Source organism: Stenella coeruleoalba (assembly GCF_951394435.1).
Source record: "Stenella coeruleoalba genome assembly, chromosome: 7".
Classification (NCBI taxonomy): Eukaryota; Metazoa; Chordata; class Mammalia; order Artiodactyla; family Delphinidae; genus Stenella; species Stenella coeruleoalba.
The window spans coordinates 92,663,021-92,951,378 of NC_137153.1; the positions used below are offsets into that span (position 1 = coordinate 92,663,021).

A 288,358-nucleotide genomic window follows, 5' to 3' on the forward strand; every position below is an offset into this window, starting at 1 on the left:
GATTGCTTTGCGTAGTATGGCCATTTTAATAATATCAATTCTTCCAATCCAAGTGCATGGGATATCTTGCCATTTCTTTGAATCACCTTCAATTTCCTTTATCAGTGTTTTACAGTTCTGAGCATGTAAGTCTTTCTCCTCCTTAGTTAGGTTTCTTCCTAAGTATTTTATTTTATTTTATTTTATTTGGATGTGACTTTAAAAGGGATTTTTGTTTTTTTACTTTCCCTTTCTGATATTTCATTGTTAGTGTAAAGAAATGCAACAGATTTCCGTATGTTAATCTTGTATCCTGGTACCTTGCTGAATTTGTTTATCAGTTGTAGTAGTTTTTTTGTGGAGTGTTTAGGGTTTTCTATATAGAGTTTCATGTCACCTGCATATAATGACAGTTTTACCTCTTCCCTTCCAATTTAGATACCTTTTATTTCTTGTCTGATTGCTATGGCTAGGACTTCCAATACTATGTTGAATAGAAGTAGTGAGAGTGGGCATCCTTGTCTTGTTCTGGATTTTAGCGGGAAGGCTTTCAGCTTTTCACCATTGAGTATTATGTTGGCTGTGGGTTTGTCATAAATAGCTTTTAGGTTGAGATAAGTTCCCTCTGTACCCACTTTTGTAAGAGTTTTTATCATGAATGGATGTTGAATTTTATCAAATGCCCACCCCAGCCACAGGAGCACCAGTGTTCCATTCAGATGTACCTCAGTCACTGAGTTTACCAACCAGCTGTGGCGAGTAAATCCGTGGATCTCACAGTTGCTGGGACACTCAGATTTTAGCCGTGCTCCCAAAGTTGCTTGGTCCCTGAAGATCCGGTCAGGTTTTAGCCCCACCTCTGCGTGCGGGCAACCTGCCAGTGCTTGCGTGCTACCAGAACTTGTAGAGGCAGAGCTATACTCACTGGGAGTGCACCTAGAATGAGGCTGCCATGGCAGACTCTGCCCCTCCCTTCAAGCGCACAGGTTAACAGTGGGACTTCAGTGGCATACCCAGGCTCTTTCCTGCGCACGACCCTGGTTGTGGCCCAGAGCACACTCCAGCCCCTTCAGGCTGTCTCCATGCAGCCAATCCCAGTCCTCTCCCTGGTCTGTCCTCTGAAGCCCACGTTTCAGCACCCAGCCCTGAAGCACACCAGCAGATGTACGTCTTGGGCTGGAGAGTGCAAGGAAGTGGCTAGGACCCTCTGTGCTATTCTCTCTCTGTTCTGCCTGGTGCAGACCAGCTGCTGCACTTTCCTCTGAGCCATTGATGCTCCCTTTCTATCCTGGCTGATCTCCCTGCCAGTGCAGCAGCTTCCCAGTGTGAGGAAACTTCTCCTCTTTCATAGCTCCCTCCCAGGGTTACAGATACTGTCCAGATTTCTTTTTTTTCTTTCATCCTACCTGGTTGCATGGTGATCTTTCTTGTAATTTTAGCTTTATGAGATCTGCCAGCATTCAGCAGGTATTCTGTGAGAATTGTTCTACGTGTAGATGTATTTTTGATGTATTTGTGGGAGGAGGTGAGCTCCACATCCTTCTGTTCCACCATCTTGATCTGCCCCTTCCCCCAGTGATATCTTTGATAGCTCTCAATACTTTTTCTAATGAACCCACTGATAGTCTCTCTGATTGCCCATAATCTTGTGCTTCCAACCTCTGGCAAAACCATGATCCTAAAATGGACTAGGCAGGCTTCTGAATATTGTGGACCTCCAAAGGCTACTATGAAGGACTTCAGCTCCTTGAAACTGGGAGACATGGGAGGTCAATATGTAAGAAGCAACCATTGTACTTTGGTCCCCTGTCCAAGAGGCAAAGTAGGGATAATGTGAGTTGTGCTTCCCAGGCCACAGGCCAGAAGTTTCCTGGGAAAAATCTATGAATACAGTGAGAGTGATGCCAGAGACTGGATGAGGGAACCACAAGAAACATGTGTGGTGATTAAAAATAAGGACATGGGATATAGTTGCTAAAGTGACCTTGTTCTGCTAAATGATGCACGTTTTTCTCAGACTCAGTGTGGTCATGGCACACTACTTACAGACATTGCTTAGACTCCTTCATTCATGCTCCATTAAGCTCTTCATTGTGGTCTCCTCTTTCTCCCACACCGCCCCCTACCTGCTGCCTGTCTTTTGTCAATATGATGGACAGTGTTTGTTTTTGGTGATAGCAGGGTTGTTGTGCTGAAGGCATCTTAGGCCCATAATCCTGCTTTTTGTTTCTATAGGCAACCAACAATCTGCCCAGGTACTCCTGGGGATCTAGTATAATGGAAGCAAAAGGACAAGGTGATGGCAACATGTTAGGCTTGCTTGGTGTAAAAGGAGAAGGAAGAGCACTGGCTGTAATAGGAGCCAGACTGCAGCCTTTGTAGACTCTATGCTTTCTCTTTACACTCAGGAGTATTTTGAAATCTCTCAGCCTGCTTAACTATCCTAAAGAAATAGAAGAGAAGAGTTATCATCTGTTCCTGAGCCAGGGCCTTAGTAAGAGAATAGTACAATCTCCAAAGACTGGTGTAATGGTGGCTGCAGGAATCCAAGGGTGAAATTCAAGAGGGAAAGGCAGAACCTAAGGAGAACCTAGTTGTAATCTCTTGGTCTTGTTTGGAGGTATATTCTAAGGTTCTGCGCCTAGTTTAGGAGAGGGTTTCAGTTATCTTTAGCAATAGTAATTTCCTTGCCATTGGGGGTGTTCAGACAGAGGTAGGGTGACTGCTCCTCCGGCTTGACATGGAGAAGATTAAGGAAGCAGGTAAAATAGAAACTGTAGATGATACCACAGGAAACTGGCAATCTTAGGATTTAGAGTTATTGAATTCTTGGTATTAGTTAAACATCATATGGAGTCATGAAGTATAGCATAGTTTATTTTGAATTTTTGGCAAAAGAAATGCAATAGTCTGTCTTTAATTTGGGTAATTGATCCTAGAATAATCATTTAAGTGATTAAACTGATACCCTAAAAGCTCACAAACAAATTCAGTAGAGGCAAGCATTTATTTATATGGTATTCTACCTAATTGTGAAGATCTTATTCTTATAAAAGTTTATTTCTTAAATCAACATACATACACATATCCAATGAAGACATTCTTTGTACTTCTCAAAATCAGTAATTTAAGAACAAATATGTAGAAAATGTCTTCATGTTACTTGTCTATATGATCTTTAAAATAACTAAAAGTGTTTAAACCAGGGCATTCACCATACTTGATTTTCTGTCTACAGTCACTGAACTTTTTTTTTTTTCCTCATTTTGATTTGTAAGATTTGGCCCAACACCCAAGTCTCTGAGTACACATGTTAACATGATTTGGAGGCAATAGAGTGCTTAGAAACCGTAGTAATTTGTGTTGTTAAAACAGATTTTTAAAGTAATAACAGCTCTTGAACTTAAGCTCCACTCTGGCAAAGGCTTGATTAAAAAGAAAGCATCTGCAGTTTTCAAATCAACTTATTATTTGTGCTCTAAGGACAATGAAAAGAAGCACTCAGCATAACCAACCATCTTCCAAACTTAATGAAATGCCATGAGAGTGAAGCACAGTTACGCAATGTATCACATTCCTAGAAATTTAAGCACAGTGAACAATCATTGTTCTCACAAAATATAACTCTTTTGATCATTCCGTCTTTGTCCTTATTGTTTCTATCATACATTTACAGGGTCATTTTTCAAAGACAATGAGAGGAACAAAAATGATTTTTTAGCCCCCACTAGGAGACACCTCATTGTAGCCCTGATTCAATTGCAATGTGAGTCAAATAATTTGCTCTTTGTACATAATTTACATGCAGCTTTTTAATATGATGTGTAAAGTGTCTAAATGCTTGGCTTCGCTCATCACTGTAATGGAATATTTGCAGTTCAGAGACAGTAGTAGTAATAGTAATAACAATAATAATAGCAGCTAACATTTATTGAATGCTTCCTAAATGCCTATTACTTCCATTTATAGACTATATGTACGTATATATATGTGTGTGTATATATATATACGCATATATATTTATTTTAGCAACTGACTCTTTGGTACTGGCCTCTCTAAGTTGGCAAAGGCTTTCTTCCTGAGAATTCCTCCTCTTATTTCCAGACTGGGTCCCATAAAGTTGAACTTATTAAACGTGTACTCACCCTCTGGTAGGTGATAGGCACTTGCATTATCTACTGAGAGTTATGAGAGTAACAGTTGCACATTGTGATTTATAAGAAATATATATTTAATCTTCATCCCCTTTTCTGTCACAAAGCTCCTAAAACCCTTGGAATTTCCTAAGTGGAGAGAGCAAAATGGTGTGTTTTGTTATGCTAGGAGGCAACTTTTGGAACCTATGGAGGGATGGGGACTGGTTGCCAGGAGAACCAGTTATGTGATTGGAGGGTTAAAACGTCTGTTCCCACACTCCTGATCTCTATAGAGAGGAGAGGACTGTAGATTGAATCAACTGTCAATGGCCAATGATTTAGTCAGTCATGTCTATGTAATGAAGCCTCCATCAAAACCCAAAAGGAATGGGTTCAGAGTTCTTCCAGATTGGCGGACACATAGAGATCTTGGGGAGAATGGTGCCCTTTCCCCATACCTTGCCCTATGCTTCTCTTCCATCTAGCTGTTCCTGAATTATATCCTTTTATAATAAACCAGTGATCTGGGCTTGTAACTGGCCTCTGAAGTCAGAAGCGGGGGTAGGGGGATGGGTGGGTGGGGGGGAGTCTTGTGGAACTGAACCCTTAACTGTGGAATTTGATGCTTTCTTCCAGTAGATAATGTCAGAATTGAATTGAATTGAATTATTGGAAAACCAATTGGTGTTCAGAAACTGGCTTTTTGGTATGTAGAACTACCACCCGCAAAGTGGAATTGGGTCCCAGAACCTAAAGACATATGGTCACTGCCCGCCATGAATACCTACTTAGGTGCTGTATATTAAGGAGGACATACAAGCTGTTATATGCTTAATACTGTTTAGAGGCATAGCTTTTTAGTTGACTGTCTTTCTGGTTAAACAATAAACTTCTTGAGTTTAGAGACCATTCTAAGCTGTCTAGTGTTGCATATCCAATTCCTAGCATAGTGCCTGGCTCAAAAATTGTTCGCTGAGTTAATGGTCTAGTGGAGGAGATAGAGATATACACAGATAATATGATAAATGATATAGCAATAAGAAGTGAGATCATGATGAAAGTAGAGATTGAGATCACAAGTATTATCCTTCTCCTTTAATATATTATAGCAATATGGTGAAATTCTATTGTTACATGTTTAATTTGATAATGACAGTAATAGGATATTAGGTATAATAATACCTGAACCACAGTATATGGTTTAGGTGATTTCATATCCTGAGAAAATATATTTTCTCTCATTCTGTAGGTATGCCTTTTCAGTTTTTGGTTGTTTCTTTTGCTGTGCAAAGTGTTTTAGTTTGATGTAGTCTCACTTATTCATTATTATCACGCCATATTTTTGGAGTAGGTAAAAGTGTCATTGCCCTCATTTTGCAAATGAGGAAATTGAGGTAAAAAGGGTTTTAACAGATGCTGTGTTTTCTAAGCAGCATTGCTATAGATACAATCTATGCTGAATAGACAGCCCATTGGCTAGTCATATTTTAAAACATTTATTTATTTTTCCAGCTTTTTGAGATATAATTGACATGTAACATTGTGCAAGTTGAAGGTGTACAGTGTGTTGATTTTATATACTTATGTATTGTGAAGTGATTACCACAATATGGTTAGTTAACATCTCCATCACCTCACATAATTACTCTTTCTTTTTTATTATGAGAACACAAAATTTATTCCCTTAGCAACTTTCAAATATATAATACGGTATTGTTAACTATAGCCACCATGTTCTACATTAGATCCCAAGAACTTATTCATCTTATATCCAGAAGTTTGTACACCTCTGACCAACATCTCCCCATTTCTCCCGCCCCTCAGCCTCTGGAAACTACCATTCTATTCTCTGTTTCTAGGAGTTTGGCTTTTTTAGCTTCCACATATAAGTGAGATCATACAGTATTTGTCTTTATCTGACTTATTTCACTAGCATAATGCCCTCAAGGTCCACCTGTATTATTGCAAATGGCAGAATTTCCTTCTTTCTTGTGGCTAATACTCCATTCCATTGTATACACACACACACACACACACACACACACACACACACACACACACACACACACCCCACATTTTCTTTATCCATTCATCCATGGATGGATATTTGGGTGTTTCCATATCTTGGCTATTGTAAATAATGCTGCAATAAACATGGGAGTGCAGATATCTTTTTGATATAGTGATTTAATTTCCTTCAGTTAAATACTCAGAAGTGGTATTGCTGAATCATATGGTAGTTCTATTTTTAAGTTTTTGAGGAACCTCCATACTGTTTTCCAAAGTAGCCGTATCAATATAGATTCCTACCAACAATGCACAGGAATTCCCTTTTCTCCACATCCTCACTAACACTTATTTCTTATCTTTTTTTTTTTTGTGGTACACAGGCCTCTCACTGTTGTGGCCTCTGCCGTTGCGGATCACAGGCTCCGGACGCGCAGGCTTAGCGGCCATGGATCATGGGCCCAGCCGCTCCGCGGGATGTGGGATCCTCCTGCACTGGGGCACGAACCCGCGTCCCCTGCATCGGCAGGTGGACTCTCAACCACTGCGCCACCAGGGAAGCCCTATTTCTTATCTTTTTGATGAAAGTCATGCTAACAGGTATGAATTGATATCTCATTGTGGTTTTGATTTGCATTTCCCTGATGATCAGTGATATTGAACATTTTCTTTCATGTACCTGTTGGACATTTGCATGTCTTTTTTAGAAAACTGTCTATTCAGTTCTGCGCACTTTTAATTGAATTTTTTTTTTTTTACTGTTCAGTTGTATGAGTTCCTTGTAGTTTTTAGATATTAACCCATTATTAGATACATGATTTGCAAATATTTTCTCCTGTTCTGTAGATTGCCTTTTTATTTTGTTGGTGGTTTCTTCTGCTTTGCAGAGCTTTTTAGTTTGATGCAGTCCCACTTACTAATTTTTCCTTTTATTTCATGTGCTTTTGGTGTCATATCCAGAAAACGGTTGCAAAGACTGATGTCAAGGAGTTTTTCCCTATGTTTTCTTCTAAGAGTTTTATGGTTTCAGGTCTTATTTTTAAGTCTTTAATCCATTTCAAGTTAATTTATGTGAGCGGTGTAATATAGGGGTCCAATTTCATTCTTTATCTCTAAAGTATTCCCTTATCCACAGCTTCATTTTCCATGTTTTAAATTACCTGCAGTCAACTGCAGTCAAAAAACATTAAATGAAAATTTCCAGAAACAAACAATTTGTAAGTTTTAAATTGAATGTTGCTCTGAGTAGTGTGATTAAATCTCATTCCTACCCACTCCATCCTGCCTGGGCCGTGAATTATTCCTTAGTCCAGCCTCTCTTGCCTGTTAGTCACTTAGTAGCCGTCATCTCAGTTATCAGATCAACGATCCAGTATCACAGTTCTTGTGTTCAAAGTGACCCTTATTTTACTTGATAACTGACTCAAGAGTAGTTAAGCTGGCAATTCAAATATTCTCTTACTGTGCCTAATTTATAAATTAAACTTTATCGTAGGTAAGTATGTGTAAGAAAAAACATATATAGGGTTTGGTACTATCTGCAGTTTCAGGCATCCACTGGGGGTCGTAGAACGTGTATGTCATGGATAAGGGGGAACCACTGTATTTTTATGCCAGTACCATACAGTTTTAGTTACTATAGCTTTGTAGTATAGTTTGAAATCTGGAAGGACAGCAGTGTTTTTTGATATCAGGCGTTATGCCCTTTGGACATAGCTGATGGAATTACGGGATAACCTTGATCCAAGGTCAACCAATTTATAAGCTGGTGTGATGGAAAAAAGATAAATTGAGCCTATCTGATTCTGTCTCTGGAGAATACTGAGAGAAAATAGCAGAATCATGGAAAGCTAAAGTTATGAGGGAACAGAAGTAATAGACACAGGATAATAGATATAGGGTAATGGACACAAGATGGGTGGCAAAGCTGGTAGAGAAGCAGGGAGACACAGGTAGGGAGAAAGTCGCTGAGTCATGTAAATGGATGAGCATTTGAGGAAATAGATGTGAGGTCCCCTGAGCTGTAGTGGACTCAAATTAAGTCTCCAGTTTATGCTGTTCCTGAGGCCAGATGTTCAGGTTTTCATATGCCCCTCTTGTAGTTTCCAGGAACTTGAATGAATTGTTGTTTTTGTAACCCTACAGCATAGGAGAATATTGTTTATAGTGCCAGGGTTTGACGATCAGCTCAAAGGTATTGCCAGTGCCAGCAGAACTGGCTACCTTGATGGGAGTCCAGTATAAGACTCAGCCAAGGAGTAAAATGGCAGCGACCCATTATTCACACCGGGATATAAGGCTGGAGTTGTGACCATGGGGATGTGAGTAGAGCGAGTATAGCAGAAAAGTCATGCTACCAGTCAGTGAATCTTTGCTTTGAGGCCTCCTCGCTCTTCCAGGCTGAGAACAGCAATGGCTTCTAACCCTAGGGCAAGACTGAGATAGTTGCTAGGATCTACTTGGATCCAGTTGTAACTCTGCAGTCTCGTCTCATCCGTCTTTGCCCTTACTCGTTAAATTTTCTAGCCACATCGGCCTTTTTCAGTTTCTTAAGTGTTCTAATTTTTTCCGCTGACGCCCTTACTTTCTCTTCATTAGTAATGTCTACTCATTCGTTCGGTTTTGGGTTGACTGTCCCTTCCTCTTAATGCCATCTTTGACTAATAATTTTAAATACTCTAAAGTAATTCTGTACCATCCCTCTACTTTATCTCAGAACAATTTGTAGTTTTTCCTCAGGGCACTTAACAAAATTTATAATTATATATTTACTTGCATGTTTATATGTTAAATGTATGTTCTCCCCACTAGACTTATACCTCACAAGGGCAGGGCCTATGTTTGCCTTAGTAACTTCTATATCCCTAACACCTGGTACAGAATTACACTTTAATAACATCTGATAAATGAATAAGTAAATACATGAGAGTTAAAGAAGTGTATGGGTAGGGAGTTGAGCAGTCTATTATTGAACCAAGCATTTGCTTTCCTTCAATACAAGATCATTACCGTTACCTAATGATAATTTTCTTCTTACTATAAAACTGCCTTGTATTTTTAGTGATTTTTAGTCTCTCTGAATGCCTTTTTTAAAAAAAGCATCTAATCAAGGAAATTTCTTTTCTCAGGTGAATTTCTTGTTGTTAATGTGACTGACATATATTGAGTGATACTATTAATGACAGTCTTAAATAGTTGCCTTTTAAATAATTTTTCAAAAAGATTTCCAAAAGAAAGTCACAGAATACACAATGTCATTTGTAAATGATGTCACCCTTTCCTTAAAAAATTCTGCATTTTTTATTTCAGTTGGAAATCTGAGTATCATGACATTTTTCTTCTTTTAGAATGAGAGTTTAATCCTGATAGCCTAGTTTTAGCTGGCCTTGTAGAATTTAGCATGTCAAAAACAATCTTATCTGTTTTTCATATCAGATTCTAAAGCAAATTCACAGTTGGATCTAGCAGAAGGGAAGGCAGGGATGTCAAAGAAACAGATGTTGGCATTGTAAAAGCAGATGCTCTGTGCTTAATTCTACATGCCAACAATTTCTATTATTAAAATTCAACATCTGTCTTTTTAGAGGAATTACTCTCAGCCAGGTTGAAAGTAAGCCCTAGTATTCAATTATAGGTATTCTGTGACTCTGAACATTATACTTTTGAAAATCAAGCCAATAAACCAGATGAAAACCTCTTCCAATATTAGAAGGCCTTCCAGTGATGTATGCAAGTAGATTCCGACATGAAAAGTTTTTTATATGATTTGCATCTAATTTCTGCCCTCTGAACACTCCCTTGTCCCTTGAAGAACCTGGCAATGACAGGGATACTGATGTAAGACTACCCATTAGAAGGAAGACGAAAAGGAACTGAAATCTGAGCCCAGGAGTGTTCCTAGAGAGACTTTTGATCAGTAATGAAAGGAGGCTTATCTAAGCCTGGGCTTTGAAATCCTGCATCCTTGATAAGGTCAAAGATACAGAGCTGGCTGCCCTAGAAACCTAATTAAAGCCCTGCCTCTCTGAGAGAAATTAAGCATGGGCAGGAAGGAAGGCACCAGCAGCTGTCAGGAGGCCATTTCTTCAAGGACAACCACACCTTGACAGTATTTTAAAAGTGTTTCCCTCATCTGCTCTGTGAACTCCTAAAACTCAGTCCTTTCATCTCTGATTTGACAGCTGGCCTTGAACAACTTAGTGAGTCTGTGCTGCTTTTCCCATGCAGGAAACTGCATTCATGCACAGGCCTTCTCATTTGTGGCAACTCAATGAGTTGTAATGATTGGACAATGATCTATGGATGGCCCATTCATTAGGAGGGAGGTGAAGGGGAAGCATCATATTAAACAAGGAACCTGAGTTTCCAGGATCATGCATTTCTAAATTAGACAGTTGGAGTTTCAGTGCAGCTTTTCACTTGGCTTTTAAGGGAGAGCATTGGAGAATCCATTTAACCCCACAGAAACTGGATGGCAGAAGGGCACTTAGGCATATGTTGATCTGTTTTCAGACATTCTGAAGTCTTGGAGGAAAGTGTGTAACACCTTGTAGGTTTCCATAATACTTCCCACCGTGGGTTCTGTAAGTCCACTGCAATTCCCATCAGGAAATGCCAGGAGGAAATTTGTTTTCACCTGTGGATTTGGCATCTAGATATTGATGCTTGTAAGAAGGATTTGGGTTTGACAATGACTAGGGGATGAGAAAATCCACAAGGGGGTTTTCTGAGCACGAAAGAGAGAAATCAAAAACTTCTTAGGAAAGGCAGAGAAAAAATATATTTCTACTACAAGAAACCATCAAATATATACTTCACTTCTGGTTGAAGACTGAATTTGAAACTTGGGAAGCACGAAATTGATAAATATGCAAGATTCTGAGGTACTTGAAAGAAATTCACTTGGTAATGACGATAGTGGGGAAGCATGTCTCTCAAGACCATTGAGAGGGTCTAATAAGAAATCTGTAGCTCTCCAGGGTAGTGTCTGTTACATAATCCTGAGATCAGCATTAAAAGCAATAAGTAAAAACAAACATAAAATATTGTACAGCCATTTCTTTTAGCAGTTGATATTTTAAAGCTCCCCTTTTTCTCGTATATGCTGAGTGTTAGGATTGGTTTGCTCTAGCATGCTGGCTTTTGACTTTGACCTCTTTGAATGTGCAACGATTCTTTCATCCAGCTTCAACTTGAGGAGCTGGAGTAAATTGAGACAGAGTGACAGTACCAGTATTTTCTCTAGTATATAAAGAAACATAACAGACACCAGAAGTGTGCATTGTTTTCTGATCCTTCCAAAGGACTGTGGACTCTGACAGCTTGCTCTGATTCCCTCTGATGCAAGAAGGAGTACTCAGATCTTCCTGGGTGAATGAGAGAAACTTCACACAGCTCCTGTTTTGGCTGAGATCTAAAGTAAAAGTTTGAGATCTGAGTAAAAGTTTGCTGAAGGTGTAAAATAGAGAGGGATAGGCAAGCGTGGTATAACCCGATACCTATAAATTCTGCTCCTACATTTGGTTCCTGTAATTCACTTTTTATCCAGTGGCTGAAGTATTCTTTTTGAAACATAAAAATCCGGTTACATCACTCCCCTGCCTGGTACCCTCTTTTGGCTTCACAATGCCAAACCTCTTATTTCTCCTGATCCATTCTCCCCCTGCCCATGACTTTTCAGACACGCTGGACTTCTGATTCTTGAACTTGTCAACCTTTCTCCTCAGTCTTTACCCTTGTTCCCTCTGCTAGAAAGTTCTCCCTCCAGATTTTCAAAAGTTGGTTTCTTATTATTCAAGCCTTTCCTGAACACCTTCCCAATCTAGCTACTCCTATAATATTTTTCTGTTATATTGTATTCATAGCATTTATCCCTTTCTGAATTTATTAATTTTGCTACTTACTATTTGAGTAAAGAGAACATAGTACCATGAGACTAGGGACATATCATCTAGCTTCAGTAAATTTGTTAAGACAGAATTGTCACAAGTGGTAGGTGCTCCACAAATGCTTATTGAATGGATGAATGAAGAATGAAAGAATGAATATTTTTGTAAAGTTGAAAAGCAGTGAGTGTCAGAAAATAAAGCTTAAGAGGTAGATAGACACCTGACAATTAAGGCTGAATGCTATGTTAGGAACTTTAAACTTTATTCTGGAAGACTATAAAAGGCATTGAATAATTTTGAGAAGAGGATTAATATCAGAATGGATTTGAAGGATGTGAAAGGATGGATTGATGAAGAAGGCTGGAAATAAGGAGATGACTTAGACATGTGTTCCAATACCCTTCGAAGGAAGGGTGGTAGAGGGAGGACGTGTGTCATGGTGATCAGTTGTGTAAGCTGTGAGGTCACACTGCATGGGTTTGAATAATGGCTGCCTATTTTTTCTTCTGTGAAGTCATGGCAGATTACTCATAGCCTCTGAACCATTTATGAAAATGTACCTTTCAGATCTTTGACTGCAGGGAGAGAAACAGCCTCAGCTGCTGCACTCTGAAATCGATCACTGCATTCCCACCGGGGCCGTATTTCCCTGGGCTGCTCCTGGCTAGTGACTGAGCGTGCTGGGGACACTAAGGCAGGTCCTTTCCTGGGAGCTGTGGGACTCCTCTGAACAGTGAATTTACTTTGAGGGCTCCCCGTCTGCCTTTCAAAACTTTTTTAGGACTGCTCTGCGGTCTAAGCAGTTCCAACTCAACCTTTCTTCCTTCCTTCCTTCATTCACATAAGTTAGATCTGCATCGTGGTTAGATTCCCCTTGCAGCCTCCTCTGGCTTCCGTCTACTTTCCCCTCACATGTGTGTTCCCCAATAAGCATCTTGCTAATCCTGCCTTGATGCCTGCTTCTTGAAGACCTGAACTGACACACCTTTAGTCTTAATTCCCTGCTGTTGTTGTTTTTATTTGAAAGGCAATTTTAGAATAGATAGAGCTTGGTGGTTGCCTGGATGTTTGTAATAAAGCAGAAGGAAGAGTGTACTCCCAGGTTTTTGATCACGTGATCTTAAGTGACTGAGGCAAAGGTGTTTACTTGCACAGATAAGGAATACAGGAACTATGTTTGAGGAAAAAGGGAAGAAAAGTGGGTTTTGTTTGGACATATTACTCTTGAGACCCCTCTAAAACATCTTGAATAAATGCCTGGTTGGTCATTTGGTCCATGGATCTGGAGCTCAGAGAAAATTTGGGCTAGAGATTATGAGGTGTAGGTGTCATCAAGGTATGAGTACAAGCCATGGGAATGGACGAGACTGCACAGGAAGAGCGGGAGAGCTGAGAGAGCTTCCAGGAACAGCAATTCTTAGTGTGCAATGGAGGAGGAATCAGCAAAGGACAGAGAACAGACAGTTGATTATAAAGCTTCAATTAAGTTCAAGAATAGAAATATAGGTTAATGCAATAACAGAAAACTCAGGAAATGGCCTTGATTTACATAATATTTTTTTATGTGACAATACAGTGGAATTGGAAAGAGTGTAGGAATCTGGGAAAATATAATTCAAATTCATACCTAACATCATAAACCTAAGTTTATGTGTAAGTAGATAGATTAAATAAGTATAAGTCAAACAAAAAGAATTTAGATTATCATATACCCAATTTTGATTAGAGTTGATAGAATTACTGAATTTGGGAGAGTTGACACTTTTCTATGTATTACATGAAAAAATATGAGATTCAATTAAATAAACATTTAAAATATTTGTAAAATTAAAATAAATGTAACCAAAGCAAAAATGGGAATCAACAAATTTAGAAATATTTAGAAAATTTACAAATCTTTAAAAAATTTACATTTAAAAAAATATTAAAACATTTAGAAATATTAGTAAAATGAGAGACAAAGGATTCATACCAACAATATTCTATAAAATATGAAAAGTTCAATAAATAAATTGGCAAAAAACATAAAGATACAACTATAAGCAAGCATATGGACGATTTCTACCTCCTTAGTGATGAAACATATGGATGAGTGTTCATCCTCTTCATTTATCCAGGTATAAAAATTAAAAATGTTTGGAGGTACAGTTTTATACCTATGAAAATAACAAAATGAAAAATAACTTGCCAATTATTATATAGAATAGATTCCTTTATTTCATTTCTCATATTTTATCAATCATTAAATTTATTTCCTAATTTAGAAAATATTAAATAGCACTGAGTGCTAGATACTGCTCTAGGGACTAAGGATAAATGGTGGTTAAGATAAGGTCTTCCTTAATATCACTCATTAGAACATCCTCTCCTTTTTCTCTCATTAGTATTGCCTTAAGGGTTTATTCATCCTTTTTTTCTTGCTTATGGTGGTAATATTCTGAATCTACTGGGTCCACACTTTTTTCAATCAGTTTTTTACCTTGCTACCAGAGTGATATTTTTAAAATATATTTTTGTGAACTTGATTATATATGTCAAAGAGTATATGAAATATGAAGCTTAGATTTGATTTTAATTTGCATTTTATTATTACTAGTGAAGAAGAACATCTTTTCATCTGATTAAGGGCCACTTGTGTTTTCTTTTCTATGAAATGCTTATTCAAGTCTTTTCCCCCCTTCTTTTGGCCAATTGTCTTTTTCATAATGATTTGAAGGTTTTTATGATTTATACCTACTAATCCTTTGATACTTGTGTGTGTGTGTAACCTCCCCCCAAACACATACATAAGTACGTTTCTTTCTCCCTGATTAGCAGTCCTTAATTTTAATTTTAACGTGGTCAAATTTACCAATCTTTTCCTTAATGGTTGTTTGTGCTTTTTGAGTCTTTTTATGAGATATTTCCTAGTATACATTTAAAAAAATTTTTTTTTGCGGTACGTGGGTCTCACTGTAGTGGCCTCTCCCGTTGCGGAGCACAGGCTCCGGATGTGCAGGCTCAGCGGCTATGGCTCACGGGCCCAGCCGCTCCGCAGCAGGTGGGATCTTCCCGGACCGGGGCACAAACCCATGTCCCCTGCATTGGCAGGCGGACTCTCAACCATTGCGCCACCAGGGAAGCCTCCTAGTATACATTTATAAACATATTTTCCTCGATTGTTTCAAAATATTTTATGAGTTTATTTTTCACCTTTATTTTTAATTCTCTGGGAATTGATTTTCATCTATGGTGTGTGGTAGAGATCCATTTTCCTTTTTTTCCACATGGATAAGCAGTTGTCCTAATAGCACCATTTATTAAATAGTCTAGCCTTTTCCTACTGCTCTATAATACTATCTTTGTGATAAATCAGTTTCAATACACATGTGGGTCTGTTTTGGTGCTCCATATTCCCTTGGTCTGTTTCATTAGCCCTTACAATGCACCAAACTGGCTTAATACCCATAGCTTTAAAATAAAGTATTGGTAGTAAGTAGGGCAAATCCTCCAACCTTGCTTTCTTCTATAGGAATATTTTGTGTTATTTGGCTCTTTGCTCTTTCACATGAATTTTAGAATAGCTTGCCAAGTTCCATGAGAAAAAAATATCCTGTTGAGATTCTGACTGGAATTGCATTGAATCTATAGATTAAGTTGAGAGAATCGACAGTTTTATGATTTTGAATGTTTCTATCTAAGAACATGGTTTGTCACTCTATTTGGGTTGTATTTAATACCTTTCAGTGAAGTTTTATAGTTCTATTTATAAAGGTCCTGCACATCTTTTGTTAGATGTATTCCTAGCAACCTTATATTTTAGCTGCTATAATAAGTGGTTATATTTTTAAAACTACATTTTCAAACAGTTGCCAATGTCTAGAAATGCAGTTGTTTCTTGTGTATTGATTTTATATTCAGCAACATTGTTAAAATCTTTTAGAATTTCCAAACATCTGTCTGTAGTTACTTTTTAGGGTTTCTACAGAGCCAATTATAGCATTTCCAAATATTAGCACATTGGTTTATTCATTTGTTATCCTTATAACTTTCATTTATTTCCCCTTAAGCCCTGCATTAAAGAACTTCGAATACAATGCTGCATAAAATTAATGATAGATTTTTTTTTTTATTTTACAGTATAGGGAATGCTTTCAATATTTCACCATTGTGTTTGAAGTTTAAAGTAGGTTTTGGTAGTTACCCTTGATCAGGTTAAGGATTATTCTAACCTTGTCTTCTATGTTTTTTAATATCATGAAAGGATAATACATTTTATCAAAAATGATTTTCTTATCTACTGAGATTATCATATCATTTTTCTGCTTTAATCTATTCATGGTGCATTACATTTTTTGATTTCTAATTTAAAACTAACTTGCAGTATTGAATATAATAAACCAATTTGGTCACAATTTAATCCTTTTAAAGCGTTATTGGATTTGGTTTAATAAAGTTTAAAATTATTATTTTTTGTCTATATTCATGCATGAAATTGACTATTATTTAATCTTCTGGTTCTGTCTTTGTTAGATTATAATAGCCTCATAAAGTGAATTGGGAGAATTTCCTCTTTCTTGTTTTTTTTTTTCTTTTTCTTAAATAAATCTTTATAATTGCTTCACAGTGTTGTGTTAGTTTCTGTGGTAGAGCAAAGTGAATCAGCCATGTGCTTACGTATGTCCCCATATCCCCTCCTTCTTTTTTTTTAAATTTTCAAACAGAAAGTCACAAAAATTATAATCATCCTCATCAGTTCACTCAGTCCCATGTAATTAATTTTTTTTTCATCTTGGTCTTTTGTTGGCACTTTTATGAATTCATCAGTTTTCCATTAGAGTTCTGAAAATGCTTATTCATTCAGTTCAGCAGTATAGTCAGTTACCAGAAACCTGTACTTGTCAGAGTCTTTTTCATGAATTGCTTGAAGATGAAACGCTTTTATAGGAACATTTTTGCAACAGCATCAGAGTACACCCAGAACTGTCATTAAATGACAAAAGACTTAAAACTGACCACGGTTAAAGATTTGATGAAAGTTCATAATAATGCAATTGACAAGGAAATTTAGTCATTTCTGAGATATTTATTTTAAAGTAATAATTAGAATTATGACTTATAACATTATACCAGAACATATAAGACTTTTAGGGATTTCATGTAATGTCTGAAACATTTATATTAACATATTTCCATACAAATAACCCAAAGAAAGTTTAGTATTAGTTTTTTTAATTTAATTTTTTTATACAGCAGGTTCTTATTAGTCATCAATTTTATGCACATCAGTGTATACACATCAATCGCAATTGGCCAATTCAGCACACCACCATCTCCACCCCCCCACGGCTTTCCTCCCTTGGTGTGCATACGTTTGTTCTCTACATCTGTGTCTCAACTTCTGCCCTGCAAACCGGTTCATCTGTACCATTTTTCTAGGTTCCACATACATGCGTTAATATATGATATTTGTTTTTCTCTTTCTAACTTACTTCACTCTGTATCACAGTCTCTAGATCCATCCACGTCTCAACAAATGACTCAATTTCGTTCCTTTTTATGGCTGAGTAATATTCCATTGTATATATGTACCACATCTTCTTTATCCATTCCTCTGTTGATGGGCATTTAGCTTGCTTCCATGACCTGGCTATTGTAAATAGTGCTGCAGTGAATATTGCGGTGCATGTGTCTTTTTGAACTATGGTTTTCCCTGGGTATATGCCCAGTAGTGGGATTGCTGGGTCATATGGTCATTCTATTTTTAGTTTTTTAAGGAACCTCCATACCGTTCTCCATAGTGGCTGTATCAATTTACATTCCAATCAACAGTACACGAGGGTTCCTTTTTCTCCACACCCTCTCCAGCATTTGTTGTTTGTGGATTTTCTGATGATGCCCATTCTAATTGGTGTGAGGTGATACCTCACTGTAGTTTTGATTTGCATTTCTTTAATAATTAGTGATGTTGAACAGCTTTCATGTGCTTCTTGGCCATCTGTATGTCTTCTTTGGAGAAATGTCTATTTAGGTCTTCTGCCCATTTTTGGATTGGGTTGTTTGTTTCTTTAATATTGAGCTGCATAATCTGTTTATATATTTTGCAGATTAATCCTTTGTCCATTGATTCGTTTGCAAATATTTTCTCCCATTCTGAGGGTTGTCTTTTTGTCTTGTTTATGGTTTCCTTTGCTGTGCAGAACCTTTGAAGTTTCATTAGGTCCCATTTGTTTATTTTTGTTTTAATTTCCATTTCTCTCAGAGGTGGGTCAAAAAGGATCTTGCTGTGATTTATGTCATAGAGTGTTCTGCCTATGTTTTCCTCTAAGAGTTTGATAGTGTCTGACCTTACATTTAGGTCTATAATCCACTTTGAGTTTATTTTTGTGTATGGTATTTAGGGAGTGTTTTAATTTCATTCTTTTACATGTAGCCGTCCAGTTTCCCAGCACCACTTATTGAAGAGGCTGTCTTTTCTCCATTGAATATCCTTGCCTCCTTTGTCATAGATTAGTTGACCATAGGTGCGTGGGTTTATCTCTGGCTTTCTATCTTGTTCCATTGATCTATGTTTCTGTTTTTGTGCCAGTACCATATTGTTTGATTACTGTAGCTTTGTAGTATAGTCTGAAGTCAGGGAGTCTGATTCTTCCAGCTCCGTTTCTTTCCCTCAAGACTGCTTGGCTCTTCAGGGTCTTTTGTGTCTCCATACAAATTTTAAGATTTTTTGTTCTAGTTCTGTGAAAAATGCCATTGGTAATTTGATAGGGATTGCATTGAATCTATAGATTGCTTTGGGTAGTATAGTCATTTTCACAATATTGATTCTTCCAATCCAAGAACTTGGTATATCTCTCGATCTGTTGGTATCATCTTTAATTTCTTTCATCAGTGTCTTATAGTTTTCTGCATACAGAACTTTTGTCTCCCTAGGTAGGTTTATTCCTAGGTATTTTATTCTTTTTGTTGCAGGGGTAAACGGGAGTGTTTCCTTAATTTCTCTTTTAGATTTTTCATCATTAGTGTATAGGAATGCAGGAGATTTCTGGGCATTAATTTTGTATCCTGAAACTTTACGAAATTCATTGATTAGCTCTAGTAGTTTTCTGGTGGCATTTTTAGGATTCTCTATATATACTATCATGTCATCTGCAAACAGTGACAGTTTTACTTCTTCTTTTCCAGTTTGTATTCCTTTTATTTCTTTTTCTTCTCTGATTGCTGAGGCTAGGACTTCAAAAACTATTTTGTATAATACTGGTGAGAGTGGACATCCTTGTCTTGTTCCTGATCCTAGAGGAAATACTTTCAGTTTTACACCATTGAGAAGGATGTTTGCTGTGGGTTTGTCATATATAGCCTTTATTATGTTGAAGTAGGTTCCCTCTATGCCCACTTTCTGGGGAGTTTTTTTTTTATCATAAATGGGTGTTGAATTTTGTCAAAAGCTTTTTCTGCATCTGTTGAGATGATCATATGGTTTTTATTCTTCAGTTTGTTAATATGGTCTATCACACTGATTGATTTGCATATATTGAAGAATCCTTGCATCCCTGGGATAAATTCCACTTGATCATGGTGTATGATCCTTTTACTGTGTTGTTGGATTCTGTTTGCTAGTTTTTTGTTGAGGATTTTTGCATCTCTATTCATCAGTGATATTGGTCTGTAATTTTCTTTTTTTCTAATATCTTTGTCTGGTTTTAGTATCAGGGTGATGGTATCATAGAATGAGTTTGGGAGTGTTCCTTCCTCTGCAATTTTTTGGAAGAGTTTGAGAAGGATGGGTGTTAGCTCTTCTCTAAATGTTTGATAGAATTCACCTATGAAGCCATCTGGTCCTGGGCTTTTGTTTGTTGGAAGATTTTTAATCACCGTTTCAATTTCATTAGTTGTGATTGGTCTGTTCATATTTTCTATTTCTCCCTGGATCAGTCTTGGAAGGTTATACCTTTCTAAGAATTTGTGCATTTCTTCCAGGTTGTCCATTTTATTGGCATAGAGTTGCTTGTAGTGGTCTGTTAGGATGCTTTGTATTTCTGCAGTGTCTGTTGTAACTTCTCCTTTTTCATTTCTAATTTTATTGATATGAGTCCTCTCCCTCTTTTTCTTGATTAGTCTGGCTAATGGTTTATCAATTTTGTTTATCTTCTCAAAGAACCAGCTTTTAGTTTTATTGATCTTTGCTATTGTTTTCTTTGTTTCTATTTCATTTATTTCTGCTCTGATCTTTATGATTTCTTTCCTTCTGCTAACTTTGGGTTCTGTTTGTTCTTCTTTCTCTAGTTCCTTTAGGTGTAAGGTTCGACTGTTTATTGGAGATTTTTCTTGCTTCTTGAGGTAGGCTTCTATAGCTATAAACTTCTCTCTTAGAACTGCTTTTGCTGCATCCCATAGGTTTTGGATCATCATGTTTTCATTGTCATTTGTCTCTAGGTATTTTTTGATTTCCTCTTTCATTTCTTCAGTGATATCTTGCTTATTTAGTAATGTATTGTTTAGCCTCCACGTGTTTGTGTTTTTATGTTTTTTTCCCTGTAATTGACTTCTAATCTCATAGCGTTGTGGTCAGAAAAGATGCTTGATATGATTTCAATTTTCTTAAATTTACTGAGGCTTGATTTATGACCCAAGATGTGATCTATCCTGGAGAATGTTCCATGTGCACTTGAGAAGCAAGTGTAATCTGCTGTTTTTGGATGGAATGGCCTGTAAATACCAGTTAAATCTATCTGGTCTATTGTGTCATTTAAAGCTTCTGTTTCCTTATTTATTTTCATTTTGGATGATCTGTCCATTGGTGTAAGTGAGGTGTTAAAGTCCCCCACTATTATTGTGTTACTGTCGATTTCCTTTTTATAGCTGTTAGCAGTTGTCTTAGGTATTGAGGTGCTCCTATGTTGGGTGCATATATACTTACAATTGTTATATCTTCTTCATGGATTAATCTCTCGATCATTATGTAGTGTCCTTCCTTATGTCTTGTAACATTCTTTATTTTAAAGTCTATTTTATCTGATATGAGTATTGTTACTCCAGCTTTCTTTTGATTTCCATTTGCATGGAATATCTTTTTCCATCCCCTCACTTTCAGTCTGTATGTGTCCCTAAGTCTGAAGTGGGTCTTTTGTAGACAGCATATATATGGGTGTTGTTTTTGTATCCATTCAGCAAGCCTGTGTCTTTTGGTTGGAGCGTTTAATCCATTCACGTTTAATGTAATTATCATTATGTATGTTCCTATGACCATTTTCTTAATTGTTTGGGTTTGTTTTTGTAGATCCTTTTCTTCTCTTGTGTTTCCCACTTAGAGAAGTTCCTTTAGCATTTGTCGTAGAGCTGGTTTGGTGGTACTAAATTCTCTTAGCTTTTGCTTGTCTGTAAAACTTTTCATTTCTCCATGAATCTGAATGAGATCCTTTTTGGGTAGAATAATCTTGGTTGTAGGTTCTTCCCTTTTATCACTTTTATCACTTTATATATCACAGTGGTATATCATACCACTCCCTTCTGGCTTGTAGAGTCTCTGCTGAGAAATCAGCTGTTAACCTTATGGGAGTTCCCTTGTATATTATTTGTCATTTTTCCCTTGCTTCTTTCAATAATTTTTCTTTGTCTTTAATTTTTGCCAATTTGATTACTATGTGTCTCGGCGTGTTTCTCCTTGGGTTTATCCTGTATGGGACTCACTGTGCTTCCTGGACTTGGGTGGCTCTTTCCTTTCCCATGTTAGGGAAGTTTTTTACTATAATCTCTTCAAATATTTTCTCTGCTTCTTTCTCTCTCTCTTCTCCTTCTGGAACCCTTATAGTGCGAATGTTGTTGTGTTTAATGTTGTCCCAGAGGTCTCTTAGGCTGTCTTCATTTCTTTTCATTTTTCTTTATTCTGTTCTGCAGCAGTGAATTCCACCATTCTGTCTTCCAGTTCACTTATCTATTCTTCTGCTTCAGTTATTTTGCTATTGATTCCTTTTAGTGTAGTTTTCATTTCAGTTATTGTATTGTTCATCTCTGTTTGTTTGTTCTTTAATTCTTCTAGGTCTTTGTTAAACATTTCTTGCATCTTCTCGATCTTTGCCTGCATTCTTTTTCCAAGGTCCTGGATCATCTTAACTATCATTATTCTGAATTCTTTTTCTGGAAGGTTGCCTGTCTCCACTTCATTTAGTTGTTTTTCTGGGGTTTTATCTTGTTCCTTCAGCTGGTACATAGCCCTCTTCCTTTTCATCTTGTCTGTCTTTCTTTTAATGTTGTTTTTCTTTCACAGGCTGCAGGGTTGTAGTTCTTCTTGCTTCTGCTGTCTGCCCTCTGGTGGATGAGGCTATCTAAGAGGCTTGTGCAAGCTTCCTGATGGGAGGGACTGGTGGTGGGTAGAGCTGACTGTTGCTCTGGTGGGCAGAGCTCAGTAAAACTTTAATCCGCTTGACTGCTGATGGGTCGGGCTGGGTTCCCTCCCTGTTGGTTTTTTGGCCTGAGGCAACCCAACACCGGAGCCTACCTGGGCTCTTTGGTGGGGCTAATGACAGACTCTGGGTGGGCTCATGCCAAGTAGTACTTCCCAGAACTTCTGGTGCCAGTGTCCTTGTCCCCACGGTGAGCCACAGCCACCCCCTGCCCCTGCAGGAGACCCTCCAACACTAGCAGGTAGGTCTGGTTCAGTCTCCCTGGGGTCACTGTTCCTTCCCCTGGGTCCCGATGCGCACACTGCTTTGTGTGTGCCCTCCAGTAGTGGAGTCTCTGTTTCCCCCAGTCCTGTCCAGGTCCTGCCATCAAATCCCACTAGCCTTCAAAGTCTGATTCTTTAGGAATTCCTCCTCCCGTTGCTGGACCCGCAGGTTGGGAAGCCTGATGTAGGGCTCAGAACCTTCACTCCAGTGGGTGGACTTCTGTGGTATAAGTGTTTTCCAGTCTGTGAGTCACCCACCCAGCAGTTATGGGATTTGATTTTACTGTGATTGCGCCCCTCCTACCATCTCATTGTGGTTTCTCCTTTGTCTTTGGATGTGAGGTATCTTTTTTGGTGAGTTCCAGTGTCTTCCTGTTGATGATTGTCCAGCAGCTAGTTGTGATTCTGGTGTTCTCACAAGAGGGAGTGAGAGCCCGTCCTCCTACTCAGCCATCTTCTACCCCTCTTTCTTTTTATTCTCTGGATGAATTTGTATAAGATTAGAATACCTATCTTTGAATGTTTGGTAGAAGTTACCTAAATTTCTATCTGAACTTCCTATTTTCTTTTTTTTTTTAACATCTTTATTGGGGTATAATTGCTTTACAGTGGTGTGTTAGTTTTCTGCTTTATAACAAAGTCAATCAGTTATACATATACATATGTTCTCATATCTCTTCCTGAACTTCCTATTTTCTTGATAAGAAGATTTAAGCAGGTTCAGTTTCTTTAATTGATATAGATGTATTGGGATGTTCTATTTCTTCTGGAAGCAGTCTTGATATGTTATATTTTTAGGAATTTGTTCATTTCATATGTTTTAAAAACAGTTGTTCATAATGCCTAATCTGTTTAGTCTCTGCTACATCTGTGGTTTATTTCCTTTTTCATTACTAGTGTTTTCACTGTGTTTTCTCCTACATGCTCTAATTTTCTCTTCATTAATCTTTTCTCTTTCTATTTATCTTTATTAAAAAACCCAACATTTTGCTCTGTTGATCTCTTTATTTCATGTTTGGTTGCTGTTTCATTATTTTCTGATCTAACCTTTATTTCTTTTCTATGCTAGCTTTGGCTTTATTTTGATGATCTTTTCCTCATGAGTTACTCTGCATGCTTATTAGATCATTGATTTTGAAGTTTTTTCCTTAATGAAAGCAATTAAGGCATCATATTTCTAAGTACTACCTAGCTGCGTTCAACAAGCTGTAGTAGGACATATTTTCATTGTTCAATTATAAATATTTCCAGATTTCCATTATGATTCCTTCTTTGACCTATGAGTCATTTAGAGGAATGCTTTTAAATTTCCATGACTGTGTAAGACTGAATAGCCGTATTTTTATAGTTGATTTTTAAAATTTATTGCATTGGGTTCAGCAGACATGTCTGATTGACACAGTTTTCCAAATCTATTGAATTTTATTTATACATGTGGCTTAGTAGTTGGTCATTCTTCATAAATATTTTTACTATGCTTGAAAAGATGTGAAGCTTGCACCTCTTGGTTGAATCCTGTGTATATGTCTGTCAGAGCAAGTTCCTTTATTTTGCCATTCACATCTACATCTTTGCTAGGTTTTGTCTTCTTTCTTTTCCATTGGTTGAGAAACATAATAAAGTTTCCGACCATGCTTAGAGAAATGGCTGATTTTAGGGCTGGGGCAAGGAAAATATGACATGAACCTGGAGCATCTTATAGTGCCAGAGAGTAAGGAAGTACTCAGAAAAACAGGAGGATTGGACCATGTTAATGGGACACAGGAGCCAACCTGTGAAAGAGCTCCCAAAGGCCAAAGCCAGAACATTTTGAGCAAAAAAGTAGATAATGTGGTATTGTATTATAACCAAAAGTATAAAATCCATCTGTGTGAGTATAAACTGATAGAAATAAATGATTGAAATAAGTAAACAGCATAGGAGGAGCTAATGATGTGCCAAGCACAGATATGGACATTGGAGATGTGTCAATAAAAAAAATAGACAAAAGTTCTTGCCTTCCTTGTGCTTATGTTATGGTACAAGGAGAAAGATGATTTTAAAAATAAGTAAATTTCATAGACTCTTGGGAGGTGAAAGCTTCTAGGTTGATAAATAAAACAGGGAAGAGGGAAGGGAGTGCTGTTGCAGTTTTAAGTACATCAGACATCATGCAAAGGTGACTTTTGAGCAGACACAAGGAAGGAGTGGAAGAGTTATGAAAACATTAGGGGAAGGGTGTTTCAGCGATAGAAAACAGAAAATAGAAAGGCTTGAGGCAGGAGCATGCCAGGGTATGGAAGGACTAGCATGTAGGTTGTAGGTGGAGTAGAATGACCAAGGGAAAGAGTAGAAGGAGATGAGATTAAAGAAGTGTATTAATTTCCTAGGCCTTCCATAATAAAGTACCACAAAGTTATTTTTCCATCCAGTTTTTATTGAGCTATAATTGACATACAGCACTGTGTAAGTTAAAGGTATATAGCATAATGATTTGACTCACATACATTATGAAATTATCACAGTAAATTTAGTGAACATCCATCATCTCATATGGACACAAAATTAAAGAAATAGAAAACAGTTTTTTTGTGTGTGTGATGAGAACTCATAGGACTTATTCTTAACAACTTTAAAATATAGCATTCAGTCGTGTTATCTATATCATGCTGTACATTACATCCCTAGTACTTATTTATGTTATAACTGTGGAAGGCTGTGCCTTTTGACTGCCTTCATCTAATTCCCCTGCCCCTCACTTCCCCTGTTTCTGGTAACCACAAATCTGATCTCTTTTTGAGTCTGTTTGTTTTTGAAGTATAACTGATCTACAATACTATGTTAGTTCCTGTTATACAACTCAGTGATTTTTTTCTATACATTTCAAAATGATCACCACGGTAAGTGTAGTTGTGATATGTCACCATACAAAAATATTACTTGGTTATTGACTATATTTCCCACCCTGTACATTTCATTACTTGTGACTCCTTTATTTTGCAGCTGGAAGTTTGTAGCTCTTAGTCTCCCTAATCTATTTCTTTCCTCTCCCCAACCTCCTCTCCTTTGGCAACCACTTATTTGTTCTCCTTATCTTTAACTCTGCTTCTCTTTTGTTATGTTTTTCATTTGTTTTGTTTTTTACATTCCAGATATAAATGAAATCAAACAGTGTTTGTCTTTCTCTGACTCATTTCACTTAGCATAATGCCCCCTAGGTCCATAAAGAGCATGTTGTCTCTTTTATGGCTGAGTAATATCCCATTATATCTATGTATGTAGATATAGATATATATCTCATGTCATCTTTATTCATTCATCTATTGATAGGCGCTTAAGTGGCTTCCATATCTTGGATGTCTGTTTTCTGTCTCAGGTTAGACAAATTTTCAGCTATTAAGTCTTCAAATATGTTCTCTAGCCCTTTCTCTCTCTTCTCCTTCTGGGACCCCTATATTGCAAATATTAGTAGGCTTGATGTTGTCCTAGAAGTCTCTAAACTGTCCTTGTTTCCTTTTATTCTTTTTTCTGTAAAGCTTCAGTGATTTCCATTACTCTGTCTTCCAGCTCACTTATCTGTTCCTCTGTATCATCTAATCTACTTTTGATTCCTTCTAGTATTTTTTTTTTTTTTTTTGGCATTATGCGGGCCTCTCACTGCCGTGGCCTCTCCTGTTGCGGAGCACAGGCTCCGGATGCGCAGGCTCAGCGGCCATGGCTCACGGGCCCAGCCGCTCCGCGGCATGTGGGATCTTCCCGGACCAGGGCACGAACCCGTGTCCCCTGCATTGGCAGGTGGACTCTCAACCACTGCGCCACCAGGGAAGCCCTAGTATATTTTTAATTTTAGTTATTGTATTCTTCAGCTCTGGTTTTTCTTTATGTCTTCTAACTCTTTGTTAAATACTTCTCATGGTGTTCATCCATTCTTTTCCTCTGTTCTTTGATCATTTCCTTTAATTCTTTATCAGGTAACTTGCCTATCTCCACTTCACTTAGTTCTTCTGCAGTATTATCTTGTTCCTTTGTTTGGAATATATTCCTCTGTTGCCTTATTTTGCCCGATTTGCTATTTTTATGTCTATGTATTTGATAGGTTGGTTACGTTTTCTGACTTTGGAAAAGTGATCTTTTATAGGGGATGTCCTATGCATCAGTGCACTCCTCTCGTCACCAGAGCTGTATGCTCTAGGGTACACTCTGTTTGGGCTGTGTGAGTCCTGTTACGGCAGGCTGACTACTGTGGGCTATCTGGTGGGCATGGCTGGCCCCCAGTCCCGTTAGATGGTTGGCAGGCCCTGCCTTGTGTGGAGGCTGCCAGCTGCTGGGGAGTGGGGCCAGATCACAAGGTTGCTGGCTGTGGGCCCCCCAGGGGCCCCAGGGGCCCCAGGGCTAGTGCTGGCCGACTGGTGACCAGAGCCACGTTCTGGAGTGGGTGGCTGTGGGCCTGGGGGTCCCAGATCCCCCAGATGTCAGACAGCTGGTGGGTGGGGCAAGCTCCTAGCATGGCTGGCTGCAGGGTTTGGGGTGTCCCAGAGTTGGTGTTGGCCAGCTTGTGAGTGGGGCTGGATCCTGGGGCAGCTGGCTGAGGGGTCCACAATGTCTCAAAGTAGTGTAGACCTGCTGATGGTTGGGTCCAGGCCCCAGGGGGTCCTGGGGCTAGTGCTGGCTCACTGGTGGGCTGAGCCAGGTTCCCGGGTCTTTGGCTACAGGTTCCTTGGGAGCCCTGGAGCTGGTGTTGGCCCTCTGGTGGGTGGGACCAGTTTCTAACATGGCTGGCTGTGTCATCCAGCATGGCCCAAACCTGGTGTTGGCCTGCTGGTGGGTGGGGCTGAATCCAAGATGGCTGCCTGAGGGGCTGTGGTCGTCCTGAGGCTGTTGTCTGCCTGCTGGTGGGTGGGATTGGGGCCTAGGGGATCCTGGGGCTGGTCCCCACCCACTGGTATGTGAGGTCAGCTCCTGGAGCTGGTGCCTACCACTGGTGGGTGAGGCTGGTACTGTGGCCAGTACCAGCCCACTGGTCATTGGAACTGGGTCCTGGGCCTCTGGCTGCAGGGTCCTGGATGTCTTGGTGTTAGTGCCAGTACACTGATGTGCGGGGCTGTGTCCTGGGGCGTCTGTGGGCTCAGGAGTTCTTAGGCAGCAGGCCTCCTGGTGGGTGGGGCTGTGTCTCTGCTCGGCTGTCTGCTTGGCCTGAAGTGTCCCAATACTGGTGCTGATAGGCTGGTGGGCGGGACTGGATTCCTGTGCTGAGAAGCTAGAGGGAGGGTTCCAAAATGGTGCTTGGCAGCCCCAGTGTCCACATAATAGAAGGAGCTCTACCAAATGGCTGTCATTAGTGTCTATATCCCCAGGCCCAGACCCAGTTGCCTTCTGCCTCTCTGGGACACTCTTCAAGATCAGCAGGCGGGCCTGACCTAGGTGCCTTTCAAATGACTACTTCTGCCCTGAACCCCAGAGTGTGTAAGATTTTGTGTGTGCCACTTAAGAGCAGAGTCTCTGTTTCCCACAGCCCTCTGGGCCTCCTAAAAGTAAGCCATGCTGGCCTTGGAAGCCAAACATTCTGGGCTTCTCTTCCCAGTGCATGACCCTGGGCTGGGGAGCCCAGTATGGGGCTCAGATCACTGGCTCCTGGGGGAGAGCCTCTTGCGATTGTAATTACCCTCCCCTTTGTGGGTCACCTACCCAGGGATTGTATCTTGACTATACCGCTTCTCCACCCCTCCTACCCATCTCATTGTGGTCCCTTCTTTACATCTTTAGTTGTAGCTGCTAGTCTTCCAGTTTTGCTCATCAGTAGTTTTCTCTATAAATAGTTGTAATTTTGGTATGCCCATGGGAGGCAGTGAGCTCAGGGTCTTCCTACTCCACCATCTTGGCTACTCCCCACCCATCACAAAGTTATTTGAAGGGTGGCTTAAATCAACATAAATTTATTCTCATAGTTCTGGAGGTTAGAAGTCTGAAATACAGGTGTCGGTAGGTTGATTCCTTCTGGGGGTTCTGAGGGAGAATTTGTTTCATGTCTCTCTCCAAGCTTCTGGTGGCTGCTGGCTGGCACCTCTTGGCATTCTGTAGTTTGGAGATGCATGGCTCCAGTCTTGGCCTTCATGGCATTCTCTCTCCAGCATCCCCTACCCCTTGTGTGTCCATGTCTTTGTTTTCTTTTTCTCTTCTTATAAGGATATCAGTCATTGATTAGGGCCCACCCTAATGCAGTGAGATCTCATCTTAACTAATTGCATCTGCAAAGACTCTGTTTCCAGATAAGGTCAGAGTCTCAGGTTCTAAATGGACATGATTGGAGGGAGAATACTATACAACCCACTCTAAGAAATAACACGGGCTGAAATCGTTTAGGTCTCTGTAGACTATAGTAACATGTTTGGCTTTTCCTCTGAGGGAGATGGGAAGCTGTATGAGGGTTTTGAGCCCAGAAGTGACATGACCTGTTTTAAAGGGTTATTCTGGCTGCTGCATTTAAAACAGACAGTAAGGGGCAGGGTGAGATGAGGGGAGACCAGCTGGGAAGCTGTTGCCTCCTATTCTTACCAAAATAATTCAGATGCCAAAAGATCGTGTTTTGGATTAGAGTGAGACCAAGGAAATGGAAAGTGGTTATATTCTGGATGTTTTGAAAGTAGAGCCAACAGGATATTCTGATGGATTGGAGGTGGCACGGGAGAAAAAGAGAGGAGTAAAGATTACTCGAGATGTTTCACCTCAGCCACTGGAAGAAAGTAGTTGCCACTGAATGGAGATAAGAAAGGCTGTGGGGCGGGACAGGTTTAGGGGAAATATTGGATGATTCATTTCTGATATAATTTCAGAAGCCAATTAGATATGGAAATGAATATGTCAATTAGGTAACGAACTATGTAAGTCTCAGTGAGTGCAGTGAAGAAGACTTGGAAAGAGACATAAAACTGAGAGTCATCAATATATAGATGGTATTTAAATCTATGAGATTGAATGAACTCACCAAAAGAGTGAAGATAGAAGAGAGATGAGGCTCAAAGACTGAATCTTAGGCCACTTCAACAAGATCAGAGATCAGAAAGAATAGAAGAAGGAGCTGCTGGTGAGGGAATACGGAAATCAAGAGAGTGGTGTGTCTTGTTATCCAAGTGAAGAAAGTGTTTCAAGGAGGAGGGAATTATTAACTCTGACAAGTGCTGGGAGGAACATGAAGGAGACCAAACACTAAACATTGAATTAGCAATGGGGAGGCCATTAGTCACCTTAATAAAAGCACATTTAGTAGACTGGTGGTCATGGATGCCAGCTAGGAAAGCCACGAGAAAACAGAAGAGGAATTGAATGGAGTGGAGAACTTGGTGTGAAATTTTGCTATAGAGCATTGCTTACCAACTGGGGCAGTTCCTCTCAGGGGAAATTTGGTCATGTCTGGAGACATATTTTAGCTGTCACAACTGGGGCCGGGGGTGCTACTGGCAACTAAGTGACAGGGGACAAGAATGCTACTAAACATCTTACAGTGCATAGGATATCCTTCACTGAGGCCTCCAGACCATTCTCCATTCTTCCTCACAAAAACTTAGCTTTGAAACTATTGTCACCTCTCTTTCATACCCACTCTCTTTATGCTATAGTTATCTAACATCCTGTAATTACCCTTCATTTTTAGGAAATTTAAACTCTTGATTCACTCTCACCCCTTGAACAATTCCCATCTTAATTCTTATTGATTTCACTATCCACATGGAAAATCCAGCAGTTCCCCAGTTCCTTGAATTCCCCCCCTTATGGTGAGCTCATTCTCCAGTTCATCACTTCCACAGTCTTCTCAGCCAGGGTCTTTGTTGTTGCCGGTCACTACAAGCCCTCCATAAACTGTTCAAGCAGGCTACTTTCTCACCACTGCCTCCTATCTTCCCAGGCTATTCACTGTTCTGGTTCCATTCATGTGATTTCATGGGGTCCTAAAATTTATTTTCTATCACATTTTAATTGTTTTTCATGCGCTTCATATTCTCACTTTTCTCTTTACCTTGCCAAATCATTATCATTACTCCATTCCATACAACTTTTTCTTCCTTATTTTTATCTCAATTCCTTTTGTTTTTTCACTTTGCTAAAACCTAGTCTTCTCTTCCTACTTTCCTGTACTTGAGAAGCTGAATTGTCTCACTTAAATTTCATGACCACAACCTCAAGATTATTAGTGTTTCTAGCAATCATTCTGTCTTTTCCTACTTTATTTACTCTTCTGACAATTATTCCATAATTTCTCAAACCCCCAGATTTCCCCACCAACTTCCACCTTACTCTCCATTGATGACTTGTTCCCTATTTCATGGAGAATTAGTTCTCAGAATAGAACTTCTGGGACTTCCCTTGTGGTCCAGTGGTTAAGACTCCACGCTCCCAATGCAAGGGGCCCGGGTTTGATCCCTGGTCAGGGAACTAGATCCCGCATGCTACAACTAAGAGCCCGCATGCTGCCACTAAAAAAGATCCCACATGTCACAACTAATACCTGGCACAGCCAAATAAATAAATATTAAAAAAAAAAGAATAGAACTTCTTCAAGCTTCCTCTGCCACGTCTATCCACCCACCAACATTTATACTTATATCCTTGGCTTTCCCCTCTGGTACTAAAACTGAATTTTCTGAACCCCTCAGTTTAAGGCCAACCATTTGGACACTTGATCCCATTTATCTTCAATTTCTAATTGCTTTATAGTTTCTCTTTTAGAGGAGTTTTCATTTCGTGTCTATTTGTAGATTAAAAAAACATCTTCAGATTTATTATGCTTATATTGGATCTATGGATGATATCTTTCAGTAATTCTGGAAAAAAAATTTCTGTTATCTCTTGGATCCATAGAAACTATGGGTAATATCCATTACGCAGACATCCTGGAATTGTTTTTGGATAATTATTACAGTTTATCCCTTTGTCCTCCACCATCACTTAATGGCACTTTAATACTTTTTTCTCTTTTTCTCTATGTACAGCATTCTAGGCAATTTCTTAATATCTGCCGTACTGTTCACTAATTTACTCCTTGCCTGTTCTCTAATCTTCTGCATAATTCTTCACTTAGTTTTTTTTTTTTTTTTTTTTTTTTTTTTGCGGTACGTGGGCCTCTCACCATCGTGGCCTCTCCCGTTGCGGAGCACAGGCTCCAGATGTGCAGGCCCAGTGGCCATGGCTCACGGGCCCAGCCGCTCCGCGGCATGTGGGATCTTCCCAGACCAGGGCATGAACCCGTGTCCCCTGCATCGGCAGGCGGACTCTCAACCACTGCGCCACCAGGGAAGCGCCTTCACTTAGTTTTAAATATCAGTTTGTTAATATGTTTATTTCTTTTAGAGAAGCGCAGTGGCCAGCCTCCTGCGTATTTTAAAGTTCTAGACACCCAAAAGTCTGTATTTTTCTCCAGGGTATCCTAGTGACTTGGTGCTTGCTTTTCCTTCATATGTGTTCCTTCATATGTGTTCATATGTGATCCTAACTTTACCAGATTCCCTTACTTTCTTGTCGGCTCATTCAATTATTTAAAACATTTCTTCCCCCCATCCCACCCGCTTTCAAATTTTAGCAAGCGTTTTCACATGTTAGTTTCTGAATGTTTTCAGCATCTCTGTTCTACCTTAGTGACAGAAATGGAAGTCCCATAAATTCTTTCCAACAATTAATTTTTAACAGACCCCCCCCCCCGTGCCCCCGATTCAATGATAGAAAAGAAATACTAATACAGTGAGCCATGGTGTTGCAGGCGAGGGCCAAGGGGCCAAATCAGGTCCACTGCCTCTTTTTGTATGGCCTGTGAACTAAGAATAATTTTAACATTTTACAAGAGTGAAAAAAACAAGAATAGTATTTTGTGACATGTGAAAATTACATGAGATTCGGATTTCAGTATTCATAAATAAAGTTTTACTGTAGTACATTTAAGCCCATTTGCTTATGTGTTGTCTATTGCTGATTTAACACTACAGTGGCAGAGTTGTGACAGATAGAGCATGGCCCTGAAAGCCTAAAATATTTACTATTTAGCCTCTTACAGAAAAATTTTTATAGACCTCTGCTGTAATGCAATGCCTTTCATGTTTACCTAATACAGGGAGTTGAGAGAGAGAATTGCTAAGAAAGGGAGAATTCCTTTGTGATCTATGAGTGTAAGTGTTTGTTTACTCCAAGTTTTTTCTCGTTCAGATGCTCCTCAGATTCTCTTTGCCACTTTGGCACTGATGATCAATACTTTCATGATACAAATCACATTATTTTTAATGCGCTACTCTCCTTGATATATGTTACTGCGATTACTTTTGCCATACGGTAACAAATAGAGCTCGGGAATTTCTAGCTAGGTTGCTTCTCCCATTTACACTTGCCATTTTTAAAAACAGAAAATGTGAAAGCTCCATATAGTGTAGGAGTTTTTCATTTACTCTGCAGAAGCATGTTACATGAGGAGGAAGTAAAATCTACAGATGATATGCATTAAAGCAGCTTCCTTTATTTCTGGGAGTTAAAAACATTTTGTCACATAACTTAAGGTAACCTTGCTCTTTTGGTAGAAATTGCACTTCCAGCAGCCGATAGTAAAGCTGATATCTGGAGGAGGGAATGATCTGTACAGTTATTGTGAAACATTCCCAGTCATCAGCCGTGTTACAAATGTGCCCGAGATCATCTTCCATAGTATATTTTTAAATCTTTCACTCAGCCTAATGAGATTTCTAAGTTAATCTGTGTGGAGAAACTTAAATTAGGGAAATTAAATAACCTCTTTCTTTCCCACACATTTTGAGTTTCCATTAAACAATAACAGTAGTAATTTAATAAGATATTTCTAGTATAGAGAAGAGACCCTGGAGGAATTCTGAACCACGACTATTGAATGGGAATGTCACATTCTTCTGTACTTAGGGTCACATGAGAAAATTTAGCTGGAAGAGGGTTGTTTCTGGACGAATCGGAGGTAATTAAGCAGTGGGCCAAAGAAAGCCTCGGAAGAAGGAGGCAAGGACAGGATGAATTTGCAGGAAGATCTGCAACAACATTGCAGATCCAAGTTAAGAGAGGTTATCAAAGACATTTCAGAGGCGAAGAAAAAAAAATAATAACCACGTGGCTGTTCACAGCAAGGATTGCAGGTAAAAGCCATACATGCAGTGCTGCTAGTAGTGAATATTTTGTACGGGCCATGATCCAGTTGTCTGCTTTTGCATTTTGAGTCTGGCTAATTTAAATGAGATTTATTCCTATTAGTAAACAGGCTGTTTGAGAAAATGCCACAACAAAAAGTGAATTCTAATAAGGTCTCTGGTAAAAGTTAGGACTATCTTGGCACAACTGGAGAGGGTGGAGACAGAGCAGGAATCCTGGCAAAATCCCAGTAAGAATTTCCTCTCATTATAACTATCTCTTCCATTTCTTTACTTAAAATAGTTAGCCTCATCTAGACCAGAGGTTCACAATTCTGGTTGTTAGAATCACCTGTGGAACTGGCCCACGCGTGCTCGCTTACACACACACACACACACACACACACACACACACACACACACACACACACACACACACACACACACACACACACACACACACACACACACACACACACACACACACCTACCTCAGACCACTAAGGTCTGATTTCTGGGTGTGGGGGAGATCCAAGCAGCATTGACAGTTTTAAAAGCTCCTTAGGAAGTCCTAATGTTCAGCCAGGGTTGAGAACTGTTGATCTAGACAAGAGCTTATCCACCTCAGTACTTTTGACATTTTGGAGTAGGTAATATTTTGTTGTGGGATTGTCCTGTGCATCATAGGATGTTTAGTAGCATCCCCGGCCTCTCCACTAGATGCCAGTAGCACTCTCCTCCCCATTAAGTTGTGGCAACTAAAAATTTCTCCAGGCGTTGTCCAATTGCCCCCAGTTGAGAATCACTGATGGAGACCGAATGAAACCAGGAATAATCAGGTGCTCTGAGTTGCATTCCAGTTCCTTTGAGGAGGAGAAGATACCTTACATAAAACATTGTAATAAAATTCAGTTACACTGAAAATTAGTATAGCCACTATGAAAGACAGCATGGAGGTTCTTCAAAAACGTAAAAATAGAATTACTGTACAATCCAGCAATCCCACTTCTGGATACTTATCTGAAGGAAATGAAATCAGGTTCTTGAAGAGATATATGCACTCCTGTGTTCGTTGCAGCATTAGTCACAGGAACAAAGATATGGAAACAACGTAAGTATCCATCAGTAGATAAATGGATAAAGGAAATGCAGTATACATACAATGGAAAATTATTCAGCCACGAGAAAGAAGAAAATTCTGCCATTTGCAGCAACGTAGATGGACCTTGAGGACAATATGCTAAGTGAATAAGTCAGACAGAGAAAGATAAATACTGTATCATCTTACTTACTTACATGTAGATCTGAAAAAGCCAAACTTGTAAAACCAGAGCATAAAATGGTGGTTTCCATGGGCTGGAGGGTGGTGGAAATGGGGAGATGTTGGTCAAATTGTACAAACTTCTAGTTATAAAATGAATAAGTTCTGGGGGTTTAATATGCAGCTTGGGACTATAATTAACAATACTATATTATATACTTGAAAGTTGCTAAGGCAGTAGATCTTAAATGTTCTCACCATACACACACACACACACACACACACACACACACACACACACACACACACAAATGGAAATTATGTCAGGCAACAGATGTGTTAACTAGCGTCATTGTGGTAACCATTTCACAGTATATTACATGTGTCAAATCATCATATTGCACACCTTAAGCTACACAATATTGTATGTCAATGCTACCTCAATAAAGCTGGAAAAAAATTCAGATACACTGAATAATATGGATAATATAGACTCTATATTTTTTCCTCATACTTTTATATTAATCTATTAATCTGCAAAGATAGCTCCTTCACTTGAATATATTCCCTTAGACTTGGCTCATTTGAAGTAACAGGGTAAGCTGGGGTATGTATGTATTTGGGAAAAATTAATATTAAAATTTACATCATACATTCTATTTTATTTATAGTGTTATGTTTGTGTGTGGTATTAATATAGAACAAGGATTCCTCATTATCTAACCGATGAGTCAAGTGATCAACTGATATACTTTAAAAAGAAAGCTCATCAGAAACTGACCAATAGGGGGATGGAGGACAGAATCCCATTCTCCACAAGGGTTTTAGGAAGCAAAGTGGGACATGGTGATAATGATGATGAGTATGTGTCAAGTACTGGCCTAAACCCTTTACATGTTTTGTCTTTTTAAAACATTCACAAATAACCCTATGAAGATTAATGCCATCTCCTGGTAAGAACTACATCCATATTTACAATGAGTTTGCCCTGCTTGGGAGACACCAATATAATGGGAAGAAAACTTTTAAAATTAGAAACACCTGAATTTGAATCCTAATTACATCAATTGTTAGATGTTTGTTCTTGGGTCAGTTATCCATTTTGAGCTTCTCTTTCCTAATATTTGAGATGAAAACATCTTGGCTATTAGTGTGATAATTAGAAATCATGCATATAAGAAACATAAATAATATCTGGCAATAGTTGGCATAAAATAAACATTAGATTCCTTTCTTTGTCTCTTTCCTTTTTTACAAAGTACTGACTGTCCTAGGTGCATTTTTCTCCTTTAATCCTCACTACAGTTGTGTCAGTTAAATATTATTACATTATTTTACACTTGAAGAAACCAAAACTTAGAGAAATTATATAAGTTGTCTGAAGACAGGTGCTAAGTCACAGGATCAGACTTTGAACCCAGGCAACCACCTGGGTGAGAACGCTGAGATAGAACACTATTTACCTGTTAGGTAGTATCCTTAATTCCCTTTAAATAGGCACATGGATACTTTTTATTTGGATGTTCTACTGCTGATCACTACAGGATGGTATACAGAGAAAAATGGAAATAAGTATGGGAATTAAAGACATTTCAAAATTATATCCTTAATCATTATAGACTCCAAATAGTACCAGGACTGAGTTTTTCTTAGCCTCTTTCTTGACTGACTTTTTTAGATTATTCAGCAGAAATCCTCTACATCCCCATTCTTGCAGCTTTATTCTTAAGAAGGATGGAGAGAACTCTTCAGTTTTCCCCCATTTTTTCCTTTCTCTCCACAAAATCTCTTGTTGGTTCTCAAAGGAGAAAATAAGTATGAAATTATGGCAATTAAGAATAAAATCCATGACCAAAGTCCCACTTTTTCTTAATTTTTGCAAAAGATAGAAGTAGTTCAGGTAGGTCCATAAATTTCAGATCAGTGATCAAGTTAATCTAAGTCTTGAGAATAAGTCAAGATGTCTAAAGGAAGAGTGATTCCCAAATAGATAACCGTATCTCGTTATGATTAGAGTTTGTTAATTGGCTATCACAAAAGACAAGAATCTCACAAAATCCCCAAAGCCCAAATGAAAGTAACTTGCAAGAAACAACAGAGGAACAAGCTGATGAAAAGAATAAAGGGAAAAAGGTAAAGGATGCCAGGTTTTCATAGATTATCTTTTTACTGTTTTATCGACTATAATCAGGAAACCTGATAAGATGGTACAGTGCTTTTTTTCAAAGACTTGGACAGTTCACTCAGTTACCACAGAACTTCCCTGTGCCTCCTTCAGCAGGTCCAACTGTAGTGATTACCACTGAAGCATGTGCACCCTCAATTTTCTCACTTTTACCAGAAATTTAAATTTCAGTGTAAGCTCAGATATTTGTGTTTGGTTTCCAGAGCTGATACATTTTGCCTGCACATTTTGGAAATATTACCATGGAAAATAACTGATAAAGATTAAATTAGTGGTAGAAATTATAATGTGTGTGGTGATATAATCTCTTCAAAAATGTCTTAAAAATAATGAAAGTAATTTTAACAGATTTTAAGAAGTAAATTTCTCTCTATATTTTAGAAAGTGAACACAACAAAAATTAATTATAGTTACCTTTGGGAGAAGAACTGAAGGGATAGAGGTTTTGGATGAGAGGAATAGAGAAGGAATGCTTAAATTTTTAAAATCTTTATTGCTCAATTTTTTAATCCACATATATGGATTAATTCTTTTTTAAGTCAAAAGTACAGTAGAATTCTGGGGACCTCTTTTTCTTTAAAAATTTCTTTACTAAGAAGTAACTAATAAGTAAGATATTGATAATATTTAAGGATTAAGCGTAGGCTTTAGAAATCTTACATTTTCATGTGACAAAATCTGTCTGAAATTTACTTAAATTCATAGAATGTATTAAGTTTAATTTTTTGTATGGCATATTTATGGAAACAATGGAATATTTTACACTAGCTACCATATCAACTGGTAGAAACATCCAGTGAGTTATTTGGTATAATAATTGCATACTTAATCCTAATCTTGTTCTGTTGTAGTTAAGTGACAACTTCATTAAATCATTCTTAGTACCTTTGGGTTTTACACTACTGAAGCTGGAACTCATGTTCTCCACTGATGTGTTAACAGTCTTATCAGCAAATCTCTTTGCTCTGAGAAGAGTAAACATCACCATTAAATTTGTTATTCAACCCACGTGTGAGGACTTCAAGCTCAAGAATGTCATGCTGAAACTTTACCATTATAACATAAGGAATTCCACAGGAAATGACTTTCTGATATTAATAGTTAGAAAAACCCATGATAACACTAAAATACAGTTTTATTCAATTCTTTTCCAAAGTCTTTGCGTCTATGAAGCAAGAATGTTTTCACAGTTGCTCAGAAGTGATCTGGCAGTGATATATGAAGGTTAAGAGATTGGGCTTCGGGGTTAGACAGACCTTGGCTCTGTTCTCTGTTTACCACTTGGTAGCTGCTTAACCTTGAACAATTTATTTAACCTCTGTGAACCTCAGATTCTTCATCTATAAAATGCAGATAATATTACCCTACTTTATAGTGTTGAACTGAAATTAAATGGACAATTAATTTAAGGCACTTAGCATTCAATTATTATTGCTATTAATATTTTCATTGCTCCATACTTTCCTCATATTTGTGAAAACTTAGTTTGTACAGTGAGGAAGTTTACCTAAAAGTATAATCAAAGTAGCTTAAAACTCTGATAATGGTAATAATAATAGCTAACATTCATTGTACTCTTTCCAAGCACTTTCCTTTCATTATCTTATTAGATTTTTCACAACATTGGACTTACTCTGGCCAAGATGGACTAGCAAAGATGAGATTTACCCTTCTACCTAAAGTAACTAAATCAAGACATTGTACATGAGGAGGAGAGATATCTCTGAGAGATAGGAAACAATTGCAGTGAGCCCTACAATTTCCCTAGCTTACTGACTTGATAGCATTTCCATGCCATGGTACAGAGAGGGGGAAGCCCATGTCTACCCCAGGAGACTTCCTGAGCTGCGAAGACAAAGGTGAGAGTCTGGTGAGATCAAGGTAGCTAGAGTTTACAGAGCAGAGTATCAAAGAGGAGGGAGATGTACAGAGAACTGTGGAAATCTTCAGAGATACCCTCTTCAGTATTCAAGAGAATACTGATTAGCACATGCATATGAAGAAACTACTGAGGCATAGGAAAAAGAACCTGAAAGGATTAGAGGGAAGGGTAGCTGGCACTCACATAGGGCCAGGAATAGTGCCTGTTCCCACTAGCCAGACCTTATAATTCATGAGACATTGGATAGAGCACTCAGAAAAGTCTTGCCCCAGTAGTGAGAAATCATTAACCCTAGTCTAAGTGTTGCTCTGGTTCTGCCTGACAAATGTTAAAAGCAAGGTCCAAAAGGGTCTAATTGTTTCCAAGTTCACTCTGGACAAAGTACAAGAATAGTTATTGACATAAAAAAAAATTATAGCACCAGACAAGATAACATTCACAAAGTCTGACATCCAGTAAAAAATTATAAGGCTTTGGGCTTCCCTGGTGGCACAGCAGTTAAGAATCCACCTGCCAATGCAGGGGACATGGGTTCGAGCTCTGGTCTGGGAAGATCCCACATGCTGTGGAGCAATAAAGCCCATGCGCCACAACTATTGAGCCTGTGCTCTAGAGCCCGTGAGCCACAACTACTGAGCCCGCGTGCCACAACTACTGAAGCCTGCGTGCCTAGAGCCCATGTTCCACAACAGGAGAAGCCACCGCAATGAGAGGCCTGCGCACTGCAACGAAAAGTAGCTCCCGCTTGCTGCAACTAAAAAGAAAGCCCATGTGCAGCAACGAAGACCCATTGCAGCCAAAAATAAATAAATAAATTAATTTTTTAAAAAGTGTTTAAAAGAATTATAAGGCATAGCAGGAAAGTATAATTTGTAATGAGAAAAATCCCTATATTAAAACTAACCAAGAACTAACCCAGATGTTAGAATTAGCAGAGGTTGACATTAGAACAGTTATAACTGCATTCTGTATGTTCAGAAAGCTAGAGCAAAGATTAAACATGTTAAATACAGACATGAAAGATATTTTTAAATATCCAAATTGAACTTCTATAGATGAAAACTACAGTGTCTGGATGGAATTAATGACAGACTGGACATTGCAGATGAAAAGACTAGTGAATTTCAAGACATAGAAGTAGAAAATATCCAAAATGAAACACAGAGGGCTAAAAGGGAATAATGATATTATTATTATTTAAGAGTACATTAGTGAGCTGTGTGACTGCTTTAAGTATGTGTAATTGGAGTTTCTGAAAAGGGAGGGCCAGAAAAATATTTGAAGAAATAATGAAACATTTCCAGTTGTGTAAACCCACAAATACAAGAAGCTCAGTGTGAAGAAAATGAGAAAATGTTAAAAGCTGCCAGACTAAAAATATATTACATATAGAGGAACACAGATAAGGATTACAGTAGATTTCTTGGTGGAAGCAATGCAAGTGAGAAGATAGTGGCGTGACATCTTTACTATACTGAAATAAAAAAAAAATCTGCCAACCTAGAATTTTACACCCAGCGCAAATACCTTTCAAGGATAAAGATGGTGAAAAAAAGACTACTGTACTACAAGAATATGAAAGAAAGTCCTTCAGGTAGAAGAAAAATGATACCATATGTAAATGTAGAGCTAAACAAAGAAATACTTTAAACACCTCAGTTAAGAGGAGGAATTGTTAGACTGAATAAAAAGACAAGACTCAACTATATGTTAACTACATAAAATGTACTTTAAATATAAAGACACAAATGGATTAAAAGTAAAAGGGTGGAAAACAAGAAACCTGATAACGATAATCAAAAGAAAGCTGAAGTGGCTATATTAATATCAGTCAAAATAGATATCAGAATAAAGAGTTTTACAGCACTGCTGGAGAGAGAGAAAGAGAGAGACAGAGAGAGAGGAAGAGAAAGAGAGATCTTAAGGAATTGGGGGCTGGCAATTCCACAGTGTACAGGGCAGGCTGGCAGACTAGAGACCCAGGAGAGAGTTGGTATAGTTTTGAATCTGAAGGGAGGCTGGAGGCAGAATTCATTCTTTCTTGGGGGGATCTGTCTTTTCTCTTATGGCTTTCAACTGAACGGATGAAGTTTGCCCCCATTATAAAATTTAAATGTTAATCACGTCTAAAAAAAATACCTGACCAGACAACTGGGTACTATAGCCTAGTCAAGTTGATATATGAAATTAACCATCACAGGTGGTTAATATTTTTAGCCTCCTTTTTTAGATGAAATAAACTAAGGCTCAGAAAGATTAGATAACTTGCTCAGGGACACATGTCTAGTAAGTAGCAGAACTGAGATTCAGACTCAGGGAAGCTGCCTCTGGAAAATATCCTATTAATCAGTATGTTACACTGCTGAATTTAAATGTGCAATATAGAATTATCTCCTCCTTTGATACAGACTCTATTTGACTAAAATCCTCTTTTAGGTGATATATGGACACCTTCGTTGAATCTCTGTATAGTATACATTTGAGGGCTAACTTCTATCCCTTAGATTAAATTTGTTAAGTGAGATCAGATTATTCTACTCTGAGGCTTACTAGAATATGAGTATTTGCTTAGCCTATGGATGAGTGCAGCATAAATGTGAACTCATTGTGATAAAAATATCTTACATCTGGGCTTCCCTGGTAGCGCAGTGGTTAAGAATCCTCCTGCCGATGCAGGGGACATGGGTTCAAGCCCTGGTCCGGGAAGATCCCACATGCCGCAGAGCAGCTCTAGAACAGCTCTAGAGCCTATGAGCCAAAACTGCTGGGCCCGCGCGCCACAACTACTGAAGCCCACGTGCCTAGAGCCCGTGTTCCACAACAAGAGAAGCCACCGCAGTGAGAAGCCTGTGCACCGCAACGAAGAGTAGCCTCTGTTCACCACAATTAGAGAAAGCCTGTGCACAGCAACGAAGATCCATCACAGCCAAACAAAAACAAAAAAACAAAACCCAAAAAAGAAATCCCCCCAAAGAAATCTTATATTCATTATGCGTCTATTATGAACAGACACGTTTTGCATGTATTATATTATTTAATCTTAGAACATTGCAGGTTATCTATAAACTTTATTTCCATCATAACATGGACCAAATGTTATGAATAAATGGTCACATTATTTAGGAAAAGTATTCCTTTTGACTTTATATTGAAAGATTTCTCTTGTGTCTTTATTAATAAAAATTGTATATACTTAAGGTGTACAACATGGTGATTTGATACACACACACACACACACACACACACACACACACAGTTAAATGAATACTATAGCCAAGCTAATTAACATATCTTTTCCTTACATAGTTACCGTTTTTTCCGGGGCTTTTGTGGTTGTTTGTTTTTTTTTGGTAATTAGAGTACCTGAAATCTACTCTCTTAACAATTTGCAATATTCAGTAAATATAGTGTTACTAACTATGGTCATGCTGTAAATTAGAGCTCTAGATTACATTAGATCATATTCATCCTACATAACTGTAACTTTGTACCCTTTGACCAACATGTCCCTATTTCTCCCGTGTCTGAGCCCCTGGTAACCACTGTACTACTCTCTGCTTTCATGTATTTGACTTTTTTAGGTTTCACATGTAAGTGAGATGATTAAGTTTTTTTCTTTCTGTGTCTGGCTCGTTTTGCTTAGCACAATGTCCTCTAGGTTCATCCATGCTATTGCAAGTGACAGAATCTTCTTTTTTAAGGATAAATAATATTTCATTGTGTGTGTATATATATTTATCTCACAATTTCTTATTTGTCTGTTGATGGACTCTTCCCTTGTGTGTTTTGTTTTTCTTCATATTTATTTGAACTATAAAGTAAATACTAAAAGATTTTCAAACGTACTTCATAAAAATCTGCATTACAAGACTGTAATTTTGTTTTTCTCTCAACCATAGTTGCTCAGGTTTTCATATGTGCTGTGGAATTCATGGAGCTTAATCAGCATAATGTGTCTTTATATCTTTTATGGCATTGGGCCCCAAATAGCTAAACAGCAAAATTCCTGAGCTAATTTATGCAAAGAAAATGTTTAATAGTGAGTTACACAGGAACAATAGTAGTGACCATATTTCTTCTCAATGTGTTACCCATCTTCAGTTCAAAGCCAAACTTGAAGATCCTCTTCCTGCCAGAAAGAAGTGGGATAACCCCTGTTCATCACACCACAGAGGAGAATACTGTTTCTGTAGAACACAGGCAGCTTAGCCAGAGAATAAAGAAACAGGAAAAAAACCCTGTTCAGCCTTACAAGAGAAAAAAACAGAAATAATTCCTGTGGAAAGAGAAATCAGTTGCAGACATTTATTAGGTGGTACTGGAAGGTTTATAAGGACTCGTACATAAGGTTATCAGGTAGAGAATGAGGCTGAAGACTTTCTGCAGTTAGTAACGGGTATCTGACGCAAGGACGCAATCATTTGATTACAGACTAGGACTAGTATGTAATGGGGTAGGACACAAAAATCAGAATCAGCTGAAAGCGAATGAAGGGGCAAAATCCAAAGTAGACAGAATCGAAAATGTTGTCTTAACCAAACCAGGTAAGAGTTTTTCTAGTTCATTAGGTAAAATGTACAAGTTAATCATTCACCAAATATTTTCTGAGCACCTAGTCTTTGCCAGTCCCAGGACTAGATGCTGGAGAGAAAATAGAGCAAAACAAATATGGTTCTTCCCTTTTTGGAGATTACAGTCTAAAGAAGGAGGCAGATTAATAAAATAATCAAAATGTAAGTGTGAAATCACAACTGAGAAAAGTCGTCCCATCCTAGGGCTTTCAGTCATGCTGTCTGTCCTCTGCCTGGGAAAGTGTTTCCCTCAGCTGATCGTTTGATTAATTCCCTTACCTCTTTTCAAGTGGTTGCTTAAATGTCTTCCAAAAGAAGACTACCCTGATCATCCTATTAATATTACATCTTCTACCCACCTCCCTTCACTGGCCCTTTGGCCTACAGTTTTTTCCCCCATAGGATTTATCGTCTTGTAACATACTATGTGATTTACTAATTTACATGTTTCTTGATACTGTGTCTCCACTGCTCAAATATAAGCTTCTCGAAGGCAGGGACCTCTGTTTTGATAATTGGGTTTATATCCCAAGTACCTAGTACAGTACCTGCACATCAGAGGTGCTCAGTATTTGTTAAATGAGTGAATAAATGAGACTATGAGAGTCTATCAAAACATCTTACAGTGGTCAAAGTTGTTATAAATTACTATACCTGACTTAACTCCATTATAAAATGTACACTGTTTTAATATAATTCACTCAGGTTTTTCAGTTTTCTCAACTTATTTCTTCATGAAATCCCAAGAATTAGTAAAAAAAAAAAAACAAAAACAAAAAAAAGAAAGTCAAGCCCTCTCACTCTTCATTTCAATTCTGATACTCAGCTTGTGCCAACCAGAAAAGTAGCTTCTCTGCAGAATGTTGCTTTAATGTGATTTATTGCTATCTGATTTACTTTTATACAATTTAACATTACATACCTAGACATGTGTGATGTGGGTTAGTATGCATTGTGTTCATGGTATATCACAAAACTTCCTTGGCCTCTGATTTCTCAAATCTTTTCTATTCTTAGTCTTTTAATGTGTGTCATTTTATTGCAGTGTTTACTTACTTCATCTTCTCCATGACTATTTTGATAAAACCTATAATTCATTTGTATAACACTTCTATGGTTTAGAGAGAATGTTTGACATCATATTTGTCCTGGAGAATTTAGGTTACCTGGGCTTAACCCCAGTGAGGGATCTTCAGCCTATAGTTAAGCATTGATTATGTGCAGAATCTGGGAATTTAAAAATGAGAGGACATAGAAGATCTTCAAGGAGTTGCTTGGTTCTATTACCCTTGGAATTGAGCTATTAGAGATGGTTCACTACAGCCTAAATTCTGAGCCAATCATGTGTAAGCATTGTCATAATTTAAAGAGCCTGGTGGAGTTAAATTTTTCTTGTTAATGTTTTTTTTTTCCTTTCTGTCTAGTGGCCCCCTCAGGACTTATCAGAAGTCTCTGTAGAAATCAAACCTATGTGTAACTGGCACAAATCTAGGGTTCACCGACATGGGTTTCATTAGAAACCTGTATCCTCCACCCTCAGGCACTTAATAAGGACGTCTTCTAGTCTTAGATGCAAATAGAATTGTACTTGTTCTAAGAAACTTGTTAATGTCTTATCCTGTAAGTTGCTCAGCGTGGTGAGAAGAACGAAACCACAGGTGAGAGGAATGAAAGATGAGGCTGGAAAATTAATGAGCCAGCTCAGAAGAGAATATTATTCTATACTGGGGAGTTTTAACTCCATCCTGAGGCAGGAGGCTTCTATTTAAGTGTTTTATTTTTTTAAGTCAGAGGAATGGTATAATCAGATTTGCATATTTGGAAGATCACTAGGGATGCAGTTTGAAGAGTGAATTGGCGTGGCAGGATGAGATGCAGGATAATCTACTTGAGGGATCGTGGTGACCTGAATTAGAAAAATGGCAATGGAAAAGGAAGAAGTATAGAGATGGTCTTGAGGTTGGTGTGCAGAGGAACCGGAGAGGGAAGAAAAGATGAAACCCATATTTCTGGCTTGAGTATATAGGTGTCACTTTCAGGACAAGCAGCTCTTTTGGATAAAAGATGATGAATTTATCTGTGGACTTACTGAGTTTAGCTATCTGTGGGCCATCAAAAATGTCCTCTGTTTAAACAGGTATGTGTCTCTGGTGCTCAAGAGAGATACTTGGATGGAGGTCAAGCTTTGGTATTTATTAGCACATAGATGTTACTTGAAGCTGTAGTTGTAAATAAGGTTTACCAGGGAGAGGGTGTGGAAAGAGGGGAAAAGAGAGCCAGTACTGTGATTTACTATTATAGGGATATATGGAGAATGGAATTTGGTAAATGATACTGAGATGAAGTTGTCAGAGAGTAAGAAGAAGATTATGTTCATAAGCAATGGACCCATTGTAGCTTCCATCATCTAAATGGATCTTGTAAGTTCCCAAGGGCAAGAGTGGAGTGGAGAGGAAGACAGTTATTGCCAAGGTCTTTAATGAAGGAGAATGACCAGGTGGTAGTAGATAATGGTGACTGATGGTGACTAGGTAGGGAGAGTGTGGCTGAATGACTAGATGCCTCACAGCAATAAGAACAAAGAGTTTGGGGTGTGAGAGAATGAGAAACCTTCCTTTGAGAAGTTTGCAGGAAAAACAAGATTTTGAGAGGAGTGCTACAGACTGAATGTTTGTGTCCCCCCAAATTTATTAGGTCAGGAGGGTGAATCTCTTATGAATGGGGTTAACATCCTTATAAAAGAGACATTGGAGGGCTCTCTCATCTCTTCTGCTATGTGAGAGGAAGGCTGTCTGTGAACAAGGAGGCAGGTCCTCACAGTACACTGAATTGGCCGACATCTTGATCTTGGACTTCCCAGCCTCCAGAATGGTGATAAATAAATTTCTGTTGTTTATAAGCCACCCCACTTATGATATTCTATTATAGCAGCTTGAAATGGCTAAGGCCAGTTTAAGTTAAGGCATGAGAGAGATGAAGGAAACAGTTAAAAGACTGTGGATATAGAGGAATTTAGTATATAACTCAGACTTAGGATTCTAGAGGGCACAGTGGGAAGGTTTGGCACTGGGGAAAAATAGGTGTTGTGTTAAGGGGAAAGCAGCACAGAATATTATGGGGTGGTGATATGGTAAATGATAGCAAGTAAGAAGGCTTTCCTTGGGTGTTGCCTATAGATAGCAGGGATTTGAGATGAATGGGTTTAACTGTTAGTAAAGTTGCTAGATAATCAGTCTTGACTCTACCTGTATGTGGCTGGAGTTCTTAGGTTTCTTAGGAGTCATTCTTGGCCATCAGAATCCTAGTTTTTTTAAAATAATTAATTAATTAATTTTTGGCTGTGTTGGGTCTTCGTTGCTGTGCGCAGGCTTTCTCTAGTTGCGGTGAGTAGGGGCTACTCTTCGTTGCCGTGCGTGGGTTTCCCATTGCAGTGGCTTCTCTTGTTGCAGAGCACGGGCTCTAGGCACGTGAGCTTCAGTAGTTGTGGCATGCAGTCTCAGTAGTTGTGGCTTGCGGGCCCTAGAGCACATGTTCAGTAGTTGTGGCGCACGGGCTTAGTTGCTCCGTGGCGTGTGCGATCTTCCCCGACCAGGGATTGAACCCGTGTCCCCTGCATCGGCAGGTGGATTCTTAACCACTGTGCCACCAGGGAAGTCCCAGAATCCTAGTTTTTGATAGGTGAGATCTTGAGGCAGAATGAGTGACCCAAGGTCTGGATTGATGGCAAGTGCTATGTGAGTGACCCAGGTTTCTCCAAAGTGGCCAACCATATTGAGTTCTGTGTGCCAACCTTTGTAGTACGTGGAACACCCCCACTCTCATTTTCAGGTCACAATTGAGATCTGAAGACTTCTTTGTCCCTTGGGTCATAGTTATGAGCTCCTTTTAATGCTTCTGTAGCATTATATAACTTCCTGATCATAACACTGGCCAAAACACATTATTGCCAGTTTATATAGCTATATCACCCATTAAACCCTACTTTTTAAAGGACAAGACATTTCTGATCTACTGATCTATTTCCAGAAACTGGCATAGTGAGGGAAATATTTCCCTACACACACACACAGACACACACACATATACTATACATATATAGTTTGTGAGTGGGGCTAATATATCCTGTGGGTATTGTACCTCTCTCTGAGGAACTGGTATGTACCTGTGCTCAGGGGAGGTGTTCTATATTAAGGTGGAGTTTTTCTGCCCTCAGTGTCTAGGGGAATGTGTTGAGCAGAGAGGCTGAGTTGCTTGTCATCCGCTCACATTGATCATGGCCAGAAGAGGGCAGCAGAGAGGCACAGATCGGAGGTGATTTGACGTGGTGCAGAGACTGGGTCTAAGAGAATACAAAATCAGGAGCGAGAGTTTTGGATGCCAGAAACAGGGTGGTTCTCTTTACAGAGCTAGTACTAGGAAGGGGTAGGTTTAGCAAGGAGAGAGTTAGGAAATTTCCAGGTCTAAAGAGGATATTTAAAAGAAAATTAAAACCTCAAAACCAAGGAATGAAGCAGGAAGTAGTAAGATATTTACTTCTTGGTTAGGAGGTAATTTGTGATCATTGTGTTTTTACCGACAAGAACGTCCTTTGAAGACCAGGTCAGGCCTCCACTCTGTTTCTTATGTGACAGATGGAGGAGTATGACCCTGAAAGTGTGGCCTGTGAGTCATAGGAAGGAAGGGTGAAGGGCTGAGGAAGCTTAGCCAAGTGAAGGGAAGCCACAGATGTGCAAGAGAGACTCTTCAAGTAAATGCTGGGAGGCCTGCCTCTTAGAGATAGGGCAGGTCCATGTGTTCTGAGTGACCCAGTGGGAGAAAAACTGGGACTAATGACTGGGACTAACTAAAAACTAACTAAAAACTGGGACTAACTCCCTGGGAATGACAGGGAGAGGGATCTCAAATTCAAAACTAGAACTGCCTTCTCTCTAGCCTCATCTCATGCCACGCTCCCTCTGGTCTGCCACGCTAGAGCCACCCTGGCTTCCTTTCCGTTCCTCACACATACCGAGAAGTTTGCTGCTGCTTCACTACTAGCACGGTTGGACTTCAAATCCATCATCCCTCAAGACTCTATTTCCTAAGGGTCCTTTTCGGACTATGCTCTTCTCTATCACATTCACTTCCTTTTGAACACCTGTAACTATTCATCCTTATGCATTCCTTTATTTTGCTCATTTATTGTCTACCTTACGCTGAGGGGCAAGGACCGAGTGTGTTTTAGTCCTCATTGTATACCCAGCATCTAGTATAATACTCAACTTGTGGTAAGTGGTTTAATACGCATTTGCTGGACAAATATACTGAACAGGTTGCCTTTGGAGGGAGTTGTCCATGATAGAAGGTATTTAATATAAACTGGACATACTGTTGGCCAAGGCACTGTATAAATGATTCAGGGATCAGATGGATTTTTACGTAAAGTGGCACTTGAAGTTCCTTTCTGTCATTTGATTCTACTATTCCAAGGAACGAAGTATGTAAAATTAATGACTCTAAAATGGAGGCAATGATGAGTTCATTGCTTATCAATGAAAAGGAAAGAAAAAAAAGTATGGCTGATTAAAGAGTAATGAAGATCTTGTCAAGCTATTAATAAAAGTAGAAAATATAATTTGTAGGAGATGTGGCCCTTAAATCAGTCAGTAGACTGGGGTAGGTTCCTAGGAAAACATTTAGGGACTGATACAGAAACAGATCTGCAAATAACTACTTATTCTCTTTGTATCTTTAATAACTAGCACAGTATTTGGCACATAGTAAATAAACAATAAATATTTACTGAATAAATAAATAAGGGAACTTTTAAGAACCACACCACCATACTTTTTCATAAAGCTATCCAGCTGTAGATTCTGCATTAGCTCATCTCCTTTGCTTGATATTATTTGCCCATTTTTACAGCTTAACACCTTCCTACACATGATATACTTACAACATGTCATTAATGTGGAGATAAAATAATGCCTCCATGAAGATAGTCATGCTCCTCATTGTTGAGTGTTGATGTAGAACAAAATCGTTGCTGAAAACATTTTCAGTTTTCTGAAATTGCCTGTGAGCTGCTGGTATGTTTTTGTCAAAATTGATCTTTAAGTAAATATAATAATAATGCTCATTAAGATGGTAGACATGATTTAGGTAATTAGTTTTTAGGTTTTTTTCACCATGCTTATAACACTGATTGTCAAATATTAATACTAATTAAATATATATTTATTTTAATATTAGCTATTGTGGTGAACAGACTTTAAGGTGGTCTCCATGACCCCCAACTCTTGGTTCGTATACTTTAGTAATCTCTGCCCCTTGAGTGTGGGTGGGATCTGCATCTTGTTTATAACCAATAGAATATGGAAAAGGTGATGAGATGTCATTCCTGTGATTGCTAAATTATATAAGGTGCTGTCTTGCTAGTATACTTGGTCTAGGGCCTATAAGCACCAAATGACTTAATAAACAACTGTTTCTTTTGAAACAGTTGTTTCTTCTGGCTGTTTTTTCACAAGACACTAAGTGTATTGTGAATGGAGAAAACTTGGAAACTTTGCATGGAGTGCTTAGATAGTGCTTTAGGATTTGTATCTCTACTAACATACTTCATAAACAAACAAACCAATATTCCAGTCATTTGAAGATTATAACGCTTGTTATTGACTAAGTATCTAGGTGTACTATTAAAATGTCATCATTGGCAGTAAAAGCAAAAATAGACAAACGGGGCTACATTGAGCTTAAAAAATTTTGTAAGTCAAGGGACACATCAGCAGATTAGAAAGGCAACCCACAAAACGGGGGGAAATGTTTGCAAATTATATATCTGATAAGGAGTTAAATCCAAATATATAAAGAATTCTTACAACTCAAAACCAAAAAATCAAATAACTGGATTAAGAAATGGGAAAAGCACTTGACTAAACATTTCTCCAAAGATGATATACAGATGGCCTACAAGCAGATGAAAAGATGTTCAACATCACTAATCATCATAGAAATGCACATCAAAACCACAGTGAGATATCATCTCATGTCCATTAGGATGGCTATTATTATTCAACATAGTTTTGGAAGTTTTAGCCACGGCACTCAGAGAAGGAAAAGAAATAAAAGGAATCCAAATTGGAAAAGAAGAAGTAAAACTGTCACTGTTTGCAGATGACATGATACTATACATAGAGAATCCTAAAGATGCTACCAGAAAACTACTAGAGCTAACCAATGAATTTGGTAAAGTAGCAGAATACAAAATTAATGCACGGAAATCTCCTGCATTCCTATACACTAACAACAAATAATCTGAAAGAGAAATTAAGGAAACACTTCCATTTACCATTGCAACAAAAACAATAAAGTACCTAGGAATAAACCTACCTAAGGAGACAAAAAACCTGTATGCAGAAAACTATAAGACACTGATGAAAGAAATTAAAGACAATACAAACAGATGGAGAGACATACCATATTCTTGGATCAGAAGAATCAACATTGTGAAAATGACTCTACTACTCAAAGCAATCTACAGATCCAGTGCAATCCTTATCAAACTACCAATGACATTTTTCACAGAATTACAACAAAAACTTTCACAACTTTTATGGAAACACAAAAGACCCCAAATAGCCAAAGAAATCTTGAGAAAGAAAAATGGAGCTGGAGGAATCAGGCTACCTGACTTGAGACTATACTACAAAGCTATAGTATCAAGACAGTATGGCACTGGCACAAAAACCGAAATATAGATCAATGGAACAGGATAGAAAGCCCAGAGATAAACCCACACACATATGGTCACCTTATTTTTGATAAAGGAGGCAAGACTATACAATGGAGAAAAGACAGTCTCTTCAATAAGTGGTGCTGGGAAAACTGGACAGCTACATGGAAAAGAATGAAATTAGAACACTGCCTAACACCATACACAAAAATAAACTCAAAATGGATTAAAGACCTAAACGTAAGGTCAGACATTATAAAACTCTTAGAGGAAAACATAGGCAGAACGCTCTATGACATAAATGACAGCAAGATCCTTTTTGACCCACCTCCTAGAGAAATGGAAATAAAAACAAAAATAAACAATTGGGACCTAATGAAACTTAAAAGCTTTTGCACAGCAAAGGAAAACATAAACAAGACAAAAAGACAACCCTCAGAATGGGAGAAAATATTTGCAAATGAAGCAACTGACAAAGGATTAATCTCCATAATTCACAAGCAGCTCATGCAGCTCAATATCAAAAAAAAAAAAAAAACCCATCCAAAAATGGGCAGAAGATCTAAATAGACATTTCTTCAAAGAGGATATACAGATTGCCAACAAACACATGAAAGGATGCTCAACATCATTAATCATTAGAGAAATGCAAATCAAAACTACAATGAGGTATCACCTCACTCCGGTCAGAATGGCCATGATCAAAAAATCTACAAACAATAAATGCTGGAGAGAGTGTGGAGAAAAGGGAACCCTTTTGCACTGTTGGTGGGAATGTCAACTGATACAGCCACTATGGAGAACAGTATGGAGGTTCCTTAAAAAAACTAAAAACAGAACTACTGTATGACCTAGCAATCCCACTACTGGGCATATACCCTGAGAAAACCATAATTCAAAAAGTCATGAAAAAAAAAAAAAAAAAAAAGAGTCATGTACCACAATGTTCATTGCAGCTCTGTTTACAATAGCCAGGGCATAGAATCAACCTAAGTGTCCATTGACAGATGAATGGATAAAGATGGTGTGGCACATATATACAATGGAATATTACTCAGCCATAAAAAGAAACGAAATTGAGTTATTTGTAGTGAGGTGGCTGTACCTAGAATCTGTCGTACAGAGTGAAGTAAGTCAGAAAGCAAGAAACAAATACCGTATGCTAACACATATATATGCAATCTAAAAAAAAAAGAAAAAAAAAGTTCTGAGGGACCTAGGGGCAGGACAGGTATAAAGATGTAGACATAGAGAATGGACTTGAGGACACAGGGAGGGGGAAGGGTAAGCTGGGACGAAGTGAGAGAGGGGCATGGACTTATATACACTACCAGATGTAAAATAGCTAGCTAGAGGGAAGCAGCCGCATAGCACAGGGAGATCAGCTCGGTTTTTTGTGACCACCTAAAGGGGTGGGATAGGGAGGGTGGGAGGGAGGCGCAAGAAGGGGGAGATATGGGGATATATGTACCTGTATAGCTGATTCACTTTGTTGTAAAGCAGAAACTAACACACCATTGTAAAGCAATTATACTCCAATAAAGATGTTAAAAAAAAGAAGTTAGGAATATAGAAAGAAAAGAACAATAAAATAAAATAGCAATTATCTATTCTTTTTATATAAAAAGACTAAAAGATGTTATTAGTGAATGTTTTTGATCTTTGTAGGAATCATCTGAGAAATTGCATACAACTTTCATTTTGCTACATTTTCCAAATTTAGAAAAATACTATAAACATATTAATTATATATGTAGAAAAAGATGAAATGGTATTTAGTAAAAAAAAAATTTTGTCTTTCAGATAAAACTTTGAGTTTAAAAATAAAGTTATGAGAGACAATGAAGGTAATTCATGAAGGTGCTTGTGAAAACTATTTAATATTCCACTATTGTATGTACTCAGAATTCTAGCTGCTGTAGGCAGGAGAATTTTACCACAGAAATACAATTGTTGAAGAACCATGAATTGAGAATGTTACTGGCCATAATTGCATAATACCTTTGCAATATGTTGCTGTTGTTTGGAGGGCACTATGGTTTGTAAAAATTAAAAAACAGAAACCTCAATTAAATAGAGTCAGAGACCAGAAGGGGGACGTCTCATACCCTAGACCAACAGGCAGAAAAAAAAGACTCCCTCTTCTCACCTGGCAAGGACTCAGCCAATGAAAGACACTCACAACTCTGCCAATGAAAAGCCATGAACTCTTTGTTTACTGCAGCCCTCCCAACTTCCTTTCCCCTCTATAAAAGAGTTCTTCTCTCCATCTTGCTGGGGACTTGCACATGGCTTGCCATGGTTGCAGACCCTGAATTGCTATTTTTTGCTGATCCTGAATAAACCCATTTTTGCTGGAGAAATAACTGGCACTCTATTTGTTTTAGGTCCGTAGGTTATTCTTCAACTAATCTTCAAAGCCTCCCAGTTTTGGAATCTTAGAGAATCTTAGAGAAGGAAGGAAGCCTGCATCATTTGGTTTGATTACTTTTATTTCACATCTGGGAACACAGGGACATTATATAATCTCCTCACTGAAACAAAGCCAGAAGGCAGTGTAGTCTCTTATTCTTCCCTTCTTGTGTAGTGTGCTATGTACATATATTTATACCTTGGCTCTTCTGGCAAACAGCTCCTATGCTTAGGTGCTTTCCAAAAGTCACTTCGTTAGCATAACAAAAGACACCTTTACAACTCTCAACATTAGGAGATTCCAAGGGTTTTAGAGCTCTGCCAAGAAAGGAGAGGAAGACCAAATAAGTATTTTTTTTATTATAAGTCACAGTATCACAATAGGCATTTTTTTTTGTGGGGGGGTGGCCTATTAGATCTTTAATATTGTACTAATTGCAGAAAATGCCCGGTCTTAGCTATGATTTCTCAACTATAAGATTTTAAGTGATGTCCTCATCAATTCTTTATTTAACCCCTTAGCTCTTTTAATTAGAATTGAGGAGATCAATTTTCCTGTGATGCAAACTTTGAAAAGTTCTTGCTGAAGCGACCTTTAATCCAGAATGGTTTCTGTCTCCTCTTCCGTAATATAACAGGACTTTGTAGACTGCACTAGCTTTTGATTAAATGAGAACGACTTCTAGTTGAGTACTGGAAAATGTTTTGCATCTGATGCAAAAGGTATTGGCTCCATATTCCTTTCTATTTTATGTTATTAAATATCACCCTCAACCTTAGAAATACTTGGAATTTAACTTAACTTATGCATGCCTATTAATTACTCTTACTTAAATTTTTCACTATGTATAAACGTATGTCCCCTGATTGCTAATGTGGTGAACATCTTTTACTAAATATATCAAATGAAAATATTAAGAAAACAAACAAATGAAATTCATATGAAATTCAGAGAATAAGGTATGTTGATTTTCTAGGTTTACAACGTTGCTGTATACACTAGGGATCCTGGCTGTAGTTTAGGAGAGCCATCCAGTGGTTGATTTATCACATCCCAGGGTTTAGTCTTCAGTTTTACAAGGCCAGAAATTTGGTCCTGTCAGAACTCTGAGATAATTAGACCCTAGGAAATTGCTTCATTTCAATAAAAAGAGGGAGATGTATAAACTGGAATATCAATTTACTCACTTGTAATGAGAAATATAACTAGCTAGGACTGAATCACTCTTGTTAGCAGGTGAGCATATTCTTTCCCTGTGGGCAATAGACAAAGGCTACAACGTTTAATCAGAAGGCTCATTTGATGAAAATAGGTTTGTTTAATTTTAAGGAGTGCCTTTCCTAAATTAAGGGTAGATTAAATTAAGATTATAAGGATAGTCTTACCCTCTAGAGGATAGACACCTATAGAATCTATTGGCCTACAATTTCCATCCCTTGAATATGCACTCGCTGTCTTTTAGAGCTTGTCTCTCTCTTAGCCAATTGCTTTCTCTAGGCTGTTATGTCTACCTTCAAAATTCCATATCACATTTTTAACCTTTTTAAACATTGCTAATGTTATTTTAATGTTCCATACTCTAGCACTGAATATACTTGTATAATCTCATTTCTTCACTGGTCACAATTGTATAAGTTTTTGCCTAAGTAGATGTTTTGAACTCAGTCTTCTAGAGTATTTCACTATATGCTTTATATGAACTTATAACAAAAGCATAAATTATGTTTTCTAGATCAAATCAGTCTAGGGGTCAAACTAGGTTCCTCAGTATGGTCATATCTACATTTTTTTAGTTTACTTGCACTCACTATGTGAGTTTTCCATTCTTACCTTAAGTCTCCTTGCAACTACTTCCTGAAGTCCCTGGAGGGCATTGCACTTTTAAGCAGCCTGATGCCCATGAAGGAAGTGCTGCACTCCTGGAGATGCCCATCAATGCAGACAGTGCAGCTGCCCCTGTTTGATGTCACTGGCCCTGGTTCCTGCCCTGAGAATGCAGTCTTCTGCTTGCTGCATGTGATACCTGTCATCAAAGCCAAGTCTGTGTCCCACTGCTGCAAGAGCTGTGGCTCATAAGCCATGCTGCCACAGAAGCAGAAGCAAAATAATGGGGTTAAGATAAATCATGATAATGGCCAACACCAAAATAAGACACTTCTGGGTAAAGTCAAACCCTGAGGCAATGGAGTCAGCAGGGGTCAAGAAAATATGTGACAACCAAGAGAGTTTGCCTTAGAAGAGAAGAGGATTTTGGAGGTGACTAGAGAAAGAAGATGAATAAAAATTAAGCTATCATTTTAGGAGGGTGGATGAGACCTGATGTTTGCCCATAGGACGCCTATAAGTGAATGTAAAGAAAAGGGCGCCGTCTTCGTGGTAGAGGCAGTCACTCATCAGGGAGCATGACTTGAAGAGATCAAGGGCTGGATTTTTCTGTTTTCATACCCTCTTGGCCAAGTGCATTTATACAGGGGACATATCATACAACTGCTTAAAGAATTGATGACATTTAACAAGAATATTGAAAAATGACATAATTAAGGGAAACTGGATATTTTTAAGAATACAAACTTTTTTGGTGTTTATCACTAAGATATTTATCTTATAGCAAGAGTTTCTTCTTAGTTGTCAGTAAAAGGAAGGGAAGTAGGTTTAAAGTACTAAATGTAGATTAGGTTAGTGTTGGTTATCTAGTTTATGTTGTATTAACCTCACGATTCTCACTCCCAAGTGCTTTGCAGATTCAAATTGTGAGCATTTTCATTTGAGGTTAAATCTGGAATTGACTTTCAGCAGTGTGTGCTGGAGGTGTGATACAATGGAAGAGTCCCTGGCGGGAATATGCAATGGAAGAATATTCATATGGATGTGTGCAAATAATACAGTCATAAACCTTGGCAGAAAAACAACTACTTCACTTTTTAGCAAACTGATTTTCTGGACTCATCTCAAATCAATTTCTAAGATCACTATGGCCGTTTTTGGCTTCCCAAACTCCTCTGCATATCCCCTTCCCCCAACTTTTCTCCAGCTAAATCCTCCTACTTTTCAGATTCGAACCCATTATCCCCTTTTCTTCTTTGCAGTTGGCCTTTGCATTCTACCCCTTGGGTATCTGCCTCCCCAGGAACTGGCCATGAAGTGAAACTGTCTCCCTAGCCTTCCCAGTAGGCCTCTCCACTCAACTTATTTTCTTGTCATGTACCAAGATGGCAACTAGAAACGGCTGGCTTTAATATCTCAGCTGTTTGCTGATCGTACTGAAAAAGGGAAAATAAAAAAATAACACATGAAGAAGACATACATGTCTGAAATCTTAAAAAGTTCCTATAGGCATAGTCCTTCATCCTGAGATGGCAGCTGGTGGACTAGGTAAACACCTGTTATCTTATTCCTGGGCATTAGCCTACTAACAGTACCCCACTTTCCAGCTGCCAGCTATAATAATTTTTGGTGAACTCTTCCCTTAGCATCATAATCATCAACAACACAACAACAACAAAATAAGCATGGAAACCATTATTTTTTGGTATAATCAAATGAATTTTATTGCTGATAAATTGATATCTTATTTCTTCAGACTTAGACAATAATAGATATCCTTTTCTACATATTGATTTATTCTTGTTCCTTCCTTTTCTTTTTTGGAACTGGACTTCAGGTGTAGTGACTTGTTTTGAATAGAACCGTTTAAACAACCTGAGCCCCTGGATCTGAAACCCTGGGAAACATCTTTTAAGATCCATGAGCCAAAGTACTGAGTTTGCGATTTCACCCTTGATCCCATTTTCTGTCTTCTCAACACATTTAAAAATTATGATACAATAATACAGATTCGAGCTCTAAGTTGCTTATATCTGTAGGACTGAACTGCTCGAACTCTATAGCCCATATTGAAATTAAATATTGAACATTTTCCTGACTATTGGTCAGATTATCAAATTTCATCCTGCTAGGCTTGTACTAATCTATATCATCCACGAACAGTTTATGAAAGTACTACTTTTGTTACATAATCTTTAGCAATAAAATATCATTTGAAAAGTATTTTAATATTTCATTAAAAGGTAATTTGTTTTTGTAAGAATATTAATATTTCATTACAAAGGGTAATTTGTCTTTGTAAGAATTGTGATTTTGTAAAAAAAAAAACAAAACAACACACAATCCTTATATAATAGCATTTGAAGTATGAAATGTCCTTTATCTCTTGCTCTCCTCCAAGGAATTAAAATGAATGCTCGAGACTTAAAAACCACATCATCATTGTGAATCAAATAGGAGGTAATATTCCCTGGTATTAAATAACTTATGAAAACTAGCATAAAGAATATAGCATGATGAAAATTAGACAAGGTAATAATGAGGTTCACTGTATGGTTTCCCAAAATCCATAGAGAGGAAGTTCAATGAGTCCTAGTGGCAGAAGGGACTTAGGGATCATATAATCCAACCACCCACTGTGCTGGAGAGAAAACCACAACAAAACAGTGTACATGAGTTTCCTAAGGCTTATTGTTGGCACGTAGGGATGCAGCACGCAATTCTTCTAACTTCCAGTCTTAAGAGTTTATTAAGCCATGCTGGTTGTAATCATTATGCCACCAAAATTTTGGCATCTTTTTCAGCCTCATCATTATTACCATGAAATATATCTGGTGACAATGAACTTCAGTCACTTAAAAATATACTTCGTTGTTATACATAAAAAAATTCTTAGAGGAAATCTTACTTCCTTTAAGCCTTGCCTAATTTTCACATACACAAATGCTTGTCATTACAATTTGTCCTGAAGGAAAACATTTTAGTGCTGTGCTGTTGCCTGTGTTATTCCATAGTGAAGCTGCTCCTGCATTTCGTGTGAGTGTCGTTATTATTGTAGAGAGGGGAGGAGTCATTTACTGTCAATCTGCTTGTCGGAAAACTCTACTTAGTGGTTGTATTAGGGTTCTCCCGAGAAACAGAACCAACAGGATGCATATAGATATTTTAAAAAAAGGATTTATTATGGAAATTGGTTCACATGGTTATTGAGGGGAAGAAGTCCCACAGTCTGCCATCTGTAATCTGGAGAACTAGGGAAGCTGGTGGTATAATTCAATCCTGGAGTCCAAAGGTTGAGAATAAAGAGCTCTGATGTCCAAGAGTAAGAGGAGATGGACATCCCAGTTCAAGAAGACAGAGAGAGAATTTGCTCTTCCTCTGCCTTTTTTGTTCTATTTGGGCACTCAGTGGATTGGATGATGCCAGCCCACCCTTGTGAGGACAGATCTCCTTTACTCAGTCTACTGATTCAAATGCTAATTAATCTTTTCCAGAAACGTTGTCACAGACAACACCCAGAAACAATGTCTTATCACCTACCGGGGAATCCCTTAGCCCAGTCAAGTTGACACATAAAATGACCATCAGAGAGGTGATGCTTTTTATTTTCAGAAACTGTCATTGATTGAGTATAACTCTGAACTCAAAATTCTAGTGTCTACATTGTCCTGTAGTTGAAAAATAATCTACCAATGAATCTACCCTTATCTCAAATTTTGTGTAGCAGTTTGGTTTGCCTGTCACACCATCAATCAGCATTTTCATATCTGCAACGATTCAGCCAATGTCATTCTAAGTCAGAAGGAAATAGTATTACCCCCAGGTATTATTGCAGTATGTTTCAAAAAGTATAAATCTATTTACAGGTGATGTGAAACATTCTTCACATTTATAGCCGCTTAATTGTTACTTCAATAGTGAAGTTAGCCTTGACTATGAACTGGATCCTTTTGAGAGGCTTATTTATGAAGAAGACAAGTTCCTCTTTTCAAGAATTCTGAGGTGCCAGTACTTTGATTTGGCTTTAAGTTGCTCCTAACTGAAGATCTAAAACTCAACATTAAAGAAAGAATTTTAGTTTTTAATGAAATGTGGAAATTGATGACCATATATTTTAGCACTGTCCATTACCTTTCTCTTTAGAGAATCTTGCCAATGGAAACTAAACAACATGCATCATCTGGTGTTTTCCTCTAAAACTTACACTGCTAACAGAAAACGGCATGTTCAGAGTTTTCACAGAAAATTATTACGTTCCCTCCTTGTTTCCTTCTTCCATTTCTGAGGGTAACTCAACATGGGAAAAGGGGCGCCCTGACTTACCCATAAGCAAAAATATTTGCCAAAACCTCACATTTCTTTAAACAGTTACCTTTCCCAGGTCTGATAAAGTAACTGGATTAAAGAGCTATAGAGCATAGGGAATGACATTAATCCAGTTATCTCTGAGTGCAGTAAAGAAAATCTGGATTCGATTTTTGTAATGGAAAAATGAGTACCTCATTGAACCCAATATTTGTGATGACTATTACACTGAATAAGAGAATTAGTTCACTAATTAGCTCTTGGCAGTTCACCTCAATTGATTTTCAACTTTGAGGCAGAGCAAGTAAATCTGTTAACTGGAATGAAAGGTTTGAAAATAAAACATAACTGTATTCCTTTTTTCTTTTCTTATGTAAGCTCAGTTGTAAATCATCTCTTACCTTTTGTCAATCCCAAGTCAGTTTTGATTTCTCTTTTTTATTTTAATATTTATGTATTTATTTTTGGCTGCACCTGGTCCCCGTCACTGTGCGTGGGCCTCCTCCAGCTGCGTCGAGAGGGAACCACTCCTCATCGCGGCATCAGGCCTCTCACCGCAGCAGCCTCCCCTGCTGCGGAGCACGGTCTCCAGGCGCATGGGCCTAAGCAGCTGGGGCTCACGGGCCCCAGAGCGCAGGCCCAGAAGCTGCAGCGCTTGGGCCCAGCCACTCTGTGGCATGTGGGATCCTCCTGGACCAGGGCCCAAACCCATGTCTCCTGCATTGGCAGGCAGACTCCCAACCACTGCGTCACCAGGGAAATCCCTGATTTCTCCTTTTAATTTTAATTTCTGTAACAGAGAACTCAATCAAGCTGACACCATGTTCTTCTAGCTTTATGAATCAAGTGATATACCTACTATCTGTATCAGCACTCTGTCAGGCACTGGGAGAAATACAAAGACATACAACATGTATAACACGGAGTTTCTGTCTGGAAGGAGGTGGCAATTTAGCTGGAGGGACAAGCAATGCACACCCAAAGTTTCAATAACAATTTGGTAATTAAAAACAATAGAGTGTGAACTAATGGAATTTGCATTTATCCAGTTTACAAAAACAGTAAGTAATCTGATTGACATCCTAACTTTTGTTTTTGGAATACCTGAGGCATCATAGTAGTTTGAAATGGTTCTATCTTTCCACAGGCAATAAATTCAGCTTCTATGAGTATATATGTGTAGGCCAGACATGGTTAGAGGAAAGAATATATTTGGAATCAGAAGACCTGAGCTTCTGACTCATCCACATGGCTGATTTACCTTGAGTGAATTATCTAACCTCCTCAAGTGTAAAATAATAGCACATGCTTGTAGTTGGCTGATCTCATTAATGACCATAATTAATGGCATCCCTGTAATGTCTTTTTCCTCATACTATAACACCAGGGTCAGCCATGTGACTTTCTTTGGCCAATGGGACAGTAGCAAAGGAAGCAATATGACAACATATTTTCTCTTTCTTTTCTCTTGCTCTTCTCCCTTTAATCATGAGAACGTGCCCAAAACTAGGGATGAGTCATGTAGAGCAGAGTTAAGACAGCTCACTTTGTCCATCTAAGGCCCAAGGCTTGTGAGAGAACCAAGGTAAGGTAATCATAGTTGTTTAGGTGACCTGCCACTGATTGCAGATACATGAATGAGCCGCGCTAAACTCAGGTGAACTGTGCAACCAGTGCCATCAACTCTTAAGCAAAGATAAGTGATTATTGTTTTATGTCACTGAGGTTTGCTGTTGAATTGTTACACAGCAGTAGCTAACTGATAAAATACTTCATTGTTACTGTGGGAATCGAATAGGACAGTGTATGTGAATGAGTTTTGCAAACTGTGAAGCAATATACAAATAAGAGTTAAAACTTTTTTAAGATCAATGGTTTATTGAAGATGAGGACATAGAGAGTGATGAGATGTAGATGTTAGTTATTTCTAGTATCCATCCAAGTGTCCAAGTCATTCTGTCAATTTTTGTTGTTGTTCAAACTGATATAAATTTATTGTGGTCACCTATTTATTTGTCCAATGGTTCAGAAGTTCCTATCACTTATAAATAATTATTTTAAAAGGATACAGTAGGGGACTTCCCTGGTTTTCCAGTGGTTAAGACTATGTACTCCCAATGCAGGGGCTCCAAGTTTGATCCCTGGTCAGGGAACTAGATCCCGCATGCCCCAAGTAAGAGCCCACATGCTGCAACTAAAAGATCCCGCATGCTGCAACTAAAGATCCTGCATGCCGCAACGAAGACCTGGTGCAGCCAGATAGATAGATAGATAGGTAGATGGATAGATACGGTAGAGAAAAGCCCAATTCTAAAACGTAGATATGGGAAAAAGTCACATGATTGTGTTCACTTAAATCATTTAACTACATGAAATTTTCATTAGCAAGCAGCCAAGATTTTTTTCCTTAGCAAATTATTAATAGTTTGGCTTGACCAAAGTCAGGGCAGAGAAAAATCCAGGAAGAAAATTATGTATTTGAAATTATTTAACACTAATTTATGGAATAGTTTTACACTGCTGACTTTTTAAAAATTAGATGCTGTAAATATAAATAGAAAATGAATCTACTGTTTCTAAATAGAGTGTTCTCTGAAAGCTAAATTTTAAAAATAGGCCCTTGGATTTTTGAGCACATTTTTCCAGTATCAACAATGATATGTTCTGAGGGTAATCTGTTTAAGCGCATTTAACAGTAATCACTTAACAAATTTTATTGGGAAACTTACGTAGGCCTGGCTCTGTTCTAAGGGATAGAGATATATTAGTGACTAAAACAGACTATTCCTGTTCTCATGGAACTTGCATTTTATTAGGGGGTCAGAAATAAGCAAGTCACATAGGTAAGTAAGCAATATGTTATCTGTCAGTAAGTGCTATGTAGGAAAACAAATCAGGAAGGGGGATATGGAGTGTGTCAGTAGGGTTGCAACTTTTACTTAAATGGTTTTCACTACAGTAGCTAAAGAAGTGGGCCAGGAGCTGTGAAAACGAAGAGAACAATGCTTTGTGTCTGATGAAGGATTATTTCTGGTGGTTTGGCCTTCCTTTTCCTGCTCTATCCTCCCTCCGTGAGGCCATAGTTTTCATTCTGTATTTGTTGGGATAAAATATAGAGATGAGGTGGGAAAGCGTGAGAAGGGCACAATGGCTGAGGGAGAAGAGGAAGAAAGAAGAGAAGAAACATAAGGCAATGGAAGAAAGAAGAGAAGAAACGTAAGGCAGTAGCTCCTCACATGGGGGTAAATCATCAGACGCGGAACTTAGAATTTTCTATCTTATAATGTACTTCTGTATATCAACATCTTTTCTCTGTTTAAGAATATATGTTACTCAAAGGAGGGAATATGTGTGCAGTGGGGCAAAAAGTAAAGGGGGTCATTAGTGTGCTGGACTAAGAACCTCAGTCGTGAGAATGTTATTTCATATGAGACAGTAGAACCTGTTACAGTGGGTGCCTACTGACTGTTAAACTATCCCAAAATATACTCTCTCAAAACAGAAATTTTATTTTGCTCATGATTTTGTAGGTCAAGAATCAAGTTCCCTTGGGGCCAGAAGATCCACTTATAAGATAGCTCACTCATGACTGGGAAGTTGGTGTCAACTATTATCTGGGAACTCAGCAGGACTTCAGTCTGGGACCTCAGTTCTTCTTTTTCTTTACTGAACTATAATTGATTTACAACGTTGTATTAGTTTCTGGTATACATCAATGTGATTCAGATATAATATATATAGTTTCAGATTCTTTTCTATTATAGGTTATTACAAGATATCAAATACAGTTCCCTTACTGTACAGTAGGTCCTTGTTGTTTATCTAGTTTACATATAGTAGTTTGTGTCTGTTAATCCCAAATTCCTAATTTATCCCTCCCCCCAACTTTCCACTTTGGTAACTATAGTTTGCTTTCTATGGCTGTGAGTCTATTTCTGTTTTGTAAAGAAGTTCATTTGTATCATTTTTTAGATTCCACATATAAGTGATATCATATATTTGTCTTCTCTGTCTGATTTCCTTCACTTAGTATGATAATCTCTAGGTCCATCCATGTTGCTGAAAATGGCATTATTTCATTCTTTTTTTATGGCTGAGTAATATTCCATTGTGTATATACATATACCACATCTTCTTTATCCATTCATCTGTCAGTGGACATTTACGTTGCTTCCACGTCTTGGCTATTGTAAATATTGCTGCTATGAACATGGGGTGCATGTATCTTTTCGAATTATAGTTTTATCTGAATATACGCCCAGGAGTGGGATTGCAGGATCATACGGCAACTCTATTTTTAGTTTTTGAAGGAACCTCCATACTGTTTTCCATAGTGACTGTACCAATTTACATTCCCACCAACAGATTAGGAAGGTTCCCTTTTCTCCACACCCTCTCCAGAACTTGTTATTTGTAGACTTTTTGATGATGGCCATTCTGACTGGTGATATGTGGTACCTCATTGTAGTTTTGATTTGCATTTCTCTAATAATTAGCGATGTTGAGCATTTTTTCATAGGTCTATTGGCCACCTATATGTCTTTTTTGGAGAAATGTCTATTTAGTTCTTCTGCCTATTTTTTGATTGGGTTGTTTGTTTTTGTGTAATTGAGTTGTATGAGCTGTTTGTATATTTTGGAAATTAAGCCCTTGTCGGTAGCATTGCTTGTGAATATTTTCTCCCAGTCTGTAGGTTGTCTTTTCGGTTTTTTTTTGGTTTCCTTTGCTGTGCAAAAGCTTGTAAGTTTGATTAGGTCTGATCTGTTTATTTTTGCTTTTATTTCTGTTGCATGGAGAGACTGAGCTAAGATAACATTGCTACGATTTATGTCAGAGAATGTTTTGCCTGTGTTCTCTTCTAGGAATTTTATGGTGTCATGTTTTATATTTAAGTCTTTAAGCCATTTTGAGTTTATTTTTGTGTATGATATGAGGGTGTTTTTCTAATTTCATTGATTTGCATGCAGCTGTCCAGCTTTCCCAACATTGCTTGCTGAAGAGACTGCCTTTTCTCCATTGTACATTCTTGCCTCATTTGTTGAAGATTAATTGACCATAGGTGTGTGGCTTTATTTCTGGGCTCTCTGTTCTGTTCCATTGATCCACATGTCTGTTTTTGTGCCAGTACCACACTGTTTTGATTACTGTAGCTTTGTAGTATTGTTTGACATCTGGGAGGGTTATGCTTCCAGCTTTGTTGTTCTTCCTCAGGATTGCTTTGGGAATTCTGGGTCTTTTGTGGTTCCATATAAATTTTTGGATTATCAGTTTCTCTTTGTGGGCTTCTACATTGGGTCACTTGAGCTTCCTCACAGCATGGTATCTAGTTTTTAAGAGTGAGGATTTCAGTATTATATATTCTCATTTATATGTGAAATCTAAAAAAGTTGAACTCATAGAAACAGAGAGTAGAATGGTGGTTACCAGGGACTGGGGGTGAAGGGAATTGGGAAGATCTTGTTAAACGGTACAAATTGGCAACTAGAGGATGAATAAGTTCTGGAGCACAGCATTGTGATTGTAGTCTACAATACTGTATTATATACGTCAAAATTGCTAACAGACTAGATCTTAAAAGTTCTCACTACAAAAAAGAAATGATAATTATATGATGTGATAGAGGTGTTAGCTAATGCTAAGGTGGTAATCTTACTGCAATATACAAATATATCAAATCAACACAACTCGTGTCCCTGCAACTTACACAATGTTTTATGTAAATTATATCTCAATAAAAAGGAGTGTTCTGAGAGAGATAGTAGATCTGTCAGTTTCATAACGTCTGGGCTGAGAAACAGGTACAGTGTCAATTCTGCATTATTTTGTTCATTAAAGCAATCACAGAGCACTTACAAAATTAAGGGGAAGGGTTATAGACATTTATCTCTCCTTGGTTAAATTAAGATGTTGAATGAGAAAGAAAAAGTGTGTTATTCCTACTTGATTGTCAGAAGTCTTTGAATTTTAAGACTATTTATTTTACTGTGTCTAACACAGTGCCTAAGGTTGTCATTGTAAAAGTTAATTTTATATTGTTCAATTTTTGAGGGGAAGTGTGAAAGATGTTTTCCAAAAATTAAGAGAGAATAAACTATATAGGATCTTTCTTATGTTGATTGTTTCACTCTAAGCAGTCCATATCACTTCCCCAAAGCAATTTTCCTTTCATTGCAGATTATGACTGACCAACTGGACATGAGCTATAAAAATCAGAGGAGGAGAAATTGCTTTAGTATATTCAAAGGCAGGAAAGAATGTTTCCTCCATCATGAGCCACTAAGCTGCAGGTACTGGGGGCTGCTGCTTGTTGGAGATCCCTGAACAAACCTAATAGCCCATAAAGACAGGACAGGCTTAAGGCCAAGCTACTGGGTAGAACTGTCAGAAGAGTTTTAAAAGTGAGTCATGCAGTGTTGATTTTAACTCAGTGTTGTGCTTAGGTGTATAAAAAACCATTCATCATTATTTCACTGATAAAACTGTGCTTGGTACTCAGCTGGAGTGCAGCCTTATGAGGCTCTTGGAAAACTTACATTTCATTTTTGTGTGTATTGGTTAATGCTGCTTAGAAAGGGTACACAGAGATTAAAAAAAATAACTTTTTAAGAATAAAGGTTGATAAATGTATCTGAAAGCTAAATGTGACTGACGACTCATGGTTGCCTAGAGATGGGACTCATTATTCCCTCTATAGTGTGTTAATTTTTTATCTAGAAGGTCAGACATTTTTCAGAGTGGAATGAGTCCCTACATTTCCAGACAAGATCAAGAAAGCCCTGTTCCTGAGAATTAAAGGGAAATTGACATTTAAAAAAAAGTTTTTCTAATTGGATCAGAAGTTAGGGTGATAAAAGAAGCAAAAAATCAGTCACTTTCTATGAACTTTTTTTTTTAATCAGCAAGGCAACATAGAGAATGGACAAGTTGACAGTTTAGAAGCAACTTAGAGTCTATCCTCTGATGGATGGACAAGTTGGTTCATGTCAGAGGTCTGATAAAAAAGTATAACTGTAAGGATCATGACAGTATGATCCTCAGTTAGAAGTCTTGAAAACCGTAAGAGAGTCTAAAATCTAAAAAGGGACAGAAAGGAGAGGAATTGACACCTAACTTTACCTGGAGATTCCTTTCCTGCCCACTGCCTTCCCTACTGATTGCCAAGTGCTTATCTCTCAGCTTCCGCTTTGTAATACTGTGGTTGGGACCCTGTAAACTACAGTCCCTTTTGGATGCTGACTCCTATTAGGCACTATAAAGATGGGGAACTAGAGAGAAATTGGAAGGCTGAAGGAGGAAATGGGGCTTGTTCTTTCTTTTTTTGTTTCCCGATCCCATCAGAGTCATCCTAGCAATGGTACTTCATTTAGAATGTGGCATTTGGTTCCAGTAGCAGCAGGTGGTTCCGAGTTCCATTTTCTTTTTTGTACTCCCTGTACCAGCATCACTGGATCTTTCCAGATCACCAGCACTAGCTAGCTGGTGTCCCTCCTGTAAGTCTGAGTCCTGGCTCTGCCAGGTCCTCCTCTGAATTCCTGAGGTACCAGTGCCATCTGGCAGTGGCTCCTTCTTGGAGATGTACATCCAGTTTTTCAGGATCTTTCTTCTAAGCTTCTAATTTCTTAGAACCGTAGGGCAGTAGCTACTTCTTTTAGTTGCCATTTCTGTGATACCTCTCTGTTTACTTTTTGCCTTTTTACCTCTTTTATCCTATTTATTAATTCTTTCTATTAAATCTCTGTTAAAATCACTGATGAGTGTGACTGTGACTGATACATCTATTTTGCAGGAATGTTTACTGTAGGCCCCAGTGTTACTCTGTTACCATAGAAGGGCAGAGCCCGAATCTTTTCCTATCTATTCCGCACTGAGATACAATAATAACGTTAATTCACAAGTCTTGCCATAGTGCGGTGGATAATCAGCTAAGCATGCTAAAGAAGGGAAATGTTGGATTCTGCTGAGGAGTCATTATTTAACTTGTTCAGAACTTCGGGGTCCTGCCAAGTCTCCAAAGGTCAATATTTTCTCATCAAATTCTTTTTATAATCCTTTTATTCACCACCCACCCCCCAAATGTAAATGTCATTCCATGGTTTTCTGGTTTACATGTATGTCCCTGAGAATTTCATTTTGTCCTTGACCCCTGTTGGTACTTTTCCTCCTTTTCAAAGGGTAGGTGAAGTGAAGTGAAGTAGGGGAGCAGGGGTGGGAATAAGTTTCCTGAGTGATTAGGGTATGGTGCCATTAAGACCACACGCAACAGGATGTTAAGAACACAGATTAAGGATCTATGGAGTGTGTATAAGGAAATGCTTCCTACAGGAGGTACATCTGAGTTGAATCTTGAAGGATGAACTGGAGTTAATAAGAGGAAAAGGGAGGAGCATATAGGTTGCTAGAACTAGATAAGATATATCTAAATATCTGGGTAAAAGGAGCAAATTTGTAACATTTGGGCATATTACATAACAGGTGGGAAGGACAAAATTGGCTTTCCTGCCATATCTATTTTCTAGGCCCAAGAACACTTGTTGAGAATTGAATATTAAGTAAGCATCAGGATATATAGAATTTTTTTTATTTTGGTCTTCAGTTTTTTTATTTATTGAAGTATAGTTGATTTATGATGTTTCAGGTTTACAAAGTGATTCAAATATATATATATAGTAGATTCTTTTCCATTGTAAGTTATAAGATACTGAATATAGTTCCCTGGGCTATACAGTAGAACCTTGTTGTTTAAGGATATATAGAATTTTAACTGACTTTCATCAAAGTATATTATTTACATTATCTTATTTACTAATTGTTTTGGGTAGATATATGTTAGTTTCCCAATTAGACTAAGTAGAGACAGTACTAAATACTATTTTGTGTCCACCCACCGTCACCTTACACAGTGACACATAAATAACTTAATAGATGCCTGTGGAATAAATAATTAATGAAACTTTAAAAACACCATTAGGTGTTAAAAAATGGTCCACTTAAACCAGTATTCTCTCGTGGAGAAGAACTTTTTTTTTTTCTGTCTATGATATTAGTCTCAAAAGCCAAGGAAAGTACCACTTCATCTACAATTCCCAAGATTTCCCTATAATGACCCTCTTAACAGAATGTGCATATAAATTTGGTTAATGACTGGATCATACATGGTTTTCCAAATATAATTGGAAGACAGTTTTTCTTTAAAGCTGTCATGGAGGGGTTTGATTTGTGGTAAAATAGTTTAGCCACCTTTGGGATGTTCACCTTCTAGGCAAGCTTCTTAGTTGTACTTATGTTAATTTGGAGACCTTTTGCTTGAAGGCAGTACTTATATTCTACTGTATGAACTAAAGGAGATATGTCTCCTTTCTATTTTCATACCAGTAAAATCAGATGGTAAAGCTAAGACACAGGCTTGGCCAACAGGTATTATCTTGTAGGACTTTGAATCTTTTGCAAGTGATAGCACAATACAATGATTGTTAGCATGATGTGACCTTCCCTGGTTATCTTCTGCGTAGCCCTCCAGAACTTACTTGGTACCTGTCAAGTTTTCAAGCGTGGTCCTCCAATCTTCTAATATCATTCCAATAAATTCTCTTTTTGCTTCAGATTATTATGTAATTTTCTACAGTTTGCAACCACATGCAACAGATGATATAGATAGTGTTGTTAAAGATGTAAGAAAACATGTTACTCTTTATCCTCATTCAAAACTGATCGTTTTAAAGAAGTAAAAATATTACTATAAAGTGGAATTTTGACCCAAAAAAGAGCATTTCTGTCTTTAATATCAGCCATCTGTGAACAAGTTTCCCAGTCGATACAAGGGTTTTTGACAAGTATTGTAAATGTCTTCAAGTGACACACATTTTTGAATGGAGATTTCAGCGTTTCCCCAGTGAATGTGATGAGCTGTCCAGATGGTACCCTGATAGCCACTCAGCAGAGTCCTTTAGCGATAACAATTAACAACTAATTACATTTAATGCCTTGAAAGGAGTCCAGTAGCATTCATTTGATCAGAAATCCATCCCTGGGTAGTTCCAGAAGAGAGAAAAGACTTCCAGCGAAGCCATCTGGATGCTCTTTTTTTCCCCCTGCTCTTGCCACTGAGGAGGGTTTAGTGATGTCCACGACGCCTTTTGGAGTACATATTCTGCTCTGGAAGCTGCTTAAAGAGTGGGCCTTGCTGAATTAAATTGGCTTTTGTCCCATTAAAGGCAAGAATCAAGTCACATGAAAATCCTCTGTCTGGATGGAGAGGACAAGAGAGAAAGCTTGGAAAACCTGCGCCAGACATTTGTAGTGGTTGTAGGAGTTACGACATACAACAGTGCCAAAACAAAGTTGGGACAATATGACCTACCTGATTAATTCAAAGAATTGCAGGTTGCTTCTCCTCATACTTATCTCCACAAACACAATATCTCTTCCCATAGAATGTACACAGGAAATTAGCATTATAAAAAAGCGTGATCAGTTTATAGACTCTTAGTTTAGAATTCATGACAATTCTGGTAGAAACTGGCATAGAACATACACTTTTCCATGTATGTTATTTACTTTCCTGTTCAACTGATAGCCCTGTCCTGTATAACGAATGCCAAGTACTTTCTCATGGAAGACAACTGAACATCATATAGTAATCTTCCATCTAGCAACTTTGTCTTGGTGCCACTGTTCGCTGGGTCTAGAATCTAGACAGTTGAGTCATTGTAGGCAGCAGGTAGTCAAGTGGTAAAATGTAATAAAATAATAACTTTTCCCCTCCGGAAATGGCCTAAAAGCACAATGGAGGGCTTCAGAAGCTTAAGAGGCCATGCCTGTGTTATTTAATCCCAAGCTGGGCCAATAGGATTTTAATTCCTGGAAATGTGAATTTTGGAAGAGGAAGGGATACTTCGAGTTTTGAAACTGGGTCATATTAATGGCAACACTCTAGAAGGAAGGGTCTTCTTGAACATTTTTATGTGTACTTAAAGCATAACTTTTAACAAAGTGTATTTTCATAGCTTTTGATATACAACGTTTTTGTTATCTTTTTTCTGCATATATTCTATAATTTCAATTTGACTTTTTAGTTTAATTCAAGTGTTTGTTTCAGTCAATTCAGAATAGATTAGCACTAACTTCATGGTTATTAGGGTCAGTCAACGGCTGTGCTCCATTAATGCTTACTCAGAACCATCTGAAATGTTGCCAGTCACTGCAGCACAAGTTGGAGAGAAATAGAGAATAGCACCTTAAATACTTCTGCTCACATTTTATTGGCTAATTCAAGTCACAACACCATGCCTACATTCAAGGGTGTAGAGAAATACAGTCCTATCACATCACGGAATGACAAAAAGTAGAAATAGTAGAAATAGTGATGAGAAGCACTAGTGTAGCATGCCAGTTGGAGGAATTTTTGTTCTTGGTTTTGTCATGATCAGAGAATGTTACCTGTACTCTTTCTAAATTTTGGAATTTATTGAAGTTTTTTGGTGGTTGAATATATAATCAGTTTTTGTGACTTTCATGAACACTTGAAGAAGGTATATTACTTATATCCAAGGTATAGAATTTTATATATATATCAATTACATATACTTTTCATTTATGACATTTAATTTTAAACAGTGCATTTTGTCTAGTTAAGCTACCATGAGCTGAGACACATTATTTTAAATACTTCTGTTGATCTTTTTATGTTCTGTAATTTTTGCTTTTTAATGTTATTTGGTGTAAATATTAATAAATGTTAATCCTTCACTATAAATTGAGCATTTAAAAATTTTAAAGCGCTCTGTTTTCCTAATTTTATACATTTCCCCTGAATTCAACAGTATCTGGCATTAATATCATGATTTCTGATATCTTTTAAACATGTACTAATCAAGCCTTTTCCTCCATCATTTTGTAGGTTACCAATGATCTCCACTTTGCCTGCATTGATCAATCTGTCTTCCTTGAAAGACTTTTCACTTGTCTTCTAGAGTATCACATTGTCTATTTTCCTTCTACTTCCCTAGTTGCTAATGTTTTCCTGTCTTTTTTTTTTTTTTTTTTTTTGCTGTTTTTTCTTCTCATTTCCTGAAACCTGTCAGTTAGTTGGAGTGCTCCAAAGCTCACTCTTTGGAACTCTTGGCTTCTTTATCTATATTCTTTTAGTGATGCCACCTAGCCTTATGGCTTAAATACCATGTGTACTCTATCAGTCAGGGTCCAATCAGGAGACAAATCACACCAGTCATTTCAACAGAAATTAAATACAAATAATTATTGACTAGGAATAAATTTGTTGACTATATTTCCAATAATTATCATTCTGAGATACTCTATTGGGGAACATTTTCAGCAAGTAGAGTTTTGAAAGGGCTAAGGGTTGAACGCTTTCAGCTGTCATTTCTCAGTATAATTTTTCTTTTTCCTACATGTGAGCTACATTTCTGCCTGTGAAAGCAGTGAGTATGTCTGAGTGTGTAGACTATGGCTGCTATACTCAAGGCACTGGCACTAATTCTCTAGCTTCTCTGTTTTCACTTGGTCATGTGCTATTTATTGGTCTTTACTTGCATTGGAGAAGTAGGAAGGTAAGAATATAGAGATTTCGTTGACCATGGATATAGAAATAAGCAAAGCCTTTCAGCTACCTTTGGTTCCAAGCCTCTCAGAATCATTTGGATAAGGCGGATATCTGAGGTTCTTCTCAAGGCTCACACTAGTTCAATAGAGTCCTCAGTTGGACTGTAGAATAGAGGTCTAGGCAGGAGTGATATGGTTCTTTGCCATGGTTTACTTCTATATCCATATGTTCCTTGGGAATTTGCTTATCAAAAGCAGAACTGACCCTGTACTTAGATACAAATATCAATCGGTATCAAATTTAACACTACTTATAATTTCTCTAATGTTTTTGTGCAACTAGAAAGAAGAAAATACATATTACAAAAAGATTTGCATTTCTCTAATGATTAATGATGTTGAGCATTCTTTCATATGTTTGTTGGCAATCTGTATATCTTCTTGGGAGAAATTTTGACTGTATTTTCTCCAGTCCTAGTTCTTATTTACTCTTTTTAAAAACTACATAACTGTTAAAATTTTGTCCATTTTTATGAATGTTTTTGTTGTCTGTGTCATCAAAATATGAGTATTTGGAATTAGATACTCATGGAATTAGATACGCATTTAATTAAAAGAAAATACTGGCCACATACTGGGCAGTGCTGTCCTCTTGATTTTGCAGTGGAGGACACTGAGGCCTAGAGATATTCAACGACTTATGCAAGGTCACAGTTTAGTTTTTGTTTTTTATCCTACATTGTTGTGAGGGCTGAGAACTCCATGCCTCCCACTAACAACTTCCATTTTCTTATTCAAGTGGATGCTTAGAACCTTTTACTGGTTAGACTATTTTAATTTCAACAACAGAGTTTGACCTAGTGAATTGACCTTTATGAAAGCTAATGAGGAATTAAGCTGCCTAAAAAACTTGAGCTGAAAGATTTCCCCAGGTCTTTTATATATTATAAACATACAGGAGACAGGGGCCAGCACTTGCATTTGTACATTGTGAGGTACAGGGAAGGAATTAATAAACACGGTAGAATGAATTGCCTGCTGGGCACTTCTAATGTTTAAGAGCGACCAGGAACTATCACACTTCTGCTCTTACTTCAGTCAGGTACATATTGTACCCTTCAAGTCTCCAAACATCCTCTGTCAGTGATTATACACCTGTGGTCTCAGTGCCACGTGTATCCAACAGGAGGTAGAAAACGACACGAGCAGAGAAAATCACTCACTGCCTTAGGCTCAGAGCTTCTTTTCTGGTTCTACTCAGGAATGCCACGGCTTCAAATTCTCTAAGCTGTTGGATTCTGTACTTGTTTTGACCTTCAAGATTCTGCTGATCTCTCCAGCCTTGCCTAAAACCATGGACTTAACCCTTTCCTGCTTTCTGCTGACCTTAGACTTCTGTTTTAAGACCCACTTTGCAGGACTTGTCGGATTCATGACCCGTTGCCTCCTCTGACCTCCGATTCACATCTGATTGCTCAAATCTGGTTGGAATTCAAAACTCTTCCTTTTGCTTCTGTCTGATGATCACCAGCCTCATCAATGCTTGGGCATGATACTTCATGCTTTAATTTGGTTATTCTACAGTTTTCCTAATAGTTTTTCATTGTCCTGTCCCTGAGTTATCTAAGTTAGTTACCTGAGAATGACTGTGAAATTTACAGTAAAAACTGAAGTGATTGCAATCACAGGAGGTATGATGATGTTTCTGAGGAAGAAACATAATAAAAATTTCTGCCTTTTAGGGACTGAACTTTTCACATTGAGTTGATACCATGTTTAAATCTAAAAAAATACATCTATTTATCAAAATTCAGAGTGAGGGTTTGAACCCTTTCCCATTCCCCACCCAATAGTTGTAGTAACAGGAATATCCCAAAGAACTTAGGAGAGGCAAAAAGAGCAGTGCTTCAGCCTCACCAGGTAGCAAGGGCAACCTTTCTCTAATCAGTTTCCCAAATCTGCCTGTGCTTTTGATTTTGAGTCTGGACACCTTACTAAACTACTGTTTCCTAGGTCCCACCTAGAACATTTTATGAGAGTTTGGTCTGGAAATATGAATTTTAAACAAATACTCTAGTGATTCTGATGCAGTAGGCCAGTATTTGAGAACCACTACTCCTAGTAACTGGGGGTAACAATTATGCAGATCATAATTGAGAGAAAGAAAAATCTTAAAAAAAAAGAAAGAAAAGAAAGAAAAATCTTAAAAAAAAAATCTCAATTTGACACAATTGACAAAGACTCTATTTAAGTTTTGACAAAAGAGCAATTGAGAGGAGACAGAATTCTCGGCAATTATTATTAAGTCCTTGATACAAGAAGTTGAACAACCTCCAAAATTAATTATTAGAGTTTAAAATGTGGAAAAAGATCGGTAAATCATTATGGTGAAATCAAAATAGTAGACAAACTAAAAGAGACATACTTCCCTTACCAACAGATAGCTAATGTAATGATTTCACCAGTTTCCTGCTAAAGATGGATTATGAGTTAATGTTGATCACAGTGTTTTATAGTTTACGTTTATTTTGACATCTTTATAGTTCTTTCCTCATTGCATGTTTCATCATTCTTAGTTAATGGTGTTATTTCCCCATGAGTGTCTTCTTTTAAAAAATATGAAGTCCCAAAGTTAAATATCCCTCAACTATTCTTATAGATAGGTAAATCATCACTGGGTAGGTACTAAGTGGTAATCATAGTCAAGAATTTGGTGTCCAGAGTGTGGAAAGCAGAAAAGCAGCTAATTTTTACAAAATTAGCTTTTACAAAATTTTCCTTTTACAAAATCCTTTTCCTTTTACAAAATTCTAACTTTATAGAATTTGCTTCTATCTGAGAATGATCAGGGGTAATAGTCAAAATATGTTACAGCTAATATGGCAGTATAAATTAATAAAAGAAATACATTTAAAATTCCTTTTATTCTTTTTTTAAACATCTTTATTGGAGTATAACTGCTTTACAATGGTGTGTTAGTTTCTGCTATATAACAAAGTGAATCAGCTATATGTATACGTATATCCCCACATCCCCTCCCTCTTGCGTCTCCCTCCCACACTCCCTATCCAACCCCTCTAGGTGGTCACAAAGCACCGAGCTGATCTCCCTGTGTGATGCAGCTGCTTCCCACTAGCTATCTATTTTACATTTGGTAGTGTATATATGTCAATGCTACTATCTCACTTCATCCCAGCTTATCCTTCTCCCGTCCCATGTCCTCAACTCCACTCTCTACATCTGCGTCTTTATTCCTAGACTCTGTATGACAGACTCTAGGTCCATCCATCTCACTACAAATAACTCAACTTTGTTTCTTTTTATGGCTGAGTAATATTCCATTGTATATATGTGCCACATCTTCTTTATCCGTTCATCTGTCAGTGGACACTTAGGTTGCTTCCATGTCCTGACTATTGTAAATAGTGCTGCAATGAACATTGTGGTACATGACTCTTTTTGAATTATGGTTTTCTTAGGGTATATGCCCAGTAGTGGGATTGCTGGGTCATATGGTAGTTCTATTTTTAGTTCTTTAAGGAACCTCCATACTGTTCTCCATAGTGGCTGTATCAATTTACATTCCCACCAACAGTGCAAGAGGGTTCCCTTTTCTCCACACTCTCTCCAGCATTTATTGTTTGTAGATTTTTTGATGATGGCCATTCTGACCGCTGTGAGGTGATACCTCATTGTAGTTTTGATTTGCATTTCTCTAATGATAAGTGGTATTTAGCATCCTTTCATGTGTTTGTTGGCAATCTGTATATCTTCTTTGGAGAAATGTCTACTTAGGTCTTCTGCCCATTTTTGGATAGGGTTGTTTGTTTTTTTGTTATCGAGCTGCATGAACTACCTGTATATTTTAGAGATTAATCCTTTGTCAGTTGCTTCACATGCAAGTATTTTCTCCTATTCTAAGGGTTGTCTTTTCATCTTGCTTACGTTTGCCTTTGCTGTGCAAAAGCTTTTAAGTTTCATTAGGTCCCAATTGTTTATTTTTGTTTTTATTTCCTTTTCTAGGAGGTGGGTCAAAAAGGATCTTGTTGTGATTTATGTCATAGAGTGTTCTGCTGATGTTTTCCTCTAAGGGTTTTATAGTGTCTGGTCTTACATATAGGTCCTTAATCCATTTTGAGTTTATTTTTGTATATGGTGTTAGGGAGTGTTCTAATTTCATTCTTTTACATGTAGCTGTCCAGTTTTCCCAGCACCACTTATTGAAGACGTATCTTTTCTCCATTGTATATCCTTGTCTCCTTTGTCATAGATTAGTTGACCATAGGTGTGTGGGTTTATCTCTGGGATTTCTATCCTGTTCCATTGATCTGTATTTCTGTTTTTGTGCCAGTACCATATTGTCTTGATGACTGGAGCTTTGTAGTATAGTCTGAAGTCAGGGAGTCTGATTCCTCCAGCTCCCTTTTTTTCCTTCAAGACTGCTTTGACTATTCGGTGTCTTTTGTGTCTCCATACAAATTTTAGATTTTTTGTTCTAGTTAGGTAAAAAATGCCATTGGTATTTTGATAGGAATTGCATTGAATCTGTAGATTGCTTTGGGTAGTATAGTCATTTTCACAATGTTGATTCTTCCAATCCAAGAACACGGTATATCTCTTGATCTGTTGGTATCATCTTTAATTTCTTTCATCAGTGTCTTATAGTTTTCTGCATACAGGTCTCTTGTCTTCCTAGGTAGGTTCATTCCTAGGTATTTTATTCATTTTGTTGCAATGGTAAGTTGGAGTGTTTCCTTAATTTCTCTTTCAGATTTTACATCATTAGTATATAGGAATGCAGGAGATTTCTGTGCATTAATTTTGTATCCTGCAACTTTACCAAATTCGTTGACTCGCTCTAGTAGTTTTCTGGTGGCATCTTTAGGATTCTCTATGTATAGTATCATGTCATCTGCAAACAGTGACAGTTTTACTTCTTCTTTTCCAATTTATATTCCTTTTATTTCTTTTTCTTCTCTGATTGCCATGGCTAGGACTTCCAAAACTATGTTGAATAATAGTGGTGAGAGTGGACATCCTTTTTTTGTTCCTGATCTTAGAGGAAATGCTTTCAGTTTTTCACCATTGAGAATGATGTTTGCTGTGGGTTTGTCGTATATGGCCTTTATTATGTTGAGGTAGGTTCCCCCTATGTCCACTTTCTGCAGAGTTTTTATCATAACTGGGTGTTGAATTTTGTCAAAAGCTTTTCCTGCATCTATTGAGATGATCATACGGTTTTTATTCTTCAATTTGTTAATATGGTTTATCACATTGATTGATTTGCATATATCGAAGAATCCTTGCATCCCTGGGATAAATCCCACTTGGTCATGGTGTATGATCCTTTTAATGGGTTGTTGGCTGTTTGCTAGTATTTTGTTGAGGATTTTTCATCTATATTTATCAGTGATAATGGTCTGTAATTTTCTTGTTTTGTAGTATCTTTGTCCGGTTTTGGTATCTGGGTGATGGTGGACTCAGAATGAGTTTGGGAGTGTCCCTCCTCTGCAGTTTTTTGGAAGAATTTGAGAAGGATGGGTGTTAGCTCTTCTCTAAATGTTTGATAGAATTCACCTGTGAAGCCATGTGGTCCTGGACATTTGTTTTTTTGGAAGATTTTTAATCACAGTTTCAATTTCATTACTTGTGATTGGTCTGTTCATATTTTCTATTTCTTCCTGGTTCAGTCTTGGAAGGTTATACCTTTCTAAGAATTTGTCCATTTCTTCCAGGTTGTCCATTTTATTGGCATAGAGTTGCTTGTAGTAGTCTCTTAGGATGCTTTTTGTTTCTGCAGTGTCTCTTGTAACTTCTCCTTTGTCATTTCTAATATTATTGATTTGAGTCCCCTCCCTCTTTTTCTTGATGAGTCTGGCTAATGGTTTATCAATTTTGTTTATCTTCTCAAAGAACCAGCTTTTAGTTTTATTGATCTTTACTATTGTTTTCTTTGTTTCTGTTTCATTTATTTCTGCTCTGATCTTTATGATTTCTTTCCTTCTGCTAACTTTGGGTTTTGTTTGTTCTTCTTTCTCTAGTTCCTTTTGGTGTAAGGTTAGGTTGTTTATTGGAGATTTTTCTTGTTTCTTGAGGTAGGCTTGTATAGCTATAAACTTCTCTCTTAGAACTGCTTTTGCTGCATCCCATAGGTTTTGGATCGTCGTGTTTTCATTGTCATTTGTCTCTAGGTGTTTTTTGATTTCCTCTTTGATGTCTTCAGTGATCGCTTGGTTATTTAGCATCGTATTGTTTAGCCTCCACGTGTTTGTGATTTTTATGTTTTTTTCCCTGTAATTGATTTCTAATCTCATAGCGTTGTGGTCAGAAAAGATGCTTGATATGATTGCAGTTTTCTTAAATTTACTGGGCTTGATTTGTGACCCAAGATGTGATTCTGTCCTGGAGAATGTTCCGTGTGCACTTGAGAAGAAAGTGTAATGTGCTGTTTTTGGATGGAATGTCCTATAAATATCAATTAAATCTATCTGGTCTATTGTGTCATTTATAGCTTCTGTTTACTTATTAATTTTCTGTTTGGATGATCTGTCCATTGGTGTAAGTGAGGTGTTAAAGTCTCCCACTGTTATTGTGTCATTGTCGATTTCCTCTTTTATAGCTGTTAGCAGTTGCCTTATGTATTGAGGTGCTCCGATGTTGGGTGCATATATATTTACAATTGTTATATCTTCTTCTTCAATTGATCCTTGATCGTTATGTAGTGTCCGTCCTTGTCTCTTGTAACATTCTTTATTTTAAAGTCTATTTTATCTGATATGAGTATTGTTACTCCAGCTTTCTTTTGATTTCCATTTGCATGGAATATCTTTTTCCATCCCCTCACTTTCAGTCTTTATGTGTCCCTAGGTCTGAAGTGGGTCTCTTGTAGGCGGCATATATGTGGGTCTTGTTTTTGTATCCATTCAGCAAGCCTGTGTCTTTTGGTTGGAGCATATAATCCATTCACGTTTAAGGTAATTATCGATATGTATGTTCCTATTACCATTTTCTTAATCATTTTGCATTTGATTTTGTAGGTCCTTTTCTTCTCTTGTGTTTCCCACTTAGAGAAGTTCCTTTAGCATTTGTTGTAGAGTGGGTTTGGTGGTGCTGAATTCTCTTAGCTTTGCTTGTCTGTAAATCTTTTGATTTCTCCATCGAATCTGAATGAGATCCTTTTTGGGTAGAGTAATATTGGTTGAAGGTTTTCCCTTTCATCACTTTAAGTATATCATGCCACTGCCTTCTGGCTTGTAGAGTTTCTTCTGAGAAATCAGCTGTTAACCTTATGGGAGTTCCCTTGTATGTTATTTGTCATTTTTCCCTTGCTGTTTTCAATAATTTTTCTATAATTTTTGCCAGTTTGAATACTATGTGTCTTGGTGTGTTTCTCCTTGGGTTTATCCTGTATGGGACTCTCTGTGCTTCCTGGACTTGGGTGGCTATTTCCTTTCCCATGTTAGGGAAGTTTTCAACTATAATCTCTTCAAATATTTTCTCAGGTCCTTTCTCTCTCTCTTCTCCTTCTGGGACCCCTATAGTGTGAACGTTGTTGCATTTAATGTTGTCCCAGAGGGCTCTTAGGCTGTCTTCATTTCTTTACATTCTTTTTTCTTTATTCTGTTCTGCAGCAGTGAATTCCACCATTCTGTCTTCTAGGTCACTTATCCATTCTTCTGCCTTAGCTAATCTGCTATTCCTTCTAGTATATTTTTCATTTCAATTATTGTATTGTTCATCTCTGTTTGTTCTTTAATTCTTCTAGGTCTCTGTCAAACATTTCTTGCATCTTCTCAATCTTTGCCTGCATTCTTTTTCCGAGGTCCTGGATCATCTTCACTATCATTATTCTGAATTCTTTTTCTGGAAGGTTGCCTATCTCCACTTCATTTAGTTGAGGTTTTGTCTTGTCCCTTCATCTGGTACATAGCCCTCTGCCTTTTCATCTTGTCTATCTTTCTATGAATGTGGTTTTTGTTCCACAGGCTGCAGGACTGTTGTTGTTCTTGCTTCTGCTGTCTGCCCTCTGGTGGATCCATGTGTTTGTATTTTTTACATATTTTTTCCTGTAACTGATATCAAGTCTCATAGCATTGTGGTTGGAAAAGATACTTGATATGATTTCAAGTTTCTTAAATTTACCAAGGCTTGATTTGTGACCCAAGGTATGATCTATCCTGGAGAGTGTTCGATGAGCACTTGAGAAGTGTCTTCTATTGTTTTTGAATGGGATGTCCTATAAATATCAATTAAGTCCATCTTGTTTTATGTGTCATTTAAAGGTTGTGTTTCCTTATTTATTTTCATTTTGGATGATCTGTCCATTGGTGAAAGTGGGGTGTTAAATTCCCCTACTATTTTTGTGTTACTGTTGATTTCCCCTTTTATGCCTGTTAACATTTCACTTAAGTATTGAAGTGTCCCTATGTTGGGTGCATAAATATTTACAATTGTTATATCTTCTTGGGTTGATCCCTTGATCATTACGTAGTGTCCTTCTTTGTCTCTTGTAATAGTCTTTATTTTAAAGTCTATTTTCTGTGATATGAGAATTGCTACTCCAGCTTTCTTTTGATTTCCAGTTGCATGGAATATCTTTTGCCATCCCCTTACTTTTAGTCTGTATGTCTCCCTAGGTCTGAAGTGGGTCTCTTGTAGACAGCATATATACAGGTCTTATTTTCGACCCATTCAGCCAGTCTATGTCTTTTGGTTGGAGCATTTAATCCATTTACCTTTAAGGTAATTTTCAATATATATGTTCCTTTTATGGTTTTCTTAATTGTTTTGGGTTTGTTTTTGTAGTCTTTTCCTTCTCTTCTGTTTCCTTCTTAGAGAGGTTCCTTTAGCATTTGTTGTAAAGCTGGTTTGGTGGTCCTAAATTCTCTTAACTTTTCCTTGTCTTTAAAGGTTTTAATTTCTCCATCAAATCTGAATGATATCTTTTCTGGGTAGAGTAATCTTGGTTGCAAGTTTTTCCCTTTCATCACTGTAAATATGTCCTGCCCTACCCTTCTGGCTTGCAGTTTCTGCTGAAAGATCAGCTGTTAATGTTATGGGGATTCCCTTGTATGTTATTTGTTGATTTTCCCTTCCTGCATTTAATATTTTTTGTTTGTATTTAATTTTTGATAGTTTCATTAATATGTTTCTTGGTATGTTTCCCTTGTATTTATCCTGTATGGGACTCTCTGTGCTTCCTGGACTTGATTGACTATTTCCTTTCCCATGTTAGGGAAGTTTTTGACTACAGTCTATTCTAATATTTTCTCAGGTCCTTTCTCTCTCTCTTCTCCTTCTTGGACCCCTATAATGTGAATGTTGGTGCATTTAATGTTGTTCCAGAAGTCTCTGAGACTGTCCTCAATTCTTTTCATTCTTTTATCTTTATTCTTCTCTGAGGTAGTTATTTCCACTATTTTATCTTGGAGGTCACTTATCCATTCTTCTGCCTCAGTTATTCTGCTATTGATTCCTTCTAGAGAATTTTTCATTTCATTTTTTGTGTTGCTCATCATTGTTTGTTTGGTCATTAGTTCTTGTTACTTGTTAAATGTTTCTTGTATTTTCTGCATTCTATTTCCAAGATTTTGGATCATCTTTACTATCATTCCTCTGATTTCTTTTTCAGGTAGACTGCCTATTTCCTCTTCATTTGTTTGGTCTGGTGGGTTTTTACCTTGGTCCTTTATCAGCTGTGTATTTTTCTGTCTTCTCATTTTGTTTAACTTACAAAGTGTATGGGGTCTCCTTTTCTCTGGCTGCAAGTTCGTAGTTCCCGTTGTTTTTGGTATCTGCCCCAGGTGGGTGAGGTTGGTTCAGTGGCTTGTGTAGGCTTCCTGGTGGAGGGGACTGGTGCCTGTGTTCTGGTGGGTGGGGCTGGATCTTGGCTTTCTGGTGGGCAGGACCACGTCTGGTGGTGTGTTTTGGGGTGTCTGTGAACTTAGTATGATTTTCGGCAGCCTCTCTGCTAATGGGTGGTGTTGTGTTCCTGTCTTGCTAGTTGTTTGGCATGGGGCGTCCAGCACTGGAACTTGCTGGCCATTGGGTTGAAGCTGGGTCTTAGCATTGAGATGGAGATCTCTGGGAGAGCTCTTGCCAATTGATATTATGTGCGGCTAGGAGGTCTCTGGTGTTCCAGTGTCCTGAACTCGGCTCTCCCACTTCAGAATCTCAGGCCTCACACCAGGCCAGAGCACCAAGACCCTGTAACCCACACGGCCAGGTACATGGGGATTTTCTTGCCTGTTGGGAAGTCTGAGGTCTTCTGCCAGCGTTCAGTAGCTGTTCTGTGAGTGCTGTTCCACATGTAGATGTATTTTAATGTATTTGTTGGGAGGAAGGTGATCTCCACATCTTACTCCTCCGGCATCTTGAAGGTCCCTCTCCTTTTATTCTCTAAGTTAAATATGTATGTGTATAAAATCATACAACTACTTATTTAATCAGATAAATCATTCATCTAATTTAATAGTTTTAATGAGTTGTTGAATTATTTAGAAATGAATAGCTTGGTCTTTTGTTTGTCATGGATTTTACTGTCTAACCGTTGCTGTGGTCTGAGCCATTATTTGATATTGGGAAGCATGTATACTATTTAAGTTACTTTTTTATTAAAAGGATAGTGAATATTCCTGGCACCTGAACCTTTAGCATCTTGGAGGTGGTTGGCTGCTCTGCCTATATGTGTGGAGACCCTGAATTTTTAATAATAGTCATGATAATATTGCCACCAGTGCTACAACTCCTGTCATCTGCTCTGCTACCTTGCCTCTGCAAATGTTGTGCTTCTCCAAAATAGCAGGTGGGCCCAGAACACGCCACTGACACTGTTACTGATACTAGCTTTGTCCACTCAGCAGTCCACCAGGGGTTGCCCAGGCTTGTACTAGCAAGATTCACAGGGTGAATTTCCTGCCTCTGCAGCTGCTGTACAGCATTTCCAGGTGGAGTTTGTCTCAGTAACCCATATAACAGAATTTCCTAATTTAGTATTCAGCGTGGCTATGCTGGTATGAACTAGTTGAAAAGCAGCTCTAGGTATGCCAGCTGTATCAGTTAGGATGAAGTTCTGCTGCATATGACAGTTAGCTTCAACAAGACAGATGTTTATTTTTCTTTCTTACGTAAGAGAGTCTGGAGATAGGTAGTTCAGGGCTGCTATGGTAGCTTGATAGTCTCTAGGAATCTAGGTTCCTTCTCTTCTCTTTGATGCTCTGTTATACTTGGCATTGTGTCCTGTGGTTCAAAAGCTGCTGCTCTAAATCTGGTCATCACGCCATACCCCAGCCAGCAAGAAGGTGCGCAAATGGAGGGAAGAAAGGTTCAGTGCCTGCCGTTTAGAAGACTTCCTCGAAGTCCCACACAATATTTTTCTTTATATCTCTTTGTTTAGTATTTTACCACACAGTCATATATAGGAGCAAGGGAAGCTGGAAAATTTAGTCTCCAAACTGGGATGCTATATTTCTAAGCCATAATTAAGATGATAGCTAAAGACTGGATGGTAGAGACAACTTGCACTCTTCCACACCACCCCTTAATTCATTTTCCTGTTTCCTTAAGGAAGGTAGCAAAAGCACAAGGACACAAAGAAACAGATGGAAAATATAAAATGTTCACTCAAGCTATCATTGATAATTACTTTGATTCTGGCCTATGAACATATGAAAACACTTGCTAGGAAGAAATTTCTTCCATCAGTATACTGGAATATCAGCATCCTCTGGTCCTACCCTCACAGAAATCCTTGACCTGGACTTGGATGCTGATTTTAGTAATGATACTATTTTCAGTGTATGCGGCTTAAAGACTTTAGGGGAAGAAAATAGAGATCTGTGGTTCTGGATATTGCTGAGTGTGTTTGGTGTGCTTGAGAGGAACAGGGTAACACTGAATACAAAGCTGCTGATGCAGGTCCACCACTCAGCCAGATCCAATTGTGAAGAGTTTATAAGAAGAAACTGTATCTTCCCAAGAACTCTAGTCTGAGGGGAAAAAATAACAAAACCAAGTTCATGTTTGTGAGCATGCTGTACATTTTCAGAAGCTCCTTTATTGATATGTTTTAACTGCTTCCTACTCGCCCTGTTGGTGAGGGAGGGATTCCCATCCTAGGGTTGTGAGGATGGTCAAACACCTGAGACTTGACACTGGACAGATGAGTTTGATGGTAGTTCGTTAGTCCCACATACTCATAGCCTGGAGGAGGAGGATATTGTATGCTATACAGGGTCATTCAGGTGTTGGACTTGGGAACAGAGTGAAAAGCTCTGTCACAGTAAGAGGGTAGGATGCTCCCTGGCACCCATAGGAGGATGTGCTTGGCTTGTTTGAAGAATTTTGCAGATTGGTAGGAAGTTAAAACCAGCTACTCAGGTATGGCGGGAACTGTGGCTGACCCCTTTGATAAGGACGACTGTTTGGCTAGGAGACGTCATCTAAGGGAGGAGAGTTGAGAGGCAACCTTGCAGTTAGAGCATTCAAGGCTCTCCTATTTCACCAGATGTCAAGGCAGCACATAATAGTGATCCTTAATATTAGGCGGTACACCACATGCTGCAGATTTTTCTGCTCCTCATTGGATATCAGTTTAAACATGGAGGCTTGAGTCTTTGTAATTTACCTCTGTTTGCTAAGTACAGTAAATATTCAATACTTGACTAAATTTCCTTTTCTTTTAAAAGTATATTAATACTTATTTCAGAAAGAAGCCAATGGTTACAGGGTTTATAGTCTTGATATTGTATCAGGTAAAGAGAAAACATCAAATAGCTGTTTCTTTTTCTCTGCAGAAGACATGTCAGCAGTGGGACAGTCCTTACCATGAAGCATGCAGGGACCTTAGTGGCATGGGTCTCTGGCAAAGGAAAAGAAGCTGGACTGGGCTAGGGAAATTGACATAGCTCTATAACTGGCCCATAGGGGGAATGGTCAGATAATATGCAAAAAGATATGGTGAGCTCACACATAATTTAGGGTTGGCACTTATATCTTTTGGAGTAAACATCAGTGGTAGCGGTGATTTCCAATCTCAGGAAGGTAGCAGTACCTTGACAATGAATTATTAATTCAGTGGCTCTGGTAAAATGGAGAAGTCCTGTCCTGGGTGTGGTCACAGAGGTGTTTCATATGGCATCAGAGACAGTGCTTCTCACCCAGCAGGAAACACTGGTAGAGATAAACCATTGGGGATTGAATGATTCTAGCAGCTAAGGGACAGAGATTCTTAGGGAGAGTTTTGAGTGTCCAGGTTTTATCAGAAACTAATTTGTTTTTTTCTTTTAAAAATAACTGAATGGGGATACCCCTGTCCTATCATTCAGATTTTCTTTTATTATATCAGTGATGCAAAACATGTTAAACAAAATTTTTCCTCTTAGAATTTCAGTCTTTAAAAATATCTGTCAATTGTATGGGGGAAAAACATCCACTCTTGTTTGGAACACAGAAACTGTACTAAAATGAGTTAGGTTAATGTTACAACAAACACTAGTTGATCAACTACTATATTTTTGGCATTGAACTATGTGTTTAAAAGTCCTATAAAAATATGCATGACTGTCCCCTTTTCTATGCTCATAAATAATTGCAAACAAAGTAGTATGACGAGAGTTTCATGAAAACTGCTTTGTGTGCTTGCTTTGGAAGTGAAGAAGCAAAATATTCCATTGGTCTGATAAAAGAAAAGAAAAATATAGGGGAATCAAAGATAAGGTGAGACTTGAAAGATGGGTAGAAATGTTTTTTTAAAATAAAGTTTATTTTTATGCAAACTAATATGTACTCAAAATAAAATATTTCCAAAATGTTACAAGAAAAATGTAAAACAATTTCATCACTTTTTGATGAGTACTGATAACATTTTCATGCATAAGGCCTTTCATGTCTTATATTGTTTTACATACTCTACATACAATTCTCTAAATTGTATTTTCCTAAATTCTTAAAAACTTCTAGAATATACAGATTCCATAAAATACATGTACCATAATTTAAGCAATTCCCCACTCAGACAATTTGAACTCTGAATTTCTAGGAATAGATTAATCAAAAGTTGAGGTTACAATTTTAATGCTGTATTCTAGGATTTTAACTTTTTAAAGCCGTTGTTAAGGATGTGTTTCACCATACACTTGGCATTATAATTATAATTTTTAGTATTTACTCATTTATAGATTAAAATAATATGCAATTATTTAAGTTGAATTTATTTGGTTGAATATTTTATCCATTTACTTTCCAATCAGTTGAAATTTTTTATGTGAAATACATGTTTGACATTTCTATGCATTCACCTAATGTCATCTATGTGTTTCTAATCATTTATATTAATTCCTTTTATATTAGATATTAAACTAGGAAAAATATTCTTCTGTTATGCTTGTCTTAAATATTTTCCCAGTTTATTTTCTAAACAGTGAATATTTTATGTATTTTAATCTGTCAATTTATGTTTTATTTAAATAAAGTTTAGAAATGCTCTCAGACAGGAGATTTTATTGTGCATAGATATATTATAGACATTGCCTTTCAAGAGACTGTGAATTGGTGAAAGACTAGTTTAGTTGGAATAAAGATTTGTGCAACTCAGTACTGATGCCTAAATTTGGGAAGGTGGTTGGTGATAGAGTTAAGAGATCTGAATTCCAGTTCTGTAAAAAATGTCTTTGGGATTTTGATAGGGATTGAATTGAATTTGTAGATGTCTTTGGGTAGCTTGGACATTTTAACAACATTAAGTCTTCTAATTTATGAGCACAGGATGTTTTTCCATTTGTGTTTTGTTTAATTTCCTTCATCAGTGTTTTGTAGTTTTCAGTATATAAATCTGTCACCTCCTTAGTTAAGTTTATTCCTAAGTATTTCATTCTTTTTGGTGCTGTTGTAAATGGGATTTTTTTTTCCAAATTTCCTTTTCAGATAGTTTGTTGTTAGTGTATAGAAAGAATGGATTTTTTTGTGTGTTGATTTTGTATCCTGCAACTTTACTGAATTCATTTGTTGTCACAGTTTTTCTTAATGATGTCTTTAAGGATTTCTATGTATAAGATCATGTCATGTGCAAAACAGGTATAATTTTAATTCTTTCTTTTCAATTTGGATGCCTTTCTTTCTAATATTTTGCAATATTTGACAATATGAATGGACCTTGAGGACGTTATTCTAAGTGAAATAGCCAGACATAGAAAAACAAATACTGCATGATTCCACTTATATTAGGTGTTTAAAATAGTCAAATTTATAAACTCAAAGGCTGGAATGGTGGTTCTCAGAGGCTGTGGGAAGAAGGAAATGTGCAGTTATTAATCAACACAAAGTTTCAGTTAATAAGATAAACTCTGAAGATGTGATGTACAATATTGTACACATAGTCAACAATAATGTATGGTACTCTTAAAATTTGTTATGTTCTTATCTCAATGAAAATTTTTAAGAAATGGAAGTGCTTCAAAAAAAGGGATGGGGATGTTATGACTTTCAGCTCAGGAATGAATTTTCTTCAGTTGAGAATTGAGGGACCACTGAAGGTTTTGAACAGAGAAGTGCTATGATAAAAATGACTTTTTAGATAAGTTGTTGCTATGTATTGGATCAATTGGAAACAGGAGTGAGTGATTGGGGAAACCAGGTGTATTAGTTTCCTATTGCTGCTATAGCGAATTACCACAAACTTAGTAGCTTAAAATAACACAAATTTATTATCTACAATTCTGGAGGTCAAAAGTTAGAAACGGATTTCACTGGACTGAAATTAAGGTGTAGGTCAGACTGTGCTTTGTCTGGAGCTCTGGGGAGGATCTGTTTCCTTGACTTTTTCAGCTTCCAGAGGATACCTGTGTTCCTTAGCTCGTGACCCCCTGCCTCTGTCTTCAAAGCTAATAGGATAATATTTTTGAATATTTTTTTGACTATGAACATCTGCTTTCATAATCACATTTTTTCTGACTGTGACCCTTTTATCACCCTCTTATCAGGACACCTCTGGTTACATTAGACCCAACTGTATAATCCAGGATAATCTCCCCATGTCAAAATGCTTAATTTAATCACATCTGCAGAGTTCCCTTTTGCCATGTACTATAACATATTCACAGGTTCCAGAGATTAGGACACGGACATCTTTGGGGGACCATTATTCTATCTACCACACAAGCATAGGACATAAATTCATATGCGAATTAATGAAGACCTGAACTATAGTGATGGCTATGGGATTGATACTTCTCTGTACCTCCCTCTATAACTGATCCATCTTAAAAAGGCTATTGTCTCTCCCTATGCATGATCCTTTGAAGCTATCTATTTCTTACTTTTTATTCCCACTGAACCATTCTTCACTTTGCCAATTTTGTGTTTTTGCTAACTGTTGACTTCATCTAACGGTTATTTCCTATATCTTCTTTGGCTATCCAAATTTTGCTAATTCGTTGCTAAATTGCATTTCTTCTTGTGTTTAAAAGGAGATAAACCATACTTAAGTGATTTACTTCCCTGGTCTATGAGACTTCTGTTGAGTTTTTATTGTTTAGTCATTTTCAGAGTATTAGGCTTTTCCACGAACATGGCGGATAATTGCACTGAGTTAGTTCATTGCAAATCACACTGGAAATTCACCCAAACGGTTCATTTTAAAAAAAAAAAACAAAACTCAACGAAATAAATTTTCAATTCATGCATGTATGCAGAATCTAAGCTCTGAATCATTTTTGGTTTCTCCCTGTTTTTCCTCCCCTCTGGTCAACAAACCATTTACATTAAAACAAAAACAAAAAAGCCAACAGGATAGTTAGCCTTCTCTCCTCATTTTAGAAAGGAAAATCTGAAGCTCAAAGAGATGTCATGATGAGGTCACCAAATTATATAAAAATATTCAAACCGCAGACTCATTTTTATAGCAGGCATCTTGCTATTACACCACACTGCCTGAAGTCCAAATCAGAAGAAGTTAGATTTATCAGAGCAGACATTTCAGGTTAGTTGGATTCTCTGGCTTTCCATATCTGTCCCTGATATCCAGTGGTGCCTGGGTCCCTGGGTCAATCTGGTCCATTTCACAGAGCACAGTCAAAAGATCAGAAGAGAAGCCTTTGCTGGCTGGCTGACATGTGGATATTTTTCTCTCACCCATTAAAAAGGTTTTACCAGATCCAGTTTCATAGTCCTGCAAATTTGGGAACTGCCTTTTTTTTTTTTTTAATTCTTGATGGCATTTTATTTATTTATTTTAACATCTTTATTGGGGTATAATTGCTTTACAATGGTGTGTTAGTTTCTGCTTTATAACAAAGTGAATCAGTTATACATATACATATGTTCCCATATGTCTTCCCTCTTGCGTCTCCCTCCCTCCCACCCTCCCTATCCCACCCCTCCAGGCTGTCACAAAGCACCGAGCCAATATCCCTGTGCCATGCGGCTGCTTCCCACTAGCTATCTACCTTACTACGTTTGTTAGTGTGTATATGTCCATGATTCTCTCTCGCCCTGTCACAGCTCACCCTTCCCCCTCCCCATAACCTCAAGTCCGTTCTCTAGTAGGTCTGCGTCTTTATTCCTGCCTTACCCCTGGGAACTGCCTTTTAAAACTGCTAGTCTGAGGTGGAAATAGGGTCAAGCCTTTAATCACAAGATGTATGAGAAAGAGGTGATAAAGTTAGGTACTGTGTGAAAACAGGCATATTGGGAAGTCTAGGGTTGGTGGCTTTTTCTTTGAAGAAGCAAAAAGGCAACAAACAGCTTAAAGAGCTAGGAGTGAGACAGCATGCATTCACAAATCTTTATTGGTGAATGTCTTCCAGGATATTTATCTGGTCACAGAAGGATCATCAGCTGACTAGTGAGAAACTTAGATATAAGACTATATCTAACATCTCTCTACATTTATCTCTTTAATAACATACTTCCTCATTTTCTCTTAGCTTGGAATGTGGGCAGTTCCTGGTGACTGGGTTTCAAGTAGGTTGTCCCCAGCTTAGGATGGTTTGACTGCTGAGTTTCGGACTTTATGATGGTGTGAGAGGGACATGCATTCAGTAGACCACACTCGGATTTTGAATTTTCATCTTTTCCTGGGTCAGCAATATGGAGTATCCTGGGCTGTGATACTCTCATGACGCAGGGCAGGGCAGCGGCCACAGCTCAGTCAGCCACATGATACCCTTACAACCATTCTGAACTCATACAGCCATTCTGTTGTTCACTTTCAGTACAGTATTCAATAAATTACCAGAGATTTTCAACATTTTATTATAAAATAGGCTTTGTGTTAGATGATTTTACCCAGCTGGAAGCTAATGTAAATGTTCTGAGCACGTTTAAGGTAGGCTAGGCTAAACCATGATGTTTGGAAGGTTAAGTGTATTAAATGTATTTTTGACTTACAGTATTTTCAACTTGTGATAGGTTTATCAGGACCTGACCCCGTCGGAAGTCAAGGAAAATCTGAAGCACAGAATGTAAGTGCCATGACAGACAGAAGTGTGTGTGTGTGTGTGTGTTAAACCTTAAAGCATAACTCTTGAATTACTATAGCATGCTCCACTCTTCAGCAGAAAAGACAGATTGCATAGTGTGTCACTTACTGTGAATGTACCAACAATGCAGAGTTCAAAAGTACAAATGTTATAGCCAGAAACTTTGGGTTTCTTGGAAAGATTTTTGAGAAATCTTTTAAGATTGTAGCTGTCTAAAACTCTGCCTGCAAGAAATTTTCACATAGGTTCTGTCATACCCTGTAAAAGACTAGCTCATAAATGGGAGAACAATTGTTCTGATATAGAGTGATTGCATTTCAGTACTCTATGTGAGAGCAGGAATAAACAGGTAAGGAACTAGCAAATCTTCTAGAGGACAGTGCTTTATTGCCACAAATACCTACCCTAGGCTAACTTCACCCTAAGTCACTGTAATAAATGACTGCTGAAATCCAAAAGGAACAAAAACTTATTGAACATTTCGACACCTGTAGCCAATGCAGTGTTTTAACCAACAAGAGGCTTGAGGGTGATGAAATGTAATTGTGACAGCTCTGACAACTTTGCTAACCGACAAATTCTATTCAGGTAAATGCAGACCCTCCCTATGAAACAAAAATATATTGTAATTCTACTGTGGCAAATACAGTAAGACAGTAATAAAGTGATAAACTGTAGTGAGGGATGGAAACTGAAGAACCCTGGGAAAAATACACCTGGTGCTAAGAAGTGACACTGGGGTTCAGGAAAATCTAGGAAGGAAAGAAGAAAAGTGACATAGTGATCACCTACAGTACTTTAGGCATGGCCTGTGCCTTCCGGAATATGAGCCTGTCACAATCAGTGTGTAACTAAGAAGGTTGTTCCAGTACTTGCAGAAATAGGAACTAATAATCTATTTGATATCAAGCTGAGAAAAAATTCATGGTCCTTTCTAAAGTTCTGTGCATGTGTTACTTCCCTGGTGGTCCAGTGGGTAAGACACTGTACTCCCAATGCGGGAGGGCTGGGTTCGATCCCTGGGCAGGGAACTAGATCCCGCATGCATACCGCGACTAAGAAGCCTGCATGCCATAACTAAAAAAAAAAAAAAAAAAAAAGACCCCACATGCTGCAACTAAAGATCCCGTGTGCCACAACGAAGATCCTGTGTGCCGCAACTAAGACCCAGCGCAGCCAAAAAAAAAAAAAAAAAAAAAAAAGCTGTGTATGTGGAAGAGTTCTAAATTATTTCAGGTTTAAACAAACAAGGAGGTGTAACCAATGCCTTGCCTGCCCATTTAAAAAAAAGGAATTAAAACAATGGTATATACTAGGAACTCTTTCTGTCTTATTCTTATTTATACCCCAAGTGTTTAAGAAAGAGTCATACAGAAGATATATTTTGAATAAGTGTGGGTAAAGGAATTTGGTGTTTGCAAACTGAAGTTGATTGGGAGTTCTTATTGTTTGTATGTATGTATTAGATACACTTGAAACTGTGTCTGGGCATTGTATACACTTCTCTGTTAATAACTTTGGAATATAATTGGTGGTGTGTGTATATATATATATTACATGTAATTATAATGAAATTATTATATTTAATATATATTACATAGAATTGATATAGTTGGTAGTTCTGAGTGGGAGGAGCTGTGTTAATTAAAAATCATTAGAAAAATAAGAATAAATTAATATAAATATACTATTTGAATAATTAAGACAGTATTGTTATCGTGGTAGCAGAAGTTTGAGATGGAATTTGAAGAATTTAGTACCACTTGGTCAATAAACAATGAAAAACTAATCAATACCAGGTTTTCTGTTGCCTTCCATAGAGTGCTCCTTTTAGGAGTTATTCTTGGTCACCGTTTATATTATATACTTCTTTCCAATATTTTAAATATGAGTTAAATTAGTACAAATACAAGCTAGGTTAAGCAACTGACAAATGACTGCTGGCTTACTCTCCACTACATTTGGAACAAATTAAGGTGTATTAGATAAAATTAGGCCAGAGACCAAGGAACGACTCTTTCCTGCCTCAGATCATTGCTTCTCCTCTTCATACAGTTCCACAGAGATAGGGACATAATGAACTGTCACTTTATCATCAACTGGGATTGTGTCCCAAGTGGACGGCTGAGCTAGAATGTGGACTTTTCAGCTTCCTACTGACAGTACTTCTCCTCAGACCCATATCTTGGACCTCACTACCCTCTGGCTACTTTTAAGAAAGGGCAGGAGAAAGAGAAAAGTGATAGGGTCTGTTCAGGGATGGCAGACCCTAGGGGACCTTACTTTCCCAGCAGAGGAAGAGAGCTTTACCCATATGTAAGACTCTTAAATATACAGTTACTTCTTCCACTAGCAGTGGCAGTCTGATCATTCTTTATCAGAGTAATAAAATTTTTCCTTCCAGTATTTGCAGGCTGGAGTGAGAAGGGGAAAGAATGTAAGGGAGGAAGGAGTCTTGAGTATGTCCTGTCCTTAATGGCCTACAGTTTTTGATTAAATGCAGATACAGTCACAAATTCCAATTAAATGTTATTATAGTCACAGAAATATATGCATTCATAATGTGGAATTAGGACTATTTGGCCAATGCTTTGCCACATCCTTGGAGAAATTTCCAGTTACTTTGGGATCTTAGAGATCTAGGGCACAGTGTAAGTCAGACAGGAAAATTGAGTGATTTCATTTTCCTCATTGAATACATCTATCACAAAGGTATAAGATCCTAGTCAACCAAATATCAGAGGCAGCTGCAGCCAATTTACCCCCACGCTCATATCAGTCTTTCCAACCAGTCTCTTATATCCATTGAGGGTTTACAATACTTAGTAATTTAACCTTGATTAGGGGCAAAAAAAAGTATAAATGAGACCTGAAGGTGTTAGTGAGAAAGGGTGACCATGGGTTGGTTGCCCTTTGCTAGCTCTGGGTCCTCTCCCTGCCCATGATTATGCAGGAATATGTGTCCATCTAGATGTCTGGCTGAGCACGTACAGGTCAGTGGAGAGACTAGTTCCATGATTATAAGTACTAGAACACAGCCAGGGAGATGTGAAGACTAACCAGGGTTTCCAGATTTATATTTGAGATGGAGATTTTAAGAGCATACAGGTGGATAGTAGAGAAATCATGAATAGTTCTTCCCCTCTCACCCCCAATTAAGGGCAGATATTATGTCTGATTTCTAAGATGAATAAATAGGAAAACAGTATGTACTAACATGAGATCTATGTACAGGTTTTGTGGCATACAGGGAGAAGAACATTTAAAATGCAGATGCAGATATGGTGGTAATACATTGTAGTACGTGGAGATAAATTTTAAAAGCTATTGTTCTGTAATTTCAATAATTCAAAACATGAACACTGTGAAACAAGAGAACAAAGAGGAAATAAGGCAAAGGACCGAGATGAAAATAGAGCCAGACAAGGTAAGTAAATATCAGGATGATACTAAAACCTGCCATGTGAGAAATAAACTATGCATTAGATATAATAAAGATAAAAACTGACACCACGGAAAAGGGAATGAGTGATGTGAGACGCACATTTGGGAAACTTTTCCAGGATACAGAGTGAGAAGATTAAGATATGAAGATGATGACAGCTAAGATGAAACATGAAAGATTATGGAGAACCAACATAACAGATAAATAAACAAGATATCAAAAAGAATGGTAAAATCTCAGTAAGCAAAGTTGTGACTATAGAAAACTTTCCTAAACTGAAGAAAGCATTGAATCTGTGGAGTAAATAGTCTCCCTGAGAAGCAGGCAGTATTAATGAAATGAAGCCAATATTTAGGTACTTCCTACTGAGATAATCTGAATTTCAAAGGATATAAGAAAAAAAATACAAACATCCAGGTAGGAAAAAATCAGATTATTTGTATAGAAAAAAAATATTGTATAGAAAAAAAAAAAGATCCAGACATCCTGGATCTAGGATGTCTCCCTTGCTAGATGGCAATGCTAGAAGCAATATTTAAAGTGGTGGGAAGACAATGACAATGTTATGACTAAAGATCCCACATTGAGACATATTGCCTATTTTGTGCAGTGGCAACAGAAAGATACTGTATAATATGCACAACTCATGAGATGTAGTACAAAAGTTCCATCCAGGTAATATTACTAAGAGATATTCTCAGACAAAGAGATGAATCATAATGAAGAAACTGAGAATGGTGAAGTTATAAGAGTACTGGCAGTTATAGTAAAAATCAGTTAAATGAATAGCATAAGTAATTATGATGATTACCAACATAATCAAAATATAAATTTCAAAACAAATTTTAAAGAGAATATTAATATAAATTATTAAAATGTAATATTAAAACCTGGGTATAAAATTCTAGATTAGGCAATGAGTGGGGAAGTTGGTAGAAATAGAAGCATTAACATTAGAGGGATATTGGGTTTTGTGTGCATTTTCTTTTTCTCTAACGACCTTGGTGATTATCTCAGAAAGTTCATTTACTTGTGTTTTTATATACACAATCATTTTATTGATAATTGTTCACAGTATCTATTCCTTTACAATAGTTTTGTCTCTTCTGCTTTTTGTTTCTGTACAGATTTTGCAGAAACAAACACAGAAACCTGCTGTTGCCACTGGCGATGACCAACAAGGCCTGCATAGCAGGGCTCCCAGTTTCCAAGCCTGGCTTATTCTTTCCTTTGTTGTTTGGCCCAATCAGTCTCATAATTATCACTGGCAAGGCTGTTTCTGGCATGAAGGATCCATAGCAGATTCCTAATGCTTGATTTCCTAGGACTGCCAAGGTATTCAGACGAAGTCAGCTTTAGATTGCTCTGTGTGGCAAAACTATTGCCTTTGATTGTTAATTAGTCCTTCGATCTGTATTGACAATGTCAGTCTAGCAAGTGTCTATCGCCTTGGGAATGCAGCTCTTCTTTCACATACACACTTGTTGGTAATTTTAGAAGCATATAATGGTCACTGATAGCCTGGTCTGTGAGTGACACATGGTCCTAATTAGGAACCAGACTGCATTTAAAACAGCAGGAAGAAAACTCAGGCTGCTCCACAGGGCAGTTTTGCAGTGGAGGCAAGTTGCCTTCCTAGTTCCAACCTGTCCTTTCTGATCAGAGGGTCTCACAGCCTCTGCCCACCTGGGCTCACATTGTGCTTCTTCTCCATCCACCCTGTTCCATTTAGGCCTCTCCTGTCCAGATATGGCTGTTGCTCTCCTCTGAACCCAGACTTATAGTCAACAAGCTTTCTCCCCTTGTCGATTGTATGATTTCCCCATCTTCCCCCTCTGTTTAGGTCCTCACGGTTAGGACCACTTAGCTTCCACCTGCAGTGTTGGTCCTGCCCATAATTCCTAGAACTAAATCTGACCGGAGACAGGAAGTACTGAAATAGTTCTACCTCCAAAATTGTCCTACTTGCTGTTAGTCTGATCCTTACATAAGCCCAAGTTTTCTTAACTGGGGTCCTGTTCTCATGACTGGGATTTTGTTTTGATGATATGTCATGTTCCTCAGGTCCTGGCATGCTGTCATGCTCTCCCAGGCTTTTCCCAGGACTAAAACCCTGTCCCAAAACCCATTCTGGTGGCTGAACTCTGACTTTCCTGACGTTTACTGATTCCAGGCCTCCTGGATATGTTGTCTCTCTGCTTTGCCAGCTTTGCCAACTGGGATACTCTGCTGATTCACTGTGAAGCTTTTCTGCTTAATACACATGTGGATTGGGGCTTGCTATCTTTTTGCTCTTCATCAGTATTTTTTCCTTTTCTCTGTAGCATGACTCATCTATGTAGCTTTTCTGGGTCTCAACCGAATGACAGTGATGCTTAGCAAGGTCTGTCCACTCTGTTCGGGCCAGAACTCAGTCTCCCAGCGCTGTACACTATCAGACATCTCAGTTCAGTTCTTGACTTCAGAACGATTCCTTTCTGTTTGGCCTCACAGAATTTGGTGCCACACAAGTGCAGCCCAGCCTCTTCCAAGAACCCATGGGAATAACCCATACCTACTTCTTTCTATAGCTCCCACCTTTCTGGTGCCCTGCTCAGCACCCTGCTCTCCAGTCTCTGCCTTCTCAGCTCAGCAAGACCATTGCTTTTTGCAGGGGCCTCAACTCCTTGCTTCATGATGGGAAACTGCTTTCTGATAGAAAGCTAGGGCAAAAGTGGGATTCATCCAACGTACTTTCCTTCTCTCCAGAATTACAGACCTGTTGGTAGTCTAATGCCTCAAAATAGTTATGTCATATATTTTGTACAGTTACATGGTTGTTTTTTATGGTAGGTTAAGCCTGAAACCTGTTACTCTGCCATGGCCGGAAGCATGGAATTTTGTGTTTTTGTTTTTATTGATAGTGTACAAAAGTTTCTGTCAGTTTCACAACTTGTTATTGATTATGTCATGTACATTTTTAGTAGCTGTCAAATTTGGGAAATCCTTTGTCAAGTTCTCTTTATATATGAATTAATGCAACTGCTCAATATCCCTTTAGCTAGATCTCCAAAGTGGCCACAGCTACTCCATATCACCAGATAGGAGGCTAAATAGACAAAAAGTCAGAGTGGAGAAACAGGGTCATAAGGGACTACTCTTAAAATGTCCAACTTGGACAAGTTTACAAAAATAGAGGAGCATGTGAATACAATGCTGGAGCCTTGCCCAGACTTTGGAAGTGACATGTGCAAAAAAAAAAAAAAAAAAAAAAGAAAGGAAAAAGTGTCCTTAAATTGCATTGCTTCATAGTACATCGGTTTCTTTTGCCATCTTCTGACCAAGGATTTCTGCCATTTTCCACTTGCCATTTTTATAGAGTCTACCCTCTGTTCTGAGCCTGAAAAAATCAATTCCTGCCTCAAAAAATCAGTTATTTTCTCAGGATTTTTGACATACCATGTTTAGTCATCCCCTTCCCCCAAAAGACCATATCCAGCTTCATGATGTCTCTTTATAACCCTAAATTTGAAAGATATTAAACTGTTACCCACAGATATCCTAGCCCTGCCTGATGAATTTATCCTCTGATTTGACTATTCCAAGCAGATCTCTGAAAGTCCAGATACCTCAGAATAGGAAAGCCTTGCACAATTGCTGAGAACCCACAGATCTTAAAAGTGAAGGAGGGGCTTCCCTGCTGGCACGGTGGTTGAGAGTCCGCCTGCCAATGCAGGGGACACGGGTTCGTGCCCCGGTCCGGGAAGATCCCACATGCCGCGGAGTGGCTGGGCTCGTGAGCCACGCCTGCTGAGCCTGCGCGTCCGGAGCCTGTGCTCTGCAACGGGAGAGGCCACAACAGTGAGAGGCCCGCATACCACAAAAAAAAAAAAGTGAAGGAAATTGTGTTGGAGTCCACAGAGCATTTTAATTAAAATAGAACTTTAGGGTGTACTGTAAAAGTAGAAATTATACATCCTGGAAAACACTCCTTTACAAATATTAAATTATTTTTTGGCATATTTTTTGACACTTATTTGTGAAACTAGAGTTAGTTACTCAGAAGTATTTGGTTTTAGAAATTGAACATAATCTCTGGGATTAAAGCCTAAAGATGGTCAATGTTGACATTAAAAAGTAGCTTTGGGGACTTCCCTGGCAGTCCAGTGGTTGACTCCACGCTCCCAAAGCAAGGGGCACGGGTTTGATCACTGGTCCGGGAACTAAGATTCCGCATGCTGCATGGCGCGGCCAAAAAAAAAAAGTAGCTCTGTTCGTTCATCATTTAGTACAAAGATAGTCGTTATGAGGATATTTTTCAGGTTGAGAAGATACCATATGTACTCACACATAAGCATTTTCTTTTATATATTATAAACTTGATATGGTAGAAATATGACAGATTTTCATTTCTTCAGATTAGCTAGCATAGGCCTTCCCAGATAAAGATGAAATATCATTTGTGTTGTATTCTGCCTGAAATAACATAGATTTAGGAATTCTACCTTTAAGTGGGAAGACCCTGAAGGATACTAATTAGTAGATAACCCATTTCTTATCTAGGAGTCATAGGTCAGAAGAATTTGTATATAGTTTTAATTCCCTGATAAAAATTCATATTTATGTTGATTATTTAAAATATGTAGGTAAACCTTTCATGTATCACGCTAGTTTGTAAATCAGAAAAATTCTCTGGGGAGGCATATGAAAAGCTAATTAGAGCAGTAGGAAATCACTCTTCATTTCTGTAAAGATACCTAAAATAATTTTTAAAAAGGAAAATTAAAATGTGGCATTCTCAAAGAATTGGACCTAGATGAGGCATCTTAGAGCAGTAGCTTACTCTGTGAAATGATAGTTTTCATACTCTAGTTTTTATCTCTATAACTCATGGAAGTTTTTAGAAAGGTCTTTGATGTGGCTTTGACCCTGTTTGGCTGCAATGGACCTCATCTGTTTATGGCATAATATTCATTTCCCACCTTTCTAGGAGTATCTTTGGCAAAGGTTCCATCTCTCATTTTCGTCATGTGATTCAGGCAGGATTACTCCTACCACTGGCCATTTTGAGTTCTGTCTTCTGCACTTGTAACTGAAGTACTAATATTTGTGACTTAATTTTGTTCCTTTTGTAATAGATGATAAACGATGACAATCCCCACAGAACTTATATTCGGATAAGGAGAAAATGTTGGAAAACAGTATATCAACAAGCTTCTGAAAGGTACAGCTTGACAGGAAAATCATGTTTTTCTGTAAAAGAGTGAGGTTTCTTATAATATTCACAATATATCCCTGGCTCAATGAAGCATCTATTTTACGTATATTCTACAATTTTGTCATGCATTTATATGGAAGCTCAGATCCATAAAAGTTAGTTGTTTAATATGTAAGTTTAATTAAAACATAAGAGATCTACCTTCATCTTTCTTCAAATTCTCACAGCTCTTGTCATTTCTGTCATTCATGCTTATCCTTCTTTATAGTTTAAAACTGCTTATGTTATGTCTCAGTTTAAGCATCTTGAGAACAAAGATTTAAGCTTACCACTTTCTGTGCACCTCAGTGGCCCAAAGCAACTTCTTGTTGAATTATATATAAGGTTCCTGTCACTGAGATAAAAGAGGTACATATTCTCTTATCTTCTCATGTTAAGGTTTTATTAACATATGCTAATAATGGTCTCAGTAGATAACCAGTCCTGTCTTTTAATTATTGTCAGAAAAATGGCTCAAGATCAGCTGTTTTAAAACCAAAATCATCAATTTTTTTGGACAGACATTTCTTTACAACTATTTGGCTAACAGTCAACAATTCTGTATCAGATCAAGTCATTCTATTACTTGCAGGTACATTTTGCAACTCATGTATCTTAAAGAGATCATCAGAAAATTTCATTGCTAAAATTAGACATTCTTTGTTTAGTAAATTGAATTAGGAACATGAATAAAGAAGCAAATGAATGAAGGGCCTTGCACTGCCAACCTTCTCCAAAGAGTTCTCTAAGCACTATCAGATGCTCTTCATTTGTCAGTCATACTCCAATCTGGCTTCTGTCTCCAGCATTTCCACAGAACCACTCTTGCTAAGAGCTCTGACACGTTTATATAGAGACACAGATGTAGAGAACAAACGTATGGACTCCAAATCTAATATACGCTTTCTTTTCTTCTTTTGCTTGTCCTCTCAACATATTTGATAGAATCTATGTGAAACATTCTTTTGCTTGGTAACATCTCTCTTTTTGAGTTTTCTTCCCCTCCCTTTGTTCATCTCAGCCTCTATTGCTGATTCTCTCTAAACTCATCTCTAAGTGCTTTGAGTTCTTCAGTGTTTGGTAACAGGCCTGTCTTTGTTCTCCCTAAAGCCTTTATTCAGTAGTAGATCTCATACACTGCCACAGATTTAAATACCATCTATATGCTGGTGACTTGCAATTTATATCTCTGGGTCCAAACTTAGACCTCCAATGTTACACAACTGACTGCTCATTTGACATCTTTGTTTGGATGTTTTATGTATATCCCACCTTTAGCATCAGTCTCGTGAATCCTGTTCCATCCATAGTCTTCCTCATGTCAAGTCAGTAAATGGTACAACATTTCTCCTCAGCTGCTTAATCCAGAAACTTGAGGAAAGGCCTTTATTCTTTCTTCTCCCAATCCTCTGCTTGCAGTCCTGCACATTTTACTCATAAATTACATCTCATATCTCACCATTTGCCACATCCATTACCAGCACTCCAATTTAAGCTGTATAATACTGTAGTACTTGGAACTACTTCAGTAGTCTTCTTAGTGTCCCTACTCCTTTTACTGATCCTCTCTTCACAATCTATCCTCCTTATAATATAGCATCCAGAATGGTCTTTTAAAAGTAGATTTTGCCACTTGCTCTCTTTAAAATATTTCAGTGGATTTCCATTGTACTTTGAATTAAATCCAAACTTCATATATTGGAAAAGACCTGAAATGAAATGACCGCTGCTTATTTCTAGCATTTCAACTCATATCTTTCACTGTACTCTGCTCACACTGTCTTTTACTTTCCCTCCCAAGATTTTACCCAATTTAGAATATTTGTTCTATCCTTTCTTCATGGAATGCTCTTTCTCTGGAATTTCACATGGCTGGTTCCATCTCGGCTTAATTCTCAACTCCTAAGGGTGGTATGAGGCTTTATTATTCTTTCTAAATAGGTTCATTTCCCACTTTATTCTCTATCATAGTACTACATTAGATTTTTTAATTGCATTTTGTATTTAGTAATTTTTTGGTATTAGTGGGGTTTGCTTGCTTATTATTTTTTCTCCCCGCTACACTGTAAACTTTATTTTTTCCTAGTGCCTAGCACATAGTAAATATTTAAAATATTCTAAAATGTGTACGTAATAAACAGACGCATAGGTGATGTTTTGTTTCTTCATCTGGAACATCTGTATGCACTATAAGCATCTCATGTCTGAACATAGCATTAAGTAACTCTCAGGTGACCTTCACCAACATATAGATCTGATTGTTTGAATAGGTATTTGACAAGCACTGTCTGATGTGTGAACAGTAATGTGAAGTTTTCTCTCCCTGTGTAACCAGTCAAAATGACCAAAATGAAGAGAGAGGCTGGCTAAGTGCATTGGCTAATGATTAGATAGTGGAAACTTGTTAAAAAAGATACTAAAGTATGAAGTAGGAGAACTGCATTCCTGATCTCGATTTCTCTACTATAAAATAAATATTTAATAAGATTTCAGCTGCTCAGATGCTCTATATTTAAAGTTAATATACCTGTCTTTACTCACCTTCAAGGTCACTGGTAGAAATAAATGAAACATATACTAGCTCTTTGAGGAAAGGCACTGTGTAACTCTAAGCATGTCCTAGTATAATAGCAAGTAGAAGAAAGTTCACCTTCTGTTTGCTCTAATTTAAATGATATCTACCTTTATGGTTTTATAAAATTTAATCCACTAAACACATGTTGAGCACCTGCTGTGTAGAAGGCAACATGTTAGGACTCAAGGAACTTGGCATGGTTGTACCTTAAGGTGTTTGCAGTACAGGGAATAACACATGCAAAAATAAGTATATTTTTAAAAGTATGTGATAGACACTACTAAACATACTAGAAAGTACTACAGGAACCCAGAAGAAGGTGGGATAGGAGGGGGGGTTGAAAAGTTCCCAATTGTGTAATTTCCCCCTTTCTAATGAAGACAATAAAGTCATCCACTATATTTTACTGGACCTAGAATAGCTTGGAACTTGGCAAGCTTAATTAGTATTTGTTGAAGGAATAACGTGATAAAAGAGTAAATTGGAGTTTCTACCAGACAGAGGAGAACCTGGGTTCCTGGGGATGCCTCACAGTTTATTACATTCTGCACTTCCCTGAGTCTTGTTTCCTGGTCTAGCCCTTTCTTTTACTAGTTTATAATCCCAATTGAAGAAGATCTGTAAAAAATCTTGGCTGTGATGAGCCAAAATCAATGTTGGAAAAGTAACATTTCCCACTTCAAATGTCTGAACCAAAGCTTCAAGTGAAAGCATATTTTCTTACATTTTTTCCTCTGGACTTTTAGCTCTTAAGTTCTTTTACCTTTCCCTACCGCTTGATTTACTTTTCTAGTCCTCTTCAGTTTTGGCTCTGTTCTCAGTATATTAGACCACTTAAAGATCCAAATGTATTCCTTTGGGTCTCTATTAACCCCTCTTTCACTTTGTGGATTGATTTAAGTCATCCGTTAAGTCTGCACTAAAATTATGTTTTGTCTAGAATGCCAAAAGAAGTTAAAAAGAGAAAAATGACTGACTAGACCTACTCTATAAAATCTCAATTAAATTATATCAGTTGAGCACCTCATCCCCTGTGATTCCCCAGGAAAGAACTTTTGGATGGAAAGCCAATCTATAAAACAGACAAAAATGGGCTTCCCTGGTGGTGCAGTGGTTGAGAGTCCACCTGCTGATGCGGGGGACACGGGTTCGTGCCCCGGTCCGGGAGGATCCCACATGCCGCGGAGCGGCTGGGCCCATGAGCCATGGCCGGTGAGCCTGCGCATCCGGAGCCTGTGCTCCGCAACGGGAGAGGCCACAACAGTGAGAGGCCCGTGTACCGCAAAAAACAAAACAAAACAAAACAAAAACAGACAAAAATGGCACCACTCTGTTGGAAAGCAGTGGGAGAGCTGGGATCCCTGAGTCCTTAGCCTCCCTCCACTGCTGCAGTAGGTAGTCATGTACCTACATGGGACACTATACTTTCTCTCAACAGTTTGAAAGTAATTGAATTTTTTCATTAACCATCTATTCTATGCTCTATGGACTTATCAGTGGGAACCCAACTTATTGCAGAGCTGGAAAAGAACAGAAAATTTCCAGAAAATTTTATCTCGGAGACAAGCCTCAGAAATGATTTAATTATTTCTACAATTAACCCTTCTCTTTTCTATTTTCTATAAAACAGAATTTGAAATTTAGATCAAAACACAAGTACTCATTAATTTTGCTCTATAGATTTTGAAAATTATAGAAATTGGAAAATTATCTAACCATAATATTTAATAGCTTGTAATTCACTTTTGCTATTGACTATAAACATTGATGTATTAATATTTTTATATTTAGAGGTTGCTGTAGTATATTTCTATTTCTTACTTCCCAGCTGGTAACAATTCATATTTAGCTGCTACACAGAATGTAAGATAAATTTAAAGTTCTTAATTAAATATTGAAAATGTTCAAAGTGGCAGTGAAATAAATAGCCCTAAGACATAGGTTTTCCTCAAGAGCAAAGCTCATTTTTTTTTTTTTTTTTTTTTTTTTTTTGGTACGCGGGCCTCTCACTGTTGTGGCCTCTCCCATTGCGGAGCACAGGCTCCGGACGCGCATGCTCAGTGGCCATGGCTCACGGGCCCAGCTGCTCTGCGGCATGTGGGATCTTCCCGGACCGGGGCACGAACTCGTGTCCGCTGCATTGGCATGCGGACTCTCAACACTGCACCACCAGGGAAGCCTGCAAAGCTCATATTTTGCATCTAGTAATTGAAAGCTGTTAGGTGTGGCTGAGATAGGTGAATATTTCCCTCTATCCTGGCATCAAAAGTTTAACTCCAGTTTTTTTTAAACTCAATAATTTATTTTGAAAGAAGAGATTATGATGACCTTATTTTCTTTCTAAGTCAGAATGCTTCCAGAAATATAACCCTGAGAAGAATTTATAGTAGTAAACCTTTGCAAAATACTTATTTTCTTAAATCTATTTATGTAGTGAGATTAGATTAATTAAAAATAATTCTTTTTTATCAACTCTATGCTGAATATGTTACTCATCACTTTTTCAAGGTGACTTTTATTTTAAAAAAATCAATATTTCATGCAGTGAAAATGTTATGGAATGAGACATGATAATTAGCATAAATAGATTACTTCTGTAATGCAATCCAAAGTACACAAACTCTCCCCATAATCATCAATCTTTCATTTTAGTGAAAGCTGTTGTTTGACTTAACTAACAATAAAACATACGGCTAGCCCCTACCCAACATATGAAGACATCAGTTAATATTTGAGCATCATTTGGGAATAGGACCCACACTGAGACTCAACAAAGACATAGTTTCTGTTCCCAAGGAATTTATATTGCAGAGGACAGATGAGGTGAGAATGATAAGAATTTACTTTGTCTTGATGACAATATTGAGATGCCCAACTAATTACTAGGCATCTGTGCTCTTTAGCCCAACCGGCAGGCACAGTTGGGACAGGTGTTCAGAGGTTTAGGCAATTCCAAAAAGTATGCTCCAGCTCCCAGATAGGTGGCATCAATCCAAAGCCCAACCTTGACACCCATTCTTGAGATTCAGGCTTGGGTCCTTGCACGCAGCAGCCATAAGAAAGATGCCACCAGAAGACAGAAGGCCATGTTCCGGCTAATGGACACTCTGCCAGCAAGTAGGTGGTATAACTCGATTTGCTGAATGCCTCTGAAACAGTCACAGAGTAGATCACTCCAGGCAGCTCACACAGGGAAAGTGTGGGAAAGTGTCTGCTGCTACTGCTGTCAGCTGGGAGGTGATGCTCTGTTTTCTGCATAAGGTTGAATCAATTGTTGGAAAATCAAGCAAAATGAGAGAAGCTGCACTTAACTATTGCTGAAGAAAAAGTTTAAAAGAAATATGATATTGCACAGATGTCTTTCTTGTGACATTATTTATAATAGCAGAAAAATATAAAAGAAATTCAACGGGGTGTTTAAATACATTATGATTTATCACTGCAGGGTCCTGTTGGGCTGCCAATACACTGATAATTATGGAAACTACCTAGTAACAAGGAAAAGTGTTCTTGAATTACATGAAATGAATAAAGTAGGAAACAGACAGGTCATGTGTTTTGTTTAAACTGTATTGAAAAATTTGAATGTCAATAGAGGCAGTTGAAAAAGAATATAAACAAGCAAGTACTGAACCTAGAGTCAGAAAATCTGGATTTATAACTTGGATTTGTCATTTATGATCTGCATGTGGGCAAATTAACCAGTCTTCTTGAACCTCAACATTGTAGAATGGGCATAATGACATCAACCTCACGCAGAGGCTGTGAGTACCAACTAGGATAACGTCTATCATGTGTTCAGTGCAGTTAAGAGAGTGGGCTCACGCCCAGGCAGCTTGCTCAGACTCTGGTTCTGCCATATATTACGTATGGAACTGTAGACAAGTTAATTAACTCATGATGCCTCAGTTTCCTTCCTGGTAAATAGGACGTTTGGTTCAGGGGTTAGAAGCATGGACGTTGGGCTTCCCTGGTGGCGCAGTGGTTGAGAGTCCGCCTGCCGATGCAGGGGACACGGGTTCGTGCCCCGGTCCGGGAAGATCCCACATGCCGCGGAGCGGCTGGGCCCGTGAGCCATGGCTGCTGAGCCTGCGCGTCTGGAGCCTGTGCTCCGCAACGGGAGAGGCCACAACAGTGAGAGGCCCGTGTATCGCAAAAAAAAAAGCATGGACGTTGGAGCCAAATGCTTGGGTTTCAGTAGATTATTTACTGACTGGCAAGTTCCTTAACTTCTCCAGACTGCAATCCCCCCATGTGTAAAATGAGGATAAAACAGTACCTGCTTCATTAGCTGTTGTTAAGATGACATGATTTAATTCGTTTAAGTGTTTCTGAGACAGTGCCTGGCACACAGTAAGCACTTAACGAATGTTAGCTATTATTATTCAGAAAAATGGAAAACATTTGTGTTGAAGCTGCTTCTGAATTTGATTAGGAGCTGAAAGGGAACCCAGATAAAACAATTAATATGTTATTGCAGTAGGACCACAGGGGGGAATTTAGTCCTTGTTTTAGATTTCTTTATTGCTGTTGCAGTTTTTGTTTGTACAATAAATCATAATCTAAGACAAGGGAAAATGAACAAATCTGCCCTATGTACTGTTCCCTGAGGCAATGCCTTCTCAGTCACTGACTGATAAGCTAATTTGTGTTGTAGTACTAATGGCTGGTAATGGATTAATATGTTACTCCTCCAAGGTAATCTATTTGCATTTTAAATAGGCACCTTATGCTGAGAGACTGCCTGATGTGGGATTATCAGAGCCTTGGTAGAGACTAGGGTGAGGAATTTTTTGATTCAAAGGAAACTTTGGGCATTGCTGTAGTCACCATGTCTTGGTATTTGACAATCACACAAAGGAGAGCATAATTCTGGAGGGCCCTGAGGCTCCCTACAGCCATTCTCTGTCTGATCAATGAGGCTGCAAAGAGTTGGAGGAGAACAACAACATCCTTCCTCACGTAAAGGTAGAACCACTACTCAGACCCACTAGATTTGCCACTGCAGAAGTCATTCCCATGCTTCACCCTAATTCCCTCTCTCTCTTCTAGCCCCATCCCAAAGGGAAAAGCCTTCAAAGAGTGACACAAATCAAATTGATCTGTCCATAAAACAAATACAACCCATTACTCTGTGTCTGCAAAGTTATGTCACAAATATTTAAAAAAAATTTTTTTATAACATCTTTATTGGAGTACAGTTGCTTTACAGTGGTGTGTTAGTTTCTGTTTATAACAAAGTGAATCAGCTATACATATACATATATCCCCGTAGCTCCTCCCTCTTGCGTCTCCCTCCCACCCGCCCTATCCCACCCCTTTAGGTGGTTACAGAAAACCAAGCTGATCTCCCTCTGCTATGTGGCTGCTTCGCACTAACTATCTATTTGACATTTGGTAGGATATGTAAGTCCATGCCACTCTCTCACTTCGTCCCAGCTTACCCTTCCCCCTCCCCATGTCCTTAAGTTCGTTTTCTAAGTCTGTGTCTTTATTTCCTTATTCCTGTCCTATCCCTACGTTCTTCATAACCAGTTTTCTTTTTTACATTCCATATATAATTGTTAGCATACAGTATTTGTTTTTCTCTTTCTGACTTACTCCACTCTGTATGACAGACTCTAGGTCCATCCACCTCACTACAAATAACTCAATTCCGTTTCTTTTTATGGCTAAATAATATTTCATTGTATATATGTGCCACACCTTCTTTATCCATTCATCTGTCGATGGACACTTAGGTTGCCTCCATGCCCTGGCTATTGTAAATAGAGCTGCAGTGAACATTGTGGTACATGACTCTTTTTGAATTATGGTTTTCTCAGGGTTTATTGCCAGTAGTGGGATGGCTGGGTCATATGGTAATTCTGTTTTTAGTTTTTTAAGGAACCTCCATACTGTTCTCCATAGTGGCTGTATCAATTTACATTCCCACCAATAGTGTAAGAGGGTTCCCTTTTCTTCACACCCTCTCCAGCATTTATTGTTTGTAGATTTTTTGATGATGGCCATTCTGACCAGAGTGAGGTGATACCTCATTGTAGTTTTGATTTGCATTTCTCTAATGATTAGTGATGTTGAGCATCCTTTCATGTGTTTGTTGGCAATCTGTATATCTTCTTTGGAGAAATGTCTATTTAGGTCTTCTGCCCATTTTTGGTTTGGGTTGTTTTTTTCTTTTTGATATTGAGCTGCATGAGCTGCTTGTAAATTTTGGAGATTAATCCTTTGTCAGTTGCTTCATTGCAAATATTTTCTCCATTCAGAGGATTATCTTTTCGTCTTGTTTATGGTTTCCTTTGCTTTTAAGTTTCATTAGGTCCCATTTGTTTATTTTTGTTCTTATTTCCATTTCTCTAAGAGGTGGGTCAAAAGGGATCTTGCTGTGATTTATGTCATAGAATGTTCTGCCTGTGTTTTCCTCTAAGAGTTTTATAGTGTCTGGCCTTATATTTAGGTCTTTAATCCATTTTGAGTTTATTTTTGTGTATGGTGTTTAGGGAGTGTTTTAATTTCATTCTTTTACATGTAGCTGTCCAGTTTTCCCAGCACCACTTACTGAAGAGGCTGTCTTTTCTCCACTGTATATTCTTGCCTCCTTGTCAAAAACAAGGTAACCATATGCATGTCGGTATATCTCTGGGCTTTCTATCCTGTTCCATTGATCTATATTTCGGTTTTTGTGCTAGTACCATACTGTAGCTTTGTAGTATAGTCTGAAGTCAGGGAGCCTGATTGCTCCAGCTCCATTTTTCGTTCTCAAGATTGCTTTGGCTATTTGGCGTCTTTTGTATTTCCATACAAGTTGTGAAATTTTTTGTTCTAGTTCTGTGAAAAATGCCATTGGTAGTTTGAAGGGATTACAATGAATCCGTAGATTGCTTTGGGTAGTAGCGGCATTTTCACAATGTTGATTCTTCCAATCCAAAAGCATGGTATATCTCTCTGTCTGTTTATGTCATCTTTAATTTCTTTCATCTGTGTCTTATAGTTTTCTGCATACAGGTCTTTGTCTCCTTAGGTAGGTTTATTCTTCTTGTTGCAGTGGTAAATGGGAGTGTTCCCTTAATTTCTCTTTCAGAATTTTTGTCGTTAGTGTATAGGAATGCAAGAGGTTTCTGTGCATTAATTTTGTTACGTGCTACTTTACCAAATTTATTGATTAACACTAGTAGTTTTCTGTTCGCGTCTTTAGGATTCTCTATGTATAGTATCACATCATCAGCAAACAGTGACAGCGTTACTTCTTCTTTTCTGATTTGGATTCCTTTTATTTCTTTTTCTTCTCTGATTGCTGTGGCTAAATCTTCCAAAACAATGTTGAATAATAGTGGTGAGAGTGGGCAGCCTTGTCTTGTTCTTGATCTTAGTGGAAATGGTTTCAGTTTTTCACCATTGAGGACGATGTTGGCTGTGGGTTTACCATATACGGCCTTTATTATGTTGAGGTAAGTTCCCTCTATGCTTACTCTCTGGAGGGTTTTTATCATAAATGATTGTTGACTTTTGTCAAAAGCTTTTTCTGCATTCTTTGAGATGATCATATGGTTTTTCTGCTTCAAATTGTTAATATGGTTTAGCATATTAATTTATTTGAGTTTATCAAAGAATCCTTGCATTCCTGGAATAAACCCCACTTGATCATGGTGTATGATCCTTTTAATGTGCTGTTGGATTCCATTTGCTAGTATTTTGTTGAGCATTTTTGCATCTATGTTCATCAGTGATATTGGCCTGTAGTTTTCTTTCTTTGTGACATCTTTTTCTGGTTTTAGTATCAGCGTGATGGTGGCCTCATAGAATGAATTTGGGAGTGTTCCTGTCTCTGCTATATTTTGGAAGACTTTGAGAAGGGTAGGTGTTAGCTCTTCTCTAAATATTTGCTAGAATTCGCCTGTGAAACCATCTGGTCCTGGGCTTTTTTTTGTTGGAAGATTTTTAATCACAGTCTCAATTTCAGTGCTTGTGATTGGTTTGTTTATATTTTCTATTCCTGGTTCAGTCTTGGAAGGTTGTGCTTTTCTAAGAATTTGTTCATTTCTTCCAGTTTTTCCATTTTATTGGCATATAGTTGCTTATAGTAATCTCTCATGATCCTTGTATTTCTGCAGTGTCAGTTGTTACTTTTCCTTTTTCATTCTAATTCTACTGTTTTGAGTCTTCTCCCTTTTTTTCTTGATGAGTGTGGCTAATGATTTATCAGTTTTGTTTATCTTCTCAAAGAACTAGCTTTTAGTTTTATTTGTCTTTGCTATCATTTCCTTCATTTCTTTTTCATTTATTTCTGATCTGATCTTTATGCTTTCTTTCCTTCTGCTAACTTTGGGGTTTTTTTGTTCTTCTTTCTCTAATTGCTTTAGGTGTAAGTTTAGGTTGTTTATTTGAGATGTTTCTTGTTTCTTGAGGTAGGATTGTATTGCTATAAGCTTCCCGCTTAGAACTGCTTTTGCTGCATCCCATAGGTTTTGGGTTGTTGTGTCTCCATTGTCATTTGTTTCTAGGTATTTTTTAATTTCCTCTTTGATTTCTTCAGTGATCTCTTGGTTATTTAGTAGTGTATTGTTTAGCCTCCACGTGTTTGTATTTTTTACAGATTTTTTCACGGAATTGATATCTAGTCTCATAGCATTGTGGTTGGAAAAGATACTTGATATGATTTCAGTTTTCTTAAATTTACCCAGGCTTGATTTGTGACCCAAGATATGATCGGTCCTGGAGAAAGTTCCATGAGCACTTGAGAAGAAAGTGTAATCTGCTGTTTTTGGATGTAATGTCCTATAAATATCAATTAAATCCATCTTGTTTAATGTGTCATTTAAAGCTTGTGTTTCCTTATTTATTTTCATTTTGGATGATCTGTCCTTTGGTGAATGTGGGGTGTTAAATCACTTACTATGATTGTGTTACTGCTGATTTCCCCTTTTATGGCCGTTAGCATTAGCCTTATGTATTGAGGTGCTCCTATGTTGGATGCATAAATATTTACAATTGTTATATCTTCTTCTTGGCTTGATCCCTTGATCATTATGTAGTGTCCTTCTTTGTCTCTTGTAATAGTCTTTATTTTAAAGTCTATTTGTCTGATATGAGAATTGCTACTCCAGCTTTCTTTGGATTTCTATTTGCATAGAATGTCTTTTTCCATTCCCTCACCTTCAGTCTGTATGTGTCCCTAGGTCTGAAGTGGGTCTCTTGTAGACGGCGTATATACGGGTCTTGTTTCTGTATCCATTCAGCTAGTTTGTGTCTTTTGGTTGGAGCATTTAATCCACTTACATTTAAGGTAATTATCAATATGTATGTTCCTATTACCATTTTCCTAATTGTTTTGGGTTTGTTATTGTAGGTCTTTTCCTTCTCTTGTGTTTCCTGCCTAGAGAAGTTCCTTTAGCATTTGTTGTAAAGCTGGTGTGGTGGTGCTGAATTCTCTTAGCTCTTGCTTGTCTGTAGAGGTTTTAATTTCTCCATCGAATCTGAATGAGATCCTTGGTGGGTAGAGTGATCTTGGTTGTAGCTTTTTCCCTTTCATCACTTTAAATATGTCCTGCCACTTTCTTCTGGATTGCAGAGTGTCTGGTGAAAGATCAGCTGTTAACCTTGTGGGGATTCCCTTGTATGTTGTTATTTTTCCCTCACTGCTTTTAATATTTTTTCTTTGTATTTAATTTTGACAGTTTGATTAATATGTGTCTTGGCATGTTTCACCTTGGGTGTATTCTGTATGGGACTTTCTGTGCTTCCTGGACTTAATTAACTCTTTCCTCTCCCATATTAGGGAAGTTTTCAACTATAATCTCTTCAAGTATTTTCTCAGTCCCTTTCTTTTTCTCTTCTTCTTCTGGGACCCCTGTAATTTGAATGTTGGTGCATTTAATGTTGCCCCAGAGGTCTCTGAGACTGTCTGCAATTCTTTTCATTCTTTTATCTTTATTCTGCTCTGCAGTAGTTATTTCCACTATTTTTTCTTCCAGGTACTTATCTGTTCTTCTGCCTCAGTTATTCTGTTATTGATTCCTTCTAGAGAATTTTTAATTTCATTTATTGTGTTGTTCATCATTGTTTGTTTACTCTTTAGTACTTCTAGGTCCTTGTTAAACATTTCTTGTATTTTTTGCATTCTATTTCCAAGATTTGGGATCATCTTTACTATCATTACTCTGAATTCTTTTTCAGGTAGACTGCCTATTTCCTCTTCATTTGTTAGGTCTGGTGGGCTTTTATCTTGCTCCTTCATCTCCTGTGTGTTTCTCTGTCTTCTCATTTTGCTTAACTTACTGTGTTTGGGGTTTCCTTTCCACAGGCTGCAGGTTCATAGTTCCCGTTGTTTTTGGTCTCTGCCCCCGGTGGCTACATTTGGTTCTGTGAGTTGTGTAGGCTTCCTAGTGGAGGGGTCTAGTGCCTCTGTTCTGGTGGGTTAGGCTGGATCTTGTCTTTCCGGTGGTTAGGTCTGTGTCCAGTGGTGTGTTTTGGGGCGTCTCTGACCTTATTATCATTTTTGGAAGCCTCTCTGCTATTGGGTGGGGTTGTGTTCCTGTCTTGCTAGTTGTTTGGCATAGGGTGTCCAGCACTGTAGCTTGCTGGTCTTTGCGTGGAGTTGGGTCTTAGCGTTGAGATGGAGATCTCTGGGAGAGCTTTCGCCGTTTGATATTACATGGTGCTGGGAGGTTTGTGGTGGACCAGTGTCCTGAACTCAGCTCTCCCACCTCAGAGGCTCAGGCCTGACACCCGGCTGGAACACCAATACCCTGTCAGCCACACGTCTCTAAAGGAAAGGGAGAAAAAAGGAAAGAAAGAATAAAATAAAATGAAGTTAGTAAAATAAAAAATAATTATTAAAAATAAAAAAAAAGTAATACAAAGAAGAAAGAAGAAAAAAAAACTAAGAAAGAAATGAGCAACCAAACCAAAAAACAAATCCACCAATGATAACAAGCGCAAAACAAAAAAGGGACAGGCAAAACCCTAGGACAAATGGTGAAAGCAAAGCTGTGCAGACAAAATCACACACAGAGGCATACACATACACACTCACAAAAAGAGAAAAAGGAAAAGAAAAAAATTATCGTTGCTGCCAAAGTCCACTGCCTTAATTTTGGGATGATTCCTTGTCTATTCAGGTATTCCACAGATGCAGGGTACATTACGTTGATTTTGGATATTTAATCCGCTGCTCCTGCGGCTGCTGGGAGAGATTTCCCTTTCTCTTCTTTGTTCTCACAGCTCCCAGGGGCTCAGCTTTGGATTTGGCCCCGCCTCTGCGTGTAGGTCGCCGGAGGGCATCTGTTCTTCGCTCAGGCAGGACGGGGTTAAAGTAGCAGCTGATTAGGGGGCTCTGGCTCACTCAGGCTGGGGGGAGGGAGGGGTACGGATGCAGGGCGAGGCTGCGGCGGCAGAGGCTGGTGTGATGTTGCATCATCCTGAGGTGCGCCGTGTGTTCTCCCGGCGAAGTTGTCCCTGGATCATGGGACCCTGGCAGTGGCGGGCTGCACAGGCTCCCGGGAGGGGAGGTGGGGATAGTGACCCGTGCTCGCACACAGGCTTCTTGGTGGCGGCAGCAACAGCCTTAGCGTCTCATGCCCGTCTCTGGGGTCCGCGCTGATAGCTGTGGCTCGCGCCCGTCTCTGGAGCTCATTTAGGCGGTGCTCTGAATCCCCTCTCCTTGCGCACCCTGAAACAATGGTCTCTTGCCTCTTCGGCAGTTCCAGACTTTTTCCCGTACTCCCTCCCAGCTAGCTGTGGTGCACTAGCCCCCGTTAGGCTGTGTTCACTCCGCCAACCCCAGTCCTCTCCCTGCGATCCGACCGAAACCCGAGCCTCAGCTCCTAGCCCCCTCCCGCCCCGGCGGGTGAGCAGACAAGCCTGTCGGGCTGGTGAGTGCCGGTAGGCACCGATCCTCCGTGCGGGAATCTCTCTGCTTTGCCCTCCGCACCCCTGTTGCTGCGCTCTCCTCTGTGGCTCCGAAGCTTCCCCCCTCCGCCACCTGCAGTCTCCGTCAGTGAAGGGGCTTCCTAGTGTGTGGAAACCTTTCCTCCTTCACAGCTCCCTCCCACTGGTGCAGGTCCCGTCCCTATTCTTTTGTCTCTGTTTTTTCTTTTGCCCTACCCAGGTACGTGGGTACCTGCCTTTTGGGAGATCTGAGGTCTGCCAGCGTTCCGTAGGTGTTCTGTTGGAGTTGTTCCATATGTAGGTGTATTTCTGATGTATTTGTGGGGAGGAAGGTGATCTCCGTGTCTTACTCTTCCACCATCTTGAAGGTCTCCCCTGTCACAAATATTTTAATGATCAAAGGGTGCTAGTCAAGTACTCACTGAACTAACTTTTGGAAATCAGCCTCCCTAAAAGCATCCTGAATCTATTCCACAACAGAGATGTATTGAGCACCTACCAAGCACCCAACTGGGGGGTACTGAATAGAGAACAAATCAAAGTTCTTACTCACACAGTTTTCTTTCTGATGGGAGTTATTTTGAGAGTTTTGGAAGGTGGACCTCTCTGTACCTGCAGTGGATCAGCTGCAGTCACCTGTGCCTAGCAGACATGCTGTCTGTCCTTTCCTGCTCTGGATCCCACTTTCCTGCAGCTGTCACCACTAAATCACCTGGCTCAGAGAACCCAAGATGTTGCCATTTGCTTCCCCTGAGAACCCCAATGTCCTTGTTAAGGATGCCAACTCCAGTTGCTCCTAAGATATCCAGTCCTCAGGGGACCAGACTTCTGAGTTCCATGTAAATTGAGGAAGGTGGAAGATCTATTTGCTCCTTGACTATGACCTCACTCTGTCCTCAGTGCCCTCAAAGCAGCTCTCTTGTCTCCAAAAGTCTCATTTGAGCGGATGAGTAAAATTCCAGCCATCCCTCTTGACTAAAACCTCACGAAGACAGGTTTCTAACAGTTGGTCCTTCATCCCTCTAAAAATAGATCTTAAATACAGTCCTAGGAGCCAGATGGAGACTTCTCCTTCCCTTGTCATTCTCATCTCATTGCTTGTCCCTGGAGCAAATTCCTCCATTTCTCCAGTTACAAAGCAAAAATGTCCCATCCCTCTTAGTAAGGAATGACACACATAAGTCTGTTATATCACCTCAGATGTTCTGTTATATCCTTAAGAAAAAAAACCATGAAGGACTAGAGGTGAGAAAACTGAGGTCAGTACAAGTAGGAGGACCCCAACTCTGGGCACTAAGTTTAAAGTTAAGTCTCATGTGGTATCAACAACTATCTCTTTCTTCCTCTAGAGCATGTCTGCTGCATAGTCCATGTAAAGTACTGCCCAGTCAGTTTCCTTATGGGCAGAGCCCAACACAGCCAAAAGAGGAAACTGGGTCTTCTGGTTTCATGAGACATCTCATGACAGCTCAGAGAGGAATCACTTCCCTGGAGTGTACTATTATTTCTAAAGTCCCAGTAAAATGAGTATACTTGGAACTTAGGTCTTTTTCATGGAGAAGGAACTGGAATCTTTACTGTGTCCTCTGATTTTTTTTTCCCCCTGTTTTCTGGGAATCAGTTCACAAGAAGGCAAAGAGATAATGAAGTGTGAATGGATCACATAGCTGGTAAACTCTCATCTCTGAGACATGATTGAATGCCACAGAAGAAAGTTTACTGTGTGATTCTTCTCAGCTCACATCAGCCTGGGAGTGAAGCTATGTATAATAATCTCACAATAAAAATAACACTTCTGCATTGTTCTATAATGACAGCAACGTCAGTCCCGTTCCAAGTCTCTCTTCTCTTTAAGTTCTTAGTAGCACTCTTAGGAGAGCTTAGTAGAGTAGGTGTCACTGAACATGCAACCATGTTATACGTTGTCTGCTATCCTTGTCTCCATTTCTGTCTACAGATTCCCACAGTGGTGACTGGTGGTGAGGACGTTGGGTCTGATGCCATGCTGAGCCTATTAATATAAGTGAAACATCTGTAAGCTTGCTGTCAAGCAAATGAAATCTGGAGAAAGCTCCTGTAGACACTGACTTTTATTTTCAGTGCTTTAGAGAGCATAGTGATACCAGCTCTTCTGTTTTGGCTGTTTCCCCAAAACTCATGTTTTGGACTATCAAGGCTGGGTAAGAAAACAAGCTCAGGGACAGGCACTGTTTTGGCCTTAGAATCCTCTCCCCTCTTCATCCAGTCTCTATCACTGGCCTATCATTCCTGTCTCCAACCTGTGGGCCATTGTAACCCTCTCTATTTTGAGGGTAAAGCTTTATGAGGGAGATTTCAAAGTCCTTCTTGTAAACTAATCTCTTGGCACTAGCCCCAGCAATCCTTAAGAAACACTGAGCGTATTCTACACTGGGACTTCTGGAGTAATGGTATTGAAATAATCACATTAGTTTAGTAAGAAACCCTCTCACTCCGTAAATAAACACTCAGCTTGGTTTCCATGCCCTCTGTCCCCTCAATAGCCCAGACTAATTCTGTTAGAAGGGATGTCTCATGGACTTCCCTGAAGGAGACTTCAGCTAATTACATCTTAAGAAGAATGAGTAGTACTTGTTAGATCTACTCGTTTGAAGAAAGAGGTTGACTAGTGTGCTGAGGGGAAAGGGTGGAGTTCTTTTCTCCAAAATGTAGAAATGCTGATACATTCTTGTGTGGTTAAATATTTATTATTATTATTATTTTTAGCTGGCAGGGAAAGATCCAAGATTTCAAATTAAACTTTTTATATGCTATTCTAGCAGGTGGAATTCCCTTGTCTAATTAAAATGATATTTAACATATTTTTGCAAGCACTTGTTTACCTTTTTCCTAAATATTTTCTCTCAAATATAGTGCGTAGATAGATAATCTTGGTAGTTCTAGTGAGTTGCATAAATATTTCCAGTTCTAAGTTTAGAGGTAGCTTCATCCATTCCAAGGAAAAGGACTCCAATTAGCACAATTTCCTAGGAATTGTACCTTAGGAATATACTCAATCTTTACTGCTTTGTCATCCCCTCAACATTTTCTTGTGAGGTACTGGGACTATCCTCTATGCTGATATCATTCTCTGTAATTTATATTATTTATTTCTGCATGGCCTAAATAAATGTAGGATGTGTACATTTTAAAGAATTCTCATTTACATAAAGGTAGGAACAAAGACAGATAGTCCACCATAGCAAAAAATATTCAGTGCTGTTCTTTTCCAATTATTCTATAGTTTAAACAGTGCATTCTTTAGGTAGACTGCTTTGTTTCTATGGCATTTATGAATTCTGGAATTTTCCTTTGTGATTTACCTTCCTACCACTCTGTAATTGGTAGAGAATATTAAAAGCAGTTCTTTTAGATAGGGAAAAAAAGAAACCAACAACAATAGCCAATTATTCTGCTGTTTGAAACCAAGAGGCAGCCTGAAGTCTTTAGAAGCAGAATCATGTTCTTTTAAGGAATATTATAAAATGTTTCTGCTTTCATCTCCAAAGTTACCCATCTACAAGTTGTTCATTTCCTATGACCCTGTTCATTTCTGCTTTGCGTTTAAGCCTTTGTCCATAGCTGTGGGAAATCAAACCCTCTCAGGAGAGGGAAGGAAAGATGAATGTGTAACATGTGCAGGGTAGCCTTACCAAGCAACTCGGCAGGGCCGCTAATGAGCCACTCTCTTGCAGCTCCCTGTCTATTTCTCCAGTGCGGCTTCCTCTCGTGACATGTTCTTGCTGTCGTTTCCTAGACAGCGCCTGTTTCTTTTTCAGGACTCAGCTCAGGCACAGGTTCACCAGGCAGCTTTCCCTGGCCTCCTCAGCCTGGCTAGGTGTCCCCCTCTGTGCTCCCCAGTGCCTGTGCTTCCTCCTTCACAGCCGATTTCTGTGTGCTGGGGTTGCCTCTGTTTCTCTGTCTTCTCCACTAGAGAGGGAACACTCTGATGGCCTGACTGCGTTTCATCTCTGGGATGCTAGGCCTACACCAGTGCCTGTCACGCGTGATTTGAGTGAATTAACTGAATGTGGGCCAATGACCTCTTGCTCTTGGAAGGGAGGAAGGGGCGCCCTGCAGACTGAGGATTACATGTCTGGCCCCTGGAACATCTTTCCGTTGTGGTGACTGATCATAAAAGAACACCCTTTTGCTGCTAGTTAGAATCTTTCCACACTGTTTAATGCATGGGTCCTGGGAAAGAGAGGTATTCTGATTTCCTCTTTTCATTCCAAGGCTCAGGCATCAGAGAAGTGTTGTATTCAGAGAAGTGACAGTTACATAGGACTAAAAGCACAGTGCTGTCAGGTGGCGGGCAGGTGGGGTGTGAGTGCGGGCTGTGGAGATCTCTGGGGTTCCTGTGTGCTATTAATTCCAAGCTGAGGGGAGGTGGGCCTGCCACAGGGCTTGTGTGGCACAGGAGGGGAGGGACACCGGCGTGGGCTGCAGGGCTGGTTGGGTAGAGGAAGGTGCTGGGAGGCTGAGTCTTCCAGGGATTAACACTGGGCCTGACCAAGTTGAAAGAATCCACATCAAGAGTTATGCCAGCAGCTGAAAATGCCAGAAGGTAAAAGCCCCTCTCGGAGTGTGAGAGTCAGTGCAAGTCTGAGGACAGGCGTGAGGTCAGGGGTCGCATTTTCCACCTCTCCCCACCCTTGGCAGCCTTGTCATGTCACACCTCTTCCCTGTAGAGTTGATACTATCTTGGGAAGACTGACGGGGAAGTGGAAACTACTTGAGAAAGTTAAACACATTTTACTTAGAAAATAGGGACTCTTTATAATATTGGCTCCAACTAAAGTTTAAGTTCGATAGGAATAAAAGTTATTATCATTATTATTATCACTAATCAGATTGGGGCTTTAGATAAACATCAAAGTAGCTTAAAAATTATATATTTCTCCACATCCCCTTAAAGTATGAGTTAGTGTTGCAAACTTGTTACACATTTATCCCCACTTTAATTGAAAGCTGGTTCCATGATATTGGACTTCTCTTTTGCCACCCAAAGCCTAATGTGGTGCCTTACAGGTAATCTCTGCTCCATGAATGTTGTTTTGGCTTTGATATTTGACACAGGGTAACATAGACTACACACATAACATGTATAGATACAGTTAAGGATATCCTCCTCACGCACCTGAGAAAGTGAAGGCAAAAGAAATATAACAGCATCTTTAAAGACCACAAAACTTTTGCTTACATAAACAAAGTAAAAAGGAGACTGGTGTCAATAATCTCAATTCTTCAGGAAAGCTGTTATTTTGGTCAATTTATACACAGTTTCCTTAAAAAAAAAATGCACATTTGCCTAAAGGGGCAACAGCTGTCTTCTTCCCACCTGTGCCCCATTGAAAATTTCATCGACTTATTATGCCAGTGTGATTTCCCCAGACAGTGCATATTCTGATTTTTTTTACTGAAATTCTCAAAAAGTAAAATGGAGAGTGAATGAGGGAGGGGAGAATGAATGTGTTTTCAGGAGAGCTGGATTAAATTATTCTGCTCCTCATTTCCTCCCTCATTTACAAAAGCAAAGTGAAATAGAAAATTGAAGCAATTATCTAAATAATCCAGGCTTTCCGTCTCAGGCCCTCATGTGTCTGCAAAAGGGGATAGCTGAACGTTCTTTGTTTAGGATGCTTTAGGCCTCTTTGATTTCTGTAAGCTCTGTCAGAAACACAGATTTGGCTTTTCTTGATACAAAGCATCTGATGGAGAAGTACAGTGTATCATTTGAAATTCTGGCAGAGAGGGGATAAAGAAGTCATGGTTTCAGCACCTCACGTGATTCTGGAGCAGTGCTCAGGAATAACTTTTCAGAGCGTCCGTTAAGTTTAGGGGGCTTCTGTATTCTAGGTTTGTCCAGAGTTGTGCCTGTGCTGATAGTCTGGAATTCAGGAGCACATTGAGCCATCAGTACTGACTGGTGACCTTAGTAATGACCATTCTAAATACTGTGGTCTATTTATAGCATGCTTTGGAGTTTATAAAATGCTTTATTCGGTCACCCAAATCCTATCTTTCCTGCTGTATATATGTGTCAGTGTCCTCTCCTGCTAACTGTCCAGGAGTGACGTCTTCCACATTTTTAGAAGTGTTTGAAATTAGGGCATATTTTTTCTCTTTTTATCTTCATGCTTTCACATATCCTGTTTACCCATCATTATGTGCCCTGTGAACTATTCCTGGTCTTTCAAGGCTCATTTCAGGGACTGTCTTTTCCATGATGTTTTCCTGACATTGCCTCCCCCTCCTGCCCACTCTGGAGAAATGTGATACATTTTTTCCTCTCCATTCCCCTCTTATTCAATAACTCCTGTGGCATAAACCTGTCACATTGTATGTAAATGTGGTTCCTTTCCTATACCTCCAATCTAGACTCAATTCTTTCAGGGAAATGATTTCACCCCATTCATCTTTGCATGCCTAGATCTATTAGCAGTGCCTGGCACATATGAGGTTGTGCTATGAAGGATTTTTTTTTTTAAGCTAATGAATGAGATGGGAGAAATTTTAATATTCTTATTTTCACACTAAGAATTGGAGACTTGTGAATTTAAAAGATATACTCAGGGTTATAAAGCTGACAGAGGGAGGAGTGGGAGCTTGGGTTTTAGTCATCTGACTCCAAGAGAGTGGTTTTTCCACCTGGGGTGTCTGCCTATTGGAGGGAGTCATGCCTTCACTGGTTTTACCTTTCTGAAATTAAAAGAGCCACATGTTCTCACTGATCTGTGCTAACTGGATACGTATTACAAATGGGAAACAGCACATGCAGAGGTTAAGAACATTGACTCTGGAGCTTAGCTGCCTGTGCTAAATTTTAGCTAGCACCTGCTGCCAGTTGCCTAGCTTTTTTGTGCCTTGTACGTAGGATGAAGATAATAGTACTTACCTCCTGTGATGTCAAAAAAGTTAAATCATTAGAACAGCACTCAGCACATTAAGCACTCTACATGTTTGCTATTATTATATATGTTTATTGTTACTAAAAATGGGGAAATGAAGAATTTCTTGGTAAATGTGAAGTTTGGCAGATGAGATATTTCATATCGAGGAGTGAAATAACAAAAATACCCTTAGTGGTGAAAAGATTGAGAATTATTGGATGAGCTCTTTGCCCTTCTGGCTGAACTTTAAAGTTCATCAAATAAAATACTTCATGCAGTACATAACAGAAAATGTCTCCTTTCCAGGGAGGATACTGATGGAGAGGTAGAAGCAGATTTTCTCGTTGCTGGGAGCAATTTGGCAAAGAAATAATATAAGCAGACATCATTTCAAGTAAATATTCCCTATATGATAGTCACTGAAAAGCTATTAAACATGCCTCCAGATGAAAATTTACAACAGAATGCACAGATTAGATTCACAGCTTTTTGGTTTGGAAAGGGCCTCTTGTGATTGCACAGAGGATATTTAGAGAACTCTTATTTTGCAGCGCTATGTCTTATTTAAGTGATACTACGCATGCTAAAGATTGTCTTGAAATGCAATAGAAATAAAGCATAAGGGTGATACAATAAAATCCAAATAAACTGCACCAATATGCTAGTTTTGGGACTTGCCAGCACATCGTGGAGTCACACTGGTAAAATAACATGTCTGGATTATGTAGTTAAGGCAGGGTCCTTACTAGAGAATGTGGAAGCACCTAAAGGCAATGCTAGCCCTGAATGACACTAAATGGGGTGTCGCTAAGTCCTGTTGTGTGTTCATGGGATCCCTGAGTGAAAAAATAATAATAAAGCAAATATCCCTGGGATCAAGAAGGTAATTGAGAATGCCTATTCCTGACAGTTAAAAAGCAACACAGAAGAGGAGAAACAGCATCTGACTAAAGTCAGAAAATCTGGTTTTTGTCTCAGTTCTGTTTGTTCTCAGCAACACGATTTTAAGAAGTTAGGTGATCTCTGAATTCTAGTCTGTAAATTGGGGGTTATAACACCCGTCTACTTTGCAGGCTTGTGGTGAGAACTGAATGACGCAATGGATGTGAAGGCACTTTTGAAACTTTAAAGTGTTGAAGAAATTCAGGTTGTTCTAAAAGATAATTTAAAAAAAAATTTTATTTTATTTATTTATTTTTGGCTGCATTCAGTCTTCACTGCTGTGCGTGGGCTTCTCACTATGGTGGCTTCTCTTGTTGCGAGCACAAACTCTAGAGCGCAGGCTCAGTAGTTGTGGCGCATGGGCTTAGTTGCTCTGCGGCATGTGGGATCTTTCCCCGACCAGGGCTCGAACCCGTGTCCCCTGTATTGGCCCGTGGATTCTTAACCACTGCGCCACCAGGGAAGTCCCTCAAAGATGATTTTTAAAACAAACTCCGAAACCACATTTTTCCCATACACAGAGCCTACATTTATATTTCCAGGAAGATTGAAAATGGGCTGCTTATTTGCATAAAAGGGATAAAGTAAGAAAAAGTAATGGAGCTAGGAACAAAATGGTTAGTGTTTAACAAGTGAGCAAAACAATCATGTTTTGTTTTTCCCTAAAATGTATCCTGGGAGGCTATATAATTGAAAATTTCTGACTTTTAAATGAACACAGACCATAATTTTTGAAGAGGCCTTGCTTAGCATGAGTCCTTGGGATTGAACTCTTCAGACCTTAAGGGAAAATTGAATGGAGGGCTTAAGCTTCCATTAAGAAGCAATTTTCCTCTGGCTGAGTAACTCAGGATGATACCAGCTGTGATGGGAGAAACCTTGCCAGCCACCCCGGTGGCACTGTGAGAGGATAGCCCGAGCTGCAAGGCTTGCTTTTCAGACACTGTGCCCCTCACTCAACTGGGAACGAGGCCAGCAAACCCACAATCTGTGTTAGTAGTAATTTTTCATTCCGAAGCAGAAGCTTAAATCTCTAACTCAGAAGGTATGTTTGACAGACTGCTTGTTGTGGAGTGGAGTGGGATGAGAGATTAATGATAGGTCCTAAATGTACACTGCAGATTTTCCTAATTCACAATTTGCCAATGCAGAATGCATAAATAACCTCATGGGTTTACCCCACTTTCATAAACCTGGAAACTTTTGGGAAAGATAGTGGGGTGAATAAGTTTCTGTATGTAAACTCTCACACATAAAGTAAATGAAGTGACCAACAGAACCTCGAGGTATTGTCAATTACAAACATTTTAAGACTTGTCAGATATAGTTTATAACACTTTCAAAGATGACACCAGGAAGCAAAGCACAGCTACTGTTTTGGTGGATACTGTTGATGCCCTGCCCTTCAGTTGAGCATGTGCAGCCTTCTGGTTGCTGTGAGTGTTGGCTGCTAATGACTACAGCATCCCTCTTCATCCAGATCTTCTCAGACCCCTCCAGGAGAGCTAGTGACCAATGGCTAGTTGACATTGGGCACAAGAGACTAGGCCTCTTGCCTAAAATGGAATCCATTCTGAGCTGCAGTTTTTGCTCCAGAGGTTCCTAAGGGACCAGGATTAAAGTTAAGCTCTAGCTGGGAGATCATATCTTGCTTAGCTTTCCTCCTGTGGCCTCTCCTGCTTTACTCCCTCCCTCCTGAGAGCACTCAATGAAACACTTTCACAACCCCCTTCAAAGTTTCTGCTTCTAGGGAACTAAATGTTTCAAAGACACCTTATGTGAGTTCATTGTTGTTGCTTGCAGGTGGGAAAAAATCCTAGAAAATTCTACCAATATCTTCTAATAGGGAGGCTCCAGGTATTGGAGGTATAAATAAGCTTTGGGAATGATTTTGGAGTTCTTTCTCCTGATAAATTGTCTATTATATTCCAAGACAACAGCGGCTCAGTCAAAACTACGTGTTTTTCTCTAAAATGGTTTTCCAGTAGTGATGTTCTGACTTGAGAAAGAAACCCACTGTAGTATGTATCTATTACTGTAAAACAAACTACCACAAATGCAGTGACGTAAAACAATGTACGTTCTATGGGCCGGGAATCGGAGCGTGGTGCAGGTAGGTCTTCTGCCTCAGAGTCTCTCACAAGCATCACTCAAGGTTTTGCCTGAGCCTGGTGTGGCATCTGAGGCTCAACTTGGGAAGGATCCATTTCCAAGCGCATGTGGGCGTTGGTGGTATTTAGTTCCTTGTGGGCTGTCAGGTTGAGGGCCTCAGCTCCTTGCTAACTAGTGGCTGGAGGCTACCCTCAGTTCCTTTGCCACATGAGTCTCTACAGATGGCAGTGCACTTCATCAAAGGCAGCGAGGGAGAGCCTGAATAGAGAAGGTCTGCTAACAAGGGAAAAGTTGCAATCTAATGTAACAATCACACATGTGATATTCCTTCCCTTTTGCTTTAGTCCATGAGAAGCGAGTCATGGATCTCGCCACAGTCTAGGGGAGGGGATTCATTGGGGCAAAAATACCAGGCAGTGGCGGCTGCTGAGGACCCTGCTAGACTCTGTTTGCTGCCACATCCACTGACTTAGATCACGGAGCCCTGGAAATGAGGATGAGTCATTTGAAGGATAGGGGAATATCAACTTAGAGTCATTTAACAATTTTAGATCATTAGTAGCAAAAGTAGTAATTAAGGCGAAAACATGTAGTTTTATCACATAGAAAGAAATCTAACAGTGCTTTTTTTCCCCCTGATATAAGTTCTTGCCTGTATGGCCACTGGAGGGAACCAAGCATACCCCATGGTGGGAAAAGATTTTCTCCAAACCTAGTTGGTTTGGCTTCCATGCAGTGGATTTCAACAAATGTAGAGAAAATGCTTTAGGGAAAAGATACTTTGGCTGCAACTTCCTGTATTGTTACTTCCTTCCCACATTCTTTAAACCAGCGCATGACTGAAGTGACACCAACCTCTTTCATTACCCTCCTGCTTACTTTTCAGGAGCATACTTTTCTAGATGTCTGGGAAAAAAATCAAGAAAGATGAGTGCCAGTAGAAGGTCTCATGCTGTCAATTAATCCATTATCCTAAACCCACCACCCTCATACCTTGGTAACCAATGGGATTAACACATTCTACAACAATAGTGTGAAAATTTCATCAAATGGCATATATTTGAAGACTGATCCAGGGAAACAAAATCAAATTTTAGCTACTATATATTTGGGGCTGTTATTAAGGAAAACATCATGTCTGAAATGAACATGAATATTATTTTTAACAATGAGCCACAAGGATTTTTATTAAGGAACTAAAAAAGTAAATTTAATAAAAATAATAATGTTATTAAAGCATTTCAAGTGGTAAAGAACAAAATCATCACTGCAAAATATGGATCATTAGGACATAGTGGAGAAAATTACCTAGAACACCAATGAAAAAGATACATGATTTTTATAAAAGTTATAATAAAAAAAGATTAGAGAGACAAATAAGATAATGATGAGTCAACATACCTATAATTTGTGCTCCTAGGGAAGAGAATAGAATAGACCAGAAGAAATGAAAGAACAGAACAGAGTAGAAGTTAAATATAAAACACTGAGCCGAAGGTAGATCTTAATCTGCTTATCTGCAGGGCTCTCCATGTGTCAGTCACAATTAATGAAAAGCAACTAACACAATCTCTTCAGATAAGCTTATTGTATTTTAAAAACTAAAAAAGACCATACAGGCCTGTAGAGGGGCAGAAACACATTACCTAAAGGGGGAAATAATCATAAATAAACTTATTATCTGTCATGAAAGGTGTTAGAAGAGAGTAGAACAATGTTTTGAAGGAAAATAGAAATTTCTACAACAGAGTTTTTCTTCAATGTAAAAGCAATGAAAAGTTACCGCCTTTGCACCTCTCAAGGGTGGGAAAAAACAAGCAAAAAAACCTTTTGTAGACGCTCTAATAAATAAGGGACAAATCAAAATAATAAGTTTATAAGTAGGAGAGTTGATATATAAAAGGACTAAGTAGTCATTAGCATTGAATCCATTTCAGCTAAAAATTACATCTAAAATGTGTGGCCTTACTGATGTGTACAAAGATATGTGTCCTAGTAGGTTCACATGCTACTATTTTAAATCATAACCTATTTAGCATTATGTATTTCTTTTACATAAGAAAGAGGGTAGCGGTTGATCTTTGGAGACAGGAGTTTTTTACTAGGATAGCTGTGCCTGGGTGCCTGTTTCTTACAGTCAATACTAGAATTCAGTGACCTTTTTCAATTTGAAGCCTCAAAAATTTCTTAAACACAGGGAAATAAAATTTTGTCTGTTGTTTAATTATTATTTCCATTTATATGTTAGGTCTTCTGGATTGATCATCAGTATTAGTTTCCAAGGGCTACTGATACAAATTACCACAAACTGTGCAGCTTAAAACAATAGAACTTTACTCTCTAACAGTTCTGGAGACTGGAAGTCCAAAATCAAGGTGTCAGCAAGGACCTGCTCCCTCTTGAGTCTCTAGAGAAGAATCTTTCCTTGCTTCTTCCAGCTTCTGGTTGTTGCCAGCATCCTTGACATTTTTTGGCTTGTGGCAGCATCACTCCAATTTGTTTCCTCATTCACATGGCCTTCTTCCTTGTGTCTCCTTCGTGTCTTCAAATCTCTCACTCCCTGCAAGGACACCAGTCATCGGATTTACAGCCCACTCTAATCTGGTATGATGTCATCTTACCTCGATTACATCTATAAAGACTTTATTTCTAAATAAGGTCATACTCACAGGTATGCGGTTAGAACTTTAACATATCTTCCTGGGGGACACAATTCAACCACACATCATCCAAGTCTCTAACCTCATGATATCCATTTCTGTGAGACTTTTTAAATATTTTATATTCAAGGACACCTATTTCAACAGCTAACATCACCTCTAATTAATCTATTAAATTTTAACATTAAAAAGTTTTTAATTGATAAAAATACTTTTATTTTGCACTGTAATTGAATCTCTTTAAGGGTTTTTAATGCTCTTTTGCTCGAAACTGCCTGTTCTAGGTGTTCTGCTTGACATACCTCTCTCTGGATGGCTGATGCTCCATAGATGTGTCTTTTTTTTCCCTCATCTGTTCAGGTCTCATCTTTTGGGTATGGGGTTGCTTGACTGTGTTATATAGAATCTAACTTACATAGAGGTGAGAATTGCAGCAGTCTCATTCCCTGATGGCCAATGATGTAATAGGTGATGATTGTCAGTCTCCCATTCGGGTCCCAAAGGCAAGACTTCTGTACTGCTCTTGTCTCTTCAATTGCAATATCTAGGGCAGGGGTCTTCAACCTGTGTGCATTTGGGAATTACCTTAGGAGTAATTCCCAATTAGGCATTTGTAGCCTAGTCCCCATCCCTGGTTTATTTGGTCTGGATTTCTAGTTTTCGGGCTAGATGCAAAATGTTTTATACTTTCATATAAATACAAGTCCCTGAGCATCTTGTTGAAATGCAGATTATGGTTTAGGAAGTCTGGAGTAAGACCTGATTCACCATTTCTCACAAATTCCCAGATGCTGCTGCTGCCCCAAGTTGTAAGACCACTGGTTCTCCAACTTGGCTGTGCATTGGGATCACTTGACAAACCTCAGAAATACTTATGGCTCTATCCCACTACCAGAGATTCTGATTTAGTTGGTGGGGAATGTGGCCTGGGCACAGGGAGTTTTAAAAGCTCCCCAGGTGTTTCCGATTTGGAGAACCACCAGGCTAGACCTTTACCAGCATCATGGCCAAGGTCAGCTCAGGTGCTTTGTTTAGTTTCCCTGCAGTTCTTCAAGAATTTCCCTTCCTCTCAGGGATCCTTGGCTGACAGAGGACTGACATCCCTCCTGGTTGCCAGGTGTTGTATTCCATGTCCCTGGGCTCTTTGCCGCCATCCTTGGCTCATCTCCATCCCAAGGGGAAGAGGTTGTAGGTCTGTTCTCTTCATCCAGACCTCGGAAGAGCCCAAGCTCTGATTTATGATCTCCAGGCCTGCTTGGCAGCTCTGCACGCAAGAGGCTGAAAGTTGGATTGGAACCAGGAAGGCATGGCAGTAGGATATGTTTAAGTGATTGTCTTCTCCAAATCCAGATTTTAATTTTAAAGAGTTCTTTCTTACTCCCTGATTTGTTTTTGCTTTTATAATGTAGTGTTTTGTTTTAGAGAAGTGATATATTCTTAAATGTTATTGAGGACTCTGACTCAAATGGCTTTCTTTGTCATTTTCTTATTTTTCTTACTTTTTCCAAAGGCTATTTTCATTTTTTCCTTGTTTGTTTTAAAATTTTGGTGTTTCTCTTGCATGCTGCAGCCTTTCCTCAAATGTCTCATTTGCTCACATTTAGAATTGGTTGAAATTCAGTCTGACTGCACGATCTGTGGTGCTAGTTAAGGTTTATTGCTGCCAGGCTTTCTTTAGGATAAGGGACAGAAATTGGTTATTAGGTTAAGGTACACCTATTTGATGGAATGAGGAAGTATTTCTCCTGTGGCACTCACACCCAGCCTTAGCTGCCTTAGTTCTTTCTGGATTGTTGTTTGGTGTTGAGTATAAAGCTCAGGCCACTAGAGGCAGGCAAAGGAGGGGGACCAATTACTTCACAAATCTTTGTATATAGATAGACCCTCATCTACCAACCATTTGTAGTTCTTTTTACTATTCCTTCCTCTTATCATACTTTTCCTTGTACTTGCTGGGTGGATCAACTTCTTACTTTATATTGATGCTTATACCACATGATTTCCAGACTGCGGCTTCCTTTGATATGCCTCATCTGCCAGTATTCTTCCACTTATATCCCATTGTTTATTGCTGGCTATTCTCTAATTTGTTGTAGGTTTATGCCTTTTAAACATCCCCTTACTATCGTAAAAGAATCTGAAGAGGGTAAGGAAGATCTGCCCTCTTGAATCAGAAATGGCACAGCATCATTTTAGCGGATGCACAATATGCTATGTTGCTGATGCACTGTATTTTATTTGTTTAATGAGTGTTCTGTAGCTGGGGTTGAATTTTCCCAAAATCTGTATTACTATAAACAATTATACAGTGAACAGCCTTAGAATAAAACCTTTGCAAACACTTTGTAGGTAAAAGTGCAAACACTTTGTAGATAAGATCCTACAAATATAATTGTAGTTTAATTTACGTACATTAAAATAATGTTCTGTTATGCCTGCATCTTCTCAGTAGAGGTTACTTCAGCTTACAGTGTCCATTCTCCAGCGCGCTCTTCAACGCTGGGTACAATAATTAGTTCTTTAATCTTTTTTGTTGTATACATTGAAGATTTTATCTCATTTTCATATTATCTCTTTGAAGAGACTAACTACCATACATAAATAGCATTCCCCTGTGCAAACCAGTTACTCAATGTAATTTTATCTTATATCATTTTTGTAACACTTAACTAATCTGGATTTATTAGTCCCCTCTACTCCTTTTTAAATTCCATGAGACCAGGGCATTGTCTTTGCTGCTGCACTTCCTGAATTTAGGAAACTCTCCCTGTATCTTCACATAGTTTTCCCACTGTATATTTGTATGTTTGTGTCCTAATCTCTTCTTATAAAGACACTAGTTGTATTGGATTAGGTCCCACTCTGATAACCTCATTTTCATTTAATTACTTCTCTGAAGACCCTATCTCCTAAATTACTGTGCACTATAAGTATTTTCTTAATAAAAATCTGGTGGAAAGTGTATTCTGAAAGCATTTTTAGTAGATACTTCAGTCTATTATAAATGACTCAATTTTAAAGTATTTTTGCTCTAATTTTTTGCTCTAAATTTTGCTCTAATTTTCATATCAAAACTACAACCTGGACCATATATATATATATATAGTGATAAATATAACCAAAGCACCAGACGGCTTATAAAGTAAGGGACCCTCCTTTTATATCTATGAAAGCATAGGGACCTTCTGGTAATTATTGCATGCATCCCAGATTTTATTATCATCGCACTGATTTCATTGCAAGAATATTTGTGCTTGACTAACTTTTGTCTTTATTTTAAGTTCTTTAACCCCATACTGATCCTAGGACTTCTTTTCCTGTGATTTTAATGGTAGAAAATAGAACTACCAATTCCATACAGATGTTGGGGAACCAGCCTTGCAGACAGCTGGAAGAAACAGGTGTACAGAAATCCAGAGACTATTAACATATCTAACTGAATAAGTGTTGGTAGTTACAAGAGTAATTAAGAATAAAAGAAAGCCTTGTGAAGCTCCTAACAAAAACATTGCTGGAAATCACTGCCAACTTAAAACTCATTTTGTGAAGCTTTCTGAAAAAATGGGAGCATTTTGTATTGAATATTACCTTTTGTCTTGTAATTTACATAGGTATCTTTAATGAACAGCTCATTTATAGTTCCACTGAGTCTTTCCTGTGTGTGTTGCAGGCATCTTTGAAACAGCAGCATCAGCAATTTAGAGTCGGCAGGCTTCCTCTTGAATATTTATAGAAAGATTTTTAAAGTATACTTACCAATTTTCTTTAAGTCGTCTTTTTAAAATTGCTGTGTTTTCTCCTATACTAGAAACACTTCTTTTAGAATAAGAAAATGGGACGTTTTCCACCATGGCTTTTTTTTGTTGTTAGGATTTTCAGATTGAAACCTGTGAATGGTTCCATATAACATTTTATGACTATTTTTATAATTATCACAGAAGCACATGAATATTGTAAAAAAAAAAAGCACAAAGGAAATCACTGAGATAGGAAATAAAGCACTCATGCTATAGCCACATGGAGAGCATGAGTTACATATATAAATTGTGTAATCTCTTACCAGGTATATTAGTTTGCTAGGACTTCCATAATATATCACTGTGGACTGGGTGGCTTAAAGAACAAAAATTCATTTTCTCACAGTGCTGGAGGCTAGAAGTCTGAGATCAAGATGTTGGCAGTGTTGTTTTTTCTAAGACTTCACTCTTTAGCTTGTAGATAGCTGTCTTTCCCTGTGTCATTACAAGGTTTTTTTTTTTCTGTATACATGCGTGTCTCTGTGCTAATTTCCTCTTCTTATGAAGACCCCGTCATACTGGATTCAGCCCCACTGTAATAACCTCATTACAGTTTAATTACCTCTCTAAAAACTCTATCTCCAGATATAGTCACATTCTTTGGTATTAGGGGTTAGGACTTGAACATATGAACTCTGGGGAGACAATTCAGCCCATGACCAGGCTTTTAAAAAATGTGTGTTTTATATGCATGGGTTTAATAGCTTTACTGAGGTATAATTGACATACAGTGACTGAAAGTAAGAAATATGTATAATGTTATAAGATTTGACATATGTATATAGTCATGAAACTTTTGCCACGGTAATCAAGGTAATAAACTTCTTCCTCATCCTCAAAATTTCCTTGTGTCCTATAATCTCTTTCTCCCTCTCTTTCCTGCTCTGCTCCCATTCCCAGACAAGCACCCATCTATTATTTATAAGTTTGCATTTCCTAGTATTCTATAAAATGGAATAACATATTATATACTTTTTGGCTTTGTTCACTTACCATGATTATTTTGAGATTTATTCATGTTGTACTATGTATTACAGCATCTAGAATAGTACCTTGCACGTGGCAGGTACTCTAATTATTAACTAAATGAATAAATAAAAGTATAAATGAGCATTTTAGAAGATTAAGGAGATGGGATATTATATGCGATTGAATGACAGTCATAATTTTGTTGTTCTCTCTGAAACATTTTATAGAGGTAAGGAAATGAACCAGGTTTGTATTGATAGTTTAGAAAATACCTCTGGTGCCATTTGAAGGATGAATTTGTGACAGGGAAAGGCTAAAAGTTTGGAGCAGTTATTAAAAATTCTAGTATACTGGTTCCTATATGTTGGGTTTGCACAGAGTCATCCATGTTAAAATATCCAGTAAGCAACTGAAAAAGTGAACCAGTAAGAATTATTTTGGGGGAGGAGGGCTAGGTGGGTGAGTGGGAAAATTAGGATAAAGGAAATAATTTCCTAAATCTATTTGTGAAGTTGCCAAAACAACCTTATAAATGCATCATGATACAGAGGAAAGAAAATAGGTATCAGAAATAAAGAACTGTGGTCCCATATATTAACTCTCTCCTAACCTTTACGACTTTAAGCAAGTAACAGCTTGCCTTTGTGCCTATTTCTTCATGTTTTTAGAATTTTTATTGCTTGCATTTTCAAATTTTACAGTGATGGACCTAGGTGTGGATCTTTATTTCCTTTGCTAGGATTTTATCTTGAAGACTGGCATTGAGGAATTCCTATTCATTACTTATTTGGTAATTTTTTATTTCCTGTGTTCTCTGTAATATGTTTTTTGGGAAACCTATTACTTGGGTAGAGGTACTGAAATTTTTGGTTTGGTACGTCTTTATATTTTCTTTTTTCTTTTTCGTTTCTTTCCACTCTTGGTGAGGTTTTTAAAATTTTATTTACAACTTGACTATTGAAAAATTTATTTTGTTAATCTTGTTTTGTGATTTCCCAAGAGCTCTTTCTGGTTTCTCTTACTGTTATTTTTTCACAGTGGCTTGTTTATGATTTATGGATATCATATTTTCTGAACTATTTCTTAGAATACTGTTATAATATTTTAAACTTCTTTTTTCTTCCTTGATATATCTCTGTTTACTCTGGGGTCATCTCCTCCTTTTTTGTTTGCTTTGGTCCTCCTTTTTTATGCCATAATTTTTTTTCCTTCAAAAGTCGGTTGGTACTCAGTTGTCTATTTACTTTTCACAACAAAGTTCTCCCTAAACACTTCATTTAATTTCTTTCAAATGAACTCTGAGTCCATCTCCTTTTCTTGACTGGGGGTAAATGACTGCCTACAGGCTGTTATCTACGATTATCTATGTTATCCTGGTGAGCAGGGATTAAAAGTGACGGTTCCGTATGTGGAGTGTCAGTTAATCTTCTTTTCAGTTCCATTTCTAACTCCTGCTCTACATTGTATTGAGAATTTCAAGATCATCTTTCTAGGGATTTGTTGGCTGAAAAAATGGCTTCTTTGCTGCATTTTCTTCACGTTTTTTGATGTTGCAGCCCTCTTCCCTCTTCATTAGTCACTGGTGACCTCAGTCTTATAAGTGCAAGGGAAGGGGATTCTGCCAACAACCTGAGTAAGCTTAGAACGGTTCTATCCAGCCCTCTGACAGGAGCTCAGGTGGCTAACACTTTGACCTGTGAAATGCGAAGCAGAGGATTTTTGACTTACAGAACTGTGAGATAATAAATGGGTATTGTTTTGAGTTGCTTAAGTTTGTGGTAATTTGTTATTCAACTATAGAAAAACAATTAGAGAAAGTTGGAGGAGGATGGGACAGCAGTCGTGGAGGCCAAGTTATTTGTGCATCTCCTCTGCACTTGTTCACTTACTAAGCAAAAGTGATATGCCTTCAAAATTCCTTAGTAATTAAAAAGGAATAGATGAGGTTTTTTTAATTATATTCTCAACACCCATTATACCTCACTCTTATGGTCAATGATTAAGTAAAAATGCATTAGATCTATGAGCAATAGTATGGTAGATTTTATTTTTGTCCAAGGTGTTTATTGCCTGCCCCTCTGAGAAGGTTATCTTTCTTTACTCCATTGATACAAGACAAGCCTTTGTAATTGTTTTGGACAATGAACTATGAACAGAAGTGGCATATACTTCTTTTCATCAGAAACTTTAAGAGCCATTCTGTGGTTCTGCCAATCTTTATTTTCCTTTTGCCACAGACCTGGATGTGTGGCTTGGGCTTCCTCTTCAGCCTGGGTCCTGGAGTGGAGGTGCTGTGAAGCAGAACTAAAGGTAACTTGGGATAGCCATGAAAGATGAACAAGAAATCAGTGTTCATTGTTGTAAGCCAATGAGAATTTTGCATCACTTTTTATCAATACCATAGCATGACTTGCCTTAATTAAGTCAATGCTTAGAACACCAAGTGGAGACCTGCTATAATAAAAACTGAAAATATGTGGCATTGGCTTTAAGGTGAGCAGTGGTTGGTGAAGAATCTATTATTGGAAGCTAGAAAGGTGGAGCACAAGTTACACAGTGGTGAGATATTTGATATAAAGTTTGCTACAATAACGTGGAAGGCAGCTAAAATACCAGATGACCCCATGGCTTTTGGTAGAGATGAAAGAAGCAGCATATCAGTAGTGCTTCCTGGTTATTATGCTGAGTTTAACAGACTGTTAACGGTGATTTTCAAACTGGGTTGTACAATAGAATCAACTATGAATAAAAAAGGCTGATTAAGACTCAATCTTTTGATGAGACCTAAGCATGGATATGACTTTCTTAGCCTTTGTTTTAGTTTATATCTATATCTTTTTTTTTTTTTTGGTGAGAACAATTAAGATCTATTCTCTCAGCAAATTTCAAGTATATTAAGCATTATTATTATAGTCACCATGCTGTACATTAGATCTCTAGAACTTATTCATCCTGGATATCTGGTACTTTGTACACTTTGACCAATATCTCCCTATTTCCTCCACCTCTTAGCCACTGGTAACCACTTTTCTACTCTCTGCTTCTAATAGTTCAGCTTATTTTTAGATTCCATGCATAAGTGAGATTAAGTAGTATTTGTCTTTCTACATCTGGCTTGTTTCTATGTCTGGCTTTCCATGTCACTTAGCATAATATCCTCCAGGTTCCTCTTTGTTGTTTGCAAATGACAAGATTTCCTTCTTATTTAAGGCTCAGTGTTATTCCATTTTAGGTCATTACCACATTTTTTTTTATTTATTCACATCTTTGCCAGCACTTGTTATTTCTTGTCTTCTTGATAATCGTCTGATTTGCATTTCCCGATGATTAGTGATGTTGGGCATTTTTTCATATACCTGTTGGCCATCCGTATATCTTTTTTGCAGAAATGTTTATTCAGTTCCTTTGCTTATTTTAAAATTGAGTTGTTTGTTTTCTTTCAAGTTGTTTGAATTCCTTATATATTTTGTTTTTTAACCACTTATTGGCTATATGGATTATAGTATTTTCTCCTAATCTATAGGTTGTCTCTTCACTTGTTCATTGTTTCTTTTGTTGTGAAGAAGCTTTTTAGTTTGATGCAACCCCATTTTTCCATTTTTGTTTTTGTTGCCTATGTTTTTGGTGTCATATCCAGAAACTCATTGCCCAGACCATTGTCAAGAGGATTTCCCCCTGTGTTTTCTTCTAGTAGTTTTACAGTTTCAGGTCTTATGTTTAAATCTTTAATCCATTTTGAGTTGATTTTTATATATGGTGTCAAATAAGGGTCCAATTTCACTTTTCTGCTGAGCAGTAAGAGGCTTTTTCATTTTAAAAAGTCAATTTTCCATTTTTTATAACACCTGATTAAATTGACCTTAGGCATATCTCCTAGTAAAGAATATTTAATGGGTGAAATAATCTCTGGGGTATCTAGAACATATGTTGGAAAAGATAAAATACTATTTCAATAGGTCAGGAAGATGAAAAAATTAAGAGAATGAAGCAGCAGCTAGGAAGTGGAGTGCCTGATTTTTATTACTATATAGTATTTTTCACATATTTCTGTGTGAAAGAAATTACTGACCAGCTGCAGTTAGCACCTAGGATGGTACTTACCTGAAATTAGGGTTCTATTTCTAATGCTTAAAGAGAATAATCTCAAAGATCTGCATAAGCTGTTATAAAACACGAAGAAATTTCACCTTTTCAAAAGATAAAAAGAAGTTAAAAACTTTAGTTTTCTCTCATATGAGAAGGTTGCCTTCATATCAGTGCAGTGAACTTGGATTTTGCATAAGATAAGGTAAATTGACTTCCATGCATATAGTAGCACTTAGAACAGGCACACAGTTGATGAATTCTTTGAGGAACCTCAAAACATACTACATAGCAGATATACACATTCAGATTTAGCCAGACTGTGGGGTGTGAGGGCACAGTCCACAGACTTCTCTTACTTCTGACACCAACTGCAAGTTTGGAGGGTCCCCCAAACCACCCTTAGGTTACATAACTTTCTAGGAGAACTCACAGAATTCACTGAAGTCTGTTAACATTCATGGTTAAGGTTTATTGCAGGAAAGGATACACATGAAACTCAGCCAAAGGAAAATGGTACCTGTGTGAGCTGATGGACGTGTTCACTAACCTTATTGTAGTAATTGTTTTGCAATATATATGTATATCAAATTATCAAGGTGTATCTTTTAAATTTACATAGTGTTATCTGTCAATTTTATCTTGATAAAGCTGAAAGGAAAATTAGCTAAAGAGCAGAGTCACTAGGATTCCAAATGAAGCTTCTGTTGTTCTCTCCATGGAGTTAGGAAGTGTTAGCCCCTTGGCCTTGATGTGTGACAATACACAGAAAGTATTGCAACCAGGGAATCTCACTTGAGCTTCATTCCAGAGTTTTTATTTGGGAGTTATGTGGGTATGATTGATTGCTCACATAATTGAATGTCTCCAGGTCGACTGAAACTGAATGACCCAAAGCCCCCATCTTAAATCTCATAGTTGGTCTTTCTGGTATAGCCAGCCCCCATTCTATTGGGTATGGCTGGTCACACCCAAAAGTCCAGTGTGGCCAGCTTCCACCTCAACAAAAATACTCCTATCAGATATGACATAAATTACCTCCCAGAAGCCAAGAGAAAAAACCAGATCTCTCTTTGGGCAAAGCCCAATTCTTTACTACGCACTTGACCATAAGAACATATCCTGTTAAACTTGAGGGAGGCAGAAAATAACTTGTGCTTTGTAAGTGGCTGAGAGAAGGCAAGGAGAAAGGGATGTTGAAGATGAGCTTGCTTGGGCCAAGTTCCGTGACTTGAAATCGGTAAACGGGAGACTGTGCGTTATGGCTGGCAAGCAACAGGAAGACATCTTGGGATATTTGCCTCACAGTGTTCCTTGCTTATACTGAACCTCGCCACCCTCCTCCTCCCCAAACAACAGTCCCCCCAACCAGATACCTCTGTCCTCATTTTTCCCTTTTATGGCCCAAATGGGCTCTTTTAGATCTGGAACCTGGCATCCAGTATATCTTCTATCCTGAGCTCTTTTTCTCACTCACATTTATGCATGTGCTTTCTAGTTCATTTACAGATAAAACTTTGCAGAGAATAGATCAAGGACATACTTATGATATTGCATTAAAATTTGTTTATATGCAAACTTTGAGAATATTTGTTTAACCAGCTCTCATTTTGCCTTCTTTGGAGTAATAACAGAATAGGAGCCAGAATAGTAAAAAATGATTGTATTCCTAGGGACTGTTTCAGGTCTGCCTCAGCCTATTACTAAAGATTCATAGTCATGGGTATATGACCCTGAAATATTTTGTAATCTTGTTCTTTACCCTGGGACTACACTCTTGTGCTCCCTTCAGATTTTAGTGGCAGCCAAAGGCATAAATAAGATTCCAGTATGTTATAACTCTACCTTGGTCTCATTTATTGTTTGCATTAGTGGAATCATAAAAATAGCTTTAAATAGATTTATTAAACCTACTCAGCACTCTAAAAATTGCCTTAATTTGCACTATTTAAAAACCCTGTAGCTACTCATCAGAGATCACGAAAGTTGAGAGGTAACAAATGTGTTTGATTTTGCCTAATTTGCTATCATAGCAATAAGGAATGTTGACAAAACGGAAATTCCCAGTATACCCAAAATAAATCCCTTTGGAATGTTTTCAGTTCATTGCATATTCATTGAATAACTTTGTCCTAGAAAAGAATAATATCCATTTATCACAAGACTGCATTAGTACATCTATTAGTCCAAGTAGTATTTAGCTTGAGTTTTATCTTGCCTAGATGTTTATATCTAGGATATTCAGAAGACTTTCATCACATAGAAGTTTGCAAGGTTGTCATAGCAATACAAATTAAAACAGCTTGACTATATTGTTATATAACCACTACACTAACAAAAATTAATGATCATGATAAAATTTAATGTTGATAGGATTTTAGGCAGTGTATTTACAGCTGGTAGCACTGTTAGAAGATTTAATATTTCTACAAAGCAGTTAAATATTATCCAAAAAGAGTTAAAAATTGTCATATCCTTTGACCAAGGACTTAGCAAAAAGGGAAAAGAAATTCAATTTTAAGTCATTCGCTGAATTGCAGGATTTTTTTTTCATGTTGAAAAATTAGAAATAACCCAAATCCCACTTAAAGAGAATAGTTAATTAAATTATAACACGTAAACATTATGGGAACATCAGCATTTGAAGGTACTTGAGGGTAGCATGCATTTCTTCCCAAATCTGACTGGGTATCATAATCACCAAGGGAACTTTTTACTTCTTTGTCTGATACACCTTCTCCAGAGATGGTGCATTTATCTGGAATTCATAGCATAGTGGTGGCAAATGGGATGAGGAATATGAATGGGACCATTGGCAATATTTGCCCTATGGTTTTTGTGGGAAGTTGAACAGAAATGATAAACATTTGTTTTATAAAGTTGCTATCCACACATGAGTACACAATTATTTTCACAGGAATGCCTGCTGTACTACATCAGAATGAGGAGAATCCTTCCATTAAGCTTCAGGGCACGGTGATGAGAGGGCAGTGGGCTCCTCTACAGAGGCAGAATTGGATATCCTGCCTGTCCACTCTACCAGCCTGTTTCCCCACCCCAAACGTGTTGAGTTAATAGAATTCAGCCTAGAAAATGTGAACATTAAACACTTTCTAGGGTTGAAATAACGAAGAGCTATTAGAGAGCTCATATTTAACTGCTTTCCAAAACTGAGACCATAGAACTAGACTCTTTTATTTCAGATGCTCTGTGAAAAGCCGTAACTATAAGACATAGTTATATGTAGCTCTATATGTAGAGCTACAGGCCCTTCCTTCCACCCCCTTCTTAATGTCTGTGGCTAAAGGTGGTGCTATTGTTGATGATATGGCTTTCCTAGTACTATCTGACAGACTAGTTGGTCTTTGATCAGTGGATTCCCAGTTGGAAGAAAGAGTCTGACCCTTATTTCATGTACCCAGATATCTGTACAAGACAGAGAACTAGAAATCATCCAGGTCATAGGTGAATAGCTCTTGGATCATCCCTAGGCACTGGCTAGATATTGGATTAAATTGACTCTTTCTCCCTTTATAGTATGATTCTTTACCAGGCTTTTTTTTTTCCTTTCTGGCTGCGCCATGTGGCTTGTGGGACACCGGGTCTTAGTTCCCCCGCCAGGGATCTAACCTGGACCCCCTGCAGTGGAAGCGTGGAGTCCTAACCGCTGGACTGCTAGGGAATTCCCTCATCAGGCTTCTTTAATTGCATTTGAATCACCGGCCACCGGAGGGCACTGTTAGAATAGCTATGGGAAAAGGTAGCTCTGGAACAAAACACTAGCCATCACTGGCCACTGGGCAAGCGTTAGGGTCGGTGAGGGGGTGGGGTAGTGGGGCAATACTGAAGGCTATTGGCATTGAAACCTTTGAGCGTATTTTTTCCCATGTTGAATGAAGTTTGCAGATTCCCTACAATCCACTGAATCCCAGTGGAGGTGAGGTTGAGCTATGTTGGCTTCTGAGATGCTGTCGTGTGTGTATCACAACATCAGTTCACAGAGGAGTCCTTGAAGTTCTCAACTGTTTGAGAATAACAGTTCCAATTTATCTTTCAGGTGATGCTGGAGGCTGGTGTGGTGTGTGAATAGAATTCTGAACTAGGCTGGGATCTCAGGAGCTGAATCACAGGATGGGATCAGGCTGACAAGTGGGATTTGCGTGAGAGCCAGGTAGGGTGCCCTCCTTACAGTGCAAAAATTGTACCCATGGGTGGGAGAAGTACAAGAACTTGAATCAAAGTGAAGGGTCTGCAATAATGATCCAGTGAAAAGGTAGCAGACTGAAGAGAATCCTTCGAGCTAGAGTTTGAAGAAGAGAGCTGTTGTACTGCAATGACTTACAATTAAAACAAGCTTATATTCTTGGTGAAGGCAAATGCAATAGTTCTTTTAAGCTAGAAAGGAAGAAAATTACATGTCTATTTTCAAGCTTTAATCATTTTCTGTTTTGCTGAGAGTGGAGACTTGAATACACGTTTGGTGCAAGTTATATCTTTGTGTTGGAGGAACCAAAGTAAATTTTTTTTATGCAAAAGTAAAAAGACATACTCCAAACTTGAAGATTTTGTGAGGCACTGTAATTTGAAGGAAGTAAACTACTCTGTGACATTACTAGAGATGGTCTATATGATAGACAGGGTTGCATAACTGTAGCTCTGTCCTTGAGAGAATTAAGTCTATTTTAAATACGGACCTAGAATGAACTATGCCTAAAACTTGCTGCTTCATCATATGAACAGAGATCCTGCAGGAAGGATGTATAAGCGGCCTAATCTTTACCTTGAATTATGGAAAAGAATTAGACTCGGTTTGGATAAGCTCAGACTAGACTGGCCTGTTAATATCTCAAACACTGTATGAGTTCAACCTTTATCGATGATGGGTTGTTGGGTTCTAGTGTAGCTAAGTATCACAGGGGTGGATCTCACGCATGTGGGTAAGAAGACCTTGGGGGTTAACTTTTCCTTTGAAGGTAATTCATTTGTGTTATCAATCATCCTTGGAAGAGACTGATCTGGGGATAGGAAACAAGAAGCAGGGTAAGGGTGGGAGAGATTGAAGGCAGTCTGGCCTCTCTGTATCATAGAGACTGTCTGGGATGGTCTGGGACCATGTGGTACTGTCCAAACCCAAGGATGGATCTAGACCTATGAGTTCTAATAATAGATATACCTACCAGTGGTTATAAGTTACTCTTTGGGTTCTACTTCTCTTTCATTTCCCTCATTTCAGTAAAATCCATTAAAATTGCAGCCCGTTTTAGCAATGCTGTTCATGCATGGGGCAAAGTAGTATAATGGAGAGTAGTATACACTGAAAGGAGACAGTAATCTCAGCCCTTCAGGCAGCGATCTACAGCAGGACATGGGGTTGAGGCAGCAGGTGAAAACAGGACATATCTGTGGAGCATCTAATTGCCCTTCGGGAATTCTTGGTCATATTTGTGCAACCTGCTGACTTCCAGCAGTTAAGTAGGATGAAGGCTTTAAATCATTAAACTGAAATAATTAAACCCATCAACGGCTTCACACTGGAGTTAAAATAAAATTCAAATCCTAATCAAAGCCTAGCAGGCCCTCTCCATCTTCATCTCAGGTTACTCCTTTTTGTTATGTTTTAGCCATCCTGGCTTCTCTCCATTTCTTGGAGAAGCCAGTCTCTCTCTAGCTTTGGGGACTTGGCTATGCTGTCAGCTTTGCATAGGAGGCTCTTTCACTAGCACTGTTTTCTTTCTCTCATGCTTCAGATCTCAGCTTAATTGGTAACTCCTTAAAATGGTCCTCCCTGACAACAGTATTTGAGTGGATTATCTCTTCTCTTTCCCTGCTTTTTTCTGTCACGGTGTCTTGTTCTTTTAATTCACAGCACTTAACAGTTGTAAGTATATACTTGTTTATTAATTATCTCTATACCCCATCAGGCTACAAAATCCATGAAGGAAGGGGCTCAGACTATTTAAATGAGAACTGCATGATAAGGTCCTAACTGTAGCTCTTTGATCAGAGTAAGCCCTTGATACAACATTTTGCCTAAGTGAATAGTGTGCTTGATAAAAATGTGACTTCATTTTGGTTGTCAAGCTGGCATGATCAAAGGACAATTAGGTTACATAAAGCTTATTTCTAAAAATTTTTTTATCAGTCTTCTATTCCCATTATATTTTCTCTGTGTGTAATGATGCCATACTTTTAAGAGAGACTTGCTTACCCACTTGCCACAGGCCTAATGGCATATAAAGATAAGTCCCATCTTTTCGGCACTTTCAGAGCAGTTGCGTGGGATTCTGCTTACATTACTTCATTTCTGTTTTGGCTCTACTTTTGTTTCTTTCTGCTTTTAGTCTTGGACTTCACCAACCAACTTTGAAGCCATCTGTGACCTCAGCTTCGGTGTTTGCTTCTGGTTTTCTCAACTTCAATGTTTAGTACTCTCTAAGGCCTTTGGTTTGTACTCAACCTCTGAGTGTTTCTATTTCTGGCTCTCTCAGGTTTATTACCTTGGCTTAGCTACGGGTCAGGACCCGAACTCCAGTACATCTTGCCTGATCCCTGTTTGATCCCTAAACATTGATTGCCCAGCAGAGAAAGGCCAGAGTATTTCTTGCTCAAGTGTTGTCGCATCTTCAGCAAGTGGGTATATATCATAATTATGTCCTAGGTGTCTGTATTGCAATAATAACACTGTATTCCTCACTGAATTACTTCTTTCTTCCTTTATCTTTTGGTTATCACTGCACTTATATTAGATCACCCTTGGATTCCTGAACTTGGTTAAAGCATCACACTAGAGGCAAGGGGTTTTGGTTTCCTGAACTGTCTCAGGGACAGGATAATGGAACATGAAAGTGCAGGGAAGTTAGTTCTCCATTGTAAGAACAATGAAATGTGAGACAGGAAGGAGCTAGGCAAAATTCTTATCTTTTTTCCTTCTGTCAGCTATTCCAAGATTCTCTTCCCCTTTGAAGCCCTTCTGGAGAACTCCTGGAGGTTGTGTGGACATGTCTGTTGAATGATCTGCTGTGTCTTTTTGCAGGCTATTGTGACGGGAAAGCATGTGTGAAAGCACATAGCATCACATTACACCCTCCTCTTCCTTGCTTCACTTCCCTTTTTCTCTTACCCATGCCGTCCTGTGTTTCCACCTCCCAAATGAACGATTGACACCTTTTTCTTCATTCAGGTTTAAACTGGGCAGTGTGTCAGAATGAGTCAATAGGGCAGAAGTTCTAGTGAAGTGTAACTAGGACAAAAATCTGAAGCTAAATGGAGGAGTAGCAGATTCTGAAGTGTGACTTCAAGGAAAGTAGTCTAGATGAATTTTAAGTATAGGCTCTTACACACTTCTAGAATGTGTTCCAGTGAGAGTTGTTATAAGAGTATGTGATGCAGCCAAGAGGGGAAAGCGGGGGGTGAGGGCTGGGCTGAATTGGGAGATAGGGGTTGACACATATACACAAATATGTATAAAATAGACAACTAATAAGAACCTGCTCTATAGCACAGGGAACTCCACTTCACTGTACAGTAGAAACAAACACAACATTGTAAAACAACTCTACTCTCCCCCCCAAAAAAGAGTATGTGATTCAGATACCAACCTTTAAAATAAAATGGAATACGTAAAAAAGTGTATGTAAATAACATTGTGAGTAGTATAATCTTCCAATTATTTGGATTAATCAACAATTTGAAGGTTTTTTCCCCAATGAAAATAAATATTTTTTTTATTATACAAGATTTCTTTTAAATAAAGCTGTTATACAAATGTTGGCTATCAACTGCTTATGTTTAAAGATAGCCCTTTTTTTTTTTGCAGAATTGGGGGAGGGGTCTTTAATTATTAGTACATGTGACTTAAAGTGTGCAACTCCAACTTACTAATGAAAATATCTAAGTCTTTGGGTTTTTCTGTATTAGGCAAGAGAAGGATGATAAAATATTCTTTTGTGAAGGCCAAGTCTTGTCAAACAAATAGGTCTCCCATGAATACTAGTAGATATAAGTCTATTTTTGGCGCAAACAATGATTGACCCCCATTATCCTAATTATTGTGCCTAAAACACCTTATCTACAGAAGCATAGTGGAAATAATTGCCTATGTCTCTAGAGTTCTGTGAAAATTAGACAATGGCAGCAAAAGTGCTTTTAGCTGCTACAGTGGTATTATGACCTTTATTCTCCACTTAGAATTAGTCTTAAAATAGTTTAATGATAACCCCTCATTAAAGTTTTTGAGTCTGTTTCAAGCCAATGACATGGAAGGGCAGTAGCTACAAACCATACTTTAAGTAACTAATAGGTAGTGTTTGGGGACAGGAAAAGAAAAAGGAAGCTGCAGAAGAAAGTTGTTAAGCTTTTGACACAAAAGCTGGCTAGGTCATGGTAAAAGTTACCTATCAAATATACTGTTTTCTTTTTTTTTTTTTTTTTTTTGCGGTACGCGGTCCCCTCACTGTTGGGACCTCTCCCGTTGCGGAGCACAGGCTCCAGACGCGCAGGCTCAGCGGCCATGGCTCACAGACCCAGCAGCTCCGCGACACGTGGGATCTTCCTGGACCAGGGCACGAACCCGTGTCCCCTGCATCGGCAGGCGGACTCTCAACCACTGCGCCACCAGGGAAGCCCTGATATACTGTTGTTTTTTTTTTTTCCCTTCCGTCTTTGTCAGATCAGTTCTTTGGCGGGAGAAAAGGGGAAAGAAAACAGAATGGAAGAAAAGGGGAAAGGAGAGAAGTGGAGGTGATCTGGGGAAGGGGCTGAGGGATGGATTTTGTTTCCAGGGTAGTTTATGGGTATTAGAAACAACAAAGTAGATGAGGTGAGTGGAGAAAGTGCTAAGGAGGGGAAATATTTTTTTAAAATGAAATTATTCACATATATCTATTTTAATGGGTTAAAAAATCAAGTAAAGAATTTGAGCTATTATAAAATTACTTTTTCATTTAGAAACTTTTTTTCTTGAGTGATGGTAAGTTTCTTTTTTAGGAGCCTAATATTCTTTTTTTTTTTTAAATAAATTTATTATTTATTTATTTTTGGCTGCTTTGGGTCTTCGTTGCTGCGCACTGGCTTTCTCTAGTTGTGGTGAGCAAGGGCTACTCTTCGTTGCGGTGCACGGGCTTCTCATTGCTGTGGCTTCTCTTGTTGTGGAGCACGGGCTCTAGGCACATGGACTTCAGTAGTTGTGGCTTGAGGGCTCAGTATTTGTGGCTAGCGGGCTGTAGAGCACAGGCTCAGTGCTCTACACGTGGGCTTAGTTGCTCCACGGCCTGTGGGATCTTTCCAGACCAGGACTCGAACCCGTGTCCCCTGCATTGGCAGGAGGATTCTTAATCACTGTGCCACCAGGGAAGCCCTAGGAGCCTAATATTCTTAAAATGAGTTAGATGCCAGGAAAGCAAAGTAAAAATAGGAATAAGGAAGAGGAGCAGGCACATAAATAATGAGGAGCATAAACTGTGAAAGCTGCTTCACTAGAAATACATACAGGGTACTTTGTGGGCAGTGGGGAAGGAGTCTCCATTTCTGTAGGAAAAGGGACAATTAAGGGAGCCATCACAAGACCAGTTTTAAAAAGTAAAATACACAAAAACCTTTTTTGTTTTCAGTGTTGAAGAGAAAGATCATATAAACCCTTCAATGATCTTAATTATTGTCGTTAAAATATTTTATTCCATCTGCTCTTTAGGGGTTCAGAAAGTAATCCATATGAAGCTGAAGTGTTATTTAAAAAAAATAATTTTCTTTGAGAAAGCTTAGTGTCTCCAGTATCTCACAGCATCTGCATAGTGTGAAATTATTTTAAAAATGAATCACTTGATTTTGTTGCAGTCATCTGCTATTGAAATGCTGGGGAGATGATATCCCTCAGTTCATAGGTAGACTAGCCACAGTTTCTTGAGGCGCATGTTAATTATCAGCCAACACAGGAGGCTGATCTACAAGAGGCTGGAAGTCTACTTGTCAGTATTGTGGAGGATACACAAATATCAGAGAGCAAGCTGGATTAGAGAAGCACTCAGGCAAATTTCCAAGCCATATGATTATGATTTTATGAATAGTTTTACACCAAGGGTTATTGATTTTACATTATAATTTTTAAAAATAACTTTTTTCTCAATATGAAAATGCATTTGTCACATAATTGTTAGACAATAAAAGAAAAATAAAGAAATCACTCATAATTCCTACACCAAGGAAAGCTCCCTCCTCTCTCCCTTTCTTTGCTACCATATAAAAGGAGCATAGAGTAGTATTCACAGTGGAGTGTCGGAGTTCAGATTCTCATTCTGCCACTTATTAATCACACTACCAGGGCAAATTGCTTTAACGTCTCTGTGCCCTGGTTTTTTCATCTGTAAAATACAGATGGTAATAGTGCCTACTTCCTGGGTTTGTTATGAGGCTTCAATATGTAAAGCATTTAGAAGAATATCTGGTTAATTACATATGTTATGTAAGTATTGTTTGTTATTATTAGTGGTGAAGAACACGGGCTCTTAAGTCAAACTGCCTGAATGTGAATCCTTTCCCTACTTATGGTGCAATTTTGAGTAAGTTCAATATATCAGTGTTATGGCTTCATACTTTTTAAAACAGGGGTTGGAACAGGAGCCACTTCTTGGATTGTGGTGAAGATTAAATGAGTTAATATAGATAAAACATATAAAACAAGTAAGCACCTAAGAGATGCCAGTTATATTATTCATTTAAACATATTTTGAGTGTTTACAGTATACAGGAAGCCATGCTACATATAAAGGAAACAAGAAAGATCAAATCTCTCTTCTCATGATAACTTACAGACCGCTTAGTGTCATGCTTTCAACAAGTAAATATTATTTAAATGTACTGAGAACTATGAGTGAGAAGAATGTAGAGCTATCAGAGGGAACTGGTGTGGCTATCAGAGAATGTTTCTTTGAATACGTGATGATTTGATCTGAGCTCTGAGTACTGAGTAGCAATTCCTAAGGTGAGGGAGGAGCATTGTATGTGTGTAGGGGTGGCTTACAAAAGGAGGGGGTAAAGGGTAGGGGTGGCTTACAAAAGGAGGCTGGATTGGGAGACCATTACCAGCAACCTGAGTAGCAAGAATCAGGGCATATTTGAAGCACTGAAGAAAAATTTCCAAAACTTAGAGAGTAGTGGGGGAAAGTAATGTGAATGGGGCTGCTGATATAAGGAGAGTGCTTCACAAGGAAGGCCTTGAGAGCCATGTTGAGAAGGTCAGCTTTTCCTAAATGTAACAGGAAGCTATTGATGTCTTTAAGCAGAGGGGTGATGTGACCAATGATTGCATATTAATATTAATCAGTCTAGTTTTAAATTTACGGATGTATGTACATATTTACACATGTATTTAAAAAAATTATGATCATTGTGCAAACTACTTTTTAACCATATTTTTAATTTAAAATATAGCATCAGCATTTCCCCATTTTGTTAATTATTCTTCTAAAATTATTCTTAATAACTACATTGAATTACACTGTATGGATGAACCATAATTCACTCTAAAAATATTTTTTCTGGTGGGCATTAGGCTAATTCTAATTTTTTGATATAAAGAATGCAGTAATGAACATATTCCTACTCAAATTCATGTGCTCCTCTATCTAGTGTTTGACCTTAAACACAGAGTATAAGTTCTGGATTTTCCTCCCTGAGAAACTGTTTGCTATTAGAATTCTTCCTGTGAGTTAATTGTATCTTGGAGAGCTGGCCGGTGTAAATACACTGTGTATTATCTATCTAGTGCTAGAAGCTTCAGGGGACAGGAGATGGATTTGGGCCTGGGACAGCCCTATCAGGACATGCCCAACATGCTTGTTTCTGTGCTTTACTTCAAGCTGCTGCACCAGGACCTATCACCCACTTTGAACTTCCTGTTGGTCAGGTTCCAGACCAGCCTACTTGTCCAACCTACATCACCTCGGAGACAAGACTCTGGTTTTTTGTTAGGCAAAGCTGCTACATGTACTCTGCAGTCTTCTGTCACTCTTATTTTCAAATGTTGTTGACCCACAGAAAGAAAATAGAGTCCAAGTGTATTTTACCCCTCTCTAGAGCATGACATTGGCTTTATATGCATGACAGCAGGAAGCATTTCTTCTAAGTTGGTAGCATTTAGATGATACCTTTCCCTGATTCCTGTGGTAAACTTGGTTTTTTCACATTTCCATTTCACAGTAATGTTAAATGGCAGTCTGAGAGATAATGCTGAACTCACATATACATCTTCTCCTAAGTCTCCCACCAGTGTAAACAATATTCAAATGTTGCTTTTAGGTGGCAGTAATTAAAAAATAAAGTCCTTAGTTTTGACCTGAGGTCTTTACTTATTATGTGACTATGAGTCAACAATTAAAAGGCTCATTGCTAAATGCAAAAGTGCAGTGTAACTTTCAGTAAATCACCTCCTTTTCTTTTACTCAGATTTCTTATTTATCAGCTGAAAGGTCTGATAAGAAGTTCACTAAAGTTGTAAGACAATCCAGAAGTCTACATGTTGCTGAATATATATATATATATATAAAACTGTATAAAGCTACCATCTATCCCAGAATACTTCCTGTTAGAAAGAGCCTGGTTTTTTCTTTTGCTTTGGAAAGCTACTATGACCTTGATCCTCAGCCCATCCATTTTTTTGTGTGTGTGCGTTGCAATTAACTTTTATTTAAAGACACCAGCATTTAAATTTATATAATTTTTACATGTCATAAAAAACCATTCTTTTGATTTTTTTCCAACCATTCTGAAATGTGAATATCATTCTTAGCTTGAGGCTGTACATGAATAGGCAGTGTGCCAAGCTTGACCTGGAGGCCATTGTTTGCTGACCCCTGGGGCAGGGATAGACAAAACAATCAATGGAACAGAATAGATAGTCAAGAAATAGACCTATATACATATGGACACATAGTTTTTGACAAAGGTACACAGGGAATTCTGTGGAAAAGGATAGTCAAATGGTGATGTAATATTCGTATGCAGAAAAAAAGAACTTTGATCCATATACCACAACATATGCAAATATTAACTCCAAATAGATAATGTAAACCATAAAACTATAAAAGTTCTAGAAGAAAATCTTTGTGACCTTGGTTTAGAACAGAATTTCTTAGAATACCAAAAGCATGATTCACAAAAGAACAAATTGATAAATTGGACTTTATCAAAACAACAAGAACAAGGAAAATGACTCCTGCTCTTTGGAGGACACTATTATTAACATTGATTATCTATCAGTAGGTTTAAAAAGTCAGACAAAAAGAGTACTAAATGATTCTTAAAAATGCAAACTAATCTCTAGTGACAGAAATCAGATGAATGGTTTCTGGGGATTGGGGCGGGTATGGATAGGGGTAGAAGGGAAGGATTATAAAAGGGCATGAGGAAACTTGGGAGTGATGGATACATTCGTTCACTTGGTCATAGCAGTGGTTTTTTAGGAGTATATAGATGGCAAAGCTTATCAAATAGTACATTTTAAAGATATGTACTTTTTATATGTCAATTATATCTTAATAAAAAGATTGTAAATATAGATACATACCTAGAGGTAGTCTAATTGTAATTACTATAATTAGACAGAGACATTTAAAAAAATCTATGATTAATTTATTCAAGAAAATAGATGACATAATGGAGATTTTCACTGGAGAAATGGAATATAAATAAAGTACCAAGTAGAAATCTAAAAACTGATAAATATATTTTCTAAAATTAATAACTCAAGGGTTAGTTTTAACAGATGATTAGACAAATCAGAGGAGAGGATTAATCAGTGGGAACATAAGTTATGCGTTGGTTATTTATTTCATAATAAACAACCAAAAAACACATTAAACATTCATTTTGTTCATTGGTCTGAAGCTCATATAAGGCAACTCCGTTTTAGATTACAGTTTCTGGGTTGCTCTGCTTCAAGCTGCAGGTTTGTGATTGGCTAGATTCCCTGAACTCCATGTGCCCACGTGGAGGAGGAAGGAGCTTTAGGCAAAGGAATTTTAAAATACAGCTAAAATGGAAAGTTTCCTTGAACAACACAGTTACCAAGTTACCAAAACTGACACAAGAAGAAATTTTAAAATCTGAATAATACTAGATCTATTATAGAACTTAAATATATAGTTGAAAACAGTCTCACACAAAGATCTAGGTCCAATTGGCTTTTGGGTGAAGTCTATCAACTGTTTAAAGAAGAAATAAAACCAATCTTACATCAATTCTTTAGAACAATAGGAAAAAAAATGGGATATTTCCCAACCCACTGTGAGGCCAACATAAACTTGGTAAGAACATTACAGACCAATTTATCTCTTGGACAATGATGCAAAATTTCTAAAAAAGTGTTAGCAAGTTGAATAATATATAAAAAGGAAAATACATCACAACTAACTTGGGCTTACCTTAAGAAAATAATGTTGGTTTATCAATTGAAAAATCAATCAATGTTAAGTCACTGCACTAAGAGTACAAATGAGAAAAATCATATGCTCACTTTAATAAATGCAGACATAGCATTAGAAAAAATCTAGTAACCATTCATGATAATAAAAGAACCTTTCCTTAATCTAGTAAAGAGTATCTACAAAACATCTACAGCACTCTTCCTACTTAATAGTGAAATATTACAAGATTTCCCCTGAGATTGGGAATGAGACAAGGAAGTGTGCTCTGACCAATTCTATTCAACATTGTACTAGAAAACCTAGCCAGCACAATAGGGCAAGAAATAAAAGGCATAGTAGTTTGGAAATAAAAAATAAAACCGTCATTATTCAAAGGTAACATGATTTTGCATGTAGAAAATCTAAAAGAACTGAAGACCACTTATTAGTTCTAATAAGTGAACATAGCAGAAATCAGTTGAGTTTTACATTCAATGTAATAAACCTTCACAGTTCATAAAGTTTAGAATGCTAAATGTATGTATGGTTACTGTACAAAAATGTTGGAGTCAGATGCTAATGATCTCTGAGGTTAAGGTTTTCTTGCATAGATTTTTTTAAACATCTTTATTGGAGTATAATTGCTTTACAATGGTGTGTTAGTTTCTGCTTGATAACAAAGTGAATCAACTATACATATATATATATGTATCCCCATAACCCCTCCCTCTTGCATCTCCCTGCCACCCTCCTTATCCCACTCCTCTAGGTGGTCACAAAGCACTGAGCTGATCTCCCTGTGCTATGTGGCTGCTTCCCACTAGCTATCTATTTTACATTTGGTAGTGTATATATGTCCATGCCACTCTCTCACTTCATCCCAGCTTACCCTTCCCACTCCCCGTGTCCTCAAGTCCATTCTCTATGTCTGCATTTTTATTCCTGTCCTGCCCCTAGGTTCTTCAGAACCGTTTTATTATTACTATGATTCCATATATATGTGTTAGCATTACAGTATTTGTTTTTCTCTTTCTGACTTATGTCACACTGTATGACAGACTCTGGGTCCATCCACCTCACTACAAATAACTCAATTTCGTTTCTTTTTATGGCTGAGTAATATTCCATTGCATATATGTGCCACATCTTCTTTATCCATTCATCTGTCGATGGACATTTAGGTTGTTTCCATGTCCTGACTATTGTAAACAGAGCTGCAATGAACATTGCGGTACATGACTCTTTGAATTATGGTTTTCTCAGGGTATGTGTCCAGTAGTGGGGTTGCTGGGTCGTATGGGAATTCTATTTTTAGTTTTTTACAGAACATCCATCCTATTCTCCATAGAGGCTGTATCAATTGACATTCCCACCAACAGTGTAAGAGGGTTCCCTTTTCTCCACACCCTCTCCAGCATTTATTGTTTGTAGATTTTTTGATGATGGCCATTCTGACCGGTGTGAGATGATACCTCATTGTAGTTTTGATTTGCATTTCTCTAATGATTAGTGATGTTGAGCATCCTTTCATGTGTTTGTTGGCAGTCGGTATATCTTCTTTGGAGAAATGTCTATTTAGGTTTTCTGCCCATTTTTGGATTGGGTCGTTTGATTTTCTGATATTGAGCTGCATGAGCTGCTTGTAAATTTTGGAGATTAATCATCTGTCAGTTGCTTCATCTGGAAATATTTTCTCCCATTCTGAGGGTTGTCTTTTCACCTTGTTTATGGTTTCCTTTGCTGTGCAAAAGCTTTTAAGTTTCATGGGGTCCCATTTGTTTATTTTTGTTTTAATTTCCATTTCTCTAGGAGGTGGGTCAAAAAGGATCTTGCTGTCATTTATGTCATAGAGTGTTCTTCCTATGTTTTCCTCTAAGAGTTTTATAGTGTCTGGCCTTACATTTAGGTCTTTAATTCATTTTGAGTTTATTTTTGTGCATGGTGTTAGGGAGTGTTCTAATTTCATTCTTTTACATGTAGCTGTCCAGTTTTCCAAGCACCACTTATTAAAGAGACTGTCTTTTCTCCTTGTATATTCTTGCCTCCTTTATCAAAAATAAGGTAACCATATGTGCGTGGATTTCTCTCTGGGCTTTCTATCCTGTTCCATTGATCTATATTTCTGTTTTTGTGCTGTACCATACTGTCTTGATTACTGTAGCTTTGTAGTATAGTCTCAAGTCAGGGAGCTTGATTCCTCCAGCTCCATTTTTCCTTCTCAAGATTGTCTTTTGTGTTTCCATACAAATTGTGAACTTTTTGTTCTAGTTCTGTGAAAAATGCCATTGGTAGTCGTATAGGGATTGCATTGAATTTGTAGATTGCTTTGGGTAGTAGTCATTTTCACAATGTTGGTTCTTCCAATTCAAGAACATGGTATATCTCTCGATCTGTTTGTATCATCTTTAATTTCTTTCATCAGTGTCTTATAATTTTCTGCATACAGGTCTTTTGTCTCCTTAGGTAGGTTTATTCCTAGGTATTTTATTCTTTTTGTTGCAATGGTAAATGGGAGGGTGTCCTAAATTTTTCCCTCAGATTTTTCATCATTAGTGTATAGGAATGCCAGAGATTTCTGTGCATTAATTTTGTATCCTGCTACTTTACCAAATTCATTGATTAGCTCTAGTAGTTTTCTGGTATCATCTTTAGGATTCTCTGTGTATAGTATCATGTCATCTGCAAACAGTGACAGTTTTACTTCTTTTTTTCCGATTTTGATTCTTTTTTTAATTTTTTCTTCTCTGATTGCTGTGGCCAGAACTTCCAAAACTATGTTGAATAATAGTGGTGAGAGTGGGCAACCTTGTCTTGTTCCTGATGTTAGAGGAAGTGGTTTCAGTTTTTCACCATTGAGAACGATGTTGACTGTGGGTTGGTCATATATGGTCTATTATGTTGAGGAAAGTTCCCTCTATGCCTACTTTCTGGAGGGTTTTTATCATAAATCATTGTTGAATTTTGTCATAAGCTTTTTCTGCATCTCTTGAGATGATCATATGGTTTTTCTCCTTCAGTTTGTTAATATGGTGTATCACATTGTTTGATTTGCATATATTGAAGAATCCTTGCATTCCTGGGATAAACCCCAGTTGATCATGGTGTATGATCCTTTTGTTGTTGGATTCTGTTTGCTAGTATTTTGTTGAGGATTTTTGCATCTATGTTCATCAGTGATATTGACCTGTAGTTTTCTTTCTTTGTGACATCTTTGTCTGGTTTTGGTATCAGAGTGATGGTGGCCTCGTAGAATGAGTTTGGGAGTGTTCCTCCCTCTGCTGTATTTTGGAAGAGTTTGAGAAGGATAAGTGTTCAGCCCATTCTATTTGCTCACAAACTTGCGGTTTAACATTGTGGAAGCTCTTCAGTACAAAGAATAATACATTGCCCTTGAGGAGCTCAGACTGAGGGAGGAGGCATCCAGGTAACAAGACCCATTATAATTCAGCATGAAAAATACCATAGCGGATGAGGAACAAATCATTAAGGGCGATTGTGTTTTCTTGTTACACAAATATGGCCAATACAGATGAGGTAATTTCACGTTGAGATTCTAAGCTAAAAGACTGTATTTAAACACAGACTTAGGGGCAGACAGAAAGGTATTTTTGTCACCGGCCCAGCAGTAACTGGAATTGGCAAAGCCAGTTTCAATCTCTCTTGCCTCAGTTTCCTTTTTTTTGAAGAAAATCAAGGTAATTAATGTCTACTTAGCAGAGCTCTTATGAAGATGACATGTGAAACATGTCTGGCAGAGTAGCAGTGCCCCTCAAGATTTTGGCTTTTGTCTATTTACTGATTCAATAGATATTTGAGTGCCCACTAGGTTTTGGAAGTAGATAGGGGAATAAGGCACACAGTGTCCTTCTCACAGGGCTTACATTGCATACAGAATCAGATAGTATACAAATAAGCAAATAAATTATGCAAATGTTTATAAGCTGTGTTATGAGCCATGTAGTAAATAAAGAAGGTTATGTGAGAGAAAGTAAAAGGGTGGGCAGGATGGGGCAGGTACCTTTGGATAGGTTAGCCAGGGGAAGTTTCTTTTGTTCTTCTTTTTCATCTTCTCTATATGGGGGATCACAATTAACATTTGAGGGCTTTTTGTTCCTGGGCTGTTTTGTTATGAATAACAGGCTGAAAGACCAAGTGTTTTAATATGCAAAAAGTAAAGTTAATTGAGTGAACAGGGTGTTCTTTAGAAGTCTACTACTGAGAAAAATTTAAAAAAGAAATGGTTTCCTAGACTGATTCTGAGTAAAGACACACTAAGTCTACTGTAGCATTTCCCAATCTTTTTTATTATTTACTCTATAAACCTCATGTTTTATAAAGCATTATTTACCCCCCAATTCAATTTTTAAGTGATAATGAGCCTATCTTTCTATTTGTTATTAATAAAAACCATCAATGCCAGTCAGTTTCTGGTTAAATTGTATCCCTAATTAAGGAAATGTCAATTGAAGGCAAGATTTTAATTTTTCTCTGTGTTATTGAGGGTAAGTACGTAATTTCATAAAGCTGTGTTATGTGAAAAATAGCTCAAAGACATTTTTAGAAGTCAGGAGTCCTTGAGATAAGTTCCACTAATTCTGGCAAATTAGAGTTCTAGAGTTAGGCATCTAGAAGTAAATACTCTTATTTTTGGTTTTTAATCTTTCCTCGAGATGATTTATGTATATGATTTTGGATAATTCTTTTAAAATACTCTGCACATCAATTATTCATGTAGGCATTCAACCTTGGATATAAAGGGACCAGTTTGGCATTAGCCCTAAGGCGGGCCCTACACCACTCCTTTTCAACTACTGATTTAAATTTGTCTTCTTTTTCCACCAGGTTGTAAATCCTTGAGGGCACAGATCATTTTTATTTTTCTTATCACTATGTCCCAAACACACATAGTAGGTAGTTCAAAATTGTTATGGTTCAGAAAAGTATGTTACTTATCGGCCTCTGGCCTGGGTCTTTTGTGAGAAACCTGAATCTCCACTTGAGGCTTCTGCCTGGGACACATCCTTTTTAAATTTTATTTTCTGTTGAATCCTTTCAAGCACCTTAATGCAAAACAGGTCGTATTGCATGCACTCTGACTCCATTTATCTTGATGTTTTTCAACACTTTCAGTTTAGAAGTCTAGCTTTACTTGACCTTCAGTGAAACATTTACTATGTGAGCATTTTAATATTTTATATTTTAGCTTTTTCATTTGTGTTACATTTTATTGGTGGTTTACGGGGAAACGAAAAGGTCAAAACAATGGAACAGCCTGGTTGATGGCAGGTGGCCTAAATAAGAGGATTCTTTCCCATATCAGCTCCTTAGAAAATCCTTTTAACTTTTCAATGTAGCCATTCCTTTCAAGTCTAAAGGACCCACCTGATCAAATGCACTGCACTGTGGGAAAGTCAGACAAATATCTCTGCCTCTGGATTTCTTAACTGATCTCCACTTAATCAAATTGTTAGATTAACCCACCTATCCATTCCATCTGCAAAATATACTGATGGATGCCCCAGATATAAATACAGTAGGCTGTGTGCTCACTCCTGTTGCGTCCAGCATTGAAGTTGCTTACTGATCAAGATAAAGTTGTGTATGTTCATAAACCTATTTATTCCAGTCATTTTCTTATTGTAATTCTATAATATAATTAAATATTTTATTAACTAATGATATACAGATACACAAGGAAAATTAGAGATTCTATTAAAATCAAATTATTGTGGTAATAGTATCATGAGTATATGCACATGTTCAAACTCATCCAAATGTATGCATTAAATATGTGCAATTTTTTGTATATTAGGTCAACCTTCAGAAAGCTTAAAAATACTTAAAATATCTAAAAAATGAAATTAAAAGTTGTGGAAATAATAAAGTCAGCTCTCTAAAAAATTAGGTGTGGACAATGCAGCTGTAAAATATTGGAAAAATCATATAAATCTAGAAAGTTTTTTCTTGAACTGCTTCAAAAGTATCTTTAAGTTCTTCATTCACTTTAAAAAATGTTGAAATTTTAGATGATACATTATTGGTGCAACTTAGTAAAAAATGGGAATGTAACTTCATCATTGGACCAAACAGATAATACAACAAAATAAAACTTTGGTCCTGAAATTGTAAAAACATAGGAAGAAGTCTTCTTAACATTAATCTTGGCAATAATTTTTTGGATATGACACCAAAGAACAAACAACAAAAACAAAAATTATTACGTGGGACTACATCAAACTTTGCATAGCAAAGACTTTGCAAAGCAAAAGAAACAATCAAACAAAATGAAAAGGTAACCCACAGAATGGAAGAAAACATTTGGAAATCATATATCTGATAAGGTATTAATATCTAAAATATATAAAGAACTTACACAACTCAGTAGTAAAAAGCCAACCTGATTAAAAAATGGTCAGAGAAACTGAATAGACATTTTCCCAAAGAGGATATGAAAATGGCCAATAGGCACATGAAAAGGAGCTTGACATCACTAACCATGAGGGAAATGCAAATCAAAACCACAATGGGATATTACCTCACACCTGTTAGAATGACTAGCATCAAAAAGACAAGAGATAACAAGTGCTGGTGAGGATGAGAAGAAATGGGAAACTTGTGCACTGTTGGTGGGAATATAAATTGGAACTGCCACTATGAAGAGAGTATGGAGGTTCCTCAAAAAATTAAAATAGAACTAACATGTGATCCAACAATCCCATTTCTGGATATATATCCAAAAGAATTGAAATCAGGATCGAGAAGAGATACCTGCACTTCTATGTTCACTGCCTCATTATTCACAGTAGCCAAGACATGGAAGCCACCTAAGTGTTCATCAACAGATGATGGATAAACAAAATGTGTTATATACATAGAATGAAATATGATTCACTCTTAAAAAAGAAGAAAACCCTGCCATATGCAACAGCATGTCTGAACGTAGAGGACATTATGAAAAGTGAGATAACCAGACACAGGACAGATACTACATGACATCACTTATATGAGGAATCTAAAATAGTCAAACTCATAGAAGCAGAGAGTAGAATGGTGGTTGGGATGGAGGGGGAAACAGGCAAGTATTAGTCAAATGGTACAAAGTTTCAGTTATACAAGAGTAAGTCCTAGAGATCTAATGTACAGTGTAGCGCCTATAGTTAACAGTACTGTATTGTATAGTTAAACATTTGCTAATAGGGTAGGTCTCATGTGTTTTTAAAACAGACCAAAACAAACCAGCCAAACAAAGAAAAAATGACTAAGAAGCAAGAGGGACGTTTTGGAGGTGATGTTTATTACCTTGATTGTGGTAATGGTTTCAGAGGCGTATGCAGATCTCCAAACTTATCAAGTTGTATACGTTAAATATGTCCAGTTTTTTTATATATCAATTATACCTGAATAAAGATGTTTAAAAATTGAATTAGGTGCATTCTATGTATTTATTTTACTAGGTTGAGAAATAGACTACTTTGTTCTTAAGGCTATCTTTAGCTTTCAATAATGATATTATTCTAAGACCTTTATGGCAAATCTTTAAGTATACAAGTATTTTCTTTAGATTATTTCAATAAATAAATATAATCCATTTGTTTTTATAAATGGGCTCAGTTTTGGAATGAGAAAATCTTATTCTAATCTTTGTTCTGCTACAGATTTATTGTGTGATATTAGAGAAGTCATGATTCTCTAAACTTCATTCTTTCATTGAATACACTTTTTAGTGATTGCCATGCATATCAGATCTTGTCCTAGGCACATCAGAAACTTTTTTTTTCATGTGTAAAATGTGGAGACATAATTAGAATGTATTCAAGCTCCCTTTCAGCTTTATAATTATGAATCTGGGATAAAATTCACACTTTCTCTTCATAAGGATTAAAGAGGCAGCTTGGATTTTCCCTGGAGAGCTGAATTGCAATCAGATATTTGAGAAAAGATGTGAAAGAAAGTAATAACTCCCTTAGAATTGCTAAAGGTCCTCTGATGATTATAATGGAAAATGAGTCAAATGGTATTTGGAGCTTAAGGGAGAAGTTTAGTGGGGAAGGTGTACCCCAGGGCTCACTCTCACCTAGAACAATAACAAACTGCTAAGAATTGTCACAGCAACAAGAACAGTGGCAGCTGCAGCACTGAACATTCTGAATACACAGTACCTGGAGAAGTGGAGCCAGAATGAGTGAAGCAACACACACACACACACACACACACACACGCGCACGCGCGCGCACACACACACACACACACACAGAGGAATTCTGTAGAGTGGGCAAGCAAGCCCAGTGTGACCCTTCTCTATGGATGATGCCCAAGGCCTCCTGAAGGGCCCCTCCCCAAGTGTGGAGGGCCTATCTGTCAGCAGTATTAACTTCTCCAGGTACACTTTGTCCAGGACTTAAGTGAATATTCCTCTAGAGTGGACTGCTATTTAGGAACATGTCGTGTGGTCACAGAACCTTCTGCTCCTCATCTGACGGTGAGCCCAGAGCTATTCTCATACTTAGAGTCTGTGACATCCCAGAAGGCATTTTTATGAGCACCCTGATGGGTAGTAATCAGTTTGATCAAGGCTAATCCTTTGCTGTTCTTTATCCCTGAGCAACAATCCTGGTGCTGGCTGCTGGCTCACACTTTACAAAGATGGGGAGAGGTCTTTCAAGAATGCAAAGATCCAGTGCCTGATCTCAGTAGATGTTGCCCATGTGCAGCTTATTAATTATGCAAATTCCTGGGTGAATACCCACCTCATACGCAAACTAGCAATAGTAGGATTATAGTCAGGGGGACATTACATATGAGATATTTCCAAAGATCTGAATTATCATTTAACCTGAGACCTGAAAGATGCAAAAGTGGTAGTTAGGATGAAGGAAGATTATCCCAGACAGAGGGAATGGCACATTCAAAGGTCCTGGGCCAGGTACAAACTTGGATGGACAAAGAACAGAAAGATGGCCAGTGTGGGTACAGTTAGTGGCCGTGGAAAAGACAGGTGCAAGATAAGATCATGGGAGCCTGGATGACTCTCTTAGCAATGGGGATGGAATGAAATATTTATAAGGTAGCAGGAAAAGTGGTGGATTGATTATAAGGACGAGGAAAGGAGAGAAATAAAGGCTAGTACGTAGGTAGATGGTAGCGCCACCTAATGAAATGAGAAAAAGTGGAAAGAGAGACAGGTTAAGAGGCTGGGAACCAAGAATTCTGTTTCAGATTATACTTATAGAAATAATCAAATCAGTAGAACAGAATAAAGTCTTGAAATAGTTACAATTATGAATAGGAATTTAAGAAATAATAAGTATAATATTTCAATACTGTAGGAATAGGATGCCTTAGATAATAGAAAATATTGGTATGATTATCCATCAGGAAAAATATTCAGCTAGAATATTTTGCCTCAGCACATAAAATTAATTCCAGATGAATTCTCAATTTAAAAAATATAGCTGGGACAACTAGATTTATCTGTATAGAAAAAGGTACCTCAACTCTTACCTCATGCCATATACAACAGTTAACTCAAGATGGGTCAGAGATCTAGCCATAAAACCTTAAACTATGGGCAAACGGGGGGCGAAGTGAGAGAGTGGCGTGGACATATATACACTACCAAATATAAAATAGATAGTTAGTGGGAAGCTCTGCATAGCACAGGGGGATCAGCTTGGTGCTTTGTGACCACATAGAGGGATGGGATAGGGAGGATGGAAGGGAGACACAAGAGGCAGGAGATATGGGGATATATGTATATGTATAGCTGATTCCCTTTGTTATACAGCAGAAACTAACACACCATTGTAAAGCAATTATACTCCGATGAAGATGTTAAAAAAAAAAGGCCTTAAACTATTAAATATTTAGAAGAAAACATAATAACATTTGTGACATTGGACTAGACAAAGATTTCCTAAACATGATGAAAAAAGAAAAAATTGAAAATTGGATAAAACGTCTTCATCAAAATAAAAACCTGTGTTCTATGAAAGACAGTTAAGAAAATGAAAAGACTAGCCATAGATTGTATGAAAATACTTGCAAAACATATTTCTGACAGGGGACTTGCATCCAGAATATATGAAGAACACAATAAGGAAAACAACCCAGTTTTTTTAAAAAGGGGAAAAGATTTGAACAGACACTTGACAGATGCTCAACATCATTATTATCATGTAAATTCAAATGAAAACCACAATGAGAGACCACTGGACACCATTTGAACGGCTAAAATGAAAAAGCTTGACAATACCAAGTGCTGGACAGAATGTGGAACTGGAAACTATACATTTCGGTTGAGAATGCAAAATGGCCCAGCCACTTTGAAAGACAATATGGCAGTATTTTATAAAGTTAAGCATACACTTACCATATAACCCAGCAATCTTTAGTCTAGATATTTATTCAAGAGAAATGAAATGGGTATGTCCATATAAAGTCTTTTACACAGAGACTTTATATTTTAGTAAATAATAATATTTTAATATGTAATAATACTATAATAATGTTATAACATTATGCATAATAACTGTTAAAATTAAACACAAAATAGAGACCAGACTTGAGAATTCCCTGAGCCGGTAAAACCATTAAGCCACGTAAGCAAAACTAAATCCAGCTCATTTCATGAGCATAAGCAAAGCTTAACTTAAGGTTATTTCTTGTAAATGCCTCTGACAATCAAAAGAAACAGGTCATCTTCCTGAAAATGGTATGAGATAATCACTTTCAATCAATCCCTTGCCATCTGGAAACCCCCATTGTAATAACCAGTTGTCATAAAGGCTAACAGTTTCCTCATTTTTCACTTTATAAGCCATCCTGTAACTTCATGCCCCTGAGCTTCATATCAGTCTTCAAATTTGGAAGCCCTTAGCTTGTGAACTGTTTTTATATACACAATAAACTCTTACTAAATAATATTTATTGATATAATGGTTTTAATTTTGCTATTTCTGGATTTTTGACCTAACCAAAAACTAGAATAATTTCAAATATCAATTAACTGGTAGTTAGATAATGAAGTTATGAATTATCCACACTATGGAACATTGCTCAGCAACGAAAATGAGGTAAATATTAATATATATGAAAATGTGGATGCAACTCAAACCTACGAGAGAAGACAAACATGAAAGACTATGTACTTTATGAGTCCATTAATCCAAAATTCTAGAAGAGGTAAAGCTGTAGTGACAGGAAGTGACTGTGTTCAAGGGTCAGGAGAGGGCATCAACTGTGAAGTGGTATGAGAAAACATTTCAGGATGATGGATCTCTCCAACAGCTTGATTTTGGTGGAGGTTACATAACTATATACAATTACCAAAATTCATCAACCTGTGTGCTTAAAATGAGTGAATTGTGTTGTATGTAAATTATACCTCATTAAAGCAAAAAAGTAAATAAAAATAAAACTGAAAACTTTAGACGAAAATCTACAAGATTCTAGTCTCAGGGTGAGGGATAGCATCCTAAACAGAAGAGTAAAAGACAGACATATTTGCCTACATAAAAATTTTTTTCAAGTATATTACAGAATGAGACTGACAGAAAATGGTAAACTGCAAAAGAATGTTTGCAACATATGTTACTGACAAAAAGTAAATATCCCTAATGAGTAGTAAGATCTTACAAAGTGTTTTATGTGAAAAAGATGGCACAGTAGAAAAGTAGCCTAGAGAGAGAAGATGACACCCAAATGGCTAAGACGTGTGAAAAAATGCGTCATCTTACTATTAGTGAGGAAAATGAAAATTAGAGTATGAGGCATTTTCATCCACTAGACTGAAAAAAATTGAAATGAGCAATTACAAGGATGCTGGTGAGACTGTAGGGGAATGGGCCGCATCACAATGCTGCTGATGGCAGTGAGAATCTCTAAAACATCTGGGGAAATTTATCTAGAAATATATGTTAAAATTATTATGCACATATTATTTAATCCAGCAATCCCACCTGTGGGGCTCTACCTTGTAAAAATAAAGGCACTGGTACATGAGGATATAGGTATGACAATATGTATTGAAGAATTGCTGGAAGTTGGCATAAAGAAAAACTGGAAACTACCTGAGTGGGGGAAATGGTTGAATAAATTCTGACGCATCTATGCTATGGATTACCATAGATAGGTACCATATAGATATTGAAAATAAGTTAGAGATTTATTAACTATAAGTGATATCCATGATGTATTTTAAATAAGAAAATTACATAAGGTAATATGATTTTATTCTTGTTAAAATTATCACAGCCAGAAAGCCTGCACTATACTATGTCTGAGCTCCCCTGGTTACGTGAGAGAATATCAGTACATTGCTAATGTTGGTAACCTCAGGAGGGGGAGTTAGGAAGAGAGCATTAATTTTTTTCTTTATATGTCATTGCACGTGTTTATCTTTGCAGTTATATCACCAGATGCAGTGAGGAAGTATGACTTTTGTGAAACCATAATTTAAAAAGCAATAGATAAAATTCTGAGAAAGATATACAGCATATTCTTCATTTGGTAGGTACTAGATATTGTGAGATGGTTAGCAATCTCGGTAGAAGTTTTGGAGAAAAACAGAACACTACCACAGTAAATGTGCATATCAGTTGCTAGGTGCATCACAATTTCAGAAACATTAAAGGTTGAAGAAAAAATTCTTTTTAATGTGACAGAAAAACATTTTTCAGAGAAAAATATTAGTTATATCCCTTTGCCCTACTTCCTTTCCCCTTTCTGAGGAAGGTGCCTCTGTTAAAGACCATATATTTCTTAAATGCTTGCACGGGTAAATATGCCTACGTGCACACGCGCGCACACACACACTCACATACACAAATAATCTTCGTCCTCGGTTTATTGGTCTTTTGCATACTTGAAAACAACTTTACATGATGGGTGTGATGATGTGAATTTGGAAGATCAGACACACATACATTTCTCTGGCTAAAAAAGGGAAAGTAATGAAAGAGAGTACAGTCAGAGAGGTTGAAGGAGGGCTGGGTAGGAGCGGGGGTTGGAGACAAAAGATTTGGAAGTCAGTAGGGAAGAAAACAGACTTGGGAAGAGATGGCCAGTGCAGATTACTTACACTGAAGTAAAAATGCTGTGTTTTGCCACAGATACATAAACGCTCATGTCTTCTATGTAATCTCTAGTAAAACCTGTTAGCTCTCTAATATCTTGGGAAATGATTTGCTTTTTAGAAATGAGTCTTGCTTCAAGAGGGATGTAGGGTGAAATCAGAGACTGGCCATGGGAGGCTGTGTGCAACTTGATTATGACAACTCAGGAGATACAGGCCTTACTGCTACTATATTATTTTTTCTTGTTTGGGAAATGGAAACTTTCAGAGAAATCACACGTCCTTATTCTACAGTTATGCAGATTTAATGCACAAATAATTATCACGTGAAGAATTATATGCAGAACTTAAATTCTGGATTAAGGGAGGAGGAGGGAAAAAGGAATTATAAACACTTAAATACGGTAATCAATCTTGACTTCCAAATTGAATTGCAAAGGCTAAAACTGTAATTGAATAAGGAGTATCTATTCCCACTGATACCTCTCATTTTATGAGGCAACATCACAGTTACTAAAAAAAACAAATCTAAAGGTAGTGAGGTCACATTTCCTGAGACTCTGGTAATAAACATTCATCAAAATAATGGTAGCTTGACTATTCTGGTTTATATTTTCAATGACTTAAATTGATCATTAAATTATGACTTTCAGTTTTATTTTTCAAATCACTTTTTTCAGTTTTCTCTAATCATGAAAAGGAAATGAGAAAATGTAAAGTATACCACAGTGCAAAAAAAGAAGAAAGTATTTCTGGTCTATTTTATTCTAATCTTTTTTTTCTATGCATGTGAAAGCATAAAATTTGTTTTCATTTAAAGTCATAATTAAAATATGATTTTATTAAATAAAAACATACTTATTCTACAAATATTTATGAAGTACTTACTATGGTACCAGAAGAAAGTTCAAGATCAGAAATAAATGTTCTGGATGAGGAGAAACAAAGACTAAGGTACTCAGTGTATATTGCTCCAACCAAGGGAAAAATTATTTATGCCTGTTCAATCTCCATGCACCATTTAATAAAAATTCTTGTATTTTGGACACCTAATTGTTTCCATGTGCACTTGATATTTTCTTAGAGTGTAAGAAAATATCAAAAAAAATTTTTTTTCTCTCCAAATCTTTCCTTTAATGTCAGGTAGTACTTCAACCCAAACACACACAAGATACATACCATAGAGAAAGGGACCTGATGGCATCTGGGTCATGCATGGTGTGGTAGGTACAAACCTTGGCCCAATGCAAAGGAGAAGTCAAGGTCCTTGGAAGAAGGATGGAACTCGTTTTCCCCTTCCCATTTCTCTTTCCTACTGGGCTTCAGCTAAAGTCTATGGAAGAGAAAGAGCTGTGAAGAGCTTAATATTTAGAGATGCTGTAACTTTCAGCTGACTTTGTACATTTGACTTTGTGTTACTGTCTTTTAAATTGGGTCTGCTGTTACTCAGTAAAGCAGACAATCAGACCAAATGGCAAGTGTTCTATCATGTTTTTTAAGCTGGCAACATTTTACCATATTTTTATTGTGAAAATATATTTATAGATAGCCTAATGATTATGAAGCAAGCACGTGTTATCACCCCTCAGGGCAAGAAACAGTGTTCTACCAGACACTGGAGGAATTCAGAACTCCTCCCCTTTTGTTTCTTATCCTATCCAAACCCCTCCTCTATGGGTAATCTCTATGTTAACTTTTATTTTATTTATTTATTAAAAAAATTTTTTTTAAGAAGACACGAATGTCTTCTTTTTTTTATATATAAATTTATTTTATTTTTGGCTGCGTTGGGTTTTCGCTGTGGCGAGAGGGGGCTACTCTTCATTCCAGTGTATGGACTTCTCATTGCAGTGGCTTCTCCTGTCGCAGAGCATGGGCTCTAGGCACGTGGGCTTCAGTAGTTGTGGCACGCGGGCTCAGTAGTTGTGGCACATGGGCTTAGTTGCTCCGCGGCATGTGGGATTTTCCCGACCAGGGCTCGAACCCGTGTCCTCTGCATTGGCAGGTGGATTCGTAACCACTGTGCCACCAGGGAAGCCCCTCTATGTTAACTTTTAAGTTGCTCTTTTCTTTCCACCTTTGCATATGTACATACCACCTGTATATCTCTTCTTAAACAGGATAGCTGCTTTAGAACTTTATATCAGTGGAACAATATAGTAGTTATTATTTTGTTTCCTGTATATTTAGCTTAATAAGATATCTTCCTAGATTCATACATGTTCTAATGTGTGGCTATATATCATACAAGTATACGTATCATATGTATATGTATTATATATATATTTTTTGATACATGTAATTCCATTGTATTTATATACTCCAATTTATTTAACCCTCCTACTGTGAATGGACACTTAAGTTGTTTCCAGCTTTTGTCCAAAACAGAGTATGTAGCTGTGAATATTCTAATGAGCATGTATTCTGGCACATCCATATAAGCATTTCTCTCATGCCTTGGAGTAGAATTTCTGGGTTGAAATGTATGAACATTGCAATTTTATCAGAAAATGTTTTCCAAAGTTGTTATAGTTATTTATACCCCTACCAGTAGTGGATCAAATTTCTGATTGTTTCCATCTTACCAACATTTAGTTTTATCAGATGTTCTAATTTTCAGTCAGTCTCTATAGTCATATCTAAGTCATTTTAATTTGAATTTTCCTATTTACCAATTGAACCTAATAACCTTTCATAGATTTGTCATTTGAGTTTCCTTCTTGTTCAGTGATTTCAAGTCTTTCAGTCATTTTTCTAATGTATTGTCTGTTCTTTTCTTACTGATTTTTAAAAAAATTAATTAATTTATTTTTGCCGCATTGGGTCTTCATTGCTGCGTGTGGGCTTTCTCTAGCTGCAGTGAGCAGGGGCTACTCTTCGTTGCAGTGTGCGGGCTTCTCACTGCGGTGGCTTCTGTTGTGGCAGAGCACGGGCTCTAGGCCCGCGGGCTTCCGTAGTTGTAGCACGTGGGCTCAGTAGTTGTGGCTCTTGGGCTCTAGAGCGCAGGCTCAGTAGTTGCGGTGCACAGGCTTAGTTGCTCTGCGGCATGTGGGATCTTCCCGGACCAGGGCTCGAACCCATGTCCCCTGCGCTGGCAGGCCTATTCTTAACCACTGCGCCACCAGGGAAGTCATCTTATTGAATTTTGTAATTATTTTTTTTATTTTAAGATGACTGTAGATTCACATGCAGTTGTAAGAAATAGTATGAAGAAATTCTATTTGCTCATTAAGCATTTTCTCTAATGATAACATCTTGCTTAACTATTGAGTAATATTGCAATCAGTAAATTGACATTGATAAAATTCACTGATGTTATTCAGATTTCTCACTTTATATGTACTCGTATCTGTGTGTGTGTGCTTGTGTGTGTATATTTAGTTCTCTGCAGTTTTGTCACATGTAAAGTTTGTGTTTCTACCACCACAGTCAAGATACTGAACAGTTCTGTCATCACAAGGATTCCTACTGTTGTCCTTTTATATCCACACCCAACTTCCCACTCCCCCACTCCCCTCTCCTCCACACACACTTTCTCTGAAAACCACTACAGCTGACCCTTGAACAACATGGGTTTGAACTATGCGGGTCCACTTATACACCAGTTTTTTAATTTAATGGTAAATACCACAGTACTGCATGATCTACTGTTGGTTGAATCCGTGGATGGGGAACCACAGGTATGGAGGAGCCTCAGATATGGAGAAACTGTGGGTACTAGGAGCCTGGAACACGGAGAGTCTACTATAAATTATATGGTGGATTTTTGATTATGTCAGCATCCCTAAACCCTGCATTGTTTAAGGGTCAACTCTAATTTGTACTCCATATCTATAATTTTGTCATCTCAAGGATGTTATATAAATGGAATAATATAGGATGTAACCTTCTGGGATTGACTTTTTTTCACTCAGCCTAATTCCCTGGAGATTCATCCAAGTTGTTGTCTGATCATTTCTTTTAATACAAATGTACTCATGAGTCTGTGGCATTCCCTTCTGAATTTTCTCCTTTGTGGTTCAACATTATATTTTTCCAATACCACCACTTGGAACCATTGCTAGTTTACATATACCCTCTTTGCCCTCGGGGTACAGTGAATACATATTTACCCTCTTGCCTAAGTCACAACACTTTGAGGTACTGTCACACATATGTGTGTATCACTTTCTGTTAGTGACCTGGAAGACTGAGAATCTAATTTGGGTTTAGTGAATGCCCTTTAAGGCAAGGTCATTCAGGTATACTTTTGGAATGAAAATTTGGAAAAAGCATCTAAAAAAATCCCTCAAAATAGGTTAAGGTTACCTGATTAATGTAATTGTTATTATAAAATATGTTTTTCTATTTCTTCCTCCTCAAAGATTTCAATTCATTAAACTGTAGTTTTCAATTAACTGCCTTTCTTTGAACATAGATTCCATGATTTTTATTTGCATTTTCTTTTTCAGTTGCTATCTTGTTTCTTTTGAATACCTGAGAAAAACAGTACTAAAGATAAACATTTATTTAATAAAATAAAATTCTATAGTTCCTGAGGTATTCATAAATAACAGAAATATTGTTTTGCATTCACTTTATTTCTTAGCTCATTAAGACGTCTCTAATTTGTTTCCCAATTTCTAGAGTTAGCACAGAGCCTGACATTACATTAAAATGTGTTGGAAGAGTGAATTAAATTTCTAGGATTTTTATTGTTGTTGTTGTTGTTTATTGCTTAACCAGAAGTTAGAGTTGCAAAAATAAAGTGTGCATTGATTGACACAAATGCTGCTTCTTGCTGTTGGCAGGTTAACAGGCATCCCCAGACCATCATAACCAAGATTATTAATTGAAATGGAACGTAAGGGAGATGACAAAATCTTCTGAAGGAAACACAGGCACCGGCTTTCAAAACTTCAAGAAAACAAAGGTACCAACCTCCTTATTAGCCTCCTCTTTTAAAAGTCTAATTTCCCTTTTATCGTATCTACACACACATAAACACAACATTAGTCAAAGGGTATACAAAGGTACTTTAGAGAGCTAGGTAGGGACTTGGGGACAGAATTCCTTCAGTGCGTTCTAATGAGCTAACAGCTGTGACACATAGATCATCGACTGTAGGAGCTTGAAGGCACCATAAGGATTAGCTTCTCAACCCCCTTAATTATAAAGATGAGAAAAAATGAGATTGAGGAAATGTTGTTGACTTATCCAAGGTTACCCTGCTTGGTAGTGGCAGAACCAAGTTCAGATCTCAGGTGGATTAAGCTATGTCAGTGTTGATCTGTTTGATACAAATCAGGGAATGTTAACCTGGAAAATGCTTTGCCTACTCAGTCAGCAAATTTGAATTGGTCACCTACTCTGCATCAGGCAATGTGCTGGGCATTGTGTTTGCAGAGGTGGATAAGATGAGGTCTCACTTACCGTGAAGCTTGCTGTTTCTGGGGAGTTAGACATGTAACAGGATGCATTACTGTAGACCGTGTTAAGTGCTACAACAGGGACACGGATAAAATGCTGAGAAATCACTGAGGGGGACTTACCAAACAGTTTATTGCAGTGCATTTTTCATGTCCCTACAAGTCACTGAACACTTCTTTCAAGGCAGCTGTGGTGAGAGGGGATATGTCACATCACCTACTCTGCACTTGACAGAAATGACCTGACTGTCCAAGGTGTTTCTAGTTCCATTATAGTGAATAAACCTGTGGTTAATGATTGCTTTTGAATTGATTGTTTAAGAAGCACTGAAAGAATGATTCCTAAAAATAGGCTCCAATATGTATACAGAGATGCAGAACTATTTGGATGTTTGACAAAGGAAAAAATTATAGGGAAAATATATTTCACTTTAACAGGATGGCAAGTGGAGGATTCCCACATGCATCTGGGAGTAGTTTTTCAGTTTGCCTCTCCAAGATGCAATGTCCAACATCTTCAATTTGCCCATGATTTTTTTTCCTAGAGCATAGATCACGTGAAAGAACTATGCCCTGACCTATGAGCCTCCTTTCCTCTGGTCTCCTCTACCTCCTCACTAACAAATGCGGGCAGATCGAACTAGATATACTTCTCTTCAGTTTTCTTTATCTGCACTAAGGTCACATTGCAAAACATTCACTCCTGCACTTCCATTTTCCCTCATTTTTATTCTCCAATTGTGGACATTTTTGGAGCCCCATGTCAGATTTCTTCAGCCCACCTCTGATTTCAGCTACAGTTATGGTGAACAGTTCTAAGCACCTTGATAGCATTTCATCTCAAACATCCTCTGTGCCTTTCTCTAAGGCCCTGGGGAGTCTTTCCCAGCTCGTATGCAGGCATCATGGAAGTGTAGGGAAGTTAATGCCTCCAGGAAAACCCTCAAACAATTCAGAAGTTTAATGCCTCAGCTTCTTATCTTTTGGTGGCAAAATTCCAAGAAGCATTCTGTACAGTACCTCATATAGTTCCTAGAACAATTGAATCCTCCCAGTTGCCCATAGCAATAAACAGTTCAATAATGATCCTGCTATTGTTCCTTGTTTATCCCCTGCTTTTCACTCTGCTCCCTTACTGCAGGTGATCCCTATGACCTCCTCCCAAATAAACTACCTATCCCCAAATCCTTGTCTCAGGCTTTGCTGTGGACCCAAGCTAGGACATTTCAAAACTCTGAACTCTTTTTCTAACCACCATCTGTAGCCTCAGTCAGCACATGATCATTATTGCTTTGACAACAGGATAACCTTTGTTCTGGGACTAAGTCATTGGCATGTACTCTATATAAAACCATTTAAAATAGTTTCATGTCCAGAATTTGTTAACCAGTACATTAAAAATAGTGGCACTAAGTCTGTTCAGTGATGTAGTAAATGGAAAAAGCTAGCAGGGCAAGTAGACCAAGAAACTATAAACACTGAGCAGAAACACTGCTTTCTGCACTAAATTTTGCTTCTCTAGAGGACTTACTGCAGAGAGTGAGAATGTGACATGTTTGCAGTAGGTCTACTTGTATTACTGTTCAAAGAGTTTATTGCTCCCAACTGTTTGCTTAGGAACTGTCAGTTTTAGGTGAAAGGTTTACTTTATTATTATTTTCTTCTTCTTTCTCCCTAGTTAGAAAAATAACAAATGTTCATTAGAAAATGTAAAATACTCATAAAACCGTAAAGAAGAAAATAATAATCATGCCTAATTCCATATCCCATAGTTAACCACTATTAATATTTTACTAAATGCCCTTTCAGTTTTGAGAATGTATGTAGAAGAAAATAGTAGAGTTAGGGAGAGGGAGAGAGATGGAACAGGCTATGTTTCTAGCTTTGTGTCATATTTTTCTCACTTAACAGCATTTTATAATGTCATTAAGAAAATATTTTTACTAACATCTTTTTAAAAGGTTACAAATTATTTTACTACTAAATTTTCCAATTTTCCATTATTACAATAACACTGGGACAAATATATTTTATTTTATATGTAAATATACAAAACTGATTATTCTTTTGTATAGAGCCCTGGAAATGGCGGGGGGGAGGGTAAAAGAGCATGTGCATATATAGTGATCTTGATGATTATTGCCAAATTTCTTTATATGTTTTATGGTTTATACTTCCTTGCATGGCTGGCTTCATGAGCATGTGACCTATGCAGTTTTTAAGGGATCCATGCTTAGAAGGACCCAATATGTGGCTTAATGCTCCTTGCTGAAATTCTTAATGATTTTTAAAGAAGAGACCCTCATTTTCATTTTGTACAAATTATGTAGCTGGTCCTGCTTCCATGAGAAAACAAGGAGAAGAAAGTTAACATCATGTTAAGTGTATTTTGTAATGGGAGAGATGGAAAGATATGTAAAAGCAAAGATTCAAATGGAAATCTTTTCACCCAATTTCTTTTTCTTTATTCTCTGTTTCTTATTAGTGTATTGTCTGTTTAGAGCCAGTCAGGTTTTGTTTTTGTTGTTTGTGTGGTTTGTTTTTGTCTCAAACCCTTGGGGAAGATTAAATTGTTTTAGCCTGGCCTACTCAAGAGATGCAGATAGTATGAGTCTGATGAGATAAGATAAAGCCATTTCTTCCCTTGGTTGTTTTTGTACTTACATGGGACTATACCACTGTTTCAAACAGTTGAGTAGGAAATTGTTCCTGTGCTAACAGTTAATTTTAGTTTTGTGAGATGGAAAATAATACCCACATCCATAAGTATAACTTTGTCTTAAAAGACAATACTGAGGCTGGCATTTTAGAACAATAGCAACATGAAAGGGATAAAAAAAATTTAGTCAAAAGAGCAGGCCCCCAAAATAAATTGAGAAATATCTATAAACCTAAATCCATCCATATCTATATCTATGTCTTTTTCTATTTATTGTTTTTGAACATACTAGTAATTTTAGAGTAGTTTGGTAAGTTTCTTCATCTTTAAATATATTTTTCTGTTTTATTAAAAATACTTCAGGCTATTTTCTTAATTTTACTTTAGCTAGTTAGGTATGCCCTGATTATTGGCAGTGGTTTTGAATTTTAATAATTTATGTGAAAGCACAAATGAATTACATTTTTCTCCAGCCATTCAGCTTGATTGATTATCGTCAGTGGTTTTTAGATTCTTTCACCCTTCTACGTGGACATGATGGCTACTTGACAGACCCTTTTCTTGTTGGCATTTTATAATTTGTTTTCTTTCACATATACTGAAGTATTTGTCAGGACTTTCAGTTGCAAGTTCTTGAACTCAAATTATAAGCATAAGCTAAAAATAGGTAACATTGTGGCTCATGGAAGAATTTATGCTTGGCCCTTGTATGTTTATATGCATCTATTGTGAGAGTTATGGTGTGCTCATGTATTGACAACCCCACCAAGGAAGGGATGCTGGCAGATAAAACAGCATTCCCACTTCACTGTGCAATCCAAGCCCAGCACTGTTTTCTTCCAGGAGTCATATTGAGATTGCACATGCTTTTTATTGTGGATTCAAGTCTTACAAGACAAAAAAGTATCAAATAGTGAAGATGCCCACTCTTGAAGTGGCAATGATTGTTTCATGTAAAAACTGCTTAAATGTAAATGCAAAATTAAAATATACTTAAAAAATATAGCCCAATAAGTAGTATTAGCCTTGTTTGAAAATTAACTTATAATTAATTTTAACAAAATAACTTAGAAAAAGGCCAATATTTACCAACTTGACAAAATCGCATTAAAGCACAAAAAATTTAATAAACACTGCTGTTTACTGAAAAAAAATTGTTTTAGGATAATTGACATAGAACTGTAGGCAAATTGACCAATTCATTAGAGAACTGCTAATCAAGGAACACATAATTTATTTAGAAATTCAAAAAGAAAAGGAATCTCCCAAAAATCTGAAAAATGGGAAAATTATTGCACAAGTGTCTCATCTTACTTTAACATTACAATTACATAAAAACCAGTGATGCGGAAAATTTATTTTTAACTGACCTAACATTTTGACCAATTTCATTTTAACCACCCCATTTGCAGTCATTGAACACAAGCACAAGGCTTAAAATTGGAGAATGGTAGTGATAATGTATATTAAAATTTTCTAGAATATTAAAACTTAGCATTCATCTCGTTTAGTTTTCTGCTATTGTTGTTTGATGGGGTAATGAAATTCTCTATTACAAAGCTTTTTTGTCACCTTGTTTGAAGCTATTGCAGCTGTGGTTGGCTTATCTATCCCCTTTTCCTCTTTGTTTTTGCAATTCTTCATAGAACATTTATGTAATGTATTATTTAGATCATGTTATTTGGAGTGATACCTTTGGGTTATTATCCATACAGTGGTTTTATGAGCGGAAATGCTGAGCCAAGTTTGTACCATTTTGTCCTCGTCTGGCATATTTTTCACTATACCCAGCAGCTTTGGTGTAGTTTTTAGAAAGATTTTAAAATACTACATCAAAATAAAGTTATCTTCCCCTATAATTTCAAACAATCGCATTTTATTTCTGTAAATTTCTTAAGCTTTTCTTTTTTTAACAATATTTTCAGAATTCAGACTTGTGCTTCTGGGAGCATGGTCTAGACATTAAAAGACTAATTAAAAGATTCTTAAAAAAGCAGAACAGGGCTTCCCTGGTGGTGCAGTGGTTGAGAGTCCACCTGCTGATGCAGGGGACACGGGTTCGTGCCCCGGTCCGGGAAGATCCCACATGCTGCGGAGCGGCTGGGCCCGTGAGCCATGGCCGCTGAGCCTGCGTGGCCGGAGCCTCTGCTCCACAGTGGGAGAGGCCACAACAATGAGAGGCCCGCATATTGCAAAAAAAAAAAAAAAAAAAAAAGGAGAAGAGAAGTCAGACTGCCTAGTGATATCAGAGCCTGAGGAACAAAACAGTGGTGAGGTCTCTTGACTTTCTTTTGCTTCATATATCCCAGACTTGGAGCTGAAAAAGCTGGCAACCTAGAAATGCCAAGGGTGCAGGTAAAAAAAGGGCCCCAACAAAGTCTGCTCTTTCAAGCCAGAGGACTGGGAAAGTGGTGGCCTAGCAAAACAGAAAACTTTCAGACAATAACCACTGTACTTTAGCAAAACAAAACAACAATCAAAAAACCCTAAAACATAAACCTGGGCCCCATCTCTTGTCATGTTAACAAAGGCTGGGTGGGGAGCTTAGATTTCCATACTTGAGAAATTATAATAAGGTGCCCCAATACTTTGCCAGCAAAGAAATAAAAGATATAATGAAGAACTAAATGGAATTTTTAGAATTGAAAAAAACACTAAAAAATAATGTTCAGTGGGTAAGGCTCAACAGCAGAGTGGAGGGGACAGAGGAAAGAAATCAGTGACCTGGAAGATACAACAATAGAAATTACCCAATCTGAAAAATTAAAAATACAGTGAAAAAATTAACAGAGCCTCAGATATGTGGGACCATAACAAAAGATCTAACACTGTTACCATCAGAGTCCCAGAAGGAGAGAAGAAAGAGGGCAAGATGAAAAAGTACTCTAAAATATAATGGTTGAAAACTTCCCAGATTTGGTAGGATATAAACCTACAGGATCAAGAAGCTGCTCTGAGCAAATGACAAATAGGATAAATCTAAAGAAATCCTTGCCAAGACACATAATAATTGAACTCCTAGAAACTAAAAACAAAGAAAAAATATTGAAAGTAACCAGAGAAAACAATACCTTAGTTATAGAGGACAAACAGTGAGAAAGACAGCAGCAATTTTGATAATCCAGACTCAAGATGTTGAAGGCCCGGCTTAAAGCAGTTAGCCGCGATTCTTACCTATGGATGTCCAGATATTTATATTTCTATGCAGATTAAAAATTTGGGAGGTTGTTTACAATCCGGGACAAGATATAAATGCGAAGAAGTAGGATTCTGGAAGTCAGAACGAGAGGAGTGATTCAGTTGGAGGATTAAAATACTGGTTTTTACCTTTTTCTTTGTTTTAGTCCTGTGGATGCTTTACCTCAGAGAACGGCTGAAAGCAGTGGGCAAAGATAAAAGTAAGCTGAACTTTTTGTAACAACAGATTACTTGTATCCTGATTAACCAGTCCTTTCTGATGTGGCTTTGCCTCTTTTACGTATGGAGATTGAAACTGTTCTTCGAAATGTCCCTTGGAGATGATAGACAATAGTGTGACATATTCACACATCTTTTTCTCAGAGTAGCATTGATATTTGTGTTCTCATCTCTACTGATTCATTTGGTAGCAGTAGTTTCACTGGATTGTAAGTACCTTGAGGATGGTGATTTGACCTTGAATTCCTTAGTGTGGTAGACAGTGTGTGAGACGTAGTACTTAATCAATGTTTGCAGAAAGCATGTGTGTGTGAAGAAATATCGGAATAAATGAATGGGCTATTTGTGTATCTAGATGCACATTTTCTCCACAAAACGAAACCAAACCTGCATAAAATACAGCCTTTTTTTTTCACTTTAAAAAACAGAAATAGTATGTGCATTTTTATTGTTTTACTTTTCTAGACAGTTTTGCTTTTCTAGACAATTCCTGGCATTATAATCAGTGATTACAAATTAATTTAAATAGCTTTGAGAAGCTACCAAAGCAGGAAAAAGTGAAAGAGGCATCTTATAATTTGTCAAGGAGTGAGGATTAGCACCTCATTAAATTTTCAGATAGGAAAGACACTATTCATAATTATATGATTAAACACTAGCCTAATTAGGATACCTAAAGCATGTGACGTAGCTAACCGTAACCAAACTATTTAACCTTATTTTCTGTTATTTCATTATCTGAATTATAGACTTGTCAGTTGCCACCAGTTAACCACATAGATATTCTTCAAAAGCTTTTAAAGTGTCAGAATGTAGAATTAAAACATTTAGAAAAATTCATTGGTGTATGTTACTATGTATAGTTGTATTTTAATATAACAGCTTTATAGAGATAGAATTAGCATACCGTACAATTCACCCATTTAAAGTGTACAATTCAATAATTTTTTTAGTATATGCAGAGTTGTACAACATCTTAATAGTTTAATTCTAGAATATTTTTTATCACCCTGAATGAAACTCCTGCCAATTAGTGGTTGCTCCCCATTCCCCTTTTCCCCCAGCCCTCGTCAAACACTAATCTACTATTTGTGTATTAATAGATTTTCCTATTCTGGACGTTTCATATAAATGAGATCACATAATATATGGTCCTTTTAAACTGGTTTCCATTTAGCATAATGTTTTCAAGGTTCACCCACGTAGCATGTGTCAGTAATTAACTTTGAACTAAACCCTAAAGAACGATATATTTTAGTCTAGTTAAGCCAATTAGAGGATGAAAATTTCAAAGAATAGTCACTCTCAGCTGGAATCACCATACCTTTATGTTTTTGTGGATAAAATTGTATCTATGTCCAGCTTCTAACATGTACTTTGAAGAAAATGTTGTTTCGAAAATGCTGAGAATGAGTAAATGAATGGATGTGAAAAAAGTCAACACTGAAGTTGCCCAGTTTCAACTAGATTTCATAACAGAGACAAGAGCCAATGAGTTTCTTAAAATATGCAGTCAATGGTAAAGTATACCAGTGAGTCAAAAACATAATCAGCAACATTAGGGAAGTAAAGTTTTAACTAAGGAGTTTATAAATCAAAGGAAACCAAGAAATGACTCTTCTATTTCTAAAACCACGTATGGTTAATAAACAAAACTGACAGAACTTGCAAATCAAGGAAGAGTCAAAACAGATGAGAATATACTGAAAATTACCCAAACATACCAGCAACTATACTAATGTCTACTTTCAAGAATGGTGTGCCAGAAAACCAAATTGTCTTGATGAATACTGTGCGAACAATCAGAATTTTCACAGTGAGACTGCTGTACCTGAATGACCATTATATTTTTCCATTTCCACACTCTAAGGGAGCGGGGAAGGTAGAGTCAGCTCTGTGAAAAAGCAGAACCACTGGGAGGTCAGTGAAGCGCAATTCAGTTAAAGTGAAAAACCTTCCAGACAGTGCCAAGGATCTTCTTAAGCAGACGTCTAATATAACAATGATGCTTTCACAGGAGAATAAAGGCTGATGTATGTTTTTAAGGGACTCAGAACTCACTATAAAATGAAAGTCTTGAAAGAAAGCCCTGCTAGTTCTAAATTTTCTGCAGTTTGCACAGATGTATTTTTGGTTTTCTAAGCAGTGGTTGTACTGAAATGTCAGATGGGCTGAGGAATGTTTCATGTTAGCTTTGTGGATGATTCGGCTGTCTTTTGTTATTTGCCTGCGAAGCATGGGCTGAGGGGTGCAGTTAAGCTTAAAGGCAATACTAATTTGCATGTATAGTCAGTGATCTTTGTCAAAAGTGCTTTTCAAATCCAATGTACAAACCAAAAATATGAAGAAGCAGGGAAAGAGAATTACCTTGCATAACTATTCCTGTCCTGGTAGAATGGTTATTAGTTAGAAACTATTAAATGTAATTTAAAAAGTAATCTGGATTTGAATAACTCTACTTTTAGACTAGTCACTTGAGAATTATCAAAAGTTTAGAGAATATGAATAGAGCCACAGATTTAACGTTATGATTTCTTTAAAGCAATCAATATGAATAGGTTCAAAGTATTTATTGTAGCATTTTCATTTATAATTGGCTAACTTTAGGCATAAGAATCCAATTATAGAATGAAAGTTGTAACTGGAGAAACTACATCTATAAATCTTAAAACCATAAGATATTATTGCTATCATTGTAAAAGAGTAGAATGTATGCAGAGATTTATCTCGTGACTTCCCATCAAGGAATTATGTCTTTTCAAGTAGTCTTCAATATGATGTTAATTTTCCAGTTTTTCTGTAACTCAGTTGAGTAAAATTATTGGTTGCCTCTCATGTTCTAGATTCTGTGATAATTGTGGTGCATTCAAAATGTCCAAGACGGTGCTTATGTGCAACAAGTTTCTAGTCTATTAGGGAAGATAGACACTTTAATAAATGGTTCTACTATGTGATAATTACAGTGTAAGTATATACAGGGAACACATATTTCCTAGAGAATGGAACAATTTATAATGCAGTGGTGTTGGCCAGGGAAAGTTTTCTGGAGGAAACTACATCTGAACTGACATTTAAAATGGTAACAACACGTTTGACAGGCAGGCAAGTAAGAAGGATAGAAGATATTCCAGGAAGTGGCCCTTCCATGTGTAAAGGCAAGAAACACAAAACATTATGATATGTTCTGGGATACAGGGAATCATTGCTATTTGAGATGTTTCTTTTTAAATAAAAATAAGAAAAGCTTCATATAATACAGTCATTGATTGGACACTTTCTGGAAACAGTGTGAGCTAGAACAACCTAATTTTTGAAATGCCTGGGATTACATACTACATTACATACTACAAAAATGCACAGACTTTCTTTAATGGATTTGTTTGTTTTTTTGACATATGAATAAATATATATTTTTGCTACGATTAAAAACAGAATTATAATCTTCCTGGCAAAGCATCTGTGCTTGGCAAATGTCAGTTTCCTTCCCCCCCTCCATTTTTTTTCTGCTATTTTATTTAAGGCCCCTATAGACTGAAAATGTATTCATGAGCAAAGTATTTTGCTACCAAAAAATAAATCACACAACTGCAGAAAGATTTTAATGGCCCATGGAACTCATTTATATGAGACTTTAAAAATATGATTTCCCTTTGGTCTCAAAAAAAATGAGTTTAAATAAAGTCTTTAAAGATTTCAGAAATAATTTTCTTTATGCCAAATTTTTGATGAGCTGCGGAGTGATTTTCTAGAAAATATCAATGACTTCTCTGTTATTCTCTCGGAGTACTTGACTGCTACTGAGAGACACCCACAGACGCTGGTAAAGCTAAGACTTGTGGCTGCCAGATTCTCTGCGGGAGAAAAAGAGCTTTGCTACGTGAGATGCATTTAATATGAAATGGTTATGAAAGAGTAAGAAAAGAATGTGTTGCTTCACTGACAGTTCAACTTTTCAGATTTTAAGTTTCTGTAGTAACTAAAAAGGAATGAAATGTTTGAAGCTCAGAAACCTACGTGAGTCAGCCATCTTTATTTTCCTTCTAAATTAAAATAGAGCTATGTACATATAATGAAGCATACCTTAGCCCTTATTGCTGTGTGAGGAACTGCTGTATTCTTGTTTGACTCAGATGTGCAGTTACACATTAAATAAGGGAGCTGCCATATTTTTTTGTTACTTGTGAGAATGCAGTATAACGAGAGTTATAACAGAGAATGACTTCTCTTTGTTCTACCAGGGTTCGTCAACTCCATGGTTGAGCTGTAACCATGATCAAGGTTTCAACATAAAGATATATTTAAATATGCTAACAAGGCAGTTTTTTCTCAAATAATGGGTTAGAAATCTCAGGAGCACAAGGGGAATTATAAGGTGACTTTGGATGATCATTTTACATAGCTTTGATCGTGTCTGGTAGTGAAGTGTGGACAGGTGAATTGATTAAGCCAGTCTTATATCCCTTACATCCCCCTCTCTGTAAAACCGTTAGCCAATAATAGCAGACTTTATATTGTGAGGCAGGCTGAAGCTGTAGGGACTCAAATTTTGTTCTATGAAAACACACCTACAAGTTAAATTAGAAGTAATTATACCTTTCCTGTTTAATATCAGTATAGGAAATAGAAGACAAGGAAAAACTCTTATGGAGCCCTTAGGGTGAACAGCTGGAAATTATTTGAAAATGATCTTGTCTAAATAAAATCTGCGAATCCAGTTTTCTCTAAGACTTCAGCTTAGGTTCAGTGGCCTGCAGTGATGTTTTCATATTAGCTTTCAACTTTGGGTAGTTTGTAGCACTTCCGGGACAGACCTGTGAATGAATAGTAGGACCAAAACAGAGGATCCAATCCATCCAACAGTCATTGCTATCGTTATAAAAGTTTCCTTAGGACTTGGACTAAAAGCCAATGTACTAAGTTCCAAAGAAAATGCTTTATTCCTTGGAAATAAGTCATTACATCAAAAGAGATGTCAGTAGGGTCAAGACTTTTTTTCAGGACATTTGCTGAATTATTTTCCCTCTGACAGTCACTTGTGCAAGATTTGAGCATAAAGTTCATTGATGAAATAAGAATGTATTGAGCAACCACTATATAGGGGCAGATTCCTTGCTAGTACAAAAGCTGGATATGCCGGTTTGGCTAATGTTGTGGTAGTTAAAAGATATTAGTGAGAAATTTGGTGTTTTCTTAAGAATGGTTGAGGACTAAAATATACAACATTTATTCACTTTTTACTATGTCCTAGTCACATTAAACCTACAATTTGGATTATTTCTCAGTGAGAAAAACAATAGTGTGAATTAGTATAAATTAGAGTTTTCTTAGTGCATCTCATTTAAAGTTTGCTGCAGATCCAAGGAGGTAAGTATTATTTCAAATTAACAAGTGAAGGAATGAGCTTAAGAATTTAAGACATGTACTCATGGCCACACAATTAATCATGGTGGAGACAGGCTTTTAATTCTAGGGCCATTTTCTTAATAACTCTCTTACCCCTTGTGATGAGGGGTAGCCTCAGAATTAACTGAGAACAGAGGTATTTATAATTTTCTCAAAATGGATTCTTGTATTTCCACTTAGTTTTTCTGACAATACAAAAAATTTACATGTCTTCCCCACACAAGTGTTGTCATTTTTGGTCATCCACTCCTCTCCAAGGGAGAAACATTTGTTAATATATCTAGTTAGAGCTTGAGTCATTGATTGGACTATAGTTTATAATAAGTAAGATTATTGTATCTTAAAATCATAGAGATCCATGCTCCCTTTTCTCTTTAGACTTCTCATTTTAGGCACCAAGGCCAAAGCAGCCAATTTCTTGCCATTCCTGCTTGTATTCCATGTGGTAGAATAGATAAACCAAGTTAAGGCAACTATTAAGGCCTGGTTACCTTGCTTGCTCTATGTAGGCATTCTTGAGAATGTTCTTCATAATTTATACAAGAATGGGGAGTAATGAGAGGTGAGAATTGGAACATTGAATGAGACCAAGGCTTGTGTTTTGAATCAACTTTTAATGCATTCATAGTATTAGTTGCTTGCATAGATGTTAACTGTTAGGAAATGGTAGTTTGATTCAAGTTGCTTTGATTTCTTTGAAGTCTCCTCTGAGAACCCCATATGGAGGTAGTAGAAGTGGCTTGGGTTGGCCCTGGGTTGGGATATCTCTGGATTCATGGCAGCAGTGCCTTCAAAATGCTATTACAACTTCATGCAAAATGATAGTGACCCTTTGGTATTATGTTGAAATGTATATTCAGAATTTGTCTTTTTAAACTTTTTTTAGAGCGTCTTCTGTTACAGAGAAACTTTTGGGGGGATGGTAGTCAAATTTGTTAGTCTTTTCCTATATTATTTCTGACTTTGGTAATAGGTTAAGAAAAGCATTTCCCACTAAAAGCATTTTCCACTAAAAAAATATACTTCTATGTTATTATTGTTATTCAGTTTTATAACTGTTTCTTAAAAATTTAAATCATTGGTCTGTCTGTAATTTATTTTTGTATGGTAACTTAATTCTTAGGTCCACCCAATGTTTCGACATTTGTTATTTTCCAACGTCATTGATGAATTTTACTAGTTTTGAAATTCCAACTATAATAAATTCACTACTTGCCTTTTTAATTCCTATCTACAACTTAATACACTCCAACATAATTTGCTTGCTTTAAACAGTCATATTTCTTTACACAAAAATGTGCAAAATGTGTATATGTTCTTTTGGAACCATGATAAATACTAATGTTTGATGTATAATTGAGCATATTTATCTCTTCCCTGTTGATTTTCAAATGTGAATGTTTTTTTTTTTTGCCATCATGCTGACCTGACCACTTTAGCCTTTCTTAATTATAGGTATTCTAAGATATGGATTAAGGGAGCTTGCTTGTACACTCAGGGAAGTAACATCCCAATGTTACCTTCATATAGCACAGATAATCCCAAGTCATAATTTTTTGCAAAGGACAATGACGTCTGTCTTATCAAATTTTAATGAGAAAAATGTCACTGATTCAAGTAATGCCAGTTCTGCTTAGGGCCATGATCATAGGTCTAAATCATCTCAACAGCTGATAGATAAGCAAACTGTGGCCGAGTGAGTCAAAAATGCAAAGCGATGTCTGAAAATCAGGTAAACCATAATGATAAATATAATAATGGTATCAGCAATGATTTGAAAATGTTTAATGTTATAGGCTCTATGTGAGACATAACTTAAATTCTTAAAATATCCAAATATTATTTTCATTTTTTAAGTGAGAAAACACGGTCAAAGTAACTTACTCATTTCATACAAACAATCAGTGGTGCAGCTGGGAGCTAGGATTTACACGAAGATTGGTCCAGTCTAAACTTGGCTAATTTTTCAGTTTATTAATTCATCCCCTCTTTTCTTTTACATTCATGCCCAGTGACCAAGGGTAGCAAGCCGCATATGGTAATTGTAGAAATATCTTCCACTGAGAATATCTATGTTAAATGACTGCTAAGCCAATCAATTAAGCTTTGTCTTCCTGCTACACTGCAGGAAAGTCATAGAGAAGAGCTATTTGCTGAGCTGCTATTTATGTTTAACAAAGATGGAGTTACAAATGAAAGATTTTTTTGCAGTTATTTTAAAGGCATTTTTATACAATTATTTATAGTTACCTATAATTAGGACAATCTTAATGATTTTGCCATATGTTTGCAGATTCTAAACTCTCTGTCAGGACAAGTTTACATTTTGCAAGGTCAACACCATCCTTTAAAATTTAATAAAATAGAAATATTTTACAGTAACAACTTCATTTAAAGGAACAATTTGAAATGCTCTGGGTATGCCTTCTGGGCTCACTTAATTTACAGACAACCTGTTTCAATTTTCTCTAGCTTACACCCTCATGGTTCAACTAAATTAAATAAGCTTTAAAAATTGAAAAGAGGAAGGGGGGCTATTTGCTGGGCACAATGGGAAAAAGTAGGTAGCCCCTATTGCCCTCATCCTAATGTCCCACCTCAAGTCCCAAAAGTAAATGACATGGGCTGGAGATGGAGGTGATGCTACTGTCTCTCTTGGACCTATGCTGATTGGGGACCCCCATCTTAGGTTGCTCGGTTTGATTTTATTGAGGAAATTGAGAGGCATTGGATTGGGTCTCAAATCATCTGGACAAGGAAGCTGTGTGCTGTAGCCACTTCTTCTTTCTTTAATCATGCTTCTTCTCCCCGCAGATGATGTTCCTTAAAGTAGGGCTAGGTCTTAACCACATTGTTACTTAAGGCTATCATATCAGAAATGATGGGTAGGGTAGAGTGGCTTGATACTTTGTTTCACCGGTGAATTTAATATTTGGCAATTTTAGAAATTAAAACATGCCTTTGGCTAGATTATAATAACAAGTAAAAAATTACATACAATACATTAATCACATAAAATCTAAACATAACTACTATTTAAGACATGGACAAAAAAATCTTACTTTGTACTTCTACTTTTTAAAGATAAATAACATTATTTGAATGTTATTAAAATAATATGTTGAACAATGTCTAGTACTTTACTTTTTATCCTAATTACATTAAATATTCACAATCAGAGCTTTAAGAAACAACCTCTGCAAAATGAAAGACATATTTTCTTATGCAGGAGGAATTAATGGCTTTTATTGGAGGGGATGGTCCTCCACAAAAACCAAGCAAATTTAATGGACTCCTCAGATATTCAGCAGAGGTGAGGTGATGGTACTGTCCTCTACTAGATGAAAAATTGAGATGAGAAGTATAAGTATCATTTGTTGCAAACTATTCTCAATATTTGGCTTTCCAGAAAAAGGAAAAATGCAGCCCAGAGCCAACACATATCATCATTTGAGTTTCATTATAAAAATGACAGAAACTTACTGGCTTGGAAATATTAAAGGCAACATGATGGGCTGTAGGATCCTGTTAGTAGTTGTCAAGTCTAGAGAAATTTCAAGCAAAGGAAGAGGAAAAGTGTCAAATGGAAAGTTTCTGAGGCTCTTCAAAAATAGTCTTTACAAAACTGTTTCCCTGGGGTTCTTTCTGGGGTAAAACATAGTCTACATTTGGAATATTTTCCCGCTCGCCTTGCGAGGCCCGGAAATTGTTATACCTTCTACCTGTCTTGCTGTACTAACAATGGCAGTTAGATAGGGAAGGATTGCTAAAGAAGAATTAGGACTCAGATGACAATGATTGTAAATCATCGTTTCAAGAAAGGATACAATACACAGTATCATTAAAGTAAGGACATGCATGGCAGCCAGAGTTATCTGGTAGCAAGGGGTCCAGAGAGGCCAGATGTGGCTTCTAACTGCCATCCCTTTGTAAGGGCCATTTGGGGAACACTTTTTCTCTTGGATCAGGAAGCACTGACACGTGCACAGAATACCTTGGAACCAGGGAGCCCCAAATGGAGTCTGAGCCAGGATTTCTTATAGTCTGTTGGTCAGGGAGGCGTATTCTTATTATGCAACCTGACAGTAAAGCACAACTCTCCCCACATCCATTCCTCAGCTGCAGGGATCTAGCCAAGATCAGTTGTAAATCGCCAGTTTCACTATTACCAATAAACAAAGCTGACAAGATGCTGTAATGACCCTGTAACTCCTCAGAATCCGTGGTTACAATGCAACACTATTAATCAGTGTATTCCGTGCTTTGGCTAGGGATTGTGCCTTGCAGCTACTGTAGCAAAACAATTCAGGTCAATTCCAGTTTTGCTAGACTTCACACTTGCAAATAGCTATAAGACTTACTTGCCTACAGGAACATTTCAGGAAGTCACAGTAAAATGTTAATTTCTTGCTAGATAATTGGAATGTTATTATATGTAGTGATGTGTTAGAATTTCCAGTATGCTAATTGTATAAAACAACAGCTGTTTTAAGAGTTGTGGTTTGGGCTATGGTGGTGCAATGGTTAAGAATCCGCCTGCCTAATGCAGGGGACAGAGGTTTGAGCCCTGGTCCAGGAAGATCCCACATGCTGTGGAGCCACTAAGCCTGTGCACCACAACTGCTGAGCCTGCGCTCTAGAGCCCGCAAGCCACAACTACTGAGCCTATGTGCCACAACTACTGAAGCCCGTGCACCTAGAGCCTGTGCTCCGCAGTAAGACAAGCCACCGCAATGAGAAGCCCGTGCACTGCAACGAAGACCCAATGCAGCCAAAAATAATAAGTAAAATAAATAAATTAAGGAAAAAAAAACCTTAAGAAAAAAAAAGTTGTGGTTTGGAAGGGACATCATTTTTGTCTTTTACTTTAACATCCAAGATGAGCTAAATGCTACAGTTCTTTTGGAAAATAGCATCATTTTAATGCTGTGAAATTTATACATTCTCCAGGAGGCTCATATTCTTTCATATAGTACATGGTGGAATCTTGATGACTTCAGTAAAGGTGAATGTATCACTAGTTTGTTCATTTGGGTATTGATTTATTAAATTGTGTCCGTTATAAATGTATTGCCTCTTAGCTTCAAATCTACCCTTCATTGTCCTGTTTGTGATACTAGAACATTTCTTTCTCACCAGCTGGCACAATGCTAATCTTTGTGAGTAAAGGCACTGAAGAAGGAAGGGGCTTCTCTTCTTGGGTCTGGTGTGCTTTGCTTCTTCCTGCTTGTGAAGGGCTAGGCTGACATGTAGAGCATCTGGTGGAGATCACTGGATCTCCTTGATGAGTTCAGCAGGTGACTTTGTGAGTTTCATAGACACTACAGCTCTGACTTCCTGGAAGCAAGGTCACTGGAACCTCAGCTTCTGCATGAGCTCTGTGGATACTGCAGCTAGCTTCTACATGGCAGGTTTCAGGAGCACCCCAGCTGGCTCCCTGAAGTCTTCCCAGTGATGGCCTTTTGGTGAGTTCCCTGTGAGCAGTTTCCTAGTAGCTTTCTGGTTAGGCCAGCTGATGCTCCAACTGGCTTCCCAACAAGTTCAACAGAAACCTTAGCCTGCAGCTTCCTGGAAAATTTTGAGGGTATCCTGGAAGATGGTTCTGTTTCTACCCTTGGCCTACTGACTTTAAATAAGCTCTAGTCAAGGGCAATGCAGAAATATTTTCTGTCATCGAGTGAGCTGCAACCCTACCTTCTTCAGTGAGGTCTGAATCCCCACCTTAGGGAGAAATCCCACCCTCGCCACTTCCAAGTTTGTTCCTTTTTTGGTACTGTATATTTTCTCAGCCCTAGAGTATTTTGGGGAGGATTCTTTTGTTCTCTCTTAATTCCTTGTAAAAAGTTAATAATTCTTCATATTAACCTTTCCTTCTTAAAATTACTATGTGGCTTTTGGCATATGTGTCGACAATTGATACTGAACTAGGGAGAAAAAAGTAATATGAATCGTAGTAGCTAGGGAAGTGTTGTTCTCCTGAGGTCAAGGAGCTTCATTAAAAATTGCAATGAGATACTTCAGTTGAACTCGACTCAAAGAGCTACATCTTGACCCAAAATTTTGTAATTAATTAAAAAATCATCTCTTTAAAATGTTTCAAAGTCTTCCCTTTTCATCCCCTCTTCACTATGTAAAATTCCATATAGATTGATAGGGAATGGAAACAGGACATTAACTAGTGACTTAAGAGGAATCAGTGAAAAAAATATTCTTGAGTAACCATGGGTGTATATATATGGTCTGGATCTTCTTTTATTTCCAGCATTGCGAGATCAGTTGAGTACCAAAATTATGGAGATCTTTAATATCACCTAGAGGAAAGATGAAATGCTTTATAAAAAAATAAGGGAAACCAGATTATCACTGGATAATCCAGTTTGAAAAGAAAAGACTGCTGGCTATAACATTGCTTAGTACAAAACGTGGAGATTGAAAACCTTTTCTTGAATAGCAATAGTAAATAAAATTTTAGTCAGATTAGTTTGACAGTTTTGACCCAATGGATAAGTCTGCCTTCAAAGCCTTTGTACCATAATGAAATGTAATTATAGGGAAGAAGGAAATAGATACAAATACTTTATCCTTGTCCCAAATAGCCTAGATCAAAACAACAGCTTGAAACTGTGAGCCTGGCAGGTAGCTAAATGGCTTCTCCGGTGAGGAGAGCCTATATGATGCCTCCATCAGAGTGACTCTGCCTTCTTCAGAGAAAACATGTTATTCTTCACTTAGAATTTTTTTTTTTTGCCACTAACACTACTTCTTGAGACTTATTAGGCTGCTGCTTCTGACAGCCAGAAAGGCAGAGTTCCCAGGCTGAAACTATGCAGAAATAATTACTCCTAATTATGGGAACATTAAAGGGAAGTTCTGATCCACTATTAGGATTTTCCCAAGAGCCTCATTTTACTCATTTTTTTTTCCCTTTGGAGAAAGAGCAATCAGGGAGTCAACCATCAGCAAACCATGAAGAACATATAGTCCCCAAAGAAGTGCTACTCACACTGGATCAGAGGAGAAAAATTCTTATTCTGTACTCCTCACAAAATGAGGCATGTATTGTCAGGATATTTTACTTAATTAGGGGAGTGAAACCATCCAGAATATAGTTCTCTGCCCTCGCTCCCTTTGTCTTTTATTCTGTTTACCTTCTCACAGATTGAGATGAAAGGTCACCTTTCTCTTCTCAGAGGAGCCCCCACTGGCCTGCACCTTGGATTTCACCATTCCTCACCTATATGGCTGTTTGGTGGTCATGCTTTTCTATGCTGCCTTCATTATTTTCATATTGCCTACCTTTTTCATTTCCGTGTTTATTCTTGCATATGTCTTCATCTTGAAGAAAACAGGTTTTCTGACTGTGTGGTTTCCTTTTTTGTCTTCCATTAGTAGAATTTTACAGTGACCATGTTGCTGGACCCTGCTGCCACCAACCTGGCAGGAAAGTCTAATCACTGCCTACTTTTGAAGAATGGGGGATGGGAGGTCAGTCCCGGCTCAGACCACCAATACTTCCCTGGCAGAGAATCAGAGTTGCCTGCGTTCACCAAGCAGGGAATGGGTGAGCTGTGTCCTCAGCTCTTTACTCAGGTTGTGGACACCATCCAGGCAGAGAACTGGAGCACAGACTGGTTCTTCCAGGCAGAGGATGGAAGATTAGCTCTCTGCTCAGACACTGGGCTGGGGAATCAGGGCACGTTGCTTGCTTCTGTGGGGCAGGAGGATGGAGTGGAAGCTAAGTTCCCTGATCACAGCACTGGGACAGCATGATTTTTTCCATTGTGTTGGCTGGATTTGGGCAAGAATTTCCAAGAAGTTCTTCTGTTGTTAGGTTCATCCTTTCCCACGTCCTTTAGCTAGGGAAGCAGGCTTTTCTTGAAGTTTGGTTTGTTTGTTTCTTTTGTTTTGATTTGTGCCTGGTACTCTGTCACAGACATATGGGACGTAATAAGGAAACCACGAGGCTCACTGCCATGTTGATTCTTCAGATCCTGAGGTTACTAGGCTGATTGTCTTCTTTCTGCCTTTCAGAGTCTTTCTATGTTTGTTCGGTCTGTTGTATCTGTGGGCTTTTGGTTTTAAGAAAGAATACTTGGGAGAAGTGGAACTATTCTATCTTTGCAGGAAACAGAAGTGTCCATCCACTTTAATTCTACTGAAGTTAGAATTACTGTATGTCCCAGTTTTTCAGGGACACTCTGATTTATTTCTGTTTTCCTGGTATAGTTTTTGAGAGCCTCACTTTACCCTCAAAAGTACCCTAGTTTGAAAATAAATTATGCTATAACGCTATTATACTGCTCATCTCTCTCCACATTTCCTGCCGGGAATATAAACATAATCTTTGCTTCAAATATCACTTCAAATATATCCTTCATAAATGACTTTTAATAAAGCTGCAGTGCTACACGTACGTATATCTTTCGTGTAGATGTTTCCAATCAGACATTTTATTTTCCTATCATACTTTACCTTTTCCCCTAATATGTCTTCCTTTTTGATCTCCCTGTTTCTGTGAATGCTGTACTATTCTCTCTGTTATTAAAGTTTGGAATCATCTTTGAGTCCTCCCTCTCCACCACCTCCACTTACAATCAGCCGGCAAAGTAACTGTTGATTCTTTCCTGAATATAGCTTAAGCATCCTTGTTGATTTCTTCCTCTTCAATTATTTTTACACACTGTTATTAGGCTGTGTTATTAAAATGATCCTTTAATTCTGTTAAATTTTCAGTGGGTCCAAACTCATTAAGGATAATTTCTTAATACCTCTGTTTGCTCTCTGCCTTTCCAAGGTTAATTTCCTTTTTTCTCTAACACAAACCTGTTCCAGCCAGACCCATTTCCTTCTGTTCCTTAGACTAATATGATAGTAAGTTATCAGAACTTTTCAGTATCAAGAACCAGACTTTCCAATTTAAATTTTACAAAGGGGAAAACAAGGAACTGTAATAATAGATCATATGATGAAAAAAAATCAAGGGTAGATTTTCAGGCACAGATGGATCTAGGTCTTCAAGTGATATAAAAAATCTTCTGTTGTGTTTTGGCTCTGCTTTTTTCTTTGTAGGCTTTGTTTACAGGCCAATTCCCTCTTCACATAGGAAAACTGGCCACCAGGAATTTATATCCTCCCAACTTAGCAATTCCTGTAGGAGAGTTCTTTCTTTTCAGTGTTTTAACAACAATCCCATGATTTATAATGAAAATTCTTGACTTGGTCATGGTTATCCCAGGAATTGGAGGTGAAGGGATTTCAAACCAGCTTGAATCACATGATCTGAAAGCAGCAGAAAATGGATCCTTCTCCAAAACTGAGGTTCTATACTCAGAAAAGGCAGAAGGTAAAAATATCAGATTTTCACTACTAATAGATTATAGGTTCCTATAGAGCAAGAACTTTGTCTTAATGATTCCTGTTTTTCCACCTTGTAAGTACAGTGCTTGTCACATAATAGGTTCTCAATAGATGTTTGATGATGGACAGTTTTTTCCATACCCAGGCTTTTATTATTGTGCTTCTCTCTTAGAATGCTTCTCCACTCGTCTCTATTTCAAATCTACACTTGAGTCTTTTCTTTCTTATGTTACATTTTCTAATCACTGTAGCTATCGTCAGACTCTTAAGACTTTTTTCTGTTTTAACACTCTTGTAATTTTGTACTGTATTTTATTTTTATATGTTTCACATATATGCAGCTATTTATGGCAATTAAATTTAAAAAACTTAAAGGTAGAAAATGATCTTATAGTCAAATGGTATTTAGTGTTTTATTTTTCTATTTGGATGAAATCAAACATGTATGAAAAGTGAAGTCATTACATGAAGTCGACAAAATGAAGTTTATTTTAGAGTGATAAAAGATAAAGAAATATTGCATTGTTGTTAAACTATTATACAATTATTATAACATCAAAACCATAAAGCAAAATCAATATAAGACTGTTAGAAGTGGACAAGTGCAAAATTGCTGTCGGAAGTTTTGACACTTCCGTTAAAATTTCAAGTAAATTTCTGTATTACGATAAAGTTGATTAGTTGATAAATTCCTAATATTTGCCCTGCATAGAATATATTTCTTTTCATACTCTGTGGAATAGCTATCATATCTTTGACTCTGATGTATTTATGAAACATCATTTTAGGAACACATCTGAATGTTGTATCACCATACTCGGACTTCCATATCTGTTGTCTTTCATGCCATAATTTTTTGGAAATGTATTCTGAATGCAAAATAGTTCTTTTTCTACACCCTGAGTACTATGTTGTCTGTTATTTACTGTGTAGGTCCTTTTTTTCTTGTTCCCCCTCCCCCACAAAAATAAGAATATGGATATTCATGCAAACATTTGAACTGTATAGATCATGTCCCTTACAACGAATAAAATAGGAATAAATCCACAATAAAGCAATTAGTAAATATGTTTTTATAATGAAAATTCTTGAGTATAGCTTTGAACATATATACAAGAGTAGCACAATGTAAAACAAATTGAGATTATGTATTTTTTCCCTTTAAATCTTAGAATTGCTGTTTTGGTATATGAATATTTCATTATAAACATTTATATTGTATGTTAAATATTTAAAAATTCATATTCACATGCAGTGTTGCTGTAGTCTCTACTACCTTAGTGCTTCATGCTGGCCAATCATGAATTTTACAGTTGGCTAAATTATTGAAACAAGCGGCATTTTCTACTGGTAGTTGATAACAGAGAAAAGGGCACAGATGAAAAGAGCCATAAGAAGGGACCTCTAGGAGTCATTGTGTTCCTTAAAAAGTATATGGTATGTTACACATACATCTTCTCGTATAGTGCATTTATTCTCCTTAAGTGTAAATATTCATGTGATTTTGTGAGAAGAGTAGTCATTGTAATGAGCAGAGTATTCAAATATACTTTCACAATCTCAGAATTTGTCTTCAGAAACTTAAATCTTGGTTCAGTAAAAGAGTGCTAAATTGGGCCTATTTTTTATGATAAAACTTAACTTACATTTTAATTAGCTGTGCTTCAATCCATGACGTGTATTCATGTCCACAGAGAATTAACAAAATCTAGAATAATGTTCTGTTCTTCTAGTTCTCCAATTCTAATCAGAATGTCCTCATCCTTCAAGGAAATTTTTTTTCTCTTCGCTTTTCCTTCGGAATGCAGCATATAAACTTGAAGCTACAGACTATTAATGAATTACTGCTGTTATTCTCACAGCCTATATGCATCACATTGGGAGTAAATCAGGAGCTTTGCTGAACTTAGATTTTTCTTTATTAGTTTTCCCTTCACTCCATTCGTCTGTTTTAAAACTGCAAGTTGACTCAGGTCTCTGCTCCATTGCTCAAAAGCTGCTTTTAGTTCTTTAAGTTTATGGAAGCCTTGACCATGTAACTGGGAGCTGAGATAGCTCTATAGAGTTTCCAGCTTGGTTCTGATATGTGTTTCCCAGAGACCACTTTAAAAGTGCTTTCTTAAAGTGAGATCTCAAAGACTCACCCGAAGCACCCCTGGGGAAATTTTTGGGAAAAATCTGTGTCTAGAGAACATAAAGAAAATATTCAAATTTTATCATTGTCATGGTTTAAGCTGCTGCGTTAGATATCCAGTTACCATGGTTTCACCAAAAAGAAATCAGCCGAAGGCTCTATTTTTAGGCTTTTAAATTTTAATAGGAAAATCAGAACAAGGTAACAGTGTGCAGACTTGGAATCTTGTCAAGCTTATTCATAAGTTTTTCTAAATGGCAAACCAACAAGTTTATTTTGGGATATGTAATGACAAATTGTTCCTAGCATGTCTCTCGTCCGTAGGATTATACTTAAGTTTCAATCAGCAGAAGGTCATTTTTTATCTTTTTAATTGACACACACTAAGCAATGCTAGAAAAAGTATATCAGGAATGCGTTACCAAGGGTATAGATTATGGAAAGATATTTTATTTCTTTAGAACAATTTATATTGGCCTCTTTTGTGGGATGGTTTGCTTTTTTACCAACAATTTGATTCAACGATTTGTAAATGTTAAGCATCTATTATAACAAGGAACAATACTAGTGTCAGCATTAAGGTTCTCAAAAAAAAAACCCAAAAAAACCTTGAAATGTTTATTTTCCAGCTAATGTAAAATCTCTTGTTACAACAAATGATGTTTAATAAAGGTAGGCTAAGGGTTATGCTATGTAACTTATTTTGAAGGGCAGTAGTTTGCCAGGGAAATTTACTATTTAATGAAATGCTTTTCACTAGTCCTTGAAAATTGAGAAAAATGCATACAAAGTAGCAAGTAAATGAAGGACGTTTATTTATTACTATGAGATTATTCTTACTTTTTTGTTTTACGTATCCTCTGTTATGAAGTAATAGTAGTAGCATAATATTGGGATGGCCAAAAAGTTCGTTTGGGTTTTTCTGTCATATCTATCTTACAAAAAAACCTGAATGAACGTTTTGGCCAACCCAATAGTTATTTTCTTTTCATACCTTTATTTGATATAATAAAAAGTTGGTAATCTTATGCTATTTTTCTAAATTATTTTACACAGCTTTACTGAGGTTTAATTTACATACAATACGAGCAGAAGTTTTTAATTTCATTGAAGTCAAATTTAATTTTTATCTTATGAACTGTGTTTTTACTTTATGAATTGTGTTTTTGGTGTCATATCTATGAAATCTTTGTTGAACCCATGCTCATAGATTTTTCTTGTATATTTTTTCTAGAACTTTCATAGTTTTAGATTTTTCATTTAGCTCTATGCTCTATTTTGTGTTAATTTAGGGGCATGGTGTGAGGTATGGTTCAAAGTTCATGCATTTGCATATGAATATCCAATTGTTTCAGCAACTTTGTTGAAAAAGACCATCCTTTCTCTGCTGAATTGCCTCTGCACCCTTGTTGAAAATCAGTTATCTATACAGTGTGAGTGTATTTCTTGAATCTATATTCTATGTCATTGATAGTTTTTTTCTATGTTTTTGTTCATACTACACTGTCTTGTTTAATGTAGTTTTATAATAAGACTTGAAGTCAGGTAGTGTTTGTCCTCCAACTTTGTTCTTTACAAAGTTGTTTAGATTACTCTTAGTCTTTACATTTCTATATTCAATTTAGGATCAGCTAGTAATTTTTAAAAAGCAGGCTGAGATTTTGATTTAGCACTTACTGAGTCTATAGATCAATTTGAGGAAAATTGACATCTTCACAGTTTTAAGTCTTCTGATCCATGAACACAGTATATCTCTCTATTATTTTTAAGTCTTCCTTTGATTTTTGTTCTATATCTAGTATACAAGTAATTCACATGTTTTGTCAGATCTGTCCTTAGTATTTCATAGTTTTGATTCTATTATAAATGGTATTGTATTATTATCATTTTCCAATTCTAAATTGCTATTGTATAGAAATACAATTTATTTTTGCATATTGATCTTATACCCTTCAACCTTGCTAACTTATTTATTAGTTCTAGTTAACTTTTTGTATATTAATCAGATTTTACACAAAAATGATCATGTTTTCAGTCATTAAAAGCAATTGCAATATGGATGGGTTTTATTTCATTTTCCTGCTGTATTGCATTGGCTAGAATTTCCAGTACAATGTTGAATAGAAGTGTTTAGAACAAACATTCCTACTTGTTCCTGGTCTTAAAGAGTCAGCAATGGTTAAGTTTAAACCAATGAATTTGTTCTGGGTTTCTATCTTTCTCTTCTGTTTTTTGTTTCTTTTTTCTTCTTTCTCTGCCTTATTTTGTACTACATTTTTTGTTTTGTTTTTTGCGGTACGCAAGCCTCTCACTGTTGTGGCCTCTCCCGTTGCGGAGCACAGGCTCCGGACACACAGGCTCAGCTGCCATGGCTCACAGGCCCAGCCGCTCTGCGGCATGTGGGATCTTCCTGGACCGGGGCACGAACCCGTGTCCCCTGCATCGGCAGGCGGACTCTCAACCACTGCGCCACCAGGGAAGCCCTGTACTGAGTATTTTTTAATGATTCAATTTTATCTCTGTATTTGACTTTATTACTTATAATTACTTTCTGCTATATCACTGTTTGTTTTATATTTTATAGTATAGTCTGTCTTTGAGTGATATTATACACAATTTCACATATAAAATAAGAGTCTCATGTATTATGCATGTAGAGGTCAGGGTCCAATTGGAAGATAGAAACCACACAGTAAGTTTAGCAGGGGAAGTTTGTTTGTTTATAACATTTTAATGAAGTATAGTTGATGTACAAAATCATGTTATTTTCAGGCATACTACATAGTGATTTGACATTAAAATACATCATGAAATGATTACCGCAATAGATCTAGTAATCATCTGTCCTCATACAAAGTTATTATAATATTATTGATCATGTTCCTTATGCTATATATTACGTCCTCATGGCATTTATAAGTGAAAGTTTGTACCTCTTAATCACCTTCCCCTATTTTTGCCCAACTCTCTCCATCCCTCCCCTCTGGCAATCACCCAATTGTTCTCTGTGTCTGTGGGTCTGTTTTCATTTGTTTTGTTTCTTAGATTTCACATATAAGCGAGATCATACAGTATTTGTCTGTCTTTGGCTTATTTCAGTTAGCCTAATATCCTCTGGATCCATCCATGTTGCCACAAATGACAAAATTTATATTATTTTTCATGGATGAGTAATATATATATATATATATATATACACCACATTTTCTTAATTCATTCATCTATCAATAGACACTTAGGTTGCTTCCATATCTTGACTATTGAAAATGATGTTGCAGTGAACATGGGTGTGTGTATGGCTGTTAGCATAACTGACACCATCTTGGTCCCTTACAATTTCTCCTATCCTTTCTCTGGCTCTATCTAGGACTGTACTGTACAGTAAATCACTTCTCTTTTGTCAGGGACTTTGTAGTTAATAGATATTGTTTAATAATCATTAGGACCAGATATTCTCTATGCTCTGTTAGTCCCCAAACAATGATGAAGACCTTCCTTGATGTGTTCCTGGAGCCCACAAGACTTACCCATTTATAAATCTTGACTTAGGAATGCACGTCCTAAGCATGTTTCCAAGCACTTACCCCCTACCCTAGGTTAACAATAAAATTGTCCCAGTGGCCCCTCGGTGGTGTGGAGTGCAGCTGTTAATGCTTCCAGATTATTGTCCACCCGATCCCGATCCCACCCTGTGGGTAAGTTATCCTATGATAAACTGATCCATTGATTATATGGAGCTATCTGCCTTGTTTTTCAGTCTCCAGGTGCTTTCTCAGTTTGGTGGATACGTTTCATTCCTAATGTCCTCCAATAGAGTGTATATATCTCTTCAAATTAGTGTTTTTGCTTTCTTCTGAAAAATCCCCAGAAGTGGAATTGCTGCATCATAAGGCAGTTTTATTTTATTTTTTTAGGAACCTCCATACTGTTTTCCATAGTGGCTGTACCACTTTACAATCCCACTAACAGTTTTGAGGGATCCCTTTTCTTTATATCCTCACCAACAGTTGTTCTTTGTTGTCTTTCTGATCATAGCCATTTGACAATGGTGAGGTGATATCTGTGGTTTCAATTTGTGTTTCCCTGATGATTAGTGATATTGAGGATCTTTTCATGTGCTTGTTGGCCATCTTTATGTCTTCTTTGGAAAAATGTCTGTTCAGGTCTTCTGCTCATTTTTTAATCGGGTTTTTTTTTATATTGAGTTGTATGTGCTGTTTATATATTTTGGATATTAACCCCTTATCAATCATATTGTTTTCAAGGTCCCTCAAGAACCTTCTATATGAGCTTAACATCATGCTCACTTTGAAGGAGAAATGCTTAGAGGAATCCCATTGCTTATCACAGAGAATATAATAAAGAGTGCATTCAGAGCAGAGAGGCAATTAATCGATACCTGACACACTGCTGCCACATGGTGATACAATGTTGAATAAGACAGGACTTTGGATGAGACTTTGTGGTTGAAAACAGACCTGAAGAGACTTTAGTCATCTATATGAGTTGTGCAGTTTTTTACTGCTATGGGGAAAAGACAAAGAAAATGAAAATAATATCAAAATAAGGAGAATTTTCTTAGTAGGACATTTCTTAAATTCTAGAAAGTCAGGCTAATTCTTGAGGTGCAGATGTTTTTGAAAGATCTCTTATTTTTTCTCTTTTTAAAAATAACTTTCTAAATCATGGTAAAAAAAATTTCTTACTCTGGATGGAAGAAAAAAGTAGTTTTTCCTGTATACTAAATTTCTGTATTTTTAAAAGGGCATGAACCTGATTAGGTTTTAGTCACGATAGACCTGTTTTCTCCCTGGATGAATCTTGTACTTCTCTCCACTCCCACATCATAAATCTAGGGCTGCTTTTCAATCTTTAGGTCATATCCTATATTAAGATGTGGAAGTAGAAATTATACTTTAAAATTGATGAGGTATGCTTGTTTAGATGTTATCTTTTCAGTTACAAAAATTAGGCTTTAGAACATTTCTGAGAAAGGTAGTAGTTCGAAGCTTATTAAACAAGTCAACTGAAGACAGACCTTGTTTACAATCAGACTTTAAGTCTGAGTAAAGCCCTTGCTATTCTTAGGGTCCTTCTCTCCACTAAAGTGACAGGAATGGAAGCTGAAGGAGAGGAGGATCAGGAACTGCTCCACACAGAGGTGAGCTCCCAGGAGGTTGAACCAACTCAAATAATTTTGTTATAAATGTAAGGACATGTTTGGGAGCATGCTAGAGAGCTATTTATTCCAATTTCAGGCACAGATCTTAAATCTTGAAGAATGAGTTCTTTTTTCTGGTATATGTTATGAATGGTTTACAAATGCTAGGTATGACATAAAGTTGCTAATAAAGTAGCGTATCTTCTTAGGCTATGGTTCATATCTCTACGTTCTCTGGATATTGCTCGAACAGAGATGCAGGCAGTTATTTTTGTCTTGCCAACAATATTGTGGCTGATTAAGAAAGCTGAAAGCGGGCTTCCCTGGTGGCGCAGTGGTTGAGAGCCCACCTGCCGATGCAGGGGACACAGGTTTGTGCTCTGGTCCGGGAAGATCCCACATGCCATGGAGCGGCTGGGCCCGTGAGCCATGACCGCTGAACCTGCGCGTCCGGAGCCTGTGCTCCGCAACGGAAGAGGCCACAACAGTGAGAGGCCCGCGTACCGCAAAAAAAAAAAAAAAAAAAAAAAAAAGCTGAAAGCTTATGCCCCTGCAAACTCCTGAACTCAAATTGGATTAAGTCTTGATGCTATCATCGACATATATGCAATTAAAAATAATATAGGAAAAACCCTGATATAAGGAACAGGAGGCTTTTTATGACTCACTTATGTTTGAATCCCAACAGCATGAGAATCCAAGAGTGCAGGAACATCACTCTGGTACATAGTCAACTCACCTCACTGCTGATTTTGCAGCCTGGCATTTTTATTCTTGAGTGCGTGTTTGTAAATCCTCATTTTTAAAAAATTAACCTGCATTATGGTTTTGTGAGAAAAACTTCTTAGATTCTTGTTCAAATGTTATTAGCCTTGATGTTGTGCCTTTTGACCTACTGATACTGTAGCCATGGTTTACTTCATTATAATTGTCATATTGACGTTGCCTGCCTTTCTCCTGGCCAGTCACACACCCAGGCATCTCAGCAGATAACCCAGTATCCTTCATGCCCCCAAATAGCAGCAGCAGCTCTCTTTTGGTCTTCGACTCAAGGGAATGAGTAGAAATAAATGAAATTTTTCTCGCTGGTCTATTATCAAGGCATAAGCTGCCCTTTCCCATTATTTCAAACCTCAGGAGAAAAAAATCTATCCTTTTCAAAAGAAAAAAGGAATAGGTAGATAATAGAAAGTGCAGATAAAAGAGAATTCCTAACCTCAGGCTTCTGAGTGTTGACCTCCTCTTCAGCTGTTGCTTCAATAGCTGGTTACATTGTTAGAGCCATCTCTCCTTGAATATGAATCCCCTATTTAAGGACATGTTGCTCTGTATCTAGCAAAGCACAAAGGACAGGACAGACATTGAACAAATTCTAAAATATACTGATGCTAAGGTTCATTAAAATACATATAATTGCTTCTAAAGTTTTGCTTTCAATTCCAGGGTAATAAGAGTTGCTGCAAGGATGATGGCTCAGTCCCCAAAAGCCAGGCAAATTATTTTTGGTCCACATACTGCCATAAAGATCAAGATAGATATCAGATACATTTTCACATCAGATTTTGGGGGAAAGTCTTGATTTCTGCTAAAGAGCTTTTCCAGCAGTTCCTGAAGGTGGAAAACTTTGGAGTACTCTTAAAAGCTGACGGGTACTCATGTAGATGGACAACAGTGAGTCTCCTTAGTAAATATTCGAATGAAATTCTATATGCAAAACAGTCCATTGTCTTTTCCACATACTCTTTTATTTGATATATATTCAGAAAATTTCTGCCTGTTCATCAGAAGTTAAATATGGATTTGTAGATAGTGCATGCTTAGTATTTTCCTATCAGGTATAGCAGAATGGCAAAATGCCTTTTCTTTTTAAAGAATCTGCAAATTTATTAAACCAAAAGTTGATATAGGAAATAGTAAAAAATAGTAGCCAAAGAATAACCATTCACTGTTAGCAACTTCAGTTTCATTCTTTGGCTTTTTAAATTATATACATACATTCATACATACATACATACATTCAAACATATATATTATATACACACATACACACATATGTATGATATGTTTAGTTTTGTTTCTTAGCTTTATAAAAAGATTTTATCATGCACAGTCTTCTGAGACTTGCCTGAGTGCCTGAGATTCATCCACAGTGTTGCACGTGGCTAGTTATTCCATTTTGCTAAGTTATATATCTACTCTTCTGGCAATGGACATGTGAGTTGTTTCTGTTGTTTTCCTCCTATGTCCACAAACATCACTACTATGTACATTCTGTGTGTAGACAATTTGTCTTTGATACATACCTAGGAATGGAATTGCTGGGATTTTATGCACTCATAAGCTGGCTACTATTCCTCCAGTAAAACTCTTCTCACTAAAGTTGCTCATGAGTTTCTAATTACAATATGCAATGGGCATTTTTTTTTCTATGTCTCATATTACGGATATTATTGACCCTCTCTCCTTCTCGATATTCTTTACTTTCTTGACTTTGGTATCATTTGTTCTTGATTTTCCTTTGACCTCTCTTGCCTGTTTTATCTCAGAATCTCAGATATCTTAAAAGGCTTTCTTAATTTAGAGAGCTGTCCTGCTATGTAGTGGTCAGCATCTACTCTGGTTATTTATTGTTGTGTAACAAATTTTTCCAAAAACTGAATGGAGATATATATATACACACACACACAAACACATATATGTTTATAGTAACTTGGAGATATATTTTCTATCTCCAGTTATATATCTTATATATAAATATATATGTATATGTGTGAATATATCTATATATGAAGCTATATAGATAGATTTTTAATTTTATTTTTTATTGAAATACAGTTAACATACAGTATTAGGTTAGTTTCAGATGTACTACATAGTGATTTGACATTTGCATACATTATGAAATGGTCACCATGATAAGCCTAGTAACCGTCTGTCCCCATACAAAATTATTGTAAAGTTATTGACCATACTTCTTATGTGGTATACTGTATCCCTGGGACTTACTTATATAACTGGAGGTTTGTACCTCTTAATCCCCTTCACCTATTTCACCAACACCCCCACCCTCCCTCCTTCTGGTAACCACCTGTTCTCTGTATCTGTGAGTTTGTTTTCATTCTGTTTTGCTTGTTTTGTTTTGTTTTGTTTTAGATTCCACATATAAGTGAGATCATGCAGTAGTTGTCTTTTTCTGTCTGACTTATTCCACTTAGCCCTCAAGATCCATCCATATTGTCACAGATGGCAAGACTTCATTGTTTTATGGCTCAGTATTATTCCATTGTATATATAGGTTTGTTTTGTTGGTCAAAAATTTTAGGCGGTGCTTGACTGGGTAATTTCTCTGCTGCACATTGGCTGGGGTCACTTGGTAGTGACTGACTGAGTCTGGCGGGCCTTCTTTACTCAAATGCCTGACTTTTTGGTGGGAATGGCAGAAGGCTGACTCAGTCAGGTCTTTCCCCTTCAGGGCTTCCCCATCAAGCCCTGATCTCTCAAGCAGAGGGATGGACTTCTTATCTGGTGGCTCAGGGTTCAAAGAGACTAAGGTATGATCTGCCCATCACTGATGGTTAATTTTATGTGTCAACTTGACTGGGCTAAGGGATGCCCAGGTAAGGGATAAAACATGATTTCTGGGTACGTCTGTAAGAGTGTTTCTGGAAGAAACTAGCATTTGCATCAGTAGACTGAGTAAAGGCCACCATGACCTATTCACCCTCTACTTTCCTGTGCTCTGTAACAAGAGAAGCTACCACAATGAGAAGCCCGCGCACCGCAATGAAGAGTAGCACCCGCTCACTGCAACTAGAGAAGGCCCGTGCACAGCAACGAAGACCCAGTGCAGCCAAAATAAATAAATGAATAAATAAAATTTATTAAAAAAAAATAGAGCACGGGCTTTAGGCTTCAGTAGTTGTGACACGCAGGCTCAGTAGTTGTGGCTCGCGGACTCTAGAGCACAGGCTCAGTAGTTGTGGTGCACAGGCATAGTTTCTCTGCGATGTGTGGGCTTCTCCCGGACCAGAGCTCAAACCCACATCCCCTGCATTGGCAGGCGGATTCTTAACCACTGCACCACCAGGGATGCCCATCCACCCTCACGGTGTGGGTGGGCATCATCTAATCCACTGAGGGCCTGAGTAGAACAAAAAAGATGAAGGAAGGGTAAATTGCTCTCTCTGGTTGAGATGGGACATCCGTCTTCTCCTGTCCTTGGGCATTGGTGTTCCAGGTTCACTAACCTTTGGCTTCAGACTGGGACTTACACCATTGACTCCTCTGGTTCTCAGGTCTTCAGGTTTGGACTGGATCTGTATCACCAACCTTGGCATCTTGTGGGACTTCTTTGTTTCTATAATCATGAGTTGATCCCTCATAATAAATCTCTTTATATTTGAGGATATCTTATTGGTTCTGTTTCTCTGGAAAACCCTGACTAATACCCCATCCTCTTACAGACTAAGCTAGAAATTGGCTTTGTGTTTCTTCTACTGTACTCTATTGGTCAAAACTACTTAATGGGTAAAACATGTCTTCTCACTGTTGTTTTAATTTGTATGTTCTTAACTATTATTCTGAGTTTCCTTTAATATGCCTATTTACCATTTGCTTTTCTTCTTCAGAGATTTAGCTGTTTTAATTCTTTGTCTATTTTTTGATTGAGTTTTTAAAAATTTGTCAGATATCCTTGCCTATTAGGGACATTGTTATTATATGTTTTATGAATATTTTCTTCCTACTTGTAACCACTTTCATTTGGTTTATGGTATATTTTGATGTACAGAATATAAAAAATATTAGTATAGTCAAATTTGTTCATTTCCCCCCTTTATAGCTTTTGAGTTCTCTTTTTTTTTTTTTTGCGGTACGCGGGCCTCTCACTGTTGTGGCCTCTCCCGTTGCGGAGCACAGGCTCCGGACGCGCAGGCTCAGCGGCCATGGCTCACGGGCCCAGCCGCTCCGTGGCATGTGGGATCTTCCCAGACCGGGGCACGAACCCGTGTCTCCTGCATCGGCAGGCGGACTCTCAACCACTTTGCCACCAGGGAAGCCCTCGAGTTCTCTTTCTTTTTTTGAATTTTATTTTATTTTTTTTTACAGCATGTTCTTATTTGTTATCTATTTCAACTTATTGGTGTATATATGTGAATCCCAATCTCCCAATTCATCACACGCACCCCACCCCCACTTTCCTCCCTTGGTGTCCATACGTTTGTTCTCTACATCTGTGTCTCTATTTCTGCCTTGCAAACCGGTTCATCTGTACCATTCTTCTAGATTCCACGTATATTCCATTAATATACGATATTTGTTTTTCTCTTTCTGACTTACTTCACCCTGTATGACAGTCTCTAGGTCTATCCACATCTCTACAAATGACCCAATTTAGTTCCTTTTTATGGCTGAGTAATATTCCATTGTATGTATATACCACATCTTCTTTATCCATTTGTCTGTTGATGGGCATTTAGGTTGCTTCCATGACCTGGCTATTGTAAAAAGTACTGCAGTGAACATTGGGGTGCATGTGTCTTTTTGAATTATAGTTTTCTCTGGGTATATGCCCAGTAGTGGGATTGCTGGGTCATATGGTAATTCTGTTTTTAGTTTTTTAAGGCAGAGCTCAGTAAAACTTTAACCAGCTTGTCTGCTGATGGGTGGGTCTGAGTTCCCACCCTGTTGATTGTTTGGCCTAAGGTGACCCAGCACTGGAAGCTACAGGCTCTTTGGTGGGGCTAATGGTGCACTCTGGGAGGGCTCATGCCAAGGAGTACTTCCTAGAACTTATGCTGCCAGTGTCCTTGTCCCCTTAGTGAGCCACAGCTGCCCCCTGCCTCTGCAGGAGACCCTCCAACACTAGCAGGTAGGTCTGGTTCAGTCTCCTATAGGTCACTGCTCCTTCGCCTTGGATCCTGATGTGCACACTACTTTGTGTGTGTCCTTCAAGAGTGGAGTCTCTGTTTCCCCCAGTCCTGTCTTAAGTCCTGCCATCAAATCCTGCTAGCCTTCAATGTCTGATTCTCTGGGAATTCCTCCTCCTGTTGCTGACCCCCAGGTTGCGAAGCCTGACCTGGGGCTCAGAACCTTCACTCCGGTGGGTGGACTTCTGTGGTATAATTGTTCTCCAGTTTGTGAGTCGTCCACCCAGCGGTTATGGGATTTGATTTTATTGTGATTGCACCCCTCCTGCCATCTCACTGTGGCTTCTCCTTTTTCTTTGGATGTGGTGTATCTTTTTTGGTGAGTTCCAGTGTCTTCCTGTCGATGATTGTTCAGCAGTTAGTTGCGATTCTGGTGCTGTCAAAAGAGGCAGTGAGTGCACATCCTTCTACTCCACCGTCTTGAGCCAGTCCTTCCAGTGAGTTCCCTGTCTTGCTTAGAAAGAATTATCTAAAGATTTGTGGCAACACAGTTTGCTAATAGCAGTATAAAATAAACACGCCTTCCATAATGCTCTTTAAAGTAAATAAAATTATCATAAACATGTCACCATATTGAATTCAGTTTAGAAAAGCTCTATTATAATGATATATGGACACTAACTTGAAGGATTGATTAGCACAGCAAGAAGCAGAAGCCTTTCATGAACCGAGCTTTGAAAGAGATGTTATCCCCTGGGACTTTTATTTAAACCCAACTCCCAGCAGCCATGTGTCTTTCTCCCTGTGTTTAGGTGACGTGTAGCCAGGAGGAAAAGCCCGTTTCTTTAATTCTCAGCTTATTTAACGTAGGCTGATCTTTGCCTCCAATGCTCTGGGAGCTGCAGTGTCTTTGCAGAGAAATCCATTCAAAGGTCTATGCACCCCTCCTCCTCTGTGCTAATTTCACACTAGTTTTAGATATTCTTGGTTTCATCTTTACTGAAGTCTAACCCCTCCCCAACCTGCCTCTGCTTCAGGTCAGCAACTGTAGCCTTCTGTTTGTGTCACTCCTGAGTTTGTGTCAATACCTTGGACTAGAGTCAGTCTTTCTGCCTCTAGGCTGTAGCTCCTGTAGATGGTGGTCACTGCTGGCAGCTCAAGACTTTGGCTTCCTTTAAGTCCACTCTGATTGAGAATCCTTTATCTGAGGGAGGACAAAAAGTGAACTAAAGTCCAGCTTAAGGTTAACAACAAATGCAATTACACAGTTACCTCTTCTTCTGTTAAGGAACTAGGCGAGTTCTCAGGAGTCTGAAATGGAGACTAATTCAATGGGAAGTGACATTTTTACAGAACACTCTTCCTGGCCACGACTCAGTGAACATGCTCACTGACCATCCCCTTCCTGCAATCTCTCTCCTTTGTCTTGGACACGATTACTTTTTTTTCTTCCAAGTGGTCCCAATGAGGCCAGCAGTAGAGATCTCTCATGGTATGATGACTGGAATCAAATCAACCTGGGACCCAATCTTACTCTGCTGCCTATTGAAGTTAGGTCATTTAACCTATTTTGATGCTTGTGAAATATTAACATGGATCTTATGTGGCAGGATTGTCATCAGAATTACTGATAATGTATGAAAATCATCCAGAACAATACTTGACTCACTGTCAATTCTTCAGTAAAATGGTCAATTTAATTTACTATATTTTTTAGAGTATCTTACTCCATATATAGGAACTTGGCTATACTTTTTAGTAGTTTTTCTCAAAAGCTCTGCCCAGTGACAAAAGGCCTCTCGGGTGTATCGGCACCATCTCAGGACTCCCAGAGAGGAAACATGTAAAAAAAAAAGTTCAAACTGTATTCCGGGACTACATTGACTTCCATATTTTGCATCTCATATTCTTCTCATTGGTGTGCATCACTAAAGCTTTGTATGCTTTATGTTAGTGAAGATAAATAACTTTTAGCTTATTGCACTGTAGAACTTGTACATTTGCCTGAATCTAGAAATAGTAAAAATGAGTATCCCAAGATTTTTATAGGCTATCTTGTGACTTTAATCTTATATTTATGGGTGAGATTTTAGGAGGGGCAGAAATAATCAGTTGAACTTCAAATTATAAGTCAAGGGCCTTAGCTCCGAAGCCTGAAATTCCTAGTCAAATTTTAATACAGAATCCTTTACCCAAACTGGTATTAGACCAAATGTAAAGAGAGAAAATAAATTATCAAAAGGTAATTTATTAAAACATATATAATATGTCTCATTTCTTTGTAAGATGCTTACATCCCTTTGTCCAAGATCAATTCCCAAATGTTGCATCCCCAGAAAGTTCAAAAATCAAATAAACAATATTTTATGAATCACTTCTCTGAGCCCTCAACAGAAGCACGCCTAGATCCTACCTCTATTCTTCACAAGAAACACTCTCAAATGTTACAGCAGAGATACTTTGCTCGTTTCCTGTTTTCTTTACACTCTGGCCTCTACAAGTCTGATTATTTTTTAAAATTAATTAATTAATTAATTTCTGGCTGCGTTGGGTCTTTGTTGCTGGGCGTGGGCTTTCTCTATTCGCGGTGAGCGCGGGCTACTCTTTGTTGCGGTGGGCAGGCTTCTCATTGCGGTGGCTTCTCTTGTTGCGGAGCATGAGCTCTAGGTGCGCGGGCTTCTGTAGGTGTGCCACGCGGCCTCAGTAGTTGTGGCTCGCAAGCTCTAGAGCGCAGGCTCAGTGATTGTGGCGTATGGGCTTAGTTGCTCCACGGCATGTGAGATCTTCCCGGACCAGAGGTCGAACCCGTGTCCCCTGCGTTGGCAGGCAGATTCTTAACCACTGCACCCCCGGGAAGTCCCTGATCATTTTATTTTAATTGCTTGATCCTTAACTGTAATTAGTACTACCAGCTGTGCCCTCTCCTGGGGTTTCTTGGCAGAGTTAAGCCCATATGAACACTAATTAGAGATACTGGGATAGATCCCATTATCTCTCCTACACAGTTTCTGCTATTGACGTGATCAGTTGTTGCATATAAATGTCCCATTTCACATAGGGTAGAGGGAGAGGACTGCTGATTATGGCTTGCTCCACTATTTGTTGTTACTGGAGGCAAATTCCTGGATTGAATGATCTGACAAATCTAATAGGCTTAATGAAGAACATGACCTGGGACTGATGTGTCTCATTTTATGTTTCCTAGCATTTATGCACAATTGATGCCATTATTTTCTCCCGATGTGCGTGAATGCTATATATCCTTACTAATTTTTTTAATTCTTTAGGGATTACACTACAATTTTTTTGTTTTGGTTTCCCAGTATCCAAGGTAGCCACCTAAATGTTTTAATGTTGAAGGTTTCAAATGGATTTATAGTGAAATATACAAATTTTCTTTCATGATTCTGAATTGTTTTCTGTTTTTATTTTGTCACTCATTTCTAAGTTCATCTTTTACTATTTCTTACTTCTGCTTCCTAAGGTTTATTTTGCTCTGATTCTAACTTTTAAATTAGTACTTAACTGATATTTCATTTCCTGTCTAGTAAGTAATGCATTTAAGGCACATTACTTCTCCTCTGAGTGCATATATTAAAGAGCTTTTAATTCTAGCACTTTCCTATTGTTGTCAGAAGATACAGTCCCTGTTTTTCTCATTTGGAATTTGCTCAGATCCTTATGGCTTTTAACATATTTTAATTTTTATAAATGTCTCATGTGCAATTGAAAAAAATATTCTTCTCCTGAAGTTTGCAATATAGATATTTTTAATTATTTATATAAACCTAATTAATTACATTTCTCTGTTTAATCTATTAAATATTAACAATTTCACTATAGTTATGCCTCTTTTTCTTGTACATTTCATGTTGTAACTTTCAAATCTATTCTTTTTTCTATATGCTTCAGTGAATAATTTATAAGAATAAGAAATTTTCTTACGTAATTGCAGTACAATTACCAAAATCAAGAATTGTAACAGTGACACAATACTATCATCTAATCTGAAGTTCATGTTCAAATTTTGTCAGTTGCCTCAGTCATGTCCTTTATAGCTACACTTTTCCTGGTTCTACGTGTAGTTCAGCATCACATCTTGCATTTATTTGTTGTCTCTCCTTAGTCTCCTTTAGTCTGAAACAGTTTCTCAACCTTTCTAAGTCTTTCTCCATCTTAACATTTTTGAAGAATACAAACCTGTGTGCATGTGTGTGTGTTTGTATCTTTATGTTTTCTCATGATTAAATTCAGATTCTGCATTTTTTTGTAGGGATATCAAAAACAGTATTGTATCCTTCTCAGTCTATCATATTCAGGAGGCACATCATATTGAGTTATCCTAAAATTGGTTATGTCAGCTTTGTTCACTTGGTTAAGATGGTAACTGCCAGATTTCTCCATTGTAGCTTTATGATATTTCTCTTTGTAGCTAATAAATAACTTGTGGAGAGATTCTTTGAGAGTATGCAAATATCCTCTTACTCATCAAACTTTTTCCCGTTAGATTTTCTAGACACTGGTAAATTTCCCCCTCCACTATTTCTTTTTTTTTGGGGGGAGCGGAGAGGGTTACATTTTTTTTTTTATTGAAGTATAGTTGATTTACAATGTGTTAGTTTCAGGTATACAGCAAAGAGATTCAGCTATACATATATATATATTCTTTTTCAGAGTTTTTCCATTATAGGTTATTATAAGATATTGAATATGGTTCTCTGTGCTATACAGTAGGTCCTTGTTGTTTATCTGTGTTATACACTGTAGTGTGTATCTGTTAATCCAAACTCCTAATTTATTCCTCCTACCTTCTCCCACTTTCCCCTCTGGTAACCATAGTTTGTTTTCTGTGTCTGTGAGTCTACTTCTGTTTTGTAAATAAGTTCATTTGTATCATTTTCTTTTCAGATTCCACATATAAGTGATATCATATGATATTTGTCTTTCTCTGTCTGACTAACTTCACTCAGTATGATAATGTCTAGGTCCATCCATGTTGCTGCGGATGGCATTATTTCCTTCTTTTTATGGCTGAGTAATATTCCATTGTATACATACATATACCACATCTTCTTTATCCATTTATCTGTCAGTGGACATTTAGGTTGCTTCCATGTCTTGGCTGTTGTAAGTAGTGCTGCTGTGAACATTGGGATGCATGTATCTTTTTGACTTGAATTTTCATCTTTTCTGAATGTATGCCCAGGAGTGGGATTGCTGGATCGTATGGTAACTTTATTTTTAGTTTTTTAAGGAACCTCCATACTGTTCTCCATAGTGGCTACACCAGTTTGCATTCCCACCAATAGTGTAGGAGGTTTCCCCTTTCTCCATAACCTCTCCAGCATTTATTATTTGTAGACTCTTTGCTGATGGCCATTCTGATATGAGGCCATCTGTATGTCTTCTTTGGAGAAATGTCTATTTAGGTCTGTTGCCCATTTTTTGATTGGGTTTATTTCATATTGAGCTGTATGAGCTTTTTGTATATTTTTGTATATTTTGGAAATCAATCCCTTTTTGTTGCATCATTTGCACATATTTTCTCCTATTCTTTAGGTTGTCTTTTCATTTTGTTTATAGTTTCATTTGCTGTGCAAACACTATTTCTTCTTCTTCTTTTTTTTTAATTATTTATTTTTGGCTGCTTTGGGTCTTCGTTGCTGTGCATGGGCTTTCTTTTTCTAGTTGCAGTGAGCGGGGGCTACTCTTCATTGCCATGTGCGGGCCTCTCATTGCGGTGGCCTCTCTCGTCGCGGAGCACCGGCTCTAGGCGTGTGGGCTCTAGAGCGCAGGCTCAGTAGTTGTGGCGCACAGGCCTAGATGCTCTGCAGCATGTGGGATCTTCCTGAACCAGGGCTCGAACCTGTGTCCCCTGCATTGGCAGGCAGATTCCTAACCACTGCGCCACCAGGGAAGCCCTGACTAACCTTTTATTGCCTGAATTTCTGTATACTTTTCTTTCTTTTGAAAAGAAAAAAAATAAAACCACTCTATTGCTTTAGTTTGGGGTGGGAGCTTTCAGCCAATAGAGGATGTTGATTCTATTCATTATAACTTACCCTCTATACACCAAGTGTCTAGAACTTGGTGATACACATGTGAAGGAGCTACACAATCATGTTCAACAAGTGCATGAGTAAGTTGCTCAGTATACAAAGGGTACATTACAATGAATAGAATAAACAACCTTTGCAGCCTGGAAACTTAGATCTCTAGTTAGAATTTTCTGGATTTTCTAAAAGTGGGTCTAAATACAAGAGAGACCTCAAAATATTGGAGAAAACTGTGAGAAATTAAAGTTGGGGACTTCCCACATGGGGTAAATACTTAGTGACATGGATGTCACCCAGTTGCAGGTTCTCAGAAATGCAAGCCACATAACTGAGACACTAAAATGTGAAGCTTGGTTCGTTACAGCAGTGGCTTTCCTCTTAGGCATAAATGAGGACACTAAAAGTCAAATGGGGCTCCAAGTTTCTGTAGTGGAAAAAGTAAGACACCATAGACCTGGTAAGGTAACTGTCAAAACTGAAAACTTTGGACATGCTTATATCTTATTACCTACTTGTGATTAGCAGGAAAACCTTGGAAACCAAAAAGAATTCCGTCCTCCTGTCTCTTCCTTACCCCATTCCTCCTTTTTTAACATCTCTTCTGTATATTTTATTCAAAGAATTGAGATAATTGAACAAACAGTACAGCTGGGAAGGAAGGCACTGAGTACATCTTTTCCTTTGTCACAGCCAGTCTAGGAAAGAGAAGAGCCTCTGGAAATATACAAGGTACTGATATGATATATTTAGATACTGGACAAAAGCAGTGATCAGGGGAGCAAACATTCACATAAATCATAAAAATTCCTATCTGGTTCCCTAGCTGGTTTATTTTGGTAGGTTTCAATTCTGTTCTTTAATTTTTTTTTCATAAGCCACTAATGTGAATATAATGTTACAACTATTTCAAAAAAGTATTTTCCATTATCCTCTAAATATGAAAATATGTTTATCATATGGTCCAACAATTCCAATTCAAGGTATACACAACAGGAATGCATGCACATACGTGTCCAAGAGGCATGTACTGGAATGTTCAGAGCATAATTTATAGTAACCAAAACTGAGAAACATTCCAAACGTCCATCAACTAGAGTAACCAGGAGAAGAAGTTACAATATGGATGACTCTTACAAACATAATGTTTAGGGGAAAAGAAGATTATAGATGCACACACATAAAGCAAGACAAGAATACATATAGTACGATTTCATTAATTATTAAAATTAAAAAATACATAGAGTTAAACTACTATTTAGGGAGATATAGGTAAGTGATAATGCAAAAAAACAAAAAAGAAAATATATTTTCATCACAAAATTCAGAATAGTGGCTATATCCAGACAAGAGGAAAGAGGGAAGGTAGATCAAAAATGTACATACAGAGTTTCTGGGTTCTAGCAATGTGCTGTACCTTAATTTGGAAGGCATTTACATTAGAATTGTTACAATAATTATTGTATGCTCATGTTTAATGCACTTTTGTAAATGTTGTTTTAATTTCACAAAAAGTTGTTACAACTCAACAAAGGAAGAACAATTCAAATGACTGCCTCTCCTCAATACTGCCCTGTAAATTCTGTGAGAGCTGGAATCATGTCTGTTTTGCTCACTGGTGTTATTGCCAGTACTGAGCACATAGCCTGCAAAGGGAAGGAGCAACTAAGCCTGTGTGCCACAACAAGTGAGCCTGTGCTCTAGAGCCTGTGAACCTCAGCTGCAAAGCCAGAGAGCCACAAATACTGAAGCCCGCACGCCTAGAGCTTGTGCTCCACAACAAGAGAAACCACCACAATGAGAAGCCCTTGCGCAGCAAGGAAGACCCAATGCAGCCATAAATAAATAAATAAACACACAAACAAACAAATAAATAAATTTATAAAAAAAGAGGTTAATCAAAGAGCACTGAAGCATTAAATTATTATAAATATAATCACAGTGTCATCATATTCCTAAAGTGACACTGAAAACTAAATACACATAAATGTCAAAAACAGGATTGATTTTACCATTATAATATCATTTATTTATCAGAGACTGATCTTTATTATCCAGTAATACTCAAGATGGCCTTTACTCAGCAGGACATCAGCAGATTTGTAGTTACGATTTAGGACACTTAAGATACCTGGAAGCAAAATGCTTTGTGTGTGTGTGTGTGTGTGTGTGTGTGTGTGTGTGTGTGTGTGTGTGTGTGTGTGTAAGTGCTTAGGCACAGCATGTGTATGAATGTGTATACACATTGAGATTTCTTTTTTTTTTTTTTTTTTTTTGCGGTACGCAGGCCTCTCACTGTTGTTGCCTCTCCCGTTGCGGAGCACAGGCTCCGGACACGCAGGCTCAGCGGCCATGGCTCACAGGCCCAGCCGCTCCGCGGCATGTGGGATCTTCCCAGACCGGGGCACAAACCCGTGTCCCCTGCATCGGCAGGTGGACTCTCAACCACTGCGCCACCAGGGCAGCCCCGACATTTCATTTTAAAAATTCTTTTATATGTTGATTCAGGCAGTAAGAACAGAAATAATCTTGAAAATGTCCTCTCATACAATAGGACTATGAACATAGTTTAATTACATATCTCAGGACTTACTTTCTGCTATCATAATTAGGGTTCAGCAACTGAGACAAGGTAAATGAATTTTCAGTCTCAAAAAGTGGCAGAAAACAGTATATTGGTTATTACTGGTTTTCATGAAATGGTAAATTAGGAAGAAAATTTGCTTTTATAGTTAAACTTTACACTATAGCTGTGTAGCGCCAACTATGAATTAAAGGCTTCATGCCTGTAGTTTTCATTGGACTCCAGTAGATGGCAGATTTCTTTACTTTATCATTAGGCCAGCTGTATTCTGTTTCTTTTCTAGTGAACAGGGAATTTTTTTTTTTTGGTTTTTTTTTTTGTTTGTTTGTTTGTTTTGCGATACGCGGGCCTCTCACTGTTGTGGCCTCTCCCGTTGCGGAGCACAGGCTCCAGATGCGCAGGCTCAGCGGCCATGGCTCACGGGCCCAGCCACTCTGCGGCATGTGGGATCTTCCCAGACTGGGACACGAACCCGTGTCCCCTGCATCGGCAGGCGGACTCTCAACCACTGCACCACCAGGGAAGCCCGAACAGGGAATTTTTAAATCTTGGATTTATCATCTATTGAATGCTTTGTGACAAATTATAGAGTTATCAGCTATAAAATTCTCTCACAGTAGTTTTCACAAGTGAATAGTTGGCATATGATGATTAGCTTCTGCTTGGGAAATTGAAATAAGTCAGGTTTATGCTTATAAGATACCTCTTGTAGGGGTGTTTTGGAGGGCAAGGTTCAGAAGGGATTACAAATAGTAATTACAAATTACAAATAGTAATTTGTTTAAAAAAATCCCTTCTGAACCTTGCCCTCCAAAACACCCCTACAAGAGGTATCTTATAAGCATAAACCTGACTTATCAGCAGCATGGATGAAGTCAAAGGGTGAGAAAAATTAGACAGTGTCCAGATGGAAGATGGGTGATCAAGGGGATTTTAGAAGTCAAGAACATTACAGACTAGAGCCTAAATGAGGTCAAATCTGGGGTCAAGATAGTTTAGGCTCTAAAAGTCTGTGTACACTGTATTGGTCTCCTACTGCCACTGTAACAAATGACCATACATGGAGTTCCTTAAAACTACACAAATTTATTACGTTCTGGAGGTCAGAAGTTCAAAATAGGTCTCACTGTGTCAGCAAGGCTGTGATCCTTTCTGGAGGCTCTAGGGGTGAGTCCATTTTCTTTTTTTTTTTGTTCTTTTTTTTTTCGGTTTTTAGAGGCTTCTGAAATTCCTTGGATCATGGCCCCTTCCATCTTCAAAGCCAGTAGAGATCTGTTGAATCTTCCTCAAAGTATAGCACTGTGACTCTGACCTCCTGCCTTCCTCTTTCTCTTACAAGGACCCTTGTGATAACATTATACTCACCTGGATAACAGAATAATCTCCCCATTGCATGCCAGCTGATTAGCAACCGTAATTACTTTAATTCCATCTGAAACCTTAATTACTGTTTCCTTTGTATTTAACAAAATGTATCTATAGATTCTGGGGATTAGGCTGTGGGGCCATTATTCTGCCCACCATAGACACTGAGCATGTTTCTCACATTGCTGGCAGGATAGACGATGTTAAAATAGTGTTAATGGACTGAATATGTGTATCCCTGCAAAATTCATATGTTGAAATCCAACTCCCAATGTGATGGTATTAGGAGGTGGGGCCTTTGGAAGGTAATTAGGTCATGAGGGTGGAGGCCTCATGAATGGGATTAGTTCTCTTTTAAAAGAGACTCCAGAGAGCTCTCTGGCTCTTTTCTAGCCATGTGAGGAGGACGCAGGTAGAGGAAAGCAGTCTGAAGCCTGAAAGAGGACCCTCTCCAGATCCTAGCCATGCTGGCATCCCGATCTCAGACTTCCAGCCTCCAAAACTGTGAAAAATAGATGTCTGTTGTTTATAATTTACCCAGTCTATAGTACTTCACTAAAGTAGCTGAAAATGACAAAGACAAATAGTAAAAGTAAACCAGGTTGGACCAAATAAATATACAGTTCTGTGGTTACCCCTGGCTTATATAACTTAGAGTCTAATTCTCTGAACAATGATAACGATGGGAGATGAAGAAAGACTGGGTTGGGATCACTTTCCTTGTTGTGAGTTGTTTAAATGGCAGGCACAAACTTTGTGTGATTCTCTTTCATTCTTTTGAATACAAAGCATCTTTTCAACTGTTTTTATACTATTTTGGTATCCTGGCCATATCTGTTTCCCTTGAAGACAAAGAGAGTAAGAATCACAGCTTTGCTCATAATTTATTTATTTAGCTATTCAAATTAAGTGAAAGGTTCTTTGTGCCATTTATGGTGTTGACATTTAGAGCCTCAACCCTGATTTTGCTAATATATTCACTCAGATCACTGTGGCATTCATAAAATTCTAATAGCTAAGAAATATTATCAAGTAATATTCTTGTAATAATAGACAGTCAATCAAGAATTATCTCAGGGCTTATGCACATCCTGTATTTCTAATGGTTTTCAAACCTGCCTCTACACCAAATTATCTGGGGAGTTATAAGAAATACTATTGTTCGTATGGAGTCCACACCAACTCGGTTAAGTTAAAATCCCTGGAGATGGGGCCTAACTATTAGTATTACCTGAAAGCTCCCCAGGTATTCTGACTGTGGCTCCCCAGCCACAGTTAAGAACTATGCTATCTAGTTTTCTTCCCCCTATTTTTATTCTTCTCTGGTCTGCTTTCCCTCTACTCTGGGCTTGGCTGAAGATTACCTTTTCCATGTAATAGAGGGAGTTAATTGGAAGCCTCTGTTTTTATTGAAGCTGCCAGGCTATATTTCCTCTAAAAAACCAAATTGGCTTGCTCCTGACAGCAACTACTTTATCTGTTTCTCTGAATCAACAGATAAATAAAGGTACAAACATATTCAAACAGATAACAGTAGAGGTTTCTCCACAGGCACCAAGGGGTTTTAAGTTACTCGACTGTTCTATATTTATTGATGATAATGTTTTTAACAAAGAGATGCTGAGTTATGATTACCATAAACCTCTGGCAAGTTTGCTATTTCAAGTCAGAAGTATATGTTCAATTTGAGTCATTTGCATTTATCTCTTTATCACCAGATTTAAACTACTTAGAACTGACTTCATAACAGATTACTATTATGTACAATGTTTGGACATGAATAATGTTAAAGCCATCATGAAATGTCACAAAAATTAAGTACCTCTTGTGTCGTGGCAATGCTGAATGCTATTTTATTTGTGTTCCACAAGTATCTGGTGGATCCTGTACAGTGATGTTATAGTATTTTATTACAGACAGTTCTGAATGGGGATAACATCATATTTCAGGCTTGGAAGAAAAGGAAGTTAATTTATTTACCTCATATGTGTGTAGCCAACAATGTAATTGTGCTTTTTAATGCCAGTAGATTTTTGCCTGTCCTTCTTTGTATGATAATGGATTTGGTCATTTAAAAAATATATTTTGAATATATTACTATACTAAACATCATATACAAGGCTTCCTGCTTTTAGGCTTATTGAATCTCCTGCTAATGGAGAGTTTCTCTCTAATTCTGTAACAGTGTTCCCCGAGTGAGAGTACAGGCTGCATACATTTGGCAAATTTGTCCATGTCTAGGCTTGTCCTGAGTGCTCACTGCATCAGCCAACTGAGAGCTGGTTTACATGTTGAACTACATAGTTCTACAGGAAAGACACCTGACTGGAGTCTGAAGTGCATGTGGACCTCCAGGACTAAGACATCAAACCTGCAGTGAAAGAAGGGTCTCCCCTTCATTGCAGTGTCCTCAGAGGGGAAGGGATACATCCTGAGGAAAGAGAGGGTTGAGGTGCATTATGGTAGGTGGAGGAACCAAGGTCCGATACATCCTATTCTAAGACACTGAGACTGTCTCCCAACCTGCACATTGGTGTCAAAGCAAAAATTGCCCTGATAAATTTAAACAGGCAGGGAAGACTTTATTCAAGACTATTGCAACAGGGGCAAGAGACTAAACTCAACTACACTGAAACAAAAGGTGAAAGGGTTTTTGAACTCTGGGATGAGCTAGTAGAAAAGTACTGATGGACATTGGGGAATAGGTTGATCAGTGAGATGTTGAGCGCATTGAGTTTTCTGAGTTTGCAAATATTTTTCTCTGTACTATACCATCTGTGTTTGTTAATTGGCAGCCATCAAAGTTAGGCTCCTACTCCCCCACAGAGACTGGGAGATTGGGATGCTATATCCTTCAATGTTTACATTTCAAAGAGATGTTTCCCAAGTACTTGAGAAAGACATTTCCTGGGTTGTAAAACTGGCAAGAGTCTGGGAGAAGAATTACATACATTTCAAAGCAGAAGAGAAAGAATTTACAGTTCCATGTTTTCTAAAGTAGATGCACTAAGAAAAGTGAGGTCAGGGGCTTATAGTCAGGAAGAAACCTGTGTAAAGTTTTGTCAGGCTGAGGGGAATGTTAGTCCATTTTTGTCGCTGGACAAGTGCTAAAGTCTCAAGGGCAGGTAACCGCAGTAAAGACTGATTCAAATAAAAAGTGATGCCATGAAAGTTTCTGTAATAAAATAGAGACACAGAGCAGAGCTAAGAGAGGAAGGAGCATTTCTCAATGTCATATTTGCACAGTAATCGTTGAGGCAGAAAGAAGAAAAGTCTCTGTCAGGGTCCATGAAAGATCAATAGGAAGTAATGGCAGAGCTGACAACAGGAAGCATTCCTGTAGTAGCACCTATGGGGGAGTAACTTGGAAGTTTAGTTCTCCATTTGGGTAGAGTGACAAGCTTGGTGACAAGCACAGAAAAATCACTGGGCATAATGGAAGATGGCAACTACTTCTCATGGGCACATATGAGCACACCATAAACTACTGTGGATCAAAGGAAAGTATTTGGAAATGGTTATGGTTTCAGTGACATATGGTTTCAGTGACATATGGTTTCAGTGACATTGTGAGAGAAGTGATGCTAGGAACTTACCTTATTTTTCTTCTTCTGTAACTTTCAGATTGATGTAAATTTTAGAGCAGTATACTACACTGAAAAAATAATATACTTATATATATCATTCAAATAAAAATTCCAGTTTCAGTTTTGCCATTTACCTACGTGAACTTCAACAAGTTACATAAATTCCCTGTGCTTGAATTTTATTTTTTCTTGTGTGAAATAAAAACGAAATAGTTATTATGCATTATTAGTGTAATAATTAAATGTATAAAAGCATAAAGCCCAGTACCTGGTACATGAAAAGCCCCGTACAAATGTAAGTTCCCTTCCTCTATTACATTCCCATGAATGTACAGAGATGACGTATCAAACATATCAAATTATCTAATTACTCAAGATTTTAATATCGAAAACTTGCCTATATTATTTGCTTTCCTTAGATAGTCTCTATGCACAGAAATTTTAGCAACTTGAGAATACCTCCAAATTAAGATACCTGAAATCCTTGGCCTCAATTAGTTGGATAATTCAGGTGAAAAAGATACAGTATTTTCTTAGCATAATGGACTCAATTTTCCTATCTTCAGGTGTATATGTGTATGTGGGGCTGAGGGCTATGAATTCAAACAATTTTATTGACCTTCTGGATCTCTGTACTAGGTATTTGAATTTTTTCACCTATCCCTGGCTTTGTATAGCACCTGTTTCAGTGCATCTATTTTTGTGAATTACTCTAGGTAATTGGCTTCATGTGCTTATACCCTAGCATCCCTAGATGCATCTTAAATACTGTTTATCTTTTATCACACAGATATAGGAAGATTATCAAAAATGACTATGTTGAATCCTTGTGTAGGTGTGCTACTGTGACTTGAGCATTTCTTCCTTCTAACCTCTGTCTCTGGAAACCTGTTTGCTTCCTTTGTATCTACTGATGCTCTATCCTTGTGCTGTAGGCAGAATAAGGGCTCCCAAAGACATCCACATTCCAATTTGTGGAAACTTATTGATAATGTTAACTTACATGGCAAAAGGGATTTGCAGATATAATTAAGGATAAGAACGTTGAGTTAGGGATATTATACTGGATTATCAGGTGTATCCAATCTAATCATACAAATTTTTAACATGGGAAGCTTTTCTGGGCTGTGGTCGGAGAGAGGGATGACCACTGAAGAACAATCAGGGAGATGTAACATTTCTGGCTTTAGAGACAGGAGAAACGAATGTGGAAGATGGTGCTAAGGAATGTAGGCATCCTCTAGAAGTTGAAAAAGGCAAGGGAACAGATCTTCTCCTAGAGCCTCCAGAAGGAAATGTAGACCTGCTGACATTTGATTTTAGCCCTTTGAGACCATGTTAGACTTCTGACCTACAGAACTATAAAATAATGAATTTGCATTGTTTTAAGCCTCTAAGTATGTAGTAATTTTGACAGTAGCAATAGAAAACTTGTATCTACACATACAACCTTGGTGCAAGCTGGATGATAGGAATGAAATGGGAGGAGGCATTCTGCTTTGCAATTCAAGTTTAAGGCCTGCCACTTTGCTGGAATTCCGCTGAAGAGACTAAAGACCCGTTCTGGGCACCTCTTCATTTCCCCAGAACTATTCTTTGTCCACAACATGCCTTACATTTGGGGACTGTGTGTAAAACCTTTCCAATCATACTGCTGTCTTTACACCTTGCTAAGAATCTACAGATCATGTGGTTAACACCAGCTGCTTAACATGCCTACTCAGCCTGTGATTTCTCATCACTAAATTCTTCTTAATTTAGCTGAGGGAGAGGAGATCTTAATTGTTCCTTCTCTCTCTACTCTTAGGGACTTTAATATTTCTCAGGGCTACTTCCTCCAGATCAGCTCACAAACCTCTTCTGCTAAGTACTAACTCCACAAGGACTAGAGGAAAGGAGGTGTCCATTACTGGTTTACTGTAGAAGTGTGTGTTTCTTATTTTCTTTCATTGGTGACATGGATATTTCTTTGTTTCTTTCCCCCTCTAGTTTACCTTCCCAGTTTCGGTTACATAAATCCTTGCCTTAACATGTTTACAGTATAGAACTAAAGAATGGATTTATGTTCATGTATGTATGTACATGTATATTTGTACCCACATGTGTTTATTTAATAATAATTTAGATAGACATTGGCATTCAATTTCATATGCATATACACATATGTTAACCTGAAACAAAACAAATTAAAAATAAAATAATTAACATTAGTTAATTTTACTTTTGATTTTTCTGGGTAGGCCTATAATAGGTCTTGATGTCTTGATGGTATAATGAGTCTATAAACTGCTAACATTCTGAAGGTCTTCTGTTAGTCAAGGTGATAGTTGTCACCTCCTACTGTAATTACACCATATATTCTGATTGCCAATGTTTGTTTTGGTTTATATTAAGCGTGATGATGAGTTCTTTATTTGACTAAAGTCTACGCTATCTTCTACCCATTAAAAGGGTTTATTGAACCTTTTTACTATCTAAAAAATATCTGACCCTCCCCAGTCTCTACCATCTCCCACTCTGTTCCAACCTCTCTAATATTTCTCCTCTATTATCTTTCTAACACATATAATAAAATAAACAAAAAACTTCCTATAGAAAAACTCAAATATTGGTTTAGAACAAAAGCAAAATATTCTTGTAGCCATTTTACTCCATGTGACGTAGAATGAGCATCTCTCACCACTCAGGGCATTGGAAGGTGACTTGCAGCAGGTTGGATGCAGACACACTTATAGAAGTTACTTTGGGGACAACACTTGAACTATAGTGGGAAATTTGGAGCAAGCATAAAGAAGTTAGAAGGAGCTGTTTTAGAGAGCAGATGGTAGACCAGGGGGTTTTGTGACTTTTAACATAAATAATTCTATGAGGCAAGCAACCAAAGTAAACAAGCCCAATTTCTTTTGAATTGCACTCCAGGAACAGAAAAATAAAGGAGTGATAATAGTCGATGTTAGAGACAATTCAAAAATAGCTATTCTTTCTCATCCTTAGTTGATTAAAATATGAACATAGAATAGGAAAGGGCAAAACATGACCATTAAAATCTCTTCTTGTGGTACTTACATTGTATTTTCTGCATCATAATCCCATGGCACCAGCTGTATTTAATTTCTTGCTATATATTCCAGTTAAATAAATGGTGCTTTCTTGAGTGCTAACTACTCATGGACATGTTCTGATGACTCTGGGGTGAATTTACCCACTTCAGTGAACACAGTAATAATCCAGACTCTATGCAATGTTCTAGTGGAATTAAGATACCAAATGCAAAAAAAAAAAAAAAAAGATACCAGATGCATGACATTCCAAATCATTGGAAGAAGCAAAATGTAGTCAACCAAATGCCAAACTCTGATTGGAAGATAACCTAAAAGAGTAAGGATTTTATTTTTTTGGATCATTTCACATGCATACAAAATCACTCTGTGGAGGACCTTCAAGGTGGTGGAGGAGTAAGACGTGGAGATCACCTTCCTCCCCACAAATACATCAAAAATACATCTACACGTGGAACAGCTTAGCTCCTACAGAACACGTACTGAATGCTGGCAGAAGACCTCAGACTTCCCAAAAGGCAAGAAAGTCCCCACATACCCGGGTAGCGCAAAAGAAAAAAGAAAAAACAGAGACAAAAGAATAGGGATGGTACCTGCACCTCGAGGAGGGAGCTGTGAAGGAGGAAAAGTTTCCACACACACTAGGAAGACCCTTCACTGGCGAAGATGGAGGGTGGCAGGGGGGAAGCTTCAGAGCCACAGAGGAGAGCGCAGCAACAGGGGTGTGGAGGGCAAAGTGGAGAGACTCCCACAGAGAGGATCGGTGCTGACCAGCACTCACCAGCCTGAGAGGCTTGTCTGCTCACCCACAGGGATGGGTGGGGACTGGGAGCTGAGGCTCGGGCTTCGGAGATCAGATCCCAGGGAGAGGACTGGGGTGGGTTGCAAGAACACAGCCTGAAGGGAGCTAGTGTGCCACAGCTAGTGGGAGGGAGTCTGGGAAAAAGTCTGGAACTGCCTAAGAGGCAAGAGACCATTGTTTCGGGGTGCGTGAGGACAGGGGATTCAGAGCCTAAACGAGCTCCAGAGACGGGCACAAGCCGCGGCTATCAGCACGGACACCAGAGACAGGCATGAGATGCGAAGGCTGCTGTTGCTGCCACCAAGAAGCCTGTGTGCGAGCACAGGTCACTATCCACACCTCCCCTCCTGGGAGCCTGTGCAGCCCGCCACTGCCAGGGTCCCGTGATCCAGGGACAACTTCCTCAGGACAACGGCACGCCTCAGGCTGTTACAAAGTCACGCTGGCCTCTGCCGCCACAGGCTTGCCCTGCACCCATACCCCTTCCTCCGCCCAGACTGAGTGAGCCAGAGACCCCTAATCAGCTGCTACTTTAACCCCGTCCTGTCAGGGTGGGGAACAAACGCCCACAGGTGACCTACATGCAGAGGGCCAAATCCAAAGCTGAACCCCAAGAGCTGTGTACACAAAGGAGAGAAAGGGAAATTTCTCCCAGCAGCCTCAGGAGCAGTGGATTAAATCTCCACAATCAATTTGATATACCCTGCATCTGTGGAATACCTGAATAGACAACAAATCATCCCATAATTGAGGCGGTGGACTTTGGGAGCAACTGTAGACTTGGGGTTTGCTTTCTACCTCTAATTTGTTTCTGGTTTTATGTTAATCTTAGTTTAGTATTCAGAGCTTATTATCATTGGTAGATTTGTTTACTGATTTGGTTGCTCTCTCTTTTTTAATATATATATATTTTTTACTTTTCTCTTTTTGTGAGTGTGTGTGTGTATGCTTCTTTGTGTGATTTTGTCTGTATACCTTTGCATTTACCATTTATCGTAGTGTTCTGTCTGTCCTTTTTAAATTTTTTTTATAGTTTTTAGTGCTTGCTATCATTGGTGGATTTGTTTATTGATTTGGTACCTCTTACTTTTTATTTTTTTATTTTTAATAATTTTTTTAAATTATTGATTTTAATAACTTTATTTTATCGTATGTTTTTCTTTATTTCTTTCTTTCTTTTTCTCTCTTTTCTTATGAGCTGTGTGGCTGACAGGGTCTTGGTGTTCTGGCCAGGTGTCAGGCCTGAGCCTCCTAAGTGGGAGAGCTGAGTTCAGGATATTGGACCACCAGAGACCTCTCGGCCACACGTAATATCAAACAGTGAAAGCTCTCCCAGAGATCTCCATCTCAACGCTAAGACCCAGCTCCACTAAATGACCAGCAAGCTACAGTGCTGGACACCCCATGCCAACAACTGACAGGACAGGAACACAACCCCACCCATTAGCAGAGAGGCGGCCTAAAATCATAATAAGGTCACAGACATCCCAAAACACACCACCAGATACGGTCCTGCCCACCAGAAAGACAAGATCCAACCTCATCCACCATAACACAGGCACCAGTCCCCTCCACCAGGTAGCCCACACATCGCACTAAGCCAACCTTACCCATTGGGGGCAGGCACAAAAACAACAGGAACTATGAACCTGCACCCTGCAAAAGGGAGACCCCAAACACATTAAGTTAAGCAAAATGAGAAGACAGAGAGACACACAGAAGATGAAGGACCAAGGTAAAAACCCACAGACCAAACAAATGAAGAGGAAATAGGCAGTCTACCTAAAAAAGAATTCAGAGTAATGATAGTAAAGGTGATCCAAAATCTTGGAAGTAGAATGGAGAATATACAAGAAACGTTCAACAAGGACCTAGAAGAACTAAAGAGCAAACAAACAATGATAAACAGCACAATATATGAAATTAAAAATTCTCTAGAAGGAATCAATCGCAGAATAACTGAGGCAGAAGAACAGAAAAGTGACCTGGAAGATAAAATAGTGGAAAAAACTACCACAGAGCAGATTAAAGAAAGAAGAATGAAAAGAATTGAGGACAGTCCCAGGGACTTCTGGGACAACATTAAAAGCACCAATTCGAAATATAAGGGTCCCAGAAGAAGAAGAGGAAAAGAAAGGGACTGAGAAAATATTTGAAGAGATTATAGTTGAAAACTTCCCTAATATGGGAAAGGAAATAGTCAATCAAGTCCAGGAAGCACAGAAGTTCCCATACAGGATAAATCCAAGGAGAAACATGCCAAGATACATATTAATCAAAATATCAAAAATTAAATACAAAGAAAAAATATTAAAAGCAACAAGGGAAAAGCAACAAATCACATACAAGGGAATCCTCATAAGGTTAACAGCTGATCTATCAACAGACACACTGCAAACCAGATGAGTGTGACAGGACATATTTACAGTGATGAAAGGGAAAAACCTACAACAAATATTACCCAGCAAGGATCTCATTCAGATTCGATGGAGAAATTAAAACCTTTACAGACAAGCAAAACTTAAGAGAATTCAGCACCACCAAACCAGCTTTACAACTAATGCTAAAGGAACTTCTCTAGGCAGGAAACACAAAAGAAGGAAAAGACCTACAATAAGAAACAGAAAACAATAAAGAAAATGGTAATAGAAACATATATATATTGATAATTACCTTAAATGTAAATGGATTAAATTCTCCAACCAGAAGACATAGAGTGGCAGAATGGATACAAAAACAAGACCCATATATATGCTGTCTACAAGAGTCCCAATTCAGACCTAGGGACACATACAGACTGAAAGTGAGGGGATGGAAAAAGATATTTCATGCAAATGGAAATCAGAAGAAAGCTGGAGTAGCAATTCTCATATCAGACAAAATAGACTTTAAAATAAAGACTATTACAAGAGACAAGGACACTACAGAATGATCAAGGGATCAATCCAAGAAGAAGATATAACAATTGTAAATATTTATGCACCCAGCATAGGAGCACCTCAATACATAAGGCAAATGCTAACAGCCATAAATGGGGAAATCAACAGTACCACAGTCATAGTAGGGGACTTTAACACCCCACTTTCACCAATGGACAGATCATCCAAAATGAAAATAAATAAGGAAACACAAGCTTTAAATGATATATTAAACAGGATGGACTTAATTGATATTTATAGGACATTCCATCCAAAAACAACAGAGTACACTTTCTTCTCAAGTGCTCATGGAACATTCTCCAGGATAGATCATATCTTGGGTCACAAATCAAGCCTTGGTAAACTTAAGAAAATTGAAGTCATATCAAGTATCTATCTGACCACAACGCTATGAGACGAGGTATCAATTACAGGAAAAAACTGTAAAAAAATACAAACACATGGAGGCTAAACAATACACTACTAAATAACCAAGAGACCACTGAATAAACCAAAGTGGAAATCAAAAAATACCTAGAAGAAAATGACAATGAAAACACAACAACTGAAAACCTATATGATGCAGCAAAAGCAGTTCTAAGAGGGAAGTTTATAGCAATACAGTCCTACCGCAAGAAAGAAGAAACATCTCAAATAAACAGTCTAACCTTACACCTAAAACAATTAGGGAAAGAAGAACAAAAAATCCCCAAAGTTAGCAGAAGGAAAGAATTCATAAAGATCAGATCAGAAATAAATGAAAAGAAAGGAAGAAAACAATAGCAAAGATCAACAAAACTAAAAGCTGGTTCTTTGAGAAGATAAACAAAATTGATAAACCATTAGCCAGACCCATCAAGAAAAAAAGGAAAAAACTCAAATCAATAGAATTAGAAATGAAAAAGTAGAAGTAACAGCTGACACCACAGAAATACAAAGAATCATTGGAGATTAGTACAAGCATCTATATGCCAATAAAATGGACAACCTGGAAGAAATGGACAAATTCTTAGAAAAACACAACCTTCCTAGACTGAACCAGGAAGAAATAGAAAATATAAACAGAGCAATCACAAGTACTGAAATTGAAACTGTGCTTAAAATTCTTCCAACAAACAAAAGCCCAGGACCAGGTGGCTTCACAGATGACTTCTATCAAACATTCAGAGAAGAGCTAACACCTATCCTTTTCAAATTCTTCCAAAATATAGCAGAGGGAGGAACACTCCCAAACTCATTTTACGAGGCCACCATCACCCTGATACCAAAACCAGACAAAGATGTCACAACAAAAGAAAGCTACAGGCCAATATCACTGATGAACATAGATGCAAAAATCCTCAACAAAATACTAGGAAATGGAATTCAACAACACATTAAAAGAATCATACACCATGTTCAAGTGGGGTTTATCTCAGGAATGCAAGGACTCTACAATATACACAAATCAATCAATGTGCTAAACCATATTAACAAATTGAATAGAAAATCCATATGAGAATCTCAATAGATGCAGAAAAAGCTCTCAACAGAATTCAAAACCCATTTACGATAAAAACTCTCCAGAAAGTAGGCATAGAGGGAACTTACCTCAACATAATAATGGCCATATATGTTGGCCACAGCCAACATCCTTCTCAATAGTGAAAAATTGAAAGCATTTCCTCTAAGATCAGGAACAAGACAAGGATGTCCACTCTTGCCAGTATTATTCAACGTAGTTTTGTAAGTCTTAGCCATGGCACTCAGAGAAGAAAAATAAATAAAAGGAATACAAATTTGAAAAGAAGATGTAAAACTGTCACTGTTTGCCAATGACATGATACTAAGAGAATCCTAAAGATGCCACCAGAAAACTACTAGAGCCAATCGATGAATTTGGTAAAGTAGCAGGATACAAAATTAATGCACAGAAATCTCTTGCATTCCTGTATACTAATGATGAAAAATCTGAAAGAGAAATTAAGGAAACACTCCCATTTACCACTGCAACAAAAAGAATAAAATATCTAGGAATAAACCTACCTAAGGAGAGAAAAGACCTGTGTGCCGAAAACTATAACACACCAATGAAGGCAATTAAAGATGATACAAACAGATGGAGAGATATACCATGTTCTTAGATTGGAAGAATCAACATTGTGAAAATGACTCTACAACCTATAGCCATCTACAGAGTCAATGCAGTGCCTCACCAACCCAATGACATTTTTCACAGAAGTAGAGCAAAAAACTTCACACCTTGTATGGAAACACAAAAGACCCTGATTAGCCAAAGCAATCTTGAGAAAGAAAAACAGAGCTACAGGAATCAGGCTCCCTGACTTCAGACTCTACTACAAAGCTACAGTAGTCAAGACAGTATGGGACTGCACAGAAACAGAAATATAGATCAATGGAACTGGATAGAAAGCCCAGAGATAAATCCATGAACATATGGTCACCTTATCTTTGATAAAGGCAAGAATATACAATGGCGAAAAGACAGCCTCTTCAATAAGTGGTGCTGTTGAAGACTGGACAGCTACATGTAAAAGAATGAAATTAGAACACTCCCTAACACCATACACAAAAATAAACTCAAAATGGATTAAAGACCTAAATGTAGGGCCAGACACCATGAAACTCTTAGAGGAAAACATAGGCAGAACAGTGTATGACATAAATCACAGCAAGATCCTTTTTGACCCACCTTCTAGAGAAATGGAAATAAAACAAAAGTAAACAAATGGGACCTAATGAAACTTAAAAGCTTTTGCACAGCAAAGGAAACCTTAAACAAGACAAAAAGACAACCCTCAGAATGGGAGAAAATATTTGTCAATGAAGCAACTGACAAAGTATTAATCTTCAAAATATACTAGTAGCTCATGCAGCTCAATACCAAAAAAACAAACAACCCAATCCAAAAATAGGGGGAAGACCTAAATGTACATTTCTCCAAAGAAGATATACAGATTGTCAAGAAACTCGTGAAAGGATGCTCAACATCACTAATCATTAGAGAAATGCAAATCAAAACTACAATGAATATCACCTCACACCGGTCAGAAAGGCCATCATCAAAAAAATCTACAAACAATAAATGCTGGAGAGTGTGTGGAGAAAAGAGAACCCTCTTGTATTTTTGGTGGGAATGTAAATTGAATCAGCCACTATGGAGAACAGTATGGAGGTTCCTTAAAAAACTAAAAATAGAACTACCATATGACCCAGCAATCCCACTACTGGGCATATACCCCGAGAAACCCATAATTCAAAAAGAGTCATGCACCACAATGTTCATTGCAGCTCTATTTACAATAGCCAGGACATGGAAGCAACCTAAGTGTCCATCGACAGTTGAATGCATAAAGAAGATGTGGCACATATATATGATGGAATATTACTCAGCCATAAAAAGAAATGAAATTGAGTTATTTGTAATGAGGTGGATGGACCTAGAGTCTGTCATACAGAGTAAAGTAAGTCAGAAAGAGAAAAACACCATATGCTTACACATATATATGGAATGTAAAAAAAAAAAAAAGAGTTTCTGAGGAATGTAGGGGCAGGACAGGAATAAAGACGCAGATGTAGAGAATGGACTTGAGGACACAGGGAGGGGGAAGGGTAAGCTGGGATGAAGTGAGTGAGTAGCATGGACATATATACACTACCAAATGTACAATAGATAACTGGTGGGAAGCAGCTGCATAGCACAGGGAGATCAGCTTGGTGCTTTGTGACCACCTAGAGGGGTGGGATAGGGAGTGTAGGAGGGGAGATGCAAGAGGGAGGGGATATGGGGATATACGTATGCATATAGCTGATTCACTTGGTTATACAGCAGAAGCTATCACAGCATTATATAGCAATTATACTCCAATAAAGATGTTAAAAAACTCACAGTGTGTGTGTGTATAAAGTGTTTATTTAAATATGTATATCTAATTATATATGGGTTTGTAATGACCCATGGCTTTATAGTTGTCTTATTTTTTTAAAGCTCTACTAAGGATCACAAGTCGGGAAGATAGACTTTAAAGTTATTCCAGTGTTGAGGTTTTGTTAGGCTTATGCACTATTCCATTTAAGATTTATGAAATATTTTTCCAGATGATCAAGCAAAAAGTCTCAATCAACAATGGAAGGTAACCCAAGATGGATGTGGCATAATGGTAGAAAATGAGGAGAAAACTGTCTTAGAAATCAGTGTGGTCAAAGTAAGATCAGGAGTGAAAGCAATAGGTTAGACAAAGTACCAAAGATTCAATAGGATCAGAATCATTACGGAAGCTCAGTAATTCAATGACGGAACCACTTTAGTTAATGACAAGAATGGACGACCAAACTGAAGAGATTTAGATCATAAGAGTTGAGGTCAAACAATGATCAGGTCAGTTTACACTCTTAAGGACTTTGAATCAGAATTGTGACAGAATTGGGATGGATACATGGAATGAATCATGGCATGTAAGTCTTTAAAGAATGTGGAGTGTCCATGAGATTTGTAAATATCAAGGACAAGGAGGGCCCAGTATTGCTGATTAAACTCCAAGAAACTGGGATTTTAATGAGTGTAGAGTAATAATCATAGCTAGGGTTGGGAAAAGAAGGGAATCCTGTCTCATTTTCTGACTTGGAGCTCCACAGAGAGTGCAGTAATGGTTGTTTTATTGGAGATATCTCCTGGAAAAATATGGGTGTTTCAGGAATAGCCTCATTTTAGTTACGGTCAACAAATGAATAAATTAAAGAAGGATAAGGATTCCACAGTGTTAAGAATAAAGGAAGGCTAGCATTGAACAGTGTGGGGATGCGAATATGGGAGAGGAGAGATGTAGAGAGGGGTTTGTATTCTGGGAAGTTATTATAGTTAATAGAGATATAAAGAATTGGGTTATTGATTGTCTTGATTTTTCAAACATATTTCTGAAAAAGTGTTTCAGTGTTGATGCAAACTGAGGCCACAGGTATCATCCGAAGCCTGGTGAATCACTGCTGGCAGCTAGCTCTGGATTGCAGGAGCAATAGGGCAGAGCTGGAACAGACCTTAGGTGGCTAAAGCCTCTGTAAGCATTGAAGTTGTTAGAGGAACAGATGTCAAGTAGCCAGAGAGGTAATAAGAAAATACAGTAATAAACCCAGGTGGTAAGAGACCTTATATGTTTTACTATAAGTATATACTCTTCACAAATATACACAGGGCAGTAACTTGACTCTGAATTACCTTATTACTTCACTAAATGTACGTATATACAATGAACTTTAGTTGTCTAATTTTCACACTATAAAGGTAGAATGTATTCTGATGTCTCAGAGGCTGTGCATAGTGGTTAACAACAACAAAAAAAAACTGGAAAAGTGAAAATACCACTGGTGGTTTAATCCATGTTACATGAAAAGCCTGCTTTGCATGAACTCTTTTTCTGTTGAATAGAGTAATCTGTTTTTTTATTTTACTTTTTATATGTAACCAAAGAACTTCTAAAATAGAATTAATACTCACTGCATAAGGAGTTTTACTGCCTCTTTCAAATAGGGAACTGACCTGCCCCAACTTTCTAAACAGGGTGTAGCGATAATTGGTAGAATGGTGTGGTGGCATGTTTACCCAGCTGGTCACCTGCACGAACAGCTTTGTTATTAAAGTGAATCCACCCATGAAGGACCTCTGAATATGCTGCTTTTGCAGAGTGGGTGCTCTGCTGATGCATTCTGCTCAAACCCCAAATGAAGAAACGCTTGAATTCTTTTTGATTCTAAGCCAGCAAGGGGGTGATAAGGAACTGCCTGTTCACTTGGAGCATATGCTTACTGTGTTCTAATTCTCTTTTGTTTTGGGACCAGATGCTGCATCCTAGTAATTCCCAAACCTGGCTAATCTTCAGAATCATCTAGGGAGCTTTTAAAAATATCGGTATCCAGGCTTTCCACTCAGAAATCTTGATTTATTATACCTTGACTGGGGTATAGAAATCTGCATTTGAATAAGCTCCAGATAATTATTTCAGGTTTAGGGATCAGTGCTCTATATCAGTGGTTTATAACCATGGTGTGGGATTGGGGTGGAGAGGAAAATTCTGTGTGTAATTCATGAACATCCCCTGCTCCAAAGTCCTCTATTCCCAAATGAAAATCATTGCTCTAGACTACTTATTAGACACATATTTATTTACCTAATGAACATATTTTGAGAGGGCATTGCATATGACAAATTAAATGGTAAATTGCTTGACTCTTTGAAAAGATGCAGAACTGGGGCTACTGCCTCCTTGGCCACATACACTCTCCTTAGGATAAGGGCATTGCATGCTTTCCGAGTTACTTGCTCTCAAGTCACGTGCGCTGGGCTTAAAGTTCAATTTTCTTCATCAGGAAATAATTCTAAATACTTTTAGCTGGTATCAGTTCCTGATATTACCCCAAAAGTAGAACGTGTGTAAAAATCAGAGACTAGCCAATTGTCTGTAAGGGCAATGTTGATGTATATTGATGTATAAGAAGACTGGGGCTATGTTTAGAAGGTTCTTTAATAAATGTTTAGCTCAAGAGCACATCAGGCCAGGAGAGAGAACATAAGTTGGGGTATGGAGATAAAATACATGATCAAGGTCTTGGAGCAAAGGTAAAGAGTGGAGTGGCTGTGTTTCATTCCAGTAATTGATAGTAGATGTACCAAGGGTGAGAGAGAGTCAGTAACAGAATGACCAGAAATGAACCTGAATACCACAGAGTGAGGACACTTCAGGAACTAATTCTGCTTGCATATTAAGCAGAATTATTTTTACACACTGATCAGTAGATTTCTTGGTTGAGGTTGGGGGAGTTGTGAATGACTGGACAGTGTGTTTTGTTTTTTTTTTTGATGTTGGGGGTAGGAGTTTATTAATTAATTAATTAATTTTTGCTGTGTTGGGTCTTCGTTTCTGTGCGAGGGCTTTCTCTAATTGTGGCAAGCGGGGGCCACTCTTCATCGTGGTGCGCAGGCCTCTCACTATTGCGGCCTCTCTTGTTGCAGAGCACAGGCTCTGGACGCGCAGGCTCAGTAGTTGTGGCTCACAGGCCTAGTTGCTCCGCGGCGTGTGGGATCCTCCCAGACCAGGGCTCGAACCCGTGTCCCCTGCATTAACAGGCAGATTCTCAACCACTGCACCACCAGAGCCCTGGACAGTGTATTATAGATGGTGAAAAGCCCTGCCATGCACACTAATTATGTATTTTGCCACTTGTTCCTTTCCCCATAAAATGATCTCATGGAAATATCAGGTATCCTCTACAATGAATATCTGTTGTTTTTGTCCGCTCAACACAGATCATTCCTTAGTAATGGTATTCTGATGTTCTTTGAGAAATTTCCCTCTCCCTGGAGATATTTATACTTTAATGGTTAAAACAGTGGGCATGTTACTAGTTGGATCCAATGAAACTCAATTTTGGACCAGTTATTGGAATATTTATGAGGGATACTCATTCTTTCCACTGGAGTGTCTGGGGGAATTGGATGAAAGCCTGGGATGTCTAGCAGCCATCTTGCTTTAAGACAGATGCCTGCCAAAAAGGGAGCCACCGTAAGGAAAAGAGAGCCAGTAAGTTTAGCTCCTCAGTCCAGTTATTCCTCAAGCTTATATAACCTGAACTTTTTAGAGACATGAGACAATAACTCCTCTCTCTCTCTCTTTCTCAATCTCTCTATCAACTTGAATTGGATTTTCCAATGCATTGAAACAAAAAATAGTCATGTGTAACATTTCCTGGAGAAACTGTTTACTTGTTGAAAGCTATGTTTGCTTGTGGTTCAAATTTGGTGTGTAAGAAAATAAGCTTTTAGAAAAATTGCTCATAATAATCGTTTGTTGAAAGAAGTGAATCCAAGTAAAGCCAAAATAGTTGTGAGAGGTAGTGCCAAAATATGCTTGAAGTTTCTCAAGTAGTAAGAGAACAGAGGATAATAGTGGGAAGAGGGAGAGGGAAAGAGACAGTCTTAGAAAGAACTGATAGGAAAAAGCTAAACACATCCGTAGATGATCGAAACCATGAGACTGAAGAGATAACTTATTCCTCTACAGTTTAATGGCTATTTCTTTCAGTTCTTACTCTCATATTTAGAGAAAAAGAAAGAGTCAGGGATGTATATAATATTCTCTAAGTAGTAGCGACTATCAGCTAAAAGAAACAGGTAGATGAGAAAAAGTGAAAATGTCTTGGGGGATACTGGTAGGTAGCAGATTATCAAAAATCATTGTTGAAGTAGCATGAAAAATTTTATTAATAGTTCAATCTGGTAATAGTTGTTTTAATTCTTCCTCAGATGCTGGAGTAAGCTCCATAGGATTACTAAGTGAGAAAATTCCTGGGCTCCTCTGAACTTGGAGAGGTGTTTGCACAAGGCCAAGATAACACAGTGGGAAGGAGAGACTGACTGGCAGATGATAAGGTATGTGGCTCGGTTAAACTCAATTAATCCATTCTTCATCCTACCTGAGCTGGAGCTAAGTTAATAACTTGTAGCAGGGGTCTCAGCTTGAGGCCATGCTGCGTTCATTTCTGGGCTTCAGACATAATCGGTACAAGTCTAGAGAATTACTAAGAAGCATAAAATATGCTTATTGGTATGCAAGACTGATAACCCTTTTGGGAGAAAATTCATCTTAAAGTATGACTCAGTGAACTTGGTGGTTTGGGGAAGAAAGATTCTGAGTCAACTCTGCTAAGGTCCCTAGATCTATTCTTCACTCTGACTATGGCTGTATATTAGAAGGCTATAAGAATGCATGCACAAACTAGAAGGCCTGTTATACAAAATAATCAATAAAAGAATAATCTGGAAGCAGCACCACTTTAGTGTTATTTTTCTCAAGAAGTATAACAAGAGAGACATTTGCACCCACTTCACCAGAACCTATAGAGCACCATGAAGTTTCAGTGGTATAAGGAGTACATTGCTTCCGTGGCAGTGATGCCTTGCAGGGGACAACAATGGCATCATTAACATGGCACATGGCAGAGAAATTTTGACATGGTACAGAGTATGGCAGTCAGCAATAGTAGTTGTGTTTAGCAAAAGTAGAGTAACTTACTGCAAGAACTATCTGTGCCCAGAGTAGTGGTGGTGTCTAGTGGGCGTGGCTGAACCTAGCAGGAGACAAAGCAGTGTCCACCACAGGCACTCAAGCTGAAGAGAAACGGCAGGACATGGAGGACATGGAAGTAGTTTTCAGTGGATGGATTGGAACCCAACTGGAATGACAGTGATGCTCCCATTGTCAGAGCAGACAGGGAAGAGTGGAGTATAGTGATTTTGGTATTGCCAGAAGAAGTATCAGTGATGCTCAGGGAATGCTACATGGTAAGGTGATTAGAAACTACCATGCGACTTCCTGCGACCTCCGAGTGTTGGGGTCATGCATTACAAGGTAGGGACACGAGCCAGTAAAACACTGTTCATGGCCATAAACAGAAAACATATACACACTCACACACATACTAATATTTATAGAGTTAATTCTTATCTGCTCCTCACCTGCACTCCTATCACAAAGTAAATTTTAGTTTCTATGAGAATTGAAAGGCAAAGTCCCTCTCCCCTATAAAAGTTAAGAGCTGGTTTTAAAACCATGTAGGCAACCAGTTGTCAGCAATATGGGTGTTAGGCTTCAGCAACAATGAAAAAAGCTGTTTCTTTCATTCCCTCTTTTTCCTAGAGCAATGAATTCACATAATGCCATTTTGACATTGTAGAGACAAGTCTATTAAAATATGAATTTATGGTTACTTTATCTCTTATGTTGGTCCATTTAGCATAATAGTTGCAATTGACCTAAACAGCAGAAAGTACATTTTATTCTGTTTGAAATTAAAATGGATTGAATGATTTTCTTGTATATATCATTGTTGAAGTTTTTGTTACACTGTAAATTAACACAGATAGCAGTAATAACACAGCTGGATGCACCTGGCATGGGTTATTGGATTTATCCCAAGCTGCTTTTTCATAATTGGCCATTTCTATCCATGTTACTGAAACCCAGTAATGTTTTTAATGTTTTAAAATCAGAATGTTTTAAAAATCAAGCTTACAGAAATATAATTAATAAAGAAAGCAAGGCAAGAGGCTATGGCAGCCTGTGAAATAATAATTTACCACCTTTTTTGAGGTGTGTCTTGGCAATGTATAATAAAAGCCATAAAATGTGCACACCCTCTGACCCAACATCCCCTTTTTAAGATTTATTCTAAAGATATAATTAAAGATATACATAAAGATTTGGCTAACTTCTGTTCATTACAACATACTTTATATAGTAAAAAAAAAGTAGAAATAACTTAAATATCTAATAATAAGGACTTGGAATTATAAAATACTATATATCCAAATAATAGAAGATTAGGTAAATTTTGAATTAGCTTTTTATATTTTTTAATTTTACAATGAAATATACACATAGAAAACCACACAAAATATGTATAGCTTATTCAGTTATTTTAAGTTACTATGAACAGTAACCCCAGGGATTCCCCATGTGTCCCATCTCAATCACAACCCCTCTATTTCCATAAATAACCACTATCCTGACATTTATTTTATCTTTATTGGTTTTATCACCAGTGTGTTCATTTTAAATTTATAGTGTTCATTTTCAGACACTATAATTCAGTCTTACCCAAACAAACAAAAATACAAAGCAATTTTAATGTCTTTTAAGTCTCTTATAATCAATAGGTTTTCTGCTTGTGTCTTAATATGGTTTTTTCATTTCCTTAAAGACCCTGAGGACATTTTGACCTGTAGAGTTTTCTGGTGTGGATTTTGTAGGCTGCTTATTCTTGGTACACTTCAACTTGTTCTTTTGTCCTCTGTGTTTTCTGCAAACTGGCAGCTGGATCCAGAGACTTAAGATCCACCTCCAATCCTTTGGGCAAGTCTATCGGGAGTGCTCTTTCATTAAAATGTGCATAGTGGCAGGTAGTTTCACATTTTATGATGCTTGCAACTGTAGATGATCACATTTAGATCTAGTAATTATTTGATATTGTAAACTAGTCGTATTCTAATTCTGTCAATTCTTTTAAAATTTATTAATTGGAAAAGCTATTATAAAGACATGATTTACCTTATCTACTATTTGATAACCAAGTGATACTATTCCTAGGATCCTAATCATAGGATTATTTCCCTGTATTTGCCAGTTTTCAAGATTACCATATTATTACTATATTCTCCTTTATATCTTGTTTAATCCTACTTCTAAAAAGAGCTGTTAGTCTTTATGTCAATGTCTTTCCAGTCATTTTGATTATTCGAGTCTCTTTTTCTAGTACATTCCACAGGAAGATCTGATATCAAAAATAATCTACTAGCTCTTCATATTGATAACAGTTTGTGTCCTTTATGGAAAGTTAGTTTTGTTGGATATAAATCCTTTGTTCACATTTCTGTTCCTTGAGTTTCTTAAATATGTTTTTTCATTCTTTTCTGACATAAAACATCGTATTAAAAAGTAAGATAGTAATTTAATTCTCTGTCCTAATATGTCATGTACTGTGTTTTCCTAGATGTCCAAGAAATTTATTGTTTCTTTTTTTAAACCAAGAAATTTTATTAGAATATACTATTCATTATTATTTATTGATTTATTAGAATATTGGTATTCATCATTCTGGGCTGATATTCTGAAACACATGATAAGTTCATCAAATCATTTTTTATTTTAGAAACTTTTCTGGAATTATAGTTTGTAGTATTTGCTGTTTCTTTGCATTAAATTGATTTTCTTCTTGAGGAAATCTTATCTTAAATAGTTGTTACTTTCTCTCAAAACATTTCTCTCTCTTTCTCTTTTTTTTTTTTGATTTAAAAGATTTCATCCTTTATACCTTAGGTTTTTTTTTCCCTTAAATCACAAGGATATTTATTCAGTCCTGTGTTTCTTTTTGTTTGAAGTCATTTTCTGAAAAAAAATTATTTTATTTCTTTTTTTAAAAATTATTTTATTTCTAATTCTATTTTGAATTCTGAACATTTCTGAGATTTTTTCCAATTCTGATTTTTGCTGTTCTTTCATCTTTTGCATTATTTTCTTAATGTCATGAAAGAGGAGGTTCAGTTTTTATCTACTTCGTAGTAATGTCTTTTATGGTCTGTAGGGATATTATTCTGCTCCTAATTTTCCTTTTCCTTACATTAATTTTGCATGGGATTTGGCCTTGTTACCATTTTTTCATTTTTATGTGAATTTAGTTTTCCTGAACATTACCCTGAGGTTCAGGGTAATGTTTTTAACTTTACAGATCTTCCTCTTCTGCTGTTTTTGTATATTGTTCCAAACTATGGACATTTTGTCATTCTTCTGCGCAATTCTAATTCTACTCCCATCAGTTTCTCCTCACTGTGAGCTTTCATCTTGGGAGGGAACCCTGGAAGTTTGGACACAAAGGAGTTCAAATGCTATTTTTGGGTTGTGGGATTAAAGTGCTCTCTCTCTCTCTCCCCCTCCCCCTCCCCCTCCCCCTCTCCCTCTCTCCCTCATGTTTCAATCTCTATCTCTCTCTTTCTGACTTAGTGTGTCACCATGAACTCACATATTTGTTTTTGTTGAATGTGTTATAATCTATCACCATTATTATTATTATTATTATTATTTGATGCACAAATTGTCCCTACTTTGACCAGTAGGAGCCTCTTCAAGCCAGCTTCTGTGACCTATTGACTTGACCCTATTAATCTTTGAGCATATTTTTGTTTTCTGGCAGATTTTCCAGGCTTTGTACTTCACTACATCAGATCTATAATCAACCATTTCTCTAAGGGTCCCTGGGCTCCTTTTATATTGGCAAATGGTACATAGAATCTAAGATGTGTGATGTAGTTTTACTTATTGCTACTAAAATGCCATTGCTTTCAAGCCTTTTCTGTGGACAGAGCTGGAAAAAAATTATATTATAAATACATGACAAAATGGACATATATATTTATTGTTTATATACATATGTGTTATATAGTATATGTATAGTGTTATGTATATTTTTTAAAATCGTGAACTAATACTATTTCCCAATAAAATAAAAATGACAGGGTTCCTCTTTACCTTTCGCCATTCCATTTTTCTGCCTACCTTGTTCAAGAATGGAAACCTTGATTCACACTCACTCTGTTTTGAATAATAACGTGTTGCAGAATACACATTATCTGAAATGACTTAAGTGAGTGCTTGTCTTGTATGTATATAGAGCTTCCCTAGTGGAATAGGTTAAAATTTTTTTAAAAGATCCAAGGAAAAAACTGTTCTAATGGTATGTGAATTAATGCTTATGGCTTAGGATACATTTTATGTTGGCAGGAGCATCATATATGACCTCACAAACATCTCAAACTACTTAGAAGTGAAAATAATGTGCCCTAGTTAAGTAGTCCTGGTTACGAGGAAGAAATTGATAATTGTAGATACATGTGAAAAGTCTACATAAAAATATTTCACGAAAATGAATTAAAACATCTATATTTCTTAATAATATATTTAAATGTATTATATACTATGAATTAAAATACTTTATTTGCTATAAGGTTTCAAAAATATAGGTACATATATAGATGTTTATTTATAGTTACTAGTGCATAAAGTAGATATATTACCCTATCGTCCATATCCCTTAAGTTTATATATTAAGTTAGTAAAAGTAAAAGTTGTTTGACTTTTGTCATTGGTGAAATGAGGATATAAGTAATCATAAATATGATTTATCATTTTTATTGCCTATACTATTTATTTTTCTTTATTCTTCCTAAAGATTGAAGTTTCTATGGCAGTGATCATGTCTTAAATTCTTCATCATCCTCACGACACCTGGACACATAGTAAATAATTCAGTATAACAAGTTGATATGAATTACACATTGGAGACTGTGTGAAAGTTGTCTTTTTCACTGTGTGGTCTGACTAGTAAGCTTGAGTTTTTTTTTTGCATATGATGATTAGGTGACTGTGGATTTGATTTGTCTGTTTTTTTCTACAGTCCCTTCAGGCACATATTACTCAGTGCCCTTTGATGGCTTTTTCCTCATTTCAGACTCTTCTGAAATAGCCTCCCTCACTTTTTAGGCTCTGTCAATATTTCTTATTTAATTTTAAGTTTAACTCCTTAAAGTTATTTGGTGAATAGTTTTCAGAGAAGCAGATTTTCTAAAGAATGTTGTTTCATTTTTCTACAAGGAAAGTTTATATTTTTACAGTGGTTTTAAACTACAGTATTAAACTCCATTTTTAATTGTTCTTTTTAATAGCCCTACATACTGTTTGTCTTGAATCTAGAATATTTATTCTGTAATAAACTGGATAAATTCTTATGCTCTAAGCTATATTCTGTAGAGACTCAATTTTTTTTTACAAAATATAACATAAAACAATACTTTCTGTTTGAAGAATCAGATGTACAGCTTATCTGAGTAATTATAAAATAGTGCATGAAACAAAGATGATCTTGTAAAACTAACATAAGGCGGTGAATTTTCCTTTATGGTAAAAATTCTTTTTCACAGATTAGAAGAGACAGACCAGCAACTATAATAAATCACTTTATCCACTTTACATCTTGACTTTAAAACTGACAAAAGATGAAAACAAACGAGTGTGGAAGATGTCCTGCTAGTTCACAACTGAGAGATGGTTTTGCAAACCAAATAATGTTTAACCTGGAAAAATCTACAGTGGGCTAGAGTCAATTAGGAATCAGTTGGAAAAAAATGAGACAGTGATGAATAGTTAGATATTTAGAACTAATCTTTAGTTATTTAGTAATACTGCAATCACAGAGTAAAAACAATCAGCTATTGATTTTCCATGTAAAGAGTTAAAAGATATTTCTGCAACCTCTGTATATCCAAAAATGATTTCTTTTGTTGCATTTACCTAACAAATGTAAGTTTCTGGTCTAAAGCACCCATTTTCCTGGCTAACCCTGAAACCAAGGTATATATTCTGCAGCTTACTTAAAATGTTTCTTTCCTTTGACAAACTTGGTCTCATAGAATGTATTCTTCTATATTTTTTTACCATAGGCCATCTACTTCTGAGAATGAATAATAGAACATTTACCTTATTCCTTGTCCTTAGGACATATAACTCCTGGTAACATATAAACTCCCTCTTAACTTCAGTGAATCAAGTTTTCTTTTCTTTCTTTTCTTTTCTTTTTCGCTCTTTTGTGGCATCTTATTAGATCCTTCTATATTCAGAATCTATTTATGTATTGAGTGCCATTTTACTAGGCATATATAGAAAATCTAAAATGAAAATCTAAATCTGAAATAAAATAAAGACATTAAACAGAAAACATCACCCAATTAAAAAAAAAATGGGAAAAGACTTAGTTCACCAAAGGAGGCTATATGGGAGGCAGTTTAACACATGAGAGAGTTCATTGTCATTAGCCTTTAGAGAAGTGAAAATTAAAGCTATGCCATGATGAACACAACTACACATGTATTAGAATGGCTAAAATAAGAAGTCCTGACAATGCCAAGTGCTAGCAGGTTTGTAGAGCAAACAGAAGTCTCATGCATTGTTGGTGAATGCTCAAAATGGTGTAGATACTCTGCAAACATTTTGGCATTTTCTTATAAAATTAAATTTATACTTAGCATTTGTCCTAGAAACCCTACTCCTAGGTATTTTCTCTAGAAAGATAAAAACATGTTCACACAAAAAATCTGTACACAAATATGTTTAACAACCCCATTAATTTTCAAAAACTGGAAACAATCCAAATGTGCTTCAATAGGTGTGTTAATAAACTGTGGCACATCTGTAAAATACTCAGCAATATAAAGGAATGAAATATGACATACAAAAATTTGAATGAATCTCAAAGACATTAAACTATATGAAAGAAACAAGTCTCGAAAAGTTACATTCCTTTTGTATAACGTTATGGAAAAGGCAAAATTACAGAGAACAGATCAGTGGTTACCAGGGTTGGGAAGTTGGTACTACTACAAAGGGTTGGTATGAGAGTTTTTTGGGCTTTTGGAATCATCCTGTATCTTGATTGTAGTGGTAGTTACATGACTCTGTACATGTATTAAAATTCATAGAACTGTATATAAAAAATCAATTATATGATAATTTAAAAAATCAAATTAAAGAATGAAACATGAACCCTTAGGCCTCAAGTTATGTGAATCAGCTATTTCCTTAGAATATGTATGAACCTTCCTAAAAGTGTCCTGTAGCAATTTACCAGGGTGACTTTATACTTGGAAAAGGGAGACACCTGGACCTTCTGGGGATTATTGGTTGCCAAATCTCAATATACTCTTATTACTAGACATCCAGAAGTCCTCTATGGTTCACCAGTCATAGCAGGACTCTGTGGAGCTCAGAGGATGGATGGAGTTTGGGTCTAATTGTGTCTCACAGGGCTGTGTGGGGCCAAGGACCACACAGTGGTTATTTCCCCATTTTCAAAATGTAGAGTAGAAATATATGTACTTAGAACCGCAGAATTCATACATTGATTTCTGACTGATGGAGCAAGTGCTATTTTCTCCACCATGCCATTATCTTCACTGATCATGATGTAACAAGGCTAACTTCTTGGGGCCCTACAATTTCAATTTACATCTCCTTAGCTGAGATGAAACCTGAGACAGCTACAAGTTCTAGTGCTTTGCTTTCTCTTTGGTCTCTATGCCATATCTCTAGTTGGTATATGACCTTGTGGAAATTACTGATAGAGAAGGTTGGGCTCACTGCCCCAATGTTTTTCCTTTTTTTCCCCCTCTGGATCTTGGATCATCAAGTCCTCAAGGTCATGGTTGCTCTCCCATGCAATGCCTTAAAAGAGCTGTCTTCTTGTTGGTAGTGGTAGTGGTAGTACTTTTTAATTAAAAAAAATCTAATTCTTATAACCATTCCTGGAAGGTTGGTTGAGGAATTTTTAAATGCCAGTAAATTTGCTTTTGTTACAAAAGAAAATAGTGGTGCACCTGTTCTCATCTGTAGATTAGCAGAAGTTGCTGTGTGAGTATCCCATGGATGCCCTAAATGCACTGAGCATTGGCTGGGTTGCCTCGCCATACTGTGACTGCCATCTCACCTGCTCTGTAGGCTCCTCTGGCTCTTGCCAACATTTGCTTGCAGGCTGTCAGTTTTGAGTGGGACAAGAGCAAGAAAAATCTTATATCAGGTCTAGGCTGTACTACAAACTGCCCTACAGCCTGGGTCCTTCTGAGTCAGCACACCCAAGTAGATTGGAAAGGTCTATGGCAAACAGAGATGCTGTATGGAGCCTCTGGCAGTCATTAATAATATTCCCCAGGGCTTTGGAATAAATCGCATCATCTTATGCAGACAGTATATTCTCCATTTGAAAGCAGCTTCTGTGGATGAAAACACCAAAGACTGAACATGTGATTATTGGACACCAAATAACAATCTGAGTCAAACTAATTATCCTGAAATATATCTTAATAATGCATTTACGTGCGCTGGACCCTGATTTTGCATTTCACTGTGAAAGCAATTGCTAATGGCTTGGCTGACTGATGAGGAATTTATAAAGATCAAGATAGGAAAACTTGGGCTTCCCTGGTGGCGCAGTGGTTGGGAGTCCACCTGCCGATGCAGGGGATGCTGGTTTGTGCCCCGGTCTGGGAAGATCCCGCGTGCCGCAGAGCGGCTGGGTCCGTGAGCCGTGGCCGCTGAGCTTGCGCGTCTGGAGCCTGTGCTCCGCAGCGGGAGAGGCCACAACAGTGAGAGGCCCGCGTACCACAAAAAAAAAAAAAAAAAAAAAAAGGAAAACTGATGACAAGGAGGTTTCAAGGAGAAGTATGTGGATGGACCTCTCCGATTAGGCATTTTTATGACCTACATAAATGCTACCAGAGTGCATGTATTATTAGAGGAGATTCTCAGTAACATAAGTTGTTTTTGGATGGCATCTTTCTCCTGGCCTCCCCCAAGCCTTCTGATGTTTGCTCACTGAGTCTATGTACAAAGTGGTCATAGTCTCAGAGATTAAGGCTATAGCAGTCACTGTGAGTGCCTTGCCAATATGCCTTAATCCTACCTCTTCAGTGTGTTTAGATGACTTCAAACTGCCAACATCTGCATCTGTGCCTAAACATTTTTTCTGGCCTTTCTTTTCATACATGCATCGGACCAAAATTTCTTGGGAATTAATACCACCAAGAGTAGATTTCAACGAATGATTGATGGGAATTGTATAAATACTTCAGCTCCCTCATAGTAAGATGGATCAGTTCTAAGGTGTGTGTTTTATAATTTTTCTCAGGGTTTTCCCTTGAATTAAGCTCCATTTGCCCATTGTGGTAGCTGCCTTAATAACTCAGCCCTGATTGGCTTTTTTTCCCTGCATCACTTTACCATTCCATGGCTGTTTTTCCTGCGTCTCCTAAACAAGCCACCTGTACTGCTGCCATTTTATTAGTCTCTTTTTCCAGGGGCACCAAAGCTGTTTTGGCTACTACTACTGCTGAGTGCCTGATTTTCCAACGATAGATGTCAAGGCTAAATCTACAGCATGTCACCATTTCCTATGGATTCCAGGAATGATGATTACATTAGACAGTGTTAATTATGGAGGGGATAGTGATGTTATACAGAATAAAAACATATTCCTGGTAAATATTTGCTATCTAAACAAAAAGCTCTTTTGCCAGCACCATATTTAGGGCTTTGCAGACTGTTTTATCCATTGACATGGTTTCTCACACAAAAAATCTCTGCTAAGGGCATAGTCTGGAACTACAGTGGTTTGTAACCATAGAATTCATTAGTCCTACTCTGTATTCCACTAATAAGAAGAAATTAGATTGATATTAGAGTGAAATGGCTTGCTTAAGACTTGGTTATGGTATCAGCTGGAAGATAATATCATGAGAGATATGTATGCTATCCTAAAAGGCTCAGTAATGTCTTACACCAGAGACCAGTTATCTCATAGCGAGAACACACAGGTTTGAAACCAAGGGATGAAAATGTGTGACCACTCTAAATAAAGTACTTAATAACCCACTTCAGGATTTTTGCTACCTGCCTAAATCCCTTTTGGCACTGGTCAGTTTGAAGGTCCTTGTGTCCAAGGGAGTAATTTTCCCATCAGTGGACATAGTTATGGTTCTACATAACTATTGATAGAAGCCGAGAATGCCGCCTGCTTTTTTGGGCTCCTCATTCTTCTGAACCAAAGGATAAAGAAGGAGTCAGTGTGACTGACTCCAGTTACTAAATGGAAATGTAGCTTCTGGTATATAGTGGGAACAAGGAAGACTACTTCTAGCACACAGAGGATTCACTGAGACATCTTTCAGTATTCTCTTGCTGATTTGCCTTGATCACTGCAAAACGAGAGCAAGATACTGGAAGAGACTGATGATTACATGGAATGGGCAGTAAATGTAGAGTTGTGATTAACTTAGGCTTCATGATTAGCTACAGAAGCAGTGACTTAAAAACATTTGTTTTATGCTCATTATTGTTTCTTCCTTCTACATGTTTTTCCTGAGTTACTTTATATGAAGAACATTGCTGGCAGCTCATATTTTTGGTTTCATATGGGAATCTGTCCAAACTGAAATAATCTCACAGTTATGGAGTAGTTGATAGGAATTTTTGTGCCTCCTATTTTGAGAATACAAAATTTTATTTGGAAAAAGGACAGTAAATCTTAGGGGCAAAAATAGTAATGATACACTGGATCCTGCCTGTTGTTTTCCCTAAACCACCACACATTTGTAATTAATTTTTAAAAACTCTTCTCACATACCCAGTTTGAGTATGCATCTATTTTCTGCTTGGACTCTAATGGATATACTGTTTGAAGTCATACTTTCAGAGGAAGAATATGTATAGATTATGCAAAATGTTAAACTCTCTTTGAGACATAATACAGTTTGTTGTACTAGTTCAATATTTTTCAAAATGTTTATTTTTCAAAATTTTTACCACCACAGTTTTGAACCCTCCCTTTTCTATAGAAAATTGTTTCTGAGTTCTATCACATCTGAGATTGTTTTGGTTTTATGTGAGTTCCTTCTGTGTCTTATCTTCTGCTAGATTACAGATATATTAGGGCAGATTTTCATCTTGTATGGATGTTCATAAAAGCATATAATCTACTTGATAAGCATGAATAAACATTTAAGCCATAAATGGAATTATCCCCAAAGCATAACCAGTAGAATGAGGTATATTAGGAGGAACAAACTTTGGAATAATGAGATTGACAGTTCCTCCCTTCAATGTAGAATGTTTTGGTTTTGAATAAAAGAACCCATCTTAGGAAACATCTCCATTGTTTAGAAACAATGGAGTATGGGTATCTTTGTCAGGTGATGTGAACATTTATAGCCTCCAGTAATCATGAAGAGGTCTGAAAGAAGATGATTGTATTTTACTCATAAAGCTTATTTAAATATTAAAATACTTCCTTAGTATAGGAGGGACTTTGCATGGTTTGATGAATTTCTTTATCATTATTTAGTCATTTCTTTTTCTTCCAGGCCCCAGAGTATGATAAATACACCAAAGTAGATTGAATTGTCATAAGCCACTTCAAGCTTGGTTCTGTTTCATTTTGACATAAACCCCAACTAGGGTGTACAGTAAGAGTATAAATGTGTGTTGCTATGTTGTGCTAACTTTTATACCAATATAATAACTTACTATTGTGTGTGGTTATCAATTTGATAACAGTTAAGCTTATTTTTCTATTTGTATTCTAAAAAATTTAGGGTTTGTTCTTTTAATCCTTTTGACTTCGTTTTTAGGATTTGTGAAACATTAACATGTTTGGAAAAGCCAAAATTATACAAAAGACTATACCTAGAGAAGTGTCACCCCTATTTCATACTCCTCCACCCTCCCCTCACTCATCTCCTGCAGGTGACAATTGCCCTACGTTTCTAACACTTTATATGTTTTTTTAGTTAAAAGAAAGAAACTGGGAATGTACAATTTTCCCCTTTTTAAACAAATTGAGGTATAATTGACATATATTATAATAGTTTAAGGGGTACAACATAATGATTCAATGTTGGTATAAAAGCATACATATTATTTATTTCTTTGAAACTCTGGGCCACGTTGGTATTATGTACCCATTTAATTTTTAATACTCTCCATATGTTGTTTTTCCTTCTCCAGAAACTACCTTGTGCTTTTATTGATCCTATTTATACCTGTTATTTTTTCATTCATCCTGCTATTTATGAGATGTTGTGCCCAGGTTTTTTGCATCTTTGGGGTTGAAAATATACAGTTGTTTCTTTAATCTTTCATCTTGTTGAAAACATTAATGTATATTATAATGTGAAATCTCTGGAATCTTGTAACAGACTTTATTGGTCATGAGTATTTTTTCAAAAACCATTTCTGAGTTGTTAGTATTGTAAACATTCAGAAATGAGATTCAGCTATATTTGTTTTGTATTATCTCATTTGGTTATGAAATCAAGTCACTAATAACCTCATAAAATTAGTTTGGCATCTTCTTTTTCTTTATATTTCTGGAACATTTGGAATAACAAATAGGTTATCTGTCACTTGGAGGTTTGCTAAGATTTATATCTAAGATTGTGGGAAGATGTTTAAATTTCTCTTTAAGATACTTTAATCACTATAGGTTAATTCACAGTCTATTTCTAGGCAATTAAAATTTTGTATTAAATTATCTATTTTATCTGATTTCAAACTTTTTGAATTACAGTTTAAATACTATTGTCATATAAACAATTTCCTACTATATTTATAGTTAGGTTTTCTTTCTCTAATTGTGGCATCTCTATTTCCACTGAATTAATCTTGCTAAAGTTTTCTCTATTTCATTTAACTTAAAAAAAATATTCACTAAGTTTCCTTTGTTTCTGTTTCATTAGTTTCTATTTTCTTTATTGTTTTCTACCTTCTTTTTCCTTGGGGGCTTACCTGTTATTTTTCTAACTTTCTGAGTGAAATATTTGTTTATTTCTAATATCTGTTTCTAATATTGAAATATTAGGCTATTGATTTCCCTTCATCTTGCCATTTTACTTTCATCCTCAGCGTATGATATATATTGGTTATAATGTGATTTAATTCTAAACATTATTAAGTTTCCATTATGATTTCTTTTCTGACACTTTAATTAATTAGGGTTAATTAAAGTGCATATGTGTGTATTTGTTTTCTCCCAAATGCAAGAGTTACTTTTTCCCATAATTTTTGTTACTGATTTGTAGTTTTTCTCACACTGTGATCAAAGAAAATGTTCTTTAATATCAGCTGCCACTTTCTAATTCTGGCTTTTTGTTCATTTTCATTTGATGATTTTTATTTCAAGATTAACCTTGTGTTAACAATTATATAATTTTTACAGGATTTCTATGTTGGGGGTATGGGGTATTCATAATTATAACTTGTCATGTCTCAGTGATGTGATCATAGTATTTTATGACTAGAAGAAAATGCCACATTTGTTATAAAACTAAATTGAGAGTGAGGAATTATCTGGTATTTTACATTTCAAATACTATGTACATTACCTCATTAATCTGTATGACAGTCTCTAAATCCATCCACATGTCTACAAATGACCTAATTTTGTTCCTTTTTATGACTGAGTAATATTCCATTGTATATATGTACCACAGGTTCTTTATACATTCGTCTGTCGATGAGCATTTAGGTTGCTTCCTGGAAATTGTAAATAGTGCTGCAGTAAACATTGGGGTGCATGTGTCTTTTTCAAATATGGTTTTCTCTGGGTATATGCCCAGTAGTGGGATTGCTGGGTCATATGGTAATTCTATTTTTAGTTTTTTAAGGAACCTCCATACTGTTCTCCATAGTGGCTGTATCAATTTACATTCCCACCAACAGTGCATAAGTGTTCCCTTTTCTGCACACCCTCTCCAGCATTTGTTGTTTGTAGATTTTCTGATGATGCCCATTCTAACTGGTGTGAGGTGATACCTCATTGTAGTTTTGATTTGCATTTCTCTAATAATTAGTGATGTTGAGCCGCTTTTCATGTGCCTCTTGGCCATCTGTATGTCTTCTTTGGAGAAATGTCTATTTAGGTCTTCTGCCCATTTTTTGATTGGGTTGTTTCTTTCTTTAATGTTGAGCTGCATGAGCTGTTTATATATTTTGGAGATTAATCCTTTGTCCATTGATTCGTTTGCAAATATTTTCTCCCATTCTGAGGCTTGTCTTTTCATCTTGTTTGTAGTTTCCTTTGCTTTGCAAAAGCTTTCAAGTTTCGTTGGGTCCCATTTGTTTATTTTTGTTTTTATTTCCATTACTCTAGGAGGTAGATCAAAAAAGATCTTGCTGTGATTTATGTCAAAGAGTGTTCTTCCTATATTTTCCTCTAAGAGTTTTATAGTGTCCAGTCTTAAATTTAGGTCTTTAATCCATTTTGAGTTTATTTTTGTGTATGGTGTTAGGGAGTGTTCTAATTTCATTCTTTTACATGTAGCTGTCCAGTTTTCCCAGCACCACTTATTGAAGAGACTGTCTTTTCTCCATTGTATAACCTTGCCTCCTTTGTCATAGGTTAGTTGACCATAGGGGCGTGGTTATATCTCTGGGCAATACCATGGCTCTTGACTTCTTTGTCTTTCTTCCTGTTCTCTTTATGTTTTGGAACTGACAGGGGTGAACTTGGACTTTTTTCTCCCATATCATAGTCTCCTATGTTGGGATAGTCAATATGATCAAGTTTTCTTAACTGTGAAGAAATCCTTATGATATTAGTCTTCCATGATTTCTTTATATACGTAGGTATATGGAATTAAGGGAATTCTCTCTCACTGATTCTCTCTCTCTCTCTCTCTCTCTCTCTCTCTCTCTGTGACGTGTGTGTGTGTGTGTGTGTGTGTGTGTGTGTGTGTGTGTGTGTGTGTTTGAAGTCAGAAGCTGTTTATTATTTACTTTTATGTCTCTTTGAATTTCTGTTGTACCAACCCTAGTCCCTTATCACAAGAAGAATAGGTGCCATCTTCACATTAAAGAGAGGATTACAAGCATCAAGCTGATTAGGAGAAAAGCACATAGACATTTTAAAGTGATATTACAGTTTACAGTATTGTTTATGCTGTGTATGGTATTGATATCTCATATTATTTTAAATTCATGGTCTGAAGTCTTATTTAAGCAATATTTTATGCTTTGTTTTTTTTTTTAACGTCGTTGTTGGAATAAAATTGCTTTACAATGGTGCATTAGTTTCTGCTGTGTAACAAAGTGAATCAGCTATATGTATACATATATCCCCATATCCCCTCTCTCTTGCATCTCCCTCCTTCCCACCCTCCCTATCCCACCCCTCTAGGTGGTCACAAAACATGGAGCTGATCTCCCTGTGCTATGCAGTTGCTTCCCACTAGCTATCTATTTTACATTTGGTAGTGTATATATGTCCATGCCACTCTCTCACTTAACCCAGCTTACCCTTCCTCCTCCCCATGTCCTCAAGTCCATTCTCTATGTCTGCATTTTTATTCCTGTCCTGCCCCTAGGTTCTTCAGAACCTTTTTTTAAATTATTATTAAGATTCCATATATATGTGTTAGCATACAGTATTTGTTTTTCTCTTTCTGACTTATGTCACACTGTATGACAGACTCTAGGTCCATCCACCTCACTACAAATAACTCAATTTCGTTTCTTTTTATGGCTGAGTAATATTCCATTGTATATATGTGCCTCATCTTCTTTATCCTTTCATCTGTCGATGGACACTTAGGTTGCTTCCATGTCCTGGGTATGCTGTAATGAACATTGTGGTACATGACTCTTTTTGAATTATGGTTTTCCCCAGGTATGTGCCCAGTAATGGGATTGCTGGGTCATATGGTAGTTCCAATTTTAGGTTTTCAAACAACCTCCATACTGTTCTCCATAGTGGCTGTATCAGTTTACATTCCCACCAGCAGTGCAAGAGGGTTCCCTTTTCTCCACACCCTCTCCACACCCTCTCCAGCATTTATTGTTTGTAGATGTTTTGATGATGGCCATTCTGACCTGTGTGAGGTGATACCTAATAGTACTTTTGATTTGCATTTCTCTAATGATTAGTGATGTTGAGCATCCTTTCATGTGTTTGTTGGCAATCTGTATATCTTCTTTGGAGAAATGTCTATTTAGGTGTTCTGCCCATTTTTGGATTGTGTTGTTTGATTTTTTGTATTGAACGATATGAGCTGCTTGTATATTTTGGAGATTAATCCTTTGTCAGTTGCTTCGTTTGCAAGTATTTTCTCCCATGCTGAGGGTTGTCTTTTTGCCTTGTTTAAGGTTTCCTTTGCTGTGTAAAAGCTTTTAAGTTTCATTTGGTCTCCTTTGTATATTTTTGTTTTTATTTCCCTTTCTCTAGGAGGTGGGTCAAAAAGGATCTTGCTGTGATTTATGTCATAGAGTGTTCTGCCTATGTGTTCCTCTAAGAGTTTTACAGTGCCTGGCCTTACATTTAGCTCTGTAATCCATTTTGAGTTTATTTTTGTGTATGGTGTTAGGGAGTGTTCTAATTTCATTCTTCTACATGTAGCTGTCCAGTTTTCCAGGCACCACTTACTGAAGAGGCTGTCTTTCTCCATTGTATATTATTGCCTCCTTTATCAAAGATGAGGTGACCATATGTGTGTGGGTTTATCTCTGGGCTTTCTTTCCTGTTCCATTGATCTATAATTCTGTTTTTGTGTCAGAACCATACTATCTTGTTTACTGTAGATTTGTAGTTTAGTCTGAAGTCAGGGAGCCTGATTCCTCCAGGTCCGTTTTTCGTTCTCAAGATTGCTTTGGCCATTCGGGGTCTTTTGTGTTTCCATACAAATTGTGAATTTTTTTGTTCTGCTTCTGTGAAAAATGCCAGTGGTAGTTTGATAGGGATTGCATTGAATCTGTAGATTGCTTTGGGTAGTAGAGTCATTTTCACAATGTTGATTCTTCCAATCCAAGAACATGGTCTATCTCTCCATCTGTTTGTATCATCTTTAATTTCTTTCATCAGTGTCTTACAGTTTTCTGCATACAGGTCTTTTGTCTCCTTAGGTAGGTTTATTCCTAGGTATTTTATTCTTTTTGTTGCAGTGGTAAATGGGAGTATTTCCTTAATTTCTCTTTCAGATTTATCATCATTAGTGTATAGGAATGCAAGAGATTTCTGGGCATTAATTTTGTATCCTGCAACTTTACCAAATTCATTGATTAGCACTAGTAGTTTTCTGGTAGCGTCTTTAGGATTCGCTAAGTATAGTATCATGTCATCTGCAAACAGTGACAGTCTTAATTCTTCTTTTCCGAATTGGATTCCTTTTATTTCTTTTTCTTCTCTGATTGCTGTGGCTAAAACTTCCAAAGCTATGTTGAATAATAGTGGTGAGAGTGGGCAACCTTGTCTTATTTCTGATCTTAGAGGAAATGATTTCAGTTTTACGCCATTGAGAGTGATGTTGGCTGTGGGTTTGTCATATATGGTCTTTATTATGTTGAAGTAAGTTCCCTGTATGCCTACTTTCTGGAGGGTTTGTATCATAAATGGGTGTTGAATTTTGTCAAAAGCATTTTCTGCATCTATTGAGATGATCATATGGTTTTTATTCTTCAATTTGTTAATATGGTGTATCACATTGATTGATTTGCGTATATTGAAGAATCCTTACATCCCTGGGATAAATCCCACTTGATCATGGTGTATGATTCTTTTATTGTAACACTTCTTTTTTCATGCCGATTAGAAAGAAGTTCTGTTCACTAGTAATGTTATGAAATGTTTAGCCTATGGGAAAGAAAATAATGAAAGGATTCCTTGGTACAAAAACTTTTGGGATCATTGCCTTAATGCTAACTGTCTGCTAATAATTATTTTTAGAAGAACTGACTGGTCTGCTTGATCTTTCTGAGAAATAAGAGTCTTCTAAAAATAAATGTCATTGCAAGAATATTGCCTATATATTTAATAATGAAATAGAAATGAAAGCCAATATAATTTTATTCTGTCAAAAAGTAGTAATAAATAACAGTAGGCTTAAGTTTATATAATCTTTAAAAATACTGTTTACCCAAACAGAACATATGAACTATTTTGGTCACCTTTAGTAAGTAATATGCTGTTCAATATCTTTAACAATTTATTAGCACTGATAAAAGCATAAATGACAATGTCTAATCTGTTCTATGTATATGCAGTCGTGGTGAAAGTTTTGTTGTTGTTTGAGTTCTGTTTTATTATTTATATTCCATCTGCTTTAGAAAGGAATTTAAAGTCATTTACCGAAAAAAAAAAAAAAAATGGCATACCAAAAAGCAAACCCAAAACACACCTTAGCGGACATCAGTTAAAGAAGGTGAAGAGGGAAAGTGAGGAATAAATACAAATAGGGTACCTAAATTAAAGGAGTATCATTAATTCTGGGCTTCCTTATAATTAAGACAATAAAGAAGACATTGAGTTATATACCAGTTAATAAATAATCATTTCTCTTTTTTCTACACATATTTTCTTGCCCAACACATATTTAAATTGAATTACCATAAAGCTAGGTTTCCTAACAAACTGGAATGCATTTTTAAAATGGTAAAGATCCTGAAAATTGCTGATTTACAACATTTATGAAAGTTATATGACACGTTTAGTTGTGATGATTTAGACATATATTTTAAGATATGCCAAATAAGTGGAATCCATTCAAAAGATGACCGCAAAGTTGGAAACATATTTTTGATGAAAGCAGATGAGCAGATGCAGTTTGTTTGCAATTTCAACTTAAGTCAATCAGGTGAAGATACAGCACTAAACAAATCTAGTCTAAATCCACATAGAATGAGCAATATAAAAGGGTCCTTCTACACTGGTTATCTTTGTTTGGCTCATGATATTACACTGAAAGGAATATGAAATTGAAAATCTTTCAGAGATGAGTGACCAGAAGAGAACAGGACTGAAAGCTAACTCAAGGAACTTCTTCTCTTTGTATCATATTCCACTTCCAATCCATTAGGAGAAACGGTTGGCTCTACCTTTGAAACATACCCAGAATCTGAGCAGTTTTAACCTCCTCCAGTGTTACTGTTCTGTCTCAAGCCACCATCATCTCTTGTCTGAATTATTGTAATAGCCTCCTAATTGGTCTCTCTGCTTTCATTTTTGTCCCCCTAAGGGTTATCCTTAACACAGAGAAATCCTTTTAAAACTTAGGTAGATCGTGTCACTCTTCTGCGTAAAAACCTCTAATAGCTACCCATTTTACTTTTAGTAAAAGCCATAAACCTTAAAATGCCCTGCAAGACTCCATGTGATTTGGGACCCCTCTGACTTCGTCTACTATGCTAGTCCTTCCTTACTGGGCTCCAGGGGCACCGGCCTCATTGCCAGCCACGCTCTTGCCCTTGGGCTTTTGTCAGGTTGTGCCCTTAGCATTTAGCTAACTTCCTTCCCCTTTTAAAGACTTTTTCAAATCTCACCTTCTTAATGGGGCTTCTTTGAACAAGCTGTTTAAAATTGCAACCTGCCTTTCTCCCCTCTGTAACCCCCTACCCTAATCTCTCTCTTTTTTAAACAGCTATACTTAAGCATAATTCACACAAAAAAATAAGTATTCAAGATGTGAAATTTGATGTTATCACAAATTCACACACCTATCAAACTATCATCATAATCAAGGAAATGAACATATTGTTAATAGGAAAGTTTCCTTGTGTCCCCTTGTAATCCTCACTCCACTCTCCAAACACATCCACAGGAAACCACTGATTTACTTGTCTATCCCTATAAATTAGTGTGCATTTTCTAGAATTTTATATAAATGGAATTGATGTAGGAGATAGATGGGCTCCTGGGCCCGACAGGTGGTGTTTGTCAAGTGGAGTAAAACTGAAGCTTTGTTCTCACCCAGACACTCCAAGGACAAAGCTAGTAGCAGAAGCTGAGCTCTGCTGAAGTAAAGAGATAAGATGACCATGCCTGAGGTCAAGGAAAGCTTCCCTGTCTGCACATGCGCAGGAAGGCTCCTTGGGGGTCAAAAAGGGAGGGGGCGCCACCTCCATAATATGCGTGGACATGCACCCACAGACCTCTGTGGTGGGATCCATCTTAGCAAAAAATGTGCACGCATGTTGGGGAGTGTCCTAGAAAAGGTCAGATGTGGAAAAAAACGAGATAATTGGCCAAAGGTAAACAAAGACCCAGAAGGACTGTCCTATATAAGGGATTAAATCATCTCTTTACTGGATCCTCCTCATTAGGAAGGACGCCCACACCCTTTCTCCCTCCGTGTGTACTTCTGCTTAGCTTCTGACTTAAATAAATAAACTGCTTCCCTGTGTGCTCTCCCATATGTTGTGCTGTGCCTCTAATAATAAACTTTGTACCTGTTTTTACAGTTTTTGCCTCCTTGAAACATTCTTGCTTTCAAAAGGGGGAAAGAGCCAGAGTCACTTTGCTTCTAGCCCCTGGTGGTCTAGTGGCTAGGATTCCTGATTTTCATCCAGTCTACCCAGGTTCAGTTTCTGGGCAGGGAACTAAGATCCCTCTTCAGGACTGCTCACTGCTGTCCTTCCAAGATCAGAATCATACAGCATGTGCTCTTTTTGTCTGGCTTCTTTCTCTCACTGTGTCTGAGATTCACCATGTTGGTGCACATCAGTAGTTCATTCTTTTTTTTACAGATGAATAATATTCTATTGAATGCATATATCACTATTTGTATATTTATATTTTGATAAAAATTTTAAATGTCTTCAGGTTTGTGCTATTACAAATATTTTGAACTTTTGCATCCAAGGCTTTTTATGAACGCATGCTTTCATTTCCCTTGGGAAGGTACCTAAAAGTGGGATGGTTAGGTCATATGGTAGGTCTATATTTAACTTTTTAAGAAACTGCCAGATATTTTTTCAAAATAGTTGTACCGTTTTACATTCCTACCAACAATATTGTGGCATTTCTAGTTTCTCCACAATCTTGCAAAGGCTTGACATGACCAATCATTTTAATTTTAGCTCTTTTCATGTACTTATCTGCCATCTGTGTATTTTCCTTGGTGGTGTCTGTTGAAATCTTTCGCCATTTTTTTTATTAGGTAGCCTGTTTCATATTACTGAGTTTTCAGGGTCCTTTATATGTTCTCTATATTATTACTTTATCAGATAGTGATTTCCCAATATATTCTTTCTGCCTATGGTTTATTTTTTAAATCTTTTACCTGTGTCTTTCAAAAAGCAGAAGGTTTAATTTTGATAAAGTCCAATTTATCATTTATATTCCTTGATTGGATTGTGCCTTTCTTGTCATACCTAAGAAATCTTTGCTTAACCCAAGTCACAAAGATTTTCCCATTTCTTTTCTTCCAAAAGTATTATAGCCTTTGATTTTAGAGTTAATATTTATATATGGTGTGAGATATAGATCAAAGTTTTTTGTTTTTGTTTTTCAGGGGGATAGGGATATCCAATTGTTTCAGCACAGTTTATTGCAAAAAGGCTATACTTTTTTCCACTCAATTGCCTTTACAACGCTGTTGAAAAACAGCTGACTATGTGTAAGTGTACTTCTGAACTCTATTTGGTTTTATTGATCTATTTTTTTATCTCAACGACAATACCACATTATCTTCATTACTGTTATTCCTCTTTTCCCCTACATTTCTGTTTGTCTGGGCTGTTTAGATTCTTTGCATTTCCATATGAATTTTAAAATCAGCTTTAAAATTTTCTCCCAAGAACCTGTTGGGATTTTGATTGGGATTATACTAACTTTATAGATCAATTTGTGAGAATTGACATCTTAACAATCTGTTTTGTAGGACTTTTTTTCTTTTCTCTCAGCAGTGTTTTGTAATTTTTCAATCTACAGTCTGTTTACATATTTGTTAGATTTATCCCTAAGGATTTCATGATTTTTGACATTGTTTTGAATGATATTTCTATAAATTTGAATTTCTGATTGTTCATTGCTAGTATATAATTGACTTTAGTATATTGATCTGGTATTTGACAACCTTGCTAAACTCAGTAGCTTTGTTGCTGATTCCATCAGATTTTCTACAAAAATGATCATGTCATCTGCCAATGTTAGACTTCCTTTCCAATACGGCTGCATTTTATTTCACTCCCTTGCTTTATTGTACTGGCTAGAACGTCCAGTGAAATGTAGAAGAGAAGAGATGGGAGTGAATATCCACATCTTTTTCCTGATCTTAGAGCCAAGCAATCTTTCAGATTTAGCATGATGTCAACTGTAGGTTTTTCTTGAAGTGTGTGGACTCCTATACTTTAATGTTAATAATCTTGTCTACCTTATTCCGCATTATTTGTCTCTTATCAGTTACTGGCTCATTACTCTCCATGTTCTCAATGACAGTAGCTCTCTTACTTTAGCCTTCCAATTTCCTGCTTCTAATACACAATGAGTTAAGAAGTGACATCTGTAAGTGCTATGTGTCAAGTATTGTGCTGGGTGCTCCTAAACTTCATTTGGTGGACATGACAACTTCTGTCAGGTTATATGTTCATCGTTTTAAAAGTAAGGAAGGCTCACAGAGGTGACATGTCAAGTGAAAATTTACACAGCTGTACAAATATTATTCGGTCTCTGTTAAGAACACTGATGATACAGATAGGCTGTATAGTGCGGGATATACAGCATATACTGGATTTCTCTTCTTGAGGTGTTCATGAGCTAATAATTGAATCTGAAACCTTTGATCTTTCCACTATGCCTCATTGCCTCCAAAGTTTGCTTGGGAAACTAGAATACCACACGTATTAGAATGACATATAACAATATGAGTACGTAAGTGCTGAGTGAGGGCTTGAGTTTTGGTCTGTTGAGGAAAATATAAGAATTTCATAACCTGGGTTTTTAAACCAACTTAACTGCTTTGTGGCCCCATTACTTTCATCCTGGTTCTCATTTGTGTTTCATATGGGAAAATGTATCTATCACAAGCTTGGAGTAAGTAGGTTGTGGCTGTGCTTGCTTTCTCATTCTGTTTCCAAAAGAATTATTTACGGAATTATAATAGAACAAGAGAAATATGTCCTTGTGGTAAATATTATCAAAAGTATGGGGATGCTCAGTTTTCACAAAGCTAGACCGTTCTCTACGCTTATCTCTCATTTTTATAGTGTATTGCTGTTTTTGCAATTTTAGAAAATAGACTAAAGCTGCTGCTTTCTAGCAATTTCTATCAAACACATCCAGAAGCTGGACTGTTTTATCTCTTCTCTCTAGAAATTTGTTGCAGTTTTCTTCATTTGAATAGTTGGCTGATGCAGTGAGTTTTCTGTCTAAATGATATTATAGGGCTTCAGAGGAAGTGGCTGTGCTTTTTAAGTAGGGTTTAATACACAATCTTGCAGCTGCTACTCAGCAAACAAGAGATATGTGTGTTCTCATAACCAACCAGTATAATGTTCTGCTGCGATAATACTGTTGGGATGATGCCAAGTTGATTATGGATATTTGCATTGCAAATTCCAACCAACATTTAACTTATATGCTTCATCTGCAGAAGCTACCACAAAGGCTTGCTGGCCTGCAACTTTTCCATTATTTTCTCCGTCCAACTCTGCCTCTTCTTTTGGTTCCTCTATCTTGGTAACAGAACACTGTTAGTATTTCTGAAAATTATTTTATTTTTCAAGGCATCTCTGCTTCTATTATCACAGAATAATGAAATTATTTTTTAAGACCTCCAGTGATTTAATACCCATTCCATTCCAAATCATCCACGTTGAAATTCCTAGAGAAACTAATTCATCAGGTTATTTTTAAAAGAAATTATTTAATAGCTTTCAGTTACCTATTTCAATTAAAAACTTATATTTCTTGGTGTCCTTAAATATCCCTCCCAATTTTATGATCAAACTTTCTAGCTTAATCTCTGCCTGTATCCACTTCCACTCTTCAGACAACACTACAGCCACATCAGACTATGAAATACGTACTTATTTTTTGTATGCTACCTGGAAAAGTCTATATCCTCCTTCACTACCTGGTAATCCCCACCATCCTTTAAGAATCAATTTGAATGTTATTTCATTTAAGAAGCTCTATTACTTAAGTCCTTTCTCCCACAACTACTCAAGACTGTTTACATTCTATAGTGAGTAAACCTGTGTTTTGGAACATGAAAAATTCAGATCAGTATAAGTTTAGTTTATGTAATTTTTTGGTAAATTATTTAATCTCTCTGAGAATCACTCTGCCTTACTATAAAAAAACAGTATAGTTGTAAGATTTAGATCCTTGTTATTCAAGGTATTAACCAAGGAACAGCAACATTGGCATCGCCAGGGAAGTTGTTAGAAATGCAACATTTCAGGTTCCTCCTGAAACCTATTGAATCAGAGTGTGAATTTTAACACAATTTTCAGGTGATTTGTATGCACATTCATTAAAATCAGAGAAGAACTGACATAGGGACAAATGGTAACTACATCTAGCCTTGTGCTCTTCAACCAGTATGTATGTTCAGTAAATAGTTGTTTCTCTTCCCATTAGGCTGTTCATCCATAATACCTTGAATATAATATTAATTTATAACAATTATTTATTTACTTGTATTTTTCATCTATTAGATTGTCAGCTTCTTAGTGATAGAGACCTTTGTATCTCAAACACTTGGCTTTATGCTGATATATAGTAAATCCTCAATAAATGTTTATTGATAAGGTCATTAACTAGATTTGCAACATTTAGAACTGTATAATGAAGGTAAAATTGGTGTTTCTAAACACTGAAATTCTAAACACAACACTAAAAAATTCTAATTTATTAAGGTAATGGTAACATGCGATCTTTGGATAGTATACACAAGTTCACTTATTGATCATCACTTTAGAAATCACTCATCTGTGAAGATGAATTAAATTATTCATTGGTGTGTTTATGAGTCTCACAATCTACTGTATTGTTTTGGTACTTTCATTTTTAATTAGATAATTAATTATATTGCCCTGTATTGAGCAAAGATAAGTGCTACAAAGGATTAAAGAGAGAAATGAAAATAAGGGACAAAACTCTTGTCATATATATTAGAAAGTTGCCATAATTTTGGAAGGATTAGATGTAGATCACCTAGAATCCCAGTGGCTCAGACTGGATAAGGACTGGAGCATATTCTTCCTGAAGGACAATGAGGTACCCAAAGGGCACAATGCCCTCAAGATGATAACCTTAGGAGAATTTCAGATGGGCACTAGTACCAAAGTCAGGGCCTGGCACATCAAATTGAAGTTGCTGAATGTTTATTAAATGAATTAATGTCATGGATTCATTAGCAAGTTAAGCAAAAAGTATAACTGTAGAATATTCTAATGATAAGTAGAGAATGCTGGGAAACAGAAAATTGCACAGAATATTATTTCAGATATATTTTTGATATTATCTCAAATGTGCACACAGAAAATTCTGTCAGTACCACGTAACACTTGATAGTCTGCTGCCACTTTGCTGGGTTCTGTTGCCTGCGTGGGGGCACTGACCCTTTCATGGATGCAACTATTTTTCTTTCCTGTGCAGTGCCACCCCTGTCATGCATTGGAGTTGCTTGGACTGGATCACACTACTTCCAGCAGACACCGCTGTTTTGGCTAGCACTCAGTTGCCTTTAGATCCCTGAACCTACTGAGTCAATGGGTATAACTGCTATTACTGTATGTGCTCATTCAAAGAACATTGCCAGTGCTTCACTTGGAGTATAGTCATTGATTGATTGATTGATGGCAAGCTATTACCCTTGCCTACACTCTACACTCTTCATATCTTTTCCTAAGCACAAAAGCCTTTTCTACTGAGTCCAAAAAAATGAATCAATTCCAATAGTGACTGACTTTTACAGAAGTAAAAGAAGTAGAGAAACTTGCCCAAACTTACACTCTAATGCAGTACCCTGACTTTGGGTATTGGCGTTGTGTATACGTGACCTCACAGTATATAAACTTATCTTTTCTTTGTGAGTATGCATATTCTTGGCCAGACTCTCTGGACCCTGTCTCCCTTAAATAGCTGGTTTTTGAAGTTCTAGCCATGTCAAGGTGAATCAGTGATGTTGTGGATATCTGCATCTATAGTCTGAATAATTGGGTGAAATAGTGTTATTGACTTTCCAGATTTGTTGCATTAAATAGAATAATGTGTGTTATAAAGCTCTTTTCAAACTATTATTATAATTACAATCATCACCGTTCTTTATTAGAGAGCCAAAGCGTCTAGCACATGATAATGAGATGCCTTGTGAGTACCAACTTGAACAGTGTTTGTCATCTTAATTTCAGTTTCCATTGAAAAGTTCCCAAACCTTAGACTTGTGGCAATACAAGTAGAAAGATGTCTGAAATATCTCAGAAACATCCCCAATGAAGTTGAATTCTCTAGACAAAAAAGAATAAGCTTGTTCCAAACCCGAAAAAGTTAAGCATATGGATTTCTAAAGGTAATGCAAACATGCTTTCACCAGAGATTAGCACAAAATCCTCTTTTTGGTATTCAAATCTCATTAAATATATTCTGACTTATGTTTACTATCTTTTCAGAATATATGAGCCTATTCTAATTTTGCCATCAAGGTAATTGGTAGCATTGAAATGACTTACCCAGTTCACAAAGCTAGTCAGAAACAAAACTAGAATATAAACCTCATAAAACCCAGAATAATATACATTCCAGGATAATATCAGTGAATAGATAAACTCAAGACAACATACTGAGCTCACTCATTAATGCAAGATTAGGGAAAGAGCAGTTCGACACTCATATTAAAAATATTTTAGTAGAATGTGTTTATGTATAGATTTTGTCCAAGATATTAAGAATGAGGGCATTTCCTCAAAGACTTATGAGAGCATTGAAACATTAAAAGTCCAGTAAACTCTCATTAGAATGTCCACAGGGTTTTTGAAAAGAGTGGAATTATTTTTGGCTGATTTTTGGTTACTACCATGAAGACTCTGACCCTGCACAAAGTGACTCTCATTGAAATAACATTAATATGTTTTGTCCCTTAAGTTTTACCAACTTTTTTCTCTAATTGTACTGCTTGAAGATTATAAAAGATCCCCATTTCATTGGAATGTTTCACTAAAAAAGTATTTGGGGACTTAATTCCCTGATGACAGTTTTCATCGTAAAAAGCTACAAAGGAGCACTGTTATCAGGATACTCAAGTACAACTTCAGCACTATCTCTTGACAGTCTTGAAGACTCTGACAAATTACTTAGCTCTTTGTGCCTCAGTTTCCTAAACTGTATGATAATCCAGTAACTGTTTATCAGTCCCCAACTTAGGTCCCTGTTACTGTGCGCAGTGCTGGAGCTATAAAGATGAGTAATAAATTGTTTTTTCCCTGAAGGGACTCAAATTCTATCACAGGTGATTAATTGTAAAGTTTTCTGCAAGTGTAAGGGTTGTAACATTCAGTTTGTCATAGAAGTGGAATGAGCCATTACCAGTTATGATTTGAAAGTTGCTCCCCATGCTTACGTTCTTCAAGTCCTTGTGATACTGGGAAATAGCTGGTTAAGTATTACTGATGATACCTTCTGGGGTCACTTGATGGGCTCAGGGATGTGCTTCAGTGTAGAAGCCTTCTGGAGAAGGAAGTACACTGTAAAAATACATTGTATGCAGGGGAACTAAGAGAGAGCCAGAGTGAAAAAGCGCAAGAGAAGAGGTAAATGTACTAAACTTTGCCTAATCCACAGTGAAGCAGCATTGCCTAGACTTTGTCTCTGGATAAAACTGTTTCTAGGGGCTTTCCTGGTGGCGCAGTGGTTGAGAGTCCACCTGCCGATGCAGGAGACACGGGTTCGTGCCCCGGTCCGGGAAGATCCCACATGCCGCGGAGTGGCTGGGCCCGTGAGCCATGGCCGCTGAGCCTGCGTGCCCGGAGCCTGTGCTCTGCAACGGGAGAGGCCCCAGCAGTGAGAGGCCCGCATACCGCAAAAAAAAAAAGTCTTATTTGCCTTGATGAAATGACTACAAAGCAGAGATATATGAAATAAGATCAGTTCATCAGGACGTAAAGGTAAACTTTTGAATTTATCTTCCAGGCAACTTGGAAGATATTTTTCTGTGCGCCGCCAATCATAATTTTTTTCCAGCTTATCTTCTTGGTCTGCAGATGCCTATCTTTTCCCCTTTACTATAATTTCCACAAGAACTTTTCATTCTAAGGAGGGCACCGTTTATTTGCTAAAATAAAATGATTGAAAATTAACGATATTCTAAAAGATTTATTTCCTTTTTGTGGAGAATCATTCTTCATTCAAAACATATTTATTAGTGAACTGCTGTGCAGGAACTGTCCTGGAATCTGGGAGTTAAAAATCAATACTACCTGCCATGAGTGTCATATAATCTACCTGAAATGCTCTTTCCCTGGGAATCTGTATGGCTCTTCGCTCTCGTCGTGCCCTTCAGGCAGTTACTCAAATACATTCCTCAGTTAGGGCTCTCCTTGTCCCCTCACCTAAAATTTCAACCATGCCCCTACACGCCTAACTTCCTGTCTTGTTTTTTCCTCTCTCAGCAATTATTACCATCTGCCTACTTTACTTGTCTTATTTATTATCTCTCGCAGTAGAATATAAGATCCATAAAAGAGGTATTTGTCTTTTGCTTTAGATCTATAAGTCTAGGCACTTAGAATAATACCTAACACATAATTGGTATTGAATAAATAAATGTTGAATAATGAAAGAATGGCCGAGCTACCATTACAGTCCTTATATGGATACCAAACAATCCTTTTTTGCTGCCTATGAGGATGTGATTCACTCTTCAGTTGACCATCTAGGTATTTTTTAAAAATATCAATGTTTATTTGAAATCCTAGGGAGGATATTCTGTACCATTTTAATCCTGGAGTTTAACTCAGCAGCCAAAGTAGTGAAAATGAAGTGGCAAAAGGAATGTGTGTATGGGGAATAAATGAAATGAAATATTTTTTTTTCCCAGAGGAGAGTGGGGGTAAAGCATTCGCCACTAATATTTTATATGGATTAGGCAGTATTAGCCTCTAAAACTATTAGACAAATTGGTTCAGGAAACTGGCTTTGGAAATTTGAGCAAAGCATGATGATGTAAAAATTAGATAAAATGTGACTTGATTGGCTCCCTGCCATTGAATTTGTATAATCTCCACAGCCGTTACTGTATCAGTTTACCTACAGTATCAGCTTTTCACTGGACTTTGGAAATAATCCTTGGGGGAGGGGGGCTAGAGAATAACTAGAATGATATATGTACCTTCTAAGCATTGAGTCATTTTGTCCCCTAGTCTCAGTAACATCTAGAACCTTGTCTAGTATCATGGGTCATTTTTTATTCCTTTGAACTAACAAATACTCCTATTTCCACTTCTTAGTGCCTAATCCTTTGTGTGTGTGTGTGTTTTCTTTCTTGCTCCCTATCAAAGTAGACTATTGCCCACCTTAAAACCTGCCCCTACAACTTCATCACAGTGTATTTAAAAAACTAGTTAAAATAGATATTTTCTATTGAAAGAGGTATCCAAAATAACCCCAAGAAACAGTACATCTCAACAGACTAATATGTCTTGAGCACATTGAGAATAGAGCTAAAATTCTGCGCCCTCGAGTTCCAAGCGTACATATTTTAAGAGTATTGTGAAAGGCAGCCTTTAAGATGCCCCTTCTTTCCAATGATTCTTGCCTTCTGGAATTCATGCATTTGTTTTAGTGCCTGCTCTCACTAAATAGGGCTGACCTTGTTTAACCATAAGATATTGTGGAAATGATGGATTGTGTGTAACTTCTGAAGCTATGTCATAAAATACACAAAATACATTGCACCTTCTGCCTTGTTCTTTCTTGATCACCCAGTCTGGGGGAAACCATCTGCCATGTCATGAAGACTGCTTTAGCAATTCTATGGTAAGGTCTGTGTGGCAAGGAACTAACACCTCCCGGCAACAGTCAGCACAAAATTGCCATCCGTGTTAGAAAGATATTTTGGAATTAGATCTGCCTGCCGCAGTCAATCCATCAGATAACTTGAGCCTCACCCAACAACTTGACTGCAACCATATGAAAGACTGAAAGCCAGAACTGCGCATCTGAACCATTCTTGGATTCTGATCCAAAGTTACTGTGTAATACAATAAATTTTTTAAAATTTATTGTTTATTTTTTATTAAAGTATAGTTGATTTACAACTAAACCACTAAACAGAGTAATTTTTTGGCATAACAATAGATAATACAAGAATGTTCTACCATATTTTCAGAGAACGTAGTATATTTCTGTGGCATCCCTTATACCAGTGATTTGATCCTCAAAACCACTTTTTAAGAAAATCATACTGGATGTTCCAACAAGTTGTTAAAGAAAATAAACCAAAAGCTAAAAGGCTTAAGATGATTTGTTCAAGGTTATACATGCAGAGAGTGATACAGTTGAGTTGATCCAGGCCTTATGACTCCAAAGGCAGTGCTCTTTCTGCAAACGATCTGTCTCTTCAGATGCCAAAGTTTTAGTTTTCTGAATCCCTTAAATATTGTCTGGACCTATTTTGCAAACCACAGCTGCTTTGGTCCCATGGTGCTTGCTTTATTTTTCTCTCCTCTCCTCCTGTTCCCTCCCCTCCCCTCCCCTCCCCTCCCCTCCCCTCCCCTCCCCTCCCCTCCCCTCCCCTCCTCTCCTCTCTCTCCTCTCCTCTCCTCTTCCCTCCCCTCCCCAGCCCCCTCCCCTCCCCTCCTCTTCTCTTCTCCTCCCCCTCCCCTTTTCTTGAATTTCTTTCTTTTCTCTTTCTCTCTATGTCTGTCCTTCAATAACCCAGAGCAAAAGTGGTACTAAAATTTGTATTAGTGGCAAAAAAGAAATGTTCATAAGTTCATTTTGCATCCATGGGAAAGATAGAGGCCTTCTTCTCTCCAGTGTGCAACTACTGTTCCTGTCTTCCTGATCATTTTCCTCAGCCACATTGCTGTATTGGCAGCTCTATGTTTGGAACTGAGCAAAAGGAAAGATGGAGTGGAGGAAATTTTGCTTACTCACTGTCTCCCACCACTGTGCACTCTCTCCACAATGCCCAGGGATCCCAGACACTGAACTAATAGCATAGAGTTTAGCGTCATCAACAAACATAGAGGGACTCAGACGACTATCATTCTAAATTATACCATGCTGAGAAACCAGGAAATCAACCCTACCGTTTACTTAAATATGTGTAGAAGGAATATCTAAGTTTTCGCCAATATTCACAGCCTTGTGAATAGAGGCCTGTAGAATCTATTAGCAACTTAGCTGGTATCACAGTGACTATAATGTGAGACTAAAGGAAAAAAGGACCCAAACTGAGATAACAGAAGAAACAGAATTTCATAAAAACAAAAATCAAAACCAGTGAATTTTTACTGTTTTCTAGATGAGGAGGTATTTGTTATAATGAAATATGTATTTATAGTTCTCGGTGTCTAGAATAACTGAACTGTTTGTTATCTGTAGTTTATTATTGTCTCTCTCAAATAATTACTTCCAGGAAATCAGTATTTGTATTATCAAGAATTTAATCCATTTCATTTTACTTCTACAAATTTATTAACTTATAAACTCATGATAAAAATTATGGGTAAGAGCCTTGTTAGCTATTACTGAAAAATCATTAAAGATGCAAAAGACATATTTCATCATTGTTTTATGAATGGAAAAAAATAAATACTGCATTTGTTTCTTTTTTTATTCCAAAACATTTTCTTCTATATAAGGGCTGAAATTTTCAAGGCAATACCATTCTTTAAATTATAAATTTGGATTCCACTTTATCCTTAATGCACTGACTTGTCACCAAGTGTTCCAGGCCAGCAGTATCAACAGTTACCCTGTTTGGTGGCTTATATTTCAAACTTTGACTCTACAGAGAAATAATAATAAAAATATCATTATGATTCAAGGGAAGATAATTATAAGGTGATAGATAGTGATGGTCTTAGAGGAGTCAGTTTACTGTCCTCGGCACTCTCTCCCTTTAGTCAAGAAGGGGGCACTGATTCATTTTTCTCTTGTGACTGTCTCAGTGATTCCTAGCAATTCCCCCTCAGTGTACAGAGTTAAGAACTTTCTACAACCATCACATGACAAAGAAGTGATAAACCAGAGACTAAAAAAATTATTTCTGAACTTGCCAAAACTGCCTGTTTGTTTTATGTTTCGAAAACCTGAATCTGCAGAATGTACTTGACTTGGGCCGAATTTGATTGCCCTTAAACCATCTGTTTCCAGAAGTCAAGGGTTGTAAATTCATCTTTGCCTCAACCTCCCCTGCCCATGTTCCTTTCCTCCTGACCTACAAAAGTGCCCGTAACATAAAGCCACAATAACCTACCACAAAAAAACCTCTGCTAACTGATGGCATTCTTACTTTTAGACTGACTCTCCTGCTGCAAGCAAATGAAGCTTTCTTTTTTCTCATCTGTTAGAGTTTAATCTAGGGCCCATGACAATAGCTTTCCTTGCCAAAGTGAGGGGGCTCTGTTCCTGACTACTCCCTTCTCACTTTCCACAATCTCCTCTCAGGTTGTTTGTTCTTCTTTTACCCCATTGCTTCATGGCATTGGCTGTTCCATTGCTGTGGATCACTTTTGTAGCTTAATTAATAGAATCCTGGTCTTCATCAGAAATAATTCACAAAGCTGCTATTCTGTTCTCTGAGGAAAGTGGTATCTTTTAGCTCAGGCAACACCTTCCTCCCTACAGGTACCATTTCAGTATTGCAACATCTTGTAGGGTAAAGTTGAATACTCCATTTTGTTTCTGTTTGAAAACAACTTTGGAGATGTGTGAAGTAAATCCCTTCTTCCCCTTCTCCCTTCTTTCCTTATTGTGTCACGTGGATATATACCTATCTTTCTTCTTGAAGAAGAAAGAAGAAAAGGCCAGCCCCTCTATGCGTACTCCCGACCTAAGCCCTATTGATTTCTTAAGGCTTTTGCTCCTGGAATGATCCTCTGTATTGTCTGTGTTATCAATTTCTCCCTTTCTACTGGACCTTTCCCATCTATAGCTAAACAAGCTTTAATAATGTCTATCTTAACAATAAATGACAAACCCCATAAAAACTGTAATCTAACAAAATATCATCTAACCTTAGCCCTAATTCCCTTCCAATTACTATCTCATTTCTCTGCTGCACTTCCTAAAAAAAGCCAAAAAACAAAAACAACTTGAAGGAATTATCTCTAGTCATTACCTCTACTTCAATTCTTTCTTCTGCCTGCTCCAGTAACGATTTGATCATGACTACTCCACTGAGGCTGCTGTTGTCAAGGTCACCCATGACCTTCATAATATCAAATGTAATGTTTATTTTCTCTTTCATATCTTAAAGTCCAACCATACTAGACTTAATTGTCCATTCCTCCTTTTGAATCAGTTTTTCTCTTGACTTCCATTGCATCTCCCTCTTCTAGTTCTCCTCTTATCTCAAAGGCCCCCATTATGATTTTTGGCTCTTCTTTCCCTGATATACTTATAAATGTTAGAATAGTACAGGAATTCATCTGAGTCCTTCCTCACTGTTTCTCTTTTTTTATCCACACAGTATTCTCAGGAGATTTCACCCAGTCTCATGGTGAAAAAGCTGGGACAAAGTGAGAGAGTAACATTGACATATAAACACTACCAAATGTAAAATAGCTAGCTAGTGGGAAGCAGCTGCATAGCACAGGGAAATCAGCTCAGTGCTTTGTGATGACCTAGATGGGTGGGATAGGGAGAGGGGGAGGGAGACGCAAGAGGGAGGAGATATGGGGATATATGTATATGTATAGCTGATTCACTTTGTTATAAAGCAGAAACTACCACACCATTGTGAAGCAATTATACTCTAATAAAGATGTTTAAAAAACAGAAAAAAAAAAGATGTAATCAGTTAATCCCTAATTCCCTTCAAATGCAATCAAATTCCTCATCCTGGTTTACAAACCCCTTTTCTTCTCTTGTAATTCTGTCCCTCACTCAATATGCCTCACCAACACTGGTCTTCTATATATATCTGAGCTTTCCCCTACCTGGAATCCTCTTTTCCCTGTTCTTTGAATGGCTATGTCCTTCTTATTATTTAAATATCATCTCCTTAGAGAAAACAACTTAATCACAATTATATGATTATATTTTCAGTATTTTTAAAGCACTTATATGATAGTGTCTTATTATTTATTGCATATACAACTAGTATTTCCATGAGAAGTCTGACAGCCTTGTATCTCTCATTAATTGTGGTGTACTGAATGCCTGGAACAGTGTCTGGCACAGAGTAGGTAATTAATGATCGTTGAATAAGTGAATGTATTGTAAACCTGGGCTTCTCTGTGATTCAGCTGAAAACCCTAAGCTAGATAAACAGACTACTTACAGATACTATATATCAAAACTACTGAATTATTTTGCCTTAATGAGCTTGAAGTTCCTGGAAGAGAAAAATGTCTGAATTAGGTTCTAAAGAATGAATGCAGTTTATTTAGACAGTGTCTTAAATTAATCTTTTTTTTTCACTGCAATATGCTGGCATTTGAATGCATTTTAAGAATTAGAAAAGACAAAAATTGGTAAGAAAATACTGCACTTCTAAAAAAATAATTTATTTTTAAAGATCTGCTCCGCTGATCTTTAAAAACCATTTAATTTTCACTTTTTAAATAATTGCATCTTTAAAAATAAAAACAAAACAGCAAAATGTATGACAGTTTCCTGACTTATGTACAACCTATCTATTTGTTGTTGTTGTTTTTGTTAGACTAGCTGGTGATAGCATGATTTTCAGTCTCTTTCTTGAAAGTTTAATACAAAACCCATGTGAGATTCAAATTAAAAAAAATAAAATCAAAGTACATGAAATTAAAAAAAATGGCACTTACTTACAACTGCTGTATTAGAATGTAGGTTAGAAGGGGTGCATTGTACTGTTTGGAATATTAAATTTTACTGTATGCTCTGGGGAATCAGAGCTTTATCACAGGTTGAAAGTGTAAAAGCATTTAAACAAAACATAATTCCGGGAAGGAATGGCAATACATTAGGCAATTTAAAGAAACAAAAGGAAACATTTTCATTTTATCTGTGTTAATGTGTACTTTCAAAAATGTGTGCATCTTTTTTTCAAAGGAATATTTGTTTTATAAAAGTGAACTCAATTTGAATGTAATTCATACACTTGTTTTAATTATGCACTTACTATGTTCCAAGCATGTGCCTGTTTCCGTCAGATATATTATACACTAAAATTATAATAATAACAAATGAAATCCAGTAATAGGCCCAGGGATTGGCTCCAAGAGAACAGAATGAATTCTAAAACTCTCCATTTCTGTGTAACAAAATGTAAAGTTTTTTATAGCTGTCATGATTGTAAAACTCATGATCATATTCTTATTTATATAAACATTTTATAGCAAAATTGCACTTAAAAGAAAGCAGTAGCAACTGGACAGATCTTTGAAAAATCTGAAAAATTCAAATTAGAGTGAAAATGACCCTAATGATTAGCAAAAAATGGTGAATCAGAGAAAGAAATACACGATAGACTGGACATTTTACTGCTTTAAATCTGTCTTCCTTTGGTATTTTGAAAAAAAAACTTTTCACTGGGGAAATAGTTTCTCCCATGTAATATATTATGTATTCTGGTCTATTCAGTATTGTAATATGCAGAAAAATAATATTATTTTAGAAAAATTAATGTTCTGTTATGTCAGGAGTTTCAGAATGCTCCAAAACATGAGTATGGTCCCTTTGCAAATCCAGAAAGGAACATACAGGGATCTTTACATCTGGGAGATGGAGCTCAGAGTAAATTAGTAAGAAATAGATTCAGCATCCAATTATCTTTATCTATTTGTTGAGGCAGTTCTGAGCCACTTGATGGAGAGATTAAAAGGTAAAAAAAGCAATACAAATAGGTAAAGCTTTTGAATTTGGACGGGAGAAACCTACAGTCAGGTGTGAATGTTAATATTCATAGTAAATAGAAGAGATATTAAAGAGGTAATTAGCACCTTTCTTATAAATGTTTAAAATGCATAGCTAAGACGAAAAATGACCAGAGTGATGACAAGCATTGAAGACAATCAGGACATAAAATGCTAAACAAGAGATATTCAGAAAATACAACATTATCCCAGTTAAATCAGTGACCAGGCACTTAATTGGTAGTATGCATCTAAATTTTTTAAACAAATAATTGTCTAGTTATGAAAGTAATACGTCAATGTGGAGAATTTTGAAAATCTAAAAGCATTAATAAGAAAATGAAAATCGCCCATATCGCTTCCACTCAAAGACAACCATTTAGCAAACTTATTTTCTTCCAGCCCTTTTCGCATGGACACATAAAGCATTTAGGTTGGGGAAAGGGCAAATTTTGGATAATATTTTATATAACATTATATATTTAAATTATTTTTATTATTACATAAGTAATACACTTTCATTGCATGAGATTTTAATACAATAAATTGGCACATAAAGGAAATTAAAGCAAACCATAAGCTCACCATGCAGTGAATCCATTGTTAATTAACAGGTTGGTTTGTAACCTTATGTTATTTTTTCTGTTACTTCTCCAGCCTTATCTACCCTCTCTTCCTAAACTTAATTTTACTTCTCTGTGCATGTATCTCACCAATGTTCTTGGCTTTTGGCTTAGCCAGATGTCCTTGCAGTTTATGATACAGTCTCCCCACTTTCCATGCACAGGATTTTCCTGGCTAATTTATTTACATTGTGGTTCAGAAATCACTCCTTCTCTATCCCTGTCACCAGTAAGTTTCTTAATTTCACCTGCTCTCATTTCAAGTAAGTGATCATCAATCCTGGAGTTCCCATAAGCTTTAGTATAAAGCTCCATCAGTTCATTTAGAAGAAATTGTACTTATTCTGTTTATGTAACTCTGTTTACCTCTAGAGCATGGCTCTTGTACCCGCTGTACCTGTCATAATATATAGCCTACATTAGATGCTCAAATATTGTTAGTTAAAATAATAATAATCATTATATAAAAAAGTTTTATCTCTACTTTTTTCTCTTTGATGTTTTGGAACTTCTATTAGATATTTACCAATGTATACCTGTTTTTTATAAAAAATATTTCATTTTTCCTATTTGTGGATATGTATGTATACAACACATACATGTTTAGTATATGTATTAGTATGATTGGTACTCATATTAGTTTCCTAGGGCTGCTGTAAAAATTACCACATATGGATGACTTAAAACAACAGGGTTATTCTTTCACAGCTCTAGTGGTTACAAATTCAAAATCAAAGTGTTGGCAAGGCCACACTCCCTCCAAAGGTTCAAGGGAACAGTCATTCCTTACCTCTTCCTAGCTTCTGATGGTTGCTGACAGTCTTTCTCATTTCTTGGCTTATAACTGCTTTACTCCTATCTGTCTCCGTCATCACATGTCCTTTTTCCTCCGTGTGTTTCCTCTGTGTCTGTGTCCAAATCTCCCTTTCTTTTCTCTTATAAAAACACCAGTCACTGGATTTAGGATCCACCCTAATCTAGCATGTCATTATCTTAATTACCTCTGCAAAGACTATATTTTCAAATAAGTTCACGCTCACATGTACCAGAGATTAGGACTTGGACATCTCTTTTCTGGGGATACTATTTAACCTACTACAGTACATGATACCACAAATGCTCTATACATTTATATTGGCATATTTCCTTGACATTTATATTGGCATATTTCCTTGGAATTCTCAAGAAAATCAGCTTTAGAGTCATTTTATTTAAAGTCGACAAATGGAAAAGTAGTATCTGCTGGAATGGGTTTGAGACATGCATCTATATTCCTTTTTATTGGTTTGTAATTTTAACAAATGTGTCCATTACTGAAGTCCCTGGGCATGTCCTTGTAAACTAAGTATCATAATATAAAATTTTAAGATGCTAATAATTCTCTCACAGATGACTGAAAGATGAACCTTCTGCTTAGCAGAGTAACACTAAATATAATTAGGTTTCACCAGCTATCCCATTAATTGAACATACTTCCTAAACTTAATTCTATGATGTGTTTTCTACAGTATTATTACTACAGATATTATCACTATAGATTTTGTTGGTTTCTTGTGCTGAAAGAGTTTAGAGTGCTTACACATGGTAAAATAAGTGAAATACATTTTAGAAGGTTAGTATATGAATGGATAATTCACATCATTTAAAAGAGATGTGAACTGAGACCTGAAACTTGAGTGATTTTTTGAATATTGTGAGACTGCCACAGTTAGAAACCTTACAATTTAGATCCATGTGGTGAGGTGTAGGTAAAATAGTGAGTGAATGGTGTAATGTAAAATGGAATAAATGCAATAAAATTAAATTAGATACAGAGTAACTTAATCAAAAAATATAAACACGTGCTATGAGAACACAGAAAAGAAGATCTCCTGAACAATATATCATTTGGGCTGGAGGTTTATGTGGATTCAGGGACAAACTGTTGCTCAGAAAAATATCGTTCATTCAACACATACTTATTGAGTGTACTATGTAAGTAGGCTCTGCAATGGCTGTACCTGTTTTCGCTGATGGATTTTGTATCCCTAGGGTAGTGACTGTGCTTATTTTTCCTTTAGCATAACCATGGTGAGCAGTGCAGTGGTAGAGAGAGAACTGGGTCTGTATCGGAGAGTCTGGATTTTTGGATCATGACTAATGATCACGAGTTCTCCCAATCATAGAACACTTTATAATTCACATTTAAATTGTTGGTTCAAACTGTCAGACTGCCTAAGAAAAATGGTCAGAGGACACGCGCTATTTAAAAAGGGGAAAAAATGATGTGGAAAAACGTTTATCCCCAAGAGGAAATACATTTATAAAAATTTAAATATTGAAGAATTTACCTATCAAAAATTTGTTTTTTATTTTAATATAAATTCCAACTATTGGCTAGTGGTGACAGTTCAACGACTACTCTAAAAATTATTAGTATGACTATCAATTCAAAAGTAGCTTGGCAAAATATAACCATAATATTTTCAATTTCTAACAAATTTATTTTATAAAATTATCATAAAACCTGACTTATATAGCACAAAGGACAATAATTATGGACTACAGGTTCTTAGCCATCTTTTGATTCATACATTTTTTAAGAACTTTATGCAAAATAGGTGTTCTCCCCAGAAAAATGCACATACTGAAATTCGCATTAAATTTCAAGTATCAGTTGATCCTCTAAGGCATAAATCTGGATCGGTTTTCTTTCTCTTCTCTTTCCCTTTTTTTCTCTTGGTGAGGTTGGTTGAGGGTGATGCAAAACTAAAAGTAAAATTCTGAGAAATCAAGTAAACAGTTTATTAAAAATTGCCTACAATGACCAAGAATGTTTATCCCAGGAGGTTGAAAGTTAGGAAGTATGTTAATAAAATTCATTACATCAAAAGGACCAAGAACATAAGTAAACAAACAGAAAACCAATAAATCACATGTGGCAACTCCTAGAATCTGAGAGGGAGAAGAGAGACTTCAAGCCAACTAGTTCAAAGTAACACAGCATTCGATGCCAATGATTCAGGCAGGGGTGGTGAGTAAAATTCGTATATATATTGACGAAAGTGCATAGATAAGCATTTTCAGGTAATCTGAATTTAAATGAGCAAATTCAAATAATGTGTAGTATAAGTTCATGACAGGCAAATAATTAATACACATAGATCTGATTTTTTTTTTAAATCCACATACCTAAGAAATTAAAGAATACAAAGAACTTCTAACATTTAAACAAGAATTTTCTTCCAGAATGACATTGCTAAAATTAGTAACTTGACATAGTGAAACAAAAAATAGAAATCTGTGAATGTCTACTGAACTTTTAATAATAGTTTAAAATATTATATATAACAATTAAGTATAAAAATATATATAATATTTTAAATGTTGTGTAGTCAGAACTATGTTTTCTCTGTGACTTATTTTATAGCCATTGTGTATTCAAAGTCCTTTCCCATTTATATCTCCTGTGATTATTTATTCATTTCTCATTGGGTTTATATGTTTTAATTTTTCATTTTTTTAACTTATCAATTTTGCCATATACTTTGATTTTCAAAATTCTTATTCTGATAAAAAATAGAATATTTCACAGTCTAATTTTGGTGGGGCACTAACATAACAGTTTTATTTTTTTTTCTCCACTTACTACCTTCAAATATCCTCTCTTGTATCTCCCTTCTTTCCAGTCATTTTCAGGTATTAAAAAATATGTTTCTCTCTAAGCCAGTTTAAAATTTTTTTCTCATGTCAAAATCTAATTTTCTCCTGCACCATTCCTTCTCACCTGTGACTCAGAGACCTGCACTGAAGGAAGATAGTTTGTCTGTTCTTTCCCCCTCCTGATCTTGTTCTCTCCTTCATACAGTATTGTTTTGTTTTTGGTTTCTATAGTCTCAGGTAAACGGGATGGAGAAATACCTGACAGAGACCTAAGGTGCATCACTTGGTTGCACTGTTGAAGTCTGTGTATCAGTGTATTTTGAGAGATAGGTATCCAAATGCTAAATAGTTACACAATGCTAAATAGTTATGCTTATAGTTATACAGTCGGTCCTCCATATAGGTGGGTTCTGCATCTTTGGATTCAACCAACCACAGATCAAAAGTATTTTTAAAAAAAAATTTGGAAATTTCCCAAAAGCAAAACTTGAATTTGCTGCATGCTGGCAACTATTCACATACCGTTTATATTGTATTAGGTATTATAAGTAATCTAGAGATGATTTAAACTGTATAGGAGGATGTGCTTAGGTTACATGCAAATACTAACCCACTTTACATAAGGGACTTGAGCAACAGGGATTTTGGTATCCAGAGGGTCCCTTGAACCGATCCCCCATAGACAGAGAGGGAAAACTGTATGTTCTTCAGGAAATCCCATTAGAACTCCCCACAACCCCACACCCATTGCTTCATTCCTTAATATTCCTGGAATAACCTTTCATGAACTGTTTTTAGTCATTTTAATTTAATCCATAGTTTCTTCCTCTATGAGGGCAGAGTACTGACAAAATGGTCCATTTTCAATTGCTATTACTTGTTCACTTGGCCTGTGGGAAACCCACTCATCCTTTCTTTCCATGTCAAAACTATGGAAGTCCAGACTCTGTCCTTCTAAACTGACATTTCTGTGATTCTCTTCCTTATCCTCCAACTCAAAAGACAAACAAAACAACAACAACAAAGAAACCCATGGTATCCATCAGCCACTATTCTGAATACACAGTTTTCTGTTCAAAGCCTGTGTGGCTCATCTCTCCTCCCAGGAGATCTTATTCTATACTAGTTGTTTTCTTGGCTTTCCCACATCTTGGCCTAAGAGAACAGCAACAGTCTTGCCTTGGATGACAATACATGACTCTCCTAGTTAACTTACATCAAAGCACCTTTTTAAAATAGTTCTCTTCTTTTTTCACAAAACAGTGATGGGTGATGGAGTCATGGTCTGTGGACCATTTTGAGCATCTCTTAGTAAATGCTGTAAAATATACCATTTAACTTTCTGGTACCTGTCTCTAGAATACGGGAGAAATCAGAGTTTGTTAATCTTAGTTTTGGATCTCTATCCAAAATTCTGAGGCAATATACAATATCCCCTTTTATATATATACTTTTTTTTTTTACAGAAAATCACACGTTTAATCTGTTTTTTATAATTTTAAATTATGCAGGACAACTTTATAGAAGCTCTCTGTCCTTCTATACAATAAGATAGCCATCATTTTCCTCTGCAGTGTAAACCATCTCTTGGAGTAGCAATTCCTCATGGTCTGGAAGGGACAGCTTCAGGCCCTGTGAAAGTATTCACCTCAAGGCCACAACTGATTGGATCAAGGTGAATTAATCTGTAGGCTAGACTGAGAAAATCAGATTATTTTTCTTAGTAATTTAAATTAAGAGATACTGAGACCAAGTCAGTCAGTCTGATGTATGAGGTATGAAACACATGAATGCAACTTCAGGTAGAGTTAGAGCCACAGGAAATGCTAGAATTTTGCATGAGAAAACATGTATAGAAAAGGAGAGATCAAACAGTCTAAATGTCCATCAGTGGATGAACAGATAAAAAAAATGTGGTACACACACACATACAACTGAATATTATTCAGCCATAAAATAAGGAAATCCTGCCCTTTGAGACAACATAAACGGACCTTGAGGGCATTTTGGTAAGTGAAAAAAGTCAGAGAAAGACAAATACTGTATGATCTCGCTTACACATGTATGAAAAACTGAAATCATAGAAACAGAGGGTAGAATGGTGGTTACCAGGGGGGAAATGAGGAGATGTTGGTCAAAGGAAACAAACTTCCAACTATAAGATGAATAAGGTCTGGAGATCTAATGTACAGCATGGTGACTATAGTTAACAATTTTGTGTTATATTCTTGAAAGTTGCTAAGAGAGTAGATCTTAAATGTTCTCACCACACACACAAACTCTAATTATGTGAGGTGATGAATGTGTTAACTAACCTTATTTTGGTAATCATTTTGCAAAATAAACATGTATCAAATCAGCATGTTGCACACGTTAAACTTACAAAATATATGTCAATTATATCTCAATAAGACTGGAAAAAGAAAAGAAAGAAAAGGCGAGATTAAAATCTACCCAAGAAAGTTATGCAAAGAATGGAATTGCTTTATGAGTTTCTAGTTACTGTCAGACCAGGCTTTACTTTTTGTACTTTGTTCTTCAGGATTCTCTATTCTTACAAAACAGGAGGGTCTCTTTTTATGCATGCCATATTGAAAGGGTTTATGTTTCTTGCAAGGAAATGAGGTCTAACAAAACACTTGTGAGCCAAATTTACCTGGTTCATCAATGTAAAAATGGGATTTGCAACTTCTTTAATCTCCTCAACAACCCTATAAGAACAGATGTTTTAAATGCATTTTACAGTTAAAGAAAAAATGGTACAAATAGTAATGGCCAAGTTTCCGAAGCTAGTAAGAAAAATCTCCAGAGTTTGATTCCAACTGTTTCTCTTCTGTATTAGTTTGCTAATGGTGTCTAACAGATTACCATGAATTTAGCATATTTAAACAACATGTGTTTATTATCTCACAGTCCTCTAGGTCAAAAGTCTGAGAATGGTGTGATAGGATTCTCTGCTCATAGTCTCAAAGGTTGATATCAAGTGTCAGCCAGACTGAGTTGTCATCTGGAAGCTCTGGGGAAGAATCCACTTCCAAACTCATTCAAGTTGTTGGTGGAATTCAGTTCCTTGCAACTGTAGGACTGAGGTCCCTGTTTCCTTGCTGGCTGTCAGCTAGGAGCTGTTTTTAGCTCCTCAGAGTCACCCACATTCATTGCCAATTAACCCCTCTATCTTCAGACTAGCAATGGTAAATCTTTCTTGTGTCACATTCCTCTCACGCTCTGAATATTTTTGTTCAGGAAAAGCCTAGTCCCTTTTAAGGGTTCACCTGATTAGGTCAGGCCCACTAAGGACAATCTCCCTTTCTTAAATCTGATTTGGGACCTTAATTACATATGCAAAATCCCATCATAGTAGAACCAAGATTAGTGTTATACTGACTAACTAGAAAGAGATATGTGTACACTGCGGGGCAGAGAATCTTGGTGGTCATCTTTGAAGTCTATACATCGATCATGTTCCTTGCTCTACTTTGCTTAAGATTTAAATTCCAAAGACAGACCTGTTTAACCTAGCCTGGTCACAGGTTCACCTTTTGGCTAAGTGAAACTGAGACACCTTGATTAATACTGCTCACTGGACTGATTACAATGGAGGCAGTTATTTTCCAATGGATACTTGATATTTTCTTATTTAAAAAGTAAAACTAAAATGCCATGGAGGAAAGAAAAAATGTCTTTGCATGTCCCCTGTGGTTTGAGTCTTGTTGTCTATGGAGAGAGATTGAAAAGAATCTTTTTTCTAAGGAAGGTAAGAAAACAGGAGTCCAAGGCAGAAGTTCCATTCCTTAATAGGGCCTGTAGCATCTTCTCTGTTGTCTCTCCTAGGTCAGAATCTGGGCATGACTGAACCATTTAACAGGTGGAAAAGGAAATGCCCAACCAAGGTACAAGAAAGCTATAGAGATTTAGTGTTCTATAGAGGTGTGTAGAGAGATGTCTTTACTGAGATGAATGCAAAAGTAGATTGTCAGCGTAAGCAGAATTTTTAAAATGCAGAATGTGAAAAATGTATTCAGCCAGTGTTACTGAAATGTTCCCTGGAGAAAGGAATAGTCATGTTAATTAGAAAAAATGGACATGTACAGATATGAAGTTTGGACAATTTAATTTAGAACATCCTTTAAAATAAAGGTGGCTACTCTCCCTTTGATCTTTATGCTGCTTGGACAATAATGAAGCACAATTCTAGAGTGCTCTTAAGATGCCCCTAGTTGATGAGGTTCACAGTTTATAAAAATTCCTTAATGCCAATGAAAATACTGAGACCAACAACCTAAGACCTGATTTTTCAAAATTACTGCCCATAATATTTCTAATTCTATGCCAATTTCTAATTTTAAGTGTTAGACTGTTTATATATTTTTTGCCTCTGGTTAAATAATCAGCCATTTGGAAAGAAGAGTATTATTATTAAATTTCTGGAAGAAAAATTTGTACAAGAGCCTTTTAAGAATTCGTATAGCTCTCCCTGGGATCTGTCCTCTGAAGCCCTAGTCTCAGCTCCCAGCCCCCACCCACTATGTGGTGAGCAGACAAGCATCTCAGGCTGGCTTCTAAGAGGAGAGAAGGGGGCCACCAGCCAAAACTCCAGGCAGTTTCTGGAAGCCAGAGTAGGCAAGGAAAGGAATTCTGCCCTAGCCTCTTGAAAGGAACACAGCCCTTCTGACATCTTGAGGTTTGTCCAATGACACTCATTTTGGAATTCTGGCCTCCCAGACTCTGTGTGGCTGAGAGGGTCCTGGTGCTCCGGCCAGGTGTCAGGCCTGAGTCTCAGAGGTGGGAGAGCCGAGTACAGGATATTGGGTCACCAGAGCCCTCCTGGCCCCAAGTAATATCAATCGGCCAGAGCTCTCCAAGAGATCTCTGTCTGAACGCCAAGACCCAGCTCCACTCAATGACCAGGAAGCTACAGTGCTGGACACCCCATGCCAAACAACTAGCAAGACAGGAACACAACCCCACACATTAGCAGAGAGGCTGCCTAAAATCATAATAAGTTCACAGACACCCCAAAACACACTACTGGATGTGGTCATACCCACCAGAAAGACAAGATCCAGCCTCATCCACCAGAACGTAGGCACCCTCCACCAGGAAGCCTACACAACCCACTGAACCAACCTTACCCACTAGGGGCAGACACCAAAAACAATGGGAACTATGAACCTGCAGCCTGCGAAAAGGAGACCCTAAACACAGTAAGTTAAGCAAAATGAGAACACAGAGAAAGAGACAGCAGATGATGGAGCAAGGAAAAAACCCACCAGACCAAACAAATGAAGAGGAAATAAGCAGTCTACCTGAAAAAGAATTCATAGTAATGATAGTAAAGATGATCCAAAATCTTGGAAATAGAATGGAGAAAATACAAGAAACGTTTCACAAGGACCTAGAAGAACTAAAGAGCAAACAAACAATGATGAACAACACAATAAATGAAATTAAAAATTCTCTAGACTGAATCAATAGCAGAATAACTGATGCAGAAGAACAGATAAGTAACCTGGAAGATAAAATAGTGGAAATAACTACCACAGAGCAGAATAAAGAAAAAGAATGAAAAGAATTGAGGACAGTCTAAGAGACCTCTGGGACAACATAAAACACAACAACATTCGAATTACTCGGGTCCCAGAAGAAAAGAAGAAAGGGTCTGAGAAAATATTTGAAGAGATGATACTTGAAAACTTCCCTAATGTGGGAAAGGTAATAGTCAATCAAGTCCAGGAAGTGCAGAGACTCCCATACAGGATAAATCCACAGAGAAACATGCCAAGGGATATTAATCAAACTATTAAAAATTAAATACAAAGAAAAAATATTAAAAGCAGCAATGGAAAAGCAACAAGTCACATACAAGGGAATCCCCATCAGGTTAACAGCTGATCTTTCAACAGACACACTGAAAGTCAGAAGGGTGGGGCAGGAAGTATTTACAGTGATGAAAGGGAAAAACCTACAACCAAGATTACTCTACCCAGAAAGGATCTCATTCAGATTTGATGGAGAAATTAAAGCCTTTACAGACAAGCAAAAGCTAAGAGAACACAGCACCACCAAACCAGCTTTACAACAAATGCTAAAGGATTTCTCTCGGCAGGAAACACAAGAGAAGGAAAAGACCTACAATAAGAAACTGAAAACAATAAAGAAAATGGTAATAGGAACATATATATTGATAATTACCTTAAATGTAAATGGATTAAATGCTCCCACCAACAGACATAGACTGGCTGAACAGATACAATAACAAGACCCTAATAAATGCTGTCTACAAGAGACCCACTTCAGACCTAGGGACACATACAGACTGAAAATGAGGTCATGGAATAAGATATTCCTTGCAAATGGAAATCAGAAGAAAACTGGAGTAGCAATTCTCATATCAGACAAAATAGATTTAAAATAAAGACTATTACAAAAGACAAATAAGGACACTACAGAATGATCAAGGGATCAATCAAAGAAGATATAAATATTATATATATTTATTCACCCAACATAGGAGCACCTCAATACATAAGGCAATTGCTAACAGCCATAAAAGGGGAAATCAACAGGACCACAATCATAGTAGGGGACTTTAACACCCCACTTTCACCAATGGACAGATCATCCAAAATGAAAATAAATAAGGAAACAAGGGCTTTAATTGACACATTAAACAAGATGGACTTAATTGATATTTATAGGACATTACATCCAAAAACAACAGAATACACTTCTCAAGTGCTCATGGAACATTCTCCAGGATCATATCTTGGGTCACAAAACAAGTCTTGGTAAATTTAAGGAAATTGAAATTGTATCAAGTATCTTTTCTGACCACAGTGTTACGAGACTAGATATCAAATACAGGGAAAAAAACTGTAAAAAATACAAACACATGGAGGCTAAACAATACCCTACTAAATAAGCAGGAGTTCACTGAAGAAAACAAAGAGGAAATAAAAAATATCTTGAAAAAAATGACAATGAAAACCAATGGCCCCAAACCTATGGGATGCAGCAAAAGCAGTTGTAAGAGGGAAGTTTATAGCAATACAATCCTACCTCAAAGAACAAGACACATCTTAAATAAACAACCTAACCTTACCCCTATAGCAATTAGAGAAAGAAGAACAAAAAAACCCCAAAGTTAGCAGAAGGAAAGAAATCATAAAGATTGGATCAGAAATAAATGAAAAAGAAATGAAGGAAATGGTAGCAAAGATCAATAAAAATAAAAGCTGGTTCTTTGAGAAGATAGACACAATTGATAAACCATTAGCCAGACTCATCAAGAAAAACAGGGAGAAGACTCAAAATAGCAGAATTAGAAATGAAAAAGGAGAAGTAGCAGCTGACAGTGCAGAAATAAAAAGGATCATGAGAGATTACTACAAGCAACAATATGACAATAAAAAGGACAACCTCAAAGAAATGGACAAATTCTTAGAAAAGCACAACCTTCCAAGACTGAACCAGGAAGAAATAGAAAATATAAACAGACAAATCACAAGCACTGCAGTTGAAACTGTGATTAAAAATCTTCCAACAAAAAAATGCCCAGGACCAGGTGGCTTCACAGGTGAACTCTATCAAACATTTAGAGAAAGAGCTGACACCTATCCTTCTCAAAGTCTTCCAAAATATAGCAGAGGGAGGAACACTCCCAAACTCATTCTACAAGGCCACCATCACTGTGATACCAAAACCACACAAAGATGTCACAAAGAAAGAAAACTACAGGCCAATATCACTGATGAACATGGATGCAAAAATCCTTGACAAAATACTAGCACACGTAATCCAGCAGCACATTAAAAGGCTCATACACCATGATCAAGTGGGGTTTATCCCAGGAATGCAAGGATTCTTCAATATATGCAAATCAATCAATGTGATACACCATATTAAAAAATTGAAGAATAAAAACCATATGATCATCTCAATAGATGCAGAACAAGCTTTTGAAAAAATTCAACACCCATTTACGATAAAAACCCTCCACAAAGTAGGCATAGAGGGAACTTACCTCAACATAATAAAGGCCATATATGACAAACCCACAGCCAACATTGTTCTCAATGGTGAAAAACTGAAACCATTTCCTCTAAAATCGGAAACGAGACAAGGTTGCCCACTCTCACCACTGTTATTCAACATAGTTTTGGAAGTTTTAGCTACAGCAATCAGAAGAAAAGGAAATAAAAGGAATCCAAGTCGGAAAGGAAGAAGTAAAACTGTCACTGCTTACAAATGACAGGGTACTATATGTTGAGAATCCTAAATATGCTACCAGAAAACTACTAATCAATGAATTTGGTAAAGTAGAAGGATACAAAATTAATGCACAGAAATCTCTTGCATACCTGTACACTAATGACAAAAAATCTAAGAGAGAAATTAAGGAAACAGTCCCAATTACCATTGCAACAAAAAGAATAAAATACCTAAGAATAAAACTACCTAAGGAGACAAAAGACCTGTATGTAGAAAACTATAAGACACTGATGAAAGTAATTAAAGATGATACAAATAGATGGAGAGGTATGCCATGTTCTTAGATTGGAAATATCAACACTGTGAAAATGACTCTACTACCCAAAGGAATCTACAGATTCAGTACAATCCCTCTCCAACTACCAATGGTATTTTTCACAGAACTAGAACAAAAAATTTCTCAATTTGTATGGAAACACAGAAGACCCTGAATGGCCAAAGCAATCTTGAGAAAGAAAAATGGAGCTGGAGGAATCAGGCTCCCTGACTTCAGACTATACTACAAAGGTACAATAATCAAGACAGAATGGTACTGGCACAGAAAAGGAAATAAAGATCAGTGGAACAGGAAAGAAAGCCCAGAGATAAACCCACAACATATGGTCACCTCATCTTTGATAAAGAGGCAAGAATATACAATGGAGAAAAGACAGCCTCTTCAATAAGTGGTACTGGGAAAACTGGACAGCTACATGTAAAAGAATGAAATTAGAACACTCCCTAACACAATACTCAAAAATAAACTCAAAATGGATTAAAGACCTAAATGTAAGGCCAGACACTATACAACTCTTAGAGGAAAACATAGGCAGAACACTCTATGACATAAATCACAGCAAGATCCTTTTTGACCCACCTCCTAGAGAAATTGAAATAAAAATGAAAATAAACAAAGGGAACCTAATGAAACTTCAAAGCTTTTGCACAACAAAGGAAAGCATAAGCAAGACGAAAAGACAACCCTCAGAATAGGAGAAAATATTTGCAAAGGAAGCAACTTTCAAAGGATTATCTCCAAAATATACAAGCAGCTCATGCAGCTCAATATCAAATAAAGAAACATCCCAATCAAGAAATGGGCAGAAGACCTAACGAGACATTTCTCCGAAGAAGATATACAGATTGCCAACAAACACATGAAAGCATGCTCAACATCACTAATCATTAGAGAAATGCAAATCAAAACTACAATGAGGTGTATCACCTCACACCGGTCAGAATGAGAATCATCAAAAAATCTACAAACAATAAACGCTGGGGAGGGTATGGAGAAAAGGGAACCCTCTTGCACTGTTGATGGGAATGTAAATTGATACAGCCACTATAGGGAATAGTATGGAGGTTCCTTACAAAACTAAAAATAGCACTACCATATGACCCAGCAATCCCACTTCTGGGCATATACATTGAGAAAACCATAATTCAAAGTGAGACATGTACCACAATGTTCATTGCAGCACTGTTTACAATAGCCAGGTAATGGAAGCAACCTAAGTGTCGATCAACAGATGAATGGATAAAGAAGATGTGGCACATGTATACAATGGAATATTACTCAGCCATAAAAAGAAATGAAATTGAGTTATTTGTAATGAGGTGGGTGGGCCTAGAGTCTGTCATTCAGAGTGAAGTAAGTCAGAAAGAAAAAGAAATATTGTATGCTAACATGTATATATGGAATCTAAAAAAAAAAAATGGGTCTGAAGAACCTCAGGCCAGGGCAGGAATAAAGATGCAGACGTAGAGAATGGACTTGAGGACACAGGGAGGGGGAAGGGTAAGCTGGCAAGAAGTGAGAGAGTAGCCTTGACATATATACACTACTGAATATTAAACAGATAGCTAGTGGGAAGCAGCCGCATAACATAAGGAGATCAGCTTGGTGCTTTATGACCACCTAGAGGGGTGGGTTAGGGAGGGTGGGAGGGAGATGGAAGAGGCAGGGGATATGGACATATATGTATACATATAGCTGATTCACTTTGTTATACAGCAGAAACTAACACAACAGTGTAAAGAATTGTACTCCAATAAAGACGTTAAATTCCATATATATGTGTTAGCATATGGTATTTGTTTTACTTTTTCTGACTTACTTCACTCTGTATGGCAGACTCTGGGTCCATCCACCTCACTACAAATAACTCAGTTCCTTTTCTCTTTATGGCTGAGTAATATTCCATTGTATATTTAAAAAAAATGTTAAAAAAGTCAAACTACAAAAAAGAATTCATAAAATGGAAGACTATAATCTCTTCCTTTTTGGTACTGAATAACTCAGAAATATGCACAAGTAAAGCAATGAGTGAATATTTAGTCTTGCTTTAATTACCTATAATTGAATCAATTTTAAATAAATAACAAAGCTATCCACTCTTGTATAATGATATAAAATTTATACAGTAATGAAGCTGGGCGTTGAGGTAAATTAGTCATTATTGCCTTCTGAAGATAGCATGTTGTATTAGGAACCAAATCTCTAGAATTCATTTCAGTGTGCATTTGTAGAGCTATTTCATTAACTGAAATACATTTTAAAGTTGCTTTTTAAAAAGAATTATTTGGTCAACAGTGATGTTTATAGCAATTGGAAGTCATCACTTCATCCTTCCAAGAAAAAAGTTTTACAAATTGGAAATTAATAATTTTCCTTAGACTCTCAAGAGAATTGAGTTTACAGGGAAAAACCATCCCCCCAAAATATAGAGAGATGAGTGAATATTGAAAATCACTGCTGAGATCTGCTTACCTGGAGCAGAAGCCACTGAGCCAAAAAAGGTAGGAACACATATCTGGTAATTTTGATGAATTGTTGGAGACTAAGACTGGACTAGCTGGAATGTGAGAAGCTCTGGGGACTGCAGGCTTTTTCTTTGGGAATTCTCCCACCCTTGGTTTCCCCCACCCCTTTATTTTTCTTATTCTGAATTTATCTAATTATAGCTGCTTAAATATACAATAGTAGAAAAGTGTTGGGTGAATATAGCAATTGGATAAGTGAAATGAGTGACAGCAGTGTTACATGGGATGGGAGGGAGGAAATGGAAATACTCTGTTATAAGGTACTTACACTACATATGGAGTGGTATAGTGCTATTTGTTGGTGGGCATAGATTAGTCCAAAATGTTTATCATATACTGTTGTCAGAGTGGAACAAAAAAAATTAACAAAAACAAGATCTAATTATATGCCGTCCATGAGAACTCACTTTAAATAAAAAGACCCACATAGGTTAAAGTTACAGGATAGAGAAAGATATATCATGCTAACACCAATCAATAGAAAGTTGGGGTGCCTATATTAATTTTTAAACAAAACAGTCTTCAGAATAAGCAGGATTATCAGGGATAAAGAAGGGCATTACATAATGTAAAGGGTCCATTTCTCCAAGAAAGCATGACGATTCCAAACATATATGCATCTAACATCAGCATGTCAAAGTACATGAGGCAAAATGTGATAAAACGGAAAGAAGAATGAGACTGATTTTATATTATGTTTGAAGATCAACACTCTTCTGTCAGTAATTGATACATCAAGCAGGGAAAAATCAATAAGGATGTGGATAATCTGAGCTGCACAGTCAACTTTATCTAATTGACATTTATAAAATACTTTTTCCAGCAACAGCAGAATACATATTCTTCTCAAGTTGCTGTGGAAAATTCCCCAGAATAGACCGTAATCTTTACCATTAAACATACTTTAACACATAAAATAGTAGAAATTGTATAAAGTATCTTCTCACACTGCAATGGACTCAACCTAAAAATCAATAGCAGAAAATAGCTGAAAAATACCCAAATATTTTTGAAATTATACAGCACATTTCTAAATAACTCAAGGGTCAAAGAAAAAGTTTCAAGAGAAATTTAAGAAATTTAACTAAAAGGGGCTTCCCTGGTGGTGCAGTGGTTGAGAGTCCACCTGCCAATGCAGGGGACACGGGTTCGTGCCCAGGTCTGGGAAGATCTCACATGCCGCAGAGTGGCTGGGCCCGTGAGCCATGGCCGCTGAGCCTGCGCGTCTGGAGCCTGTGCTCCGCAACGGGAGAGGCCACAACAGTGAGAGGCCCGCGTACCGCAAAAAAAAAAAAAAAAAAAAATTAACTAAAAGAAAATAAAAATACAACTTGTCAAAAACTGTGGGATGCAGCTAAAGCAGTGCTTAGAGGGAAATTTATGGCATAGAAAAGAAAAAAAGTCTAATATCAATAACCTAAGCATCCACCTTAGGAAATTAAGAAGAGAAAATTAAGCTAAGGCAAGCAGAAGAAAGAACTATTAAAGATTAGAGCAAAAAGAAAAGTATCAGGTATAGCAGGTTTTTCTGTTTGTTTCTTCCCTGATAAATCCTAACAAGCTTTAAGGAAGAAATTATACTAATTCTCCATAATCTTTTACAGAAAATAAAAACAGAAGAAATACCTCTTAATTTAAATAATTAGGCCAGCAGTATTCTAATATTAAATCCAAATGAAGACATAAGAAAATTATGTACCAATATTGTCATGAATATAAGAAGGAAAATATTAACAAATAGGATTCAGCAATATGTAAAAAGGATAATACATCTAGATTAAGTTCTTAATTGCAAGGCTTCTTGTATAATCATCAATCAATCAATATAATCATCATATTAGCAGAATGAATTTTAATAAATGATATAGGTGAACAACTTAGAAAGCAAGAACTCTAACTTGTTTCTTTTGTGCTCTCATTACCTGGCACACAAGCAGTGTAATAAACATTTGTTAAGTTAATGAAAACTCTACATAAAATCTCATAGTTTTTCAGGCCCAGCCTCTGAGATTCCAAGGCACAATGTCAAGACCAGGAGGAGGATTGAGGAAAACAGAAAGACTGGCTTGCCTGAAGCTGTTATAAGCTTATGGTTAGAGCTGGGCAAGAGCCCAGGGTGATGTTTCATTAAATCACTGAGCTGTTGGAATGGGCAGAGCACATCTGGAGGGAGCTAAGTGGTTAATTTCAATTCATGGACCCAGCCAAACTAAAATGCAGCTTGTTCACCAAACCATCCCCTTTTTCCCTATTTTTCTCTGGATCGATCCCAGCTCTAATTAAAATGTAATATTCTCCTTACAAAATAATTATATCAATAGATGCAGGAAAAATATTAAAGAAAAGCACCATTCATAATAAAATTATTGAAAAACTAGGACTATAAGAGAACTTCCTTAACCTAATAAAGGAAGTGTCAAAATCTACAGCTAACATCATACTTAATGGTGACATGATGACTACCTACCCCCTGCATTTGTGATCAGGGCAAGAATACCATCCGTCACCACTCCTATTTACCATAATACTGGAAGAACTACCTAATTGCAGAAAGATAAGAAAAATAATTATAAAGATTGGAAGGAAAGAAATAAAAGTGTCTTTACTTGTAGATGACATGATTGTCCATGTAGAAAACTCTGAAGACTACAGGAAAACAAAATTTCTGGAACTAAGTATAGCAAGGTTGTAGGATATCATGTCAATATACAAAGATCAATTGCTTTCCTGTAAGCCAGTAATGAACATTTGGAAATTAAAATACAAAAATATGGTTTATAAAATTACCAAAAAACAAAGTACTTTTTTATGAATCAAAGTAAATATGTTTAGGATCCGTATGTAGAAAACTACAAAACAAAATGATAAAAAATAATAATAAAAGAAAAGAACTAAGTACATAGAGAGCAATTCTATGTTCAGAGACTGGAAAATTCAATATTGTTCATACAATAATTCCTTGTAAATTGATCTGTAGGTTCAGCACAGTCTCAATCAGAATTCCAGAAAGCTATTTTGTAGCCTTGGACAGACTGATTCTAAAATTTATATGGAAAGACAAAGGTCCTAGAATAGCAACATGCCACTGAAGAACAGCATAGCTGGAGTACTCATAATACTTGATTTCAAAGCTTCCTAAAAAGTTACAGTAATTAAGACTTTGTGGTATTGGTGGTGAAATAATAGGAACACTGATCAATGGAAGAGAATAGACAGCCCAGCCCAGAAAAAGAACCACACCAAATAAAACTGATTTTTGACAAATGCACAAAAGCAATTCAATGGAGAAATGATGGTCTTTAAACAATTAATGCTGAAACAACTGGAAGTCAATATGCATAAAACAAGGACCTAGACAGAGGCCCTGTACCTTACACAAAAATTAGCTAAAAATGGACCATAAACTTAAATGTAAAATGCAGATGGGAGCTTATAAACAAGCAAGGGAAGAAGCTAGAATGATCCACCTGATAATGGGTTAGAATTGGAGACATTAGTGTGAACTCACATTTAGCTTAATATAGATACAAATGGATGCATATAAAACTACTTATAGATAAGTGTAAATAAAGGAAGTAATGGAAGTTAGAATCAGAACTATGCCACATATAATGTATACCTATTGAATGGCAATTTCTAAGACTTTTTTAAACAAAAAAGTTTAAAAAAGCTCCTTTGCAGAATGAAGCTTGAATAAGGTGTATTCTTATTTGGGCATGACTCATGTTACATAAGCAGTATAATAATAATTAGTAGTAACAAATTAATAAAAATAGATAATAGGATATTAAACAATTATTTGACAACTTATTTGATATCTGCATTCCATTAGATTATGAGCTACATATGCCAGGGAATTTTTTTTTAGACCAGTACATATTCATAATCTAGCACACAGCCTGATAAATAGAGGGTACTCGATAATATTTGTCAAATAACTGAGTGAACATGATAGGTGTATTTTTCAGGGAAAAAATTAGATTGGTCTGTGGTAACAGTCCCCAAATCTCATTGGCTTAAAACAAACCCTTCACTAAATACTCATGATGACTCCACTGCTGATTTGAGTAACACTTAAGGACCGTTGGCATCTGTGCAATAATTCAGCAATGCAGGTTGTTTAGGTACTGCAGCTTTATCACCTCAAATATGAGACCTTCTCCCTGATTATTATAGCAGGGGAAATGAGGAGCTGAGAATTGTCCAGGGACTTTTCATCACATTGGCCCAGAAGCAACACATGTTATTTCAGCTCACGTTTCATTGGTCAGAACTACTCACATGTTTCCCCTTAACTGCAAGGGGAGCTGGGAAACATGGAAAAGGAAATTAAATAGTTGGTTAGCATCATCACCTCTTTCTCCAAACTTATTTGATAAAAGTTAGTTGAATGAATTAATGAGTAAATGATTATAATGTAGATAGAATAACTGAAGCATATGTTTATTATTTAGCCCTCTGTCTGGCAGTTGATATTACCAAACAAACGCCTACTACCTCCAGCATTTTTTTTTTTTTTTTTTTTTGCGGTACGCGGGCCTCTCACTGTTGTGGCCGCTCCCATTACGGAGCACAGGCTCCGGACGCGCAGGCTCAGCGGCCATGGCTCACGGGCCCAGCCGCTCCGCGGCATGTGGGATCTTCCCGGACCGGGGCACGAACCCGTGTCCCCTGCATCGGCAGGCGGACTCTCAACCACTGCGCCACCAGGGAAGGGAAGCCCTTCCCCTCTTTTATTTAATTACTCTAAGTAATTCGTTGTTTCCTATTAAGGTTGGTTTCTGGGTTACGCAATCTTACATTTTTCTAGGTTCTAAATATTTTATTTCTTTTCACTTTACAAGTATATAATGATATTGACATCTGTCGTTAATGTATAACTGTCTTTAAAGGTCCACTCTGCATAAATCATCTGTTTTAATGATGTTCATCTTTATCCTCTTCATTCAAAGCTCATCGTGAAATGTAATAACATAGAAACCAAACAGCATGTGGGTTTCTTTGATGACCACATTTATAAGAGAAATTGTACTCTCTATTTTCATTCTTCAGGTTTCAGATCAGCTTATAAGGAGACTTTGAAACTTGGCTTCTTAAAGTCTTTGAATATAAACCAATTTACATTTCTAGACAGAAAGTACCTGAAACACTCATTCCTTTAATAATTAAATTTTTGTAATGAAATCAAGCAATCAATCATGTTTCTTAAGAAGAAATAAAAGTAGTATCATAGAGAAGGGAAGAGAGCAGGTAAGATTTGTACATGTTGCAAAGTGAAAGAAATGCTAATTGGCTGCTAGAACCAAA

The 288,358-nt window shown here is 37.4% G+C and overlaps 1 long non-coding RNA gene across 1 annotated transcript; it reads left to right on the forward strand.

Moving 5' to 3' along the window:
• The first annotated feature begins 90,886 nt into the window (after positions 1-90,886).
• On the forward strand, positions 90,887-231,789 carry LOC307188641. Its single transcript, XR_013829031.1, has 5 exons — positions 90,887-90,928; positions 139,620-139,733; positions 167,821-167,942; positions 174,442-174,495; positions 231,098-231,789. It is a non-coding gene; the product is annotated as an uncharacterized lncRNA (long non-coding RNA).
• Positions 231,790-288,358: the final 56,569 nt, after the last annotated feature.